A 217722-nucleotide genomic window follows, 5' to 3' on the forward strand; every position below is an offset into this window, starting at 1 on the left:
ACTGTAAAGTCACAGCAGATTATCATGCATTAAAGAGGAGCTGTTATAGGGAGTTATAAATAACATCTCCTTCTATCAGCTTTTTAAAAAACCTGCAGCTGCTGAAAATTTCCAATTGTCTAGGACAAACTGTGCTTCCATGAAGTGTGTCCAGAAAGAGGGCTTATCAAGAAGGCAGTTCCTTGTTTCAGTTAATAAAGAGACAAAAAAATTTACAGACAGAACAAAATATCTCCAGGTAATTTGATCTCTGTATAAAAACTTTTACACTATTCAGCAACTTGACTGCAATTTCCAACAATTAATCCCATAAATGTAATAGCTATAGAAAGCAATAAAATGTTTGGAAGATTATAAAAAAAGGCCTAAAAAGTTTATTATAAAAATCAAAATAACCACTTTTAAAATACTTCAAACATTAACAAAAGAATATTTGCAGAACGTCTACGCTGCATAGCTTCCAAGTACTAAATTACTTGTGCGGTCTCTGTCTGTTAGATCAGCGAACTGTAACCAGAACTCTGTACAGGAAATGAGACATCTCTGGGAGAAATGCTGTCACATGCTGCCAGTCAAAAAATTTTCTTCTAACATCTTTCATGGTCATTTATCGCTTGGCTAATGCCAAGGTTCATCATGCTGTTCTCCAGTCATTCTGATGTAGTGATGTACACACGTCACCATGCAAATTTGCAGTCAAATAAGCTGAGACCGTGTCTATATTAGCAAGTAGCAATTACTGATAGGAGTGGACAGACACAGCAAAGCTACTTAATGTTCAACAAGGCCCAGTGCCGGGTCCTGCACTTGGGTCACAACAACCCCAGGCAACGCTACAGGCTGGGGGAGGAGTGGCTGGAGAGCTGCCTGGCAGAAAAGGACCTGGGGGTGTTGGTCGAGAACCGCCTGAACATGAGCCAGCAGTGTGCTCAGGTGGCCAAGAGGGCCAATGGCATCCTGGCCTGTATCAGGAATAGCGTGGCCAGCAGGACCAGGGAGGTGATGGTGCCCCTGTACTTGGCACCTCAAATACTGTGTTCAGTTTTGGGCCCCTCACTACAAGAAGGACGTTGAGGTGCTAGAGCGAGTCCAACAAAAGGCAACGAGGCTGGGGAAGGGTCTGGAGCACAAGTCTTATGAGGAGCGGCTGAGGGAACTGGCGTTGTTTAACCTGGAGAAGAGGAGGCTGAGGGGAGACCTTATTGCTCTCTACAACTGCCTGAAAGGAGGTTGTAGCGAGGTGGGGGTCTGTCTCTTCTCCCAAGTAAAAAGCGATAAGATGAGAGGAAACAGCCTCAAGTTGCGCGAGAGGAGGTGTAGATTGGATATTAGGAAAAATCTCTTCACTGAAAGGGTAGTATCCCATCCCTGGAGGTATTCAAAAGACACGTAGATGTGGTGCTCCGGAACATGGTTTAGCGGTGGACTTAGCAGTGTTAGGTTAACGGTTGGACTTGAAGATCTTAAAGGTCTTTTCCAACCTAAACGATTCTTTGATTTTATTAATGTTTAGATCCTGACACACATACTATATGCATTTGAGGTAGGATGTATGTCAGGTTAGCCCTAGCCTGGTAATATGGTTGGAATGCACTAGGTATGAACGAGGTATCTCTACATTAGTACTCTAGTTAGGATCAGGAGCACACTTTTGAAGGAAACCTTCTAATTGTTCCCACCTGTCATGCAGGGTTTTGGTGTGTGCATAATGGATTCCTTTTCAGAGAAACCAAACCCACAGAACATACCCAACGCGTTCCAACCCTATCGGTCACTGCATCCACAGGACTAGACTAACGCTGGTCTGGACTGGCACGTCAGTGGTGTGGACATCCGATCTTCAGCTCCCCTTCCCTCACTCAGAACTTCCCTTATTACTCACCAATGTAGACATAGGCTCAGACCTGGAAATATCCTGAGGCAATGAAGCCACAACGTAAGGTTAGATGAGGTACAAATCCATTACCCAGTGTAGCATGGACTGAAATATCCCCGAAATGGAAAAAAAAATCATAAGTACCTGGTTATGCTATAGAACGAGTTGTGAAACATAGTGCAGAACACAACTTTTAAAACAGCTAGCCGGCATCTACAGGGTTACTACTGAACTTGGGAAAGCAAACCTCGCTGGACTCAAACAGGCAGTTCACTGAGTGAACTCATTGCTCTGGAGAGAGAAGTGGACGCTGCGCAGGACCAGGACACACCCAGCAAGGCTCTCTAGTTTCGGCCCCGAGGCACATCTGTCCTGCTTTTACGCCCAAGCCACGCACGCTGCCACAACGCTGCACCTGCGCTTAGGAGACCGACCACTGTCTGTGCACCTAAAGCAAAGCTGACCAGCAGGAAACCCCCCCCCATCACCCCCAAATACGCCCTTAGAGAAGCTTCCCAAGGCGTTGCAAGAGCGGAGGTGGCTTCCAGGAGAGCACCCAACCCCATCTTCCGAGGGATTTCCAAACGTATTTGCGCTACGCGGCCCACGCACGCTTAGGGAACGCTGCTGTACCACCACCGTGACCAGCGAGCGCACGGCTCGGGGGCATTTTTCATTTCGCACGTAGTTGCGCCAGTCGTGAGGCGTCGCCGACGGGCTGCGGGCCACCACGGAGGTCGCTCCGTCACCAGCGGCCTGCCCGCACGCCGCGCTGCTTTCCCCCTCGTTTCTGGCAGGCGAGGAGCCTAACGGCGGAGGACGGGGGCTTAACAACCAACGCGGGCCCCCGCCGGGGCCGTGCCGGCCGAGCCGCGGGGTAACACCGCCAGGCCGGACGGGACGGGGGCAGCGCCGGGCACCCGCTGAGGCGGTGGGGGCAGCGCTGCCGCCCCACGGAGAGCGGGGCGGGGCGGGGCGGGGGGGGGGGGTGCGGCGGGCCCGATCCCCCGCGGCGGCCGCGCTCCCCTGGCCGGGCCGGTTGCGCTGGCGGGGCGCGCTGCGCATGCCCGAGCGGCACCGCCCCCGCGCCGGCCGGAAGCGTCCCCTCTCCGTCGGGGCGGGGGGGAGCGAGGGGGGCTCCAGCGGCGGCGGGCGCGGCGGGGCGGGGCCGCGCCGGTGCCCGGATGTGAGGAGGTTTGAGGCTCGCGCTCGCTGCCGCTGCGCGAGGGGATAGGGAGGGGGCGCGCGCCGCGCTGACCTCGGCGCCGCAGCCTCCGCTCCCCCGCCCCGGCCCCGCGCGCGTGCGCGCCCCCCCCCCCGTCACGCGGCTCCGCCCCGCCCCCTCCCCTCCTCCCCCCGCCCCCCCAGCTGGCGAGCCGGGCGCGGAGGGCGGCTCGCGCTGCCGGCACGTCGCTGACACCCGCGCGAGGTAAGCGGCCGCCTCGCGCCGGTAGGGGGGAGCGGGGGGGTGAGGAAGTTTGGCTCCCCCCGCAGCCCGGTGCGCCAGCGGCTCCCGCCGGCCTTTCGCCCCGCTCCGCGACCGGTGGCCCGTCCTCGCCTGGAGAGGTGCCGCCTGCCCCCGCCTCGGGGCCGAAAGGCCGGCGTCTCCTCCTCGGGCCTGCCTCGCCGGCCGCGGCCCGGGCCCGGGCCTGCCTGCGGCCGCCGCCGTCTCCGCGATGGCGGTGGGAGCGAGCGGGCGATACCCTGTCGCCGACTCCTCACGAGTGGGAGCGGGGGCGGGCGACCTACGGTGCCACGGCTTCTCCCCCGCAGCCCCCGCCTCGCCCCTCGGTGGCGCTCGCCGTGGCCTGAGGAGCGCTTGGCCGGGTTCAGGGGCTCCCTGCCAGGCCCCGCTCCAGAAGGGGCTGTCACGATGGGGCGCTGAGGCGGATGACACTGGGCCACGCTTGGAGGCCTTCCCTTTTCTTCCTTCCTTTTGAGTGCCCGTCGTGGGGTCTCAGCCGGGCGCTCAGGCGCGGGGACCGCGAGGTTCTGTTGCGACAGGCGGCGGGGGAGGCTCAGGTGTGAGATCCCAGCGCCCTGTCAAGCAGGTGGACACCACCCCACCCCTGTCTCAGCAGAGACCAAGGGCTCACCCCAGCTTTAAGGGCTCGAGGGTGCGGGAGGTGCGTGCTTCTGTTTCTCCTCTACTTCTTGCACCAAAATCTTTGATCGTTGTGTAGTTTGTTCTTGTACTTCTGAGTCTTCTTTCCATAATCTGGCTTTTACTAGAGGGGACTTCTTCGAGGCAGAAACTGCCAGTTCTTGAACGTCTGGAAAAGTCCTTGCTCTGCTGTGCAAAGTATTAGTAGGAAAGAAATGACTATTAAAGAGCTAGTTCTCTTTGGGAGGAGAGTGTATTTGTCAGTCTCCTGAGAAGCAGTACTGGTGAGGGAAGGATTATATTTTCTGTTTTGTACTTGAAAGTCTTTCTTGAGTATGCCGTGTCACGTGGCTGAGAGTGACAGTGATGTCTGTATACGTCTGGAAAAAACCCAAGAAGCTCTAGGTGTATACAGCGCATCGCATGGCGCTCTCAAATTCTGAGAGTCAATGGTGTGCTCTCAGCTAAGAGAACAGAAGACCGAAGACTTATTCGGCAACTAGAGCTGTTATTTTCAGTGTGAGTGGCTCTGACGGATAATCTTTGACTGGTGGAAACCCCTAGGCTTGCTAAGTGTCATGGAGCTTATGAGCTATTAGAAGTAAGGCATACAAATTCTGTTACCTGCTCCTTAGGGAGAGACATAGAAATAGCACTATGAAAAGTGCTATTAGAGTTTTCTTCCCTGGATATGTTCTTTAATTCTATCTCAAATATGAGCTGCTGGTCATGCAGCTTCTTTAAAGGAGAAAGTCAGAAGACAGCACTGGTGTCTGGAATTTGAGCATTATCAGTCTTGTGTTGTTAGAAGTGTCTGCATAAAAGAGTGAATACATGAAAATGGGGTTAAGGACAATTTAACATGTGAAAGAAAAGAAAAAGTACAGCTCTTTTTCCTTTTGAATAATGAATGATTATTAAAAGGGGCTTAATGTGAGTATCTTTCACGTTGTTAGAGGAAGACATGCATTTGTCAATACTGGAAGGCTTACTGTAGTTGTAATGAAATGAAAGTATCTGGTCTGTGTTGTACAACTGGTGACTTAAAGGTCCTGTTTGACCTTAAAGTCTGTCAAATTTAACATCGGCTTAGTTGAGGTTTGAAAAGTAATATAATTTTGTTACAGAAATATTTCTTTGTAAGTCTGTCAGTGGCAAAAAATAATAGATAATTCTTGACCTAAAAAGGTGATATGGAAGTTCTGACCACTCAGTCTTCCAGTAAACTTAATTTTAAAAAGATATTAGTGAAACTTTGCTGAACAATTATTACTTATGCCATAATACAAAACCAGTGTCTTTGAATAAGAGGACTTAAAAGTTTCAGAAGCCACAAATAGATGTGAAAGGTATGATTTTACTGAGGATCTCTGCTAGTTTTCAGACGCTTGTGCAGATTAACTTCTGTATCGTTAACATCGTTTCAGTTCTCATGAAAACATCATCTTTAACTGCCCAAGGCAAATGTCTCAAATAATGCTACTTTCTAGGCTTTCTGTCTCTGATTTGTAGCTTAAGTCATATTGGAAGGAACAGTTATAGGCGGTTGCTGATGTCTGTGAAGTTCTGTAGTAGCAGCCACAAAACAGTAGAGTCTAATGGATTTATTCACTGTTGCTGTGAGACATGGGATTGACAGTAGGCCCACTTTTTTGCAGGCTATGAAAGAGAGCAACATACTATTTTCTGGAAAAATGTGAAAGGCTAAGAAACTTCCTTTCAAATGGTACTATGTCTGCCACCTTTCAAAAGGTAAAAGAGTAATGCTTAAGACAGCAAAATGCCAAAAATTGTTGGATATGGAAATAAAATTTGTAGTTGTTTTGTTTTTTTAATTGATTATCAAAGAAACTTTAAAGCTAAGCATTGTTTGAAGAGATGGAAGAGGGTGGGAGTGCCAAGTTCAGAGTCTGACAAGGAAGTTAATAAAGTGCTTACTGCATGACATTTTATATTTTTCATAGGTGGCATGAAACATCCTGTTCGTAAGCATATACATAAGGAATGCTCTTGGCACACCTTGATAAGTTACTTTGGCCTAAACATCGATTGCCTCTTGTAAGAACCTGTAAGTAAAATAAATGTAATTTGATTTGAGATTGCTTTGATGATTTGCTTTCTGATCATAGTGAGCACGGTCTGCCTCTAAAAGGAAAAGCGAGTATCAGTTGCCTTATTTTGTAAAACAGGCAAATCTTTGGTTATATTAACTGGCACTGTAACAACAGTGTAACAACTCTAAAAGATGAATCAATTATTGTGTTTTACAGAAATGGCAGCTCAGAAAAGGAAATCTATGTTAGTAGAGCCTTCTGCTAAACGTCCAAAGCTGGACAAGAACAGCAAACCGTCATCGGCGAAGAAGGAAAAAGAGGTGTCAGATGCAAAACATGTCTCAAATAAATCAAAACCTAATCAGTGTGCAGTGCAGGAGAAAACTGTACTCAAAACCTCTGTCAAATCAAACAGGTCAGTGACAAAAAAATAAGTAATTATTCTAGGTTATCTTTCTAGACTAAATTAGTGCAGAAACAATCTAAGCAGAATGAATTTGAGTTAAAGATACAGCTAAGTAGTTAAATAGTACTAGTGGGAAGATCATCCTTAAATCATTAAGTATGATAGCTGCTACATGATCTTTCTCTGGAATCGTGTTAGTGGCTCAAAATCCAGAAAGACTTCTTCCAAAAAAGGTTCTGAAACGAAAATAAATTTAATATATATAATCTAATATTTCATTTGAAAGCCACAAGTGTCAACAATTAAAAACTGCTGAAGATGTTAAAAACCATTCATCTGGGGTTCATAGTTCAGTCTTGCCATGCATAAAAAACATTAAGTACTACACTTTGGAGTAACCAGGTTGAAGTGAAGTCTTCTTAGAATGATTCCAGAGAAAACTCTTCTAAAAGTATTGAGGGTGTAAGATGTAGTGTTTTAAAAAAGAAAAGAAAAAAAAGTTAGAGGCAGAGGCTAGTAGGAATGAGAAGAGTCTTATGACAAATTCTACTTTCTGGATACTGAAAAAATAATTATTTGAATCTTTCAGCGACACCACCAATGAACCTGAACTAGGAATGCGCATGACTACAAGATCATCAGGATTCAACTCGAATAATAAAACAACACCTGACAAAAAGGTCCAACAGCAGCCTAAATCTACAAAAAATAAGGAGGTATGCCAGAAAAAACCTGTGCAAGAAATTCCTAAGTCAAAATGCATAATTGCGCCAAATGAGCCAGTAATGAGGAGATCACAGAGACTGCAGCAGTTAACACATGTACATGTACCAGCAAGATCCCTGCGCAACAGAGAAGTTAAAGAAGAAAAAGCATTGGAAGTTAAACAAAGTAGTCAGGCAAAAAAACATACTCACAGTGTTGCAGCAAAAGTACTTAAATCTGCTGGAGAGAAAACGGAACAGAAAAACACAAAAACAAAGCCAAACAGTACAAATGAGGATAAAGAAATACATGTAGAAGTGACCAGCTCCCTGAAAGAGAAAAAATGTAAAGCAGACAATAAAAATGATAATTCCAACAGCTTTCAACACAACCTTCAAGGGTCATCATTATGTCCTGATGAGAGTCTTGAGGAAATTAAGAAAGACCAAACGGGCCCTGTGTCTCCTATTCCTAGCAACACAAAGAAAGTGGAAACAGATTCTCCTAAGCCGAATTCTAAGACAGTAACTAAGGAAAAGCAACAAACGCATCAGACTGTAAAAACCAGTACAAAACCAAAAAAGGTTCCACAGCCATCTGTAAGTGAAACAAATGTGGCAGATCAATCAGAGAATGATGCGAAATCCAAAAGGGTAAGCATCCTTGAACTTTGTGAAGAAATCGCAGGTGAGATTGAGTCAGATACAGTAGAGGTGAAAAAAGATTCCCCTAATGCTGAGGATAGCAAAACAGAAGAAAAGCACGCCGACATACAGCTTCAACAAAGTGAAATGCTTACTCACAGAGAACCTAGTCAAAGTACTCAATGCAAACGGTTTTTCCCTAGCAAAAAAGGAATGCCTGTCAAATGCACTCTGAATGGTAGAAATAACTCCTCAAACAAAAACTCTAAATGGACCAAAATTAAATTACTGAAAGCTAGTAACATGAAGCAAAGTAACTTAAATTCTGCAAATGCCCCCAAGCTTTCTTTGCTAAAAGATTACCCTGAAGTTTCAGAGGCAAGTCAAATAGCTACGGAAGCAGAGCTTTCAAAGGCACAAGGCAAGCTGTCAATAACAGGATTCTCTGAGAAGGAAAGTGCAACTTGTGTGCAGGAGAAATCAGATCCTTCATCTGAAAGAGCTGGAGCTAAAGAAGTGACATTAGAAATAAAACAGCCCACAAAGAGAGGTGCAGAAAATGGTTTGTTGCGTAATTTGACAAAACATTTATGTGAGCCAAGACCAGATGAGGTAAGTCATTTTAATTATGGTGTATGGTGGGAGGGTGTTCTAAATCTGTTCTGTTTTCTGAGAATGCCATGCTTAGAAAGTTTGTTTTAACAATGACTTTATTTTACAGTAACTTAAAATTTTCAAATGTATTAAAGATCCTTTACCGGTGTGTTGTCATAGACAGGATGATAGTAAGCTGGAAAATTAATCTGTTCCACCCTCCTAAGTTCTGTAGTTAACTAAATGTCGATCGATAAAATTTCCTGCTGGAGCTGAAGGTTGTACAGATTCATATGGACACTTTTTGATGACTTAAGTTTGCATAGCTGTTCTGTTCTGAAAAGGTGTGTTAAAAGAAATGAGAGGGGGGAAGAAGTGTTCTCTATCTGAATGAGCTTCTACTAAAATTTAAGATTTCAAGGACAAAGGTGTTCTATAGGAAGTATTTTACAAGCTTATATATAAAATGAAAAAGATTTTTTGCAAAATCAATACCACAAACTTCAATACGGACTAGGTAATCAGTTGCATTTTGTTTGCTTGAAATAATGTAGGAATCGGAGAACTGGTGCTGTATTCAAGATGTTAACTGAGTGATTTTGTTAACAGGTTAGAGGCATTAAATAGTTCGGTTTTTTTATTTAATGTTTTCTGTTTTGTTTAGAACTTCCGATTACATTTGGAACCAAGCCCAGAAAGTTCTCCAGTAAAGTATGTTACAGCTCCTAAACCACCAAAACAATTAAAAAAAGAACCCGTAGAAAGTGAACCTCAAGGTAACTGTTTACTACTAATTTTTCGCGTTCTTCTGACCAGTTATATGGGAAGCATAAGCCTTCCTTTCAGAGGAGTGTTTCACAGAATAAGGTACAGCTGGTGCAGAACTAAACATCTGGGATTGGAACTGTTCACCAGGGTTTTCATATTTCTGTGTGCGTCACACCCATGGCCACTTTAGTAGCAGCGAATGTCCTTTTATCTCTGGGCTGTATAGTGGAAAAGAGAAGTGTCTGGTTTTCTACCCAGCTGTACTTTTAGTGCATCTTTATGCTTTGTGCATGAATATTTTAATGCCTAAATATGCTCCATTTGAGTAAAAGTGATTACTTTAAAAAAACAAACAAAACAAAAAAAAAAACCAAAACCAACCAAGCAAACAGGAAAACCCGCAACAAAATCCTTTCCTTTTCCATGTAATAAAGTAGTAAAACTTCCATATTTCAATTGGGTTCTTCTTCTGGATTGGTTTCTGTTAAAGATTTTCTGTTGGCTATTGCTTCATTTGAATAAGTATCTGCGTTTTGTTCTCCTAAACTGTTCTACTTAATCTTGACCAAATTATTAATTGAGTAATTGCTCTCCTGTTTTTATTACCCAGTCTTCATTTATCAGCCTGTGAATGCAGTTTGTCAAACCTTATGATGAGTGTGATGTGAATATTTTGACTCAAGCACATTTGACTCAGAAATATTATTGATGGATCACTAACATCTCTCTTCATTAACCTCCCTCTTGATATTTCATCCTTTTGCTTTTGGGTTTTTGGTTTGTTGGGGTGTTTGGTTTCATTTGAGTTTTGTGTTTGGTTTGTTTTGTTTTTGTTTTTTTTTTTTTTAATCTGAATGTGATTTTGTGTGAATTGTTTAACTATTTAGCTTTACTAAATATTTTTTTCCCCTGCCATTGTAGGGTGTTTTTGAAGGGCAAAATACTCTAATTGTACTGTTAGAGAATGTAAAAAATGTTTTTTCTTTCTTTTGCTATTCTTGATTGTTTCTTTTCCTTAGGTGTTATAGAACACACCTTGGATGGGGGCATACTATACATTTATGATTCTAATACTATACATAGAGCTATTTATATGGGTGTCGGTATAAACAGATTTAAACTCCTGTGTGTTTTCACTACTGGCCTTGTTTAGCTGCTGGCAAACTGCTCTGCAGAAATGCTGTGAAAACGTTGAAGAAAATTGCTTTTTTTTTTAAGTATAGATGGAGAAGCATCTGAATACTGCCTTGAGGTTGTATCTTTTTTTATTGGCCATGAACAAATTGCAACATTGTCTTGAATAGGTTTTTGCAAATCACTATTTGTGTAGCTCAAATTTCCTTTGCAACTAAAAACTTTATAATGAAGTTATAATCTTTGATTAATTGCAGGTTTGGCTCCCAAGCAGTTGACACAAACTTCATTTACAAATCAAACTTCTGAAACTGAGAACAGGTATGGTATTTCATACATCATGAAATTACAGTAACCTTCCATAGAGTTATGAGAGGTTTTATTATAAGACTAACTGTTCTATTTGCTCCCAGCCTCAGCTTTGAGATTCAAATAAGTGACTTGTCCTTTATAAAAATACTTTCATTTTACCCAGTTATTAAGAGATGTTTTTATCTTGTTAAGACAATTATTAAGTAAGGTATTTGTAACTGCACATTTATTTTTAAAAGTAGAATTTAACAGGGTTGGGAAAACGCTTCTAGTGGTCTCTTCCTCAAATCAGATAATAACCAGAGAGTGTGGGAAGGGTTTACCACATGGTTTTCACTTACTGAATTATTTCACTTACTTTTGGAAGAGTTTTCTAATTCTTCATTATGGGAGTCTTGTGTATATGAAATCTTTTTAGATGGGGAAGAGGGGATTTAATTTGAGATTGTTTTGTGATTGCTGTATAAAAACCATATAAAAATGGTTCTTAACTAAATTGTTAGTTCTTAACTAAATTGTTCTTACTACTAACAGTTCAAATTTACATTTTATCCTTGATCACATTGACTGTTGTAGTCTTTGAACAGTTGTGACATAGTCTCTGGTTTTAGCCAATTACAAGCTAAAGACAATAACTTCTTCGTACCCATACCTTGAACAGCAACATAATTGGCACAGTGGTTAGTATATTGGTACTGTTTTCTATATTCATAATGGAGACAAGAAGAAATGATGCAGTACATTTTTCAGTACGTCTGTCTGAGGCCAGATTAACAATTCTGACTAACCAACCCTTTTGTACATGTTGAAAAACTCTGCTACTGTGGAATTTCACAGAAGATGGGTGGTAAGGTAGATCTAAAACTAGCTAAATTAAAATTTTTAGATTTTTCAATAAATATTACAGTAACTTTGATTTTTCATGTTTTTAGTCTCAACTGCCGAACAGCTTTATGGTATCTACTCAAATTTATTGACTTTTTTAGCTGAACGAGCCTGTATTGCTTTACTAATATTTGGATATATATTTTTCTTGTGAGGGCTTTCTTACTTACATATACTATCCATGATTTAAGCCATCATTCTTTCTCTGGTACTCCTGCCATAACGTAGAGTAATGTGCCTATCTACAGTGTAGCTCTCTTTAGGGCTTTGTAAGAAAAGGTTGCAATGGGAAAAGGCAAACCTTGAAGTAGCTACTTAATGCAAATTTTGGGGCACATGACAGGAATAAAAAAAATTAGCTCTGATCTAGCACAAAAAATGCTGTTTTAAAAATGTCTGGCAAGAGTTTTTATTTTTGAAAAAGCTCGCTGAATTGACCTGCTACATGTACTATGGCAGCTGCTACAATTAAGTGTTTGGCCCTGTATCCTTAGTTTGCTCAGAAACAGAAAATACGTAAATATCTAGTTGAAGTATGAGTATTTTTGTATGTGTTTTGCTTTGATGATCGCCACAAGTTTTATCCAAACCTGGAATTAATGTTATTTTTCCCCTGAATATAGTAGCAAGTTCATAGAATTAAGTTTGTTGTTGATGTATTATAGTACTTTCCAGTGTTTCTTTCAGTCATGACAAGGGGAAACGTAAACTGAGAGAGATTCCAGTGATATCCATCCATTTATTCCTCAGGTCCTCTTCTCCCTCCCTTCACTGTCAGCCATTAGAAGAGAATAAATTTGAATTGAATTCGAGAGATTTATGACATCTGTTTTATATTGCCCACTTATATTTGTGGGAATATTTACATGGTCTGCTTTAGCAGCCTGATGTATGATACCTGACACTAGAAAGCTAAACCTTACATAGGAAATATATAGCATTAGGCACCATCAGTCATGGTCTGAAAATGCCTCAGTTACATGCTTGTGTTAATGGTTGTGACTAACCTACCCCATTTGATTATAAATTTAATATTTTTTTTTTAATTTAAAAAAATTCTTGTAATTAGACTAGTCACAAACTTCATTTTTTGGTTAATCCTTTTATTTCCTTATTTTTCCATTTGAATTACAAATTAAAATATATAGGACTGTGTTTTGGGTAATTAACTTGGATTTGCATCTCGTTAAAGTTTAGTTATACTAATCACAACAGCTTTGAGTATCTAGGATGACATGTATAAGCAGTCCCCTTTTTTAACATGAAATATATTTTTATTTCAAGGGTTCCATTGTCAAATCCTTCATTAGCATCAAAATGCAGTAACTTCCTACCATCTGAGGAACATATTCAGAAGCTAAAAGAAGCAGGAAAAGATGGTGATAAGCAGCTGATCATAGTAAGTAGTAGGCTTTTAGTAAGGCTTATAGCTTCTCAAAGAAATTACTTTTGAATTTGCAGTGCTGCGTTTTTATGAACTTGTTTAAAAATCATTGCTTGTACATACTACTATTGCCATTGTAAATGATTCATGAAAGTAGAACCTGTATTAGATTGTCATTCAGTATTGATGGAAAAAATGGTGTCAGACAGACTTAACGTTTAACGCTGATTCTTCTTAAAGCAAATTTCTGCATTTTTTTTTAATAGAATGGCTGTTCAGTAAAAATACAGTTGTTTTAGGGAGAATGAACTTGCCTTTACTTATGTGCAAAATCCCCATTTCTTAAAATTTCAGAATTATTGGGGGAGGTGCATCTGGCATATTGTGTGCCAAATTAATATAATGTGTGCAGATTTATTCCTGCATCACTCAAATGTCCATTGCTCTGAGACAAACTTAAAGATTTTCCTGTGGGTGCACTCATTTTCAACATAATATTTAAGCAGCAATACTAGTTTGGTTATTTGTTCTTCCCCTTATTTGCTATTAGCTATCAAATGCAGGTATCTCTTTTAAAACAAGAAAATGCAAAATGAGAAGGAAGAGGGTGACACACAGTCGTTAGTCTGTCTTGTAGAATCACATAACTTGGTGAAACAATTGGAGGTTTTGTTTGTGTTTTGTGTTTTTAATAATTTACACATTAAATAATCCTTGAGAAATGAAAGACTGGAGCTGGGAAGCTACAGAGGGAGAGGAATCCAGGCCATTAGGAAGGAGGACTCTGTAATAAGCTGCTTATGAAATTAACCCCTCCCACATGTAATGGGTGGTCTTGCTAAATCACAGTTTTTTCATGTAATACATGGATTATACACATGAAAATATTAACTAAAATAGAACCAGGTGAATTCTGAACACTCTTATATCCATAATGAAATATTTTAAAATCAAAGCTTTTGAGAACCCAATTGATAAACATATCCTTGGTTTGCTTAACGTGATACAAATCTAGGCACTTGAATGCCTGGTCACAGGATGATAAATGAACCATATCTAACACTTACAAAGTATTTCAGCTGTTGCCTCTTTGAAACTCATTTTACCAACAGAGTTAAAATGCATAATTACAGATCTTAACTATATTAAAAGGACTATAAGAATATTCCTTTTCATTTCAGTAAAGCTAACTTAATTTTTGCTCATACAGTAATAGAACTTGACTGAAGAGTTGCTAGGATCTTTGACAAGAAGAAATACATAACAATCTGGTTAGCTACTAAAGAGAGGTGGTGTAGCTCTCCTTTACCATATTCAAACAAAGACATTTTTTGCAACTTATTGACTATGCTGGTAGTATTCTTATTTTCAGCCCGAATTAGGAGAGTAATATTTTTTCCGTAGGTATTCAATAGTAAAAATTTTAAGTTACTTACCCAGCAAAATTTTAGAATATAAAGAATGGGCCATCAATGAAGAACACTAGGGAAAATGGGAGAGACCTAGTTTCTTTTTTTCTATGTATATTTTTGGAAAATGCAAGTGAGTACTGTATTTAATTTTTAAGTATGAAAGTAACAGCTTCATAATATCTAATATATTTCAGCACTTCATACAAAACTAGTTCACTTTGATTTCATTGAGTTTAGAGTAGGCTTTTCATTGTGTTGAAAGGGCATTTTGGTAATGCCTGTAGTTCTCTTTACCAAGAAAGCATTAGGTAAGGTACTGCTCTGTTACTCTGTTATGGGGGAGGATGACACAGGACTGCTTTTAGCATTGTCAAAACATATAGAAGAACCCAAATATTTGTTAAGCCATTTTGTAAAATACTATCCTTGACATTAGTTACTGTGGAGACGAGACATAGTTATGTCTAGAATAGTTTCTGCTAGCATCTGGAAGGGAAAAATCGCTACATTGACTTCTAAAGTACCAGACTTTGCTCGTACAAATACTCAAAAGATTGGGAATTAAATGGATGTAATAAAATAAGGTACATTTTGTAATTAATTGTGTTGTTTGCAAAACCATAGTGAATTTCTTAAATGTTGATTCTGAATGGCTGGACTTTTTGGGGGGGTTGGGGGTTTTGGTTTTTTTTTTTTTTTTTTTTAGGAAATATTTTCAAAGGTGTTTATGTACTTCTGTAGCGATCCTCTGAGAACAGAGAAAAGATTCATTTGGTTTAAAAGCTGTTCAGGTTGAAATTTCTCCTATACAGAGCAGTCTTACTACACACGGCCAAATCACTTAAATTAGCATTTATAGTGTCTATAAAAAATTTTATAGTTAATAGCTATAAATCACTTTTATTTCAAGTTTCTGGTGTGTGGTATTAAGAGAAGCAGTTTCATTATTCTTCTTTACTTTGAGCAAAGTTGGGAAGTCGTGCTTTTATTCTTAGCAAGGAACATTTAACTTGCACTTTGCTACACTTTTTAAAAAAATCAAATGCCTGAAAGGTGCAATTTTGGGCTCTCTACTGTGAGATCTGATTCTTTTGGAGATCTGTCAAGCTAGTCTATCTTAATGTACATACAGAACCCTTTTTTTCTTTTTGTAACCAAAGGGGAAAACTTAGTTGGGCTTAGTTTGCCTCACCACAAGATACATTATCTTTGTTTTGCTGTTTTTTTGCTATTGAATTTTCCTAGTCTTTTGTATTTAAGTTTGACATCTGTCCTTTTAATTGTCTTTATAGTATCTGAGGCCTAGAGTCTGCGATGTTACAATACTGTCTGTGTATTCTAACCTTTCCCTTTCCTGAGCTATATTTAGAGAGGTGTTATGGTAAAACTAGTCTTTGTTTTCCACAATACGCTTTTTTTTTTTGGTATTTAATCCTTAAAAAGATGTATCTTACCTTCCTTCTTTTCCCATATGATTGCTATAATGAATAGAGTCAATTTCTATTTTTCTTAAGTAATATAATCTTTAACAAGCTTTAAGGCTATTTGACTGTAACAGAATTAAAATAATACAACTTCTGCTTGTAGAAGAAATATTTAGTAGCTGTACTTGCACCATTCTCTTTCTTGGTACACATCATCTAGTTATCTGAGCAGCTTTCAGACATAAAATTATATTCATTTTGTAGAGGTACAACTAAGACAAAAGATGAATTGTTGCTGTTTTCTTCAGATTTGTTGTCACACATCGTAAAAAGCAAGTCTCTTCAGAGTGTAGAACTTCAGCTGAAAACAGCAAAGAATCTAATGCTGCAGCAAACTCTGTAAAACAAACAGGGACAGGAAACAATGGTGTTCGAAGTAACGTGCAAAGATTTAGATTCAGACCTCAGAAAGTATGGTCTGTTTTTTCTGGAGGAAAGAAATTAAGATTGAGGCTAAAAACATGTTACGTTCCAAATCCAAATCCATGACTTGGTGCTTAGAGAAGTAATCTGTTCTGAATGTTTGTGAACTGTACCCTCTTGCACTTCATTTAAATGTTCAGTTGGTAGGTTGACAAGTTAGGTGAAGCTCCATATAGGAAGTTTTAGAGAGTAATGCACTAAAATTGTTTTTTTTTACTTTCCAAGTACTTGAATCTAATGTGCAAATATGAGAACTTGAATATGAAATCATCTGTTCCTTTAACTTCTGAAATGGAAAGAAATACAAATGTGCAAAGCATATGTTTTCAATTTTCATAAGATGAGATATGCTTTATCTCCAAGACAAGGAAAGTCAGTTGTTTGCCTCTTGTAAAAATTCTGCTTGCCTGCCAGATCTAGGACAAAATTTTGACCATAAGAATAGGAATTGATAAAAGCATTAATGCTAGAAAGGAATGTTCTAAATAATGACCTATGAGGTACAGGGATACTTCGTCCATTTTATGCCACGGAGGAGATGTGTTCCTTTGAAAATTAAGCTAGTCTTTTGAAGATGATACTCATCAATTTTAGGAAAGAATGTGTAAAAAGAATGAACAGTGAAAACAAATCACTGAAAAGATAGAAGAAGATAGTATAGCGTTACAGAGACTTTTCTGCCTTTCTAGAGATCTGAGTTAATGCCTGGATGCAAGCAAACGTGATTAAATGTAGAGGATCTTTATAAGTATCTGCAAATGCATGGATCAAGATTGCTTGATGGAAGATGCTTTTGATTCTGAGGTTCGAATTGGTGCTGTATGTGGAAGTGATGTGCATGCTAATTCAGTTTACACATTTGGATATCATACTTGAATTTTTCCTTACAGATATTTTGGTTAAACTTGAACATAGTTTCCTGTTTGACTGAAATAGGTAATATATGAAAGAAATATGCTGATTTAAGCTCAAAACACAATCCTTCAGTGAAAATAGTAAGTGTAAAAGTGGTTTCTTATGAGCCTGAAGAAAGTTACATAGCTGTTGTTTAAAGTTGCTGTTTTCTTCCTTAAACTGGTATAGTCTGGTTGGCAATTTCTCTGAAGAATTGGAGAACGGCTTTTGGGCAATCTTTTGTGTTCACATTAGTTAAGTACTGCCTCTTTTCCCTGTAATCCCAGTAAAAACAAGGCAGTGGTTACTGCATAAGTGACTGGGGAGGGAGTTTGGTAGCTGTGAGCAGTCACTCTTCCTTTCTTCCCACACAAATCTTACCCTTTGGGACAGCTCTGCTCTTAGGGGGGCAGTAATGGCCATCCTTTCTTGTTATCACTCCTTCCCATTTCTACTTCACTGCAGCAACGCAGCTTTCTCTAGCAAATTTGGGTGGGTTCTGTTTTATGTCCTTTGTCCTGCGGGTGAGAATGTTTTGAAAGGTTAGCTGGGCACCTGATAGAGGAATTCCAGCACCAAGGCTACTAATGTTGTGTTGTGGGTTAAGCCTGGCAGGCAGCTAAGCACTGTGCAGCTGCTCGCTCACTCCCCCCAAGTAGGATGGGGGAGAAAACTCGTGGGCTGAGATAAGGACAGTTTAATAGGTAAAGCAAAAGCTGTGTGCACAAGCAAAGCAAAGCAAGGAATTCATTCACTACTTCCCATTGGCAGGCAGGTGTTCAGCCATCTCCAGGAAAGCAGGGCTCCATCACACATAGCCGTTGGGAAGACAAATGCCATAACTCCAACCGTCCCCCTCTTCCCCCTTCTTTCCTTCATCTTTGATTCCTCAGCACGACATCATATGGTATGGGACATCCCTCTGGTCAGTTGGGGTCAGCTGTCCCAGCTGTGTCCCCTCCCAGCTTCTTGTGCAGCCCCAGCCGACTTGCTGGCACGGCAGCGTGAGAAACAGAAAAGGCCTTAGCACTGTGTAAGCACTGTGCAGCAATAGTTAAAACATCCCTGTGTTATCAACACTGTTTTGGTCACAAATCTAAAACATAGCACTGTATCAGCTGCTGTGAAGGAAGTTAACCTTATCCCAGAGAAAATCAGTACACATTGGAACACTGTAATATATTTGAATTATGTTTTTATATTGGTTGAGAACGGATTACTTCTCTATTGTAAATATTGTGCAGATTTGTTTTTTAACTTTGTGGGTTTTTTCATACTGCTTTAGCTAATGACCAGTGAGGACATCATTTCATGGTGGATAATGACCTTACATTTTCATTTTTCAAAAATGTTAAATAAAATTAGATACATCATAGTTCTGAAAGTTTCAAGTTGTTTTATATCCTTTGGCTAAAATAGCTTTTCAGAAAGATGGGTACTGGTGATGTGTTGGGTTTTTTTGGTTTTTTTTTTTTTGGTTGGTTGGGGTTTTTTTTGTTAAACTCCACAGTCTTCATTTGAAGTGAAACTTGTTTCTGAGTTGGGTCATGTCTTCTGATCCTCCTGGTCAGCAAGGGGATCTACCCATCAGCTTCAGTCTTGAATGCATCTTTCGTTGAAATAGCGTTCTTTGACCTTTTCATTTTCTGTGGAGAGCCCAAAAATCTTTGTGTTGTTCCTTCCTGCTCTTCTTGTATTTCCTTTCCAGCCTGCCTGTTTCTATGGCTGGGTTTTATTCTTTGTTCTGTGAAAAGACTAGAGGAAAAAATAATCTTCCTCTAACTAACACTAGGTAATCAAGAAGGAGGTGACCTAATCTGTGCCTGAAGAGAGAGGGAAAAAAGAAAAGAAAAAAAAAAAAAAAAAAGGGGCCCCTTTTCATCTCCTACAGAGGCACCAAATGCCTTTTTTGCTTGCAGGGCTCCTTATTCCACATATGGAGGATCAGCAGACATGCACCTTCTCAAAGAAGATATTGGTAAGACTTTTCTTTCTGTCTAACACAGAATTAAGAAACCCTTCTGGAGATTAAGGCAACATTGTCACAATGTTCAATTACAGTTAGCCTTGAAACGCTGGATCTCATATATCCTATGCCTATATTAATGAGGATTGCCTGAGATGTTGGGAGTGCTTAATTGCCATCTACACATGCAGAATTTGCTTAGGAAATGAAAGTATCCTTGCTCTTTATTGTTACTGTGTAGAAAATTGAGTTTTAAATAGAGTAACACATTTCTCTGCTGCAACCCCATGTTTCCTTAAATATTACTTTGAAAAACATTTCTCTAAGTTCTGAGAGTCAAACCTCTTACATCTTTTTCTATTTGTGGCAAGTTGACAGTTTATTCTCCAGTACCTAGTATCTGATGTTTGCTGAGATTTTTTTTTTCTCTCCCCACCCCCCCCAATCCCAGTTTTAAGTTTTTATTTACTCTGTGTGGTGCATAAGGTCCTCTTGGTTGTTTGGGTTTGTGGGTTTTTTGTTTTGTTTTTTTGTTGTTGTTTCTCCCTCCCCATTAGGAAGTACTGGCAACCTTTAATGCAGTATTATTGTTTGTGAGCACTTTTTTACTCTTGATGCATGCCTTTTCCACTTTCGCTTATGCAATGACATCGGGTGAAAAATAGATGCTGGAGATGTTTTATTAATGTACAAAAATACATTCTTCATAACTCCTGATTTTATTTTGCATGTCCTGTTTTTTTTGTTGTGGTCTGCATTGGATTTACAGAGCTGCCTTCCCCCCCCAAGCATTATGTCCTGTGGTGTGGCTTTGAAATAGTGCTTCAGTTACACAAAAGGCTATCTTCTTTACTACCCTCAGGGTACTGTAAAATATTTGCTAAAAAGTGTAGTCAGCCTTTGTTAGGGCTACAGAGTTCACAAGATTGCTTTAGATACTACAACGTGTTTTTTCTGATATTCACGTAACAAGTTTTTTATTAACCTGTGTGTGTAGCCCATTGATACAACTGAATGCATGTAAAAATAGTAGTATCAGTGAAATTCTTAAAAAGCAAAAACCAAACAAAAAATCCCCCCCAAAAACCCCAACCCACTGATACCAGCAACATCCAAGAAAGTCAAACTGTAAAATACAATATGGCTGTACTGTTCAAGGGAAAGAATCTGTTCCTGGAGACTTGGAAAACGGCATGTGTATTTACAAGGCAAGATGGGGATGAGCTAAGGAGCCTGACAACTTTGAGGATATCCTTGCCCCAGATTTTTCATTACTTCCTACATAGCGAGGCTTTTTTTTTAGCTAGAGATTTTTGGTAGTAAACTAATAGATATTTTAGCTTAAATACCTTTTAGCTTCTTCATCACTTGAACAGAAATTGTTTTATGAGGCTTACTACAGTACAGATAATGTGCTAAGTATTTTAAGAGTTGCTTTATGTAGCTGATTGTCTGATTTACATGTCTTGTTCTTTTGAAGTATATTCCAAGCATCAAAGTAGACTTCCTTTTCACTTATCCTACCCTAGATACAGGGGATATGTCCTCCATCTTCAAGATAGGAATTACTAAGTTCAGTTCAATTGGTTCATCTTAAGATAACTGCCATACATCATCCTTCCTGCTGAACTGCCTTTTTTCATCTTTCATGTATAAACCCTTGAAATGCAGTATATTTTGGTGGCCAGATGGGTACCTTGTTTTGAACTATATTGCTGCTTTAAAGGAAGCCTGCAGGTAAAATAAAATGTGTTGGATTCAGTTTTTACACCTTTAGAAATACCATCTTATTTTGACTTTGCAAATCTCAGGGTTCATCTTTCCTTTTTCCTTCAGAAAATTAGGGTACTGCTGTTTCTCCTTCTGTGTACAGTAGGAACGCATAAATTGACATACCATTAAAGCAATGACGTCTCAGATGCAGCATCTTTCTTTTGTCTGGGTTCCATATATTTGCTCTTAAAGAGAAGTTCAACTCTGAGTTTGCCTGGCTGGTGGTACCTTTAGTCTCTTCTTGGAAAGAAACTGATACCTACATTTTAGATTTCACTAGTGACTGCTTGAAATAAGTTGCTGTTGTGTGGAGAACTGAGCTGTCATCTAGCTCTTAGATGCACTTAACATATCTTTGAAGATGGGAGCAGTAAGAAATGATTTGTAAACACTTTTGCAGTGTTGCAAAATGCTTTCTTCTGCAAAGTAGGCTTTTTTACTATGAATATTTTCAGCTCTTAGAAAACAAAATTAAGTTCAGGTGATCTGTTTTCTTGCAAGTTGTGCACTTCCAATTTGTGCACACGGATCAATTTCCTTTTGAAAAAACACCTTCAAGTTGTCTTTTGCTTATATAGTATCCTATTTTAAAGTATAAAATAACTTTTTGTTTATTACTTATGATATATGTTAAAATAGATTAGAAGTGACATTTATTGTTGCTTACATAAACTCAATTTCCAGATGTAGTTAAAGAAAAAAAAAAATGTGTTTGAGCATTAAGCCATAACTTAAAACATGCCTTTTTGGCTAGAGACTTCAATCTAACTGGTATTCTTTTGCTCTTTGCAAAAGGCACCCCCTGCACCTGACACTTCACTCTTTATTAGGCACTGACTCCTTAATCGGAGCATAATTCCAAATTAATAACACTGTTTTAATGAATAAATAGCAAAGCAGTAGGTACTGAGTAGTGCTCTTAATTTGGTAATGGTTGGTTAACAGAGTAGGAGGGTCATGAGTAAGATGGTATGATCTTCCATTTGTTTTGTAGCCGTTATCCAGCGTCTGAAAAATAAAACTTACGAACCCTGTGCAATTAAGATAGCATGTCAAATGTCATAGTTAGCTGTTTCCAATTAAGACTTAAGTCCTGAGAGTATATTAAATGAGGCTTTAATCAATGAAGAGAGGGATAAAAAAAAATACTATTTGATTACCTTGAAATATTTGGTTTTTGTAAAAACCTAAAAGGTAGTGATCAGCTGTTGCAGATATATTACTGTTCTTAACCATTATTTCCGTAACTTTTGTTTTTTACAATGCCCTTCCAAACGTTCAGGAAAATGGCTCACCTTTGGCCCACCTCAAAGCAACTCATAACCAAAAGACAGGCAGGCAGCAGCAGCACTGTAGGAAAGACCAAATCATGTGGGGCTGGATGTGGGAATTTTCTTTGTGGAAGATGATTACATTTCCTGCAAACAGGGTAACGAAGGAAGAATTGTCTGTTCTTTGTACTTCATAAAATAAAAGTCATTTGTTCAAAACTAATGGGAGGGGAGCAAATTTCAATGTTGGGTAGAGTTTGCTCTGTGATTGATGCCTGTGCCTTTTGAGGCTGTGTGGGTTTTTGAAAGATGGAATTCTAAATTCTGTACTTGTTTTCTCCTGCTTCACTCCATTTTAGCCTCTGTGTTGAGTTTCCAGAAGATAAGTTACAAAAGGCATATCTGATTAGATGAACGTTCTGTTGAACTGTATTTACTGTGCTTGCAATTGACAAATACTTTTTTTTTTCTCCTTTTTTTAATAGGATGCAGGACAGAAGAGATTTGGTGCTATTTCCTGTAATATTTGTGGAATGCTTTACACTGCGTCAAATCCAGAAGATGAAACCCAGCATCTGCTCTTTCATAACCAGTTCATAAGTGCTGTAAAATACGTGGTAAGAAAACCTTATCTTTTTGAAGACATAAGCATTACCTTTTATTTGCTGTGTACTAGTTACAATTCATATTACATTAAGTCATGTTTTAGTAGATTAGTATCATAGTAGGCCATGAATAACTTTGGGAAATAGATGTTTTTAAGAGCCATGGTACACACGTTATATGTAATGTATAAAAATATTTAGTAGGATAGTGGTGTTTCACTGCCATTGTATTCTTTCCTTAATCTTGGGGCGTGGTGTGGGGGTGGTGATAGGAAGACAAAGGAATGTCACTGTTCTGAAAGTGCTAAATACAGGTTTCAGTACAACTGGTGTTTGCAATGGTTGGCTTAATAGTCAGATAAAGAGCTGATTGTACTGGTTTTGTAACTGTGTAATCTGAGATGACGTCTAAATTACTTTTTCTTAATTATGTGTAATTTGAAGAGAGACTGCCTAGGAATCCAGCCGATACAACTTCATAGTATATTGAAACTTTACTGAATTTATAGTGTGATTGTAATCTTTAAATATAAAGTCCGAAGTATTATTCCTAACTTCATTATATGTGCTGTATCTGAGTGTAACTCTCGTATTAAAGCTCAGATTTGAAAAATTTTGTACAATTTAAAATATATTGTAAAATCAGCTACTTCACACTAACTGATATTACAAGACTTACAGGAAATATCTGTTTACATGTCTGAAATCCAGAATAGAATCCACAAAGTGTATTTTCTTTATCACACATGTTACCTTCAGTACTCTACACTCGAGTAGATAAGACCTCCAGGATAACTGAACTGAGGCCACCAATTCATTTCATGTAGGTACCAAATGGCTGTTGGGCTACTCTTAAATCTCAAGCTCAATTTTATCCCACTGTTTGCAAATATAAAGATATATCTTTGGAGCTGAAGTGTTTGAAACCATCTGGTAAATAGTTCGGTATTTGTTCTGTTCTTGGTTAGTTTTTGCTGAATAATCCAGATTTTTGAAAGATCTCTTCTGATACGCATTAGCTACATCGCAGGGTGAGACCGGGCATAAAGTGTGGTGGAACGCAGTACGTTGTAATGGCAGCATATAGTACGTTTCCCCATTTTATTCCTGTTTATCCTTTTCCTGCTCCCTCCCCACTCCCCCCGTACTTTCAGATCTTTAATGTTACCAAAGATGTAAACATAATTTACAGAAGATGGTGTTAGTTCTCTAGGACAGAAGCTGGTGGATGAGTTCAGTGGTTATTTAGAGCTGCTATGTTCTCACTTGCATGTATGTCTAGAGTAACAACATGACTAACATAGAAGTGAAAGAGCAGACTGCCTTAAACCGCTTGTAAATAACTATGTATACAGTTAGGTATGCTTTTAACTTGAGAAAATCTTTCCCTGTTGTTTTCTTAGTTGCTAGGCATCTTTTTAAAACTTCATACAATGTGTACTCCAGCAAATTATTTGTATTGTCAGTTCAGTGAGTAAACAGTTCTATCTCTGAAACCTTTTAAGACTCTAGTTGTGTTTTGTGACATCACAGATGGCTTAGAAGTCTTCAACAGTAGTTATTTGACCCATAGTCTGATTCTTGGTTGATTGTATTGTGGTAATGTCTGTGACAGAAACATCCTCACCTCCTCTTAAAAAATAATAATTGGAATTTTTGATAAGCCTACTTGCCAGTGAATTAGTACACCAGATCTCTACTTGTTAATTCTTAGTCATCCAGAAATACCAGAAGAATGATGGCTAGTTATCCTAGTTTTGCTAGGAGGTTTCTAGTGGCGATTTTGGGAGGATGGCTTGGAGGTGTGATATGCTTGTTTTCTAGATATTTGTATGTAGTTACTGTGTTGAAACTGTAGCTACCTACAGTAGTGGTTAGACTTTCTGGTCCAGGAACATCTGGTCTTGTTGACCTTGGTAAGTTACTTCATTAGCTCTCCAGGTATTCTTTTTTATGTAGTTAATGTATTTGGCATTATTGTCAGTTTGAAGGCCATTCTAAGGTATCTTAGAAGTATTTTTCGTTCTCTTGTCATTCACATTCTTCATGCCATATGATGCAGTTCCAGTCTGACATGAGAAGACTTCTCTCAGCTTTTCTCCCTTTTGAGTATCTTTTGTTATGTGCCTAGTAATTCTGTCGATGAGTCATTTCACAGAATCAAAAAAAGAAAGCCTATATACATTATCATGCTAGAGCTTCTTGCTGTGAACTGTGAAAATGGACTTTATTGTTAGTGTCTTGCCCACCTGCACGCAGCTGCTTTGTGGGTTTTTTAAAAGTGCTGAGTAGCCAGAAGATAGTTTGCTTGTAAATAATAAATTACTTACCATCGTCAACAACACATAATTTTGTTTGGGTTTTTTTAAGGCCTATCTTGTTTCTTCTAGTAAAATTCCATGATGCCCCCAGAAGTAGGACAGGCTAACGAGGAGATGGTATTGGGATACTTGTTCTCTCATGGATGGCTGATAGAGGCAGTAAGGAAATTGCAGGCCTTGGGTGGACAGAGAAAGTTTGGCAAGTTTAATGACATTTTCTGGATTTGGGAACAGAAGATTGGCAAGGACTGATAAGGGGTTTCTGAAGAGTGCCGTTTGCTGTTAATAGGAGCGTGCAAATTGAATAAGCAAGAAGGTAAGGTGGTCAAGGATAGTACTGGAGCAGGAATAGATTAGTGGGGGAGATGTCCCCTACTGCAGACAGATGTTGGAATCTGTCTCACTATCCTTCTGGTTTCAGACATCTGAAAGTCTCCAGAAAAAAAATCAGCATTCTAGCATATGCATGCATTGAGTGATGACATATACATCAAGTGGTAACTCCAGTGGGATGGATAACTTTGTGGGATGGATACGTGGTTTAGTTCTATAAAATCCTCTAGCTGTGATACCACACTATCAATTGTGTATCCTCTCTGTGATACCACATAGTATCAGTTTAGTATTTCTGCAAATTTTTTCTAGGAGCAAGACACTTTTAATGATGTTTTTAAGTTGCAAAGCCAAATACTTAAGTTAGGAAATGCCTGTGGATTCAGGTGCCTGATATGAATGCAGTTAATGTGTGTATTTCAAGCTTATCCTCTCAGTTAAGGGTATCTTGAGCTGAAGAAAGTGGAAGAAGCTGTTATTTAGGCTCATGTCTAATCTGATAACTTTTAAATAGCTGTTCTGCTGTAATTGCATCCAGGCCCATCTGTGAGGTTCTTACAATTTTCAGATTAAAACAACGACAAAAAAAAAGCAACATTTGACTTCTTGGAACCTAATGTTAATAGAATATCGGGATTGAAGATGATGATGAACTTCATGCCATCTTAGATTTCATGGTTGTCTTGATTTGCATTAATGCCAAAAGTGATACATCTGTACAATATAAAACTTAATAATATTTCAAATAAAGTTCTTACCATTAGCTATCTTCTGTAAGAACCTTAGTTTTAACAGAGGGTAATATTTAATAGTTACATCCAAGGATCTTAATGTGTTCTACAGTCAAAACCTCATTCTCTGTATTACACTTGTGGGAAAGAGAGGCAGAATACCTGTAAATTGATGAAGGCATCAGGAAGAATGCAGTAGACCATTTCTCTGCTACAAATTATCAAGGGTACAAGGGCACAAAATTTCATTCTAGACTTGACTATTACAGGAAAATTTTAAAAATGTGAAGGAGTTCTATAGTATTAACCACATTTTCCTCACTACCTCAGTATTTTTGAGGAAAAAAACAGTGTAAGAAAAAACCACCACCGGTTTTCATTAATTTGTATGCATTTGAGAAATAGGGAGTACAGACAAACCAGAACTGACATATATAGAAAAATACCAGGTTTGTTGTCCCATTTCCTGCTCTTACATAGGAACTTTTAAAACATGAGGAAATGCATGGGAAGCAGTCTGTTGTGTCTTCTAACTTATGCTTTGAAAGGCAAATCTACATTAGATATTATTTTAAACTATAAGCAGAACGTAATTCATGTGAAATTGAGTGCTGAACATTTCAGCTACAGTGCTATTAATGTTGGAGCCATCTTTCCAACTGTATGCTACACCATTCGTTATATACATGTGTATTGTCCAGTGACAGCAATGTACTACACAGTGTAGTTGTAATTACTGTCCGTGCTACTTCATGATGCGGTAGCAACTGCTTGTCTGTATTGCACTTTTTTGAAGGATTTCTTTCTTCTGTAATTCTATTGCCATTGCACCTTAACCAAGCAGAAGCAATCTTGAATCTTGTTTGAATTAGGAGGAAAAGTTAGAGGTAGATTAAAAATGAGTTAACTGTTCATCACAGAGTTGCCTTACGTTCTCAAACTATTAAAAATACCTGTAGGATAACTAGCCGTAACATGGAGGGGAGGAGGGTATTGCAACAGTTACTACCCAGCAATAGGGCTCTGTACAGCTGGCTATAGGTAATCTGTTGTTGAGCACGGGCTTCCAGTATCAGGGAGGAGTGGTATAAACGTGTTCTTTTACTCCAGGCCTTGCAGAACATGTGTCCTGGTGGGAACAGTAGCTTTCCTTTTAACTTCTTTGGTCATCACAAGCAATTTATATCAATACTTGGGCATCTCGTTCAACAGTAAATAAGTCTTAATGCCCTAAAGTAATGTCAGTTCAAAGGAAAGGAAGAGCAAGTTTTCTGACATTGCAGAAGACTATTACAAAGTATATTGCAGACATAATGCTTTCTTCTTAAGTGTGTTCTTGCCATCTGGCTGAGTTAAGGAGTGCTACTTTAGTTCTCAGTGACTGAAACAAAAACAGTCTGCAAGGTGTTTTAATAGTGTTAAAATAGTGGGGTTTTGTTTGTTTGTTTGTTTTTTAAAAAAACCAAACCCAAAACAAAAAACCCAAACAAACAAACAAAAAAAACAAAACAAAACAAAAACCAAAAAAACCCCCAAACTGAAATATGCTAATAGGTATGTTAAGGGAAATCATCTTCTGACCACACGCAAGATACTGGTACTAAAGCACATTTTGTCTATTGTAGATATCTAATAGGATCAGTCCCAGTTGAAGCTATAGCACATTTTCCTTAACAACTTTAATGTTAGAATATGAAAGAGCTGTGACCTGTCTTGTGCATTACTTGCATTTGTCTGGTTTAAAGGAAGCACAGTTCATTCCTTACTAAGACAGAACAATAAGGATACTGAAGATGCAGATGCTTATGTGAAATGTTAGTTTTTCTTTTTGAAACTCTGAGAGCTGCTTCAATAACAAAGGAATATGACTTTAAAATGTCTTCTCTGATGTAAATCAAACGAAGTAAAAATCTTGGATGAGCTTAGGGTTTGCAGAAACTTTTTGGAAAGCTTCATCTAAAAGATATATTTCTGTATAAATTCTAAAATACTTCAATTTAGAAACTACCTCTCCTGTGAATATGTTCAGTCCCCATATTATACTAATCACTTAAGAAAATTAATAGGTGGACAATAATGAAAATAATGAGTTCTAAGTATTATAGAGTCAGTTATTGCATTTTTACGGAATTATTTTTAGACTTCTGCTAATACACTGTTGCTTAAAAGTATAACAGCAGTAAGCTGTTCAGAAACGTTTTCTTCCATCAGATTTCATTTTGTTGGAAATACCTGGCTATTATATTAACATAAAATTTAGGGTTGAATTTTCTGCATTAGGCCTGCCACATTCTGGATGCTGTAATGGGAGGATTATCAAACACATTGCGTTTATCTGCTGAGTGATGGTCACGGTTGGTTTAAAATAGGCTATAGAAAGCTTTTGCAAGGCAAACAGGTAGCCAAAAGGCAGCAAAAGACGAAAAATGGAGAGAGAATGGTGTTTGAGGCTGGAGAGTAGTAATCCTTGCCTGAATTTTTTGACACCTTTTCTAACAGTCTGAAAAGGCATGTCACAATCCCACAAATTGCGCTTTTCTGCTTACCTGAATATTGTGACACTGCTGTTTACTGCCCTTTGTGTTCAGACCATAATATCTACAAATTCAAATAGGATCTTAATTTGTGGTGGTATTTAGTGCAAGTACTACTGAGAAGAAAAGCAGGCAGGATTGAAATGGTGTCTGTGTTGCAACCGTTGCCATGCTGGGTGCTAAACTCGTACTTAGATAGTTCCAGGGCTACAAGCAAGTAGATAAATTTCTAAAATTATTCTCTTCATGTCTTGTTTGGGATAAGGGAGTAAAATCAGCATGATTAAAATGAGATACAGATCAAGCGTTATAACACTTAAATTTGTCATTTTTTTTGTGGTAGTATATATGGCATTCATTCAGTGCCAAATTCCATTGTTTGGTCTTTAGTTGAATGTTATTTTATGGGAAGGTACAGATTTCAATGAGAATTATTCCATCAATATTGTTTCTTCAAAGGCTTTTTTATTTAAAGTTGCTTTGAGTAAGACTTGTAGATCAGCCTTTTTAGTGGCTGAAGTTACTTCTGCATTCAGTATTTTTAGGTCCCATCAAAGCAACTTGAGTTCTAATATCTACCAGTCCCATCTTACTAGATTTAAGTGGCTTTTTTGTTTTGTTTTTTTCCATGCAGGTACTGCTCATTATTCACCACGAGTGTGGATCTGAAGAAGAGTTAATTACCTCTATTTTTTTGAGTATGTTTATACTTCAGATACACACAACGTAGCCTCCTTCCCCATTAGATTCTTAGAAGGTAGTTATAAAATTTTCTCTAGTATCCTTCTTGTGGCTTTAACAGTTATAATCAGTAACAAAATAAACTATTCCTTACATTTTGGGCAACTGCATGCCAATCAGTTCACTTAGAACCTCCTGGAGGTCTTTCGCATGCCAAACTTTAAAACTGAGTGTGTATTTGTGGAGGTAACTATGTTAAAAAGAAATCTTTTATTAAAACTTAGGGTTTTTCCCATTCACTGGACTTCGGAAAATAAGTATTACATAGGTTTGGAAATCAGTTGCGTGAGCTGAGTTTGCTACTTCTATTTTAGAATTCAGTTTGCACTGCAGTCCTGGGGGAAAAGAATCTAGCTGGGAAATTATAAGACACTCACAAATTGTTTCTAGATATAGTTAGGCTATTGTATAAATTATTGTATAAATAAGATTGTATTATATCTGTTGTGCTCATTTTAAAAAGCTAGCTGAAGTTTCCTTCTCTAGCAAAGCAGCTGCTAAATAGTGTGAAGTCTCTGTATAAGTTCAGTGTCTAGAACAATAATGTGCAATTTCTGTTTGTAAAAGTACATCGTTTGTATGGTTTAGATAAGTGTTTGTTTTATTTAGGGTTGGAAAAAGGAGAGAATTCTGGCTGAATATCCTGATGGGAAGATAATAATGGTTCTTCCTGATGACCCAAAGTATGCACTTAAAAAGGTATGGTGAAAAGGACTGGACTTACGTATATCTTACCGTGTTTTGATATTTTAATATAAGTAATGAGAATGGTCATGGAAAGCTTGTATAATTTATGTATGAGCAGTTGAAGTTGGAATCAAACCAGCAGCGGTCCTGTAGCTTTTTCCACAAACAGGTCAGACATCTCACTCTTAGGCACTGCTGCTCTCTTCATAGAGAGGATGGGTCTGAGCAGGAGTGGAAGGCAGGGGTGGGAACAGCATCAACAAACTGATTTTTTTTTTTTTTTTAACTTTTTTTTAATATACTTGCTGAATGTCTGCCAGATATTTTATGTAATATAAACTTCCTAGTATATTTTAAAAAAACTGAAGTGTATCGACACAGCATGAACACGGCACCATTCTCTAAACAATTTTTGGGTAAAAACAGATTTAGGTGGAGAGTGGCCTCAAAGTCACATACATAGTCCATTCCAATCTCCAAAGCAGGATCAGCTCTGGTTATGATGCATCTGACAACTTTCTAAAACTTCTACCAGTGGAAGTTTTTCTAACCTCTCTGGACTCTGTTACAGTGCTTCGCTATCCGTAACATTAGGCTATTTTTCCCTAAATGTACAACAGAACCTCTGTACTGAAATTTAAGCACATTAGTGCAAATCATACTACCATAGCTGTAGAAAACATCCTCCTTTTCCTCTTTGCAACAGCTTTTTTGTGCCTGAACAAACTCTTGATTGTTTCACCTGAAGAAGATTGACAGGATGTGCTGTTTTTAAGTGTATACTCCTAAATAATGTTTTATAGAGCTCTGATCATTGTCATACTCTCCTCTAGGTTATTTCCCTTTGTGCCATGTCTCAGGTCTCTTTTGAAACTTTATCTAAAGCCGGGCACAGTACACTAGTGGAGACTTAGAGCAGCAGGATACTTCAGTGTCTTGCTGGCTAGCCTGCGTTCAGACATCTTAATATGTCATTACATTTGTTTTTTCAGTAGCATGGCATCGATTCTGTTTAGCTTGGGATTTGCTGTGACTAATAGGTACTTTTTTACAGTACCACCATGGCAGGATCACAGAATGGTTGAAGTTGGAAGGGACCTCTGGAGGCTGAAGTGACAGCTTTTTCTGATGGTGTGACTGTAGGGGGGTTTATTTAGCCTAACACAGAATTTTTGAAGTTATTGAATTGAAAAGAAACTACAAATTTTCTTTTTACAATATTTAATGCAGATAAGTTTATTTATTAAGTTTTGTTTCTCTGGTGGTATTATCTTAATTTTGGTACATTCATTGCGCATTCCTTTTTTACTAAAATGGCCGAAGAAAAAAAATTACTTAGAATACCTAAGTGGAGCAGAGGAAAAGACTGTAGCAACTGAAGTCATTTAGGATAGAGTTCTCTGTAGTTCTGTGGTTAAAGCTGAGAGAATCTACGACTGTCACCGCTGTGGATGACTGACTTCAAGAATGGTTACTTAGTATGTCAGATTGGCTAATTGGCTTTGTCATTAAAAGACTGGTACCTGAAGGTTAGATGAGAATGTAGAGAGTAACTGATACCATGCCTTTTAAAAGTTATTTTGAAAGCATTTTTTTAACACAATTTTCACTTGATCAGTACTAACTTCATATATTCATAGCATCAGTAATTCTAGTTTTGCTTTACTAATGTAACTACAACATGCATCAAAGAAGCTTATGTCGTTTAATGCACCACATAGGAAAGGCCACCTTATTTCTGTCTCTTAGGAGATGACAGAGGGGTGATAGAGGCTGATTCAATGCCTGGTTGTAGGTGCAAGAATCCCCCAGTAAAATCAGCTCATGCATAAGCTTTTGTTTACATTCATGCTGGAGTTTATATATTTCTTCTAAACTTGCTAATATTAAACAAACCTGTATTTTTAGTTTCAGTTACTCTTTGCAAAGCTAATGGAAGAGCAGAAAGCTTGAGGAAAGAGATGACAGTTAGTCATTCCTTTACAACAAATGCATACGTTTTTCTAGCTGCCTTGGCACTGTGCTTACAGTCATCTGCTCAAAACCCTTAATGGATTAGTTCTTTCAAGACTTTAAAAATAACAGACAGAAAACCTTCAACTAAGCTAGTTTATCTTTTGGCATAGATCTCATTTACTTCTAGAATATCAGAGTCCACACTTTGATTATCTACATTCTCTCTATTAGCCTTTGACTAATGGAAGTTCGGACTTAATGGAAGCTGACTTAGAGGTCTCTACTCTTCCTATTTCCAGCTGAGTATAATTTAAGGAACAGTTATATGTTGCAGGTTACTTAGGGTAATTCTTAACTTCTGGAATAGCTTTCAGTGTTCTAGATACCTTAGTGCATTTTTGCAGATCTGTAATTTTTATGTAAATTTATACAAATGTGTATTTACATGTGTTTCTTATACAGCATTTAAACTTATTTTGACAGGTTGAAGAAATTAGAGAAATGGTAGACAACGACTTGGGATTTCAGCAAGCTCCGCTCATGTGTTACTCTAGAACTAAAACTCTTCTTTTTATTTCTAATGACAAAAAAGTTATCGGCTGTTTAATTGCAGAACATATCCAGTGGGTAAGTGACTGAATTGGAGAAAGGCAGTCTCTGTCAGTGCTTAGTGACCGTGTTCTTCAGACATTCTGAAACTATAGAATTACCTTGGAGTTTAAGTCTAGTCATTTAGCGAATAAGTATTCCGTCTATGCCTTTTCCACAGAGGAAGAGACTTTTGGTGGTAGACCTTTCTGAAATGTAGTTACTCATTTCTGTATAGTTGACGCTGAGCTGAGACACGTCTGTGGTGTCATACTTGGCTCAGACCTGCTCATCTAAGAACTCGATAGAGCCGCAGGGTGGAATTTTTCTTCCTCTGCTCTTACGCTAGCTCTGGCTCTCCTCTTGCTTGTCCACAAGCAGATTCAACTCCCTGGCCGGCAGAAATCCAACGTGGGTGAAAAAGTGGGTACTCTGCAGGACTGAGTTGAATCACCGTGGGGTCAAACGGCTCCACAGCGAACAGAAGCAGAGGGCAGAACTGTGCAGCGGAGAGCAGGACAAGAAGTCGTACTGCCAGGTGCAGGACTAAAAACTGACGGCAGAGCTTAGTTGCATATTCTGGCTGTTCCCTTGTAAACTGTGGTATTTTCTGCTGCTGGGAGTAGGAGGCAAAAAGCAAAACAATCTTAGTCAAAGTCAGAGAAATTGATGCAAACACTTTAATATAGGTCATAATAAGAAATGGATTATTTCGTTGCTGCTATTTTAAATCGGATAAGCTTTAGAGGGTTTTCTGGTTGCATCTGTTATCATCTGTTCCAATTTTGAAACTGTTAAGAGAAATTAAATAAGACACAAACATGCGGTCTTTTTGTTAAGGCACTTTAGCAAGTAAGTATGTTTAACGGAAATAAATTACAGAAGAATTACTTTGTTCAGTCAGTAGTGATGCTTTTATGAAGTGACAAATATTTCTTACGTCACCTGCAGGGCTACAGAGTTATAGAAGAAAAGGTTCCAGAAGTCAGTTCAGAAAACGAGAAAGTCATCTTTGAAAGACAGAAAGCATGGTGCTGTTCAACTTCTCCAGAACCTGCTATTTGTGGGATTAGTCGAATATGGGTATTCAGCATGATGCGTCGAAAGAAGATTGCTTCTCGGATGATAGAGTGTCTTAGGTAATATAAAAAAAGTTCCTTGGCTAAGTATGTTTTAGATAGAACTCAGTCCAAGACATTTATTGCTTTCTGTGTCTCAAGCTTGTATTTTTAAGCTGCTGGTGATATTGGGGATGTAGATTTGAGCACAGTTGACAGTTCCAGTGTTCTGTGGAGTTCAGTAACTGACGTCAGTATTCTGCAATAGCTCGTCTTTAACAGCGGTCTTTCTGCTCAGTGCGACTGTAACGAGTCACCCTAGCAGACTGCCAATGAGCTTGGGTGAATTCCTCTGAGGTAACGATGAGTGAAGGAAATGAGGCTGTCTTTGGTCAAAGTGTGAGATTACCCAAGCGTTACGGACTGGGACTTAACCATCGGCTCAATGTCCGTTCCTTAGAGGTAGAAAGGGGGAGAGAACAGAGACGAGTGCACCGAACTATTTGATACAGTCTGATGGCTTCCAACTGGTTTGGGGTTGGTTTTTTTTTTTTTTGGTTGGTTTTTCTTTTTTTTTTTTGCTTTACTCGGGTTCAGTGAGCCTTTTGAGATATTTTCAATTTCCATGGAGCTTCAGTAGCTAGTGATGAGTGTATTCAGCTGAATGCTAACTACTAGATCCATAAAAGGACTCAAACATCCGCGCTACTGCTTAGATAAATGTTAAAAATGTTGAAGCTCCAAACCTTGCGTTTCTTCCAGTGACATCTCCTAGAAGTTTTAAACGCTTGTTCCGAGTAAGAACTACCCAAATGTTATTACTGCTGGGCTGTCAGGTTTGTGCTAGGTGCCTGGCTGGCCCCATCGCGCTGGAGTTTGTGGCACAGGCACTGCTGTGTCTGCCAGTCCTCGCCCTCTCGGGTATCCGCAGAGCCTAGCAAAGCTGTTCTGCTCGGCAGAGTGTGCCTTGCCTGGCTGGTGGAGCAACTAGAACATTCTTAGCGGATCATGTTCTGTCTGAACTATCGGCTGTAAAGCTGGATTCAGCTAAGCATATTAACTCGATGATTTGATTATATTTTTGGCTGATTTTTAATTGTGTATTCAGTAGCTTCCTAGAAACTGTTTCTAAAGGAAAGACTTCTTCCCCAAAGCAACGGTGGAGTTGCTCCCTCAGCTATAGCTCTAAAGGATCTTTAGAATCAATCTCGGCAGTTGGTTGCAGCTAGCGAGAAGAGGTCTTGGTTTTCCTCTTAGCCGTGTGCTGCATCTTGCCTTTGGCTGTGCTCTGGTGCTTGTTTGGCTTTCCATTAGCTCACGGCTACGTTAGTAGAAAACAGGTTCACCAAAGAGCTTTGTGCTGTGCTGGTGCTCGGTTGGTTTGTAGAAAGGTCTGATGAGCTCTAGCGTTGGCGTCAACAAGGGAGCCCAGGAAGTCGCAGAAGGCAAGGGAAAGGAGTGAGACTCGCTTTTTGATGGCAGTAAGCAGTTAGATTTGCTCAGCTGCCAGAGAAAGCTCAACCTAAATGGCTTTCCTAGCAAAAGGTAGTTTGAACGGGAGGATTCTGGTAGCCGGCTAAACCCTGATTTCGGAGCGTTGAAGGCAGCCTAGCAGACTTTTAAGTCCATTTTGAGAATGTCTGCCCCATTTCACTCGAGCTTCCACAGCTGACCGGGAGTCCCAAACACCCGGTCAGACAGTCTTAAGAACCTTGCAAAATCGTCTTCCTAAATACACTAAGGAGAAGGGAATAAAGCTGGTAATAATTAAAAAGGATTTTGTTCCTATTGTCTTTTCCTCAAGATTTAATGGAGACGTCCATAGGATCAAAGTTCATACTTGCTTTGCAAGTACATGTAAGTTAATTTTCTAGGAGTTAAAAAACTTAACTTTAATGGGAGTTTCCTCTGTTTCCAAGGATAATCATTACCTCCTCCTTCCCCTGCTCGAGGTCTTAAAGCCTGAGATCAGTTTTCTAAGTTTGCTCACGTAGCCATCCAGAAAGGTACAATGGTATCCCTTGATTCTCTCCTTTTTCTTCCAATAAGAATAAAACATACGTAAAATATTTTCATGAAGTTGTTAAGCAAATCGAATCTTCCTTTTCACATAGTGATTACTGAAAGTGTATCACGTATGAATTGTGCCTCGAGCTTGTGTTCTCAGATGTTCTAAATTAATCCAAGGTGCGCTCTCATCCAAACGTCAAATGTTTTTTTTCAAACCAAGAACTTGAAATTCCCCCTCTGTAAGCACCCGAGCTCGTTTGTAGCTTATGTTTTCTTTCCTAGTGATTGTAGTCGTGGTCTTAGCAGTCGCTTTTCTATGAAGAAATAGTTGGAATGAATTCAAACTTTTTTTTTTAAAAAAACTCTGAAATTGAACTCTTGATGGAACTCGCGAGCAACTGCTCTGTACGAACGTTTCTTCTAAAATACCAAAACCTTATAAAAACCCCTCCCAGAACAAGTGATCCTCCTTGCCGTTTGGAAGGAGGAGATGGATCATATACGTAGAGCTGTCTCCTCCTAACAGAGCTGCTTCCTTTCGGATGACCCTGCCACTTAATGGTTTGTGGCCTAACAGCATAAATATTTCTGCATTATTCCCTGAGGGTAATTTTTTTTTTATTATTATTTTTCCTTTTAAACAGGAGCAACTTCATATACGGCTCATACTTAAGTAAAGAAGAAATCGCTTTCTCTGACCCCACTCCTGATGGAAAACTCTTTGCAACGCAGTACTGTGGCACCGGCCAGTTCCTGGTGTACAACTTCCTCAACGGACAGCACCAGACTTAACTGTTCCCGAAGGAATTCCGTTTTTATTGGGAGACTTCTGCCGAAACGTACGGAGTGGGGGCAGACCTGCAGCAGAAGCCAGGGCCATTTTTATTACAGTGAACTCAGGACTGGTAACAACCGAAAGGTTGTACTATTTTATTAAAATTGTAAACAATGCAGTAATAGGCTAACTTTGTTTTTTTTAAAAGAAAGCTATTTTATTAACTTTTACAAAAGTTTGATTGTATTTTATCTAGTTAGTCATGTTTACATGCAGCAGAAAATTGTTCATAGTGGACTGTAAACTAATGCAAAGACTCTGTAGTCTGACTGATGAGTACGTGCTGAAGTTCTTAACGTGGCGACATACCAGTGCTGCTCGGCGCCGGAACCCCGCTCCCCTGCCGCCGGTGCCGGCAGCCGGGTGAGGCCGGCGGCGCGCGCTCGCTCGCTCGCCAGAGCCCAAGGCCGCGCTCCAGGGCGCCCAGGCGAGAAGCGTCGCGGCGTGGCCAGTGCCGGTGGTAACCCCGACGGGCGGGTGGCGGCCTCCAGGGTGGGCGTAAGGGAGCCTGCGGGGCAGCGTCGGCGTTGGCAGCTCCTTCTGCCCCGTCCACGCTCCCTCAGCTCGGCTGCGGAGCGAGAGGCGGAACGGAAACCCCGGGGGCCGGGGTGCTCGGTGTTCTCCAGCTCCTGCGCTGAGTATGTGCCTTTGTGAGGGGACTTCGCTTCGATACTCATCACTCCTTCATAAATCTCTCCTCTTTTAAAGGGTTTGTATGTTGAAAAACTGCTGTGGCCTTTCTTGATCTGTACATAATGTAGATAGATTAAAAATAAAATACTTGATAGCTTTTTTAAAGTTACTCTGTATTGGTACTAAGTGCGAACGAATCTTTAGCGCGCTTCGTACGTCTGCATGTGAAATACCACCCTAGTGGCTAACGGCAGCGCGTGTTTCGAAGCAGGCTCCGGAGAACACCGTCGCTGTGTTCGTGCCGGCTCGGGGTCCGAATTCCCTTCGTGACGAGGCATCTGCGTCGCGCCCCAAGGATCAGCTCCTCAGCAGCTCCGAATCGGTACCGTCCTGATGCAGGGTTTACAGTGAGGTGAGAGGTGATGCCTTCGGCCTTGAACAACAGCTTAAAACCCGACTGTATGATGGCAAAGAGTTAATTAAATTTAAACTTATTCTTTGTTTTACATTTGGAACTCATGTGCAGTTAGGATACGCTTGTTTGTATCGTGCTGTCCTTCTTGGTCTGGAGCTAAAGCAAAGAACCCGCAGCACCTCCCAAACGTTACTCAGCGCGCTTAAAACTGACGTAGCCGAACGGTGCTGCATCCTGGCCCGCGGAGGCTGTTGTTCCCAAGCTGCGACCTGTAATTTCCGAGGGGACTGTGAGCAGGCTGTAAAGGGCTTCGCCACGGAAGTGGCGTGGGTTCACGGAAAATCTGAAGGGGATCCCCTCTCCGGTGGGCTCAGGAGGCCGGCAGCGCCGTGGAGCTGCTGCTGTTCCTAAGTTCTTGCCTGAGCCGTGCCGAAGCGCGGCCAGACCAAGCCCGTTTTCCAACTGCTCCTACTTAAGGGGGCTAAAAGTTGGTCTGTGCAGCCGGGGGCCTCCCCCTCTCGGCTGTTTGAAACAAAGGCGCTCTCCCAGGTCACAGGTACCCAGCTGGAAAGAGCCCCGGTACCGGCAGCACCGTTGTGCGCGAAGAGAGAGAGAAACGGGGCCCTGCGGGAAGGGCCAGTAAAGAGGCAGCCTTAAATGGTAACTTAATATAGTCAAATTTAATGAAAGCACATTATAAACATACCATAGCCACAACTTCAGACAGTTTCAGTTCATAAACAATAACATGAGGTAGACTGACTAGTGAAGCTAAATTCACCAAGTTTTTGGTTAAGAAAACTTTACGCTAGGAAAGCAACGTTTTTAACCCTCTTCCAAAAGTCACAAAAAGCAATTACATAAGTTAAGCAAAAAGCATCTGCATATGATTCTTTAAATCTTAGTTTACATTCAGATTTAACCTGTGAACAGACAAGAACATCTACAGGTAAGATATAACGCTGGCCAATTTAATACATTCATAAGAACGGCCTTGATGGCGAGGCTTAAAACCAGAATGGAACAGCACTAACCTCGATGTCACCTAACAGTCTCCTTCCCGGGAGCTCCCAGGCAGCCATCGCCGCCTTCGCGGGACGGGCCCTCGCCTTTCGAGCTGCTTTAGGAGCCCCCGGCCAGCGTTACCCCAACTCCGTGCTTGCGCAGGGGAGGGAGTTACCGAAAGGGGGTTCCTGTTATTTGGGAAAGGCGGCAGGCAAATACGCTGACTCCCCGAGGGCGCTCTCAACCTGCGGGGCAGTTTCGCGCCGCTTCACCGGAGGGCTAACTCCTCCTAGTAGTTCTCAGCACCTGGAATTTTAAGAACTTAGTGCAAACATCAAATACACAAACAAAAAGGAAACCGTTTTTGACCACGTAATACCTGAAACTTCTACAGCACGCTAAGACTCGGGGGTGGCCTTAAGCCCTTCCGGCAAAACCAGAACTACCGGAATACATTCAGGTGTGTATCAAAAGCTTCAAGAAGCATCTTTTATCTCCCTACTTCTTCCAAGCGTTAAAATAGATAAGGCAGGTCGTGTCTGAAGGAAAATAAAAAATAAATTTACAGAAATGGGTTGGTCATCTGAAATTTGCTAAATTTACAGCATCGGAGTTATGCTACATTAACACAGACATATGCAAACCATCTTCCTTTAGCCTCTGTCGAATATATTATGTTTTTTTTTTCATCTGTAAACATCTCTTCACAAGATAAAAAAAGTTGCTTAATTAACACTACGCGTAAAAAAAAAAAAATAAAAAAATGCAGCTTTGGCAGGTCCTTCTCCAAGGAGTTGCAGGCCGAGTATAAAGCCGTGTTAATTTCATTGCTTTTTGGGGAGTAAATCGCTGTTCCTGCACCGCTTTTAAGAACACGCTGCATTTTTCTTTTTAATGAAGGGGTGACAGTGTGCAGGAAGAGGATTCTTTTTTGTATGGAAACCCCAGAGGGGCAGCCCACGCTGGCTGCGCGAGGAGAACGGGGTCCCGCTACGCTGGAACCCTGACGACCAAAACTGCTGCACCGAGCTCATTCCGGAACAACTTAACAAGGATCAGGCGTACGCTTGTGAGGAGAACAATGTGCGACTACCGCTACAACCGATATTTACAGAGGTTAATCAACATAAAGGGCTGACAACGTTAGGTGATGCCTTCAAAGATCTTTGCTTCTGGACACAGTCTCTCCTGCGCAGCCCCAGCTCCCTGGGACTTCTCCCCCGCTCCCCCGGAGCTGTTGGAAAAGACTGGAAGAGACCTTCTGTTTCACTCGGACGCACGTTCTTTCCTCTCAAACCCAGCTCCGGCAGCGTTGCCATCCTGCACGTTTTTTGGTACGTTGATGGACATACGGGTACGACTTGACCGACCTAAACCGCAGCTCCGCAGCCGACTGGAGTCGGGTGAAAAGGAGACCCAGAGGAAGCCGCGTACGGCCCGCCGCCGAGGCACGGGCCGTACAGCGGGACTCGTTTCCCTACGCAAAGGAGGACGGCCCACAGGTTTTCAAAACTCTGACGAGCGTGAGAGACCGCAGGCGTTTCGCTGGCAAGTTATTCTGCCCTCCGACGGAGGAGAGCGCAGCTACGAGAAGCCGCCTGCTTTGCCCCTGGAGTCGAGGAGGAGGGACCGAACGGGGTGCAGTAACGGTGCTGGGAGAACCCGGGTGCACGGCGCCTGCCACGCATTTGCTGATTTGTTCAGGTTTAAGCAGTAAACTTTGAACACCTGTGGAAATTTTGCCAAAGACAGTTTCGATACATCCACAATTACAAATTTTAAACTAACACTGCACAGAGAACAAGACTATTCCTTTTAATACAAATCTCTACGTTATATTGTAGTTTCAAACCCCTGAGTATTCCTGTACCACAGTACAGAGCTGAAGAGACGCGGTGGGCTCTCCTCCACGTATCTCCAATAAATTCCACATGCTGGGTCGCGTTTCATCTAACACATTCAAGCTAGCAGCTGCTGAGAGCGGCGTCTTCCCCTAGCTCAGCTGAATAGAAAAAGAATTCTTCTTCAACCAAATTACGTCCTCTTCCTAGATCCTACGGCTTGGGTGGCCGTGTGATTAGCGTCGGCAGTTGTGACCGATGTGAAAATAACTTGAAGCCAGGATCCTTTGAATCATAACTGATGTGGTCATTTTCTCCCTAGGAATGAAGCCTACTTCAGAATTGTGGGGAATCCTTTAGAGCAGTCTAGATAAATACGGGTTGCACTTTGCTCCACAGTGATTGTACTTTTTTAAAAAAAAAAAAAGTTCTTTTTTTTTTTTTTTCTTTCTTTGTTAGCGGTGTCTTAGCGAAGCTTATATATGGCGTCCGGTGAGAAAATAGAGTGGTTTGTCGTCACTACTGTTAGCAGTTTGAAACTCATCCCGAAGCCGGAACTGCCACTCATCCTCCAGCTCCAACCGGACTATCGTCTGCCGTAACGAGCTTCTGTCTTGACATATGACACACAGCGTGGCACCTTTAATTGAAAAGCACGTTAGATTCTCAGGGTACAAACCCAACTCTTATTTCCTTCATGTATTTTCTGAAGATGTTTTAAAGAAATCTCTGCTGCTAGGTAGGAAAAAAGAAGGATTAGAAGGGTCTAGGCTCAGATCACGGGCCAGCCTAGGCTCAGATCAGTCCCGTGAGCCCCGGGGCAGAGGTGCACACATCCGTTTGCAGGAAGGCACGGACAGGGAGAAGCAAGCGTGGCGTGGGGCCTGCTCTCTATCACAGGACGTTGCTGCCTGACTGCTCTTGGTATCGTCAGCCATAGCAGAGAGAACGTTAACTTAAATCCAAGACCCTTAAATCACTACTGATAATTTATGCCAAAAGAATAAAGCCTACTTTTTGTTTGTTTGTTTGTTTCACGGGACATTTGGGTTTGTACGAGGTCAATGACGAAACTCCACTAAGCCAAACCACAGGTAGTCCCGCAACTGACTCCTGAGAAAGTCTGCTATAACCTCCCTGAAGTATGAGAGCTCCCCTTGGTAAAGCACTGTAAGAGGAATAACAAACCAAATCCCTAATTTCCCCGGCTTAACAAACTTGCAGGCTTCCTTCCACCGGGTGTTACCAGGCTGCGCGGTCACTTAACGAGCAGGAGAGCTGGGCGCCTTCGGGGCTTTCTCTGTTCTGTGCTGCAGCCCCCACACCTGGCACAGGGAAAGTTCAGGTCCAGACCCCTCCTCTGCTCGATTCGAGCAGGGGAAGGCCCTTCCTACCAGGCATCCGCCGCTATTTGTTAGCATTAAGATAAAATGATGAAGAAAGATTTTGGTGAGGTTTATAAAGTTCTGGTGGGGGCAGACCTCATCATCCTCCAGCTAAGACCTGCCCCGATCTACAGTACTGAATATTTATTGCCATTCTAGACAGATAACTAGAGCAGAATTTCTCTTTCTCAGTAACACCTATGCTCTAAACCCTCAAGTTGTGGACTGCACGAGTCACTGACTGATTTCCACGTATCCTTGTTTTTCTGAACCTATTTCCATTTGATGGCACTTTAAAATACTTTAATGAATGTAATTTATCACAGTTTAGTGAAGGTTCAATTACTCACACTTAACTACCAACAGGAATAGAAGTTTTATACCCTCCCAAAAGAAACTCTCCATCTACTTCTTTTGAAAACGATGGCAGCACTAACTGTGAAAATACTGGAGCTGTTTAACGAAGCTGGTTATTCCTCTACCTTTCCCTTTCCCTCCCTGCCGTTGCTTGGCAGGATAGCACCCGGGATGCCCAGCAGAGCAATGAGATGATTACCTTTCAGAAACCTGAACCGCTTGAGGAGGTCTGCACCGACGAAGGAGTCGCAGAGATAGAGCAGAAGTCCGCTGAAGAACACCCCTTCGCAGTTGACGTTGACTGAGTGCGGGCGGGAACTAACATAGCATATAGCCACCTGAAACAGAAGGGGAAAAGAAAGGAAGCGCTTCTGTGTTAGAAAATGCCTAGGTAAGGCTTTAAGTGGAAAGGAATACAACTTAGTGACAACAGGTGAGTCAGCTGGTGCTGGTAAAAATACAACCCAACAAAAACGCACGACTGAGCAAACTTCCCCTAGGAAATCACACACGGGACAAACTTCTAGGTTCAGATTTGGTCACCAAGTCTGCAATACGTAATTTCAGGGCTCTCCATAATTCAGTTTGATTTTCTGCTTCTCTGTGAATTACCTGCTTATAACGACGGTTAAGATTATTCAGGTTGTTCTAATGAGGATACATTTGTCAAACACAGTAAGCAGTTCCACGGGTACTGAAACTGCTGAAGCTTGAGCTCCTCTGCGCTGGCGCTTGTCTTCTCTTGCTGACCGCAAGCATCAGCTAAGTGGTTCCCAGCACTGGGGCCCTCCTGTGTTTCAGTGCCGCGATGGCTGTTGCCTGGCAAAGGGTTTCTCCTCTATCTTGCCACTGACCTCCATAAAATTTCTCAGAACAAAACCCTTGTTAGACTTTCACCCTGCTTCAGACCAGTTCAAACTGACCAATGGGTTCAAAAGTTCTGATCTCCCTGCCTACGGACATCTCAGACATACTTGCAAAACCCTCGTTTCCCTAGAAACCCAGGTTCATAAAAAGAAAAGCATCTAAAAGGAGAGCTGTATTACAAAGGATGAGCTTTGTCCATCAGTGAAGCAAGCCACCAGACAAGGGTCGTATCAGAAACTCTCTCGGCCAAAACAAGTTTGTTGCAAGGACAAATCGAACACAGATAATCAAAAGCTGTATGACAGGACAGTGATGTAAAAAATTTTGTGGATAGTTTTTGTACGGACTAGGCAGCACACCACGTTCTGTCAGGAATGGCATCACTTTCGGGTGTTTGCTTCATATGAAATATTATTTCAGACAGACACGCCCAATTCCTTTGCAAATCACATCAATCCATCACAGACCTCTGGTCTCTACCCACACCAGCCAGCTAGGAGGCTTTAGCACCAGCTCTTCCAGCGGAGTTGGTCCTTTAGCTCCAACAGCAGAGTCTCACTGTTTGAGAGCAAAGTCTTCAAACACTACCCTTGATGCCGAGGGTTCATAAAAGAAGGGGCTTTCAACACAAGAAAGATGTTGAAGTAAAGGTTTGCATTTACTTGTCCCCATTATCCCGGCAAATATTTTGTACCTCGAGCCCGATGTTCAGGTAGCAGTCAATGGCCAATACCGGGTTCTTGAAGTTGTGAATGGCCTTGGGGAAGAGTTTGTACGTAGCGTGTTGAAGGAACTTCTCCAGGAGGAACTGAGACGGGGCTGCCAACAACGTGTGCTCACTGTCAGGGGCACAGACGTACTGAAGAGGCATTATTGGTGCCAGGCTGTCTGAAACCTGCAATGGAACCAGGGGGAGCCCTTTTTAACCCACCTACTCAGTGTGTCTTCTCTGCAGGAGTTCCTCTAGCTGGGGAAGGGGTCACCATGACAGGGCAGGTAAGAGAGAGAAAGCTGGGGGAAAGAATCAAAAATCCCTACCCAATTTTGACATAGCACCACAGCACAGAAATAAATGAATGAATTGTTCTGTGGTTGCTAAGTACTTCTGTGGGTATCGGCTCGCCTAAAGAAGGGACGTAAAGTTGGGAGTTCAAGTTGTCACAATGCCCTTTATCCTGCCTTACTCCTCGGCAGTGTAGGAAATGACATCCTCATGTGGAGTCATCCACAGAAAACTTTTTCTATGGAGTTTTCTCATAGGCCAGTCCATCACTACGGATTCCACTGCAACCACAAGAAAAGGAAAATTCTGAAAATGACCCCCCAAAATACTGAAACCTGGGGTTTAGTCAGTTAAATCTGAAATACAGGGGTTAGTTTTTAAGAGAGGGATGGTGTGGGGTGTGTTTAAAACCACCAGGAACGCAAATGATAAGATTCCTAGATTAAAAACCAACCTTTGAAATACACCTCCATGTAAAGACGGCACAGGTGTAACATACTCTGCATAAAATATTTGGTATCCCCACACCATTTTTGTAAATACTTGGATTTCCTCGGTGGATTTCAGAAGGCTGCAAATTTCAGTGCCTTTCCTCAGGTCTCTTTTTGTCAGCAAGTGCAAGGACTGAAAGTCAACACAAACCAGCAAACACTGGAAGCTAGTGGCTGTGTTAAAATTATTTAAACTAGTCCAGTACCGCTTGCCTTCTTGTGATCAGAGTGTATGTCTGCAAATTCTTCTTCCATCAGAGATACTCGTGAACAGCTAGACAAAACTCTTCCCAATCCCAGTCCATCTTCTAACAGATTAGGAGGATTACTGTTAATAATTTATAATTAGCAAAATAGTTATTATTTTCTGTTTCTGATGTGGCAGCCCTACCGTGGAGTAGGCCATTAATGTCAAATAAGCACTAGATAAATCTAAAGGGCTAGAGAATTCATTCTTTCTAGGGGAAATTGGTCCTGATTTTACCCTTTATGTATGATGGAGCATACATCCACACTCACCATGATTTTTGGCTTAACGACAAAGTCCTTTTGTCCTCCAACCTGAATATGCTTCTTCATGACACTGAAGTTGTTGAAGCGGCAGATGAGCAGGCCGCTGCTGTTCGTCCGCAGGTTAAAATCTACATCTTCACAGAAATACCTGGACGTTAAACACAAGATCACTAAACCAGCTGTGTGGCTGCCGTGTGCGAGCAAGCATTCACACACCCGCTGCTGAAATGCACCGGAACGGGTTCAGTAGAGGTTTTTGGAGACCATCTGATATGGTGCCGATACAAATTCTCTACGCGACTCTAAAGACTCATTCCTTCAATGTGCTCCTGGTGTAGGAAAGCAACTTCTGGTCATCTTAGGATCAAACAAGTCTTCACTTTTCAGTGCATCGGTATGTTTCTCCCCCATACCAAGTCTAGTTAGCCCTCTCATCCTCATCATGTACTGGCATCAATCATTTCTTCCCCATCTTTTCCATTTTGGTTTTTTTTTTTCCTTTTTAGTTCTTTTTTTTGTATATATTTTAGAACTGAGAGAAGCTCTGCAGTGACCAACCTCCATTTCGGAACAAGCCAGTCCTATATGACATATTTTTTGATGAACTGGAATCAGGGGATAAACGTGGCTTTGACAAATGTCTGGCTAGTGGAGACAAAGCAGCTGAGAAGTAACATTTATCCTGCGCTATTTATGATGTAATTGCTCACTTCTGCGGGCTGATTCCCATCTCATGATTCAACCAGCCAGAGAACGTGAAATCAAGAACTCTGGAAGCCACATCAGACCCCAGCTTGCACTGACAGGCTACGATTCTTTATTCAAATACCCGGGATCCCTGAAAACAGCAGGAGGAGACCAGGGTGAGATGCACCAGGGACAGGCTGTGGCTAGCAGAGACAGGGTTTATTCTAAACTCACTTGGCCAGGGAGGGGGGAATTGGATAGTGCTTCAGCCTGTGATGAAAACTAGAGATAAAGCCTCATGATAACAGTGCTTTATTGCAAATGTTTTAGGATGGAGTTGGGTGAGGAGGAGGGCAAAAAAAGGAAGGAAATAGTGGAAAGTTAGTTATTCATCTGTTTTTACTGCAAACCCAAGTGGTAATAGGGAGGATAGCTGTCTCTGAAGGAAACACAAGGAATCCCTCCTCATAGCATTTGACATAGCAATGGCTCAGCCATTACCTATACTCTTGTTCTTAGTCATGCAAGAAGCTCCTGGCTCTTACAAAGGCACTCTGGAAGCTCCACACTCTTCCTGCGACTGATGTAATATTGGTTTCTTTCTTCTGTTTTTGGTCTCGCGGTTACTTATTTCTCCTGAAGTTTCTTCTTTCCCCCCTGCCTTTTCAGTCCTCTGTAGCTCTCCCTTGCCCTTGCCTGTCTCTCCCACTTCTTTTGGCTGACGGTAAGTTTATTTTGATGCCTTATTCATTCAGATGCAACATATTTTATTTTATTGTGGTATTTTATTTTTGTGATTGCGTGCTCATTACCTTAGACAGGATCTTTCTATTTATCTCGACAGCATTTAGAAATATGGTGACAAGATTCTTATCATGTATATATATCAGTGACAAAAGGAGGGCCAGGGAGAATCTCCCTCCTTTGTTGGATGCAGAGGGAAACATTGCCATGAAGGATGAGGAGAAGGCCGAGGTACTTAATGCCTTCTTTGCCTCAGTCTTTAATAGTCAGACTGGTCATCCTCAGGGTTTTCAGGCCCCTGAGCTGGGAGATGGAGATAGGATGCAGAATGAAGCCCCAGCTGTCGAAGAGGTGGCAGTCACTGACCTGCTCCTCCACCTGGGTGCCCAAAAGTCTATGGGGCCAGACGGGATCCACCCGAGGATAGTGAGGGAGCTGGCAGAGGAGCTTGCCAAGCCACTCTCCATTATTTATCAGCAGTCCTGGTCAACTGGGGAGGTCCCAGATGACTGGAAGTTAGCTAATGTGACACCCATCTACAAGAAGGGTCGGAAGGAGGATCCAGGGAACTACAGGGCTGTCAGCCTGACCTCGGTGCCAGGAAAGGTCATGGAGTAGATCATCCTGAGTGCCATTACGCGGCACGTACGGGACAACCGGGGGATCAAGCTCAGCCAGCATGGGTTCATGAAAGGGAGGTCCTGCTTCACTAACGTGGTCTTCTATGACAAGGTGACCCGCTTAGTGGATGAGGGGAAGGCTGTGGATGTTTTCTACTTGGACTTTAGTAAGGCCTTTGACACTGTCTCCCACAGCATTCTCCTGGAGAAGCTAGCTGCTCATGCTTGGATAAGCATACTCTCCGCTGGGTTAAAAACTGGCTGGATGGCCGAGCCCAGAGAGTGGTGGTAAACGGAGTCAAATCCAGTTGGTGGACGGTCACGAGTGGTGTTCCCCAGGGCTCAGTGTTGGGGCCGGTCCTGTTCAATATCTTTATCGATGATCTGGATGAGGGGATCGAGTGCACCCTCAGTAAGTTTGCAGATGATACCAAGTTGGGTGGAAGTGTCGATCTGCTGGAGGGCAGGAAGGCCCTGCAGAGGGACCTGGACAGGCTGGACCAATGGGCCAGGGCCAACTGCACGAGATTCAACAAGGCTCAGTGCCGGGTCCTGCACTTGGGTCACAACAAGCCCATGCAACGCTACAGGCTGGGGGAGGAGTGGCTGGAGAGCTGCCTGGCAGAAAAGGACCTGGGGGTGTTGGTTGACAGCCGCCTGAATATGAGCCAGCAGTGTGCCCAGGTGGCCAAGAGGGCCAATGGCATCCTGGCCTGTATCAGGAATAGTGTGGCCAGCAGGACCAGGGAGGCGATAGTGCCCCTGTACTTGGCACTGGTGAGGCCGCACCTCGAGTACTGTGTTCAGTTTTGGGCCCCTCACTACAAGAAGGACATCGAGGTGCTGGAGCGTGTCCAAAGAAGGGCAACGAAGCTGGTGAAGGGTCTGGAGCACAAGTCTTACGAAGAGCGGCTGAGGGAGCTGGGGTTGTTTAGTCTGGAGAAGAGGAGGCTGAGGGGAGACCTTATTGCTCTCCACAACTACCTGAAAGAAGGTTGTAGCGAGGTGGGGGTCGGTCTCTTCTCCCCAGTAACAAGCGACAGGACGAGAGGAAACGGCCTCAAGCTGCGCCAAGGGAGGTTTAGGTTGGATATTAGGAAAAACTTCCTCACCGAAAGGGTTGTCAAGCACTGGAACAGGCTGCCCAGGGAAGTGGTTGAGTCCCCATCCCTGGAGGTATTTAAAAGATGAGTAGACGTGGCGCTTAGGAACATGGTTTAGCGGTGGACTTAGCAGTGTTAGGTTAACGGTTGGACTTGATGGTCTTAAGGGTCTTTTCCAACCTTAACGATTCTATGATTCTATGTCAGCATATTATTTTACCACATACATATATTGCCTACCTGTTTAGATCATATTGCACATTCTGGGTCAGGTCTATGTTGAGCAGTATAAAATCACGCACGTGGCACCTGGAGAATGGAGCCTTTGCTTTCCTGGCATTCAGTTTGCTGTTCCATTTCTGAACACCCAATATTGCATAATGAACAATTTTGGGGGTGGCTTCAATGTGCTGGAGGATGCTCTTCAGAGACACATTCTTGCTGGAACCCCCAGGCTCCAGGGACTGGCTGCAAAACATGATCATACACAACATACAAACACGGCTTATTATTTCTATATAACATACACTGCATATATATATACACACACACATATATGTGTACACAGAGGACCAAGAAATTCCATTAACAATTGAGAGTGTTTACTCTAGATGCTGTAAAAATATATACATAAATGCAGACTTTTTAATCAAGAGCCAACTAATCTTATCCCATCAATTTAGTCATTATAAGAAAATGGGCCTTTCAGGAGAATAAGGTCTTACACAGCAATTTAGAAAGGGAAAAGGAATTGCCTTATGCACCATGTCTGGAAGGCTATTTTCTCCATAATGGACAGCATAAGCGCTGAGAAGAGCAAGAGCTTAATGCCTTCTAAAAAGCTAAAGTTCCCAAAATAAACTGTTTTCATTGAGAAACATAAATTGAATCAAAACAAATCAGGGAAGTAACATATTGAGAAATCACCCAAATAGTCACTAAAAGCAAGAGTGGCTTTAGGCAAAGAACAAGCAAAAGCAGAGGTCTGTTGATGGTACTGACTGTGGGACACAGATGTCAGGGTAGAGCTAGGTGCAAGTATTCAACAGCAGGAGGTTGGATGTTGATGGTCAGCAAGACAAACCTACAGCTTTCCTACTGCTCTGAGTGAAAGAGCTGATGTTTTCCCTTTTAGACAATATATCTAATGTCCAAGTGAACAGTTCCTGGGCTATCTGAATAATAATTGCGTGAATAATGACCTCTGTGAGGCCCTTTGGACAGGCGGCCTGGTATTATTACATCAAGGCCACTGCCGAAAGCTTAGAAATATTTTGAATATGTTACCAGCAGCTCCAGCTGCCCAACTTTTCCAGTTGTCTGGTCTTTCATCCCTGTCAGATGCTAGAAATGAGCCTAAGTTGCAGGTCTGCTGCTGTCTGTGCTGGGTTAGTGCAGGGACCCCAGCACTAGGTGGTTACTTACCTCGACTGTTCGTGGACACTGTGCATGTTCCACAAGACGCAGGAGTCATCCATGACCACGATGAACGGCCACACGCACTGGCGCTTGACTCCCAGTTCCTCCAAGCGGTTTCGTTCCAGTTCCAGATTGTGGTAGGAAAGTTCCTTAATAAGAAACCTGGCAGCACCTGAGATAATACCATAAAGAAGACATAGAGGTCTTTATTAGACTTTATCACTCTCTCTTCCCAGAGAATGGCTATACAAACATCTGCAGTCATTACCCTTTATGAACTTAGTGCTCACAACATCTTAGTTTAAAAATAAATCAATATGTCCTTTTTTCAGTGTGAGTAAATCTAAAAGGCGGATACAAAGAAGACTGGACCTTTTAAGAGAATCTGCAGAACAGGATTTTGTGGGCATTAATAAAGTAACTTGAACCGGGAAGGGGCTGAGATTCTAAAACTGAAGCTACTTAAAACTTCTTGCAGGAAAAACTCAGCATCCATGAAAACAAAGTCCAAAGTTCAAGCCCCCAGTGTTCAGCTGCAGTTAATATTTAGCTTCTGCTAACTAAAAAAGTTGCAATTTGAAAAATCATGTGTAAAATGTCTAGAATGAACATTCACACAGCTGGGCTGAGTAAAACGAGTGAATACAACCTATAAAACTTCAGATTTTAAATTGAGAAGGCAGTGATCAATACAAACATATATTCCATGGCCGTAACAGCAGTTGTTACACGTTATTGTATTTTGCACAGATATTGCTGCTATTATCACAGCATGAACATGAGGAGCTGCTGCAATGTTTCCTTCAACAACGTGATCCACATACTGTCCAACACGGATTTTGGTATCTCCACAGTAATGCACTGATGGTGTTTCTTACCAACGCCAGCATTGTTGAACATGCCTGGCAGGACAAGCATGATGTGGTTGGGCCAGTATTTACGGTAGAGTGGCATTTCATACTCTTTGACTACAAGGAGGTGAAGGTGGCTGACGCCTTCCATGGCATGGTAGAGGTTCAAGAGGCCGTGTTCATGACGTCCACTTGATGGAGTGAAGATAGGACTCTTGACTGCATTCAAATTCTGCTGGAACAGGAGATATTTTGGCAACATTAGGTAAAAAGCAGATTATTCCTGACATGGATTTTTATTTATTTATTGTTTATACTGGATTTTAAGATTATTGATCATTGCAACACATATGAATTGGACACTAGGAATGCAAAAAGAGATGATTGTCCTCAATAACTCCAGTTCTAAGGACAGTCAGGCAAGAACTATGCAAAGGACTTTTTAAAACAAAAAGAAAACATAAAAAAAAGCCCCAGCCAACCACCACTGATTTGCAAATGTACGTCAAGATGACTGCATTCAGCATTATGTAGTCAGCAGATGGATAAAAGCCACACACGCACCTTGTCAGAAACAAGTGGGAGACGCATGCTTTCTAGATGTTTTCCCTGCTTGCTGAAGACAAAATGGTTCTCTTTGGACTTGGGGATTATAAAATGCAGTTGAACCTCTTCTCCTAGCATCGAGGATGAAAACGTGAATGCATGCAGAGTGGAGTCAGATATCTGTACACAACGAAAAAAGTGGAAGAAAGATTTGCAAGCAGGAGTATATGGCAACCTGCTCTTGCAGTCACAATACTGGAAGGCACCAGAGAAGAACATCCAGAACATCCTCTTTCAGTAACTGAAGTTAACTCTATTATAGTCTCATGTTCCTCTACCATAAGCCACATTACTTAGGCATGTAACTTGCCTTGCTATTAAGACAATCGGCATTCTGTACCAGTAATGATCTTTGACCCAACAGGACTCTTCTGAAGTCCACTTGAGCTGGAAATCATTTATCAATATAAGAAGTAAAAAATACATATACTAGGAAACAAAGTGTCCAAATAAATTTTCCCAAAAGATTCAAAGAGCAGTGCAGCATGTGGGTGCGCCTCCACAGCAAAACGCACTGCCATTCAGACACCTCAGCAGCAGCATGGCTGCATTAGTATTGTATTTTTCCTGTGGCAATACTCTTCTAAGCAGCTAGGTAACCAAGGCAGACCACACCATTCACAAGGCTATGAAGAATTTGGGTGAGCTTAAGCTTGCACAGTGCTTCACTGAACCATGTTAAGTGTATACAAAGTGCCTACGTATCTGATGAGATTTCATCCTACAGAAGCATCTGTCTTACTACAAGGTCAAATCTTTACTCTTAGCAGTCATCTTTCTATAATTTTTACTAAAGACTATCAGCCTAAGTAAAGGTGAAAAATGAAAGGGGCTTTATTTAGGTTCTGTTAAAGCATTGAAGAATCTCTCTCCCTTCATAATGCCTGCTATCCGATGACTCCCCTTTGGGCGTGTAATTTCTCAGAGTTCAATTATCTTAATTCTGTATGCACAACTCACACTTGCACATACAAGTAGATATTTATATTTATTACTAGTCGTTATGTTTGACCACATGCACAAAGACGAGTGGAGGGAACAACAGACGTCCTTTGGGAGGATTTGCTTGTGTCAATGTACTTAATGAAGCATGAGGTTTAAATCAGACCTGCTGGTGCTGCTCCAAGGTAACTGACACTGTACATTCCCAGGTCAGTGTGTCTATGCTGTGTTTGGTTAATAGCAAGCTGTTGGAAAAGATTAGCAAGCAAGGAAAGAACGATTTGAGATGACAAACCTCCAAGTAAAGTATCGGTGGTAGTTAAGAAATAACGTCTGAGCTATTAACCAGGAATAATCTTACCTGACAGTCTCCTGTGAGCATAACTGTTTGTTTTAGAGATCAAAAAGTTTTTAACTAAACAGTTAAAAATGATCATTTTTGTCCAGTGACTCATAAGCTACTGCTGAGAAGCATGCACAGTTACATACAAAGCGGGAGAAGAAGTAGGCCTTCCAGTCTCCCATCATAGGTGTGGATGGCTGGCATTTAGGTAAGAGAAGCATCTCTCTCAATTTTACAGTCCTCTCCCATGAGATACTGCGAACGCTCTGGGCAGGCTGAATAATGCTTTGGCTTGAGACAACTAGTCACAATATTCACCCTTTGTCAGAGGCAGCTGGAGAGGAGAACTGCTCATGCAGAACGCAGCAGACACAGTTGATGCTCCAGGGTCTGTAGCTCAATATCTCCCCTGAGAATGGAAGAATTAAACAATTCCATCTCAGGGAAGGTGAAAGCATGAGTCCTGAGACCAGAGCAGTACGCCTGGAGAGACCGCATTAAAATCAAGGATGCAGTTTACCCCTGGACCTCGACACCAACCTGTGTGGCAGGATTAATGTCCATATACTGATGGCACTGCTCACAGTGATGGAACGTATTGTAAGCTGCGTATTTAGTCAACATCATGGACACAGTCTCCCTTTTCTTAGGTTCCTCTGATTTTGTTTCTTTGCTTGTTTCTATGCACAAAGAAAACAGAAATTTTATGACTGTTAAAAAACAAAAAAACCCCTGTGATCCCAGTAACAATTATAAATAACACACAAATTGTTTTGTTTCATTTCATTTTGGAGACTAAAGGCTCTTGTGAACTCATGCGTTCAATCAAATCAATAAAACCTGATTATCTGTAGGGAAGCAGTCCTAAAAAACCTTTACTTACCTTGTTTCACTCTTGACAGTTGTTCTGTGTATACGGGACTTATAGTTCTATACTTGGGGTCATGTACATTCAGGTCAAAAGACATTTTGCTGAAGATCTCAATATCTGGCCAGCGGTCATTGCTAGACTGAGTAATTTCACTGTTTTCTGTATGACCTGCAACAACACACTTCAGGTAAGCAGTATCAGATACCCACTGAATGGTGTTTACGTGATGTTTGCTGATTTACAGTTGCACAGGAACTCACACAGGTGCACACACACAAAAAGAGACCTCTTTGAACGTCATAAATATTACCAGAATTGAAATTATTATCCACACAAAGCCATTTCAAAGAAATGGCAATTCCTTGGAAAACGTACACAAGCAAGGAAGCCTCATAGGTATCTTTCTGCTCTGCTCCTCATCCAGCTGCTGAGGTACAATTCACTCTGGTTTATGCAGAAAATGCTCAAGTGAACGGTCCTATCTGTGCAGAAGATACAGGTGGAGTCTCAAGCCTCTCTGTCGTTCTGTCTTTAGCACACAAAATGAGGAGCATTGGGTAAACGAGAAGGAAAAGTATCCAAAGGCAGAAGGATGAAAGCAAGGAGAAAGAAGCTGTATAAATTTATGAACTAATAGCTGATGGTACATGATAAAGGCAGTAAAAGACACACTCCTGTTAGAGAATGGGATGTGGCCAGCAAGGATCAACTGGAACTTCTTTGCTTTGATCCAACAGAGGAAAGTCTAAGGTAGAAAATCAAGTGTAAGTCACGGAAACATTAGAAAGCACTGGCCAAAGGCAACAACCTTGGACTGCAGCTTGAACATGAGTCGACTCAGTTTAAAATGAGGTGGAAGAACACACAAAAGTAGGTGTGTAACTGAGGTTATTGATTTCAGAAAAGCAAACTCAGATGAAACGAAGGCTGGATTTACAGACAAGCACGTGTTCACCCTACCCAGACTGACCCAGTAGGATGCGAGCCAGCGGCAGTTTAGAGGCCATTAACCTCACTGGCACCCTGTCATGCTCAAATTAACATACGCTGCCCGTCAGGTGAGGTGTATTCGTTTGTCCATACAGACAAACCCTGAGAGAGCCGGCTCTGTAAGTCAGCTGGCCTGAGAAAACCAGGGACTTGCCTATGAATGAGACTTGGACTCCTTAGAATCGCAGTTGCCAAACAACCAGTAACCAGCAAAATAAAAACACCAGGAGGAAGGAGCTTCAGAGGGACTGCATCAAAAAGGACACTAAGAATGAACAAAGTCCATGAGGAATGGAAAAAGCTCGATAGCAAATGAGGTTTTGTCTTAAATGTCAACAAGTGTGAGATAAAACAAGCTTTGCCAAATGTAAAGCTGAGGTAGACTTCAGAAAGTGCATGAAAACAAATAACAATGTTCTTTGCTATATCACCTCCATTATATAAATTACATTTTTTAAAATTTTCTTTTTATTTTGATGATTATGTTTTCAAGGGAATAAAAGGTTTACTACAAGCCAAGCTGGAAATAAAACTCTAAAAGCTTGATACACACTCAAAACAGAGAGAAAGAATAATCTCCATGCCAGTTTTCTGAAAGAACAGGTATGTGAAATCAGGCAGGGGCCTGATTTCAATGAAAGCATAGCGCATATATTATCACCATTTAAGAGGAGATACAGTAATCTACGGAGCTCTGGGTCCATTACTTTGACTTTGGTAATATTAAAAACTTGGGGACAGGGAAGGAAATAATTAACGATGTTGAAGTAAATGAAAAACGTAATAAAATGCAACATGGGTTGACCAAAGAAATCTTGTGTTACTTTCATTATACAGCTATGATATATCTATTTCTCTAAACAAAGGAAATGAAACACATCTTATCCTTCTGGACTTAAGTATTTGATATGATACTGTATGACAAATTATTAATACAGCTGAAGAAAATGGAGACAGTGAATGGTTTGTAAATTGAACAAGTTGATTAAACAGAAGATGGCAGCATGTAACATCGTAAGTATAAAGGCAAATGGAGATTACCAGTGAAGTTAAAAGATCAGCAGAGGGGCATACTGTTTAATATTTTCACTAATGTCACCAACTCAAAAAAAACATTGGCTCAAGTTTGCTGGTGGCACACTGTGCCAGTTTTGGCTGGGATACAGTTAATTTTCTTCATAGTAGCTAGTATGGGGCTGTGTTTTGGATTTGTGCTGGAAACAGTGTTGATAACACAGGGATGTTTTAGTTACTGCTGAGCAGTGCTTACACAGAGTCAAGGTCTTTTCTGCTTCTCACCTCACCCCAACCAGCGAGTAGGCTGGGGGTGCACAAGAAGTTGGGGGGGACACGGCTAGGACAGCTGACCCCAACTGACCAAAGGGATATCCCATACCATATGATGTCATGATCAGCATATAAAGCTGGGGGAAGAAGAAGGAAGGGGGGGATGTTCAGAGTGATGGCGTTTGTCTTCGCAAGTAACCGTTACGTGTGATGGAGCCCTGCTTTCCTGGAGATGGCTGAACACCTGCCTACAGGTGGGCAGTAGTGAATGAATTCCTTGTTTTGCTTTGCTTGCGCGTGCGGCTTTTGCTTTACCTATTAAACTGTCTTTATCTCAACCCATGAGTTTTCTCATTTTTACCCTTCTGATTCTCTCCCCAATCCCACCAGGGGGGAGTGAGTGAGAGAGCGGCTGCGGGGTGCTTAGGTACCAGCTGGGGTTAAACCACGACGCCCATTCTGAGATCATTGTCAGTATGGAGAAGGAATCAAAGATGATCCAGAAAGAATTCAACGGCTTTGAAAACTGTAACAACAGAAACTGGATGACATTGAACAGAAAAAAAAAGCTGTATGTACAATCAAGGACTAATAAGAAGCGTTTCTGTAGCAGGTTGGGAGCACCTTGGTTGGAAATGACTGAGTTGCAGAGGAACCCACGAGTACAAGCTATGCATCAGTACCGGTGAAACGGGAGAATGCAAAAGACAAGTGCAATCATAGGTTTCATCAATCATGGGGCTTTCGGTGGGGGAAGGGAAATACACTGGGCTGTTGTACATTGGTTGGTTAAACATTCTGCAGAATACCACATTCACTTCTGGTCCCAGAAGGATAAACTGAAAATAGATGTGCAGGCAAGAGCTACTAAACTGATAAGGAGAACAAAGAGCCTGTCATTTGTGAGGATCCTGTAAGAAGATCCAGGCTACCTAGATGAACATTGAGAGAGGGTAAGATTGCTGCCTGACTACACCGCAGAAGCAAACATCAAAGAAGAGAAAAAGTATTTTAATTTAAATTAATATTTTCTTTCGTCTCAAAGAGAATGTTTGTAATTGGGACAGGAACATCTTTGGGTTGGAGAATAAAATAATATTTTCAATCACCAGAACACTAGGGCTCTGGAAAAGCATTCCAATAGCAGTGGTGGGAGCAAAAAAGCCACAATCAAAAACCCCAAACAAACCCAAACTACTCTTCTGATGGAGTTCCACACATTCCTGGCAGGGGTGTGACACGTTGCTGTGATCACAACAGGCCAGACAGCACGATGCAGAACTTCTCTTACATTTTGATATTTCAACCTAAGTTTCTGGGGTACTTTAGTTCAAATAATGAGAGAATAACAGCCCCCAAATCTCCAAATCAATGGAAAATACATATTTTTTCTTCATTTAACAGCACTCTCTGAGGAGAAATGCAAATTAGTCTTTTCAAAGGTTTGACAAGAACTACATTTTCAGGATGCCAGTCTAATGGTCGTGAGATTTATGCACCACAGTTATCTTCACTACGAGGCCACAGAGTTACGTAAAGAACACCCTGAAGAGGGCTCATTTTTAAAAAGGTTTGTGCATCTCAATGCAAAGTCCTGCCACAGCAGTTAATGGATCTGTGAGATCTGACAAATGAGTGCAAATCCAAAGAGGCTCCCCCTCCCCTTTTTCCTCAGCATAAGATCTGTAAACTGCAGACGGAAGACAGTCTTACTGAAAATTGGTATCTATTTATAATTAAACATAAAAAATAGTGATGTTTTGGCCAGGAATGAGATGTTCCTAAATGTTTTGTCTGCTTAAAAGCAGCCAGTGCTTAAAAACTAGCAAGGAGAGACAACATGGGCAGATGTTGCCCATTTACAGTTTTGTGTTCACTTTCATTTTAGTGCTACTCAAATATATCAATCCAAAATACATTTAATAGTTCTCAGCTAAGCCCAATATAAAATTTATGGTTTTATTCATCTATATTTAAATATATGCAGACACCCGCAGTAAGTCTAGCTACACACTAATGGACAGGACAAGTGGTAGGTGTAATTTTTAGTCTTTCCATAAGCCTAAAAATTTGTCACTGCTGAATAGTATGTAACAGAGCGTCTTTATAATGCGTATTAAGAATGACTACTAAATACTTACTGGCATTAATCTCTTCTTCATCGTACACATCTACTTCCAGCAACCGGATCAGCATGCGGAAGAGAATCCTTAGGAACTGCAAGTATGAGCCAGTCTTTCCCACCTGAGCCAGAGATGGAAAAAAGTCCAAATCCCAACTCAGACTAATACAGAGGAAGGATACGTTTCAGATAAATGCCTTTGGGCTTACTCTATCCTAGCTCTGCCTGAAAACATAACAAAATGTAATATTCCCCATTATGCTGAATAGTATTACAAAACCGATCTGTGAGCAAAATCTGGCCCACAGCCTGTATCACTTTTGTACGCAGGGAGATCAGCAGTAATAACTGCTTCTCTACTGATAGACTCATGGCAATTTTATGCCCAGTGCCATCCACAGGCATTTCATTTAGGCTAAAACATGACACACAGCATCAACCTTCCTCTCCTTACCACTTCCAGCACGGACTCAAGCTTAAAATTTGACTGATTTTTAACCTCGAAACACATCACTGTGTGCAACCTTGCAGGGAGCCTCTACAGTACGATCTGCAGTCCTCATCATCGGTCCTCTCATCCTGCTAATAAGGCAAGAGGAAGGAACTGTTCTCTTACTTGCGGTGGTCCTGTCAAAAGCAGACGCCTGGGGTGAAAACTCCTCGAGCCAGACGTCTCACCCTGGTTGCTGAAGTCCGCATGGTGCTGTCGGGCTGTCGTCCACTGCCTGTAGTAGAGAGACTGCTCTTCACTGTTCATGTCCTTGTGAAGGAGAGGCCTCAGAGAGTTCAGCCAAGACACATCAGCATGAGGCAGGAGGGAAGAGGAAGAAGGCAAATTCCCACTTTTCTGCGAGCTCAGGAGACAGTAGGCAGCTTTCGACAGGATGACGATGCGTGGCAGCGCAGCACGCAGGGCCTTGCTGTCTTTGGCCGAATTGGCAGGCCACCGAAATGTCTGGGAGACCGAAGACAGCGATGATAGTTTTGAAGTGGTGCTGCTCGCCATCTGATTACCCAGGGAGTCGCATTCTTGTTTCAGGGTCTCTCCGGCTGTGAAACTGGGGTAAGTTCCCTCATCTACCGAGCTGTGCGCCACAGTCTGAAAGTTAAGCGACGGTGCTTGCTTCTGAGACTTGTCTGCAGCACTCGAGGAGCTCACGCCATTGTCCGCCAGGGAACCTGGGGAAACAAAGAGCAGTCAATGAACAGATACTGGCCGACAAAAGAAAATCATGAACTCATTTGATCTATGGGACAATCCTAACGTACAAATACTTCTGTTCAATGAGTGCTGCTGTGGCATAGGCCAGTGTTTCACCATTTGAAAAGAAATTGTTGACATCCATCTGTCCCTCTTGCTGGAGAGGCAACAGCCTTTCTGCTAGGGTTCAGAGTCCAAACACAAGTGTCCCAATCCCAGTCTCTGTATGTTACCTATCATTTCCCATCTGGGATTTGAAGTTTGATAGTACAACCTTCTGAAATTCAAGTATAACACACCACTGTATACACAGACCAATTTGACCTTCCTTTCTATGGATAACAGCGCATTCATTTCACCGCAAGTTTAATGTGAACTGGGCTATGCTCCCTCCTCCATACCAGTCAGGTTTAGTTAGCGTATGGGAAGATGTGGTGTATGGCAAAGGTCCAGTTCAGCTGTCTTAATACCTCAAACTCATAGGGAAACAAAGGGAAGGACCCAGAAGCGCCTGAGGAATGCAAGGAAGGGAAAGCTTGGTTGGAGATGAGGCTCCATTGATGCCTGAAGAGGTATGGCAAGACCCAGCCATTCGGTTGGTCTTGGTAAGGAGGCAAATACGAATCCTCACCCATAGCTACCCCTCCAGTTACAGAGCATTTTTCTATTCCTAAAATTTTATACTATTCATTTCTACTCTGATTTTTAAGATCTTTTCAGGATCCACCAGACAAAACTAGCAACAAATGTGAAATGTAAGTTTACATATAAAAATCACAAGGAACCCTTAGCTATGGCATACCATCGTCCCATTGCAACACCATCCCCTTTTAGCTGTACACAGGAAAATTGCTTGCTGTGGAAAGAATCTGCTACTGACATTTCATTGCCTATCTTGCAGCGGGATATGGCTAAGCAACCTACATTTGACTAAACATCTCAATGTTTGCATTCAAATTCCAATGACATAGGAATGGCGACTTGTTTTTCAGAGCAACAGCAGAATAACTGACCCGAGGTTCCAGTAACAGCGCTGCTATTACTCTGGGGTCGGTCCAAGTCTATCAACAGCTCATCAGAGTCATTCTCGCTACCATTAGCCTTCTCATGCTCCTTCTCGCTAAGGTCAAGAGCTACAATAGGCCCTCGAATTGCCTCCTTCGAGACGTAGCAGCATGCCAGGCCTACTTCTTGCTCTAATGCAGTCCGAGTTAAGTAGCTTGAGTCAATTAGTCGAAGGTCACAGTATTTCAACGACCTAGAAAACCCAATGCAAGAAAAAAAGAAAGTTTTGTTTTCTCTGACTTTGAAGAGCAGTCCCTATCTTTAATTGCTTATTAAATATTTATGAACAATTTTATTAGCCAGTAAATATAAAAAGATTTTAAAATATTCAGCACATGAGTTATGCTCCTTGGTACTTTGCACAGACATTCACTGACCCACACAGTACAGTAGCTTTACTTTTCACAAACTGTGCTTTCCAAAATTTTAAACTGTTCCAAAATAAAGTCTAAAATATACATTTTTTATTAAAAAAGTAGCCAGACGGTATCAAACCACTTATCCATCCCCCAACTTATCTAGACATGTTAGAGAACAACCATATTGCAAGAGTAATAACAGAACCTGGGGAAAGTTTCTCCTAGAGGGTCCTTGCCAGTTAGAATAACAATGCAAGGTAGACCTTCCAAATCCTGATAGGTGCGAGGGATCCAGTCATCCTGCTCATTTCCCCTCCAAGCCTGTGAACAGAGAAACTTCTAGTCACTTTTAAATGACACCTTCTAAACCTTCACCTGTTTTTTTTCAGTTCCTGCTTTTTCTTTATATACAGAGTTCCCTTGCCTGACAGCCAACAGGAAAGAGGCCTTAGGTACAGGCATGCATTTTTTCCGATAGCGAAGCATTAGCCAAGCATTAAATGCACAGAAAAAGGATGCATAGCATATGTTATTCAGTGCTGGAAACATATACCTGGTGTGGTATTAGTGTGGTCTGTCAGAGAAAAATGCAGTTTATGCCTTCAATTTCAAGCTGGCACAGATAAAAGTTCTTCCAAATTAATGGAAAGTTAAAGTAAGACCTTCAAGTGGAGTATGAAAATGATTCAATGATCCTCAAATATTTGCTTAATTATTCCATATAATGGAAGATTATATGAAAGAAAAAAAAATTCCCTTTCACTGGAGGTAATCCCACAAGAAAGGACTCCTTACCTACAGTCTACCAAGGCCACAAAACTACAATTTTCCCTTAACGCTGGAAAGACTGGTAGCGTCAGTCCCATGTCCTTGCACCCTTCAGTCCCTTGGTTCAGCAGAACTTACGGACCCTGGCTGAGCCCATTTGTGTTCTCTGTGTTGGATGCTGCCTCCTAAAAACATTGCTCTATGTTGAGCAACAGTATCTTTCTTGCTGTGTTGTACAGTGTCCAGACTTCCAGATGATACAGGCAGTATTTGATCAAGACAGGCATGGGCACCCTACAGCAACTGTTAAAAGGAAGTAAAGCTGAAAGACTCAGAGACTGTCACGTAGAAAGCGAACAGGCCATTCTATCTCTACAAAAACTGAAATTGTATTATAAAGCTGAAATGCAAAAATGCAGGTTCATATCCAGCCACTCCTGTCAATACATTACGGGTACCGCCAGGAAAACTGACAACACAGCCTCTTAGATCACTGACCAGGCAGGACAGGAGATCAGCAGAGAAGCTTTCATATAACCCAGAGACTTCACGTTTCCATGCTGATCAGATATTAAGGTCTCTCCAGGCAAGGAAATTAAGCCCCAATGGTTACATAATCATCAAGTATTTGAGCTACAGCATATCACCCTGCTGGAAAATGTTTTTCCTTCTTTCTTATTAATAATGGACAAAGTGAGTTCTGGAGAAGACTCTTACCTAGCTGAAGCACAGAATCTACTTTGTTGAGCTATGACAGCAAGCTCAACCACTCAAACTGCCCATTAAAAATAATATATATGTATATACATATATATATTACTCTTCTCAGCAAGGGATGTGCAAGACAAAGAGACATAGCTCTCTTGACAGAGTAAGACGACTTATGCAAGCTTTGTGGAAACCATACCTTGCAAGAAGAACCCTATCTTGAATTCCCTCTTGGTTCTTCTAGTCTCAACCTGTACCCTTGACCTGTTCTCTCCTTAGCCTCTCTTCCCCAGAAACGCCATGCTTTATGAGTAATCTCCTCAGGCAGATGAAGGGGATTGAAAAGGAGGACTCACTAGCAGATCAGTGACTCAGTGTGCCATTTAAGCTTTCGAAAATTTCCACTGAAAAAAAACTATGATTATTTTTTTCTTAGCTTAGGAAGAGCACGATTTGGAGTAATATTCCCCTTTTCTGCTATAGCTCTATTCTCTTTCGACAGTCCTGATTTCTTTCCCCTGCTGATTTCAGTATTCTCTGTATAACACGTTCACAGAAAAAAATTCTTTCTCCAACTACCTAACAACATCTACTGGCTCAGTAAAGCAGCTCTGGCAGCACAGAGATCTCTTCTGGCTCGGCAGGGTTAGTCTGGCTAGATGTTATCCTGCCTCTCCAGTGATGGAAGTTTCTGTGAAAGCACAGGGCTAGAAAATGAAATAGAGGAAGACAGGTACAAAGCTGATTTTCTTTCTGTTAGCCTAAGGACTTAAAAAAAAGCCTGAGTGCCTGGGGCTTTGAGCTGTAAACTTGCATACAGAAGATTTATTTCTTGACCATCTTACTCAGGAGGGGCAGAGAGCTACAGCCCTCTAGGCTCCTCGCTTCTGAATGCCTCCCAAAAGGTTTGATTCTTGTTACACTTAAAGGGTCTGCCATGACAGCATGCCTGGTCAACAAAATAGTTATTTCAATTATTTTCCATCTCTTCTTTCATTCTGTACCTCTGGGTGTACCATCCCCCTTGAAGCCTGGCTCCCTGATGGAGAGGACTGACCTGTCTGGCTGGCCAGAGGGCTGGTCTGACAGAGAGGGGAATGGTCCAGCTACCAGCGCTGCAGAGACAGCTGCCCACCCTCCCTGCCCCGCTGCGGCACCAAACGTACTGCTAACGCCCTCTTAAGGAGAGGCTAAATTAAGTCAAACTTTTCAATTGGGGTCACTAAGAGCTATAAAGTTTCCTTCCCTGCCCCTGAAAAAGGTCGGGATGAAGTCTCATCCTCCCTGCAACCAAAAGCAGTTACTGGCAGGACCAGCATTTCGAGCCTCAGCCTCACCAGAAAGCACTCAGTAGCCTCACATTGCTCTCCGCACCCCCAAAATAGGGCCTGGGTGCTCATAGTGGAAGGAGGCAGTGATCAGTTCCCCACTTGTTCTAGTCCTCCAGCTTCAGTACTCCATCTAACATCAGGACAAAAGCCAAGCAGCACAGAGATTAAATCAAAATTGTCTCCAATAAACTAGACTCAATGGTAGCGTGGTTGATGAATTTTATAATGGGAATCAGCTGCCCAAACATATGCTCACACCATTTCAGATACCCCACATTACCCTAGGCACCAGACTAGCAGGTACAGCAGCCCAGCACAAGACTCACAAGCGACTTTCATCATTTTTGAGCATCATGGGGATAACCAACCTAAAAAGACACTACAAGCTTATCTTTGGGCAACTGAATTCCTCTCCTCGCTCCCTTCACATGCATGTTTCAGAATTGAGAGGGTTTTTTCTAGTCACCTGTGAGGAAAGAAACGAATCCAGAATCCTACATCTTTGTTTACTCCAGAAAAGCATCTTATGTTGTGGGGGAGAAGAGTAAGAAGAATTATTGAGAAGTTTTTTCATTCTCCGCCTGATCAAATTCCTCTATTCCAGACCAATGGCTACACGGATATTCACCTGCAAGAGCTTCACACTCAATCCTGATCTGCACTAAAGGCCTCAGAGGCTGCTCCAGGAATGTGTAAGGGCTGCAGCCCTTTACAGCAAAGGGCCATAAAGAAGCCCTCACAGGACTCACAGTCCAGAATGATTTAAGGTTGGAATTAATGCCTAGCCAAAAAACCCCAGCAGCACAGAGCTGCTATCTCACATGTAGTTTTCTCCTTCATGACTACTACTTTCCTCTCTTCCCTCTTCTGCTGCAGACAAGGTTTGAGAAGCAGAGGTGGTAGCTTCTTTAAAGGACATTTTATCTGCTTTTGGTTGTAGGCGAGCTCTTTAAGAAAGGCTCACAAAATTCTTTCCTTTTCTGTGTAGTTTTGAATACACTGTGTAACTCATGGTAGAAACAGAAAATTAATCTCTCTGTGAGACTTAGAGCAAGGATCAGAACAGATAACCAGTATTACTTTCAGCCTGGTACCTAAGGCAGGCAATCCGTTTCCCTTTGTGTAATGTAGTGAGGCTAATTCAGAAAGCGGGTTTGGCTAGTTGAACCATGCTCTTAAAAATCCATGCAGAAGTTTAGCTTGGTGCATATATGCTGTGCATAAGAGGCTTTCAGCATGCAGTGGTTTAAGAAGAGAAGTCTATGACAAACAGAATACCAGTTATCAGAAGAGCAGAAGATGGATGGACAGAGCAGACAACAGATTATGCTAGACAGACAGATAAGTTGGTGGAAAGAATTAGTTTGCCTAAGGAGATCTGAGCTCTGCTTTCTGAGATTCAGAGATGAAACCTATCTGATCCATGCCGTTATTCAACTTTAACAAGAGAGATAACATCCAGTGTTTGACTTGATGGGCCAGTAACAATTCAATTTTCTTCCAAGTTTCTAAATCATTTATGCTCATCAAAAGCACAGTAAACTTCCACAGAGACAGACACAGAACATGCACCCTTCTTCTATAGAATAATTAACCTAAAAACACGTGGGAATGAACACAAAATTTGTATGACAGTCAGATGATTACAACAGGCATACAAAGAAATATTTAGTTTCTGCTAACCTTCAACCGTGTCACAAAGTGTTTTGCGACAGTAAGCTCTGAAGCAGGATTCCCAAGGAGAATCTCAAAACGATACTGCAGACCTAACTTGTCTCTTACTTCTTGTAACCTCTCCTTGGCCAGCATGGCTAGCTGCACAGAGGGTACCCTAATGACGAGCATGTGGCCACAGCCATTCTTATCCTTTCCTGGAGAAGTGATAAGGTCATCCATTATGCTGAGCGTTTCAGGTGTGCTGTGATCTCTTAGTGAGGCCATGGTCGTGAGAGCCATCAGAGCTTGGGAATACTGCTGAATGAGAAGGTAGCAGCGAATCACCATGCTGTGCAGCCGGGGGTACCTTTGAGGAGATAGAGTTCCATGTTAACACATGCAAAATCACGGCAATGCCTGAAAATTAGCCAAAAACCAGGACCATGTGGTAAAGAAGTGCCCATTTTTTTCTGTAGCCTTTGATTTTCACGGACAATAATTTAGCACAAAATGTAACCGTGTTTTAAGTAACTGAATATAACACGGTCCAAATGCAGAAGAGCCAAGTCCCCTGGACAAGTAACAGGAATTATAAACTTCTGTTATCTTCATTTGGGTGAAAATTTCAGCTGAAGATCTTTAACTTGATGGAGATACAGATCATCTGAGATCCATAGCACAGGCTAATAACTGCTTTGCTGTCCACAAGCTTTTTTCTTCTATGAACTCGGAGGACCATCACTGCTTCAGGTGGCTTGTGGGAGAAGTACTTCATAATTTCACACATCTCACCCTCTCACCAGAAAGTTAGACTTACCAATGGGGATTGCTGGCTCTGAGCCAAATCTGAACTTCCATTTTGCCTTTTAACTTAAATAGCCAACGTTTCTTTCTTTCTCACTACAGCTATATGCGGTGACAACAGATATGAACTCACAAAGTAAAATGCTAAGAAAAAAAAAGATTAAAACCTACTCAAGCAAAAAAGCACTCCATTTCTAGACATTCCCCACGAGTTCACTCATCACCATAATATAGAAAAAACCCTATGTTATTATGCCTTGAGTGCTAGTCTTGTGCCACCAAAGTCCAAATATCTCGAACAGCTAAAAGTTCCAAATTTTCCTGGTCTCTTTCTTGAGTGATTCAATAGATGATACGGGATCCATTTGAATAAAGTTTTGTGTCTGTCTTTAACCAGTAGGTGTGGCAGCTGGCTCTGTATACCATAAGCCAGTCATTAAGTCAACGTATTTTTAAAACACTTTTTACTCCTCCTCCCATAAAAGTACCCACTGCGTTTTTGCTACTAAAACAAATGGACCGTTTCTTATAACACCAAAATGTCTGCAATGTTTTCGGACTTCTAAGCTTGTATGGCTCACCCACCCAGACAGAATAACCCAGTTTCTTGAAAAGAGAAGCTAAATCAATAAACTGCGATGTGAAAGCATATCCTGGCTCCAAGGTATAGATTCACCTCCCATAAATTTCTAGTCTTATCCTAACCCCGTATCAGGGCAGTATTTGCACATGCATTAATCCTCCTTCATCCTCTTCCTCATCTGCATTTTAAGAACAGAAAGAGAGCAACAGTGACCACTATCTATTCCTTTGGGCTTGGCCAGAAAGAGTATGAAAAGCTTAAAGAACTGACCTATTAAGATTAACTGACCGTATTATTATTTATCACATTCATTGCTTACATATTTGTAGATAATAATAAATATTAATTATTAATTACGTGCTTAATTATTCATTCATGTTGTTAATTTAACATATTTGATATTGCATTTTACTTAATAAATATAGATACATTTACAATTATTAATTATATGGACCTAAATAAAATGGGCAAAACAGTACTGAAGACAGAACAATCCTGTTCTAGTAAATATTAAAATACAATGAGAACTATAGCTTGAACTGTTATAAGGGATCTGTCCTGCTGATAGACAGAATAGATGTCCACATCGCTGGAAACATTATTGCCTTCATTCCTGTACTGTACGCAGTTAATTATATCTTGGATACGTGCTATGGAAGGAGCTTGTTCTGGCAGTTGCGGGGTACTAACAAGCCACTTTCAGGCTCTGAGGTGCAGGAACCAAAACCATAGCCAGCTAATGAAATAATAAAAATGACATTTTTGAAATAATATGTCACTCACCTGGGCCACCACTGAAAAATCTGTTGTCAGTCTCAGCAGAGTGACACCACAAGTGGTGAGGTATGAAACCCCTGGTACCTTCTTAGTTTAGTGAGGGCTAAGCCAAAAGAAGAGAGCACCACAGCTGAGCCTGGACTGCTGCTGAATGGGCCTAATCGCTTCTATAAACAAATGAAGGATATCCCCTCCTTCTTCAACAGCACTAAATTCGTTACAAAAATAAAAATTGCACATGCTTCACAGATTCCACGGTCAACATCAAAGGTCATCATGTCTTCATCCCCCTGTGATGGGGCTCATAAATATATCCGTATCCTTAAGATCCCAATTAAGCAGAATCCCAAGCTCCCATGTTACTATTTACCTTTCTAAAAGTGTGTTGACCATTTTTTCAAAGGTTTCATCACATCTCAAAAGGGGACTTGTGACTCCCCATTGGAGGGATTTGCTGTATTCATTCAAACCAAAGTACAGCTTGTCTTCACTCGCTGCGTCATCCTGTTCCATACGGAGACAGCAAAAACATAAGGAAAACTAGAAACAATTTTAATTTCTTTTGTCATTAAAAATAGGTGGAAAGTATTTTCCAAAGCAAAGTATCCTTTCTTTTCATTCATTCTCCCTCAGAGATGCTATTTGTTTGTTTCAAAGAACACAATAAAATGTAAACTGTTTTTTACTTAACTTATTATTTGTGTACTGCGAGGAAAGACAGGTGTAGGTCCTTGCAAATTCTTCAGTATATCTCCCACCTGTGATTGCAGGGGGTTTCTAGAATCCTGCTAATTATTTTCTGACTCCCTATCTCTGGCTTTGTATCTACTGACAACTGCTATCTCATTTCTATTTAAAGCAGAACCTGAAAACAGAAGGATTATTAATTTCCAAAATTCTTATTGACTGTCAGATTCTACACGTCTCTAATGGCAATCAGAAACTGATCATTTCTTTGCTGGAATGTAAATCTGCAGACAGCAATCAGCAAGGCCGAATATTTGCTGCCTCAAATTTCATGAGGCCTTTGCTGGAAGCACAGCATGGTCTCCAGTGCATTTGCATCACCGGTAATTACTACGAGTGTAATTAATCACACAGAGTCTCCCCTTTTCTTGTGGGTTATTTTTTGAATCATAAAACTGAAAGTTTGATTTTTTACTTTTGGGAAAATAACAATTGTCATAATTGCTTACGTCAACCACTGTCACAATGGCTTATATTAACAATCAACCAAAAAGTAAACTTTGAATATTCATTCACTCCCTCATTTCCACTATTGCATTTGTTTGACTTCAACTATTTTTTACAGCTACCACTTTAAGACACTTCACAGAAACCAACAGTCCACTCAACACGATATCAAACTTGATATAAATATACCAATCAAGAAATAGGAGAAAAGGCTGTTTTTTAAGCAGGTTTTGCCAAAACAGCCTCAGAATCAGCTGGCTGAAATGGTGAAAAAAGTTGATGGTGCAGAACGTCCAACAGACCTTTCCCACCTCTTCTCTACCCAATGATAGCATCTACTACACCAGAACTTCTTAACCTAGCAGACATCTTTGATTAGTACCAGAGAAGTAGTGAACAGACTTGACAGGCTATGTGACATATAACTTACAGTCAAAAGTCAGACTGTTTGAAAATGGAAGGCCAGCTCCAGAGCTTTATGGCATGTATACATAGGTTTGTCTGACAAGAGCGTAGAAAGTAATTTCTCATATTACATGACTGGACAAAGGAAAATGTGTAGTTCCTGGGCCTAAATGTCAGTGCTACCTCTACCATCAGCATCCCAGGGCTGTGCACCCGGAGCCTGAGAGAACAAATTCCAACAGAGAAAGAGCTCCCTCCTAACATTTTTCTTTAATACACATCTGCCAGATTCTGTTCGGTGTGAAGTCCACATTAAAATTAACAATTAAAACACTTACCACATTGTCAAATTGTATCCAATGTACCTCATTGCTAGAGCTGATCCTGGACTGCTGCGTTTGCAAGGCATAAGGAAAAGAGCTGACCTGAAGAACAAGGAGGTTGAATGCTTCAAGGACCTCCCTGCAATTAATAACTCTATCAGCCAGACCATGACTAGGCTCACCATGTGACAGGGAACTTGAAATAGCACTGCAGAAATAAGAATGCAAAGAATTGCCTTACTGACAGCCTGAGACTCAACGGATTACTCTCTTCCTGCAAAAAAATCTCCAAATGACCATCGCACTGAGAATCACAGCTCAAAAAACTCTTTGGAAGGGTGAAAGACGTCAGAACCATTTGAGTGTTTTCTGTGGGTAGACTCAGCCAACAGGGGAAAAAGAACTACACAGGGGACCAAAATCTGCTGGCAGTGAGAAGGTGAATTAGTGTGCCAATTTAAAAGAGCATCAGATGGAGGAAACCAAAAATAAGCCAAAGCTGATGAAATCCCTCTCACTGAGAAACTGCTCCATGAGCTGTGGGGTTAGGATAGAGTGACAATGTTACAAAATCCAGTGGATCGTCCAGCCTGAAACATCCTCCTAAAAGACTGGGGAACCTGACAGTCTCCTGATGTTCTAATTTCCGTCTCCTGAAATTATCCTCGTCTCCAGAATATTCACAAATTCCAAATTCAGCGTACAGCAAAGACAGTAACAAAAATGTGATGGGGGGGATAAGGTAGGAAAAATGTTGCTTTTATCTATTTTCAGCTGTCCTTCAAGGAAAGTATTTTGTTTGTTACAACTCTGATATTCCAATTCATCCCACAGCGTTGCACAGCATGTCTAAATCACATTAAGATTATTCTCCTGAGTTTACTCATGGAACAAAGCAGAATAATTAGCTTTACTTATGTCTTTCTTTTTCCATAGCAAAGTTGTGATTCAGCGTGAAGAAATGTTTCTGCACACATGTGTATGTGTTGTTCTGTTTAGACCTAACACTGACCAAATGCAACATAGCTGGTTTTTAAATCCTTTTCTTACAGCAGCTAAGGCATTTTTCAGATGATGCAAAGAGTTAAATGTCTGTAAGCCTTCTTATATTAAAAACACCACTATCATCAAGGATAAAAACATGAATTAAAACATGAGTGGACTGTGAACATGGGAGAGATTTGGGTTTGAGTAGAGAAAAAGTAGGTGAACAGTAAAAAAGACAAGAAGAGCAAAGAAAGTTGCAAAATTCAGCCCTTTTTCCTGGACTTCAGTACCATAGCACTCACCCCTACAGTCTTGTTAGGGATCCAAAAATCTGAAACTAGTCTCACCTATCTTCAACTGAATCAAAATTAGTTAACAAATATCATGGGCAAGCAAAAATTTCTGACTCTGAGGCACAAAATGCCTAGAGAAAGCACTGGGTGTCTAAGATGGTCTTTTGAAAAACCTAACTGAAAGATACTGGGAGAGGACGGTTTTCCTTTGGTAGATTGAAGCAGCTACCTTGTTAAATCCACATGGGCATTGTCATGAACCAGCACAAAGAGTGTATAGGGATTCTGCTTCACTCGTCTCATGAAAACTTCAAATTTTGTTTGAATCTCATTGTCTAGCCGAACCACATATTTCTCAGCTCTCTGGTATGCCGTTCCATTGTCTTCTAGGCCCAAGTCCACAAGGACACCTGTCAGAAAGAAGAATACAAGAAAAATCTTTTCCTTTGAGTGCATCCAAAAATGAAGCGTCAATGGTAGGTTCCCACTTGTCCGCCAATATTGGGACTTAGCCAAACCACTGATACGCCCCAGTACGAAGAAGATTATCCGAATACATTTTATCTCACAACGGGGACTGAAATGTGCTTCTTGGCTTCTGGGTTTCCTCCAAAAAGTGCCTGAAGACCTTTCAAAGGTTTCTCACGTTACCAAAAACAAAACAAAAAAATTAAAAAAACCTCCACAAAAATTTCCAGAGCAGCTCTCAGTTGGCTATGCTCCATGATCCTAAGCCAAACCTGTCCACATTTAGCCAATATATTAATCCTGCTCACGTCAGAAAAAGTTACCCTGACCTTTCCTTTGCAAAAATCATAAATTTATATACGACTGACTTTCGCTACATATCATTTTTTTCGTGCCCTGCTTCAATGTTAGTGTCAATACAACTACTCTTTAGCAGTCTTTGTAATGACAGATTGCCATCATATTCATAAAGTAGGCATGATGTACTGTATATGGCTTTGAACACCACTTGAATTAAAGTAGCAGCAATAAGGCACTGTGAAATGTGGGTCAACTATGTATTTGCCAGGGTCTTAATGATTTTTAAAAATATTTTAAAAAGTAAAGTAAAAACCATTCCTTTAAAAAAAAAAAAAAATGTGAAACCCTGTTAATAGATATCAGAAAACCTCTGGTTTAGTGTGTAGCAGCAAATTAAGTATATACAATGTCTGAAGAAATAAGGAATGGAACAAAAAACCCCACAAAGTTATGTTAGGAAGGAAAAGTAACCCATACTTCAAGTAATCTATTTTATTCTTTTCATTTTACTAGTAAAATACTACAAAGCAGAGAAAAAAACCACAGAAACGGACCACAATATTGAGCAATATCAGGGCCTACCTGCACAATCAAGAAGTGTGAGACTGTTTAGTTCACAGTACAAAATAAGAGGGAAAAAAGCCAACAGCTACCCAAGCCCGCTCATAGACACATTACACCAGAAGCTCATATTCATGTTTTTCAAATGCAAATACAAGGTATTATTAGATAAAGCTGAAGGCAGAAAAGAAACGTTCAGCTGATTAAAAAAAAATCCTAAATACACAACTATCCTAAGGGCTTCATTACTCCCAGATATCAGAGACCAAGAGCTAAAAAGGACCAAACATCTACACAGATCGTCCTCAGTTCTATTAGACAGTAGTTTTCTCCATGGAGAAACTCTTATGCTTTTCTGGATACATGTCAGTCACTAACCGAGTGGATAACTGAAGTCATTCTCAAGGGGGACATATTCCATAACCTGTCTACTAAAGCTTTCTTCATCCTCTTGAAGCATTTGGTACCAGCCATGGTCAGACACAGAACCCCAGACAAGAAAACTCATCATCTGAATCACATGGCAATTATTGTGTGCCAATGTACATGTATTACTCAGGCATTTATCTACTTAATAAGAGAGCTTCCTGCACATACATATGTGCTAATACATATGAGAGCATATGCACAAATGTGTACCTAGAACAAACGGCACTAACAGCTCTAGGGGATAAAAGATCTGAAGAGCCACATTTGCACATTCACTCCCCCTCTTGACAGCTGAATGCTTCTCCAGGTCATCCATTCCTCAGACCTGCATGAATATGTAAGGTGTTTTTGACACTTATGTGGCACAGCTTGGGCCCAATTATGAAAGGAAGATATTTAGAATTCATCAATGATACCAACTAATGGAGCTAATATTGGACATGCAAAATACATGTTGGAGCAACTTACTTCTCCATTTATACCAGATATGATTTAATAACATCACATAGTTTGGTTTAACAGTCTCTTTTCCCTCCCCTCCCTTTTACCTGATTGTCGAATCCGTTGAAGGGTCTGCTGCACCAGGACTTCTGAACGGGGAACTATAACGATGAAGTCTACTTTGCTGAAATGGCCCAGATCCAGGCTCTGATTGCCACTGTCTGCTATAGCACAAACCTGGGACAAGAGCTTTCTGGCAACTGTAAGCTGTGGCTGGTAAATTTGGAAGGTATCAACATCCAAATCTAGAGTGTGTTTGTTTGAAAAAGAAAAAACACAACAAGAAACGTGTTTACTTTCCCACCCCCCCCATAAACATGACCCTCCAAACAGCCTACCCTCTATTATCAGAAAAAAAATCACTCACCAGAATAAATCCCAACACTCTGGAGAGCTGGGTACAGATCACAAATGTCAATTTTCTTTTTTTGATCAAAATATGATTACATATCAGACCTCAAGTACAGCACTGCCCATTTTTTCAATGCCCTAAGTGTTTTGAGGATTTTTCACAGCGCAACCCAAGGAAACCTCAATGCCAACATAGTGAAATGCATTCTGTTAAATGAACCAACACATACATAATATGCATGCAGAGAGAGAGAGATAAAATGGGTGTGTCTGTGTGTCTGTGTGTGTCTGTGTGTTGTGTATACATATATATACACATAGCTCTAATCTCCTTCTGAAACTTGCAGTTCTTCAGGAGCATCCCTCCATCACTCCTGCTGGGAGAACCAGCCATGGGTGCCGAAGTTGCTGTGCTCAGGGCACAACGAGATGAGAGCCAGCGCACTCATTAATCTGAGGAAACCGAGCCTGCACTGGTAACCCTGCCAAAAAGACCCTAACAGGACAGCAGGTCAGTTGGGAGCTCATTTGTACATCATCTCTGCTCTGAAGTACCAAGCCCCACTCTAAGTCATGACTGAGATAGCCATATGTCTATATACTGACTGATAGTAACATAGGCTGTGAAGGGAAGATGAGCAATACACCTAGGCAACAAATCTCAATTATCAGTGGAGATGTCATTTATTTCTTTGGAGTTTTCTTGATTTTTAACAAAATTTTAGTCTCAGATTTATTTGAACTTAATAAATGTCAATATAACGCTAGCTGCAGAGAACTGGGGGACAGGAGCTTTGGTCTGTATAGACATCTACCAGAGCATTCATGTTTCCTCGAAGAAAAAGCATGTTCCTGTATTTCAGTATTCCCAGTAGGCAAATTCTACGCCTAGCAATCCATGTTTCACAAGCCCCTGAATATTTTCAGCTTGCAGATTACCTAATTAAATCCTATAATGCCATTACAGTTTTTGTAATTAAAAAATTAAAATTCTGATTAATGGATTGCTTATCATAAATAAATCAAATTATCATAAATAAAACAAATTAAATTCTGATTAATGGATTGCTTATCATAAAAACTACCTAGGGCAAATTTATTAAAAAAACAAAGAAAAAATCCAAAGCTACTGCAAATTTACTAGACAAGAACTATTGTTGCTTCTTAAGTAATAAGCCACTTTATAAAATCTTGCAATTTACATGAAAATTGGAAGGTTTTGGGGCAAAAACCTGGTATGTTAGTTTTATACAGGCACACGTGTATTTGTGTGTGCATGCTTACCTCCTGCTCAAAGCTGCCTCAGTGTTCATTTCAGTAGATCTACTTTGGCAGAAAGGTCCCTCTCACTGCCTAGGAGACTTACCTCTCCTTTCTTTTTAATTCAAGGCAGATTCCCAGTAGCTTCAATCATTGTACAGCCATATTTTAAAGACAAAACTAGCTCAGAATAATCGTTTGAGAAAACATGAAGGTTTAAAAAAGCACCGTTGCACATCATTACATAGTAAGAACAAAAAAAAAAACCCAAACAGAATCAAAAGATCACTCTCCTTCAAATTAATCCTGTGAGGAAGCTCAAGACTTGTCCTTCTGGGTGTGCCAGAACAAAGTACCTGGCAGCCTTCCTATTTGGATCTTCTGATCCGTGTGGAGACTATAAACCACCTTGCTTTCACTCAGATCTAACACTGAGCTGATAAATTTAAGCTAACTAATGTGAGTCAAGAGCATACCTTTCTTTCACAGGGAAAAAGCTTTACTGGAGGTTGAATTTTCTTTGATACCTAAAAGAATCTCAGTGTTCACAGCAGCTCAATGTATCTTTTACCATTACTGTCACATGAAAAGGAAAGTATGGTTAAAACTCTGAATAATGGAAGAATCCCAAAATGAGAAAATTATAATTAGTATTTTTAGACAGGCAATCCTAGCTCATCTTTTGCAACTAAGTACCTCATCACATCACGCTGAATAAGACACATCTCAAATAAGCAAATTATAGATTACGCTTGCTTAGCACTTTCAGTCCAAGATCTTAAAACACTTTCCCTAAAAGTTTAAGCCTCAGGGCATAAGTGTGTAGTGCATGTTAATACGATTTTACACGTGGAAAGTGAGGAATGTCAAAAGTTAAGATACAGGAGGACACCTGGGGAGATCAGAACGGGAACACAGTTCCCCTCTGCCTTAAGCCCCAGGTTACATTCCTTTTCTAGGTGCAAAAGGGTGAGATGAGGCCACGCTGTCAAGGTTATACAGGAACATCTTCTGTATTCTGCTTAGTGCAGAACAGAACATTACATATTTTAGCTTAGGATTTATAAAACATAGGGGAAAAAACATTGCTGAAGGTTACTACAGAGATTTTCTGTCTGAGAAACTGCTGTATTGTTACATTCAGCTGGCAGTATTAATATTTGAAGGTTGGCACACTGACTGCAGCTGTGCCCTCAGACTCTTCTGAGGCACATGCATTTTGACATTTAACAAACTACTCACTTATTTCACATCTTGCATGTAAAAAAAATTACCTGGTTCTTGCGTAGAAACCATGGCAATTGCCTCCTGAGATGACACACACTCACTAACATCTCCATTAAAAGGAATAATGACACTTTCCCCTCGCTGTTGTAGCATTTTCTCCAGCAGCTTGTCCAAATCATCACCTAGATAAGAATTAGCAACACCAAATTATCTGGAAGCCATTTCAGACAAGCGATGTAGAACATCACATACACACATGTTCTCACATAGTTGATGCTGAATCTGCAAAGGGGCAAGGGGCTGGAGATACAGGGAAGAGAGGGAGGGAGAATATTTTTCTCTTTTATTTACTGATTTGCCAGTTGAATGAATTCCAAAAAAAGAAACGACAGCTGAATAATTTCAGCTCTGTGCCTTTACAGCTAGCGGTGACATCTGATGATTACAAAGAAACACACACTATAAAACAACCTCTAAAACCTGTGCTAAAAGCACAAACAGGAAAAGACTCATGCACGTAGGGGTGCCCTGCCATCACATTCAGCAGTATAAACAGTATTAAAAATGTTTTGCCACAGGATGAGTAACTCACACTGCACGGGTGAAGGAGACGAGCACTCCTTTACACGCAATGAATGGAGAGAAGGAAAGAATGCCTCTCAGTGGAGAGGGCAGAGCTGTATTCACGTGCGCTTTAACTGCTGAACAGGAGACGCACCAACCCTAATGACATTACTGACTTGGCTAGAGCTTCTGTTTCTTAGGATCACTCACCTAAAGATGTGTTTTTGAAATGCGATGCCAGGAAACTAACTTTCCCTGTGATGAGCTCATAACTGATCTCTTTTAAAAATTCACTGGTGGTAAGCATGCTTTCTGCAAGTGCCCTAGATTGATATTGACCTGGAGAAGAGAAGGGAAAAAAGTAAGATCAGTCTTTAATACAGTGTACTATCAACACAGCCTTTTCATCCTAAAAGTGTGGGGCACGCTGATCTTCAGTCATGGATCCCCACTGCCTTTACCCAGTAGACTGGGAGAGCAGTCTCAAGTCTATTTCGCTAGTGATGGGAGAATTAGTTATATTGGTTTAGCACATCCTTTGCAAGCTGTTGCCCATAGTTTTGCACACTTGGGTGACAAATGATATGCAAGTAAGTATTTGTACCTCAGATGGAATGGAGGATTCTGGGTAAATATGAAAAAGTAATTATCCCTAGTGTGAAAAAAGTAAAAAATTGACATTACTGATTTATCTGCCTATAAAGGAAAGATGACTAGTCAAAATTCACTTCCATCCAGACACACTCATGCACACACAAGCATCACAGCCAGTCACCAATGTGGAATTTGAAAATCAACATGGTAAAAAGGATAAAAAAGCATGTTTTGTTTTACAGTGGTCTGCAGAAGACTGCGGTCAATCCAATATTGCCATGTAAAATAGCACAGCTGTTACACAGAACAGAGAAAAACGAACAGACTATTTTTTCACAGGGTCACTTCAAGATATTTTCTAAGGTAGCCACACAAACAAAGTCTCAGTGTCCTCAAGGAGTAGTAATGACTAGCATACAGCTATTTTTCTAGATCCTCATGGACATCAGTACTCCAGGTCTTGATGAAGGAATAGTAAACTGTGACATTGCAGTGTAACAATACAAAGGAGAATAAAAAGAACAAAAGGGATTTAAAAGTTGGAACAACGACTCAAGAAAATTAATTCAGCAAAATTGCATTGGTATTCGAAGTGTACTGCAAATATACTCACCCAGGACCACTACACAGAATTCATTTCCTCTTATCTTTGATGCACAAATGGCAACTACATAATCTGGTAGCTTTTGCTGATGTTTCATTTCATTCAGAGACCTCAAGGTCTCTGAGATGCCCTCTGCCAGCGAATTCTGGGTAACAACCACATGCACGAGGTCCCGGGACACACTAGCGATTAACCTAGCAAGCCAAGGGAGTTGACCTGGTGACACAGAGACACACTGTGCGCTCATTTGCAAGGATCGCTCTCTCAGAGTGAACTCCTGCATAGCTTTCAACATGATCTGCTCAAATTCTTCCCTCAGGGGTATCTGGTCAGGACCTACATTGAAAACAAACAAACAGAAGAACAGTATCTCATATCAAAATGTTATTGAACCAGGAATAATCACATGTCCATCTTGATCTGACAAGCTCCTTCACCATCTTTTTTGCATTTACAAAAGCCACTTGCTACTCAGTGGATATCTACCCACATTGCTTACTCTTGGTTTTTCATATTAGAAGCCTCTCTCTCTCACCACCTCTCTCTTTTTTTTTTTTTTTAACAATGAGGAATTCCATCTCATTCCTAGCTTTTCTACCTTCAGAAACTGGTGGGACAAACAAGGGAGTGGGAAAATGTGTGCCTTTTGCCTGGAACAGAAGGATTAATCATGTAACCTCCATATGTTTTCACAGCAGAAAACCCAAATGCTTATCCTTGCAGACTAATTGCAGCCGTGTGGTATGACAAAGCCTCTCAAGTGGTCTTCGTTTTGCTTTTTCTCATCATGCATACTAGTAAACTAAGCATGGATGTAAATAAACATGTTTAACCCCTTCTTTTAGTTTAGTTAAATTAGATTAAATTAGCATATCATCAAACTTCTAACATAAAGAGGTACATGCAACTTTAGATCTACATTCCCCAGACTTTGTAAACTGTATTGCGAACTTGAATTGGAAAATAGAAATGTAAGCTATCCTATCTTAGCATCAGTCCCCCAACTCAGCTTCAATTAACATTTTGCTCAGTAAGATTTGTCTCATTGTCAAAGATACTCAGGAAAGGATAAAAATATTCATGAACGCAGAGTAAAAAGTAACCACAACTTAAATTGCCAAGATCTCATGTCAGTGCCAAAGGAGACAGCTTCATGCTTCAGCAGCTTGCTTTTCTATGACAAAAAGCGGGGGGCTTAAATACCAGAGATATGTGAAATGCTGGTTTTGGTTTTATGTTTTCTTTCAGGGCCAAAGACAGCAAGCAAAAAGGGGAGTGAAAAAAAGGGAACAGAAAGGTGGCGTGAGAAGCAGGGCGGGGAGTGGGTAAATAACCTATAGTACGGATTCTGTAAAAACTGCCGCCTGTTGTCATTTTGCCTTTTTGAGAAGTAACGTATGGACAGCGTCACCATCCAATTACCATAGGATGGCAGGACAACTATAGACCTGTGAACGCAAGGCTGTTTTCATTTTTAATGCAAACTGAAAAGTTCTGATGAGTCTAATTTAACGCAGCATGGGCATAATTCTCTCTTTATAGTTCTCTGTTTTGGAAATATATTTTCTTTTCCCTTCTAAGAAGGCATCACACATTCTAGGTCTTTGAAGATCTCAAAACAGAAATAATAGACATTTATAGACAAAGAGATAAATCTTCTGCAGAAATAAAGTCTATCTACAACATATCAACCACAAAAAAAAAAAAGATGTTACACACTAAAAGAAATAAAAGCAAGCTTTTGCTGATTAAGGGAGGTTACTTAAGAGACAGGCTCTAGGCACAGGGGTCATCATGAATCCAAGGAAATTAAAATAATTGTACAAACGGCAAGACTTCTGTATGAGAACACACAGAATTTCATTCAGATTATTTATAAGAGAAAAAATGTAAAGAATAGTTAGTTATCTGAAAGGCACTGATAAGGAAATATTTTTAAATTAGAGAAGTGTTTAATACCACACTGAGCTTATGGCAGTCTTTTTCCACAACTCTCCAGAAAAACAATGGAACTAATATCAGATGAGATGGAAGACAGAATCATAGATACTGATTTCAATTGTGAACAGTTTCATAAATACATATACAGGAAACTGTCAACGTTAAAAGGGAATATTTGGAAGCTTCTGTACAGAAATGAGTATGCAAAGGATCATCTTGACTTCAGAAAACAAAACTGCAAAACAAATAATACCATAAAATGTTAACATCGGAAAAAGATCTTGTTAACATAGTTATGCTTCCAAAAGCACCTACAGTTTAAGACAACATATTCAAATGCCATCCCTTTCTGGGTAGGCACACTTCACAGTGCATCCCACAGAGAACTACTCTTCCAACCATCTAAGACTAGGAGAATTGCCGGAATAACCTCTTGCTTTGAGTGTCCGAATATCCCTTCCACTGAAGACAGAGGCTTGTTCCTGCCTTGAGACTGGATGTGCATTCAGGTATCAAAGCTACAAAACACCTCTGGGTGTCACGACATACACATAGTCAAAGCGATTCAAATGTACCACCACAAGAGAGAAGGGAGAATGATTTTGTAATTCTAAACGGGTAGTTAACAGAAGGTCCAGAAATCTCCTCTAGCTGAAAAACCAAAACACAGACACTGCGTAGGATGACATTGTGTTTGTAGAAACGGTAGTGCAATAGTAAAAAGCAGATGATTACAAATGATAGAATGTAACCGGTACTGCAAATGTGGGCATTTTGAAGTATAAAAACAAAGCTTGAGAATACTTCACTATGAATGCTGCCAAAGATAACAAACGTGAAATCTGAATAAGTACAGGAGACAGACTGTAAAAAACCACTAAAATCAAACACACCTCTTGATCTTTTTTTACTTATTCCTTTATCACAGTCAGTGGAATTTATTTATAGCAATGATATGGCTCACAATCACACCTTTAACTGTGTATAGTCTTCATAGTAGGTTTAAAATGAAAGCATCAGAAATGCACTTATTTTGTTTGCTTTGATTTGTAATATCATTGTGAGATTGCTCAGCTGATTTCTGAAAACACAACAGCATTATCCTACAATTAATAATGTTGTCATAATCTCACAGGAAAACTGAAAGGAACTCTCAGACATATCTTTTTTCAAAAAAGGAGTACTTTCATAAACAATATTCTTATGATCTGGGATCACAGTCATCTGCAAACATATTTTGTACAAGTAGTGAGATCTGAAAAAATTAGGCAAGACAGTATCTATTTCATTCTTCTGTCTGCTTTTTTATCTTTGTCTTTATCTTACTCCTTTATCTTACCCCTTACTCTGGAAAAAAGAGTAACTTTTTAGTCCTACTTTCTCAAGAAAAAGAGGCTCACATGAATAAACTGTTAATTTATGTGCGTATTTGTCTCTTCTCCTCGTCAAAAACTTTTGAAGCTGGCTGCCCTCCAATCATCTTTAATCTACTTTGATTTTATAAAATGGGATAAAGGCTACAGTTCAGTGCAACTGTCACAATTCCAACAGTTTTAAGTTTGTAGCAATATGCAAACCGGCAACGTGTTTTGATCCCCATACTCTGCAGAATGTTTTTACTTTTCTCCTCGTTAGGCTCTTCCATCTTACAGTGCTGGCACCCATCTCCACATAAGGCCAAATGGAAAATTATTCATCTTTGTACAGCTAAGAACAAAAGCCAAACTAAACACCTGCTAGTAAGGGAACTGCTTTATGCTGAAGGCACGGTGCTCGCTAGACACAGCTCGGCTCAGCCCCAGAAGCTTTGCATGAAGCCTCCTCTAGTTTGCAGCAAGTATAGACTTGCTGCATCCATCTAAGGTTGGATTTGCTCATGGAGTGTGGTTCACTGACTTGCTAAGTTTCAATAAATAGTTTATTTGTAATTGGGAATGCTGTATCAGCTGGCTACATGTTTCTCTAAAGTAAATTTGCAAGCTGCCTCTATCAATCCAGAACGTGTGAGGCAGCTGATTTTAACATGCAGACTCTACACACTTTCCAAGGAAGATGAAAACCTCAAATACCAAATTTAAGCACACTGAGAGAAGGGCAACAGGAAAACATCCAGCCTGTAAAAAATAAAGAAACCCTCTGTCAGTTCTAACATGGCATCCAATGGACTGTTGAGGCAGAGAATGATAAATAAAGCAAACAGGTCAGTTAGAGAGTATTACAACACAGAAGGTAGCCTCCTTCTTGTCTGTGACAGTACTGCATCAAGGGAGGAGAGCAAAGCATAAGAACCCATGGGTAAAACCTGCACAGAGCACATTTGCTCCCCAAATTACAGGGTTATCACCAGTTGCGCTTCTTTTGAAACACTTGCACATTTCATACCATTATGTATTACAGACGCCTGAGTGGAAACCCAGTACAGGAGAAGCAGTGTGCTCTTTACAGAAGTCATTTCACACTCCTCTATGATGAGCAGTATCTTTTCAAACACAGAAGTTAAGACTGAGACTGCTGTGAGAAGTTTCCCAACACTATCCTGCATTATTCTTTAACTTCTAAAACCTTACTGTTAACACTGCTGCTTTTTACTCTAAGGTAGGGAAAAATGTCTGGACCTGCAGTAAGAGAAATAAAATGTGGTTTGCTGGTTTGCTCTCCAACTTGCAAAGAGTCCATTTCAAAAAGCTTTACAAGAATGAGATATTCACTGAATCACTTGCCTTAGTCTGAATAACAAATGTGGTTTTCATGTAAACGGTGCTGTCACCAAAACAATGATGATGATCACACATCTGCCAGCATTTGTCACAAAACTGAATAAAACAGACTGAGTGTCCTTAGAAAGAGCTGTGATAACTGATGGTTTGATACCCTAAGCAAATGAGTTATCTGCATTGCAAATCCATTTTCACAAAGGTGACCTGGTCAGTCCCCATATGGAGAGCAGAAGCAGTATCACCCTTTAAATTCATGTCACTTTTTCAGCCTGATGAACGAAGTAGCAAAGTCACACACACTAGATGGAGCCACTTACCTCTTCCAGACACAAAAATAGCCAGAAAATTAGCTCTGAAACCGACAGAAAGAGGGTGGGAAGAAAAAAGGACAGTCACAAGTAAAAACAAGTGCTTATGACAAATTGCTTACCTAGTTGGACAAGATACTGAATAGTTAGAAGTATCATATTCTCCACACTTAGCAGCTGACTGCTGGTCAAACCCAAGAGATCCAAATCCTTGTTTTCCAGCTGTGTAATCTTGTAGCAATTCACCAGCAAGGGACTCACAACAATATCACCAACATTTCCATAGAAATAAGGTAAAGTGCCATAACCTTTGATAAAAGAAAGAAAAAACCCGCCAGAAATTCACAAAATATGCCACTACATGAAATCTTGCACGATGTATAAATTTCCAACCTTCTCCTTAATGTTATCTTGCAAGACACACTGCATTGGTGACTGTTCTTGGCATTATAATTGCTTACAAAATAAATGAGATAGGCCAGTGATCCTTTGCTGTATTTATAACAAGGGATCACATAGATTTGCAAAAACTAACAATAACTGTATACCAGAAGGATAATTATTGCTATCCAAATACAAATGAGAATATTATGTATTTGGGTCTTACCCTGACCTTTAAGTACAGATTCTCCATAATATAGTGTACAAAAAAGAAAAATCAATGGAAGCAAAAGTACATTGATCTCAACATTATAAGAGCAGCATAAGTCACATGAGCATTGACTCGGCCACTGTGGTACTGCTGTGATTAATTTCACTTTTTTGCCACATTTCCATTCTGTTTTCATAAACAGGTTAAATAAACATCAACAACTAAACATGCTGTTCTGAAAGATAAAGCACATAAGCACAGGCTAATTCCTCTTTTCCTCAAGAAAGTTTTCATTTCAAAAAAAATTTCCACACAAGATTTTGCCAAACCCATCCATTTGGGTACATCTGGTTCTGTACTATTAATAGGACGCTGTTTCTCAGGGCCACTAACATTTAGCCTAACTGAGGACTTCACTGGCAACTCTCCAAAAGCCTAAGGGCTGCATTCAATTTGCACTTAAGCTGATGACTGTAGGCACCCTCATCTTTAGTAAGGAAGCGAAAACCATTAGAGCACCATGCTAGAGCTTTAGAAGAGGCTTCTAGAAAACAACACCACACAAAACAAACCAGTAACCCTGTCCTTGATGGTTGTTTTACTAGTACACGGCCCTGTTAATTCTCTGGGAATTGTGTGTATTAGGAGTATCTGTGCAAGTGAGGACTTGGAGAACTTCTCCATTTCTTCAGGAATGATAAATTATTCCATGGATTGTATTCATAGGCATGTTCTGTTAACACTGAAGCTACTTTATACAACCATCTGCATGATGCTGGACTGAAAAAGAGACTTAAAGAGCCAAAAAAATTTTGGCAGTACTAGCCGACCCATCTTTGTTATATAGTATGCCCAAGTAGCTCAGCTTGAAAGAGATATTCGCATTGTGAGCCATACTTTTAAAGTAAAAGCAATGTCTTTCTAAGGGTTAACAATGTACTTTATACAGCTAACAGATTTTAAAAGCCTGATCTGTTATCTCAGTTGCTTACAAGAAGCATGGACTACAAAAGAAAAGAAGTATGATTCATTTCTGATTAGTCAGTTTGAATAAATTTTCAGGTTCTCATGCAGAATCCCTGGCCTTCAAGATCTGGACTATAAATGCTGCAGGAAATATTTGCCTGTTTTGTAAGTTGTTTACACTGGAAAGCTATTTTCATTACATGGAAATATTTCTATTCCTGGGTTTTACAAAAATCTTATTTGTACAAAACTTCAATTTGGCCACAGTTTTTGTATAAATTTGACCTAGTTGTGACCCGTTTGCAAATCAGGTTCTCCAGAAATCACTTAACTTCCAATTTTAAGTGTTGAGCAACTAAAGCAAACTATCTGTGACCAACTGACTTTGTATTGTACTGAATGCCAGAACCAACAAAAAGAAAACAAAAAACTCCCTCTGCTAGGGGAACATGCATTTATTCAAAATGCAGCATTTGATTCCCCAGTGTAAGACTTACCTATCAGAATCACTGGTCTGACTCCCGAGTTATTCAGCAGGTTTTCAGGAACTATTACAGTCTCCCCTGCTGGGATGGGTTGAGGCTGTAAAATTCCAGTTAACATGGATTGAGGAACTGGGACTGACAAAAGAGGATCTATAAAATAAAGAAGAGAAGCTTCCATTACTAAAAGGCTCATACTGTGATTTGGCCGTATGAACAAATAAAAAATAATTACTGCAGATCACTAACTGTAATAAAATTCAAAAGGTCTCTGCATTTCCTGCTATAGTTTTAAGTAATTTAAATTAAGAGCCTATATCCTCCTGTAGCCCCACCCCTAAAATAAAACTTTTTCTGACCACTGTATTGTTGGTGGGAACAAGAGAGGAAAACACAGGTTTGAATATGCATCTTCAAACAAAGCCAAGTACTAAGCCAAAAGGCCACCTCTAGGACAGAGGCTACTTCTCAATACTGCCTCTCAATACAAGGGAAGAGACTGCTCTGACTTCTGACATAGAATGTATGTAGATAAGAAAAACAAATACAGGCCAAAATCTCAAAGTTGTCCTTAGTTGCTACAAGGATAAAAATTAGGCTGTACTCACGAAAGAGCAAAAGCAGCTTTCACAAGTAAAAAGAAACAAAGCGCAAGAATTTTGTAATCTGTAATCAGGTTTCAGCATGAGGTCTGTTTCAGAAGTTTCTCAGGCTTCATTTGGTGGTTTGTAACAGATTTTTCAAACAATGCCACCAAACAAGCATCTTAGGCAGCAAGAATGAATGCATGCATGCATTTTAGCCATGGAATTGTTTATCCAACAGAAAAAAAGACTACAAAAGACTCATGGAAAATGGAGTACACAGCAGAGGTAGAGGATTTGTGGAGACAAACTCAACAGAAGGGAGGAGACTGCCTTATATCACATATCTTTGGTAGGTGTCTGAAGCTAGAAATCTACAAGAGCTGCGACTGATTTGAGGTGCTCAAGTAGGCAGGCCTGCACTACCATGTAACCCTCGTTCCCATGATGAATATCTCTGAAAATCAATTCCAAAATATCTCAAAATCAATCCCTCCAAAGCAGAGTTAAAAATACATTGTGCATATTGACAATTTTTTTTTCTTCCTTGTATACTTATTCTCCCACTCTACAGAGACCAAAATAAGTAATTGTTTATTCCCCTTTACAAAGTATTCTGAATCCCACAACTGAAAAGTGCTTAAATAGTGAACAGTTTTGTTGATAGCTATCATAAAGAGGCACCTACATGGATATTGATGAGTATTCACACATACTCATATTTAATCCGTATTTAAACACATTAATATCATGGTGTTGTATATCCCTCTTATAGCTTTTCCATGCACAATAGACATTTGGTCTCACGAACTTTATGCTTTTAACTGAAGATGACCTAGTGGACATCACTGTCCTTTGTTAGGCCAAAATTATATAAACCCCTTTTTCCTGTGCAGGAACTGAGTGTACTGTTTCTGTAGCATGCCACACTAGATTGAGACACAACATTCAAGGTGAAGGCTAATGGAAATCCTGCAAATATGTTCATATATCCATACACCTGCACAATTTTAGAAGAACTGAGTTACATTTTGGGGGACTTAGATAGCTTTGCATCCTTATTAATATTACTTTCCTCTTCCTTTCCTCTCCCTCCCCCCGTAATTTTACTTTCCCATTGTCCCATCTTAGATTATGGCAACAAGGACCAGGCAATCACATGTGTTTTTCTGGGGCATCTGAAAAACTCTCCATGGTGTCCTTAACTACTTCAACAAGCTTAGTTATGTTTTCTGTGCAACACTTAAGAGAAGCAGCACAGGGCTACTGGTCTGGCTGAGTACAGCTTTCCACAAATGAAATCTGCATGATTCAAGTTTTACCTGTTCTTGCTGAAGGCCGAATTGTAGGAACAGGTACCGCTAAACCAGGAGGAGGGACGGGGGACCCAGGAGACCATCCCCGGTGACGTTTCTTTGGTGGTCCAGAACTGGACATCGATGCTGAGAAGGAAAGCAAAAACTAATTCTAAACCTCATCCTCCCAAATGACCAGATTCCAGCCCCCATTTCCATTTCACATTGGTCTTGAGCTGGTATCATGCCACAGAGCGTCAGAGGTTTACACCTAGATTTACACGAAGCCAGACTATGATGTGAAAAATGTTGTTACCTGTGTTAAAAAGTACAGCATTATCATTAATGGTCATGCCAAAAACCAAATGGATCTGTAAAGACTGAATTGCAGAAACAGCAATGATGGGAAGAAGAACGAAATCACGAATTTCAGCCTCAACAGCCAGTGCAGCTTAAAATAAAAGAACAGAGAGGTTTTCTTTACCTTGGTCTCCAGCTGCACAGCCAGGGCTTGGAGATGTCGAGTGAGGCATTGGCCGAGAGACTGTAGAACTCAATACGTTATTTCTTCCTCCATTAGCGTTTCCATTAGCAACATCAGTGGCACGTAGCGAAAGAGGAGCTGAGTATAACAAAATACAGAGTGTATGACTTGAGACAATCTTGCAAACAAACAAACAAACAAAATAATACGGCCCCATGCAGACACAAAAGAACAGGGCAAGATGCGTGACTGAAAGAAACATACTCCAGGGAAAGCATGAAGTGTACTTGGCAAATAATCTGGACACAGGCTGCAAAATCCTAACCTTGAAATGGAGTGTCCAGATTTCAGGGTGGGGAGGATAGGTGGAAAACAAACCCCACTAAAACAAAATAGAAAATTACACACAAAAAAAATTATTGGGAAGTTTGTGACACATTTTTTTAGGCACTGAAAATCTAAAAAAATGCATATAACGAATTCAGTTTGTAAAGATTTCTAAGCCTCTCTGGTGCATCGGTACATTTTTCTGCCAGTCGTCCATGTGCCATACACAGTAATTCACTACAGGGCTCTAATCTAAAGCTTTAGCAAGGGAGACTGGGCAGAGGAGGACAGTTCGCTGTAAAGTACACATGCTCTGAGCATTACTGAGGCAAACTATGCTTTATTTTGCTACCTTTGCCTCAGACAATCCTCCAGTCCCAGCAGGGCTCACACCCTGGCAGGACCCACTATATCGAGATCACAAAATGAAACTGTAACAACAGAGGATCACAAGAAGTTATCCTCATGCTTCTGAGCTCCTTCTTATTCTTTTTCAGAGCCTAGTTTTTGCAGGAGAAAAAAAAAATGCATAAGCTGCACATAGCAGACATGGAGCTCCATGGGGACTACAGCTTCTTGCCGTTTCTGCCAGGTCCACAAGGATTTTGCTCCAGGAACATATTCCAGGAGCAACAGCAGGAGATGGTGCAGCAGCTTGCTGATGTCAGCCGCAACAGAAAGCGTTTCAGATGTGGGTATTTGGCATAAAACAATGTAGCAGGGAACTCTCCAGCCACAGTCATCCAAATAAATGCAGGCACAAGATTCCCAGGTTGCCGATTAGCAAAATTTGAATAACATCACTTGCCCATTGTAAACTCTCCATTTGTACTCTGAGTCAATGATTTGGTATGGATAGATATGGCGGACATGGGTCAGTTACAGAAGTTACTGAAATGGTGGGAAGTAATTTCAGTGCAAGATAAATTCTCTTTCTTACACAAGTACGGAGAAGAAAAGGGTATTTTACACAAAGCACTGTTAATGATTCATCAAATACAATATAACAATATTATGTATATATAACAATATATATTGTATAAAATAGCAGATGCAATACATCGTGTATAAAATGTAATGCTCATGTGCATATATAAACCAAATAATTTTTTTTTCTTATTCAAGCACACTTCCCTGTAGTAAGTGTGATAATTTTTTTTCATTGCTTAAAGGACTAACCAGCTAAAGTAATAAACAATCAGAATATCACAACAGAATACCAGTGAGGGATTTAGAGGCCATGGTTGAGGGTTCTAATTTATTGAACACACAATACAGAAATAAATAATTAAAACAGCACAAATATTAAAACTCCTTTAAATGAGACTAAATTCCATTAAATGTATCTGGAGGAACTATACCTGTTACAAATGCAGAACAACACACAGCTTTGAGTTACTGAGGCAAGAATCAGTGTCATATCAAGAGGTGGCTTTTATGCTCTCTTAGGTATCTTAGGAAGTGCAAAGAGGGATATGACATACGTTTTTACCAGAATGTCAAATCTGAAAGCCAAGGTGTGGCTCAGTTTGGGGACAGTAACAGCCATGGAAAATTTCTGTGCAGAGGACTGCAAGAATATGAGAGTTTTGGAGAATGGTAGTGTAGTGAATGTTTTCCTTTCCTTCTTCCACCAAAAAGATGACTCCCTTATTTCTTGGCTGTTAAGCTGGTAATTCCCTTGGCTCTCAGCTACCCTGGAAAGCAAAGCCATACCTGCAGCAAATGCCTTTCCGACGAGCTGTACTGACAGGGCCAGAGGTTTCACAATGTTCTTGTTCCGGGATGGGTCTTGAGTTCCACTTAAGTTAACAGCAGAAGATGCTTTTGCTGGACTGAATACTGAAGAATCTGAGAAAATAAGTTGTTTAATTAAGTAATGATTAAAAATTATATACATGTATGTCCATATATGATTTGTATTATATACACATGAAGAGTCATACACATTTATCTAAACTCATCTCTACATATAATGCAAACAATTTTTTTTACACTGATAAGAAATCATCATGTATAGGTATCTTTTAGGAGCTGTAACAAACGTTTAAGTGGGCATTTCTATAGAATCTCATAATCTACTGATTGATCTCTTTCACAGTATTTTGTATTCACATACACTTCAAACATATTTTAACTGTAGAAAGGGCTATCTCATTGCTGTGGGATATTGCTGTGGGATAGGCAAGTAAACACAGCTATCCCACGTTACAGATGAGAAAGCTAAGGCAAGCAGCTTACATGACTTGCCCCCAGCAAGCACAGGCAATAAGCACTGGAATAAGTTGCCTAAAAAGGCTGTGGAATCTCCATCACATGAGATTTTCAAGAAGAAGTTATCGAACCTCTGTCAGACACAGCTGAGCTTGACTTAGGGCAGAAAAAAAAATTAAATACATAGCCTCCTTACAGCACTACTGTCCATAAGGCTATGAAAAGTGTATGTTCATTTATAAGTCTGGGTAAGAAATGAAGAGCATCTGAGCCCAAACCCTTTGCATGAATTAACAAACAGCAACTCCTTAGAGCACTTTACCAAGGCTGAAAAATATTAGCCTTATTTTATAGATGGATAACCAAAGAACAAACAAATTCTAACACTTGCCCAGTGTAAAACTGTATATCAGAACTGGTTCCAAACCTCTCAGCATGTAGGCCCCTACTTTAACATCAGGGATTTAATATCCGCAATTTACTCCAAGAAAAATTCAACATTCGGATGCTGATACACTGACAAATCCAAATTCTTATAACTGGGGTGAAAGAATATTAACTCAGCGTTTGTCCAGAAAGCAGTTTGCAAGAAGTAGGCAAAGCAGGCTAAGTTCACCTACAGATGTCCTAGTAAAACAGCCAGGGAAAGAAAACAGACGGCAAAGACCAACTTGATCTGCCAAATACATTCACCCTCAGGTCACACACCATTTGGCGAAGGAGGATGGGGAGGAGAGTCTGCTTTGCCAGACGGAGCAACTGGGATGAGGAACGAACACAGAAGCCTCTGTTGCTCCTGCTCCGCCAGAAAACCTTGTCCACGTTCACGGGAAATATGCTGACTGGCTAACAAAATAGACCACCAGGTCAGGGGCTTTGCAGGAAAACGCTGGGCTCTCATTAAACACGATGTAGCAAATATGTAGTGATAAAGCTTTCCTCAAAGTAAGCTGTCCAAAAGCTTTGGGTATTTTTTTTCTTCTCTCTAGTTCTAGTGTATTTTCTTAAAATTTTATCTATGAACGCAGATGTAGCTGGTATATGTTTAAACATCACACCGGTATGTAAGCAGAACTTGTAGTACTACCAGTTATTAAAACTGTTCATCTTTCTATTGTAAAACCCTGTTTCTAGTTTCTTAACACCCTTTTAAACACCTGAATTGAAGTTTTCCCTCTTGTGTGTTGCCTAAAAACTGAATATTTGATTCTGCTCAAGGTTTCAGCCATTTTTGCATTGCCAGTCGCCTCTCCTCTACAACGGAACTGCATCTCCCCGCGGTGTTTTGAAAGGGGGACTCGACACCTGACTGCGATGTCACGGCCACACCGTACTCTCAGCTTTAACTATGGTATTTCGAAATTCTCTTGTGCTGTCATTTCCATCACGAAATTACCATTTCAGTGCAGTACTCTGTGTGTCCCCATAACTGTCTACCTACAGGTGTCTTCTAGAACTTGGAGAGTGAAGCGCTCACGAGGGCAGAAAACAGAAATATTTACACAGCTTTAAAAGGAAAAAACGGGTATGAATTGACAATAAACTGAAAACGATTTCAAAAAGCAGCTTGCTAGTAAGTATTCCTGTTTTTAAACAACAGAGAATTCAACTCAAAGTACAGCTATGCAAAGCCTAGGAGAGAAAAAGTCAGACCTCCATCATGGGCGACACATGTCAGAATTCACGCCACCAGAAAAAGGTGCCCTCCCCCCTTCTCCTGGTCACAGGGGATTCGTATGTATGCATGTGGCATTATCTTCGCTAGAAGATAACAGTAGAAGGAGATGAAAAGGTTTTGACGACTGTGACCTAACAGTACAAACAGTGACACACAGAAACACCAAGCAGACCGAAAAGCACACCGAGTGATAAGGAGAAAGCAGCATATAAAAGGTGTATCTATTAACTTGGCAGGTACAACAGAAGACAAAGCTGTGTAAATACTGGATCACTTGTTTCAAATAAATAGGTTCTCATGCATCTGCACAGTTCTCATGCCAGGATCTGGAAGCCAACAGATCATGCAATGAAATGCAGATGTTTGTTTAAACAACACTCTCATTTCATTTTCACCAAAGCCTAAAGCATACAGCTTCCTAAACAGAGACAGGGGTGACCACCTGGGGAAAGCGTCTCTGAACAGACTGATCACTGATTACAATTTCGTAAGAATGCATATGTTCAGCTTTTATTTGTTATTCCTTTTTAACATTTTTTGTAAGTGGAAGAAGTATTTTAACAATCTTGTTTTTTCATCTGCATTTCATACTCCTCTAGAGAAATATATGTTCTGGTACATACATATCAACCAATTACAACAACAGAAAGTTTTCTCCTGTTTTTAATTTTCCAAAAAATAGCACATACAGACACAAAAACATGTAACAGCATAGATGAAGCTACAGTAAAGCAATGAGAAAAAAAGCTCAAAGAAAAGCACCTCAGCTATTTGCAATAAATAAATAAATAAAAGAAATTAAGATGCTGCTGCTTTGTCAGCCAATGTCCATTTGATTTTTATAGTTTCTCCTTGTTTAAGTACGTCATTAATAGCTTTGTAGAACAGTTACGAGATGCATACTAGCTCGCATAACACAAAACCACTGTATGTGTATGGGAAATTGCTATTCTAAGTACACCCTTGTGTGAAATAAAATTTAAATAAATAAATAAGCAAGCACATAAATAAAAGCTGCCCCCCAACCCCAAAAGATTATTTTCCTTTTCAAGACAAATAACCTAGCCTATATACTAAGTAAACACCCCCCGATAAATGTGTAATTCAAGTTGAGATCCACAAAAAATTAAATGAAACAAACAAAGGGAGACACAGAATCAAATGAATTGATAAAAAGATCTTTTAATACTTCTTAATCAACTATTCTTACGAGGACTAAGTTAACCTTCAACCTCACCTGGGTCTTAATCTTTCACAAAGCAAATTTTGAAAAGCATCCTCCCCACTGTAATCTATACATGGCTTGAGGTAAATACCCAGTTGTTTACAGCATCCCTGAACCAACAATATCTGAGGTAACTTACCACCCCCAATGGTTATCTTTATAGCACTTCCAGCTCCTACCTGTCTGAGTGAACCCTGATTTGTATCCATTAGCTGATCCACCCTCTGGGGTCGTGGACGGTGACACCGAAGAATTTGGTTTAGCAGAGAGGCTAGCAGCAGATGATTGCCTGCTTCTACATTCTGCAAACGAAGCAGCTATAGTACATATTAACAAGGCCTGCCTTCCAGTAGGAAAGTTCAGCAACACGGTGGCGAAAGGTGACAAAACGTTAAAAGCATACATACAGCACGTACAACAAACAGCGGCAAATGGCAGCATTCAACGAAAATCCGGCTCTCGCAGTTTAGTCAACTTTGTCTTCTAATTAAGAAAACCTCCCTGGGGGCCTCTCAGAGGGCCAGGCAAATACAGACCAGATGCTGCAAAATGGCAAGAGCCCTCAGTTCGCAGCTTCCAAGAGATTTGAAGGTATTGGACATATCCCAGGAAACACTCAGCGACTTCTGTGGCACAACCTTTATACAAACCATCATACGTTGCCCTTTAAAGGAGAAATTGTGCTGAAACCCAGATTGTCAGTATGCTTCCACAAAACCTTCAGGGAGATCTCAGTGCTGTGAGTGTCTGTCTGGATGGAAACTGAGTTGAGGGAGGAGAAAGTCACCTTGAAAATCACACATTAATCCATTTTTAAAACTGAGATCTAATCAGGTTTTGTTTGAAGAGAAGGAGGTGTTTAAAAGCATTTTTCTTCTTCTAATTAGACCTTTAATGTAAGTAAAGGGTGAAGGGTTACCAGATGGATGGTAGCAACATGGGGATAGAGCCTGTCAAAATAATGCCCATGAGGTCGATTTCTTGGTCAATTTTCTAAACTTTCACGGGTGTTCAAAACACTTGCAACCAGCATATAACCAAAAGCGACCTCAGTTTCTGCCTCTTCCACATGTGCGTTACGCCTCAGTGCGTTTACCAGGACATGCACCAACCCCAACCGCATGAGCATCAGGGAGGGGGTTCAGAAAAAGGATTACAACATTTAAATAAGGTTTCCTTTTTCTGTATTTGAAACTTCAAAAAGAGACTACCAGGTTATATCTTTCTGTAGTTTTTGTGAAAAATGCTCCTGAAAAACACATCCACTCTAAAGCAGCAGTTAATTATACTTGTAACTGAGAAAAGCAGCTGAAGCCAGGATCCCTTTGAACCATTGATACAGTACTATAATCACTCATACAGCTCGGTGATAACCATCTCTCTCTGGTGTCATGCTGCCATTCACATGAGGATGTGACTCTTCAGATGTGTGTCAGTCCTCCTGTGGAGCTTCTCCTCTCCTCACATCATCCTCTTTGGCAACAGGCACCAGTTCAAACTCTGTCTTTACTGAGTGAGACCACAGCTGAGGAAGACAAGCAGTCTGCTTATATACAAACTCAGTAGACAGAAAGTAGGTAAACCATTCTCTCCTTGAGTGTTTGCATGGCTCTAGCTCCAAAAAACCTGCATCTTCCAATAACAGACCCCATGGCTACCTTGCCTTGGGGTCACAAATGTCATCTCTTTAGTACGTAACGATATTGCACCCAGTAGAGGGTAACCCAAGTGTAAAACACACCATAAATGGCAAGAGTATGCAAGATTTCTCCTCTTTCGCTGAGATCAGTGACCTGAGCTTTCTTAATCCTATGGTGTGCTAGCTATCCTCAGGCATCAGACAGATGGAATTGCACCTGCTAAGATGAATATCAGTAGAAAGCCAATGTTGGAGCCCTGGCTGTGAGTCATCTTGCTTCAGGCACAGAAAAGAATCAGTAGACTGAGCAACCTTGTTTCTTCTACCAAGATGGCTGCACATCCCAAGAAGGATAGATTTAGGGCTCCCACTGAAAGCATAGGGAGATTGAGGAAGACCATTTACGATTGCATGATTACTATTAGGACTTAAATAAACCTCTTTCGCAAAATCCAGACTTCACTGAAATCAGTGGGAATTTTTCCTTCAAGCAGTAAAAAAATTCATCTTCCACAGTTACTTTTCAATGCACACATTTTTAACAGCAACTTTCAATTTTTCATTCAACATCACACTAATACAATAAAAAAACCCCCTAAGTGAATGGGCACCTTAATTACCTTTCCAGCAAATAAGGGGTCCCTTTGACAGTACACCTTGGGAGCTTCTTACTAGGTAGTACTTTAAGTGCTTCTGCTTCTTTGGCTGAGTGGTTAATTTCAGGTTGATATGATTGGAAAACTCTGTGAAGTATCGAAATCCTCTTTCTCCACAGCCTATACAATTCCCAGAAAATCCTGGAAGAATGAAGCAGAAGGTATACACACAGATTAAATGACTTGTGCTATCTGCTAGGAAGAAGGCCATTTTAACCTACCTGCATATCCAGTTCAGAGCGACTGAAGGCCTCCAGCCAGACAGCTTCTGTAGATGCCCTGCTCAGCACGCACGTGTCAGGAAGCAGCCAAACACAGGCAGATTTTAGTCTTAGCTTTTCTGAAACTCTTCCATCTTTCTACGTCATACTAACTTATGCCAAAAGCCTACCACCAATTTTCCACTCTACACAGTGCAGAGAGGAACAACTACTTGGAGAGGGGAAGCTATGATGCCAGGCTAGGAAATCTCTATGATGTTGCCGATTTTACTTCCACATTTCTACATTAAAAAACATAGGATCCAAGATGCATGCTTCCCTCTCTCAAAACAGTGGCTAACCCAGAGTAGCCACTACAACTTCATGTGGCTAAAATTAACCTTAATATCTAGTGAATTTTCTCTGATGCTCCTTATACAAGGCACTTTCCAAGTAAGCTGGACCTTACAACTTACTAAGGTCTTAAAAGCAATCATTTAATGTCAAGATTGTCATGGCAAAAGTTAGGAGTGCTTCAGAATGTTTTTTGAAAACCTACAACCTTTCATGAAAGTAAGATATTTAGGAATAACGGCAGAAGACTGCTTTTCTGCAATGTTTCCAACATGATTTCACAGAAGGGGGTGAAATTTTGAGTTGAGGTCTGGAGGACAGGGTCCAGACTGAGATTATATGCACCCTTATTTCCACCGCCATTCACAAGTACGTTAATGGCAATGTTGCAGACAGGCGGCAGTGGTCTAACATCTCCTAGAACAAAGCACAGGGTATGTTCTGAAATGGGTCTGCCTTAAAATCGTTGTTTGAATAAGCCCTCTATTATCTAATGCTGAACAATTAAACTCCTCTGGCTTATTTGCCACTCCACTCATCTCTGAAGCACTTTCAAACCTTAATGAAAAAATATTTTATATTCTTTTTGGAACATCAATAACGATTTTTAATAGTGCTGGGCTGATGAGTACCTAATAGAAATGCTTTATTTTTGTTTCTTTCCATTTACTAATCAGTTCAAGATCTGTAACAGAACCCATTTCTCATCCTCACTAGTATCATTTTCCACAATGCCAAGCACCTCAGAGAATACTGGTTCCTACACTCACCTGTCAGCCAAATTCATAGTTTTATGAAAAAGACATTCGGTCTTTTTGAAAAAAAAGGCATTTTCCATAGAAATCTTATTAATTAGGCCATTGTCTTCAGCCTTACTGTGCCTCATTATCATCTTTTACCATCATGTTGCTGAGGATGCCAAGAGGTAGACTTCTTCATTCTGTTTCGCCTGGGACTGAATCAGTCCTTCCCTTCTCCCTTGCAACCCACAGGAACCATTGGTGCATCTCCATAGTTGTCAGAAACAGTCACCAGGGTCTCACAGAGCTACCGAGTCAATTCTTAGCTCATAGGTACCAGTTACACAGGCCTAGAGGCATTTAAATATGTAATATCAGCAATGCCAGAGCAGAGTCGTGAGTCGCTAGGCTCATTATCAAATGATATCAGAGATGATAGACAGATACAAAGCTGGGAGGTGGGGGGAGGAAGGCTTACCAACAAAGACAAGTAGTACCCCATTTAATCAGACTAAACACCATCTGTCTGTCTATCAGACAGTTCTTATTGATCAGCTCTTGAAACTTCCCCTGCTCAATGCGGGAGCAGCTCCTCTGAGGATGGCAGCATACACCAGAGTACCCCACGATCCCATGTCCCCAACTGCACCCAGCAAGGGCACATCATACCATAGCTCCCATCTAACTCAGGCCAGTGGGATTTTTGCCTTAGGTCCAAAGGTTTACAGTGTGTAGTAGCACATTAAATGGGTTTAAAGGAGAAATAGCATTAAAGCTCATAAGTACAAAAAGGACGTGTTTTCAACAGTTATGCAAAATATTGCTAGTTTGGACCAGAATTTAAATGGTGTGGTTAAATCAGGGTATTTATGCTTTTTTGTGATTTCTTCCCTGTTGAAAGGTCTTTCTGAATATATTCTAGGCAGCACAATGACTGGAGGGAGAAACGAGAGAGTAAATTCAAAAGAGGCTAAAGGAGCCAAAATACATTAAATCACTTTTACTAGCCTGTTAAAATGTGTACCAGTTGTGAGCTAGGCAGGCAATCTAGGTGCACATATGCCTGTTTTCAATCACCAAGAAGCATTCTTGTATTAAAATTTTAAAGCTCATAAATGTAACCAATTATGACGTAAGGTTTTTCCGCCCCCCACCATGTATTGGATTTTGAGAGGGAAACTGCCCTCAGAGCTCCTATTGAGAACAATGTTCTCGGTGGAGCCAAGGACATAATTTGTCCTTTAATCCACAGAAAAATAGACAGCTCATCTTCTACAGTTGCATGAGCATATTTCTTCTTAAATGAAAATGTGGTAAACATCAGTGGAGGTAAAGAGTATATGGATAGTTCACATTTAGAATGCCAGGGCTGCAACTGACTTATGGCCACACAGAAATCACCGAGCTTCAATTGTGGTTAATTGTGGAATCAGGGACTTGTTTTAAAATAGGCTTTTAAGGCAAGTTCAGCTACGGATTTAATTTAATAAAAAGAAGCCTGTCCTCAATACATTTCTAATAGAAGGTCATTAGCTGAAATTACTTTAGATAACTTTGAACTGAGCTTTTTCTCTGAACTATTAGGGCACGAAGAAAAAAAAAATCTCTTACCTAAAAGTGCATTTTTTCCATGATCATCTGGCAAAAACCGCTTGTCAACAGCGCAGACTAGAATGTGCTCAGGAAGGTTGGGAGATTTGGCTCCTACTAACAGGAAGCCCGCTGGGATATCAATTTGCTCCATGCACAGAGATACTAACCGTAAATCCTTGCCTGCTTGACAAAAACCTACAAAACAAACCAAAACAAATGATAAATCTTCAAAAGATTTTGTTTAACTTTTTTCTTTTTATCAGTTCCAAAAGCAAATGGGCTTCACAACTTGATCCTGTAACTGAGGGTTTTAATATATCCTTCTCAAGGGACATAGAGGAAACAGAGATAGCATCTCATCAGATCCACTAGCTCAGAGTTTCAGAGACACTAGATAAGCATTATTTTAAAGAGATCCTGAAGACATTCAGGTAGAGAAGTAAGTCTCTAAAGACTAGACGTCGAATGGCTCAGAAACTCAATTTTTCAAAACATTCAAAATAAGAAGGAAAGTTTGTGATTTTGTAACAGAAAACAACTCTTAAAATATCCCAAAGAATATTCTTTCTTTGCCAAATTTCAGTTTACAGTCTTTTCAAGAGAACCAGTTTTGTCTTTGTTGCTTGTAACAGGCTGGCATTGGTCCATAAACATCACTAAGTAATACAAAAGGAATGATAAAAATTGATGGCTTAAGTTTAGTACTCTCTACTAAAGGAAAAATATTTTTAAATCTAATTTTTAACTTGTCTATACATTTTAGGAATTCCAGCAAGCAAAAGATTAATTCACTGGTTTTAGAGACGTACAGCATGTTTTCTGTAAGTAAGTCTCCAATTGAGTCTCTTGAAGTCTCAATGGACTGCATGACTTCACGTCTCCATTTTGTTTTTTTCCCACCCAAATACACATACGCACACAAAATAAGAACATAACGTTGGTTCTTGTGCTACTGGTCAATGCAGGGCTAAAGCCAGTGGGCAAAACCAGGGACTGGAGTGAGCTTCTGCTGTTCCATGTCCTGCAGTGAGCAGGTAGCAGGCTGGGACACACAAAAAACCACGACAGGGCAGCCCAGAGCTGTGGCCGGGCACCACAACGGGGCCCTTGCAAGCTCAGGACTCAGGGTGAGCTTGGCAGCCATCCACCAAGCAGCCACCGTGGGGATTTTCAAAAGGCTGGACAGGACAGCTTAGGGCACTTTGAATCACAGAGCAATTATGCGACCTCTGGATGTCCACCTGGTCCAAGCTTTTGCTCATACCAAAACCAACTTCAAAGTTAAATTCTTTCGACTAAGTAAATCAACAACATTCAAAGACTCTTGCATTAGCTTCAGCACTGGACTTACAGGGGTCACAGTCACCTGTCACTTTTTAGTACAGCTCCATCATATTATTTCTCTTGAGCAACTTCTACTTTCAAGCAAGGAAATGACACATGTGAGAGAAAGCAAGTGTCGTGTGGCTTCCTCCACAGGAAAGGACATGATCACACCAGGCTTTCCGATTTCCCTTAGGCAGAAGTCAATGAAAGCACTACCAAGTTTTATGAAGAACTAGACTATTGTGTTGTGTTCCCCTCCAATCCTCACTTCTCCAGCTGCAAGATCAGTGCTACAGTCTGGCCCCACACCTCTCCCAGCAGCAGCTGGTGGAACGGCCCCCCCCTATTTCAGGATGTCCAAAGACACCACACATTTATCTTTTGACCATCTCTCTCTCTCACTACAGTCATAGAAATATCACAACATAGACAACGCATGCATCTGCATGAATCAATATTTCAAAAGAAAGAAAACAAAAATCATAATGTGTCCTGTTTTAACATTATTGTTAAAAACAAACATATTAAACTAAATTTGAAACTACTGTAATACCTAGTAAGACTTCAGCTATTCATATATATTACTTACACTTAATTTAAAATATTATTCAAGTACTCCACAAAAATTGTAAAGAAAAGTCAAACCACTGGAGAAAGACACTGACTGAGTATCTGGAAACACAATGGTTAACCAACAGCCACCTCAGCCATTATTAATATCTGTGCCTGTACTCTTACCTACTGCGCTAAAATCCATTGTTTAAAACTTCAGCAAAGACAGTGAAAGCTAATGTTGTTTTTTGTTTTTATCTCAGAACTGTACCAGGCCAACAGCATGTGCAAAGTGGAATGCACAGAGTCAGCTGGCGTGAGCTTCCTGGCAAGCAGTAGCTCGCTGAAAACAGGGTCCAACGCAGGTTCAGTCTTGCGCCTACACCCACAATTTGCTGAACCAGTTCTTGGCTGAGTTGCTTCTTCAGTTATTCAATCAGCTCAGTTCCAGCAGCAGCAAACTCGCGCTGAAAGCTAGCTTGGATTCACCCCTCACGCACGCCTTCTTCCAGCCAATGAGTTAAAATGAAGTGCCTAAAGTTTTTATTTACGGATCATCAGATTTTAGTGATAACTTACCAATAAGAAGGAACCTATGTTTTAGAGGAAAAGCATTAAGACTGCATATTTAAAGCAACATTTATTCTTTTCTGTTTTGATACAATTCAATTTCAGTATGTTAAACTCCTTTTAAGGTGTATTCCTTAGAAACATATTGATCCTAATCAAATGGAAGGCTAGGTACCAGGCTAAGTATTATCTAGACTTTTCAATGCAATTTAGAAAGAAACAGTTGCAGATAAACATAGAAACAAAACTCCCTTACCTTCAAAACAGAATTTGCTTATTCAAATGTTTATGCCATTTGGGTACTATGTCCAGAATTTTCAAAACTGGCCTTAAATATTTAGGCATTCAGTGAAATCTGAGTAGCTGACATTCTTAGAAAATACCACTCTACATCTAGATTTAAAATAAAAAAATTACCCACTGCTGACAATGTGGGCAAACAGGAAATTTGTAGATAAAGATTACGAAACAGCAAGTGCGTAAGATTTCAAGACAGATTTAAATCTGTGCTTTTACACAATTACTCTTTAGCCTTGTCCCTACCTAAAAATTTTCAGGAAATGCCCAGAAGCACAAACAGTGACTAAAAAGAGTCTTTTGAATTAATTGTTTGTAATAGCAATACTAGGACACCAAAGAAAGCAGGATTTTGGTTGTCAATGTTGTTAACAGTTCCGTTTCAATATAGACTTGCTTTCAGAAAGAGCACACGACATTGAGAGGGCTGAAGATCACATTAGAAACTTAGAGCCTCCTTGGATGCTTGAGGGATTTGATCTCCCAGTGAGACAAAGCAATGCTCCAGCATTCTACATCTGAGACAGAAGCAAAGACTCTGCTATCATCCAGGCTAAGAGGAAAACAACTTCAGCTACACTTTGAGCAGCTGCACACCACCATTCTGCATGAGTCTCCAGGGGAGAAGGTGCAGGAAAACACTAAGGAAACCCACCACAACATCACAACACCTTAACAAGTTTATAAGCAATACTCGGTAACATCTTGGCAGTATCCATTGAAACAAACTAATCTATCTGCGATCACAGGCATCAGCAGCCTCTTACCTGAGAGACTGTTGATCTGAATATATTTAATATTTTCCCACCATTTAGGATATGTAGGACTGTACTGTAGAAATGCTGCATCCTGCCTAATCTGCGAACAATACCTAAGATTTACCCCCTATATCATCTCGTACTCCACCCAAAGTGCTCTCAGATCCCTTCCACGTTCCCCTTCTTCCTCCTTGCACAATCTCCTCCGGCATCCTCCTCTGCTTTGGTTGGTGACATCTCTGGATCAGAGGTATGTATGTGTAGACTGGCTGGCCAGCACATGCCTCTGTAATGTTCAGGCTGAGTAAGGGGAGAGCTATAATTACTTTTCTGCCCCAGGGGACATTAGTTTGGGGACACCGGTGTCATCCAACCAGCTCCTGAACTTCACAAATCATGCTGAAATTCAGTACCTTTAGGATCTCTAGCTCTCTACCAGGAGTAGCAGAAAGCAGCTACCAGCTTCCCGACAGATGGGCAGCAGAGCTCACAAAACCTCGTCTTCTGAGGGAGCGAGACAGGTAACAGGGTTGACACTAAAAGGTTTCCTCTGGCTCCCCTTCCGCAGAGGGGAAAGGGATCCTGATGGGTGCGCAGCAAGAGGGGGCAGCACAGACAGGCCCTCAGAGCCTCTGGGGGCTCTTCTCTTGTTTATTCAACAGCTGCAGCAAGACAGCCAGGGAGGGCTGCGGAGCCTGGCCAGGTACTGCTGGGGCTTACTTCAACCAGGAGATACGGAGAGAATGCAAATCTGCTTCTGTGCAGTAAAAGTCTTGAATTTTCCTTCAAAGACAAGCAGAGGGTATGTTCAAGAGCCCTTCATCATCCTTCTTTCTCTTGGCTTTTGGGGCTGCAAATCACTCTTTGAGTTTTAAGTTCCTGCTGCTTTTTTAAACTGAATGAGAAAATTCCACGTGAGAAACATTAAGTTGGAAGCAAGTAACTGACTGTGGGGAGAGGAGGGAGGGATTAACCCCTTCCTCTGCTCTATTCATATATATACAATTGTATTTTTCTAACTAGCAAGCAACACAGAGACCCGAAACCTTTTTCTACGGTTTTGCACGATTTTGCATTGATATTTAATTATCTGTGAGAGACAACCATTTCCACATTAGGAAAGACAAGACATGATGACTCTGTACAAGCAGAACTTGTGCTGCCCATGTCTAAGATTTAGAACACGCAAAATCCATTTACATTTCATAGCTATAAATTTATAATGGAGTTTGCACCTAAATTTCTATGTCAAGCAGCACTAACACATACAACTCTTAAGAAAAAAGAATGGCACTTCAGTGTCACATTTACCTATGTACCTTTCAAGGACATCTAAGTATGAAGAGGAGAAGATCCAGGAGCAACTAAAACAAACCAGCTTCTCTTTATGAAATTGTTTATCCATGTGTAATTATAAAAAGTAAAAGCACGCAGCTGAGCCGTTCCATTAAAAAAATCATCTTCCCACAGCATCTCAGCTTTGTTTTAAATAAAGAACAGGCATTTATATTGTGATTAGAGATTTGCAAATACCAAGAGCAGTCACAAAAAAGAATAATGAATAGGTTTTACGGACAATATCTGCATTTCTTTGAAAGAAAATTCATTAGGTTTTGCTTCTGAGAACACATTTGCATTTTCCAACATCACTTCATTTAAATTAATCCAGTCCCGTCTTCCTGAAAATGAAAATGTATCCCCACAACTGTCAACACCTGAAGTGCTGGAATCTTCTTAAAAATGAAATTTGAATATATTTTCCCTTTCCCCACCAGTAACAAGAAGTAGTTTCAATGTGGGGTACCAGCCCCTTGTTGTACTGCAATAAATGGGCTATTTGCATACGGAATTAGCTTCCAAGAATTACATATGAATTACCAGTCACTGTCACTTGCTATTGTAACTTCACAGTAACTGATCAGGTGTTAAGTACCTGCTTACCTAATTGCTTCTGAAACTACCTTGGCCCTTCTTTAAGCATCAGGTAAATTGAGGATTTACTAACAAAAGAAAGGTGCTACTATTGTGTTTCCCACAGCTTGCATAAAATGCTATTCCACAAATTAGAAATATCCTCTTTTAAAGCTACAGCAAACAAATGGTTCAGAACAGCTTCTTCTATTATTTTCTTGCACATTTGAGGCACCTGTATGAAAATGAAGCCCTTATTTTTGTGGAGTGGGTAAATTAGTTACAAAAGTTTGTGCTGAGCAGAAAAAAAAGCCCCTGAAAATAAGTAAATCCCCCAAATACCATTATTCTTCTTGATTACAAAGTCTTTACTTTTATGACTAATAGTAAGGATCAATGGCAAATGCATTTGCTCTTTCCAATGGGCTAACAGGAGAGTTAAGGGATCTAATATTATGGCCAGCTAAGAAGGAACATCCAACAAACTGTCACTTGTGAGGCACTTATTTTTTTAACTGATGAATAAAGGCATTAAGATCTACTTTCTCCACCCATGTGACTGACAAACTCAGCCATCTGAATAAAAAAACAAGTCACCACAGAAAACAATATGATGGTTATGGCATAAATCCTGAATTCAGAAAAAGCAAATGGCACAAATACCTTAAAAGGGAAAAGGGTTTCACCCCATCTGTGCTAAAAGGTGGGAGATGGGTTTTACAGCAAGGGGAGCTATGAACTGCAGGTTCTAGTATCAATATTTTGCTCTTGGATAAGCAATTAAATACATGCTTGGTTTAAAGCATCCAAACACTTACAGTGACTTCAATTAGTCTATCAGTATTATTTAACATTTTCCTAATGTTATTTATCTTTGTAATTAAATAACTAAGATAAGGGATGTAAACAATGGCAGTGATCCTGTCTTACATCTCTGAAGGGCATATTCATGAGATGAAAGATGAGCTATGAGATTAATATCTTGCTCAGATACGGTCTGCAGCATGAATGTTTGGGAATCTGGGTGTTTTAAACACTTACTTAAAACTGTCCTAACAGATCACTAGCTGTATTCAAAAAAATGTATTTTCCTTTCCTTTTCCAGATGCAAAGCCACTGCTCTCTTAAATTAGTTCCCTGAGAACAATATTGCAGAGTGAGACAGATTTTCTAAATTCAGAATGGTAAACTGGACAAAGACTAATGAACAATCCTAAAATTCTGTGGATGTAACATAGGAAACTTTCTTCTAGGGTGCTCTGATCATAAAAGACTTCTGGATAAAAATCAAAACACAGAACTGTCCCTGGAAGGTCATCTTTTTCCAGGACATACTAAAAAGCATAATATTACACACATACATGAGCATATAATGACATCTATTATATAACTATAGCATAACAAGGCATAACCTCGTGACACGCAATATGCAGCCACAGCACAGAGGTCTGCATTGCAGTGAGTGCTTGACAACGGAGCACCTCCTTGCAGTGCCAGGTCGGGCAGGGCAGCCTTATGAAGCAATCCTGAGCAGAGGCAGCAAAGGCACTGGTGAACACGGAGCAGCTTGCACGTGGATGAGAGGTCACCTCTCAAGCAAAGACATAGACCTTTAACTGGAAACTCACAACTAACATTTCTGTCTGGGCGTGCAAGCGCAACCAGGGATCACCAGAACGTATGAAACTGAGAAAGATCTCTTGATGTCACATAAAAAGCTCTTCCACAATCAAATGAATGGTGGCCTTGGAGCCAGATAAGGTTTTTGAGCCCTACCCCCGCTACTGGCAGGCTGGTCCAGAACTGTCTCACCAATAGTTAAAGAATCCTGAACCTTTAACCTGAATGCATTCACAACCGTTTTATGCATCCATTACACTTCTGCAGGGCCCTGTTGGTATGACCGGCTCTTCTCCCTCCTTAGTGTTTTGTCCTTGATATATTTAGAAAGTGTAGGTATATGCCATCTCAGCTTTTGTCCTGGTAGGGAAAGAGCCTTATTAGATAGAACTCCTTCCTCTTACCATCCTGTTGGTTCTCCTCTGCATCCTGCCCAGTTTATTTTACATTTCTTTAACAGAAGCGATGAGGACTGCTCCTGCTCTCCCAAGGAGATTTTGCAGCCTTTACTGATACTTGTCCTCGGTTGAGAATACCTTCCTAGGAATACATCGTTTCATACTTTCTCCTTCTCTGCTCCTACCAATTTACAAGTCTCCAAAGGACAGCAAACACAATTCTGCGTGAATAACAAATTCTCCCAAGAATATTCCCCAGCTTCCCATAGCAGCCAGCCTTTCTATTCTTTGTATTACAGGGAACTGAAGGTACATTGTTATGGAGAGTAAACGTGCTTATATAAGCTGCATTCAGAAGGGGTACGGGCAAAAACATTAACATTTGCCACCAATTACCCCCCAAAAATGCTGAAGGATTGCCAGTCACTAGTGCTTACTTCTATCACTGCATATAACCATACACTATAATAAGGTACAAAACCATTCTACACATTACAACTTTTTATGACCTCTGCACAAGGAAGCCCATAATTCAGGAAGATACTGAATAAAATGTCAAGAACGTGTTTTGGACGTGGTGGGAAGGGCTGTTTGTTTCGAAGGGTTTGAGGGGGGTGGGAGTTGTTTTTAAGAGAAGCATATCTAATAAATATGAATAGATCTTCCTTCTTTAGGGAAGTTAAATCTTCAGAATAGTGCAATTATGAGATAAGATGAACCAACTCCATCAAGTTTACTTGGTCTCATAGGCATATTCATAATGATCTGACCCTTTCTTTAACACATTTAAAAACAAACATAAAAAGTACTGTCAACAACTTTGCTTATCTAGAACAACAATCAGGACAGCTCAGGGTAAACTAGCAATGGCCAGCAGGCAGGTGGCAAAGACAAAACAGACAAGCTTCCACTACCATCCCTCTTAGACCCTTGCCAGCAGAAGGAACACCAAGTCTCTTCTCCATTTTCTCTTTCCAAACTCTTCCTTCTGCCCACGGAAGCAACTAAATCCAGCTTTGCCAATGTTTCTCAGAATAATTTAGGGATAGATTGAGAACCAGCCATACTGATGCTGACTTATACTACTTCTTTGAGGACAGTAAACCAGTGATGACCAAAGAAAATAAGGGGCTTTCAGAAACTAATGAAGTGCCACAGCAAGTCGTAGACCCTGCTTTCAAATAATACATTACATTTTATATCCTGAAACAAGTCCTCTTATTCCCTGTTTTCTCAGATTTAAGGCTTTGACTATAACCTGTATTTCCAGACTTCCTAGCTCAAGAGTTTCTAACTGTAGAGACTATGCATTATACTGAGAATTAGTTGTAAAGATCACACATGTAAAAGAATGGACACCAACCATCAGTAGTGCAAGACCCTTCCGGGGCAGGTTTTTGTGAATACGGGATTGGTGGACTACTTGAATCTGACATGTCTTCATCCTCCTCCTCATCTTCCATTTCATTAACAGTTTGGTTGGTAGAAAAGTCCAGGTTTCCATTTTGTGAATAGCGATGTACTAACTCTTTATCCAACTCTTCTACCTTTGGCTTCACATCTGAGCAAGAATAAAAATTAAAAAAAAAACAACTTATCAGTACTTGCATTTAGCTCCTTTTAAAACAACCAGCATGCCATTCCTTCTCCTTAATGCGGCCCAAGATTCAGATTTTGTGCCACACAATGAACTGCTGTGTGGCTTTTTTGTCTTTTTAATTAAACATATCCCACCCTTTTCTCACACAGAAAAACAACAATTGAAACGTGCCATACTTTCATGGTTACCTTCCGGCAAGAAAGGAGGCTGGTCAGGATCCAGGTACAGCTGTGAGAAGATTGGCCGTGGGACAACGCTGCTACATCTCAGAGAAGCTTCTATGGAGTTATGAAGAGCTTCTTCAAAACGGGCAGATTTTAGTTGCCCTGCATATGAATTCCCCATGATCTAAGGACACAAAGAAGACATCTGATAAGAGGGTGGGAAAATGCATATGCAGACCATTTACAAATGAAGAGTGAGGTCTTGTTAGTGTCCATCATGACAGTGATATAAAGTTAATAAGAAAGCATGCTATGAAAAGAACACTTCTAACTAGCACTGCACAGTCACATTTCTCTCTCAGTCTGGTGGACTGTGTCCTCTTGTTTCAGTAACAGCTTTTAGCACATTTCCAACACACTGCTTTGTGTCTTCTGCATACGTGGCCTCTCAACAGCCTCAAGAACCTGCCTGGTGTAGAATTTAACGAAGGTTCGATAAAATCATTGTTACTGGTTTTTTTTAGGATTTTCAGAGTACACTACAGAAGGGTACGTAACACAGATAATTAAAAACATCAGGTTTGGCTTCATCACTAGTTGTCTAACTGTGTTAACATAATTTTACTTGTCAGTATGCCATCATTTGCAGAGAAATAATACATAAAGACATCCAATAACTTGAATTTTTGCTCTTGCTCATATTAACTGAAATTGTGTGGACGGTCAGTTCTCTGTCTTTTCAAGGTCTTCACTTCTTACCTTCAGTGTAACACTATGATTTACATATAGTCTGATCCATATAATTCAAATTGTCTAATCATACTCTTACAACAGAGGAGGTAAGTACAAAAAGAGACAAATAAATAACACCCAAATCGTACACAGTAAATGCTGTGAAATGTTTTTATTTTAAACTATGCTTTACACCAGTATGGTTATAACAATCATTTAAATATCTTCTTTGACAATTAACATTTATGTTTATAACAATGATGAATTTATGAGCTTCATGAAATATTCAAGCACAAACAGACCATTACTTCTCCTTGGGTGACATTATACAGCCCACAGCCTGTTACATTTGTGCCTCCCGCCTTAGGATACAGACTCTCAAACGTAAACATTTAGTAGCAGGATGGCCATGGAAGTTTTACAATGAGCTGAGGGAGGCTCACTGAAACATTAAATTTTCCACTTTGCTGGATCATTACACCATATGACATTTGTTCCAAAGAAACAGCAATCTAACATTTTTCCAATATTCTGAATACAAGACTGCATTTTTGGAGAATTTTATTTCAACAGAGAGAACTTTTCCCCAGTTAAATCAATAGATAGAAAAGTACAAAACCTTACAGCATTATCTTTGTATTTCCCTTCGCTAAATGTCACCTAGCCCTATGACCGAGAAGAGACCTTGGCCAAGAAGATAAGTTGGCATTTAGAAAACCTACAATTCCACTCCTGCTTGGTCACTGGGTTGCTCAAGGTGCTCAGGGACACCTGTAAAAGAGCAATAATGATGACAGCCACTTACAACAGCATTTGAGATCTGCTGGTATAGACAAATAGCTAAGAGCTAAGTACTACTATACTACTGGAATACATAGGCACGAAGCTTATCTAATTACTCACCTCCAGCCTGGGAGAGAGGCTCAGTTCCCTGTTCTGTTAGAGACTTTATACAACTTTGGGCAAAGAATTCAACACCTCTAACTTAGACCTGCTTTTAATAAATTTTGGGGCAACAGCATTTCCCTACCCCAACCAGAGACTATATATAGAGATAAACACAATTTCTTAACGTGACGCATTCAGGTATTTCAGCAATAAAATATTTAAGACAGGTAGATTTTCATTCTGTAAGTTTTCATTAAATTTGGAACGGCAGGGAGGGTGTACAAACACACAACTACAAAGTGAGTTAGGGGAAAAGTTATGCTGAAGCATGATTAAGGTTGCAGTACACTAAATCCTGTCAGGTGCCTTTGAACAAAGAATTGATGAAAAACAACTAAGTGACTGAAATCCTGGTTTTATTGAAATCAGTGATGATATTTCCACAAATGTCAGTGAAATCATGACAAACATTATATCATTAAATTGCATACCATAAAATTTCATTTCTGTGCTGTGGAATTTTATGTCAAGTATGATGTGCTTAAGGTAGGATTTCAGGAATGTATTTAAATGAAAAGACTTTAGTTAAAATACCATAATAAAAATGAATCAATCTTTAAGAATCAGAAAATTTGCAATTCCTACAGCACACCATCTGCCTGAAGTCTGCTCATCCTCCATGTTTTCTACAATCTATATGTTGTATACAATCTACGCCAGCTATTTTCATTTTGACAGGAAACTATTAATAAAATATAGTATGCACACAGCAAAAATGCTGGTGAGCCAAGCCTATTTATTTTGCCTCCCTGGAATCTATACAAAGAGACCTGCTTGTGGATGGCGATTGTCATGGATTTCCCCAAGTATGTTGCTTAATATTACTGGAGGACGTTCCTAGGTTGCCAAAAGAAAACAAGATTGCAATTGGAAATGCCAAGTAAAGGAAAGCAACTTGTGTGAGCAGTGGTCTCTGCAGCATGGAAGCGGAGCAGGAGGAAGGCTTGTCAGGGATGTGCTTGTGCAAGACGAGGCAGGCGGAGGGACCAGAGGGCAGAGTGGCTGGGGGTCCTGCTGGGCTGCGGCGGGGGATGCTGGGAGCCCCGGAGCCCAGCGCCTGGGAGCCAGCACTGGGCAGCTGATTTCCTAACACCGCCCGAGGCCATTAGGACAGCTGGGTCTCATTTGGAGTTCAAGGGAGCTGGGGGGGAGAGCTGGGGCTGGAGGAGCAGGGGGCTCTCCCTCTGCAGGGGAGAGGAGCTGGCGAGACCCTCCGACAGAGAGCTGCGGGCCGGTTTGGGTTGTGCCATCCTGATCCAGCCTGCCCAAAAGCCAGGAGTACCAATTCAAGGTATTAATGCCTTAGTGTTTCTGCTTTTGATTCTACCCCTAAATGCCTGGTGCAACTAGGAAGCACTTCATTTTCCTCCTCCCAGTGTAAATGGGAGGCAGCTCACAGCGAGTGCACCGCAGCAGTGGCAGGGGAGGCAGCAGGAGCATAACCTGCTTTGAACATGCTCATGTGTGCGGAAGGGGCTTGAGGAGGCAGCAAAGGGTCCGAAGGAAAAATGATTTGGTGGAATTTGAAGGAAAGGAAAAAAAGAGAAAAAAAAAACCACCAACATTTCTGTTATTAAGATATGTACCTGCCATATCTGCATTTAAATGTGAGCAAAACCAATGATTTAATCTAACTAAATTAATGCTCATTGTTAAAAAACGTTGTACAAACAATATGTCTATCCTGGATTCCTTTATGAGGCCATCTGGTAAAAATGAAACAAACAAACAAACAAAAAAACCCCTTGTTGCTTTCTAGAGTGAAATTAAGACAAGCGTTCCCTAAAATTCTGCACAGCTGATGTAGCGTCAGTGAGCTCGGGGGGATGTGGGAAAGACGGTCCCAGGCTGAGTGCAGGTGAGAATATCTGACAGAGTGTCCGAGAGAAAACGGAGCTGGACTTGGCTGAGGAGCTCCTCCCCAGTCTCAGACGCCTGTTTTTCTCCTGTCAACACGGATACATCAGCGCCCACCCTCACACCCACTGTCCTGTATCCAGCCATACCACACTGAACTACGCCAGAGCGTACTTGGGTGCACTGAGAGGTTTCTAATGGGCAGGAGGTTTGATTTGGGGGTAAATAATTCTTTCCATATCTACATGTGCACTAATTGCAGCTAGCTCAGCACAGAGCTGGTTAAATTCGCAGCGACGAGCAATTTGCACGTCTGTAACACAGTATTCCAACCCTCACCTTTCCTTTTACCTGCACCAGTGTAATTCCTAAGTTCATTACTTCCCTTAGCAACCTTTTGAGCTCTGTTTTGGATTGGACTCTGCAGCATGTTAACATGTGCATTATGCAGAGTATATATATGTAGGAAGATTTGCTGCTGTATGTTCTCTTCCCCCTCCACCCTGCCAAGGAAGAAGGTTCGGTTTGACAGCAGCCGTTCTCCAGGCTTCCCCTCTTTACTTTACCAACTCTGCCACTCTACTCAGACAACTTTTATTTCATGTCCTTAAAACTTACTATAGAGAGACTAGAAGACACAATCAAAATTGAGTAATTTCAAAATGAAATCTGCAGCAAAACATGAAATAAGAGGAGAATTTCCTAACATTCAGGTCACCTGCACCTCCAGGCTCTATCACTCTCAGGGTACTTCTCTGCAAAGATCCAGATACTAAGGCATCCTGATTACTACCCCACACATCTTCACTGCTGCTGTGCTTCTTCAAAGCAGATTTCCTGAGCCTACTTCAAGTCTTCTTTGCAGCAGCCCATGACTGAACTGGAGGATTAACTGTGAGATTTGCTGGAGTTTGAGAGCTGCCGTAACAACAGAGCTGGAAGGCAGCCCTCACATCTCAATCTGGGTCCATACAAAGGGACATGAACACGGCAATCATGAAATTCCACTAGCCTGACCACAAGAGAAGAAGTATTAATGCTATAGTTTTTAATAAAAAAAGTAAATATGGGCATTCATTGTGGAAAACAAAACTACAATTGATGGTAACTTCCACCAAGGCAGCCAGAAATGGAAGTAACATAAAGCAAAATTCCAAGGATGATTGATTTTAGCACCGCATCGCTTAACCGTGTGGGAAAGGACCCAGGGAAATTCTGATGACTCTTTCAACCCCAGAAGCTGAACTTACAAGAAAGTCTTGTCAGTTCAATCAAATAATCTTGTCCTATGCTGTCATCCAGGTTTCAAAAGATCTGTGCAGATACATGACACTGGATGTTCAAGAAGAACCAGAGCCCAGCTTCTTTACAGCTCCAGAAGACCTGAAGTGTGTAAGTACAGTAAACACTACCCACTTTTAGTTAGAAAAACAGGTGACTATGGTCCATCACATACCAAAAAAAAGTAACCTCTGGAAAGTGGATTGTTACCCAATAGCTCTTTGGAGTAGAACTGCACATTGAGTTGAAGGCTCTGCTAGTAAAAATATAATCAGATCATTCAGTACACCAGATACCACATATTTGGCCTCCAGGTGGGTCATGACCCCAGAGACTTTAAAGGAGAGGAACTGAACTGGAGGATGAGGGAGGGGGTGAGTGTTGTTGTTATGGCTTAAAGCAATTTCACAATTACCTGATAGCGAATGATGAATCTGAGGCAAACACCCTCCATTAAGTCAGCTCTATCAAGTCCTTACTTTGTGTTTAACCTAATGATGTAATTGTGTTCTCCAAAACACATAATCTGGCTTCTGATCTGGCCTAACCCCACAGGAAAGTTCCTCTTCAAAGGAAAAGAAAGCCAGTTTCTTCACAAAGGCACTGCCAGGCCCAGCACTGCTTCTGTATCTCAGAGGGTTATCTTAGTCACAGAGAGACAAGGCATCTATTTATGCTGTAGAATTGTTTGGGAACTGGTTGTTTCAGGTACAGCTAGCATTTTCTATTATTTACATCATTCTGATTGACGTTTTGGGAGTAGTATTTTTTCCCATTAGGGCATCATTAAGATGTATCACGAACATGCCTACAGCAGAAAGGATGACAGTTAATAACAACAATAACAAATACATACGCTAATTAAAAGTGTAGACTTTGAAGTCAAAAGTATATACCCAGCATTAACTGTAGCATTCAGTGGGGAAAGACTTAGATGTGAGTCAATACAAGAGTGTAAGGCAGAGTAGTCTCATTAACAGACCCCTTATCTCATAACCTTTGGAAGATCCTTTTTTTCCCCCACAGTCCTTTCAAGATCCTGAGATTCTCACCCTGCTCTTGTCTTGGTTAGGATATTCAAACTCAACTGTATAAGAGTTTACAATCTTATGTAGCAAGTGATAGACAAATAATTTGTTCACAAAGTCTTTCAGGAAAAACGAATTATTAGTTTGTATTGACTCTGTTTACAGTGGAGTTTCCTTTCATTTTTACTTTTCATTTTATTTTGAATAAAATATCGATAGCATCCAGTACTGTTTAGAATCTAGTCTTTCAGTCTGATGTTGCCACTACTGTGTCAGAGGAATGGGAAAGATCACGAACGCCTATTTTTTCTGACAAGGTTCCTCCTCTTACTGCTCAATTAATAGTATCTTTACTTGGAGTAGTGCATGAGGTTACCTGGGATTTGGACAATTCCTTGGACAGAGACAGACAAATGGATACACAACAGAGCTACGTGCAGGATGGGGGAACAGGGCAGCTGCTTCCCCACAACATGAAACAAAAAGCAAATCACAAGTGGTGCTAATATGGACGCTGTTATGCCCTTACTGTTCTACCCCTTCCACTCCAAGACTATCCCCATAGTCTTCAGGCACAGTTCACAAAACAATAAACACACTTAAGGTAAAATTCACACCTGAATTCAGGATGGTATTAGTAAGTTGAACTTATATGCATGAAGCTGTCAACTTCAAATCACCCCCAAATACTGCAAAAATTAAGTCTGAATGGCATTGTTAAAAATTCAGTGATTTGGGAGTTTTCAGTTTCACAGTATAAACCAGCAGCGATGTAACACCGAGGCCAAAACAGGAAAACCACCAAGAAATAGAAACTGAAACTCAATCTCATCTCTTAAAATTTGAAATGTCTCTTTAGTTCTTTTTAACAGTATTATTTACTGAGCTGTACACATAAAGACGAGCTTACAACTGCAATTAAACATAGAATATTTTGCCAAGTGCAATGTTACACAAGTCAATGCAAGTTAAGCTCAAGTCAAGATTTACAAAATTGTAGTTCAGTAATTTTAAGTTTTAAGTTCAGCACTGGTCTTTATTGTCTAACATCTTGCATTTTTCTTCATCTTTCAAATGTTCTGACAAAACTCTCCCAGAATCTTTGGATGCAATCTTTTATAAGTCTGAAGTTTTACAATACTGTTTCAGAGTTAAGTCTGTATAGTTAGAATCAAACTACGTAAACCTGACAACAATCAGTTCTTATTATCCCCAAATTGGAGCTGGAAGTCATTTTGCAAGATTTCTGCACTTGAAGCTTTGTGACAAGAACTGTACAGACCTTGCACTGGCTTTACTTTTCTCCAGGTTATGGCTCCCACTCGGGAAAAAAAAAAGTCGCATTCCAGGTAGGCTGAACTCCTGCGGCACAGCGAGAGGAAAACTGGTGCAGTCGGTGCACTGGGGATGCTCAACACATCCTTCTAGTGAAGACTGAGATGATTTAAGGATTAAGCATGTGCCAAATTTCATTTGGTGCCATTTCCCCCGTAAACACATGCAACAAGCAGATGAAAGAAAACATCTGATCTCACTACTTAATTTATGTGAACTCACCTACAGTGACTACACAATATGCAAAAATTATGGAGGACTAGTTTCTGTGAATAAATGATGCTAAAAGCATTTAAGGCAATATATGCCTACCTGAATATGGAAAACTACATGAAAAAGTACTATAAAGAGACTTGAACACTAATGGAGCAAATCAGTAGCTGATACCATTTAGCGGGGTACTTGGAATCAAGGAACATCTTTTGTCGTCTGTTGTAAATGCATGGCTAGTTTTCATGTGCAAAGACTGTCTTATGCACGCAAATGCTCATATATAAACAGGCACTGTACGTTCTGTCACCACTTGCATGCACTCATATGTTTTTACTCTTTTACACTCTCACCCACCCACACACATCTGTTCACACAACCCTCCCCCCAAGCTTTTGCAAATATACCATTTCCCTAATTATTCCTCCTCTGCCTTCCTACTGTGGAAAAAGGAGCTTAATTAGAAACCATAAATAAACTGTATTTTGTGTTTATAATATTAAAAAAAATGACATCCTTTTTAGGTTGATGATACAGGGTTGTGGACAATGACAGGCAGTCAGATGACAACAAATCTGACCATAAAGGCTATAAAAGAGTAGAAGAGTTAATAAAAATTCAGTTGCCAGTAATAAAAAAAGAAATGCTCAGTAGTATATAACCGAGAATGAGAAGATTATATAGTGGAATATGAACCTTACATGAATAGGCCTATATCCTTCATGATACACAAGCTTTCAGGAGTTAATTATGTTGATTTAACCTATTCTGACTGCAAGGCTTTTAGAGCCTTTTGAAATGATTTTATGAAATTAGCAGATAAGTCACGGTGAAGGTTTTCTAGGGTTTTTAAAATTAATTTGTAGAAGACGGAGCAAATCCTTTTATGCTACTGGGATCTTTCGCAGTGTACATAGGGAATGGAACATTACTATGCACCTTCAACAGAAGAGGTACATTTTCTCTTTTCTTTCAACAGAAAAACCTTCAGGTGAAAAAAAAAAAAGGGTTATCACCCCACAAACCTAGCTTCTCATTTTGAAGTTTTGGTAAAGTTAAAAGACTTAATTATTTTAAAAGGAGAATGTGCTTACACTTGGATGCTCACACACTCATTGCAGAGGCAGCACAAATAAACCACTAAGGAGCACTTTTGAATATCTCAGCCTGCTTCCTTAAAACAAGCATGCTCATACATAGCTTTCCCCATTTATGTTTCTTCCCCTAAATCAATAGGACTATTAACCACATTATTAATGCCTGTGCAATACAACCAGATCAGTAATGGTGCTTAATCCCAGCTCTAGGATCAAGGCATATTTTTGCTGCGTAATTTTGATTTTGCAATTCGTTGCAGACATGAATTACAATTTATTCTCCTAACAACTTAGGGTGTTAGCACAGTCAGGCTAGTTACATGTTTGAATCCTTTCAGCTATCACCACTAATAACACAGCAGATAAAACTAATGTAGTATCCAAGTAATTAATGTAATAACTATTTAAATAATGTAACTGCATTTGGCATTTTGCAGCTTACTGAAATGTTCTTCCGAGCCCAAATATGTTCCCCAAATCATGTATTGAAAATTGGTACCTGTTCCCAAATCTAACAGATTTTTATTGAAACGTTATTTTTATATACTTTTCCATACATAAGTGTACAGTCATTCACTGACAATCCGTAGTCTGCTAGTAATACACAGATCTTATAAGAAGTTATTAGATAACAGCTATCTTTAGTAATTACTAATTAAACAAACTATTCAGAACTATTAGAGACATAAAATGTATTTATGTAGTTTCCAATAATCTATAATGTAAACTGTATCTTCTCAGATGCATCAGTTAATTAATTTAAAACTGTGTTTTTAATGGAGATTTAATCTTTAATTCTTTAATTTCCATGAGTGGGAAGCTCAGTGGACAGTCTTGTTACATCTTTCTAAATACGAAACACAAGTCCATATTTGACAACAATTTTAATGCTGATAACTATCACTAATTTCTTACTTTCATGAATTATGTATTTTTTTCCCCTGAGGGGTTGCTTCTATCCTGAGAAAGTCAAAGGGAAAGTTACAAGTGTTTCAAGTGCGCCATATAATGACGTAAAAAGGAGCATCAATAATGGCACCTCAACTTACGCTACTCAAGAAAATGAAAGGGATAATGATCTGTTAAGCCTATGTGGCCTGGTTACATAGAAGCTGAGCACTTCACCTACAATCCCAAGCACCCTTTGAATGCCTTATCAATAAAGTTTGTGATCAACTCTTCGACACAACTGGACTAATAAAGACTACCATATGAAGCTAATGATATTAATGTTGTTTCCGATCACTGAGTTTGCTCAACCTGTTTGTAATTCTTATTAATTTTTTTCCTGCACATCCCCTCTACATCACTTCTCATGATCTATCTTCAGTGGACCTCAGTCCTGTAAGTACATATTCACCTGCCTGGTGTTGCTTCGTTGTCTTCAACAGGACTATGGAGTAGGACCGGGCACTATGGCTTAGCAAACCATGTATGTAAATTACTGTAAATCCTTAGACCACTAGGCTGCAAAAATCTAAGTTGTAAACATCATAGCTTATGCTATTTATTTATTGTATTCACAAGCTACCATTTAAATAGGAATTTATGCATACACATTGCTTGACATTTTTTAAGACTGCTAACCAAGATGACACTATTTGATAGAAAAGCAGCCTAAAAACTCACTACTAAGATACTGAAAATAGAAGCTAAAAGGTAATCCATTTTGACACATCGCAACATCAGCTTGTACAATACAAGCATTAAATAAAATATCCTTAATAAAAATCATCCTAGGTATCTACATCTGCAGTAAAAGTGTTTTTCCCTATGCTCTTTTTTTTTTTTAAAGTTTTCTCATGTGAAATTGCTCCTAAATAAGGGAGACAAATTTTTATTGCCAAGCAATATAAGCTAATTGCTATTCATTTTGCAGAAACATTACTGAAAGTTCTTAATTCTAACAACAGGTACTAATGGATGCTACTAAAAAAATATCTTTCTGAGTAATAGGCATAATGGTAATACAGAGTGCCCTGGCTCTTAAAACTTTCCAACCAAAGATGACCCAATTCTTCAGGAACATCTATTCAGTATTTCCTTTTTCCACAGTATTCATCTTATCTGGTGCATGTTCTGGTTTGTGACAGCTATAACAGACTAAAAATGAAGCACTGGAGTAGGACTTTGTAAACTTCAACCTTTCTTTTGCTGTTAGCAATCCTTTCTCTCCCCCTTGAACCAGTTCTTCAAATCTGCAACCTGAAAGTAATTTCAGGGTTACCACCTCGAAAAAGAGACGGTCTCTGCACCCAGAGCATGTCTGTGACACTGTACAAAGGAGAGCACCCTGCACGCAAGAGCCTCACACGCGGCATTTCCCACACCTCCTTCATCTCTGAAGTGCATAATCCTGCCAAAAGCACCATCAAATTTTGTTCCTTTCCCTCTCCAGGAAGATTATTAAACAAATCCCTAACACAGATTTCTAGATTAAAAAGTAAAATGAAATCAAGGAGTAATGAAGAAAGTCTTAAGTAATCAAACTTGCCTTCAGTAACACACTTGGATAGAATAAGGTTAGGTGGGTTGTTGGTTCCTCAACTCCTCCAAAAAATGACTGTTTTCCCCCCTAGAGCCCTGTCTGAAAGCAAGGCAAGTCTGAAAAAGAGTTCTTGTTTTTACAAGGCTTGGAAACCATCATCCCTAAAAAGGAGCCACGAAAGGTGGAAACAAGTCCCTCTTCTTTTGCAGAGAGATTATGTCAAAATGTTTATAAAGTCTACTCAGAGCACATTCCTGTGCAGCTCTTTTGAAAATATCATTTTCAAACAGGTCAAAATGATCATGTTTCTGCTCATCTGAACTCGGAATATGTTTTAGAAAGGAACAAACAAATCTTTTCTAACCCGAAGCTCCCGTGCAGTCTCTAGATTAAGAGGCATATCTAACATCGTTCTTCTGCAGTCACTTTTAGCCTGTGATGCAGAGACCAAAAAAAAAACAAACAGAAAAGCCAGCTGCTTTCATGGCCATTTCTACGCAAAAAGCAATGCACTGAATGGACAAGAAAACCCTGCATAGATCAAAACCGTAACAATCTGCTTCAACCCAACAAGTAACGTCAAGTTTAACATCGTGTGGACATTTTTTGCACCTTCTCTGCTGCTAGGAAAAAGTGTCTAAATTGCCCATAGGATTTCTATTTAAAAAAGCAATAAATTTCTTGTATCGAATTTTAGTGGAAATGAACTTCAGAGTACAGAGTGCTTTGTAGAGTTCTTCCTTTTCCTTTTACGCAACGTGTGTTCGTCATGTGTCAAAGCTGACTCTACTTTCTCCCCTCCCCAGAATACCACAAATTCTTCTGTAAAATAAACAAAGCTCTGTCCAGAATCTCTGAAATCACCAGAGGCAACCCCTGTTTCAGATCAAAGATGCACATCACTACTGTGCCTTCTGCAACATCCAAGATTTCAGTTAAGAAGAAATTTGCAACAGGCAATCGAAAGAACAAAACATTACCATCACATCCAAGGATATATCTAAAAAAAAAAAAAAGCTTTGACATTCAAGCTACCTTTTCTAGGTACTTAGGGATCTCGATAGGTATTTGTAGGATAAATGTCCGTTTTTATAATGCTATTTAGGTCTGGCAAAGAAAAACCTTTATCTTTACTTAAGACAGAAATGCAAAAATTCAAAATGACATACTATTAACACTGAATAGGAGAAGAAAACAATTTTCTATTTCTAATGCTTATGTTTGTTCTGTGATGCAACTCATCACTCACTATGATAAATTCTGTATGGGGTCTTTATGTCTCGGAAGAAGAAAAAATGCTAATAAAATGCATTACTTGTTGGAGACATTAGATGTGCTTCCCTACTTGTTTTTCTCCCAAAAGGAAAAAGGTTAATGATGTTTACAGGCTAGACTTAATTTACCTGCAACATAAACATGCTAGCAGAGGCAATCTTGATTCCCAAAGCTGCTATTACAGTTTAGTGAGTCAGTAACACAGAAAATTCACAGGTTCTGTGCATTCCTGAAGGCACACATATAAAACTTCCAGTAAGTACTGACAGTCAAGAAACTAGTGCTCATATTTTTCTGTGACTGCTGCCACAGTCGAATATAAATACTATGTATAGAATTCTCACTGTGGGCTAAAATCCACTTGAAAAAAAACACCTGATCAAGACTTTATAGATACAGAACAATTTTCTCCAGTAGATGAGAAAAAAATCTTAATAATACATATACTTCCAGTTTACATAGTTTGAGTAATTAAATTCTAGGGTTACAAACAAAATTAAGCATTATAGTGCAAATACGTATTTCTCTAAGCAGTTTTATCATACAGTTTATTTTATACAACCCATATAGATATATGTGTAAAATGTGATATTCATTGTTTATAGGGATAAAGCTGAAAACAGACTCAGACATCTTATTGAGTTTCTACAGCAAAAGCCAGTCCAATCTCATGGATAAATAAATCACCTTAATCCTTTCTTCATTTGTTATTGCCTTATTGCAAAAGCATGAAGCTGAAGCGTAGAAAGTCAACGTTAAGGCCTGACCTTCCATCTCTATCCTATCTGGCCGCTCCCTTGTGTACCCCTCAAACACACATGCTATCATTTCCTGATGAGTTTAGAAGGGGTTATCAGGAGAATTTCAAGACGTGTCAGTTTTGTAGCAACCTGAATGGTATACAAACATCTTCTGTGTTTAATAGGCGATTTGTATTTTAGTAGGTTTATCCATCCCCAACTTTATTTGTTTAAAGGTGCCTTAACCTTGACATAAATCAATGCTAAGCATCTGTATAGAGTACTTCTAAAAAGTTTAAATATTAAGCTCTTTGGAGAGCTGTATTTTGCAAGCACGTTTCTTTAAAAAAAAACAACAACAACAACAAAAAAACCCCACTACTTGTCAACTTCTTTACTCATTTTTTACCCTTTGAAAATTATGCAGTTTATTCTTTTTCACTGTTCTTATGATGTCCTTTTGAAGATCACGATGAAACACCAGGTTAGTCACTATAAAAATGCCACCACCGCTGGCTCCCGTATCCTTTTCTTCCGAACTCAACAATGAGTGTTTGTGTAAGACAGTAGGGCCAAAGAGTCGGAGGCCCCGGGTTGTGTCTCGGAGCAACCCCCACCCTTCCAAAGGAAAACAAAAAGCACTGAACCTTTTCTGCCACATGCCCAGTCCTTCCCCCACCACCTCTCTGGTGAAGACAGCCATTATTACATTTCCTTTCGGGTTATTTACAAGGTCTTGGCTCTGACATTGATTTCTTATCTGTTTCTATGACAAATGTTAAGTGTTAATAAGCTGTCGCCTTAACGAAGGATAATGCTAAACAAATATGAATTAATTACTCAAAACCTATTCTTTAGGGTCTTTTTGTGAGCATTGAACAAGAACAGCAAAAATTGCTCAAGACCAGAAAAAAAATGACATTTTTTTCAACCAATTAATAAGTGTTAGCAGATTAAAAGAAGTTATAGTTTAAACTATGCAGTATTCTGATAATCTAAAGAGAATTTGTCAGGGAATACAGAGGAACAAGGCAGGCGCACCTCCCGAAGGAACAAAGTCTTTTAATTTATAAGTGAAAGTTTTTACTTTTTACTTTTCCAAATATTTTACTCAGGGTATAAATTTTAGGATCAAAGGTGAAAGTTCAGAAATCTTTTCGGTTACAGGACCATTAAAATGATAAACATTTGGGATCCCAAAGTACACTTCTACTCTAACTGTCCTTTCAGACCTGCATTGACTGCACTATAATAGCTGCCAACATTTGGTAAGGATTAGCCTTTCATTTAGACAAAAGCAAGCATTCCTTAGCTAAATCAGCACTTTTTGCCATCAGACTCATAAAACCTTTTCACAACACAGATTTTCAAGAGAATCCTTTAGGGTTTTAGGATGCTGCTCCTTTTACTAAGTAACAAAATACACCCCAGGGTGTCTCATTGACCGCACTCAGCTGTCCTTTGACCTCCGCAATTGTTTAGCCTAACTTCAGGGCCACAGAATCTCCCTCCCCCGCATCAAAAAGGCTAATGTTGCTTCCTCCTAGCACCTGGCGAAGCAAAATCCTAGAGGTTCCCCCCTCTTCCAGACTTCTGCCATGTTCCAGATGTTGCCGAACAAAACGGTCCTGCAGACAGGTTTTGGGAACCCGCAAGCGTCGCTCAGAACCTGGGCTGTGGCCATGACCCCCTTGCTCTGCTCAGCGCTGCCCTTGCCCCAGGGATACAACAGGTCATAAAGCAGGAATAGATCTTCAGCCTTCTGGGTACGCTGCCTATTTAAATGCAACAAGAAACTATGCGAGCCCAATATTGTATACTGAGACAAGCCTCCCCCCTTTAAGAAGTCAGAAAAAAAAGATGTGTGAGAATCTCAGTTGGAAGCACATATCTATCCCGATCATTACAAAGATCTGCATTCTTCTTCCCATTTGTTTTAAACCCTTTGAGAGGACAAACAAACAAACAAACATCCACCCTCCAAGCGCATAAAACATATATTTAGCTAGTTGCTGAGGTATTTGCAGTGCTTCTAAGTAAAACAGCAGAAGAAAATTCTTACCGCTTCAAAAGAACTGTCATTAAACAATGAAGTTGACCTCATTGTGGATATATAAGAAAAAAATGGAAGCACAAATCAGCCCTCTTTGGTGAAGGCTGTTTAATTATATGAACTGGATTTCAAGATTTTTGAAGAACTTTTAGACGTTGTACATGCCCGGAAGCAAACATAAAATCGTTATTTACAGTCCACACTGTTCCTAAAATGCAGTCAATGGAAATGAAAGCACAGATACTGAACACAAACGTATCATGTATTGTCTGTTAGGAAAGGCAAGTACGGTACCTTCTCAGATTCCTTTTAACCTGTTTGAAATGCAGTCATGATTAAAGGATGCAGCTAAGAGTTTATGAAGCCTTGCTCTGAAGTTGTTTAAAACTCTCGAATACCTGAAAAATAAGAAGGGAGAAAAAAATTAGAATGACTTGTGCCAGCATGTAGTTTATAACAAGCCAACAAAACCTGCCTATCTAAACCTGGTCTAGGCCAAAAACTGAACTGGGGTGGGGAAAGGAGGGCTGACCACTTAAAAAAGCATCTTTTTCTTCATAGGAATATTTGGCTGAAGCTGCATGGCTGCTTCTCTGCATTCTACCAGAAGTGAAGTACAAGTTTGTCACAGAATCTGCACATTTTTGGCACCTCAGTTGCTATATGAAATATCAGGAACTCAGTACATCATTATGAGAAAATTAACTGTCATAGAAACATAAAAAATAGAAGATAATGTAGAAGTAACTATTTTACTATTGGTTTAAAAAGAAACAAACTAAATGGGTGAGTGGTTATCTATGCTAAACTGGAGATCAATGTTCAAAATGAAGTCAGAATTAGTTGGTTGCTCTCCTATCTGACATCTCATAAAGGTATTTAAGTGAAAACGTTTCTAATAGAAATTGCAGTTTATAAAAGAGAATACACCTGAAATACCCCAAAGAATGGCAACAATGGTGTAGTAAGCACCAGGCCGAAAAGTAACTCCTAAAATACCTAGGGCTGTACAGCACAGTAATTAACATCAGGACAAGCTTTAAATTAAGTTACAATTGACTGGACTTCGACAAGGCTTTCTTAGGCACACGAGCTGGTTTGGTTTCTCAATAGAAATGGACAATATTTTGCCAAAAGATTTAAAGGAATTTTCCCTGTTGCTCACAAATTGGATTTTAGGCTTAAAGCTGGGACCACAGCCTTGGGCCTGCTGTCAAAACCAGAACAAATGCGACTCTTTCAGCTGTACACCTAGAATTCAAAACGCAGGTTTTAAAATTAAAAGCAATATAGCTTTAAGCTTCCTCCCCCTCCTCCCTTTTTTAAAAATCAGCCTATTTAAGAGAGCAGCTATAACCCTCACCTCTCACTCAGGAAAAGTTTTGGGTAGCGTTGTTGTGTTCTGAGGAAAGACACTAAACAACTCTATTGCCAGGGACCATCGATGCTACCCCGCGCTGTGCATCCCCGCCATGCTAACAGCAAATCTATTGCAGATGCTCAACGAGGTTAACACGCAGCTCCTGACCAAACTGTAGGGCTCCGCAGAGACTTCAATGATTGCAGAATGTCAGTAATCCAATTCCAACAGCTCCTGGCTCTGAAATTGCTATTTTTCGGACACGTGCTGAACATTTCACCTGCTAGTAATGACATTTTTGTATTTTCTTCTAATTACACTCAAAGCTAAGACCTTTGGCCCTAGGCCACAGACCTCTATTCAGGCTGCACACATTCTCCTAAACGCCCTGATCCTTTGTTGTCACTCTCGGTCTTTCATCTATTATTTACATCCATTGAGAAGAGAGATACTCTACCATTTGTGAAGCTTTAAAGCTCCTAATCATCTTAATTTCTTCGCCTTTCAACCAGTGCTTCCCCTTATGGACCAATGCCAATAGTGTGACAAAATAATTTTTCAAGCCGAGATCCTCCTGAACCCTTCCCAAACCTTGACACACGCTAGGCTGTAAGTGCCTTTTGTCCTTCGCCGGCTGCTTTTGCAAACACAGACCTTTGCTCAGCTTGCGGGGGGCGTGGGGCGTATGGATTTGCTTGTCAGTGGCTTGGGGGGAGTTTTCTTGGGGTTTGGGCTTTTTAACATCATTTTCTTTCTGTTAAAATGTCTAACTCAATTAGTTCAGCTAAGTCAGAGATACTATATTGAACCTTCCCTCTCTTAAAAACATTAAGTACCTTCGGAAATACCAACGGCTACGAATTTTAAGTGTACTGTTTTTTCCAAAAGCCAAACTGCCAATATGCTGTTTTGCTTTTATACTGTTATGTGCCCACTCAGTACAGACAGATTCTCACACAATATTTAAGGCACACAAAATATCAGGAACCCTTGTTCTGATTACTGGCAGCATTAATTTGTCCTAACCTTACAACACAATGTGACAAAAATACAATTTCTTCAGCTGATGTTCAGATCACCTCCTTCTGATCCTCCCTTATTTGCAAATGAAGTAGGAAACAAATCAGCAGCGTTTTTGTCAAGGCGCAGAAGATCTCTTCAGAATTCATCAACCACGGATCTTTGTTTCCAAGACCTGTAGGACCTGCTAACGTGTGATCCATCTTGGCTCTTTCTTCCACTACCACCTGGCTTACTTTTGATTTCTAACAGTGCTTCCTTGTTGTCTGTCCCCTCTGAAGACCCCCAACCCCCTTGTCTTTTCTTATTTTCACCATTTGCTTCAACCAGCAGTTCACTTGAGACTCATCCATCTTACAATGCCTAAAGTGACAGATGCTCTTAGGAATGACCATACTGCTGAGTGAACAAAAGATAACATCACCTCTAGGAACTCAGGGAGAAATACAACTTCAGCCCTAAGACAGGGTTATCCTGACGGACACAGCACCATAAACCTCTCCCAAGTGAAGGAAAAAAAAAAAAAAAGAAAAAAAAAAAGGCAATTGCGGAGAAAAGGAATCTGACATAATTAAAGGCCAAAAAGAGGATTCATTCTGTTGTAGCGGTAGTTAGTGGTGTTGATGGCCTTTTTATTTTCTCTTTTTTCCTAACACCCCATGGAAGAATTTTGTAGAATTTACCTGTGATAAAATCAAGAGGTGCAGAGAGAGTGGAGAAATTTCACACAAAACCTGTCTCAGGATCCCTACAGACTTGAATGGAGGAAGAAGGCACCTTGGAACAGTTTCAGCAGCATGTCACACAAGTCCTTCGCCAAAACACAAACATTACCTTGTTAAAATCTACACATCCTACAGACCAGCTGTTGCTCAGTTAAATTCTACAGGAATTCAGAATCATCGTGCAAGCCTGTGCCCTTGATGAATGCATACTGAACCGAAGCAAGATTACTTTAATGTCGTGGCTGCTTGATAAAACTGTAATTTGCAAGTAACAGCCCCCCAGTGTTTTGACATTTGAGCACACACCATTTAGAAAAAACTTTCAATTAGAACGGTAGATTTTCCAGCCAACACCCACATACCCGTCTACAGAACGATGTCTGTTTCTAAAGGAAGATCTGTACTCTATGCCTAATAAGACTGAAGAAAAAACTGCTGACTTGAAATATGCCCCAAATTCTCTATCCAGTTGGTGAAACGGGACTCGTTGAAGAGAGAGGAGTCCTGGGTGGTGCTAGAAATCTCTTACTTAACAAAGGAAAGGTCATATTAGCATCTCCCAGTGACATACTCACAAAAGTGACGCCACAAATGCTGGGAATGCCTTCTCCGCAGTGAGATGCAGAGAATTCCCTTCTTTCTCAGCAAAGCTTGAAACAGCATCTCATGTTCAGTTTTCAAACACTACAGGAAATAGCCATCATTACAGTACATGAGATTGACAGCATGTGAGTTTAATGGACATAAAAGCTAGAGTTGTAAAACAAAGACCAAGATAGGGGGCCTATTAACCAAACGTCTTCTGTTCAGTGTAAAGTCAGGGAAAAATCACAATATGCACTTCTTTAGCCTTATTTATTAACTGTATTTAGCCATATTTATTAATTTATTATGAGTTACGATTTTAGGTCCCTGTCCTGATCTGGAATCTTTCTATTGCGCTCTCATAGCACAGCCAACATCAAACCACCAGACTGTAAATACAGAAGTAAGGTATAAATACACCATTTTTTAATATAGGTCATTTTCCCATACTGTGCCATGCAGTACCATTTTGGACATCCAATATATGGAAATTAAACAAACAACCGGTCAAGTTTGGTCCTTTGTAAAATGGATCCCAACTCTGGACACCACACCACCTTTAGAGTTCCTCTCCCATTGTGAGCCACCGAGTGATCTGGCACTGAAATCTTTGATAAAATCCCATTCAATTGGGGAAAACACTTACACGTAAGAAACTCTACAGAAGATAATTATTGGGACATGACTGAAAGAGTTGTATGCAAGACTCTGCTTTCCACCTCACATCCCAGCCTGCTCAGTCCGCATCGCTCTGGAACCCCAGTCCTCGGCAAGTGGCGGGGCCCAAGGCATGCCACAACTAGCAGGAAAAGAAGCAATGAGAAAACCAAGTTTGGGAGATTCACAGGCACATTCTGCCATGGTATCTGAATCCAATTTTCACCACTGACTCTATTATGCCGGACATGGTGACACTCAAGGTACAACTTTCTGAAGCTCATTCCGACCCAATCAAATCAAAGCAGCAAATAACAAAGGCTGCAGTTAACATCCTCACAGGAAAAATCTTGAAAATATATAATGCTTTCATCTGAAATACTTGAAGATCTTGGCATCAGATATGGACCAAAAAGTAGTAAACTGTATGCTGCCATATCAAATCTACAGTCTGCACTCAAATGGGTGTGTTATCATACAGACAGTCCTTACATGTTGTATCTCCAAATATTTATCACAGCAGAAAGACGTTTTTATAGTTAATATGCAATCCATCTTCTGCAGGCTGCTGCTTTTAAACAAGACAAAGTGTGAGGTAAAAGGTCAAAACTACTAGAAAGAGCGCTGAATAAAAACTCTGACATTACAGCCATTTTGCTAGAAAAGACAAGGTGTAAAATAGATTCTTGAAGTCAAATTCCCTATGCAGTGGGGCAGGCCAAGGGTACTGATCCAAACAGCTGTGTATGGTAACACAACCGTTGGTGTTGATGTGTTTAGTAACACCAGACTGCTTTGAAAAATCTCTCATTTAATGAAAGCAACATTTTGCATTTGAAACTGAACACTTTTACATGCACATGTCTAAAATCAGTTCTAATTCAATGCAATTTTAACATGGAATAACTGAAATACTGATATTAAACTTACTGATAACTTCTGTCATTACCATTAAGTTATTGACACTGAAACATGACCTTGAAATGACAGCTCCATTAATGCAAGTCTTACTGGGGAAGGTTTCAAAAAGCCCCGATTAAATTAACTACTTTTAAACACAATAGGATCAATATGTATGCAGAGAATGTACACCCCCATGGCAAGTTCTGCTTGCTTGATTGATCAAAAACAAAAAAATCCTGTGGCCTTCCAGATCTCAGCTGGTGCCAGAAATCCACATAGAAAAAAAAAAAATCCATCTAAATGAAACTCTGAAAAGGTTTACCCTTCACCAGTCTATTTGCACTTCAAAAACTCCTTAAGTCCTTCAGCTAAACCCCAGGGTTGAACCATTTCAAAAATGAGAGGGGGATGGCCATGATTTATCTTCCTTCTGTGCTGTGGACAGAGCTGTAAAATCTGCCTGCTGGTGTGCGTGTGTGTTACAGGCTCACTTTCAGGAACCTCAGATATTTACCATTTTTAGAAATAACTCTGCCCCATTCCTCACCGTCATTTATCTCCTTCAGTCAGACACAAGTACCATATATAAAGCAAAATTTTGATTTCTGCTCACTGGCATCCAAGCTGATGAAGCTGAACCGGCATAATGGCCAGGCATCTGAAATCAGCATTTTAAGGAAAAATATAGCAGACCTTATTCATACTTCTGAGTATCAGCTGTTGCCTTAGTAAATTTGTGCTGAGAGAACATTTTTTTAAGAATATAATTTAAGCCTATCCCTTATATTTACTAGAATCAAACACATTTTTAGCAATAAACCCGAAATAATTTTCCATTTGTAAATAATCAATGTGTTAGGTCACATAGGATGCATTTTTCAGTCCTCTGTACTTCAAGATACATTACCAATAGAAGGAAAATGGAGAATTCATGGGTCACAAACTTCTGGGTCACAAGGACCTTCAGTGCTGCTGTCAGCCTAGTAAAACTCAATCGATACACTCTTGCTTTATGTGTCCACTATTAAAAACCCTGCACCTGAATTTCTACATGATTCTTTCTGAAGTAGAAACACCAACTCAACAACTTTACTGACATTCTTTGAACAGAAACTAATGCTCTGATATTCAGTTAACGTGTTAAAAATATAAGCACATGCATACATAAATGAAACATACACCTCCTCCAAACATCACAGATAAATCCTATAGCATCAATATCGCAGAACGGCACAAAGCGAGGGCACTGAAACATGCCTATATACTTCAGTTTTTCTGAAGCTTTCTTCTACTGTTAAGACCCAACCCTATAAACCACATATCAGTGACACAACTCTTATCAGTCTAAATTCTTCAGACTTGGATAAACAGATAGACTTGCTCTCAAGGTAAATAACAGTAAGAATAGATTCAATATTATCTATTTTTTGCATGGAAAGGGCCCATTTATTTCCAAAGCCCTTTTCAGATTTAGCTTTTATCACAGATTTGGTATCTCCCATTCTAAAACAACAGAAACGGATGAAGAATATTTTATGAAAAGATAAAACTATGCAGATCCTGCCACTGTAGGTCGAATCCTAATTAGACTAGTGGGAAGCTTTAAAAACATTGACATTGTGCCTGTTTTTGTGCAAGCCAAACACTGGCCCTAACAAAACTGCAGGGCTAATCTGAAGAAAATCCTAATCACTCTATTAGTCCCCACTCAAATCCACAAGGATACTTAAGTAAGAGGTTGTGGATATAAGAAGGAATGGCATCTTACTCAGCAACTTAACTCCTCCGAGCCTGAAACTCTCCTCTACTTTAGAAAACGAGTACAAGATATTTTGAGCATATATCTGAGCATACTCTTTTCATATAAAAAAAAAAAAAATCCAGTATAACTACAGATCTGTGTGCTTTTGCAAAAACTGTAATAGAATATTTACTTGACTATGTCCTTCACTGGCTCAAAATTATAAGACTGTGCTGAGGGTGTTTCTAAACTTCCATCTACTTCTGGCATACTTGCAAAATTTTACGATTCCAGCTGCAGCCTCATTAAGCAAAACACTTCAACTTCCCTACATATGCCAAGATTTGCTATTTTAATAGAAAGAATTTTCGTGAAGGTGGAGGTTTGTCTCTCCTTACTACATCCAGTAGTACCAGAGCAATTTTTGTATATTATTTATTGTAATAAAGAAGTTTTGAGTATTTGTGTAGCCATCTATTTTTCTGTATTTATTTACAAATCCTGGGAAAAACCCCAATGCACATTCTCATCAATATGATTTGGTACTTCTATTTAAAGCAAAATGAACATCACCGCAGCCAGGTAAAACGACTTTAGGAGCTGAAGTCCGAGCACAGTGGCGAAAAAATCCATAAAACTGCAAACAGATCACGGTCTGCTTCCCCCCCCCCCCCCAAAAAAAAAAGCTGGAAAAACAAAACACAAACAAGAAATAGCCTGTGGATTCATTAGCAACCAGGGTGGCAGGCCTTCCTCTAATTCCCTTATAAAAGCCCATGATTACCTGCAGAGCCTGGGAGTGCAAATCACATTAGTGGAGCCACCAGATGACCAAAGAAAGCACTGGAGGCCTGGCGAAACCAGTAAACAAAAGGCAGCATTCCAGCTGAATGCCGCTGCTAGAGTCAGCATTGTAAGATGCTTGGATCTGATAACCCAAAAAGCAGATTAGCTGCAGGCAACAAAAGAGTAAAATGAGAAACAAAGGGGTCATTTTGACACATGAAGAAATCATTTCCATTAAGCCATCTTGAGTTTACTGTGTAGTTATAAAAACTGCTCCTAGTTGAAGTGACATTTGAAGCAACGAAGCTGTGACAGTGCAGCAACTTGGACACGCTCCTGAAATAACGCATCCCTGAATGCAATATAAAGAGGCAAACTGGCCTCTTTGCCTTTGAATCTTTGTGACATTTTTAAAGGCCTAATAATGATTTTTTTAATCTGTTGTACAGATTTCAGTTAGAAGACTTAACATGTATTGCTAAGCTTGACAAACAGAAGATTCATTAGTTTTATCTGTATTTAAAAGTCTCCTGCAGAGAACGCACATACCGCAAATATTCTCATGTAATTACACGAGAAGGTTGCCTTCTCTCCCTAGTCCCCATCTCCTCCCATGCATGTCTCACTCGCTCACTCTCAACACAGGAAAGGAAAAAGTCATATTATATTCCTTACCAGAAGCTTAACAAAGGATTTTTATCCTGAAACAACTCTAGGCATCCTTTAATCACAAAGACCAAACTGCAAAATTGAGACACAGAAGTCAATAAAGAATTCTATATACTCAAAGCCAAAACAGGTCTTTTTCTTTCTTCACAAGACAGTAAATTGCCCTGCTATGAAATATCCATGAGCTAGAAGAAATTTCTGAGGAACGCTGTGGCACATCATAGAGAACATTTCAGCTGGCTAGCTGTGCTCTCTGCATCTCCCATTACTAGTGCGAAATACAGAAACTTGACACACGATAAGGAAACAGGCCTTCCTTTAACACAATGACATTTCTTACCCAGTTTTTGCACACATATAGCAACTAAACCCGTTAGCTTCAGTAGGGATGGGATTTCACAAGAATAGGTATCCACAGCTAACTGATTCTTCTCAGCGACAAGTGCAGAGAAAATATACCCAGAAACACAGCTCAGCAGAGTCTAAGAGGGACGGCATAAAAGGACAACCTATGGCTGTGTCCAGATACAAATATATGGTATGCATTGACATGGAAATCCTGCTATCAAGGTTCAATGAAAGGCTTGCCATAAAACGTTCTGCAAACACCTTCAGCCACCTGATGACTTTGTCAAAATATAAAGCCATGAAACACATCTGAAAGGGGAAAGACATAATGTGGACATGTAGTTATACAATATGGACATCCTCCGAGGACACCTGTACCAACATACTGACATCAGGACAAACCCAAGAATAAAAGCAGTCCAATGGTATAAAGCAGATATTGTGCACGTATGGTTTTCCCCTGGTTCCAAATCGTTCTGCTCTGGAGTATCACCACGGTATCCACGCTGCTCCTAGTATTTTTGCTGCATACATGACCTGGGAGACAAAGAAGGTGGATGAACAGAAGATAGACAGAGTAGAAGCTCCTCTTCTATTATTGTCCTTCTAAAGATATCTTCTTATCCAAAATAGCACTCAGGCATAAACATGCCTTCAGAAATTCATAGAAGGAAAATGCAGTGAATGGTGTAAGGAACGTAGTCAAGAAGGAAGCAGAGTTTAAAAAGACAAATGACTTGTGGCCATACTGTGCACACATATCTGCTATGTAAATCTACATGGAGGGGAAGCATGAGATGCTGTTGTACATCAGGCTCATCTTGAACCCTTATACTGAGGATAAGGAAAAATAAATTGAAGTTCAGAGATTCAGCCTATCACCATTCAGAGAAACACTTAAGTGTTTTTATTTATAGCCATCAGCCAGTCTGAATACGAAGATGGATGCAGCTAGTAATCACATAAAATGATCCACTTCAATGCAGTTGGCCTTTATACTGCAGAGAGAAAACAACATGATCTTTGCTTGGTAGTCATGGACAGTAGATTACCATTAGTGATTTTTCACGTATCTTTCTAATAAAAGTGTCAGAGCACTATAAACAAAAGGGCAAGCTGATCAGTTCAGAATATTAAAAAATCTTCAAATATTTAATCCAAGCAGACCCCATATTTCAGTTACAAAGGGCTTTTTCCAAGCAAGGCTATTTCAAGTTGTGTTACCCTGGATTCCCTCATCACTAAGATATTCCAGCAAAACAGACACTCTCTCAGGACTTGCTCCTTAACTGCTGTTGCTTGTGCAGGAAGACACACTGTGGCCAGACCTTCCTAAAAATGCAAATGTTAAAAGCCTTTATCTCTTTGAGGAATTCTAGTTATTTTTACATAGGGACAAGCACCTGACTCACAAATCTTCCCTCAGCTGGGATTGCCATGGACTCAGTTCTAGGCAGCTGACTGAACACCTGGGAGGTGGAAGAAAATTGGTTTCTTGTTCCTAAGGTCACTCAGCAGAGCTGGCAGAAGGTCCCTGGAATGAAGACCCCCACATACACGGGAAAATTGATGGAGTCCTTATAGACCTCATAGGAAACTCACAAACAGATCAAGGCATCTTCACTGTTCCTGCTGATCTACATCCTCTATGACTGCAGTTTGGGTCTACATCCTCTCTCACATTAAAACTGCTTTTGTTGAAAAGCCCTCCAAATAAAGACTTCCACAATGTCCGCAGAGCTCCCTGAAGTGATATACTTGCGCAAAATTTTGGGCCACAAATACCGTATATTAGAATAGTTATCCCAGTAGAGTAGAAACCATTCATACAGAAATAATGCCTAATCCAGACACTGCTTGGCATGCTAGAACTCCAGGAGCATTTATGAAAGTGGATATTGAAGCATTTTACCTTCAGGTTGGTGGAGAAACCAAGCTGCTCTTTGAACAATTAAAAAGAAATCTAGCGTAGGCAAAGTGCCAGATGAAAGACACAGGCCTGGGAAAGACTACTACTCAGGTTTCACAAGGATAAGACAGTTGCCAGTGCTTTCACTCAGTTCTTCCACATCTCCAGTGCTCTGGCATGGAGAGAAAGAATAAAAATTGGTCAAGGAAAGAAAAGGCCTTTCAAAAATAAGAATTTCATAAGAAAAGTAAATAGGAAGAGAATACCTTGTTCTCTCTCACACACACTGAAGCAGAGAGGAGATCTCGTGAAGACTCAGGAATAAGGAAAAGATCATTCTACTCTTGAAGTACAGGAGGAGGGCAACAGATGGAAGCACTGATAAGGAGCTCTCTCTGCTTGTGATTACAATCCTGAGAGAGTCTGGTAAAGGTGGGCTAAGGAGGATAACAGCATTTTCTTCTTCCGACATCATAACCAACTTACAGTGAGCTCCTCAGGACAGAGCGGACCGTCCTATAAACCTATACAGACCTCTGTTCTTGTCAGGGCTTCTTTAGAAACTACCACAAAACACAAACTGAGAAACCCATACAGAGAGATCCTGGAAAAGAAAAAGCATTCATATTCCCAACTGTTAATTATAACATAACAATCAGGAATGTATACAAAGACATATATTAAAATAATCTAATCCTCTCTACAGGTCTATTAAGTCTTACTTGTGCTGAAATGGAAGTCCCCCATCCGCCCCCCTCTTCTTTCCAGAGAAAAGTCTCCATTGCTGCTAAATGTATTGGTTTTCAAGGCCACACCCATACACTGATCTATAAAGAAAACAACACACTTTCATGGAGTAGGAGCCTTTCCATGGAATTCAAAAGGAAGATAATTTTTTGTTCCCCACTTAAGTCTATTGTTATTGTACAGGCTGTTTCAGAGGACAGGTTGTGTAAAAGCTAAATAGGCAGAAAAAATACTGGCTTCACCGCCTGTCACCCTTGAAATCCCTAACATGACAATAAGCAGTACTTCCCCACCATATGCTACACGCTTCTGGTGCCTTCCAGAAAGGCTTTTTATCTGATGCTGGGAACAGACTCCTGCTGCAGATCTGAATGCAGAGGACTGAAAGTACTGCACAAATGAGAGATGGAGTTGGGGAAAATGAGTGGCTGAGTATAGAAAGAAACAGGAAATCAATTCTCAGAGATGCTATCTTCGCTTCGGTGCTTCTTTTCCACCTCCTCCTCCCACACTTGCTCTCCGTCCCTCGCCAGCTTCCTACTGTACCAGCTCTTGTCCTAGCTACCCACTAGCGACGGAAGGAAACTTTACCAAGATCATCTTTCCTCTGCCGGTGCAGTATGTCTCTGTCTTAGGAGTACCGTCTGGTTTACCCTGGCCTATTTCTGGCTGTCATCTAAAAACACAGCAATTCTTTCTTCCAGCCTTTTCTGCTTCCCCAGGTATCGATCCAGATCCCATCTAATGACAGGGTTTGAGATCTTACGGAAACTTTGAGAAATCAACAGAAAGATGAAAATTACAGTGTATGAAGAATAAACAGACTTTTTTTTTTTTGTTAAAAAAAAAGCAGGGGCCAGCAGGATAACAATTCCAGATAAGATTTAAATAAACATACGTGGGAGGTAGCAGGAAAGGCAGTTGGTTCCTCCTGCTCAGACGCACACAGGTAATGACCTCTGTCTCTTGCTCTCCCAAAGCTAACAATGCTGGTTATTGCACCCCTCCAGCGTGATCTGGAAAGGATCCAGTGCACTACTGATTACATTTCATCCACAGTTAGCTTAACCTTTGAAACATGACAGTCAGAGGCAGGGAACAGGCCAGCACGTAAGGTCAGCTCAACCTTGTTGGTCCCAGCATTCTCCCAGTGTTTGCACAGAAAACAACCCAGTGATCAGGGATTCCTTCCCTGTAAATACAAAAGACCCAACAGGGACAGCGCCAAAATGCTGATTTTATTGCAAGGTGCCATTCACAGCCGTTAATCTGCCAAAACAGAAAAAAAAATGGTTCTCCTTTTTCAAAAAACATAAGAAATAGTATTGCACGGAAATAGTCTCATTTAGGAAGGCAGAGATGTGACTGTTTGATCTAATGTCAGGTATCACACAAATGTTGCACATTACTCCTTCTCCAAGGATATAGAAAGGAAAAAAAAAAATAAAAGAGAAAATAAGTATGCTCTGAAATAACAGTGAAACAACTGGGTCAGCAAGTGTAACAAGAACACTTTGTGCTAAAAGGGAGGCTAAAAAAAATTCCTGTTAAGTTGACCATTTTGCTCAAGTTCACTTCCTTTCCAAAACAGCCTCTTTTGAAGCTCACATTTTATCTGTTTTACACTCAATTTTAAAATGAAAAAACAGCATCTTCAATAACCTTGTATTTCTACAGAAAAGTATAGGACTTAGCAAAATCAGATACTTTATCTGTTTCTAAATATTATTTTTAAGTTTCAAGAAAATCCTTAGTCACAGGAAAACACATGCAAAAGGAGAGCGACACGTATTCCTGGCTTCAAAAAGCTTCTGGTTAGTTACTTAGGAGTTATCACATTTTCCTTCTTTATAGATTGAGAGCATTTTCAACTTATTAAAATGGAAAAAAAAAATCAATTTTCCGTAGGAACTACTGCCCTCTAACATAATAGCAGCCATGAGAATTTTTTTTTAGTGACGCTTAACTATCCCTTGGAGCATGTGCACTTGGATTTTTCATTATTTGGATAAGTGTTTGTGTGGATGGCTCAGGGAGCACAGGCTTTTCAAGAGCCAGTAAGAGGTGAAAAAAAGGTCACTTCAGCAGAATTCATTTTCTCTTAAATTCTCAGAGAAATGCTGCTAAAAAGTGGCAACAACAAACCTTTCATCTTTTCCTCTTGCTATTAGCATTTCCTAAGGTTCCTTCAGTTATAACACAATAATATCTTCAGTTATAGCCTATCACCTTTTTCTTCCTCCTCTAACACGAATTTTAACCCAAGTGCTGGCAACAGCCCTGTTAAGAGCAGGAGCTGGACTAGACCTCCAGACACCCCTTCCAACCAGCACTTCAGCACTGCTACGAGCAATCCGCTCGCCCATGAGCCGCCCCCGCTGCTGCTCCGGAGGGAAGGCCTCCCCTTACTTCCACTCACGCCACTGCGAATCCCCACCATGAGGCACAAGCTGGAAACCTTGCCTCTGGATTTTCCTGGAGGCAAACCAAGGGTCCTTCGAAGCAGGCTGAAAGCGATGTGGGCTTGCATGAAGAAACAACTTTCCATCAAGGGTTACTGTGCTGAAGTAACATTAATTCTTGTATTTAGAGTGGAAAGAGGATGCTGCTTTAAAAACTCACAAGCACACGAAGAAACAAAACAAAGCCTTGGGAAAATCCAATCTTCTCACTCTGAACTCGCTCACTCCCATCTCTTCACACCTCCCCATCCCCCTGATTGTCTAAAATGGTTAAATGCCTGTACCAAAGTATGTATGTAAAGCACAATATACTTTTTTAATGCTTTGTATTACCTTGGAGCTGGCAGTATATATACTAGGAAAGATGCTACCCTGACCTACAGATTGGCTCCTTTCCAAAGCATCCACAGGAGACAACATGGCGCATGAGGGAATAAAGTCACCCCCCCGTACCCAGAGGAGCAGGCGCTGGAATACACCAGATAACAGAAAAATCCAACTCCGGAGAGTGGGACCACAGAGCAGAGACATTTAAGCGGCTCTGCCTGAAAGCAGCAAGGCCAGGCCTGAGCCAAGGTGAAAAAAAGACCAGCCAGAGCAGAGCTGGTGCCTGCAGAGCCACCGGCCGCCTCTCGCTCGGAGAGGGCTCATCCAGCCCGGCTCAGCAGCTGGCTGGGCCGGCTCTGCACAGTCATGCTCCCACCCCGGAGCCAAAATGCCTCAGCAGATGCGGAAACACCACACATGCGAGGCAGCGCGAGTGAGCTGGGACCCAGCGGGGCTCACCGGCGCTGGCCTGGCCCTAGATCAAGGTCGGCTGCGTCTGCCCCATTAGGCACTGCAGGCTGAATGGGTCCCGGGGCTGACATCTCAATAACAAGGAGACACAAGGGGCAGATAATGGAGAGAAAAAACCCTCAGGGATTTGAGGGCCTTGAAAGAGAAGATAAAGAGCTTAGGTCCAATGCTATAAAGACAAGAAAATGCTGGCAGAGGAATGCAAAAAGAAAGGTAACACAATCAAGGTGACAGGCTCAGAAAACAATTTTCACACAGACCAGGCACAAGACTACGTTCGTCCAGGCCTGCGAACACGGTCTTGACATAGCGAAGGTGGGAGGTGAAAGCCTGGGCAGTGATTTTTTCCCCCTCCAAATGAAAGAGCAAAACCGCCAGGTCAGAGACGTTACGCAGGAAGGACCCGCGAGACACAGCCCTGGCCCGGGCGGGCGCAGGGATGGGTCCAGGCGACAGAGGCGGCCCAGGCACGGTGACAGAGAAGGGACGTGGGAGGGAGGACCGGGAGCTCAACATCCCGGAGGAGATGTCAGGGAGACAGGCCAAGGTTTCAGCTCCAGCCCAGGGAGACTGATGATTCACTTTATGGCCTGCAAGCACTGCCCACCAAAGTTCACACAGGAAGATAATGTCCCCTTCAAATGAATTTATGCAGACGGTGGTTCATTTGTTAGAGGATAAAAAGATGCACTTTCATTTTAAAATGGAAACGCCTGAGGTCCTCAGCAGACGAGATCAAGCAAAAGCCCGCATCTGTATGTCAGCAGCTTCTGCTCACGCCCGTTGTCTGATTTCAGCGGGAGTTTACACCACCAGAGTTACAAAGGCCCACCGGTCCAGAAAGGCACGAGTATATCCCATTAAATCCCATACAAAGTCCATACTTCTAAAAGATGCAAATGAAAACCCCATAGATTGCGCAGGCCGATGCTCCTGCGACGTAACTTCTGCATTGAAAACAAACACAAAACAGAACCAAGTGTGCTCCAAAATGGACAACTGCTAAAATAATGTGCACCTGGATGCTTCAAGAAAAAAGTATTTGCAAGGCAAGCCACATTTTTTCTCCTGATTTAGATTAAAACGCATCTTTACTGATCCTAAGCCTCAGTAAGACTTTAAAAAAACCAACTGCTTCAGAAAGTTATTCCTCGTCCAGTCCATTATCCAGTTTCCTATACCTTTCTCACATGAACTTGTAATCCTTGGTTCGGTTTACACATGTGAAAATAAAGAAGTTTTAAGCTGAAAATCAGTATTACCCCTATGCCAAAACACTGTATCATGTCAGGCATTTGATGCAGTAGACAAAGCACAGTGGTAGAAGGATGCAAAAGAAAACATTTCATTTCACTACTGCTGAAATCAGGCATTGAAACTTGTTAATTGATTTTCCTTCATTAAAAAATAACTGATGGTAAAAGAAGTGTTGCTTGGTAGGATCAAAGCCTATCCTACAGGAAATGCACACACAAAGCATTTGGAAATGAGGGTTAATTTGGCATGCAATTTAACAGCATTAGCTTTTATCAGCAGCATTTCAAGGTCAGGCACATCCATGTTTAAAATGTTTGGGTTTGTTACAAATGCAGCTATAGCATGTTAGAGTTCAACACATCTTAAAGTGATATTAATCTGAAGGAAGGCTGCACAGAAGCACCAAAAGTAAAAATACACCGCTGTTCATAGTTTAGCATTGCAACCATTAAAACTATTCCAAAGGAAAAAAAACTCTAAAAAAGTGATGTGGCTCTTTAACTCTCCAGTTCCCTTTTATTAACTCAAGACTTCACCCTTTCAAGAAAAAAAAACAGAATTATATCAAATCAACAGATGACAAAAAATGCTGTCCTTCATCTGAGCACAGGACTAAGTCACAGATCAGGCCAAACGGACGGAGTCCTTTTACTGACACAGTTTGTGCAAGATTTAAAGAGCTTTTGAAGAGACTCACTTAATATATGAAGTGACGTAGTCAAAATGGCCTCATATTTTAAATAGTGTTTTTCTTCAAGTCTCTAATGTTTTCTTTTTAAAGAAAAAAACCACTTTTTCCTTTTTACTTAAACCTATGCTGTTCAGAATTCAAGTTAGCACATTTTATTTATTCCCCAAAAGATTAATTCAAGATGTAAGATCATTCATTTATTATACTTTACGCTTACTTAATTCAAAAACGTACAAAAGGACAATGGATAAAACAAAATATTAAGCAGAGTTGCTCAGCTCCAGTAAACAATACTCCACGAACACTTACTGGAGACTTTCCCTTTTACTGATTTATAAGCTTCAAAAACTAATGAATAGTTACATGTTTTCACGTTCACGGTTATGCTATGGAAAGGTTTTCTGCATCTCTTTTCATTGAAAGCTTGATCTTTATTTACCCTAACTATCCATAATGCTAACAGACTAACAGTGGTTGGCACCAAACGTTTCACAGGATCAAGTCCATACTGCACTTGAAACAAATACTTTCATTAATCAATTACTGGTAGAACCTCACAGTATCATGCCGAGGATGTACACCTAAGAGCTTCACAAACGCTTATGGGACAGTAATGTTAGGGGACTGAAATCTCTTAAGCCTCTTTCTTTGCAATTCTCTGCCACAGTTCAGAAGAATGCCGCCCCATTACACCAAAACCAGGGGGGAAAACAGTTGCTCTCGCCTCTCACATGAGGATAATTAATCTTCTGACACCTTGACAAAGCAGCTTGTTGATAGTCAAAGAAAGGATTTTTCTGATTTCCTCTCAAGACAGGAGATGGTCTTTATCCATCATCCCTTCTTCCTGATCTCTTCTTCCAGAGCCCCCACATCAGCAGAACTGTCTATCAGAGCAGACAGCAGGAGGGAAAGGTCTGACTGACTGATAGGGCACCAGTGCTCGACAGTGCTATTTAAGTGTAGGAACCTATTGTCAGAAACTTACTTTACAGCAGTTAAACAAATATAATGGCAGCCAATTCAACTATTGTACCACTAGAGTCAGCTCAAGCTAATAAGTAAAGTTAGCTAATTACACTGATCTGATTTAAAATCCAGACAAATTGTAGAGACAGTCAGCGTTACTGCACACTGAAAGAGCAGAAATTTTAAAGGAGAAAGTTTTGCACATACAATGCTTTCTGAATTGAATTATGGATGCTTCCATTTTCACTCTCCCTTGTGAGCAGGATTATACACCCAGGTATCCTTTCCTTCCCTCCTGATCACGGGCCTGCTTGGTATTCCTAATTAATTGAAATCAAATCATTTTTCTTATAACGCAGTTGAAATTTCCTTCTCTTCCCCTACCTCCCCCAAGTTCTAACATACTTACTTGCGAAGATTGAGAGGAATTTCAATTTTGAAGGGGAAAACATTACAAAATGCCTTCTGAAAGCAGGATACTGTCTACTACAAACCAACCCAAACTCCACCCTAGTAACATTACCTTTGAGGATGATGATTTGTGGTAACCCAGCGTAGACGTCCTGATGTAAAGAAGATTGTGCACACTTCTCAAAACCAGGCATTTAATATGCAAAATGCTCTTTTCTCATAAAAATATGTATCTATATATGATATACACATTATATATATTTCTATGTATCTTGTAGTTCCTCTCCACTCATCTCCCTCACCTTCTACAAAAGAGATAAGCAAAAAGAGTTGGGCATAGTTATATGTCCATTTAATTCTTTTCTGCACTCACAGAGAGAGAGGAAATGGTGTTAATCACTCCTTTTAAAGCTCTAATTCTTTGATAACTGCTGGTCATGGAGAAAACCCATCCAGGTCAGAGAGGACCAGGGCATGGCACTCTGGGAACTGCTCCCAGCCAGGGCAAGTCTGACTCAGTTCTTGGTGACCTATGTCAAATATAAATCAGGCCACAATCTGTACAGACCTCTTTCTCACCAATGTAACAAACAAAGCAAAAGCCCACAAGAGTCTGTGTTGTCTTACTGAGGTTGCCAAGAAAGGCAGCTTCATCCAAGTCACAGGAGCTCAGTAACCCCTGGATTTAGATAACCACTCTGACCTTGACCGTTTCGTTCAGGACCTACCCCTCCATAAAAATAACTGTCCATGCTATCTGGCCCAGACCAGTTCTCCAAGCAGTCTTCTTTCGTTCAGTTACACCAGAAAATCTAGCAGTATTTATCTCTATGATGTATAAAATCAATTCAGTAAAATTAGCTGTACAGAAAGTGAACAGTGTTCTTTCCATAAATTACATGAAACTTCAAGGGATACCAACCAGGCTGGAGCAGTCTGTACGTTAAATAGTGTTTATGTCAGAGCAAGAGTAAAAAACCACATGTTCTTTCTGCAAAGAAGACTACGCCACAACCTGGAGAAAGATCTCCCTGCCTCTTTACTGGCATTTTATGCTTGCAGATGTTCAGGCAGCAGTAGGAACCTGCAGTTTCCTACTTTTTCTCATGCAGTTTCCCAAGCTAGCGAAAGAGACGGGCTGCAGGGACCAAGAGGGGAACAGGCCAACAGGAGGGATGGGGCAGAGATGGGGAACACTGGCATGGGTGAATGGACCATCCAAATGCAAAGACCTGCGGCTAAAAGCAGAGAAGATGCCGGCTGGGAGGCAAAAGGGGCACAGGCGGGAGAAGTGAGGGGGTCTCTGCTGCATGTTGCTGAACAGGAAAGGGGACTTTCTAAGCTCGGAGGGAGTAGATCAGGTTGTCGGGACACAGGACAGCAAGGCTGGGCAATCTGAGTCTGGAGGAAAGGTGAGCATGAACAAAGGGCTGGGGAACACAAGGATATGGGAAACAGAAGGAATATAGGGACTTCAGGGTTCAAAATTTGAGGTTATTCTCTAATCCCAAAATCAAGCACCCCAAATGCAGATCTTTAAGGGTTTAAGGGATGTGAAAACAAATGCAAGACTGGCTCCTTCTTTCTTCCCCTCTCCCCCAGTACAGGCTATCAAAAAAGCTGTCTTCCTTCATGCCCAAGCCACCTCATTTGCTGTCAGAAATCATAGCACTTTTTTCCTGGATTGCAGTCCCACACTGTGGGCATGACATTTTCTTAAGACTGGGAATGCTGAGTCAAAACTAGGGAAAAAAAAAAAGTAGACCAATAAATGGTAAGCTGTAACCCTGCAAATTTCCAGGCCAGCCAAAGGTGAATTCCCCAGAGCAGAGGAGATCACAGAGCTTTCTGTCCATAAAAGCGCTGTACTCCTGGGCTGAGCACTCCCTCTCTCTGTTGTTAACTCAGTGGCAAGAATTTATCAAGTGTTTGCTGACACAATGTAGAGTATTACTGGACCACAGGAGTCGGACAGGTGCATTAAAGATCACTGGAGTTCTGCCAAGAATTATTTTCAATGAGCCTTCAACTATGCAAGAACCACTAGCACTGTTCATCTGACAGGTCTGTATTCCCCTTCCTATTTGCGAAGACCAAAAGTAAGCTAGAGGTCTGTCAGTCAGAGGTGACGTTTAACAACAAATATGACAATTTCAGTATCCGACTGCTGAATTTTGCATTATATGCCTGAAAGCAAAGGAGTAGTTCCCCGCCAGTGGTAGAATGGGAGAGCACTGGGGCCTGCAGCAGCTCCTGCAAAGATAAGATGTGCCTTTGAGACTGTTTCTTTTGTTAACATAGCATGCAGCTGACGCACAGCCCAAGCTAGGCTGTATCTTCCCAGCACATGCAGAGCAAAGATACCTGAGGCAGGAGGCAGCTTGAGAACCAGAACGAGCCCATCCGCAGCTGCAGGCAGCTCCGCGGGCAGCTCCACAGGCAGCACGTTCTGAGCAGCAGACTGGATAGCTCACATGGAGCTTCTTGCTATCTTGGGTTGGTGTCTTTCGAAGTCCAACCGTTCTCTAAACGGTCAAGCTTGGGTACTTTTGCACTGCACCGGAGAAGAGATGTATTACGAAATACCACATTCATGCTTTTTCTGTTTGATGGTAGGATGTATCAGGACATAGAATCACAGAATCATTTAGGTTGGAAAGGACCCTTAAGATCATCAAGTCCAACCGTTAACCTAGCACTGCCAAGTCCACCACTAAACCATGTCCTGAAGCACCACGTCTACCCATCTTTTAAATACCTCCAGGGATGGGGACTCAACCACTTCCCTGGGCAGCCTGTTCCAAGGCTTGACCACCCTTTTGGTGAGGAAGTTTTTCCTAATATCCAACCTAAACTTCCCCTGGCGCAACCTGAGGCCATTTCCTCTCGTCCTGTCGCTTGTTACTTGGGAGAAGAGACCGACCCCCACCTCACATTAAATTCCTTACCGTAAACTGCTACTTTTGAAGAACACAGTATATTTCTTACTGATGGTTTCCCTCTCTACATATTAAATAGAAGATTGTTAGTACATGCACATTCATTTAGAGCAAATTCATGGAGCACAGAACTGTGCATGTTTTTTTGCTGGCAATAATTGTCACAACAGCAAATACAAAACATTTTCCCCTCAGTGCTAATACCCCTCAGCTAGCAAACTTCGAGTGCAAGGTGTTCTTCACTAGAAATGAGAAATCTCTTTGGAAAGATAAGGCCCATTTGGCTTCTAAACAAATGCCATGATATTTGATATGAGAATAATTTCAGGGCCATGCTAGGGATGTATTCGGCATAGCTCATCTCTGGGACTGACAGAAAAGTATTCCACAGTGAGTAGAATATTATTTGCTAATCTGATCCTTCTGCTAGAAAATACGTAAGATGGTTAATGCCAGTGATCCCAGCTTACATTGGTTCAGCAGCAGTCAGGCTTCCTCAGTACAAGCTCATCCAAGGTACAGCACAATCATTTTTAATCAGCAGAAGCATTTAGGTATGGCATGAGGTGTGCCTATACCCCATGACAGAGTGCTGAATGAACGATAGCTGCTATCAGCTGGAGATGTCTACAAGGCACAGTCCAGCAAAACAGCAATAACGTACTGCGGCAGCGCTCCACTGCTGCTTAGACCAGCCACAGTAAGGAGCTCCAGCAGAACACCACCCCAACAGCTGTACAACTGTCTGCAGAGCCAGCCTGGTCAGGTCCAAACAGAATATCTCCATATAACACAGTGAGGTATGTTCTTCATATATTAAAGCATGCAAGAGGAGACCAAAGGGCAGATGGGCAATGAAGTAATTCCAGTGAAGAAAAAAAACCTATGGACAGAACATTTGTTTCCCTCTTTGCTAACAACTTCCACTAGTACTTTCTGGCTTGCTTAAGGTTCCAAGTAAGTCATCATTTACAGCACCATGACAAGCTTTAACCAGATCAAGTACTTCTTCCCCTCCTGATGTCTGAGTAGCAGATAGAGGGAGGTATAGTCCTATTTACACCAGGAGCTATAGGTGGCCCTTAACGCAGCAGTAGGTCAGTCTCTGGAAGAGCTTTAAAGGGAAAGCTGACTCCAGCAGAGAAGCTCCAGCCCAAAGCTGCACAACTTTTAGAGTACTGAAAAAGAGTATTTGGACTGGTGTCTACTCTACGCTGACCCTCTGAGGGGGTTTTCACCAGTCAGTTGTATTTGGACACTATAAATTGTTTCCCCTTCTCGGTGCAAGGGAAGTGACTTTCCATCGCTACACTGATGAACAAGAAGATGTTCTGAACATTATCCAAGCAGAGAATGTTACAGAGTGTATGATTACAGTTCTGATGCACAGAAATAAAAGTCATGTTTCTGAGCGCTAAACATGCAAATACTTGTTAGTTTGCATTTTTGGAAACAGCATGTATTTCTGTCCTGGAGGTGAGTGAACAGTAATGAAAAAGTTTCATGACAGGTTGTGCAACTTTTTTTTTTTTTGCCAACTCATTTACATGCCCGTAGTTTTTTGTGGAAAGACCAAGCGCTGGGAAACTAGAAGTTACTAAACAACAAACAACCAACACTTGCTTCAGATACAGCAGAAAACAGCAAAGAAAGAAAACACAAGGATAAACACATTAAAAAAACAGTACATGTAACAGCGTTATTCAATATTTATTTAACAGCACTAGGTAGTGAGGAACAACCTGGAGGGTAGCACTCTCTACCACAGTTCCTCTGACTTTTTGCTTACAGACGCCGCTGCACCTTTGAGCAGTGCAGAACTTGGCACCTGCCAAAGGAAGCCCAGTGTAGTGCTCTTCTCTGTGGTACATGGCTAGTGCAGATTAAATGAAATCCACCTTTCTGGAACTCAAAGCAATAAGTAATTCTCATTTACAACAGAAACCTCTGTTCAAACGTTCAGCTTCAATGAAAAAAAAATGCTTTTTTGACTACAGTAACATAAGACTTTCAACCATGACCAGTAGTAAAGTAGAATGATATTTAGAGATAACACTGCCTTGTTAAATCACCCATTTAATTCCTCTCCCCACAAAAAAAAAAAAAAAACTGAAACAAAACAAAATGAACAACAACAAAAAAAAAACCCAAAAAACCAAACCGCGGTAGTAAAATTACTGATGATTAAAACATGATTCTTCTCAATTACAAGAGTCTCTCATCTATCCTCTAAAAGACAAACAGCAAAACGACACAAATGTTTCTTAAAGTTCTCTACAAACTACTGATTTATAATTTAAGATGATTAGTATAAATTATTTGAATAAAGATAAGGGTCCATCATATCCAAAGCTCCCCTAAGAATTTTTCCACTACTCTTAGTCATACATAATTTTAATAATTCAGGTAGATACTTTTCAGCAAGGTCTACAGATCCATGAAGTCCTGTCAAATGTTACTGCAAAGGTAATGAAAGAATTGGGTAGCATCGCTAAAATACTTCATGAGCCTACATCAGATCTTTTGTAATCAGTTCTTACGTTCACATATTAACAATGTGAGGCAGATAATAAAGAGGTAAAGATACAAGTGAAATAGGTTTGGACACATATGTAGCAATTGTAACTTTATTAAAATTCTGTCAGTGTTTTATTGCAATTGCACTTGTTTTGAAATTTCCTGACTGACAGATCTCCCAGCAATACACACCGTTCAAAACTAACGTTCTTCTGACCTTACAAACATGCCCATCGCAGCTCTGTGACTATCCGGATTCAGATGCTCTTCTCTAGCTGCACCAGAATGTCAGCATCTCTAGACTCGAGATTTTCAATGCAAGCCATGACACCAGCAAGTGCAAAAGCCAAGGCTGTAAATACAGATGTTTTACCATTATCAGAGAAGAAGAGCAAAGACTGGGAACAGTTCATCCCAAAATACTGTTAAACTCAGATTTGGGCCAGTCACTTAGAGACTTGCCATCAACAGGTGTTTGATGTACAATAAGAACATAAATTCTAAAAGCTGGATTTAGAAAAAAAAAGGTTCTGTATATTTCTATATTATTCAGCCCAATTTTAAGTCACTTAAATTTAACATCTGAAAGTTAAAGAGGTGTCTGAATGATTTCTGCTTGTTCAGCACATGCTGTTCTCATCATGAACATTTAGTACATTTTGTTCTCTGCCACTCAAGCGTGTACACCAAACACTAAGTTACAAAGAAAAGCAGATATGTTGAAATGAATTATGGCTGTTTTTCATGAAGATGAAGTACAGCAGAGAAAACTAACTATTTTTTCCTTCCCTTTCTCCACCCATATCCTTACACACACCCAAGGTAAAAATATATAGTTTATTCCTTGCCTTCTAACAAATCGGATAATATTTTTGCGTTTTGAAGGTATGTTTTCAATTATCTGTTGAGTTCCAATATTACACAGATCTAAAGCTGCAACTGTTCTGCACACAATTACCCCTTACTCAGTGTTTGCCCAATTAACATCCCTTTCCAAAGAGATCGTAGATTAGTCACTAACCGTGGTGGCTCCACTTGAACACTATGGGAATTGAGGCAACCCTTTACATAACAGCATTTACCCCAGTGCATGAATTAAACATATAATCTAGTGTCCTGCAAGGCTGGTAACTATTTTTATTGTTGTTGTTTTATGTGAAGCATATCACACAAATCTCAGAGTCCTTTTGAAAGTAACTGCAGCTGGACGGGAGAAAGCAGGTGAAGTTAAGTACAGAACACTTGATAATACTAATTTTGGGAAGGACAGTTGGAAGTGATGGCTTTACAGAAAAGTACTTTTTCATTTAGAAAGAATTTGTGCTTTATATGAAGCCCATTTCAGAGCAAATATGAGCAGAAAGGTATGATAGTATTTGCTTTTTTTCATACAACATCCAGCATGTTTACGCTAGAGGTATTTGAAGACCAATTCTATAATGCTTAGCAATAGAAGTGGACAATATGAAATATTTTTTTCCAGTCGTCTATATGCAGCCTGATACATTGTTCATAGATTTATGCAAAATGGTTTTCAGAAAAAGAGAAATAAATGAAAACTGCAGACTTGAAAGTCTACAGACTTTATTCTTCACTTGCATTGTTTGCATCATGGTTTGAAACTAAAAAAAAAAAATCTGTAGGCACATAACAATAAGAGAGAAAACAGCAAAGTTATAATCACAAATCTCAAGAAGCAGATAAATAATGGAAGAAAATGATTGACAGCTATGCTGTTACAAAGTGAAAATTAAAACAAAATTATTGCAAGTTCTCTGGAATAGGTACATTTCACCTCAACAGTTTCATTTAGTGCATTTTTTTTTCAAAAATCAGTTCATATCCATTTAAAATCAAACCTAATTGCAGTAGCAGCTATCAAAGTGACTTTTGAAACTCCATACTTTTTTCTAACCTACATAGCCTCATTTTTGCTTGCAAGTTAGGTAACATTGGATCTGTGAAAATGGAAAATGCAAACAAGTTTAAACACTAACATTTAAAGATGATGAAACAATTTTATTGCACAGCTATAACTTTTTCAAGTATTCAAAGACTGTCAAGTCAATGAAATTTAAGCCAGTCTTCTAAGCAGCAAAACTGCAGTATCCTTCCAAATTGAAACAAGCTATCCTATTTTGCAAGGGAATGCCTCAATTTTCTACTCCGGTTAATTTAAAAACAACAATATTTTGAGGGATTATATATGCCCTGATCTACCTTGCTTGTATGTGGTCTTGCCCAGTGATTCACATAGCAAAACAGAGAGAAAAAGACCCTATGGACACTGCAGAAACTAAAGGGACCGTTTCCATTTTGTAGTCAATCCAGCCCAACCAGAAAGAAATCCAGCAAGTTAGGAGGGATTCCTCTCATTTTTCATCTACTGTCATGTAGCCAAATAAAACACCACCACAGAAATACAATTGTTTCAGAGTCACTTGCTAGATACCATACAGAATTTACTTGCACGTAGATTTTTCTGTGAATGAAATATAAATATCCCCCAAAATTTGACAACATAGACAGTGACTAACGACAGATAAATAACACGTATTTGTTTCAAGAACACAGCAATAAATAGGCAAAGTGTGATGAAAACCCCACACAGAGTAAGCCCCTCACTCTCCCTACCAAAGAACAGAAGAGTAAGCTAATACAGCGTAACAAAAAGTGGGTTTAGAGATGCCTAATCTGAAGAGCAATTTAAAGAACTGACTTCATGTCTTTTGCTCCTCTACTACGGCAAATGCTATATTGCCATGAATTCACACTGTAGTGAAAAGATGTCATCTTCAAAATCAACTTCATGTTTAAATGCTGTTCTTCCTGCTCTGTCGTTTCTGGTGATAAATAGTAGGAAATCAATGAGGAAACATCATTTGAAGTGAGCCATTCATCATGTACCGAAAAGGGCAAGTACCCCATAAATTGCAGTGATCCGTTTCCTATTAGAATCACACAACAGAAGGCAACAGCGTTTGCATTAGCAATTTTTATGACCTCCGTAGGTAGAGGATAAGGTTAGGAAATGGCTTATTTTTGTCAGCTATAAAGCAGTTGTTGGGTGGGTAAGGAAGAAAATTTTCAAGAGAATCAGAGTTATTGGCAAACCAAAGCGGGGCAGGAGACAAAAAAATAACAGCCCCACCAACTACACGTCTTCATACTAAAGAAATTTGTGGATTGGCAGTTCTCCTAAGTAATGTGGAGTATTTTAGTAAATTTTACAATCAGTGGAACCTTATTACACTGCGGCGTGGGTGGAGGCCCAAAAAATTTGCTATCATTGCCTATGACCGCTTCCTAGTAAACAGCACTTTTCTACAATCTAGAAAATAGAGGAACACTCAAAAAAAAGTAGAGGAGAATCCAAATCCTGTGTTATAGAAAACATGAAATAAAAATTCAAGCTTTAAAATGAAAAAGCAAATTTTATGAAGTCAAGTGCTGCACTTTCCCTTAGCCCTGTTTCCCTTCCCCATCCCATCCTGTGCAACACTCTGTGCGCTCTGCACCAAAACCAGGCAGGACGAATCCATTGACTAGAACAAAGATAAATAAAAATTGTAATTTTTGATGTGCTCCTTCACAGCTTGCCAACATCATATATAAGGATATGACTAAATACCAGTCCTGAAAGAAGAATGAAGCTTTATACATAAATAGGCTACTCCTAGGGTGCTGGGAGTGGGGTCGGGTGGAGGCAGAATAAAAGAAAGGAAGAAATGGTTTTATTTTTAAATATTCCCCCAATTAATTTTACTGTATTTAACACAGAAATGCTTCTCAGATTCAATCTGACGTACCAGCGAGAGATTACATTTTTAAGGTAATCTCACCCTAAACCCACAAGATTTTGAAGTCCATACACCAAAACATCATCCAGTCTTGTGAAACAAATTGTAGGAAAGCACCTCGTATGTCTCTCAAAATTAAAGAAAAGAGGCAAACAAACACTCAATGACAGTAATTAAGTTCAAGAGATGGAAAACCAAATTAAATCAAATGAAATGATTATGCATCTCCTGTGACCTAAGGTCTAGGGTGCAAACCACTCGGAAAATCCTCTGACCTGTGTTATACGTTAGGACAGTCTAAAGCAATGTTGAGTCACTTCTGTTCCCGCTTCCTCCCCTTCCATACACCCACCACAAATTAACACTGAATTAACAACAGAATTCACCACAGCTCAAAAACTGTAAATGAGTATTTATTAATACAAGTCTTTGAGCTTAGTTCTTCCTGAGCTTCCACCCTACACAAGACAGTGCAAGTCACTTGACTTGGTGGAGCCAAAGTCCCATGGAAACCCAGATTCAAAATCCTACACTCACTCCATCACGGCTAAACTGGAGCTGCGGGTGCATCTACCAGCCAGGACTCTGGTCCACTGACTGTGCTAGTGGTGGTAAAAATATGACAGCCTAGATACCTAGATATGAATATTCCCCTCAGTGATCCCTGGTATCACCTTACCTGCCACCCACAGATGAGCCCATCCCACGCTAATTATTAAGCTACTTTCTGTTGGCAGCAGCCAGGATCAAACGAATGTTATGACAGTCGTGAAAGTGAAGGGCTAGTTAGCCTTCATAAGTGAGATTGGTTTCACCTACATGAAAGCTCACTAATAACTTTTTTTTTAACATTTCAGACCAGCTTTCACACACGCTTTCTTCTTTTCCTCAATGAAAAGTTAAGAATTACAATCTTCTGAAATAGTTGAGTGTATAATTATAATAATCTAGGGCCTTAGCTGTTACCCAGAGAACCGATTTTACTCTCCTAACAGTGCTATCAGGACCTTCTTCAATAAACTTTGTAAAATCAGAGCTCAGTATGCAATTTCAGCGTAACAACGTTTTTCTTCCCTCTGTGCCAGCGTACCTGTCATACCCGGGACAACACCAGCGTACCACCACACAGTACGAACACATTTGTAGCACACTCCCCTTACAGGGTGAAACCTAGGCATCTGCAATAAGTTAGGAAAAAAACCTAACAGTTATCTCCACTTATACCACTATGCTTTGATTCAACCTTTTTTACACGTGACTGAAAGGAGTCCCCTGCTCTGCTGGCTGACCAGGCAGCAGCCCCAAATTCAGCCATACAAGCAGAATGCGACAGGTATGTCTTTACTGAAGGTTTTCTGGGAGCTTGCCAATTTTCCTAAAACCTTGTGTTATGCTGCAATTTCTAGCCTTAACCCCTGATCCTATTTTCTGACACCCGGGGACTCATTCCCAACCATCCTGCTTCGCTGGGCTCCTTTCCTGGCATTACTGTGTTCTGGTGTGGAGTTTTAGTCCAGCCTCTGCCTCAGCCCAGACTACAGGCCTTGGTGCTCACTCTGGCATGCCAGCGCTTCTCAACGTTCCCCATCACGGCTTGGCATCCACACCCCTGCCTTGCCCTCAAAATTAATGCATTTGTACTTCTTTGGTCTCTGACCTTGGGTTTTCCCGACCCTGACCGTGACCTCCTTCTATCCCAGCAGCAGCCTGACCCAGCCACTAAGCCGAACCCACCCATGTCCTAGCCACAGCAGTGATCACAGAGCGCTTGTGGGCATATTTAAGCCCCACACAGGGGGAGGAGGGGGGGGTGTTGGTTGATGGTCTATTTTCAGGAAGACAAGCAGAAGTCAAGCAGCGCTGTCAGTATTCCTACAGATCAGTGAGAGCACTGTGGTGCTCACTTCTCCCACGTCCGCTTTGCAAATGCAAGTGGCAAAGGTCTTTGGAGTTCCACCCCTCAGGTCATGGTGCTCCATGCAGACCACCAGCAACGAGGCAAGACACTGTCAGTGAATAGATTTAAGAGCTTTACTGACAGCAGAAGAACGAAAAGGTTAAAAAACGTTTCGATTCTGTTTTAGGCATTACAATGGACAAACTGCTGTGGAAACATACTATTCTGATCTAACCCTCCCTCCTCCTCTCCCAACTGGCTTGTCTAACTCCAGACCCATCCCTTTCACTAGCCAGTCCCAGTCATCCCATAGGATCCTCATCCCAGTCCTGAGTTTTGTCCCAGCCCAGAGCAGCTCTCTCCCATCATCCAAAGGCTCCTGACCAAACCAGATCCCACATTTGTATCTGAATTTGTCAGAAGCACTTGGTTTCGCCACATCTTTTTTCCCTCACCTCAGCAGTTCTTAGGCTCCTTGCCAACATATTCTCAGTGTCATTGCCCAGCTTTGCTTTCAGTGGCCCCTTCACTTCTGTTTCTTATTCTGATTCCCATACCCTTCCTCCTCCTCAAGCCAATCTTGGTTTCTTCTACCATGTGCTTCCCCTTTAGTTTCCAAACCCTCCGATTCTTGTATGGCCAGTCCAATCTCCTCATTTTTTTTCTACAGCCTTCACTCCATGCTCCCCTGTCTTCCTCAGCCTCCTTGACTACCCCCCCCCCATGATTATTTCCATTTCCTCACCATCTAAGTCAAGTAGCTTCCACCTGCACATTGCCTAAAACCAACCAGTAAAGTCACACAGTCACACACACACAAAAACAACCCTATCCTCAGTTTCAGTGCCTGACCTTCAGATGGCTTGTAAGGGCCAGGGGTACAGCTAAAGGCTGAACAGCCGTGGGCTGTAACGGAGTCCCAGGGGAGGCAGAATTTTAGCAGCGCAGCACTAACAAGTTCCTAAGCATGAATAAACTAGAATTTTTGACTTTTAACTCGGATAGTTTTGGCTGACTTCTGAAGGGACAGCAAAGATGCAAACTCAAGATTAAATCTACTGCCAAGCACAAAGTAATTAGAGCACAAAGATGGTGGGAGGAAAATAAAAAAAGGAAGAACAATGTTTTTCTTATATTTTCCCGTCTGCAAACAAAGCAATTCCTCCATCTGTACACCTGATGCCAAAAACTGCCGACTGCTTCGATTGAAATAAGAGGACAGAGTAGTCTGCAACAGCTGTTCAGCAAGACCAAGTTTCACACAAATGACTGAAGTCTGGTAAAGCACTGGAACACTGAACTGTGTAACAGAAACTACTTGCAAATCTCAGCAGATTCCATTAACAGTTGCATCTATAGTTACTTGAAAAAAACCAAACCAAAACAACACAACAACTTTGTCCAAAAGTGTTTGCTGTTGCCTCTCATTTGTTTCTAAAAGTCACTCTTCTTTCACTACCAATTTTAACCTCGGCAACACTTTTAACCTTCATCTTGCCACCACTCCCCCCAGCTCCCAAGAAGACTCAAATAAGAACTTTTAAACTTACACTCAAATATTGCATTGATACAGCTGGCTTTAGACCAACTCCTTTAAGACAAAGTTCATACAAATTTGCTATTACCAAAACCAAAATCATTTACTGCGTAATTTCCAGTCTCTTTTGAGACAAAGATTCTCATCATAAGGCAGAGTTCGTCTTTCTACTAATAAATCAACACTTTTGACAGCTGATAAAATTAAGTTCTACCTACCATACCCCATGAGAAGGCTACAGATTCAGGCAGATTCAAACTAACCAGCTCTACACTGATGAAACTTTCTTGTATAAAAGAAAATAAAAAGACGGCCTCCACACTTAGTGTCGGCAACTAGGAAAATAAAGTCACAAGAGCAAAAATTTCAGATGAAAAAGGTAAGGTCATCTAACGCCTCTTGTCTTCTCAGGCTATTAAGAAAGATATTTCCTAGTGTTGTATCCACTCCAGCTGAGACTCAGCTTCCCGATGTGTGTGTGACCTGCACTCCCTCTCTCAAAATACTAGTCTAGTATTTTACTACTCCAGAAATCACCCAGTGCAGTAATTGGAAACTATGGTTTCCAAAGAGCCAAATAATGGCTTTCTCTTCTCCATTTCTAATTTTTAGTCTTTGTAAGGTGTCGCTAAAACGCACTGAAGTGCAGACTTCCAAAATCCCATCCTGTCCAGCTCACGCACTTATAAACAGATGTAAGATCACTGTACGACGGAGGAATTGGTTCAGAATCAATTCAAGGTCCATGGACATGCAATTCTGAACACCTGAGCTGGGAGAGAGAAGCTACAACCCACGGCCACACTTCCTACAGCTGCAATTCCTGCCAAACACATTATGCCTGAATAAAAAACAAAACATACATTCATGTATTGTCAGCCAAAGGCAAGTAAAGAGCTTTGTTTTAACGGTCTAGGCTTAACTCAGGAGATCTTTATTCCAATTTGATAAAAAAGTTTCTCTTTCAAAAATACACTACTGTCACCATTCACACATATGGTCTGGAAAACCACCGATTTTTTTGCTCCACTAAAGTTTAAACTACAGGTTAGAAGGAAACGTTAGTTATCGCAAAAGCACAAAATGTGTTTTAAGAAGTTGATTTCCTTTTCTCTTTTAAAGATGGTAATAATATTGCTAATCGAGTAGCACCTCACAGAAAAATAAAGCTAGTGAACCAGGTGCTCCCTATTTTTCACAGAAACATGAAGGAAAACTACCCAAGGCCAAACTCACCGAAACTGGCACAGCACAGAAGTCAGATGGTTGCCTTGACTCCACCACCACTCACAAAGCAGGGAAGGTAAGTCAATTAGCTGACCCTTTAAGATCTGCCTAGTTCAGTAATTGTCATTGGTATCCAGTTGGCATTAAAAAAAAAGTAGTCATGATCATGACCTTTGCATTTCTACAAACATTAGCCATTGTCATGAGGAAGACCTCTCTGGCCTCATAATTCACATGCTGTTAACAACCAGCAAGAACACAGCATGTGTGTCAGTTACTAAATAATGTAAGAAAAATTGGATGTCACACTCATACCCCACTGTTCCTGTGCACAGCCATGCGCATTGAAGCTAACCTGGATTACACTTAAGAGTTCAGAAAGATTAAAATAAATCTATTTTTAATATTCACAGGCCTTTTTTGACTATATTATTACTACTTTGGGGCAAGAGGAAGGATTATTTGGTTTATTTGTACTATTTGTATTTATTTTGTACTATTTCTTTTTGCCAGGTTTTTGAGGGAAATGTGGCTCATGTTACTGTGTTCCCCATCAAGCGCCTCTTAAACCCACAATTCCATACAAATGAGACAGAGGTACAGAGGTCTGAAAGATATTTCGTCCCCTCAATATTCATGAGAAAACCTAACCAGTTAGGCAGGACATTTGACTGTGTCTCAGCTACAGGTAAAGGCAGTACAAAAAGAAGCCATTGGAAGGGCTGATCCTAACCACATCCTAAATACAGAAACCATTTTAAATCAGAGTTTATCAACCAAGAAATCCAAATCTTTAGGAAACTAGGGCTCTTTAGTTCTGGCACTCCTGGAATTGCTTGTAATAGTTTTATTACCTATAAAACCAACATGGTGCAGAAAAGAAAACGGCATGCTGCTTTCACCTGGCTCACTGCCTGCAGAAAATGCACTGCGAGCAAAGAACAGACCTGGAACACTTTCCGGAGCCCACCTCACCCAACCCAGTGACCCACACCATCAAAGAAGAACGATGGGGTGGTCGGAACAACCTGAAGACGGACACGGCATGTCAGACCACAAGCCTCCGTCCCCAAGTCACACTGTGGCCAACAGCAGATACTCAGAGAAGAATACAAACCCCCTGACATTCCTGTAGTAGTAATTATCCAAAATATTCTCCCAGCCTCCACTGATCTGCAGCTCAAAGCTCATTTAACAGCAACCATAAATTTATCCAGCTGCTTTAGAAACCACCTAAACTTTCAGCACGCCTGCATCCTGAGAAAGGAGCGCCACAACCCACCTCACACTTGCAGTTATCACCTTTTGTTTGCATTCAGCATGGCCCCTGCTGATTTCATTTGACGCTCCTCAGTTCTTTTTCCACAGAAGACATGAACAGCTATCACCTTCTGCCCCATGGTATTTTATGGACCTCAGCTGTCTTACTCCCAGGCTTAAGTCTAGTCAACATAGTTGTTCCTTACATAGTAGTAGTTGTTCTACATCTTTGATCACCCTTACTGCTTTCTCTGTGTTTTTCCAATTTTAGTATCTCTTATTGCAGAAAAGAGAGGAAGGAGACAACTGCACATGATCTTCAAGATGTAGATATACTAAAGATGATGTGCATGGTAGAATCATGTTTTTTGCTTTGGTCTCCTCCCCCCCCCCCCCCAATGACTCTTAACATTTGCTTTTCTTAGTCTTTTTTCCCCACCATTATGGACCATTAAGCTAGTATGTTAATAGCACTCTCCATTACAACCTCAAGACATTGTTTCTGAGCAACAGCCCATTCAGAGCATCTATACAAAACTGACACACATGCATGCACTTTCTAAGATATATACTGAGGAATTTCCAAAAGAGAACATTGTATATTTCCTGCATTACTATCCCAGTCCATCACCAGGATGGAAAGTAAGTAGGACAATTGGAATTCAGCTCTATCCTTCCTCTTCTGTTATTAGGGTATGTAATTAATTCTGTTACAGTGCTTCGCAACGAGAAGGAAGATATTGCATGTGAAAGAGTGATAATAAATCATGGGTCAACTTAAGCAGACTAGCAATTCTGCATGTGGAAGCTGAACAGCCCAAGAATGCTGACAAACCTTTTCATCAACCCATCCTGAAATTTCATACAAACCAGTGTTGCACCTAACTACATATTGACTTCATCCCATACTAGAAAATGTGTACTAGGCAATAGGTTTCGTTAGAGAAATTTCAGTACAAAAGAGGATTAAATCATCAAAATATAAATACAGATTTATATAGATATCTGTAAGTAGAGAATTAAGTAATTGTGTTCTTCTCCAGGAAGAACAAATTACAAGCAGTTGCAAAGATGATGTGAATATAATTTATCTCTCTGCTCAGTCCCTGAGATCTTCAGCAGCAAGAAACTGAGGTTAAAAAACAAAACAAAACAAAAAATCAACCTGGTCTGGTGGGTTGTGAGCTATCTGGAAGTAAATGACACTTTTTGTATGTGGATAATCACATAGGCACACGTTGCTCTATACTGACCAGTCATAAAAGATCACAGAAGCAGCAGAGTGCACACCGTGTGAAAACCAGAAGATAAGGTGGATTTTTCCTCTCTCTTCTCCTGAAGGCTGGCAAAGATCAGTGAAATTAAACACTGCCCAAGGCAATCGTTAAAAGCAGTTTGGCCATTAAAGTCATGTCATCTGGTGACCCAACTGACCTACATTAAACCCAGGCTAAAGGGCAATGTCATCTTTCTTCTCCTTTAGATAGCATGACTTTGCATCTTCAGCACAGATGGAAGACAACCCCTTTGGCCTTCTGGTTTCCACTGTATCCCTTGCCACAAACCAAAGTTAGCTGCAACCCATCTTTTGTACTTGTTTGGCCTTTGTTTCACGCTACTAGAGCACTGCTGAGCTGAAAAACAGCAAATTTTCTCCCTTAAAGGTATTCAACCAATATCTATTTAACCAGAGGCTGTAGCACTCCATGTACTTAATGATGAGAAAGATTGACAGGCTAATGCAACTATTACAAAAATTGCCTATTTAATTATCATTAGGTATATTCAGTTCGGATAGTTTGAATAAATGAGACGTTATAATCACTTTTCTGTTAAAGCACTAAACATCAAAGAAGAGGTTACCCAGTGTATGATTTACTTCAAATCTACTGCATGGCCTACAGTTCTCCACACAGATTTGAGAGCTGCCATGTCGATAATATAGATGTTCTTTAAGAATTCTTCTAAAACCTTTAATACTTTACAAAGATCATTCACAATCCACAGAAATGTTGTCGAACAGATAACAGGGTGGGTCATTCCAACTCTCTAACCCACTTCAGCATTATTATGCTGAAGATCCAAGACCATTGCTTGCAGAACTGCAACAGAAGCAACACCCTCCAAGCACAATTTACCGTGCAGCTGTCTTATATACCTTTTATAGACAAATCAAGAATACAAGTGTCTCAAGTAGGAGTACATACACTAATTGGTTCAGTGAAAACAAATATAATGCAACAGGATTCTGCTCCTGTTGAACCCATGTGGAAAACTGCCTTTTACATTGGAAGATTTGCATTTAATTAGATCAAACAGATTTAACTATTGCTTATTCTTAGAATCACAGAATAATTCAGGTAGGGATGGACATCAGAAGGTCCTCCTTCCAACCTCCTACTAACAGCAGGGTCAGCCATGAGAGCAGACCTGGTTGCTCAAGGCTTTGCCCAGTCAAGCCTTGAAATTCTCCAAGGGGGCAGACTGCACAGCCACCCTGGGCAACCCGTGCCTTTGCTTGATCGCGTTCAGGGTGGAAAGGAAAGCTGCTCCCCAGCTTGTCAGACCCCAGACTGTCTCCTTACAAGGGCTGCATGTGGAAATTCCATTAAGTCAGTTTATAGGAAGGAAAGAGGATAAGAAACAAAAGAATAGGCTTGTACTGTTTATTATCAATCCCTCATTTATGCAATGTTATTGAGGAGAAACCCCTGTCTTATTCAATCACTGTTTCTGATAGCAAATGGTGTTCAGCACAGGCTGCTTTAAGAAGACAAAGTGAATAAAACCTTGCAGCCTCAAAAGGGTTCTTGAATCATTTCTATGTTCTGCTCTCCCATTAGAGAAAAACACTTAATCAAAAACAAAGAGTATTCTTACATTTCATTCCATCTTTGTTCCATGTGGGCTGCAAGACACACCACTTATTTACACTGCAAGAGCATTCTTGTTTGTCAGCAAAAGACATTTTGAAGAGCTGCCAGTATGCCAGGAATGAAGTTTATAGCTTGATCCTGCAACGTCTGTGCCTCTTCATTAGTCATCTTTGTCAATGGGAATAAATTGCTAGGCTGCCTAATGGCTCAGGTGAACAGCCTTTTCTCATGTGAATAATTCTTTTGAAGTATCACAAACAGGAACTGACCAGAATTTAGATCTTCTTCAGTTTCAGATTATGCACATTTATAATCCATATATGTTTCATAGTGGGATATTTCTCTAGAAATTATACATCTGCTAAAGCATTAAGTTGGTTTTACCCCCAAAGAATAAAAATTATTCCCTTGCTTGAACCAGGAGCACACTAAACATCCCAGCAATTAAATTGTCTTGTTGGTTTCACCCGTCCTTTCAGTCTTCAAAGTCTTTTAAGAAAACTACAGAAATGTACGCAATGCATAAGAACGCAAACAGCTAAGTCAGCTCAAAGTTTAATTTCAATTTTTTTTTTAACAGCCAAACTATGTGTAAAAAAGTCAAACAGAATTCAAGAGAGTTGGCATTTGAACTACCACTGTTTTCTCTGGTGCTCAATCACACCTGGATCTTACTGAGGTAAATACACTCTACCCCACTGAAGGGTAGTATCTTACTGTTGAAAGATCTAAAGAGGCATCTAATAAATCAGTCCTCTGACTCTAGATAGATATATACAGAAACATTACATATACATTTCTAAAAATACACACACGAAGCACCTGGTAGAATCTCCTACAATCTAACCACTGATCAGAGCGTTGAAGGGAAGAACACGTACTTAATGCCTCATGTGAAAGTGTAAGTTTCCTATGATTGCATTAACATATTTCAGTTTGTCCAAAACACTTATTTTGAAGAGAAAGGTTTCCATTGGACAGACTCCTTTCTTAAGATTATCATGAAAGAGACGTTTTCAGAAGGAATTTAAAACAGAATCTAAAAAGTTGACAGAAAAGCAGTATTCCACATGGGCTAGTCAAGTAATTCCTATATGGAAAGAAGAGCGGAACAAGCTCTTTAGCTGGCACACTTAGACTGTTTTAAATATGCTGGTATATGGTTTATTGCAACTTTCATAAACTGAAATGGAAATTGTGTCTTTTAAGAGCCACGCTGAGAATACTTGCAGGCACTACCCAACCCATCGATCTAATATGAAATGAAATCAAAAGCTGAAGCTTAGCAAAGAAAAAAAGTAGCTCTTTGTTTGTTTGTTATTTAAACACCCATTTTCAGCATAACGATCCTTTCTCATTCTTTTTCCAAAGGCAGATGGCTGAAGTGCCAGTTATTGTGTGTAATTACTTAAAAACTAGGCAATGAGAACCTTAACAGAAGATATTGGCACCATTTTAAAATGTGAGAGAGATGTAGTGCGGGAGCAGAACAGGGCAGCATGAAGAAGTGAAGAATTCTGCCCTCAGAATTTCCCAGTCCAAAATACTTCGTGTCAAATTCAGTGTCATGCCCCAATGAAATATATATTACTGAAGCTTATCTGGTACCTGCAATATATTACAAGATGCTTACCACATACGTAACATTTGCCTTTTGTAACACACCGATTGTCCTTGCCTCTTGTTGAGATTAAATACTGTAGTTGTTAGGATGGCAAGGTCACACTTGATTTAAACACAGGCCAGAGATTTCTAAAGGAAAGCTTTTCCATTTAACTGCATATAATATTTGCTGTGTATTTATACTAAGCCAAAAGGGGTTTCTATGATTGCTTTTTTTATTCAGACTCCAAATTCCACATAATAAATGGATGTTGTTTTGTGCTGTGTTTGAAAAGCGTTTGCATACAAGACCCAAGGCAGCATTGCTGCACTGACAACGGGCCTAAGTAAACGTGTAGGTTCTGGCTCTTGGCGACTACGTTTTCTCCAAAAAGCAAAGCCGTGCACTTTTCATAAAAGCTAGTGAAACCCCCTCAGATAACTCTTCAATTTCTGGACATGGAAGAATCAAGCATAACAAACAAAACCCTTAGTTTAAACCTAGCTCCCTATCCCAAACAAAAGAGCGGGGACAGCAAGAGAAGACCCTACCTGCCCCAGCGGCTCCCCTGCTGCCGACACGGTAAGACAGCCATAAAAGTGTGCTGGGCACCCTCAAACAGGGGCCAGCAGCCGGACGTCCGTGTGCTGCGGGGAGGCCTGGTTAAACTCACACTTCAGCCTCCGCCATGGGATCCCCTCTACCTTTCACCTACCAACTTTCTTGCTAGAACAGCTCAAAACAGGGTAATACATACAAAAATAAAACTCCAGGATGATGGAGTAAGAGGTAAGAAGTTTTAACTGCTCAGATTCTCAAGCAGCATTTTATTCATGAATTTGCTTCTTTTTCCCTATTTCCTGTTTTTTTCCAGAAATAAACCCAGTATTTTGTCAGCCTAATTTAAATTGCACACACTCACTGTTTACCTGCTCTTACTTGCTTATACACAGGTTCTCTATACTCACTAATTTTATGAATATTAGGTTCCCTCTGTTGCTAGACATTATTTTTTTTGATTGCTATTACAAACCATCAGGTAAGCTTGTATTTCCCAAATGTGAAACAAATGGTATCTGCCTCCACTGGACATGTTGATGTGTTGATAGAAGCCCGTAAGCCTGTAGTGCCTGCTGAGGTGCAGTAAGAAACAGCTGCTAATTCTGGTTCTACTACAGTTTTGTGCTTCCAGTTCTGAAGTTCTCCATTTATTTCCTCTGCCTGATGAACAATTATGATGCAGTTTGATTAGAACATAAAGTTAGTGTTAAACAAAAAAAAAAAAAAAAAGTAAATGAAGTCTACTGTTAAATAAAAAAAACCTTGCTTAAAAAACTCAAAAGAGGTAGAATCGAAGAAAAAAAATGGGTTAAAAAAATCCTTTTTTGCTTAAGACTTGCTTCTGCCTTTTGGATGGGGGAGCAGAAGAAGGAAGGAGGAAGGCTGGTTTTCATTCGCAAAGTGCAAGGATCCCTTGAGGTCCCCACAAATGCTTTTATATTGTATTTGGTATGCCAGAGCATACACAAAGCACCCAGACGTCCCCCCCACTCCCTACGGCAGAGGCGCCCTCCGGTCTCCTCTGAGAGGCTCTGTGCACTGGAGATGGGTGAACATTCATCCCTTCTCCAGCAGGGAAGGAGGGTACTTATTATAGAATGGAAAAAATCTGCCAAGGGGTCATTACAGCTTCCTGCCACATTAACTTTCAATGATTATCCAAGTTTGTAAAACAGCAATATGAATTTTCTATTTAAAAAAAAAAAAAAAAAGGCAAGTTCTTGTGGACCCCTCTGCATTCAAGCCTGTCCTTATAATCTTAACACTTTGGTGACTTTTTTTTTTTTTCAACTAAGGAATTTACAAGCTCTCCTATAAGCTTACAACTGCCACATGTTGAATACCAGTAGCTTTGGATCTCAAAAGCTTCACAAGTATAAAGAATTTCTTTTCACCTCTCTTTATCTTTCCTCTCTTTATAAAACTTTCAGGAAATTTAAATAAAAGAAGCCCTGCAAATTTGACAATAGGTTTAAACAAGTTTTTAAAAAAACATGAATGCAAAAATTAGAATTTTAATAAAGAATTCTAAATCTGTGGCACGTAGTATGATATTTTTGAGTTGCATACCTTAGTTCTATCATGCGCTACTCATACCTTAAAATGAGATAGAAAGAAGATGACCATTCCTTCTGGAATCTCACAGAAGTATATATATTTCCCACATTCATATTCCTTCGTTCAGCTTTTTTTATTTACTAGAAAGATTTAATTCTTGTTATAAATAGCTTATTATAAAACTAAATGTTCACAGGCATTTTGATGTCAAATCACACCTTTGTCCAGGGCAACGTAACAACCACACGTGTACAACTATTAAGGAAATGACCTAATCAAACTAAAGGATTCCCTACAAACACTTTAAAATGATAATTTGTGAGAGATGCTTGCCAAGCACCTTCTGTCCTTCGTTGCAGGGAATAATTCAGTCTGCATTCGGCTTCACCCCTCTGGTGTCAGCCACCTATCTGTCACCTCCCTTTTTCCGGGGTAATCTGCTTTGTACTTAAGAGTATCTGCACACCAGCCTCCTAAATCTCGTCTACCTCAAGAAAGATACCTCTTGCCGATATTGGGGGTAGTGATGGTTGCAACCAAACATGGGCGACTACTTGCCTTAGCTAAGCACAAACCACCGTCAGCAGCATCTACAAAACTAATAAAATGGTGCTCAACAAGGCCTCTCCAGTTTATGGTTCCAAAGAAACTATATTTAGCAGCAAATAAGCAGCAAGAATGTTGTCTTTATATAACCTACATTTATAAAAAATGTAATCTAAGGGCATACTCTCAGAGTGAGAGTCTTGCCTAAATGAAGAAAGCATGGGGAGGGGAGGGTGATATATCTCAGCAGCATGGGGATCTCACCCAGAGTTAGTGCCCCTGCATGGGTTTGTCCAATAAAGGGCTCTGCAGTATATGGCAACGGACTCATTTCAGGGACACACAGTGAGAACAATACCTGTATCTTCCCTAGTCTGGTAGGATTCTTCTCAACTGGAAACATCTAATTTCTGCCAGGCAAAAAGGACTCATTATATACCATACCTCAGCTGCACACATTCTGCTTCAGACTGTGCACAGCAGTCAGCGTTAAAACAGCTGGGATGTCCAAGACGGCAGCATGGAAAGCTACGCAACAAACCGCATCCCAAACTCAATCCCAAGCCCACTTCACACATTCAGTCTCACAGAAACTCTAATCTTTAAGGTGATTACGCTGACACAGCTTTATTATAAAGGGAGAAGAGACGGCAAATTAAAAACACTGATTCAGTCACAGGAAAAACGTTGCCCATTCCTAGAAAATTACTTTGTAGGATTACTTATTCTGAAATTCTGGCATGTAGATAATACGGTTTGAAAAGAGATTTTGTTTTAACGAAACTTAGTTTAAACAAGGGCTTTTATGCAGGGTCAGAAATGCTACTGCTAGCTGCAGAATTACAGATGAGCACAGGTTGCATACATGAATATGTAATAAGTGGCTCAGTTTGTTAAATGAAAAGATGCAACAAACTCAGTTACTAGCAATAAGAAAGATCAGAAATGTGAATGATTGAATATGTATGAAGTAATATTTTTTAATCTAAAAGAGCTTTAACAACAGTTTTAGAGTTTCCCCTCCCAATTCTGTTCACACAATCTTTCTAGCAACATCAGCCATAAGCAGCTCTACAGCAAGGTGCTAACAAACTCTGATGCTTTAAAAGCTTTTAAAATATTAAAACTATTTAATTATATAATTAAAACTGTACCTTAACTGAAACATTGCGAAATCACTAATAGGAAGAGTTCCAACCTTGTCTTTTGCATATCATGATCCGAGCATGTAATGTTATATATACACAGCATCAAAACCTCCCATAGCGCTTTATACGCACAGATTAAGATCTACAGTCATCCTTCCAAACTCGTATCTGGGCATTATCTGTATTTTACAGAAAGAAAACTATGGCCCAAGTAGTTTAAAATGACTCACCTAACAGTCAACCCACAAATCAGTGTGATGCAAAGTTCTCACTCGTTTCAAGAGTTAACATTTGCACCAATTCTTTAAAAAAACAGCTCACCTACCACAGATGCAGAAGATGCTTGCTGCAGCAATGCACAAACTTTAAAGAAGCCAGCAGAAACTAAATCAGTTTTAAAAGTCATCTTTGTGGAGATACATTTACAAGCCTGACCATCTCCTCCACAATCCAGTTTTCCAGGGAAGATGTGAACAAGCATATTTCTGCTTGAGCGAAATGGACACAGAGGAGCATCAATAACGCATGCTTGGCTACAGAGTTCTGCATATAGCTAAACTTTTTTAGAAAAAGTATCTTCCTGTTTTTCCCTGGCTGCTTAACTTTTAAAGTATGATTTCACAGACACAGCAATGCAAAAGTAACACAGATTGCAAGATCCAGGTAACTGTCTCAGATGTATTATAAGCAGAGAAGCAACACCCTGATGCAAATACAAACTTAAGTTTCTTCACGACAATTCTGTTGGGTGGAAAAGGCACTAAGTCACATGTGGTACTCTTCACATCTGTATTCAAAGAGTCCTGTAATGAACATGCCTTCAAAAAAGCATTTCTCCATGCCTAAAATCCCTACACTAAACCAGTGTGACATTTTGTATGCAGCTTCTGAGAAGTAGCACTGAAAATTTAAACGAGAGAGGGTAATTGATTCATTACATCTATTTCTACTATATTTCTTTTTGTATTTTTTGGTCCCCATTTCAAAAGGCATTGTTTAAATTGCCCTAATCTGCAAACAGCAACAATAAGTGTAGCAAATACTTGACAATGAAGATGTAAAGCCTCTAAAAACCTGTTACCTTAGTAACCATGGGAATGCAGGAGAATAAGAATACACGGAGTGTCAGGACATCATTTTGGATTCCACAGGGTTTGGGTTGAAATACAGTCAGCTTTCATTAGCTTTTTGTTTTTCCCAGTAGGTCCTTGGACTTTGAAACAAAACCTGAATGACAGCTATGAGCAATTCCAGCCTCACTCCTGATTAGCCACACCAAACAAAACAGCTCTCTTCGCTGTGAGACCCCCCCTCCCACTTTGCACCCAACAAGCCTCGAAACAAACATTATTTATGCTGCTGACCCCTCTGGATATCACTAATAAATAGCATTCCAAAGAGAAGAGTAAAACGAAGAGCCACTTTTCTGGGACTTAATAGATAATTCACTTTAAACAAACGTACTGCAAGAAAAATAAAAAGCCAACATATCCACCTAGGACATTTCTGCAACCTCACAGTTTATTTATGGGCTTTACGGGGTACGTCAATTCAACACCAACACTGAGAAGAATTTAGCTGCTCATTTAAGTAACACCGTATTTTACTCATGGAGGGGGAAAAGAAAATAAAGAAGATAAAGAATTGAGATCCATGCCCCCACCCCCACCGAGGTCTGTTGAGAAGCTCGTGGTCAAGACAGAACAGAACAAAGATCTCCGAACTGCTGGCTTTAGCCGGCTTAATTCCAGGTCCATCCCCTTGCTCTTTGCTGCTATCTGGTCACTTGGGAAAACAATCTGGAAAAAAAAACCTCCAGGCAAAAATGCTGGAAAAATGAGCATGAAGCTCAACCATCTGGATTATGTTAGACCCAGCCCCTAGAACACCTAAATGCTCCTTGAACCTTGCACGTACAGCTTTATGCCCACAGTTTCCTCCCCCCAAGTACAAACCAGGCCTGTTCAGAAAGCTAGAGAAAGTCAGCTACTGTCCGCACCCGTGAATTCTGCAGTCAACTACAAATTACAAATACACAGTGATACAGCCAACCAAACCAGCTGCCTATTAATCAAAACTTAAGTTTTCTCTAAAAGCCTGATCAACTTTCTAGATACAATGACAAAGCATAGTAGTGTTGGAGAGTGAGAGAAAGGGAGGGGAAGGGAAGGAACATATTTTTTCTCAGTGAGAGGAAAAAAAAAAGGTAGAAATAACGTCCCACTTGGTCATCATGTGAAAGATCTTCGCCTCAAAAAGCCTGGAAGGTAACAGTAGGTCAGAGATACTGGTCTTACCTTGCCTGACATTCGCTCACTTCTCTTCCAACTGATAAGGTATTTCTTTTCCATTCACAGAAATTGCCATTTCAGGATACCATTGATACACATAAGAGCTACTGCCTCTGGTTATTTGCAGGCTTCTGCAGTCATTTACACACATATATAAAGTAGTACCACACAGCGGCAACACCCATTTTACATGCAATAGCCCAGATTCTGTTTTTTACACTGCGCTATGTGAATGTCAGGATCATGTTAAACGTCATTAATAAACACCAAAGTTAGTTACACTCTCAAAGCCCACTTTAACAGTTCAGTCCATCTGCTCATAAGGCAAACCAGCAGTATTTCTCCAGGCAACTGCAGCCTCCAAGTTAAACCAAAAAGAGTATCTAAATTAAATCCAATTAGTCATTATGTATAGAAGAATACTTCTTGCATTATCCATTCACACATTTTGTAAATATCTAGAGAAAGGAGTTGCTATTCCCCCCTCCTGAGGGCAATCAGGTGTCCAGAAACAGGCTCATCTCTACAATGGTAAGCCCATCCACGACAGCAATGAGTTAGCAGTCTATAAAAGAGGACATTTTATCCAGCTATATGCAGGAGGAAGGCCATCTCAGGTTCTGACACATTAGCTTAGGCCTCAGAAGTCCAATTTTCAGGTCAATCAGTCCCTCCTTTTTTCAGTTACTGAGTTCTCTGAGGAAACAAGGAAAAATAAGCACAATCACAAAATATTTTTTAGGAGAAAGACTTCACAGGACAGCGTAAATTCTGAGGAAAAGCTTCCTAAAATATTCATTTAAATTAATTTCTTTACCATACAAACCATTTTCAGAATCATATTAGTGAAACCAGGTATAAGTTTGCATAAATCACCACCAATTCTATTTCTTTCCAAGCTTCTGTCTAATCTACCATAGGTTGCTTCATACTGGTCTCACACACACTGTTTCTGCCTGGCCTTGACTGCTGCCCTGAGAAGGGTCAGCTTGTTTGCCACTGCTTGGCCAGCCCTTGAAAAGGTTCCTCCAGCAAGGAAGGAGGCAGATTCTCTCCCAGCATTACCTACACCCAGAATGACTCTACTGTGAACAAACAGAAAAGCAACTGAAGTTAACTTAAATCAGTTGATTTCATCTAACCCCCATGAATCTCACTCCTTTACTGTAAAAGATGAAAAAGTGACTAAATCAGCAGTTACAAGCAGTCCCAGAAATTTCAATCTCTTATGGAGACTGCTGCCAACTACTACGCAGTCCCACCACCCACAGCACCCAAGGGGCATGCATGTTAGATGACCAGAAGACCAGAGCAGAACTGATCATGATGACTGTTCTCCTGCAACGCACTTTCAGAGAGTTAAAAATAAATAAAGCTGCCAGAAGTGGTCTAAGTGGAGCAGCTCAGTCAGTAGCCAAGCCAATGTAAAGCAAAGACTGGAGGATAAGCACAGTCCAGCATGCCCAAGGCCAGGACCTCTTCTAAAGGCAAGCGTTTACCTGGGGAATAGCTTCTAACACAGAAGAGGGCTGTGATGGACTGTGAAGTAGTTGGCCACATATCTCCATTGAGGACATTGGCTTTTCTTTCCAAAGTTAAGCTTCAGCAGAAAGCCAAGTGTCGGGAACAAAAGGCTCCCTAAAAACCTTTGTTTTGTTGCTTCCTCTCTGGAAAGCCTATCAGTGGTACTGAAGGCCTTACCTTCCTAGGAGAAGGGAACCTTGGCACTTTCACCTTTGATGCCCACGGCTGGAGCTGGGGAGGAAGGTATAGCACCATTCTCCTTAGAGCAGGAAGTCATTGCTACAGCGTCCAAACTCTCTCCTGCAAACCACGAACTGGCCTTTTTACCACAGGAGAGGAAGATTTCTCCAACTTATGTTAAGGAGAGCACCACCATTAGCTCTGTAAATGGAGGCTGAGTCAGAACTGCAATAGGAACATCATAACAATGACATAGGTGAGGAGTGCACATGAACTCACACAGTATTGAAAAGCAGCTGATCATGACCCTACCTCTGTGCTCCTCCTCCCAAAAGAAAACCCCTGCAGCACACCCTGACATTGAATAGCATTGCTCTGACTCTGGTTGACTGCATTCAGGAGAAGGCAAAAAAAAAAAAAAACATAAATAATTCCATCTTTGCAATAGCAACATGAGAAGGTGAATGCAAGCAGATGCCAGTCTTCTACCTAGCTCCCTTTCTAGAATTACTGCCCTCCTGTATGTAAGGTAAGCCACAGGCGCTGTGCCTTCTGACTGGCAGATCTGTAGCTGCTTTTATCTGGGAACAAAGGACACATCAGATCTGTTTTAATGGGAGAAGTGCAGTATGACCCAACTGGAGAAAGCAGGACGGTAAGTGCAGGCCTGTATTCTAACTGCTCTGTAACCGGCACAGGCCGTGGACTCAACTGCTCACCCCAGATGCTGCGAGAACTGGACTTTTTGTCAGTTCCCTACAATTTGAGTTGTACACCTTAGTAATGCTCTTTTAAGGGAACAGTGAAAATCTGGCTTGGAACAACCACTCATCAATTTCTCTATGCCAGACACAAAACTGTGTTCCAAATATCTAGAACAGTGTTTTCAAGCCTGAAATAAAATTCCCAAGTTCTTCATTGTTTTTTTTCCCCTCACAGAAACTCAGTTCTGCAGGAAGAAAAAAATTGAATCAGTTCTCAAGCCAGTTCAGAACAGTTCCTTCACTGCCAAGTTTAAACTCCCTGGCCCTCAAACATCAACCTAGTTGGCACTAGTTCTGCAAATGTTTTTGATCTCAGTGTAATTTCAAGACAGACTGAAAATATCTGAAAGGCATGTTGGTGGTACCTATCACTTTCTACCAAAAGAAGGGCAAAAAGCAGCGCATATGCATGTTCAATTAATTTTACAGAAGTGATTCTACACCCGTCCAGCTTACAAAATTTCCAAACTAATCCCAAAGTAGGATTTCTCTACCTAACAGAGGATGCATGTTTAAAAACACCTCATGGTATATTTGGCATTAATGTTTAAAATAAAAAAAAAAAAATTCTACTCAGTGCTGATCACTTCCACCCCCACCTGTTCCACTGCACCGGCCAAGCTCTGTGTGTCAGTCAGTGGTAAACTGGATGAAGGAATTGATCTACCTAAAAAGTAACCTGGAAAAAGAAGTTGTTTTTCAAGTGGATCAGTTCCTCTGCCAGATCCCAGAGTACGTCAAATGAACAGCACCAGAATAAGGGGAAAGGGTGGGGTGAGGAAACGGGCAACCGAGAAGGAGGATGCAAGGGCTAATCGACCAGCAAGCCACATTGCTGTCACACAGGCTCATTCACATGGTTGATATGTACCCTCCTTGTTAAGCCAAATCACAGACTTTTAATTACCACATGCAACTCTAAAAAGAAAGAAGGTAAGGAGATCTCACAAGCATGCCTGACCTAACATCCACTATATCAATGTTCAGTAGGCACCTCGCCACCAGCTTCAAAAAGAGCTGAATTCAACATACATCCAGGACCATGTTGAAAAGCGGCAGACTACAGCTCTTCTACCTTTGGAAAGCAACCTGGAGAGCATGTGGGAAAAATAGAAGAGAAAGGGAAATTAACTTTTCTAACACCTTCCACTCTGTGAAGTGACTTTTGGGAATTACTTCCAAATTTCATCTACCGAGTGATAAGTAGGCTAAACAAATAAGCAAAGACCTGTAAGATGCCAAGACATTTGTACTGAAGCTCCTTCCTTCTCGCCCTCCTCTGTAACGCAGCATCATGGAAATACTCCAGGAAAGAGTTTCACTGACTGAAGGAAATAACAGTGACTACTGTTGTCCTACTGAGGGACTTCACTCTCTTTTTGCAGATATTACCTGTCTCCTCTAGATACACATGCCTTACTTTTTCTTCAGCAGATCCTTGGAACTATGAATCTCTTCTCTGAATGCTGAAATTCAGGGCAGAGAAGGAAATAGTATTGGAATGCTTAACAAATAATGGCAGCTACAGAGGACATGCACATATTTGCACGTGCATGCACCTTGTACCCTGCACGCATAAAAGTAAAGGAACATAGGCTTCTGCAATATAAATAAAGCAGATGACTTAAAAATAATCTAATTGGAATTCAAATCTATCCAGCACCCAACTACTAAGCAAACATCGGGAGGTACTCAAACAGAGAATGATTTTCTGACAGCTGAGCAAGAACAATAGCAAATATTCCATTTGCAATTAAGAATCTGGGTTTTGTTTTCACAGAAACAGTGGGGATTTCTTCAATAGTGACTTCAATTAACTTCTCCTCCCCCCCCACCGCCAAAAAGCTTAACATGCCCAAACCCATGGCTGCTTTTTCCCCAACGATTTCGGACTAAAAAAGGGGCATTATTACATCCTCTTTAAAAAATGCTTCAATTACATTTATACACTCATCTACTGTACTGATGGGCACTCCCCAAGAGGAAAAAAACAAAACAAAACAAAACAAAACAAAAACCACAACACAGATAAATAAACCCCAGCAAAACCACAGTTAGTGGCCTCAGAAGAACCAAAACACCTTAAACATTTAAAAAAAAAAAAAGAAACAACCCAAAATTTAAAATGAATAGGTCTGTTTTGTGGTTGCCACAAGCCAACCTGCTGATTCAGGGCAATGTCACCAACAGTATTCTTATCTGTAAAGGGTAACAATTGTTTGACAGAAACAAAGGCGAGCTCAACAGGAAATCAACCAGCTCGGGACAGATGGTCACTGAATCGAGTTTCACCCCTCCCCTCTCCAAAAATAGGCTTAAGAGGCATTTTCTGTTACCAAGCAACGGCCCAAAGGAAGGCATAAATCTTTTCCTCCGTGTTATTCCCCTCCTCCCCAGCACACATACATTTCAATCTACTAGGGCGGTATGTTTGTGGGGTTGTTTATTTTTTAAATAACAGGTACGAGGGTTTCTTCTGTTCAATGACCGCATGTTTCTGCGAGCCCTCTAGCCACTTTTCCTTTTTTTAGGCAAGAAGGCGGCTAACTGCAACCATGCCATGAGAGCTGCCATGAAGGTGGGTTACGAGCAGGGGTTCAATGCTAGTTAGTAACCCCTCCGTGTTCGGCCAAGGTTCACTGGAGACCTGAGAAATTACTCCCCCGAGGAGGACAATTCCTGATGATTGTTTTATATAAAACCGACATGACCCTGATCACACCCTGACAAGAGAGGTGACCTTTTTTTAAAAGTCATCATAAAACTTTGTACCTGCTTTAACCCATAAAAATCCATAAAATTTAATCGCCAAAAGGCACCACAGTATCTTTTATGGAACATACAGACCAGCAGACTTTTCAAATCATTGGAATATTCAGAGCAATAATTCTCTAGTACATCAGCCAACCTAAGTGAGAATCAGCTATTCAGGGTAAGGGATGAGTAGGAAAAGATAATAACATTTACTTTTCTGCTAGGCCAGGGGAGGAAAGAAGGGGAAGGGGGAGATGGAGGGGAGAAAGAGACCCGATGTGGTTGTTTGCGGAGAGCGGGGAGGAGGGGGAGGGGAGCAGAGAGCCAGGGGGTAAAGGACAGCGGCTCTGAAATTCAGATTAGCATCCAGAGAACAAACCGGTTTGTTTGACCCCCTATCATACAAACTGGGAGCAGGCCAGCAGGCCACAAAAAGAGATTAGTAGTTAAATTTAGTCACACAAAGAGTAATCTGCAATAAAATTTAAAAAAACAACACAAAACAAAACAAAAAAAGGTCTACAATTATGACCCTCACAAATATTAAATGGGGAAGAAAAAGTCTCACTTTGGCAACAAACTGGGTAATCATCCTTTAAAAGCGCGGAGCCTGGATGACCACTGACACATACTTAGACTACAAAAACATATGGCCAAATAAAAAAAAAAAAAGAGAGGGGTATGGGGGGAGGGGAGAGGTTGTGACAGCATGTGGCCTCCAAACACTTTATTCACTCCCCCGTCAACGGCCGCTTGCTGTAGCCAGCTGAAGACCTTCTGCGAGACACAGCCTAGCCTATTTTCACTGGGTATTTCATACACTCCTTTAATACCAACACAGATAGCAGTTAGCACCACTACCATGGGTGAACAGAGCCCCAGCTGTGGGCTGCTTCGCAGATGAAGGGCCGTGGACTTTCAAATCCATTTCACCACAAAGCCATCTCCGTAGGGATGCTGCCCCGGCTCTCCACATACGGCAACCAGATCTCGCAGGGAAACTGGAGACTGAGACATTTAAATTCAATTAATTAAAATTAAGTTAATTGAAATTACAGAGAAGGTTTGAACACAAAAGACAAATTAATAACTGTTTGCATGTATGCCAAGAACACAATTTGGTCTACTATGTCTAAAGCTTACTGACAGAAGCATGAAGCTCAGCAGCCCAAGGTCCCGACGGGAGACTTGAACTAAGGAGCCTCTAGGCTCAGACACAGAAGACCGTAATGGCTAATCACTGCTGTAATATAGTGCTTAAAAAACTCCCAGGAGGACCACCATCCTTGTTTTAGAGATAGGGAAACTGAGGTGCAGAGAAGCCACGTGTCTTCTCTCAGTGGCAGAATTCAGAAGTAAAACTACATCTTTTGCAGACCCAAGTCCACTTTGTAATATCACCCTGAGCATTCAAATGAAAGCAAGTTGTTATTTATGTAAATTCATGGCCAACATCAACATTTTTACAGCTGTTTTTCCTTGCCTCTTCACAGCTTAGTGAGAGCCCTGTAGCTGAAATCCACTTCTTCACTGAAACTAGTAGGCTCTCTGATCAGGCAGGCAATGACAGTAGTTATTCAGGAATGGATATGCCCGGTTTTCTAACACATTCAGAATTTGGCTAAATAAGACACGAAAAAGCTACAATTTTTCTCTAATGCATGTTAGTAATTTGGCTATAGCATATTAAATTAATTATGGACTGCGATGGTTTTGTTTCTTTTGAACATCAGTGTAAATGGTGTGAAATATACCATGGCAACAGAAGCCCCATACTCTTTACATACTAGCACATAATCCATCATATGGGATTAAAAAAACCTACATTGTAGTTTTGCGTAAGCATTTTTCATAGTTTTAGAAGAGGCTTTTTCTCTTAAATTCACAAATATATATCCTTTACACTGCTCTGCCATGATACGAGAGAGATAACCACATAAGAGGGGAAAGAAAGGTTGTTTCCTTTTCCCCTCTTAAGAATGCCATCGTGCTTTTCTTCAGTGACCAAAGAAACTTCTGTATTCCTTGGCCAAGGTGGAATCTCCAGATACACTGCACGTTTTTTGGTCGAAATGTAAAAGGACACAAGTTTACCTCAAATGTCCCTCAATAATTCTATGATTCTATAAAGTGAGGTCTGAGGAGCTTGCTTTCCAGTGTCTTATTCTTAAAAAAATCACAACAGATTTTCTTTGGATTCTCTAGTGCTCAAACTGCTAGTTTAGAACTCTAGGTCTTCTAACTCAATCTATTATTATATTAAGTTTAACTTGACTGTTTACCTTGAACTAAGCCATTCTCCAGCAAAACAAAGTGTATATCTGTAAATGCTCCAAACAATCTCCATCTTTTTCGCTATGGAACATAATAGCAATTGGCCATGTTCAGAACACAAGAACAATCCTCAGTTACCACTGACCTGCTCTGGTCAGATGTACTAAGCTTAAGCTGAAGTTACAAAAAACCACGTTTTTTCAATAGCAAGTAATTCAGCAGTAGCAGAAGTGGAACCCAAAGATCAATTGAATACAAAAATCTTGTTAAAATCGTAACAGTGCTTCTCTGCAATAAAGGATGGGAAGAGAAATAGAATGGTAAATAACAGTGATCATCAGTTAAAAGCTCTGTTGAGTAAAAATAAGTCTAGCTGTAGAAACAGAGAAGGAATTACAAAACATCAGGGATAGGTAAGCCAGTAATGACTGCAGATAGATCATTGCAAGCCTTATTTCCAAAACAAAATCACAATCTGAATATTATCCTTCATATGGCTATATGGTGACATTGCATTTAACTGTTTACTCCTCAGTTTGACATCAACCCATTTCAAAAGAGGCGATTACTCTTAAACTATTTTTTCCTTATGTATTCATAGTTTGGGGCTATTTTTCCTGGCACACATAATGACAGGATGGACACAAAAAGATTCACCAGTGTATTCTCTTATCTCCGCACGCTGGCTTAAAGAAACACAGTTTACGTGATTTATTCCAGATCAGAAAGGCACTGTGACAACACAGAGAATAGACCTCATTTTCAACAAGCATTTTTTAATGAGAAATTTATCAGTCCCTTTCAGCATGAACTGCACCTTGGAACAGGGAGGACAGAATCGTTTTAATGAATTCATCTTGAGGCCAGCCTCCTTCCAGGCATTGGCCTCAAATACACTCATTTTCTGTCCTTGGGGCAAAGGATTAGTTATGAATCATAGAACAGTTCTGCTCGCTGGCCCTTGTTAACTTGCCAGTCACCTTCTTTCTAAAATTGAGTTTCTCAAAGAACATCCAATCTCTAGTTGCCAATTTCTAGTTCTTCTGTCTCCCTTGCTATGTTTTTTATATAATAAACCTCGACTTCCCACAGTTTATTCAGATAATCATTTGGAGCAGGAAAAGGTATGTTGTTGTCCAGCCTCTATTCCTCTTTTCATAACTGGAGCTAAAAAGCACAACCCTCTTCTTTCCACACTGGACTGTTTTTCCTCTACATAGGGAGTATGTTCAGCTAGAATATGGCAGCTAGAGGGAAACTGCAACCCACACACTGAATCATCACATAAGCATCAATATGTCCAGAAAAATAAAACATATGGACACACATACAACTCAGTTATCAGAAAGATGCACAAGGGCATGTAATTGAGAACAGCAATTCCCAAACCTCACAACAAATTATTATTAACAAAATAATAAGTAAGAAGTGATTGATTGAAATAACATAAACAAGTATCTCCCTTTTATGAATGCTTTCTTTTAGTCCTGAAAAGGTTTAAAATGAATAGTACTGGGCTTATTTTAAGTTTCCTTAGAGCGAAATGTTTGATTACGACCATTAATCTAGAAAGAATGATTTCAGACAATGCATCAAAGTCAATCCATCAGATATCATTATTACCCTTTGATGCTCAATCTTCCATCCCGGATAGGCCAAACAACCTCTTATGAAGTCACTCAAGCTTTGCAGCCTTCCTATTAACACATGCCCAGCGATGCCTCAATCACCAGACTATTTCTGGGTTGCCATCTAGGAACATGACAAGACCTGCAGACAGCTGCCAGTAACAGAACTGCCTCTCCCTTGATGTGTGTGACCGCATATGCAATCAGCACGTACTTCTGATGACATACAGAAAGCACATCTAGCACACAGCAGAAAAATGGCCAGAAAGAAGACAGCGGAAAGCAGGTTACCAAAACAGTTCATGCTGCCAGTAGCCTATCCCTTGAGTATGTTTGCAAAGCCCTCAGGCCAGATGAATTGTTTCAGGAAGCTGTGTCTTACCAATAGGTAATGCTGCCTCGTTTTATGGGGTTTGTACTGCCCCACTTTACAACAAACAACGGAATCACAGAATAATTTGGGTTGGAAGGGGCCTCTGAAGGTCAACCAGACCAACCTCATACTCAAGGCAGGGCCACATTGGAAATCCTGTGAAAGTAAAACACTGTTCTGATGTATTTTGGTTCATGGCTCATCTGCATCAATAGTTTTGACTTATTAAACTGTTAAATTTAAACGTGAGGTTCTCAGTTATTCTCAGCTAGACTACAGTGAAACAAGAACTGAAGGTCCATTTCTTAAAAATAAGAAGTCAGAGCCACAAAATACATTTTTTTTCTCCAAGAAAATTAAATGTTTTATTGCTGCAAATACTTCATCTGTTTCCCAATATGCAGTTTTTGCAATTTGGACAAACTACTAATGAACTACAAAGCAAAGATCCAGTCCTGTGTCAAGGTTATACATTGAGGTTCATGCTGTACTTGTTTATATAGTGAATCAGAATAGAAAACACGAGCTTAGAGATATCAGTATCATCAAACATCAGAAGTATCAAAACTATGCAGCATCTGTTGCATTCCTCTCTCTTTTTCAGCCCTAAGACCCTGAACTGCACGTTATTGGATCCAAAGTTGAGCCCATTTTCACAGAACAATTCAATTAAAAAGCATCTGGAAGAATACTGTCCCAGATCCAGTTCTCATTTATTACACTGCTGGGACAGCATCCTTTAAACATGGTGATCAAAAGCAAACCTTTTTTTTTTTCCCTTTAAACAGACATCAAAGCAACAACGTTAGGATGAATTTTCAGCTGTTCTGAACCTACAGGTTATATAGATTTGCCTTTTTCAGCAGGAGAGACTCTGGCAACACACACATGCAACTTCACAAGTTCAACTCAGCAGTTAATCTGTCTGGCCTTAGCACATAACCAGAAATGGATTTACTACAGTGACAGCAAATGGAGCTGAAAACCTACACTGCACTGTGTAGGGGAGTGCTTAACCCCTATCACAAGCACAGCCTCCCTCTTTCTACACCAAATCCACATCACAACCGGAATCACCCCAACACCAAGCCTGACAGAAAGCCAGCCAGCCGTGCTGCAGATGAAAACTGAGCATCCATCTGCACAGCCATCGGGCATAAGGCATCTCTCAATAAAACAACCATGCTGGACAGTCAGCAAGCAAACACTGTTCATTACGATAGCTGAGAGCAGCCAGAAGAATGCTTTTTTTAATTTTCCTCAGGCTTTTCTGCCACAAGGTCACATCTGCTGTTCAAAATTAAAGTGGTTTTTTGGTGGTGGCTTTTGTTCAAGAGCTTCTGAGGCATACTGTTTTGAATAACATTACTAGTGGCACACCTACTACACACTAAGAACTCCTGGTGTAGTCATACGCACATATAAAGCCCAACTCTGAACACAATGTTAGAGTTCAGACCAGTATAAGCCATGTCAGCCAAGCAATCATTAAAGAACAAGAATCCTATGACCCATTAAGATGATGGAACATTATGATATTAGACCCCAGCATTTCTAATTCATGTCCTTTTCTCTTTCATATATATATAGGATGTGTGTACATGCATGCGTGCGCACACACACATATACAGACTATCCTCCCTAGTTTGTCAAGTCTACAGTATAGAGGACTTCTGGAGGAGGCAACTGCCTATGCATTTTCCATGTAGCACCCAAAACACTCTAAGGCACGTAGTAAGTAAGAAGGGTATTACTAAGTTAATGTTACAAAACAAAAAAATCAGTATGTTTAGATGTCCTGCTGTTTCACTAGGAAAGATTACATAGCTCTTGGCACAAAAGCTTGCAACAGCTGATGTTTTAATCTTGATGCCCTTGAAATACAGCTTGCCTCCCACATCTGCTAAAATCATGATTGTGGACCTGGAAGAAGAAGGTGAAATAACGATCTGGCAGGCAAGACATCTTCCCCCTTCTTGAGAGGCTTGGAAACTGAGAGCTGACTCTCCTAATGCAAAAAAAATTTGGCAAGAGCTAACCTTCAAAATTTGCTGAAACTGCTGCAGTCGGGACTGTGAGGATATGCGTATTTTTCACTCTGAACTTCTGTTTTTAAATATCCCAGGCTTTGCCCTTTCTCTCCCCTCTCCTTTGGTTTTCTTCAAAATTGCTCCTCTGTGAGCTGGTACTGATCACTAGCCTAATCCACCTAATTTCTTATTGTTCTCACAGACAGAATTTTCCCTCTAAGAGATTAAGATTAGCAGGAGTAACAACAACAATGTCTTGACATTTCATCTATACAAATACATTTTTTAAAGCATTTTTTACAAGACTAGGAAACCACCACGTTATTATATGTCACATACAACATGATTGGCAGGAAGCTGTTTTGCTTTTCTTGATGCAGTGAAGGGCATTGTAGCTGTAAAAATCAAGGCCTAATTCCCAGTCTTCTCAAAGGAATCACCTAGTTCATTCTATATAAGTGGTTTAAAAAAATTACAAGATTAAGGTTCCTTTATGAAACAGCTGTTCTCAAAGTGGACTGAAAGTGTGAAAGACAGGAGAATAAAGCCACCTAAGGCTCTAAAGGGACACAGAATTTGGGGGGCTTCCTGACAAGCCACAGGGAGATGGTCAGTAAGGCAGGAACAAAAGCAGTAAAAGTAGATGGCATGATCTCCTGAATGGCAAGACTGAGATGCAATCGTACACTGTGAAACACCATATTACAACCAACACCTTATCACCAAGGAGATAGTAAGCAGAGAACTAATAGCAACAAAGTACTATACCAACAGTGGAAGGACAGAAGGCTCACGACACAGAATGGAGCACTTGGCTCTCCGCAAATCCCAAACGGACAGCCATCAAGACAAGGTTTTGCCACATATGCTCTTCATCCTGAGACATCAGTAACACGGGTAGGCAACAGTAACGCTTATAAAACTCTGCTGTGAACATCCCTATTTCACCACTGACTCCAGTGTAAAGAGGTAGTTGCCCAGATTCCTTACAGCATCAAAAACACGAACTCAGCTATTGGGAACTGCTCTCCCTTACCACTACAACAGCTCTCTGAAGTGGGTACGATGGAGGAGGCTCCAAGGAGCTTGGATCTCACTAAACCAAGGATGCTGTGCCACATTTCAGTTTTTAAAAAGTGGTCATTTCCTCTTGGAATACTGCAGATGATCAGGCACGCAGCAATTGCCAAACACTCTACTAATTGCTCTCGACTGATAACACAAGAAGGAAGAGACCATACAACTCAGGGTATACATACTCTCACTGAACACTGGCATTAAAATTGCATATGAACAATACCTTTTAAAAGAAAGACAGCTGGAATTAACAGGGGGGAAAAAATCCCATCAAATTAAAAGCATAACTTAACTATCAAACTCCCAGAAGAGGTCTCCTTAGGTTTCCTATGTCTAGAGATCCAAGAGTCTATAAGAAAGCAAGTTTTGAAGTTGGAGGTAGCATTATGAAAGAAAGCAGAGCAGAAGCCTAATAGCTCTCAAATATGTAGAACATTAGAGCAAAAACATTTCATATGCACACTAATACTTCTTTATGAAGCCAAATTTAAATGCTGTATGGTTCTAGAGAAAAACAGCAGCCTAAACTGTCTTATAAAGAAGGCTACTGATTTATCTGAAATTTTGGTGGTGTACACTCCATTCAACAGAGAAATCGGTGCTGCAGAGGAAGATGCAGAACAATTCAGCGCAAAAAGACAGAGGTACTAGCAAAATGTTCAATTGCCACCTTAAATGCATCAGTTTAAAATAGTCAGCCACCTAACTAACCTTAACAACTTCACACTGTACGTTCCAGGGAAGTCCTATTACTTTTGGCGAGATGCACAGATGAGTCTTCATTGAAAAAAGGAAAAAAAAGAATAGTATTAATAGAGTGCATTTCAAACCACAGTTACATTAACTAACTTCTTCACTTGCCTCAAAGTGCTCTGCTCAGATCACGCCAACGGTCTTGAAAAGAGCTTATTACAGACTATGATGGAGATATAGGGAGAGAGAACAGGAGGAGCTTTGCGCAGCATTTTATAAAAACTAGTCACTCCAGACTTGTTCATGGAACCACTACAACAGATGTCTGGTAATCTCTTAAGTAACAGTACCTTAAGTCTGCCCACACTGTTTTGCTGTTCATAGCTCTATCAGTTTGAAAAACTACCTCAAAATAACCTCTCTAAAACCTTACATGGGAAGTATTAATTGACCATTTCTATCAGATCTTGTCATATTGACTCAGGCTGCTCCCTACCGTCTTACTCTTCTGGTCATTTTCTGTCACAACATACCATTCTTCCCATCTTTTATATTTTATGAATATTTTATTGGTTGCTGTAGTATAACTGCAATAAAAAAATAAACGTCGATTAAATGCAAATTAACCAAAGCATTTGACAATATGTGCCGTAAGACGTTCAGATCAAGTATATGGGTTTTTTTTTAATTAAGCCTTTAAAGCGCCATGGAACTTAAAATGCTAACTCAATGAGAATTACATTAAATACATTTCGATGAAACTAGTCATTTACGCAGTTCTCTATGGCCTCTCATGTCACAAAAGAATTTCACAGAAGCAGTGACATTACCATGTGAACATAGTAAGACAAGAGAAATCAGCTTACATAGCTTCAGGAGTCAACCAAAACAAAAATAATTACATTTTAGCACCATTTCTATAAGGAACTCCATACTTCTATTTGACACTTCCAAGGCAACCACAGCAGTTCACAAAATCTGGCTGTTCCCATTGTGAATAAACACTGTTCCAAATTTCTGTCATCCACAAGTTCCTCCAACAGGTATTCTGTGGTTTTTCTTTTGGATTATAAAAATTTTAATTATTCTATTAAAATACTATGAGCCTGCTGCTACCAGATAGTTCACCACTATAAGCACCCTCACAGCAGGGCTCCTTATTTTTGGGTCATCTTCACTACCTACCTGCAAGTTCGAATTCATTAACAGGGGCTATACTAGCCATGCTCAGAATACAAATGAGCCTCCGTAATGATTCACTGAAAATTCATTTACTACTTCTCTCATTATATAAGGATATTTACAGAGTTCTTAGAAACAAGATGTGTTCAGGGTATAGAAGACATAAAATTGGTGCATGAATATATCTCCACATAGAATACAGCACGAAACAAAATGATCAGGTTTGGAATTTTTAAACCGAGACTATATTAGGCAAAAGTGCTTTGAACAAATATTCTTACAAGCAACACTTTAAGGAATGTCATGACAAGACAGCATTTGAGGAAAGTCAATGATTCTTGGAGAAAATAACGACATGTTAATTGTAAAAATTTAGGGTTGTTTTATGACTGCCACTGTAATCCGTTTCAGAATATTAGAGATATCTTAATCACTTACTATATCTAATGAACTCTAGTTCGCGGGACTAATTCTCTAGAAGACATCATTGTCAAAACGTCAAGGCTTATTACTCCTTCATTTGTCAGTCTTCCCAACAGTCCTCCTTTTCACAATTCTGGTTTAGAAGCAAAGGAAAATGTGTCTTCTGCATTATATGTCAGAAATGATTATGCAAGAATAGGCAAAACACGTACGTCTCAAAGAGGCTGTCCATCTGAGGTATAAAACCAAAAATCTGAAACGTTTTTTTTACATTAATGATTGTGAAATCCTTTTTACAAGAGTAAAGATGTGATGCCTTAATATTATGTCCAAGCTCCAGGTTTTGTTAATTACATCCTACCTACCTAAATGCCCCCTGTAGTTTCAATTAGACATGGTATTCTTCTTCACTTCCCGTCTTGATTATTGTGCACTGTTGCTAAGCGCTAGTTAACAGTTGCCACATTCACCCAAAGTTGGCTGCACTTCAGTGGTCATTCAAAGAATTAAATACAAAACATATGGTACAGAACCATACAAAGCATAAAAGCACTTCTAAAAACCACTCTAAAATGCTTGATATGAAAGATACTACAAAAGGTTACACCACTGAAAGTAAAATCCCTACACTTCTATGTCCACTTAAAATTTCCTAGAAACACTGAAAATTATAGAGAAATGCATTCAATCTTTTTTTTTAGCTGTCATTAATAAGATTTCCTAGAGTATATTTTTGACATTATACTGAGTCTAGTTTTACACTGAATGAACAGCTCAGCATTCATAATATGGCAGGCTTTACGGTACAGAGATTTTTCCAGATTTGCCTTAAAAAATAGTTTCATTCCCTATATCCCATAGCAACTAATTAGAGTCTCCTAAATTACACTACCAAGTTTTCTTCTTCCTTGTATCTGCAAAATACTTTGGACGTGACTTGTTGAACCGCCAAATATCAATGCCAATAGTTACGTATTTAAGAAGACCTCGAACCAAGCGTGCTTTTTTGAATTCTAGACAAACTTTTCACACAGTCAGATCACCCCTCGTTTCATCTGTGATGTCCTCATGAGATCTTAAGAAACTTCACATATTTTAATTATCCCGGTAAAAGCTCAGTAATCAGGTTGCCTGTTACTGCTTATTTCCTTTGGTATTACATCCTGGGCTTAAAAACTGCCTTACCAAAAAATCATCACTATTTCTGATTGTTACATTATCTGCAGCCAAACCTAACTAATAAAAATTCCTGGTACGTACATATTGGTTTTTATAACTAAATTCTTTTTCTGTTAAATACCTTAGCCAAAATTCGTTTTGCACAAACACTACCAATAACAAACAAAAACATACACTATATTTGTTATCTGCATTAACAGATGTATAATTAAAACTTCAGGGTTCAGAGCCCAACCCTTTAAACAGGTAGGCACATATTGAACATTATTTGTTGACTTTCTTGAGCATTTTGTTGGAAATACTTGAGAATACATGAGGAAAAGTATGTGTATGTTCAAGATCCACAAGTGTTAAAACGAGGAATAAATAAATGTTTCTCAACAGCTCTGAGAAGTCTCACACAATCCTTATTCTTTTGAAAGAGGTATTTAAAAAGTTAATTCACCAGCTCCATAAATGCTTTTGTCCTACTCACAAGAAAATTCTTCAGATAAAGTTTAATATTTTCAAAGAAATTTTTTTTAATCCCACTAGTGCATATGTAATAAGCTTTTCTATCGATAAAAGACCCACCCTTGTTTTTCTTTAGATGGCACATCCCTTAACAAAAACCAAACTTAAATGTGCATTACAGTATTTAAAAGTGCAGAAAGCTGTAGCTGTCCTCCCAGAGGTCACAGATATAACTATATCCCCATATATGCACCTATGCGCTTCACTCTCAGCTCTAAACAACAGTAATAATTGTAAAAAAAAAAAAAAAAAAGAAAAAGAAAAAGCTTCAGTTATTCCTAGTCAGGAAATAAAAGACAGCACTTTCTTCTTCAGCAGCCTTTTATTTCAATCTTTGAAAAAGCCCTTTGTAACAAGGTATCAATGAAGTAGGAAGAATATGAAATATTATTTCAATAATACTTAAAATATCAGTCACTGGAAAAGTTGTAAGAGTCACCAATTCAAAGAAAGACAAACGAAATTATGCAAAAAAGGCCACATCTTCAGGGTATTTAAAGCAAACATACTGACAAGCAGTAGACATGGGAAATATTTTTCCACAAGGTAACTTAAAAAGTCTCCTGCACTTTAAACACATCTGACCATTGATAATTCTTAAATTTCCGAATATGGATAATTATTTGCAGGCTTGGGGCCTAAACAAACAGCAACTCTTGGCCCACCCTCTGGGTTGGCCGAAATCCTATGGTTTAAACGAAGTTTTCATCTTTCGGAGATTTCAGGAAAGCCAGGGGAAGCGCTGGGGAGGGCAGGGCCGAATCCCGGCGGTACCTAAACCGCTGCCCTTCATAAACCTGTCAGCTGCCGTGGAGAGCCGGCGCTAGGGCCATCGGAGCCCGGTTCTCCCCCTCTACCCAACAGCAACCAAGCCCCGTCGATCGGCCGTCACCGCGGTGAAGGGAATCACCGAAAGGCCGCCGGTGACAGGGCCGGCGACGGCAGCCTGCCGCGGTGCCCGTCAGCGCGACCGTTACTGCCCGTTGGGCTGCCGCCTCTCCAGGGGACACCGCCGCCCCTCCGCGACAGGGACACCCCCCCCGCCCCGGGGAAGGAGACCTGGCGCCCCGTCCTCCCCTCCTCAAAACCAGCCCGCACATGTCCAGAAATGCCCCCCCCGCCCCGGCCGCCCACCGCCTCAGGCGAAGCCTCCCCCGGGCGCGGAGGGCGAGGCAGCCGAGCCCCCTGCCGGCAGCCGCCCGCATGGCAGCGGGGCGCGGAGGAGCTCGCCGCCCGCCCGCCCGCTCTCCAGCAGAACCACCTGCACCCCCCGCGCCCACCCCGCCCGCCTCCCCCGCGCTCCCCGGGGCTTTGCTGCCTGCCGCCCGCCCGCCCCCCCGCAGGGGCGGCTTTGCTCCCGCAGCCGCCCGGCCAGGGCTCTCCCCCGGGCTCTCCCGCCCCCGCCTTGCCCCGTCGGAGCGGTGTCATTCCCCCCCCGCCCCGCGGTCCAAAACGACGGTAACAAAGGGCTGGAGCGCAGCCGGGGGAGGGCACCGGCAGCCCGCCAGTGACACCGGCCGCGGCCCCCGGGAGCTGCGCTCTGAGGGGTGACTGACACCGAGCGCGACCCGGCGAGCGGCGCGCCGCTGCCGCCCTGCCGCCGCCCCGAGCCGCTACCTTTGTGCCCTCCCCAGAAACCGGCGAGAAGGCGAAGTAAAGCCCCGCGCCGCTCCCTTACCTTGCTGGGCGGAGAGAGAAGAAGTTGAAGCACTCTCCTTCCACCCCCCCCCCCCGGTTTTTTTTTGTTTTGTTTTGGTTTTTTTTAATTATTTCTCCCCTCCCTCCAGTCACACCGAGCAACTGCGCTCAGCAGTCCCGCCCGGCCCCCTCGGTGCCGCCGTCTCCCTCCGGGTCTCGGTCTCCCTCTCTCTCCGGCGGGAGGAGGGGAGGGGAGGCGAGGGGAGGAGAATGGGGCGGACCCGCAGGTGCCGCCCCTCCTGCTCTGACAGCGGGGAGGGAGAGAGGGGTCGGGGGGGGGGGGGCGGCGGGCGAGGGGACCGGGCGGTGGCCGCCGGGGAACCGCGCTCAGGTGAGGCGGTGCCCAGCGGGCGGCGGGGCTGAGGAACGGCCTCCCCGTCCCGGGCCAGGCCCCAGGGCGGCGGGGCGGGGAAGGGGGGCGGCCGGGTCGTGCCAGGGACTGAGGCGATGGGTCGGGAACGGGCGCCGGGGTGGACACGGGTTAGCGGAGGAGGCAGGCGGAGGGCAGTGAGGGCGGGGACATGGCGGCCCAGGCTCCGTGAGGAGAGAGCGAGCTGGGGTGCTTCCAGTCCGGGAGGGAAGGGGCGAAGCCCTGCACGGAGGGGAGCCAAGGAGGGAGCTGGGAAGCGTCAAAACCCTGTCAGAAATCCAGCGTGGCTCGGTGCCCGGGGTAGGCAGAAGATGGCACTGGGAGTGGATGGCCATCTGCACTACCTGGTGAGAGGCGGCCCTGTGGTGCGGGACAGCCAGGGCTGCGGGCAGAGTTTGAAGCTGGAGGGGTCACCTCATGTTTTCTTTAGGTTTAGTTAGCAATGGAGCTAGTCCAAGAGCGGTAAAGTAGAAGCTGAAGGGGCTTTGCATGCTAGGAGGACGCTGGAGACGGTCTAGAGAAGGGTGCTGTGAGCATACTTGTGTCGGAGATTAAACTGAACAGGGCTCAAGGCAAGGTGGGTAGAGATGAGGGGATCTGAGTGCGATGGAAACAGATGGATCTGGAACATTTAAAACTGTAAATGGAGCCCGAGCCTGCGTGGGGAAGCAGCGGGTTTGGATTCTTAGTGTATGTGAAGATGAAGGTCGGACTGAGCAGGAGCATGGGAAGGAGACTAGAAACACAGCAGGGCGCTCTGAGGGTAAATATCAGTTGAACTGGGGAAAAATGATTTTGCATTTTCTTCCTTTTACCTTTGATTGATTAAGCTACCATATGAACCATCTTCTCTCTTTTTCACTTTTTGCTTTTCAAAGGGCATATTTCTTGAGAGCCTTTCAAAAAGCCTTTTTCTTCTCTTGGGACCATAGGGCTCAATCTTATGCAGCGTCCTATCTTTCTGCCTCAACAGCTGAGAAAAAAGTGCTAGTGACAAAAAAAAGTGCTAGTGTTGTTTGTTTTCTTTGACAGGAACCTGCTGCTGTGTGACATTGAGAAAAAGATGTCCGGTACTTTTCTCACATCCTTTTCTGCTGTATTTGCTGGTTAAAATATTAAGTTCCAGCATCCTAGGTGAGTGTTCTCATTACCAGAGATAATGAGACTTTCCATCAGAAAGTGGCAGGGAAAAAACTGTCCGTATCTCTTGGAGAAAGGAGAGATGGCACAGAAATTCTGTTGCACTACAGTAATGCTGCTCAGTCCAGAAATGAGAAATGAAGGTCTGTCTAATAGATAACGTAGATGGTTTTGAACATTCAACAAAGTTAGCCTTTTTCTGCATTGATCACACTGTTTCTGATAGGCACTAAGGAGGTTTTCGCTATTGGTTCTGATTTGGTTTACTTTAATTTGAGCAATGCTTTTTTATGACATGCTGATTTGCACTTCATTTCATTGAATGGGATGCAAAAGTGTAGTAATGGGTGCGTATATCTGCGTACATAAGTTAGAGACCAAAGGCTGGGGCATATCACTATGCAGTCTTCATAGCAAACTTGCCAGGAAAGAATCTTCAAGCCATCCCAGATTATGCAACACATACATACAAAATATATACATCACTGCCTTTTATGCATCCATATGAATTTAAATTTCTGGATATACGCTTTTTTCCTACCAACTTCTTTGGCACTTCTTTGTAGCGCTTTGGTACTTCTTACATATATTGGAACTTATATTTGGAACTTTCTTACATATATTCTTATGTCACGTTTGTTCTCAAAAACAAGGTACCTCCCAAATAAAGCTTTGCAACTAGTTTGTTCATTGGCTACTTTGATTCTGAGATTATGTAATTTTTATCTGAATAGCTAAATCAGTTGGCTTTGACAGGACTATTCACATACTTGAATTGCTTAGAGCTGGGCTTCAGCTGTGGATTACCTGAAGACATGCTACCTCCATTAGCCCAACTGCCTTGGTATCTGTGTATTTATAAAGTTGCTAATAATATGACCCTTCATAATAGATAGCTAACAATTTAGCTGAAGCAGAATTTAAGAGACTTTGCCAAGTCAAATCAGGCTTTAGGATCAAGTCCTAAAGGTTTGCTGCTTTGCCTGTTCTAAGTTGTACACTTTATTTTTCTGGAAACTTGGAAATAGATAGCTGCAAAAGAGTTTAGGCTGCCATTCTGATATGTCCACTTGTATGCTGTATATGTCAACCGTGCTGTGATACTCTGCAAAATATAATGGAATTAAGCAATATCAGTGTCAGTCCCTTGAGATAATGTTGCCATGTGACCCTTGGACAGATTTAGACAGTGACTTTATTATTACTGTTAAAAGTTCGTGAGAGATTTGAAAGCATATCAAGGTGCCTGTAGAATACCTGCTATAGCGTATGATCATTCTAACTTAGACACTTAATTGTATCTAAATTGATCCCAGTAATTGCAGTCTAGATTTCCCTTGACATTTCAAACTGTTTAATTTTACTTAGAGGTATCTACTGAATGAGTGAGGATTATTCTGGTAGCTTTAATGCAGTAACTCTTTTCTTACTTGGACTTATTTTTGTTTTGCTTTTTTGAAAAGGAGGAAACATTGATTATATGTTTTCTTCTAACTTTCTATTTTGACTATCAACATTTACAGCTTGTAGAGTGGTTTCATCTGTACCATCTGTGGGCCATATTGCACATCAGATGGCAGAATAAAATCTGTAACAAGAACGTTTTGGGACACAAAAGTCTTTCAGGGTTTGAAGCCATGATAATCACAGCACAAATGTGTGGAGCCACTCATGTATCTGAAACAGAAGACACAGAATGCCAAAGCAGCTGCTGGAGTGAAATAAAGGAGAGACCACACAGTTTGGGGAACATACAGGCATCGAGAACAAAAGAATGAGGGAACAAGAAAGTGCAACTTCAAGCAGTGAGAAATTGGAGTCAATCATTAGGAATTATTGACAGCAGACATGCAGTCACACAGCAATTAGAAGCTTGCTTTGGGAAGCAAGGTCAATTAATACTGAGGTAAAGAAGCAGCATCAAAACAGCACCTGGTTTAGCAAGCAGCATTTTCTGATCCCTGACTGGGCGACACAGAAGAAAATTGTCATTCATCGGTTGGGTTTTGGCCATTTTCATATTCACAAGGCAAGATACCATCACCAATATTATCTTCCGTTATAAAGGACTGTGTAAGAACATAGTATGACACTCCAGTTTGCGCAAAGATTGATGGGTCCCCAGTGGAACTACAGAGGTTGATAGGTACCCTTCAGTCCTGAGTCTTCATAATGGCCTGCATTTCCCCCTGCCTTTAGGTATCTCTTCACTTTCTTCATATTTTCTGGGTTTGAGAGCAATAGGAATAAGATCCTTTTGGATATAGTGTTCTAAATACTGTGGATAGTAGGAATTTACAGTTCCCCCCTTCCTAGCCATGAGGGAAAACTTCCCAACAGATTTCAATGTTTTTTTTTTTCCTAAAGGTGAAGGTCATCAGCTCATCGTAGATCATTAGAACTACGGCTTGTATTTATATTTGTCATGCCTGTTACATTTAAACATTCACTGATAACTTGATGTATCCAACCTCAGAAATTAGGTTTCAAAAAACATAAACAAATACATAAATAGCCACACAAGGGAACTCTCTGCTTTAATTTCTTGTTATTCGTGAACTATTGATTTAATACATACTAAACCCAGTAATTTCTATCCTAGAAACATTAGTATGAATGTTTTATTTGATCCAGCCTACCAAACCTTTGATTATTAAACCTTGCCTGAATGAAGCGTCTGAATTCCACAGGCTTGGTCTTGCCGTTGTTAAAAGCTGATTGCAAACTTTGCTTTGACTTCCTGTGTTGGGGCTAAAGCGAATCCCACCATCCTGATGGGTAATTCTGGTACGAGCCTTCTAAATAACTTTTGTCTTTCCGCATGAATCACCAATGGTCTTTTATGATTCCTTATACCTTTATCCCTTTATTATTGTGATGTGAATTATTCTTTCCCTAGTTGTAATACTGTAAAGTTGTATCGGGCCTATTTAACATCGAGGCATCTATGAAATGAGTACTATCCAAATACTTAAGAGCTCTTCCCTAAAAAAAGTTTATTCTAAATGGATGAAACAGGTCAACAGGAATGAAACAGGATGAAACGGGAAGCAGTGCTGGAGAAGGGGAGCTGAAGTATGTAAAGTTAAATGTTGTTAATGCAAACACTTTGAGGGTAGAGCTAGGAACTGAATTCAGATCTCCTGATGCTCAAACACTGCTGTAATTCCAGTGTCATCATATCTAAGCTTTCTTATCTCTATTCTTTTACTGAAATATTCTTAAAATACGTAATTTGGCATCAGTGGTTTTAGCATTCATATTTAGCACACCTCCTACAAAAAGAAACTGATAGTGCACAGTAAGATGAAAGAGACAGAGTGTTTCTTACAACTAATAAGAACATACTTGCTTTATCTTTTCATTACTCCATAGAAATTGAGCAACTAATCATCAGGCTTTCCTGGAAGTTCAGCAGTAGCACATAGTCAGTGGCACGCATATACTTTCTATTCCTTCTTGATTTTGACTGGATTTTTCAGAATGACCATTGTTATGAGATAATCATTTCACAAAAAGAAACAGATGGTTGTATAAAAGTCCTGGAGCTAATCGCTAGAATCTCAGTCACCCTGAGTGTAGAAACTATGGCCAGATTCTCAATTTTTTTAGAACTTTCTATAAAATACTTGGTATTGTCATGACAGCTCAAGTTTACAGGTTGGCAACTGTACCCCATCTACCATGCAAGACAGAGTAGGATACCATTTCCTTTGCTAAGAAGCATGCCCTTAACAGCAGACTCCATGCCAGCCAAAGGGAAAACGCATTACCCTGCCTAAATCAAAGGTATTCTTTGAACAGGAAGAACTTTTGGCACCTATATAACTGTGCTGCATGAGAGAGGCTGGAACAGTGTTTCTCTTTATAATTTCCTAAATAATTTGTGAAATTCAGTTTCATAGAATCATAGAATCATAGAATCACGGAATCGTCAAGGTTGGAAAAGACCCTTAAGATCATCAAGTCCAACCGTTAACCTATCACTGCCAAGTCCATCTATACCATGTCCTCAAGCACCACATCTATCCGTTCTTTAAATACCTCCAGGGATGGAGACTCAACCACTTCCCTGGCCAGCCTGTTCCAAGGCCTGACCACCCTTTCGGTGAAGAAGTTTTTCCTAATGTCTAACCTAAACCTCCCCTGGCGCAGCTTGAGGCCGTTTCTTCTCGTCCTATCACTCATTACTAGGGAGAAGAGGCCGACCCCCACCTCGCTACAGCCTCCTTTCAGGTAGTTGGAGAGGGCAATAAGGTCTCCCCTCAGCCTCCTCTTCTCCAGACTAAACAACCCCAGCTCCCTCAGCCGCTCCTCATAAGACTTGTGCTCCAGACCCTTCACCAGCTTCGTTGCCCTTCTTTGGACACGCTCCAGCACCTCGATGTCCTTCTTGTAGTGAGGGGCCCAAAACTGAACACAGTACTCGAGGTGTGGCCTCACCAGTGCCGAGTACAGGGGCACTATCACCTCCCTGGTCCTGCTGGCCACACTATTCCTGATACAAGCCAGGATGCCATTGGCCCTCTTGGCCACCTGGGCACACTGCTGGCTCATGTTCAGGCGGCTGTCAACCATCACCCACAGGTCCTTTTCCGCCAGACAGCTCTCCAGCCACTCCTCCCCCAGCCTGTAGCGTTGCATGGGCTTGTTGTGACCCAAGTGCAGGACCTGACACTGAGCCTTGTTGAATCTCATGCAGTTGGCCCCGGCCCATCGGTCCAGCCTGTCCAGGTCCCTCTGCAGGGCCTTCCTGCCCTCCAGCAGATCGACACTTCCACCCAACTTGGTGTCATCTGCAAACTTACTGAGGGTGCACTCGATCCCCTCATCCAGATCATCAATGAAGATGTTGAACAGGACTGGCCCCAACACTGAGCCCTGGGGAACGCCACTCGTGACCGCCCGCCAACTGGATTTGACTCCATTCACCACCACTCTCTGGGCTCAGCTGTCCAGCCAGTTTTTAACCCAGCGTAGAGTGCACCCATCCAAGCTGTGTGCAGCCAGCTTCTCCAGAATGCTGTGGCACCAATACTGGGCGAATGCAGTCCCTCTCCTTGTGGTCACCCGATCACTTACCACAGGGATATAAAAAAAAATTCCCCCCACTGTTCCCCATTTGACGTGCACAACAGAACCACTCGCAGGCATTCTAAGTCCCCTGGCTTGTTAGTCATACACAGGAAAAGGACAAGTGGCAGTTTCATATAAGCAATTAAATTTAGAGCTTACAAAGGTGGGGTTTTTCATGGCACTGACATGGTTTGATGAGTGAAGCTCAATGGTAAAGATTTTTTAAATTCCCGATTTGCAATGTTTCCCGTAGCTGTTATCAGTAAGAGCAGTGACTCTCATCAAAGTCAATATGTCAGTGCTGGCTGATGTTGGGATATTTATTCTCAGCCCAGCTGGGGAGTGGCAGTGAGTTTGCTTGCTACTTTATTTTTGTTGCCTTTTATTAAGTAGCTATTTGCTCTTCATAAGAGGTGCTGCTCATGAACTAACAAGAATGTTAACAATAGCAGAGAAAATGGCCCTGAATCCATACTGGAGTCAAGCCATGGAAATTTGGCATTTTAAAGGTGAAAAACAGACATCTCACAATTACAGTGCCCATGGCCTTAGTGTAATGTTTGTAGTGCAAGGCATTTTTAGTGTTTTAAAAATTGCTTTATATTTTTCACTACTTAGAATCTATGAAGGTTTATCTATCTAGGGTATCAAACTTTCATCTTGGTTTGTGACTTTGTTTTGTTTTTGCCAGAAAGTCATAGACGTGTTTGAGCTTTTGGGCTTTTTACAGATGGAAAATATTTTTGAGGTGAAGTGGATAAGACTGCACAAGCCCTAACCATTCTTGGTTTTGTCACTGTTCCCTTTACACAGACAAAATTCCTACTTAAAGCAGCTTACGGTAAATTCCCCCGGCTTGTGTAGCTGCCAGAACTAACAGTCACTCCCCTCCCAGTTTTCCTACCAGGTCCACACACATCATGGTAGGCCAGACTTAATCCTAATGAAAAGCTAGCTGCCAAGTGAATTTAGTCCAGCATTCACTATATCTTAACAGGCTCAAATGCTGTCAACAGCAGATCTCTCTCTTAGTCTCGCAGAGGCAAATCTCTGAGCCTACAGAGCTGTCTACTCCCGTATTTATAAATTCCCCATCTTCTCCAAAAGAATTCAGGGATGTATGTGAATGCAGAGACAGCTTGGCTCAGCTCTCTCGAAGCACAGAAAGGTAGGTAGGTATGTGCTGTGGGGTGTGACCTGACAGCTGGCTTTTCCACAGCAAAGGTTTCCCACAGAGCTTCAGAAACACGTCTGAGAGCCACCACGCCTCTCTTGGGCAGCTTCTAGGGTCTTGGCATTGAGCTGTCTTAACCTGCACTCTGCAGGTGTGCAGACACAGAATGTTTTACCTACTCATCTCCCAGCTGTTTCTCTTGTTTCTCAAAGAAAAGAAAAAAAAAAACCACCCACAAGTTAAATGCTGCAGTATCTATATGCCTACAAACCTCCTTGCAAAAATAAATTTGTATAGGAGTTACAATGTATTAATTACAAATACTTTTGTCTAACTACCCCTCTTCTTTTTCTTTCTCTGTGTGTAACTTTCCTGGGAGATTAATTTAGGTTAATGTCTCGTAAAGCTACTGGGATTAATACTGAATTACATTCATCTGAGTGTCAGGGAAGTTGGTTGTTTTGTCAAGATTAGTATAATTTGCTGTCTTCCACTATATTACCATCTCTCAAGCACATGGTACTACCAAATGCATAGTGAGTTATGTTTGCTAACAGCTTGCTGTACAGCTTTTGCATTTCTGGGGGGTCTTCTGGTGGCATCAATGAAAGGGAATCAGCGGAGGGTCCCTACTTGCATTTTGAAAGCAATCTGGGCTGGGATTTGGACTTGGGTTGGTCAGGAGGGAAGGCTGCTGCTGCACTAACCCCCTGCCTTGCTTTGCCTTGGAACCCGCAACAGCTCGGACAGGACTGGATCCTCATGACTGCACTGGGAGGTTTCAGGTCATGTTTTATTTACATATTGGTTTTTTTGTACAGGTTTCATGGTACCTCCTGCCAGTTAAACAGACGGAACTGTGATTGCTGTCAGGAGGGAAGGAAACCTGCCTGCTTGCACCGCTGGTTAGAAACAGTTCCAAAACCAGCTGCTGTCCAGTGAGCCAAAAAGAGGAAGAAAATCCCAAGGGCTATAAAAACTGGACTCATTAATGCTGTGGGTTATTTTTAACATAAAAATAGTTAATCTCTATTCATTTCCATTATTATGTGTTTATTGTATAGAATGGTCCATGTCCCAGCAGCTCCAGAGAAAGGGTAGGTCCAGGTTATGCAAAACAAATCCCTCTGTTTTTTCTAGTTTGTTTACAAGAGGTTTTGTTCATCTGAAGTAATAAAAAGCCAGCTAAGTCTCTTACTATGTTTGCTCATGACACTTAGCAATCTCTGAACTTGAAATAAAATATTAGACCACATAAACTGGACTTCTGCTTCCAGAGCAGTAGTGTTTTCAGGCAATAATCCTACATGCACAGTATCTCCACCCTCCTTTGCTTTCTTTTTTTGTTTTGTTTTGTTTTGTTTTCCCCTAGCCCTTGAGGAAGGATTTTCTTATAGGTAAATTCAGTTTTGTGTAACATTTTGTAGTTGAAAAATTCCTCTTGGGTTTTGGCACCCCGAAATTAAAATAAGGCATACTGCTGTCTGGCTCTGCAGGAACCTCCTCAAGGGATCGCGTGAGAGTAACACTTTTCCTAAAGTACCAAATGTGCTGTGTGGTGTCTTACAGATGGTGGCTCCAGCTGCGGTGGGAACTTTTAGTGTTGCGAGACATCTATACTCTTGGTGCTTGGGTCCTCTCTACATCTGCCGTGATCATCAGCATCAGGAACTTGAACATTATGCAGAAGGAAACTTGAAAATCACAAGACTTTGAGCTTTTCACTTCCAAATGAAGTTGAGGGTAAGAGAAAAAGCGTATCACTTGTGAATGGAAGACCTGAGGAAGGAGTCCAGTGCTATCAGCAAGTCGGAGTTGAAAGCAGACAGATATTAGGAGTGGTTTATAAAATCCTTCATGAGATGCTACTAGAGAGGTAATCGGAAATTACTAAAATTGGCATGAGAAGATGGACATGAAATGGAGACAGGTAAACACAATGATCATTAAAATACTGGTTGAAACAGAGTCTACTTTGACTTCCTCAAACACTTTGGTCAACTACCTGGTCGTTTAACTGCCCACTGACTGGGAGAACAATGTTGCTGCTCAAATCTTATCTGGTTTCACTGGAAACAAGTTGCTGAGCAACCAGTTAGACCAAGAGCACACTGAAGAATGTAAATGCCACCTCCCTGCAAAGAAGTTTGTCCTTCATCGCATCACCATCAAGTATACTGCCTTCTCCTGTAAACACCCGTTGACACTTGCCTATCAGGGAACAAGAAGGGAAATTCCACCGTGACATTAGGAAAAAAAAAAAAGCCTTTCAAGCACCGGTTGCCCAGAGGGACTGAGGAATCTCCATCCCTGGGCGTATTTACAACTTGACTGGAAAAGACCCTGAGCAGCACATGCTAACTCGGCCGTGTTCTGAGCCGGGGGCTGGAGCAGGTGCTCTCCAGGGGTCCCTCTTTTCTATGATCAGTAAGCAACTGCATACTGGCTCAGTAAAAAAGAATGGACATTTTTAGGTACTTTTAGCTTCCCAGTAACATAGGCTGTGCTGCTGTAGCTCACATGAAAAAAATAATACAGTGGTGAGGTGTAAAGATGCAGGTAGCTTGCACACACATAAACCCGCACACAGGGACATGTGCAAGCGTTGATGTTAGCTGCTCTGCAGGAAAGCAGTCCAACAGCAAAATATGAGGGTGGAGGGAGGGGTGCTTGATGTTGAAGAAACCCTTGGAAAAAGCATGAATTCTTGTTCTTGCCAGATTTTGTTTCCAAGATGCTTGAATTGAGCCCCTCTAGCAAACTGAGCAAGAGTTCTGAATTAATGGAAGGTAATATAATCAGCATTGAGACCTGGTTGCACAACTCACGTACATGCTAAACCCTTTCTTTCTGCACCTCTTTTCCAAGAAGTGCCAGAGGGACAAAATAAATTCTCTCTCCTGAATGAGGGAAACTCCATCACGTCATTTAGTCTGGTATTTTCAGAAGTCCAGTAAAAGAAACGGTCTCGCATTTATCCTCAGAAATGTGTAATGTTTTCTGTGTTTAAGATAACTATGCTAGGGGACATAATTTTGTCCCCAGACACCAGGGAGAAGCATGCAAACCTTGACCTAAAAGGTAATCACTTCCATCTATGAGAAAAATTCTGTTATATTGAATGGTTTCAGTTCCAGGAAAGTAATCCCTGATAAGTATCAGAAATCGATCTTTCAGATATAAAAAGCTCTGCTTTCACAAATTTATCATGTTGGTCACTATGTTACACGATTTTCTTGTCTGTAAGTGAAGTCCCTGGAGCATTAGGAGCTCCTTCTCCTGTGCTCTGGGTCTGACACAGCAAAATGACACCAACCTCTCCTCCTCCTAATGTGGCAACATCCTCCCTGACCCGAGCCTAGGACAACTAGACCTGGCATTTCAGCATAACGGCAAGATTAGCACCAAATCCCAAAATACCGTAACTTCATTAGTCTGACTCAAGACTCCCCTGCCTGTACGTCTAAGGGTTACATTACCCCTTTCTGTTCAGCTGCTGTGCCCCTCTTTTCTGCATCTTTTCCAGAGCCACTGCTTCAAAGTATAGTTTCCCATCTTACGACTGTGGCCTTCACTCTCTCTTCTTAGATATATAGCTTCATGTTGACCTGTAATAAAGTAATATATTATATGCTTGCTTTCTGTTTACCACCTGATTACATCAGTGACCTATTTTCGTTTCTGTTCCTCTGGTCTGTTGCAATGCAATGAGTTTATGTTTTCTTCTGTGTCACGGATCAAAATGGAAAATTGCCAGGAGACAATCCAGGTGGAGCTCCGCTACTTAACACCCCTGAACAATGAACGATACCGAACAATGATTGCTTAGCATTGAGACTAACAATTGAGTTAACCACTGGATTTTGAACTACCTGGTATATTAATTTGCTATAACCTCTCGATCAAAGAGCTGCGCAAAACTAAAGCCTCATGCTTTATAGTCTTTTTATATGAAAATAGCTGTCTTTATGAATTAAGGTCTTCTGAAAAAGGTACCAGATTATCTCAGCAAAATCTACTCTCTGTAAATCGATGTCAGTTGGCATAAATAACGAACTTCCTTTTATTTCGCTATTTATTGACACAGTCATTTTGGGCAGCACGCATTTCAGGCTATGGACTTGCATCAGGCCCATAGCCAGAAGAATCCAGGCAACGTCAGGCGACGAGCCGGCGGTTCACCGCCTGAATCGCCCGGGCTGCTCTGTGTACCTTGCAAACCACCGTTCCAACGTGAACTTCTTTCCCACCCCCTGGAGATCCCCTGGACTTCCAGTTCCTCTGAAAGGGCGTTTTTGTGACTCAAAGTCAAAGTTCTGTCAGCTCTTAGAAAGTTCTGGGATGCTAGCAATACGCATTTTCTGACGTTAAGATGTCTGGTATCGGTGGCTGTTGTTCAGAGCCTTTTGAGGCACCCACTGTTGGCTCCGCAGCAGTGACACTGCTTTTTTCCCCCAAATGCAGAACTGGGGTATTTATTGACATTCCTAAAATAAGTCCACTGCCGGCCTTTGTTCATTTTACAGTTTATACTGCGCACAGGTAAAAATCCCAGGCAACCTTGAGCCAAAAGTGAGACAGAGTCTGAACAACTCCCCTTGAAGTGCTTCCTAACCAGAGCACAGCTATGGTGGCTGAAGCTTCTCACCTGCCTGCATCACTGACGGCATTTCTACCGTTCCTATATAGCAACTAATGCATTATTAAAATCACTTTGTTCCTGTAATTTTAGACCTGCCTTCTTCTAAAACTGTTGTTACCGGTATTCCTGCTGCTCTTCGTCTCTGCAGCCTCCTTGCGCTGCTGTGGGTCTACATGACGGCAGCCTTCTCCCGGCCGCCCGCGGGCCAGCCCTTCTCCCGGCTGCCGCTTGTCGTCCTCTCCTTCTCCTGCAAATCTTGGTTTACCCTCCAGAGGCTTTCGTGCCCGATCAGCACAGCCGTACCGCGGGAGACGCACTAAAATGTCCGCGCCGCGCTGCAAGGGGAGGCCCGTGGGAGCCGGGGGGGATCCCCGGGGGTCCCGGGGGCAAGGGACGGGGTCATCGGGGATTCACTTCCACATGCAAGCAGCGCCACGGACGTCATCCTCCCGTCAAACCTTTCCTCTGCGCCTAAAAACGCGCGGTTTTGGGGTGTTTTTCACCTCGGGCAGCAGCGCCCGGCCGGGCCCGCCGGCGGGACCCGCGCAGCCGCAGTGCCGCCTAGCGGCGCCCGCCCGCCCGCGCCCGCCTGAGGGAGCGGCGGGCGCCCAGCGGGTCCCGCCGCCGGCTGCTTGGAGCTGCCCGGGGACCGGCCGGCTTCTGCCGCCCTGGGAGGGAGGCCGGGCGCCCAAGGCCTACTCCGTCTCCCCCGGAGCCTCGGAGGCCCAGCTGCCGCCTGGCAAAGGCGGCACCGCCGCTGCTGGGCGTGAGGAGCCTCGTGGCGTGGATGGGAGTGAGTTCCGTTCTCCTGAGCAAGCTGGTGGCATGCAGCCCCTTGGGGTGTACCCAAGGGTGTGCGAGGGCAGCAACCCAGGGAAGGGCGCCTTTGCTGAGCTGAGTCCCCCCTCCTTGCCCCAGCTGCCTTTTCCTGTTCCCTGCCTTTCGCCGCTGCAAACTTGCCATCTTTCCCCTGAATTACACATCCCGGTCCTGGGGCACTGTTGCAAAATTGAAGCAGTTCTTATTTTCTCCTCTACTACACAGATAAGTAACCATTTTCCTTTCTGTTTAGACCCTTGCATCGCCAATTTTTTCCTTCCCTGTCCAGGCCAGCCCCAGTTACAGTAAATGTCTGTGGGCGATGGTCTGCAGGTGAAATCTCTGCCCTGCTGGAGAATGTGACAGTGATCCACATCGTTTCTGATCGGTTGCAGTCCCTTGTCATTCGAGGCAAAGCGTGCCACAGCACAGCACCAGCAAGTGCCGCCTGAGGAGACATTGTGAACCTGACCGTGGAAAGAGCCTGTGCACCTCTGGGGGAGCATCTCTTCTCCTGCGATCTCCCCAAAGGACACGAGACTGCTGTGTCAAGCTAAAGCTTGCTTTTATAGCTGCCGGTAGGCTAACTAAGGTCAGTTCATGGGACAAATGCAGGTTTAGCCTAACTTCTCCTCACCAAACATCTGAAATAAAGCGTGCTTGACGGTACCTGCGAGTGTGTGAGCAGGGTGGAACCAGGATGTTGCCTGCCCGAGAGCGCGAGGCTGCCGCTTGGCAAAGCGCACAGCCCCTGGCAACATGCCCAGAGAACCTGAGCGCCCCACAAAAGAAGTAAAACAAACAAACAAACCAACAAACAAAAAAATAGCAAGCAGAAAAGAGCTCTCAAACAGGCTTCCTTACTTGGGCCAGAGGCAGATGATTTAATTTTTTTTCACCTTGAAGTCCTCCTGTAAGGGGAAGGAGGACAGAGAAGGCCCTGCCTACCTAGCGGTCTCCTCTGTGCCTGCATCTCCTAGGACAGCCCACTCACCACCCCTGGATCCCCCTTTTCTTTTTTCTGATTTAGGCTCAAACAAGGGGAACGCTGCCCTCAAGTTGCCAGTGTACCCGCTTTGGACAAGCCAGTGTCCTCAGAAACCAGCGGTACGCTATTGCATCAGGCCATCTGTTCCTGTCACTAGACTTCTTGTAGTCACACTTCAAAGCTTTGCCCCTGCACCGCTCCAGTCTCTCCGGTGTCCACCCTGCCATATCCGCATGAAAATGGCATTGTAAACTCCATTGTGATGTACGCTGCCAACGTGTGTCCAGCTCCTCAGCTGGGTCCAGGCTGGATTTTGGCAGACAGGGCTAGGGAAATCCAAAGGATGCACGTGACTCGTAGTGTGCCTCTTTACTGATAGAAACGCGGCTATGGCTCTGTGGTTGTCTCACGTTGCTTCACCATCTTCAGCATATGAGGACAGAGGCAAAGGGTGGATGCAAAAGAAGAGGTCGAAAGCAGAGCGTGCAAGACATCTGAGGCAAATTGAGGTAGGTAGCTGGGAATGGCTGCAATACAGAGATTGAAGAGGCTCTGACTTGCATCTCCAGTTAAAGGACAGCAGTGACCAGTGACAGTGACCTGGACATGAAAAAATGACAAGAAGTCAAGAACTGGCTGGTGAAATTTGTTCTGACAGTATCAGAACAAGCCTGAGATCCACCTGCACGAAGTTAACATTGTTTCAAACAGAATTCAGCTCAAATCATGATTTTTTACCAAAATGTTTTACAGTATGCAACTGCAAACTTCTGATCTGATACTAGAAATCCTAAAGCCGAATTTACTGTGTCCCCAAACTACAGCTCCTTAAAATATCTGCAGTTTTTTTCTTTGCATATTTCTCATCTGACTGGAGGTCTGGCACTATTTAGATTACACAATTCGAAATAGCCATTGCCTGAGGTGACTAGATTTTCAGGGAAGTGTTTTGTGTAGGATCTAGCTGCAGTCTTTGAACATGACAAACAGTCTGCATTGAGCTACTTGATCGCACCACTTAAGGTCATTCACAAATGTAATTATGGTGCAATATTTAAGATGCTTTTTTATAAACAAAATCCAAAAATGAAAATTTAGAAATACTTGAAAAGTTAAAGGAAGAAAAAAGGATGAAGGCACTACTTTTTTTTTTTTTTTTCCTTTAGCAGGAGAGCTTTTCTAATAACAGACACAAAATGAACAATTAATGTTTATATTGCACTTTTCAACCACGGATTTTAAAGTATTTTACAAAAATGCTCAAGTATCAGTGGCAGAAAACCTGAATCAAACCCAATGGAATTACTTGCTGCAGCTCTGCCAAAGAGGCAAAAGCAGAATTAAATGCTATTAACTGTCTTGTCTTTTAATCCTCTGCACTGACTGTCACTGATGTAAACTATATGTTCTATACTGAGATGGAAAGGTGAAAAAATGCTCTCTGTGCGCTTTAGACCCTAGTGAGAATCAAAACATATTACTGCATTAATCAAATGGCACTGCCTAAATCAAACGCATCATTCTTTTTTAAGTTATCTTTAGCATTTTTAAACCATGTAATAAATTTATATTTGACTGAGCCTTTAAAAATTATTCTTTATAATAGTTTATATACTGCAGACATTTGTTTATAAAGCAAAAGAGATTTTTGCTCAAAGGGTTCTGCATGTTCCAATCAACTCGTGGAAATCTCAGGAACATTGGAGAAAGCTCCCTTTGGTTTTGTCAATGCCAGCACGAGGAGCTGCTGTAAGCTGTAGCTACAGGGTATTCCTTCCTGGTATACGCTTCCAGACCACCAACGTTTTTTTACTTCAAATCCTTACATCTGGTGTTTTTTCCTAGAAACAATGCATGCGCAGTGCTGTGTAAGTTAAAATATCATTAAACATTTATGTGATTTAGTAAGGCAACACATTTCCTGACAACTAAGGAACCATGGACGTTTCAGAGGGCACTGCTGAACTATTCAGATGGCCTGAGCCTAAAGATTTATTAGTGTCCGGTCTGTCCACTGATCGCACTCTGCAATTACAGCATGAAGAAACTCATTTCTCAAGAAGGACTTTGCAACGTCATTGCAGTGTGCCAAAGTAACTTCTGTTCTGTAATCGATGGGACAAAAATGCTCTAACTAGAAAATGTCTGTAACATTTCATAGTGTGTAATCCAAATAGCAGATCTCTGAAGTGTCAAGTTGGCTTAGTTGGAAGATATTTAAGCCTCGGGACTTGGTCTCAGGTCCACTGTTGATACTAGCAAATGCTTTGAAGGTAGGGAAAGGAGTGCCTTATTGTTATAATTGCTGTCCTTTGGCTGAAATACTTAAACGAATTGCATTTTCTTCTGCTGAGAACTGTTTATCCCAACGTAAATGTAGATACAAACAAACAGAAGATAGCTGGTGTTTTCAAAGCCTGAATGTCTATCCTAGCTTCCCCAGTTTGGCTCTCAAACTACAGAGGCCAAGCCTTTCCAGTTCCAAACTAACATTACTTCACCCACTTGGAAGCCACTTGGGATTTGTTTGGGTTTTTTTAATGCCATTCCCATACTCGAAAAGTATTGAAAAAAATGAACCTACCCTGTGACTTGCCAGGAGGATGGCCAATAACTTTGAGATAAATGTGAACTGAGTCCCCATTGAAATCAGCAGACCTGAGCAACAGCTGCCACGTCAAGCAAGGGCAGAGTTTTATTCCAAGGGACTTCATCGGTGGGATGGCCAATGCTCACAGGTGTGACTTCAGGCCGGGAGTCCATCCTTCAGCTAAACACATCCTAATGGCAAGGACAGCCTACCTACCTACGCTTGGGTTTTTCAGTGTTTTGGGGTTATTTGAACATTGGTATAAAACGTATGATCTAAAAATCACCTAACACACTAGCTCATAAAACATTTGTTATATGATGCACGTCTAGCTGTCCGATACAGAACAATCATGAAACAAGGATCTGTTCTACTCAAGTATTCAAGGGGGTGATGCTGCTGGAAAGTGGCTTTTTCCCCCCTGAATCGGAAGACTTTCAGCTATATGTTATTAGGGAAAGGCTTTGGAGTTCTCAGCACCCACGGTAATGTCAGGAAAAGCTCGCACACTGCGTGGCTCATAGCCTCCTGCTGTTGAAAGGTGTTTGTAGCTCCTGGCAGTCTCCTGTTGACACCAGCTATCTAGTGACAGTCGTCATTTAGCAAAATCTAGTCCTGCACTACTGATAGGTACTGAGCAAATGCATAGCTGAATTTCTGATGGTGTTTTTCTTCCCTCGTTAATATTCTCGTACACCTCTGAGACTGCTACTGCTACGTATTTTTTCAGTTTGTTCTTTCTTGCAAGGAAAAGCTTACCTTTTCATTTACAAGCTGACTCTTTTCAACAATAACAACATGACGAAAGCTTTCACTGGAAAAGAACAAAGAGTTAAATTTTTTCTGGCTGGCCCCAAGTGACCCCTTGTTCCCACTGCCTTTGAAATTACTGGAGTTTGCTTAGCCTGAAAAATTACAGCTATAGGAAAAGTTATGCTTACTGATCTATTTTAAAAAGGAACAGCAGAATTTTAAAAATAGAATCCCCATTTTTTTTGTTCTGACTGTGGCATCTCCAGCCCAAGTATGTTGATGCAATTTCCAAAGCACTAAGAAATGTCTTAGGTCACATTTAAGTCAGGTCAGCCAAATCCAGGATCAGTGAAAAAATGAGTTGTTCATCTGGTCTGGAATGAGATCTTTCTTCCCATCATTCTTAGTTATAAAGATATCTTTTGTGTGGTTGAAGCTAAATTTAAGCCCAGGCTGAGTGTATTTGTGTACTATCTATGCATGTTTTATGCATCAGCAGCACACTGCGTTACGGGTAGGCTGCATACACAATTAGGGCTTTATGATCTTTGAAGGCGGTTAATACAAAGATTTATATATTTGCAGCAATAAAAGTCTGGGAAGTAATGGGAATAGATGTTTCTCAGAGCTACAGTCTGATTCTCCTTTGACTTGTGTTGGTTTGGCTCCATTGTCTTCAGTGGAGTTAATCCTTGCCCTGATTTGAGCACCAGAAGAAGAGAAGAAGAAAATCCATCCCTGAATGTATGCCTAGGGAGGTCTGCTTTTATAGAGCTTGCCTTTCTTTCACACCATAGCCCTGCGCAGGGGAAAGCACCGAAAGAGAGAGCAGGCTCTGCCATGGAAATTAAACCATGCAGCATGTTTCTTCCACAGCAGCATCTTCAAGACTGGGACTGAGCCTGGCTCCAGTGACCGATGACCAAAGGGGCGAGCCTGGCCCTGGTGCGCAGCTCCCGAAGGGGCTGCTTTGCCCAGGGGGCTCCTGCCTGCTCGCTGGTGATGCTCCACCGGCCAGGCAGGAGGGGGGGTCACGCCGGGGCGCAGGAGTGAAAGTCACATTCAGAGAAGTGTGGACTGAATGAAGGAAACGGTAAGGTGAAAACATGCTCATTTAATATGTGCATTGCTATTTTGTAAAGAACCGTCTTACAGGCTATTTCTTTCTTTGCCAAAGCGTTCAGCTACTGGAATAGGATTTAAAAGTAAAATGAGTTGGACTTTAACAGATCTATAGTAGCAGTTAACTCGCGAAGGAAAGAAGTCCATGTCTAGCTCTTTCCTGGTGCTATAATGTTTTGATAACAATGGTACACAAAGACTTGTTTTGTTTAGCATGCACCGTATTATTGCATTTCAGACAAAGTCTTGATTCTTTAAGTCCAAGACAAAGTCTCAATTCTCTCCATTTGAGACAAAACCCCAGGATGAAAAATATGGATTTGAAATGTCCCATACTACAGAGGAGTAAGGAATCAGATTAGCATCAATTTCTGCTTCTAGCTACAATGAAAACAAAGATAAGGCATATATGTATTTTCTAATTGGAGGGACAAATTTAGGAAAGATTTTGTTCCTCATCATTCCCTGTCTAATCATGAAATCAGAAAAATGAAAATATTCTTCTCTGCACACACCCCCTACCCCAGGCAGACCTGTCCTTTCTGTGCTGAGATTTACTTTCATACAGCAGCGAGTTTCCCCTCAAGAGCTCACAGGCATGGAGAGCAGCTTTGTTTACCGCCCCCAGGTGCAAACCTCATTAACTAATGTTTACTTCTTTTGTGTTTTCAGCTTTCAGTTAATGAGCTGGGTTAATGGATAGTGAAGATGGTGGTGGTGGGGAGAATGGTAAGGAAAATTCAGGAGCTGGTTTTACATCTTTCAGTTTTACAGGCTCATAGGCAAAATGGCTATAAGCCATTTAGCTATAAAACCCCCAACCCTTGGAGATGATGAACCTTCTACATAGGTTTTGGTTTGTTTGTTTGTTTCAGGATGGTGGGAAACAAAGCACAGCCAAACCCCTGACTTTTTGCAAGTTATAAATGCTGTGCAAAATTCTACTTCTGACACCGGAAAATGCTTTCTCCTGTTGCTCAAAGTGACTCCAGATGCTGATGTACTTAGTACACAACGCAAGTAACCCAACTGGAATGAAAAAGGAAGGTAATTGAATTTACATTCATCTGTCAATATTCCTAAGGGACAGACTGTTCAGCCTGCCAAGTTTGCTCCGCTTATGCGTGCATAAGCAGAGCATGAACATAAACCAAGTGGAGATTCCCACAGCAGATTCTCCCTGGTGAACAGGGGATCTCTGCTGCTGTAATCTGGTGGAGGTGGTGCCATCACTTCTACCCTAGTCGTTCCCTCATGTCCCACAGTATCAGGAGGAGGGCTGAACATTTGGCAGGAAAAGAAAGAAAAGGTTGTGGTAGAAGCTAATGATGCTTTTTCTGCATCAGATTTTCCCCTGACCCAAGCCCCATTTTCAAAGGACAAAACATCAGCTTCTTCCTAGACTTTTCTATGCTTCTCACTATTATAATAACTGTGAGCTTCACATACACATGTATTTCTTTACCTTTCTAACATACTAGTGAAGTGGAGGATTTTCATCCCTATATGTGAAACAGAACATGTGGATCAAAGCAAAAAGTTTCTTTCAACTTTGGGTGAGCAGTCTGGGACAGTTAGGAGTGGACTTTTTCAAAGAACTTGGCTATTTTATACTTTAAATAGCTATGTATTTGACTAACCACTGTCCCTCATTTAAGATAGTTCCACGAAAAGGGATCACAATGTAGCTAGACCATATGAACAGTAGCAATCTCCATCCTGAACACAGGAGCAAGTCAATGCCTGTAGCAGAGCAGACGTACAAGACACGTCTGAGAGAAGAAGCAACTATGGCCAACGTTCAGTGCATGTTGGAAATATATGAGACAAAAGAAGAAAAGATGGGAGAATCTGTGAGACGAAGCAACAAAGGAATATTTGATCCTGTGGTCTGGGAGGAAAGTAGGGAACGTGTCTCTGAGGAAAACTGAAATTAAGAGCCTCTTCAGCTGAGCTCTGGGTGGCAGGAGCTGGTGGAGACAAGCAAAGGAACTGCTTCCTGCTGCGTGGCTTCTGCTGCATCCGAGGAAAACAGTCTTGTAACTAACTCAGGGGAAAAGTGGCTCCACCACAAATTTCTTCTTGAAGTAGAAACAACCCTCAGTCCATTGGCTCCAATGCCACGTTAAGGCACAAGTCCAGAGACAAAAGCATCCGGCTCCCAATTGGAAAGGCAGGCCCCGACAGTAGCTGCCAGTGCACAACAGGTCTGATGCTAGGCGTGTTGGATCCACTGTGTGTACACTATGAAGCTGGCGTAGACAGGTCCAGCAAATCTTATATGTCAGATTTAAACCTGTGAGGACTCAAAAACCACAAGCATGGGGAGTCAGGATCCTTTGTGCATGCAGGTCAGACTTACCTTCACAGGTGTGTGCTGTTCCCAGGGCTGCTTAGCTGGGCTCCCCTTCCTGAGCTCTCCTGCGCTGGCTGGCATCGTTGTCCCGCTGAGGAATCTGGCCTGGGTGGTGGCAAGCTGTAGTTTCCCTCATGGTCCACTGTGAGGACCTGGGGTTTCACCATTGGGTGGTGGTGTCTGTGATGAGTAAGGAACCTTGCAGATAGGCAGAAACCAGTCCTGATGAACCCGAGCCCAAGCCACTTCACCCAGTATAAGCAGGACTAGTTGGCCCACGCCTCCCAGTCTCCCCTGCAAAAGAGGCAGGCAAGACTGAAAAAGAGTTGTGGGCAAGCAGGAGGGAGCCAGACACCCAGAGAAAGGCAAGTCTGAGTGCCAACAGTTGAGCCCCTGGGACTTTCGGAGCACAGGCAGCTACAGGTCTAGTTGCTGAGCCTCTTCCTTCTCTGCTTTCCCGTGAATGAAGGACACTTGTGCTGGCACCAGCATAGCTAGGACCAGAAACCACAATTAGAGACCTCCATCCCCAGGTATCCATAGGGGTCCTCTTCTCGTATCTCAAAGCAGTGATGTGATTGATGGTGGTAAGAAGGGGATCTGCTCCAGCTATGCATAAGCATGCTGTGCAGCAGCACCTGGAAGTAAATGCCAGAGCGCCCTAGTCAGGGTGGGATATGTGTATGGAGAAGGTCAGACCATGCAGTGGCATCTCCCTGTGTGTAAGGGGCTTTGGGCAGGGGTACTTTGGGCATAGGTAACAGTACCAGGTAGCAAAGAGAGCAGATTTCCAAGGGTCCTGGGTGTGCGGTGGCCGCTCTGTGGGGCTCGGCGTGCCCTTCCCAGTTCGACAGCCGTAGCAGCTGTGGGATCTGCTGGTACTCCCATGCCTCAGGCAGCCATCGCCTCCTGTGAGAAACAGGGAAATGGGAGAGGCAAATGAGTAAGAAAGGGGTAAACAGTATTTTGATCAAACTAAAGTGGTGAATGTTCTTGCTCAGCAGTTTTTCTCAGCTGCCCCAGTGTCCCAGGCTAAGCTCCCTTCAGAAAAAGCTTGTCTACGCAGAAACTCACCCAAGCCAACATCTTCTGTAAGAGAGAGCAAAGAGGAGACCAGGATGGGAGAGCAGGCAAATTCCCCTCTTTTCAGGATGTGTTCCTCAGATTTTGTTGCTCGTCCTCAGTTCAGCCCAAGGGAATAATCACCGATGGCATCTTCCTCACTTTGTACAGTGCAAGAGGACAGCATCTGGGTCTCGATCCTTTGGCGATTCCTCTGAGGGTGGATATATACTTTCCCAAAACAAGGATCCTTCCTCCCTAGGAAAGCAAAGCCAGCAGTCCAAATCAGAGTTAGAGAATCAAATATATTTACATAAACTACATAACACCTTATGATAATAAAATAAATAATGAATGCAATTTATCATTGGGTAAGGCATAATAATAAAATATGAACTATTTATGCAAACCAAAATTCTTCATCTCCCAGAGGCAAGTATTCAGCGCACCGAGAAACTCTTTCGAGGTGCACGGCGGGGCTGACAGCATGCAGCAGCTCCACACCTTTCCCCGGGAAGGTGTAAGAGGAGGACAGGCCAGCAAACCTGGAAGCACATCAAGTACTTTTCCCAGCTGTTAGTGTGGGTTACCGTGCCCTGGCTATTATCCCCGGCTCCCGGCAGAGTTGCTGGTCACCATGCCCCAATATGCAGGTTATCGTTTCCAGTTTCTGTTGTGCATTGCCGTGCTTTGCTGCCGCAGTCGCTTCTTCCCCCTCCCACATGAATTGCTGCAGAGTAAGGAGAAAGGCAGCAGCCCAGGGGTGGGCAAAATAAAAGGCAGCAAGGAGCTTTGTGGCCTACCTGCTTTCTTTTTCTTCTCTCTCCAAGCCAGAAAGTTCCTCAGCATGAGCAAGCCAAAATGTAACTTGGCACCAGTACCAAAGATAAATGTCAGTATTTTCCCTGGCAGTTAAAAACAAAATGCTTCCAAGTGTCCAGGGAGATTTTTCTCTTAGAGGATGGCCTCCCCTCTGTGTAGGTTCCTCACCAGTCGCCCTTTCCGCAGGCTGTGCATCCCCCGAAGGGCAGGTGAGCGGGGGTAAAGCCGCTCCCTGGTCCCTGCTCCCCAAGGGCTGCTGCACGCAGGAGCGTGCGTGCACACGGGGAAGGGCAGGCGCAGCAATCTCACCTGCCTGATAAAGCCACCCCGAGCTCCTTGGTCACTATGGGGTACGCTTACACAACATACAGCAGGCTAACATGATTCAGAGTAATCAAAGAAGAGAATTTATAGTCCTGCCTCTTTTGAATGCTGCAGAAAGAAAGAAAAGCCTTATGGCAAGTTGGAGCAGCCTGTGAAGTGTAGCAGGATAAATACCTCCCTGCAAGCAGCAGTCGAAACAAAAACAGGATCAGCAGCTGCTCTCCCCACCTCACAACTCGTCCAGCCTACTCCAGGTTGAGCTCCAGGCTGCTGCCAGGTTCTCTTGCTTTGGAGGAAAATGCTTAACAGTTTGATCAACTGAGATCGCTGGACAGCATCCTCTGGAGATACACAAGGATTTCAGGAACCAGTAGCAATTATGGGATGGCCATGACATGACTGTTACTTCTCATCATCGATACAGATGTCCAGAGCTTTGAAGTGCACACTATTTTTAGGCATCTGGAAGTACTCCTGATGAAGATTCAGCTTTCGACCACTGCAGTTCAGTAATTCTTCTGTTTTGATATCTTTATTTTTTCTCAACATTAGTTATGTTATTTGATCTTAATTTGTTTCCAAGAACTCTGTCTAGGCATATGATAGCAAAGATAACAGCAAAGAAAGTAATTAATGTATCTCATCCTGGATATTTTTTTTTCTGTGTAGTTTTATACAGAGAGGAAACAGAAACAATCATCGATATAGGCTGTGGATGAACATTAGATATCAAATTTTATTTCATAAGAATATTGGTAGGAAATTAAGATTATCACAGGAAGAGGACTTGACATTTTACTGGTGCCCATGGGAAATGCTGATCACCTACATGCTTCAGTAATCCAGCGTATGTGTGATAGCTGTTGGGTAATGCCAAGTGTTCCCTCTTCAGTCTAACCCTCTTCAGCCAAAAGCAGAATCCAAGCCCATGGGTACAATTTCCACAGTAACAACTACAACAGGTCAGATGTTTTAACATATGTTTAGAAGGATTCTTCTCAGTGTGGTGGAAAGGAGAAATATCAGAGAGAAAGGCCGTATCATTCACCAACTGGACAAAAATTGCTGGGCTGGTATGAGGCTATTGCTCCTCCCTCCATGAGCAGCAGATCTATGCAGACAGCAATTAGTGTGGTCAGAGTTTTCTTAATATCTGGGATGAAATCCTAGCTATCAAAGTGAGACAAGTTCCTTTCCTATATGGAGAAATATTTCTTCTCATTATGTACGCTGCTCAGCACTGGGGTGATGAATAGCAGGCTTGCTTCGCAGAAGTCAGGTTAGAAGAGTCTGCTGTGCTTGGGAATATTCTGTTCACCGTAAGTCTTTTTAATGGACTGCTGACTGACCTCTTTGCTTCAGAAAACAATAAACAAAGTAGCCTCTCCGTTTGTTGTCTCTTATGGCTGGAGATGAGAGGTGACAAACGACATCTTGCAACTTGCAGACTTCCATGTAAAGACCGTGAAATATAACTTGGAGTTGTTTTACACAAGGAGGACTTCACTGTGCTACCTGAGACTGTCCCTATGATACAACCTGACGTTTTCAAAGGTGGAAAGAGCTATACAAAATTACACGCCCCTCTAGAGTCTGGGTTAATTTCAAGCTGCAAAGTTCACCTTGAAGCCTTGTACTTCTCCACATACTGAAGCTATGGAGTTACACTTCCTACCTCTGCAGCAACCCTACCAATAGCTACTGCTTGCAAGCAGAGGAGATTTTCATTTAAAATCAGGATTTCTCTCAACGCTACTCACTATTGCACATCCAGCTAAGACAAGCAGTCTTTGCAGCTGTCATAACTTTCGCTCCACAATGAAACTGAGGAGATGTTTGTTAAGCATCAGACTCCAGTTCTTGGGACAATTAACATCATCTTGGCGAGTCTCCTGCAGCGGTAGCTGCTGGACAGTCATTAGTACATCAAATTATGCATGCTTGCAATTTGATCTTGACCAACGCAATTTCCTTCCCTTCTTTAGAAATTCTTTCACTGCTTTTATGCCCAAGGGATAGATGGAAAAGATAGCTGTACACAAACTGCTTCGGCTGTGACGCTAATACTGAAAAGATAATTCTACTTCTGTTTATAGTGATACTCTGCTCCACAAAGCCTATCTTAACAATCTGTGAAATTCAGCATTAAAAAAAAAACCCACAGGAAAATGTATTTCCATTTATCCCAACTGGCCCTTTTTATAGTTTATTATGGCCTATATGAGAGACAATGGCTTACCTATGGCAGAGAGGCAAAATGACACACAGAGAGTTGTCATTTGGTAGGATTTGCGTCCTATAATTTAGCACTATTTAAGCATTTAAGAAAGCAGATTTGAATTAGCTGATTGTGGAAATTATCTTAACTGTATAAGCAATACCAAGGGGCTGGAGAGCGCACGGACAGGTTTGCCTCTGTCCCAAGTTACAGAGCGCTTTAGAGTTCAGATTATACAGGGCAGGGTAATCTTATTAAATAAAAAAAAAGGAAACTTCTAAGGAAGCCAGTAGAGCTTTATTTTCAATAAAAACATTCTGGTTTCGATTATTATTCATACTTGTATGATATCTGTAGAAATATTTTTGAGGTATTTGGGAAATTTGACGTCTTTTGGGAAGTTTAATGTCTTTATTGTTTTCAGCAGGTCTTTGGAAGTCAGAGTCATTCATCTCAGAGACAAAATTTTTCCTGTGTTCTGTGAATTTCTGTGTGAGATTCATTGAAATGGCAACTGTTGGGAACTACTGCTGCTTTTCTCTTGTTGATTTCTCCAGGAAAGGTCAAGGCAGTCTGCCAATATAGTAATTGGACAACATCACCGTTTTAAAGACCCGAGTTCTCACTGACACTGAAACAGTAATAGGCAATGAAGCATTAGGAGAAACCGTACAGCAAAAGCAGGATGAAATTTCTGGACTGGATTTAACAGAGAAGAGGGTTAAGAAGGTTTAGTAAGGTAGAAGAAACAAAACCTGATTTCTGCTAATCGGTCTTGCAGCTCCAGTATCTGGACCAAATAACTCCTACTTATGCCTGACATCTTACCTCCGCTCCAAAGCTGACGAAATAAATGCCTGCAATGACAGCTTGTGTTACTGAGTAAATGGCAAGAATCTGTGTTTCTCCATCCATGTTGCAGGAGTCTGCCCTCCTCTAGCTTTTTTCTCCCGAAAAAACAAGCTAGGACATCCGATTCCCTGTGCCCCAGTCATTAAAATAGTGTCATTTAAGCTACAGCATCAGTTCCTGATACATTAGAAAACGGCAGATTTAAGACTCTCTGGGTAATCTTTTTTGTCCCTCCCCATGCGCATATGTTTTCTTACAAACCCTTCCATGACACAGTCATATTTTAGACTTTCCCACAGGATGCATGCCTCATTCCGTACAACACAGGATAATCACACCCAGTGGCAGAAATAAATTAGCATAGCAATCTTAATCTGGTATTTCCTAATTTTCCTAATTTCCTTATCCTTCAGTGTTCGGCTGCGCTAATCTAAACAATATTCTTTTAATGTAATTTTTTAATGTTATCATTTAAATATATGTATGCACGTTTGTGTATCTCTCCATCTATCTGAATCTGTTAATGTATTGGTAAACACAAAAGAAAAAGATAAAAGTTGTTTGTTTTTAATTCTTTCAGAACCGTTTGATCTCTCCTCTCTTGTTTTAGCAGCTGCCTGACTGCTTTTCCTCGTATGTAAACTTCAAAGTCAATCAGAGGTCAAAACTCTGGACGAAGACAGAATAACGAAAACAAGGGTGACTGGCGTATGTGATGGGAAGAAGCAGAGGAGCGGGGTTGCAGAATATTGCCTGTTTCTGGACATGGTGGGGGGGAAATTATCTACCTGTTGGACATAACATTTCTTGATCTGCACATTTGATGTAGTTGTCGAGGCCTGTATGCTTGCCTGGAAATGCATCTCACAGAGAAATGAAGGGTACAGCCATGTACTGGAGGACTTGACATTCTCTGGCTATTCTTGGTTCAAGCAATCTGGAAATAGCTTAATAGATTACCTTAAAAATGCTGGAGAAAAAAAGCCTTTTACTGGTTTCTGTTAAATGCAGAGGGCTTCAGGACTGGGTATGGGTTTTGATTCCCAATTTGTTATTTGCTATTTCTGGTCATAGGAAAATCAAAGGAAAAGCAAGCCCTGGAGAGGCAGCTTCTGTAGCAGAGTAATGATGTGGAGCATTTTCTGTAGGCATGTGCAGTCATGGTACAGGATGTGTCTTGAGTTCGCGCTGCTTTTTTTTTTTTCCTTCGGGAGAACATCTGCCTTTCCCTCCTTCATCCGTCTGCGGAATCAGGCCCCTGCTTGTGCAGAGCCCGGCAGAAGGCCACGAGCAAGAGAGAGTCCCCGAGGCAGGGGGTTGTAGCACTGCAACTTGCCTGGCAGCTGGTAAAACAGCCCGCAGAAATTGGGAACACCTCAGTGATTCACACATCCTCGCTGCAGCTCCTGCCAGCAGAGCCGCTGGAGAGGCCCCAGCAGAGGCAGAGGTGGATTCCACCCTATATAGATATACATAAGGCCACAGCGAGTCCTTAGATTTAGTGCAGATATTATGGGAATTTGTGTAAATGACCTACGAGCATCATCTGTTCCGAAAAAAAATAGTCTTTTCCAGTTTAACCAACAGGGAGGATGGAAATGGGACCAGTGCCACCCTGTCTGTGGAGTGCATCTCCCCCACTCTTCCTCACTTTCATAAGTTGTGGACACCTGCTTTTCCTTCAGAAGGCTTCAAAATATGTGATTTGTACCGTATGGGCCAGAACCAGGGATCCCAGAAGCCATAAATGTAGGAGGCCCCTCGGCAGTCTAAATCGCCAGCAATATTACAGGGGTTCTGAAAATGCCAAAGCAAACCTGATGATCCTTCTGCAGGATGCCGGTGACAAAAACATCAGTTACAATATAATTTAAATTATTTCAAGTATCTATCTCCCTCAAATATATTAGCTTGTATTTGTTGCTTCTTCTGCTCCCACAGCAAATTAAAAAAAAAAACCAACAACATAATGCCCACGTTCTCGTTAAGCTAAAAGCCAGGCTGTGAACCCTGGGGCTGCGAGCTGTGCCGAGCGACACTGCTCTAGAAGACACAAGGAAGACACTTTTTTGCTCAGGGAAGCAGACGAGCTTTTCCCAGCTGCATGAATAGCAGGGAGAGGTGTAGCCCGCCGCTGGGTGGGAAAGAAGCTGTGACTGGGCTTCCTTGCGGCTCGTGGGATGGTAAATGACTAAGAGTAACAGGAGGAAATGTTACGGGCCTGGCTGGCTGGAGCGATAGGAGGAGCACACCTTTCTCCTGTTATGGGCCTCCCTGCGAGGGCTAAGAAGAGTTTCAGACTTGAAACTGCTCCTAATTCAAGGAGTATATTGAATGTGTGGCTTACTGTCCCCTGTTAATGTGACTAGAAGCAAAATTTTTCTCTGTAACTTCTCATTCAGTGACCTTTTTCTACAGAGTTCAAGGCCACTGAACATCATACTTTCCCTTAATTATCTTTCCACCAGTTTTCATTTTAGCTGAGAGTGTTAATTTTCAGATGTGTTTCAATGAGTTTTGCAAGAATTAAGCTTTTACTCACTTTTTCTTTAGTGACTATTCATCACAAATCCGCCTAATCTCTGCCATTAATGCCAAAGTGAAGAACAAGGAAAAAAAAACAGCAAGAAGTCGGTGTGAGAAAAGAAAGAAAAAGTGTGAAGTATCTCTGCCAAAAGCCAGGTAGGAAAGGGATGTAACTGGTGAAAAGAGAAGCTAAAAGGACGCGGGAGAGAGCAGCTGGGAAACAAAAGCGGAGAGGCTGCTGGAGCAAAGCGGGCTGTGGGCGGCCGTGCTGGGAGGAAGGGGAAGCGGGAGCAGAAATGGGAGCGGGGAGATTATGTTTGGTCTTTAAGCAGAGGATGAGGAGCCTGGAGTGAGGAGTTAAGAGACAGGAAGGAAGCCAGTGAAGGCAAATAAAGAGTGGAGGGTGATATTGTTTATGTAGTGAGAAAAAGAGATTACTTGAGGGGTAGCGTTGGGCATCATGTGCTGGCGGACTGCATAATGCAGAATCAGCTTGAAGCAGCGGTCGTGATTCTTCAGGAGACGACCTAGAAAAGAATACTGTGGCTTTATTTTAATCCTTTTTTAACCCAGGGTCTCTCCATATAAAGGATGAGTATTGTGTTGCCCTGAGCACTAAGTGGAGTGCGTTGTGTTTTGTGCATTGTCATTGATTCTAAATGCCTTTTGTGTTTTGGGGCTCTGAAAACAAAGGTCAAGTACTAGCAAATTCTGTTTTCTGTGAGAGATTTAATTAAATCCTAAGGACAAAGGCAGAGTACTAGAAACAGCTATTGAGTGTGAAAGATGTGTAAATTTGCATTACCATTTCTCAATATCAGTTTGTACATAGCTTTGTAATTTGGTTTTTTTGAGCAATGACAGGAGAACAAACATTTAAAAAATCAAGATAAGTCTTACAGATGTTATTTTCTGCACGTAAGGTAATTGTCCAATACAGGCTTGGAAAGAGGTGCTAGGAAACAGAGGAAGCCCATGGAGTAGGATGGAACGATTTCTGAATATAGATTTGGTCCTAGTAATTTAGCGAGTCTAAATGGTAGGGCTTGAAATGCACTGGGCTGCCTAAGATTTTTTTATCCTTTATGGACAATAGCAGCAAACCGGAGGGTTTCAGCGATTAATAGCACACTGCTAATCACAACTTCCTCACAAATAACCTGAGTAAATTGCCAGTTACCTGTTGCTGTGGAAGGCGCAGGAGTCATTGAGTGGAAAATATTTTTCACTTGTTCAATATCGAGCCATTGTTGTATTAGCCTCCTATGCTTTAGAGGGTTTGAATTTTGCCATACCAACCAATTTTTTTTTCCTGTTTAAATAGCAAGAAATGAAATAACATGTTAAGAAAAGGCAAGTTATTGAAACTGAATGCAGTTAATTTACTGACAGGTAGAAACCAAGAGATATACCACATAGCCGCTCCACTTCAACACACACTGATCCTTCCACGTAGCAGGTGATAAGGAAGGAATTCTTGTTCAGCTGGTGATAAGGCAGTGTGGATCTGCCTCTGAAGCAAAAAGGATCATCTTATAAATCTAGCCGTGCTAGTGCATGAAGTTGGGAAGACAGAGAGGATGAAGTCATATGTCTATGGGAGCAAGAAACCATTCGGTTTACCCACAGTTTTGAAACGATGTGTGAGTAATGCAGCTCCTTCTCCCGCTGTAGGGTTCAACGTACAGGAAAAGTCTCGCAGACGACGGGGTGTAAAACCAGACAAATCAGACTATGCCACAAGTGAAGAAAGGTTGGGGACCTGGAGGTGCAGAGCAGATCACGTTCCAGCGCTCTGAGTCCCTCTGGGGGATTGCCCTCCAGCGCACAGCTTCAAACTCTCTGCAGATGCAAGGGGGGGATGTATTTCACAGGGGAGCAGCCCCTGTGGCAGCCAGGCTGGCATGTAGGGCTTTGGGAGTCACAATGAACCCACTAAATTTTACCTGGAAGCTCATCGACAACCTGCTAGCCCCTCTCTGTTCCACTAAGGCGTTCTCTTCAATAAATACGCTGTTGTGCTGTGCCAGGGTGGTCTTCTCCCACGCTTCCCACACAGCTCCACACCTCCGTGCAGAGAAAGGCAGCTTGCAGACATCCCTGCCGGCAGACATGACTCATTTTGGGGAGTCTGCCTATGGGGGTTTTGCAATAGTCTGATCAGGACATGACAAAGACAGTAACAAAGCGTGTGCTCAGAAGTACAAGGCACCCCACCATGTTCACACAGACGCTATAAAGACGACTGCTGTGAAATGATCTGCTGGCTGCTGGGGGTGGAGGGATTAAAACCTCCGCCCAGCTGAGAAGAACGAGGGCTAAGAGCTGATCATCTCCCCCACTGCACAAGACCAATGTTTCTTTCCTCATTTTCCCGTGGCGTGGTGTTGCCTCCAGTGCAGACGGCTCTCCCTTGGACTCGGTCCAGGTCTCAACGAGCCCAAATGACAGGCTGGATCGCGTGGCCTGTCAATTACAAGTTGACAGGACGCAGAGCGCACACCTTCTGGTAGGAGATGCTCTGGATGCAGGTTTGCAAAACCGATTTAAAGACGGCTGCAGTAACTGCAGTCTGGGTGATAAGACTGCGATGTTTCAGTGCCTTTTAGGAATGAGTCAAGAAGGAAATCGTAACAGCTAACCAAAAATAATCATGTGGTCATCAAATAGTAGAAATATTGGCCACAAGACATTCTTGCCATATTTACCTGCTGTGCAGATAACATCAGTGGCCACTGACTGTTATAATTGCATGATTTTTTATAATTGGATGGATTTCTATTTGCAATTCCTATATTCAAATTACTGAAACTACAAGTACCATATCCAAGCTATTACAGAGACCGAGTTTGTTTCAGTGAAAAAAGTCTTCTGTTTATCCAATCTGAAGTAGTTCCCAGCACTCCTTTGTGGTGGCCATGCCATCATTTTATACGCATAGGAAGGTAGCAACGCTATGCTGCCTGCGCCGTAAAATGCCCACAGCAATTCCGACCACGTCCGCACCACGCTCAGCAGATGTGGCGGTGTAATCCAGCTGGCTGAAGAACAGCTGCACGAAGCCACGGCAACACGGACTGCGGGGCCTGGGCAAGTAACACGACGGTTAGTGGAGGCTGATTTCACCGCTGTGGGCACGTCAACTGGCTGTCTAGAAACTTGCTCGGGTAAGTCTGCAGGTGCGGAGTTGTACATCCCTTTTCTGCAGGCACATTTGCAGGCAAAAGGACAAACTTCTGGTCTTACGGCCTGGGGCTGGCAGGCAACTCAGGCTTGGGGTAAGAGGATGCAACCGCTGTGACTTCAGCCAGCTGGGTTACACCATCGCGTCTGCCAGCGTGGTGCGGACATGGTCTGAGTTGCTGTGGGCATGTTACAGTGCAGGCAGTATAATGTTCCTACCTGCACAGGAGCATGAAACGATGGCATTGCCACCGCAAAGGAGTGCTGGGAACTACATAAAATCAGGTAAACAAAAGACATTTTCATTAAAGCAAACCCAAACTCCATAACAATTTGGACATAGTACTTGTAGTTTCAATAATTTGTTTAAAAGCACTTACTCTAGTTCTGAATTATTCCATAGTTTCACCAAAGTTTGGCACACAAAGAGGAGTGATTGCAGAGGTGTAATAACGTAACCTTCACAAACACTGCTTTTGCATATGCATTTTCGCAGCTATGTTTTCATTTTATGAGACTGTTGAAGGACGTCTCTGCTTGCCATGCTACCTCTTGTTTCGATGGTAAAGGTGCGAGAACATCGGCGGGAAGCAATTTTGACAGCATTCATACGGCCACGGGCCACGAATGAGTCAAGCACATTGTACTTTTTTAATCCGGTGCTTTACAGAGCAGCCTCATCTATTCTTATGGCACACTAAGATATGTTAAGAGTGTCATTGCAAATCTACTGTGAAGAAAAGGGCAAACACGAATTTTCAGGAGATTGCAGCACAAGCTTTGGATAGAGGATTTTAAATGTAATTCTGCCCTTCAAAAACAAAATTCTCTCTGACACACTCACTCCAGAAAGAAGAGATTACAGATGAAATGTAAGACACATAGAAACAAGCTCATCTAAATATTTTAGAGTGTTTGTAAGCAATTTTTTTTTTCTTTCTACTTGCTTCCTCCGTATTTCCAAGCTTATAATAATGCCTTTTATCCACACACTCATCCACCTCACATACTCCACGCGCAGTTACACCTAGACGGAAACCCCACAATTCATCATCCGGTCTAATAACACCCCTAACAGAGTTTGCTGTGGATTTTGCATCATGCGCAGCCTGTGCTGGGTTTGCAGGGCCAGATTCTCTGCTGGGCTGAAATCCTGCTCCGTGCTGTCGAAAGAGTTTCTTACGCCGTCAGCTACGCTGGAAGCTCTCCTAACCTGTGCCAGGCACCAGTGCTTGCTCAGAGCCAGCTTAGGACGATCCTGCCATTCTCCAGTGCTGGTGGATGGGCTCTCTTTGACTCTGTGGACAAGTAGGCTGAGTTGGCTCTTTTTTTCCCTCTGCCTAAAAACCCCACCATCAAGAAGGTGTCACTTTGGGTCTAACACACTTTTGAAATGGATCTCAGCAAGAGGCCCGTTCCTGGCCTTTAGTTTGTCCCTTTGTCAGGTTATTTTTGCTCTCATCAAATTAGGAGTCTATGGGCCCACTTCTCCATTTCGAACCAGTTCAAGGCAGTATCGCTGACTTGAAGTAATCAGCATAATAATGGGGTAAAACTGGTATAAAATTGCCACCTTCTGAGTATTAAGAGTTGAATTACCCAACAGACCTGCATGGCATTTTGCAACAAGAAGTAGGAAGTTTAGTGTCTTTTATCTTTGAGGAGGGGAAGGAGAGGAGAAGAAAGAGATTAACCCTTTGATTCTAGACCTGAGAAGGAGCTTTCTCACACTTTCATACATGTAGTTTTCTGTCTGTGATCACACCTATAAAACTTCCATTTGTGGGTTTTGGGTTGTTATGGCCGAATGGAGACAGAATTACAATAAAAATCAAATTGAAATCCTCTCTGTCCTCTAAAACTAGATTTTCTCAAAGCTTACAGGTGTGCTCTAAGAGTAGCAGAGCTCTACAAACATAACAACAGTGGTAGTGTTGGTGTAAAATAACCGTTAGTCGATTGTCTGGTAGCATGAGATTAATAGAAGAATTTGAAAATACCCTGAGTGTGAACAAAATCAGTAATTCAGCTTCTGTGATTTAGTTATTGAAAGCCACCAAAAATGACTAAGTTGACTCATTTATAATTCCTGCAGTTGCAATAAATTTGAATTCTTTGTTGGTGACTAAACATTTTTAAATATTTTTTTTTAATATCTGGAAGACAGTCATATGAAACACGTGGGTTTTTAAAGCCTGCGTATTTAGTGCCATTTGAGTGCCTTAAATTTAAGACACAAGCTATATAGAATCCTATGAAGCTTCATGATATAAAAGAAGTTATCTACAACTTGTGTTGCAAAAGTTTACGCTGTGAGCGTCAAGAACTGCAACTTCCGCCGTTCTGCCCAGAGGATCATATGAAGCCCACTCCGTTTATTCCAGCAAAGTTATGAAATGCGTCACTTAGAAGTTAATTATCTGTTCAAGCCTGAAACCGTTAAATATTTCCCAGGCCCAAGATAAAAACATGGCTTTCTATGGAT

At 41.1% G+C, this 217722-nt stretch overlaps 2 protein-coding genes and 1 long non-coding RNA gene across 13 annotated transcripts; 2 read left to right on the forward strand and 1 right to left on the reverse strand.

Annotated features, from left to right (window-relative positions):
• Nucleotides 1-3035: 3035 nt before the first annotated feature.
• Nucleotides 3036-39573, forward strand: ESCO1 (establishment of sister chromatid cohesion N-acetyltransferase 1). Of its 9 annotated transcripts, XR_015704273.1 has the most exons (14): nucleotides 3059-3305; nucleotides 5945-6048; nucleotides 6251-6449; nucleotides 7030-8401; nucleotides 9048-9159; nucleotides 10543-10606; nucleotides 12767-12881; nucleotides 22575-22706; nucleotides 29964-30053; nucleotides 32481-32624; nucleotides 33537-33724; nucleotides 36298-36572; nucleotides 37393-37533; nucleotides 39442-39573. XR_015704273.1 is itself a non-coding variant. In XM_087755245.1 (13 exons), exons 4-13 carry the CDS (start codon nucleotides 6253-6255, stop codon nucleotides 36443-36445), a joined length of 2562 nt encoding a protein of 853 aa, XP_087611371.1. In that variant the 5' UTR covers nucleotides 3059-3305; nucleotides 5639-5732; nucleotides 5945-6048; nucleotides 6251-6252; the 3' UTR covers nucleotides 36446-37290. The 9 variants fall into 9 exon arrangements, 4 of the variants coding, with proteins under 4 accessions (XP_087611409.1, XP_087611371.1, XP_087611361.1 ...); XM_087755245.1 differs by lacking the exons at nucleotides 37393-37533; nucleotides 39442-39573 and adding an exon at nucleotides 5639-5732 and having other exon boundaries at nucleotides 36298-37290; XR_015704274.1 differs by lacking the exons at nucleotides 36298-36572; nucleotides 37393-37533; nucleotides 39442-39573 and adding an exon at nucleotides 32964-33123 and having other exon boundaries at nucleotides 3037-3305; nucleotides 33537-33675.
• Nucleotides 39574-40858: 1285 nt separating this feature from the next.
• On the reverse strand, nucleotides 40859-183263 carry GREB1L (GREB1 like retinoic acid receptor coactivator). 3 transcript variants are annotated; one of them, XM_087755218.1, is made up of 34 exons: nucleotides 183201-183263; nucleotides 121426-121529; nucleotides 106112-106271; nucleotides 105687-105884; nucleotides 96910-97086; nucleotides 93969-94145; nucleotides 91889-92011; nucleotides 88309-88443; nucleotides 86266-86403; nucleotides 85809-85928; nucleotides 83918-84055; nucleotides 81985-82170; nucleotides 76906-77232; nucleotides 75909-76037; nucleotides 75182-75316; nucleotides 72344-72541; nucleotides 70267-70447; nucleotides 68773-68965; nucleotides 67206-67339; nucleotides 64699-65038; nucleotides 60414-60529; nucleotides 59798-60042; nucleotides 58200-58762; nucleotides 57603-57705; nucleotides 53197-53352; nucleotides 52854-52993; nucleotides 50987-51148; nucleotides 50450-50654; nucleotides 49578-49743; nucleotides 48393-48620; nucleotides 45005-45146; nucleotides 43686-43886; nucleotides 42324-42462; nucleotides 40859-41022 (listed from the first exon to the last, which is right to left on the reverse strand). In XM_087755218.1, the coding sequence occupies exons 3-34, from the start codon at nucleotides 106266-106268 to the stop codon at nucleotides 40859-40861; spliced, it is 5916 nt and encodes a 1971-aa protein (XP_087611344.1). In that variant the 5' UTR covers nucleotides 106269-106271; nucleotides 121426-121529; nucleotides 183201-183263. The 3 variants fall into 3 exon arrangements, with proteins under 3 accessions (XP_087611344.1, XP_087611334.1, XP_087611351.1); XM_087755208.1 differs by having other exon boundaries at nucleotides 106100-106271; XM_087755225.1 differs by lacking the exon at nucleotides 91889-92011 and having other exon boundaries at nucleotides 106100-106271.
• A 260-nt stretch (nucleotides 183264-183523) lies between these two features.
• On the forward strand, nucleotides 183524-194545 carry LOC148057377 (uncharacterized). The gene is made up of 3 exons (XR_015699624.1): nucleotides 183524-183551; nucleotides 184623-184724; nucleotides 192550-194545. It is a non-coding gene; the product is annotated as an uncharacterized LOC148057377 (long non-coding RNA).
• Nucleotides 194546-217722: the final 23177 nt, after the last annotated feature.

Source organism: Nipponia nippon, unplaced genomic scaffold (genome assembly GCF_047370975.1).
Source record: "Nipponia nippon isolate SJK-2023a ecotype South Korea unplaced genomic scaffold, ASM4737097v1 scaffold_1, whole genome shotgun sequence".
In the NCBI taxonomy this organism is placed as follows: domain Eukaryota; kingdom Metazoa; phylum Chordata; class Aves; order Pelecaniformes; family Threskiornithidae; genus Nipponia; species Nipponia nippon.

Coding starts and splice junctions, on each gene's coding strand:
- ESCO1 (XM_087755245.1), top strand. CDS start 6,253: ATGGCAGCTCAGAAAAGGAAATCTATGTTAGTAGAGCCTTCTGCTAAA. Junction 6,450..7,029: donor ACCTCTGTCAAATCAAACAG/GTCAGTGACAAA, acceptor TGAATCTTTCAG/CGACACCACCAATGAACCTG. Junction 32,625..33,536: donor TTGCAGAACATATCCAGTGG/GTAAGTGACTGA, acceptor CGTCACCTGCAG/GGCTACAGAGTTATAGAAGA.
- GREB1L (XM_087755208.1), bottom strand. CDS start 106,268: ATGGGGAATTCATATGCAGGGCAACTAAAATCTGCCCGTTTTGAAGAA. Junction 48,621..49,577: donor AGTGTCCACGAACAGTCGAG/GTAAGTAACCAC, acceptor CATGTTTTGCAG/CCAGTCCCTGGAGCCTGGGG. Junction 42,463..43,685: donor ACCTGAACATCGGGCTCGAG/GTACAAAATATT, acceptor CTTCTGTTTCAG/GTGGCTATATGCTATGTTAG.